This window comes from Cetorhinus maximus, chromosome 2, assembly GCF_964194155.1.
Source record: "Cetorhinus maximus chromosome 2, sCetMax3.hap1.1, whole genome shotgun sequence".
Taxonomy (NCBI): domain Eukaryota; kingdom Metazoa; phylum Chordata; class Chondrichthyes; order Lamniformes; family Cetorhinidae; genus Cetorhinus; species Cetorhinus maximus.
In genome coordinates, this window is record NC_135880.1 from 9,025,656 (window position 1) to 9,314,013 (window position 288,358).

Consider the following 288,358-nt stretch of genomic DNA (forward strand, 5'->3'; position numbering starts at 1 on the left):
CCCCGCACGCCGACCAGAAGATTCAGCCCTAAAAGTCTGGTGGCCATGAAACCATTGTTGATTGTCGTAAAAACCCATCTGGTTCACGAATGTCCTTTAGGGAAGGAAATCCATTGTCCTTACTTGGCCTGGCCTACATGTGACTCCAGACCCACAGCAATGTGGTTGACTCTTAAATGCCCTCTGAACAAGGGCAATTAGGGATGGGCAATAAATACTGGCCCAGCCAGTGACACCCACACCCAATGAATTAAATAAATAAAGATCTTCACACCGCCACTGACCTAGAGGGATATTATTTTACCCTATAAACTTTGCCTTGGCACCAGAAAGTATAGTGGCCTGAAGTTCCCCAAGGGATTTCTCAATCAGTTAGAGCTTCAGAAGTGGTCAATAGGCCCCTGGACATATGGTGTAAATGGCTATTTTCAGAATTACAACTGATGAGATGTCCGAAGTTATTACAAGAAAAGATTAGAATACATAGGGGTTGGGGTTATTCACCTCATCAAAGATAAACTGTCCTCTGGTGTGAGTATTAAATACTGCCTAGATGGAAAACTTTTTAACCTCAGGTGCCTCTGAGCCAAAACTAAACATAGACATACATGGTCTACAGTTTGTGGATGACTGCAGTGCCATTGCCCACTCTGCACCAGATTTGCAAGCCACTCTCGATCTCTTCAACTCTGCATACAATAAACACGGCCTATCCTTGAATGTTGCCAAAACAAGACTCATATGTCAACCCACACATGGTCAATCAAATATTCCATCTCCCATATATGCTGAAGGAGAGATTCTGGAATGTGTTGAGCACTTCCCATACCTTGGCAGCCGCCTCTCTCAAAAGGGCCACCACTGACGAGGAGATCCAACACGGGATTAGCTGCGCCAGCTCAGCCTTCTACAAACAATGGCAGCAAGTGTTTGACAATAAAGACCTCTACAAATCAGTAAAGGTCCTAGTGTACAGAGCAGCTGTCGTCACCACATGCCTGTACTGCAGTGAGACCTGGACTGTTTGTCAGTGACACACAGAGCGCTAGAGAAATTCCATTAGCAATGTCTCCACCACATCCTCCAGATTCAATAGGAGGACCATCGAACAAATGCTGGTGTCCTTCTTGAAGCCAGCTCCTCAAACATTCAGGAAGGACTCCGAGATCAACTTCGATGGACTGGACACTGTGTCCAGATGGCTGAAAACTGTCTCCCCGGCCAGGGGGAGTTTTCTCAACTCTCAAATGGCCGGCATTCTGAGGAGGACAAGAAACACTTCAAAGACAGTCTGACGCCCTCCTTGAAGCGCCGCAGCATTGACATGAATGACTGGGAGGAGCTCGCGACCAATCGTTCAAAATGGCGGCAACTTGTCCATCGAGCTGCATCACGCTTTGAGTCACAACATCTTAATGATGAGGCAGAGCGGCGACAGGGAAGGAAAGGAAACAAATCCTGCACTCCGGATCCCACTACCTCATGGGACGACCCGCCCCCAAGTGCCCAAAGATCTCTGGGTCGGGAATCGACCTGTTCAGTCACATGGAGACTTATGGCAGAAGCCCAAGATCCTGAGTAGCCGCCATCCTTGAACTGAGGGACAGCCCACGATGGAACCTGAGAGCACAAAGAATCAACCAAAGTGTGGGACTGGAGCCATAATTAGGCTCAGCTTTAGGGAAGGATGGCAGATTCTGTTCCCTCAAGGACATTTGTGAGATAGTCAGGTTTTTGATGACAATCCAGCAGCTTTTGTGGTAATTTTATCTGCTGCCAGTAAATCAGCCTCTATGCATAAAGATTCAAGGCCATCGATCCTTTAGTTGAAGAAGCTTAATCCCAGAACCAAATATTGAGAGTCACTGCACATTAAGAGCTACTAATAGTGCCAGCAAACAGTAAATGGCTGGATATTCTGCCTCCATTGCCTATCATTTCTGTCCACAGAGAGGACGTCTGTGCTGTTAAGCGACAGCTAATAATACACTCTGTGTATACTGTTCTCAGAGTTTGGAAGTGCCTAACTCCAGAGGCTTTCAACAGAGTTCCTGCACCCAGAAGATACCCACTGAAAAACCCTACATGCGATACCATGGACCCGATAGGCCAAATACCCTCCTTCTGTGCCCTAACGACTTTCTGAGAAGGAAAAATCCCCCCCCCACCCCCCCACCCCACCCTGAGCTGGAAAATTAGCCACATCTGTTTTTAAAGGTAATTTGTCTGCGTAAATAAGGAACGGCATGGCAAACCTGGTCGGAATCACAGAGTTATGGGGTGAGGGGCAGTATAAGGAAACCAGTATTTCACGTGTGTCTGAAGTAGGATCGTGAACCCCATTTGGATGGGCTCCTGGAGATTTCACCACATGAGCTTTTACCTCCAACTGCCCCGCCCTAAGGGCGGGATTTTCCGATGCCTCCCACCAGCAGGAACTTCCAATCCTTCTGAACTGAATGGAAGTTTGAAAGGCCCGTCTCATCCGGGTGGGGGGGGGCAGCAAAATTCCAGCCTATGTTCCTACCATTGGCCACACAGCTTGTCAGTCTTAGCAGTGCCTTTCTTTCCTTTGTCAATTGGAAAGTTACAGATGTTTTGATACTGGATTGGATCATTCTCAACAGTCAGTCAAACAGGCTCTTTCCCCAAAATGGAAGAGAAAGCCAAGGCGACAGAGAAATGGAGGAAAGAGCTAAGGGGAAATGGAGGAGAGCAGATTTTGCCTCATAATATCTGCCCTGTGATGGAATCCTGGACAACATAAGGCCCATGGAAATCCCCTTTTTATCTTCCCTGGTGTTTGGGAGTCCCCTTCCCTCTTTCTTTGTTAAACATATCAAGAGGCAGAATAGAGAAAAGCTTCAATATTGTTCTAACTGATCAATTAAAATGTTCCAAGAAAATGAAAAAAAAAACACAATTTGTTTTAATCTGCCTATTTCTATCGTCCCTGAGTTTGGCAACGTGGAGATTTTTAAAAATTCGTTCAAGGGATGTGAGCTTCGCTGGCTGGGCCAGCATTTATTGCCCAATCCTAATTGCCCTTGATAAGGTGGCGATGAGCTGCCTTCTTGAACCGCTGCAGTCCATGTGGTGTAGGTACACCCACAGTGCTGTTAGAAAGGGAGTTTCAGGATTTTGACTCAGTGACAGTGAAGGAACGGCGATATATTTCCAAGTCAGGATGATGAGTGGCTTGGAGGGGAACTTCCAGGTGTGGTGTTCCCATCTATCTGCTGCCCTCGTCCTTCTAGATGGTAGTGGTCGTGGGTTTGGAAGCTGCTGTCGAATGAGCCTTGGTGAATTCCTGCAGTGCATCTTGAAATGGTACACACTGCTGCTACCGTGTGTCAATGGTGCAGAGTGAATGTTTGTGGATGGGGTGCTAATCAAGCGGGCTGCTTTATCCTGAATAGTGTTGAGTTTCTTGACTTTTGTGGGAGCTGCACTCATCCAGGAAAGTGGGGAGTATTCCATCACACTCCTGACTTGTGTCTTGTAGAAGGCGGACAGGCTTTGGGGAGTCAGGAGGCGAGTTACTCATTGCACTATTCCTAGCCTCTGAAATGCTCTTATAGCCACAGTATTTATATGGCTTGTCCAGTTCAGTTTCTGGTCAATGGTAAGCCCCAAGGATGTTGATAGTGGGGGATTCAGTGATGGTAATGTCATTGAATGTCAAGGGGTGATGGTTAGATTCTCTCTTGTTGGAGATGGTCATTACTTGGCACTTGTGTGACTTGAATGTTAACTGCCATGAGTCAGCCAAAACCTGGAAATTGTCCAGGTCTTGCTGCATTTGGATGTGGACTGCTTCAGAATCCGAGGAGTCACAAATGCTGCTGAACATTGTGCAATCATCAGCGAACATCCCCACTTCTGGCCTTACGATGGAAGGAAGGTCATTGATGAAGCAGCTGAAGATGTTTGGGCCTAGGGCACTACCCTGAGGAACTCCTGCAGGAGGATTAATCCAATCCTCACGGGTTAGCAACCCCAGTCTGACGTTATGTCCTTTCTTTCTGGCTGCAGGGTGAGCAGAATGTCTGGCAAACCAGATCAAACTAACAGTCTGTGCATCTGACAGAACTGTGTTCATAACCAGGGGAGTGAAAACCGGGATTTGCAAACCATCTTCTGAATGGGTGCATCGATTGAGGACAGGAACAGAAGAATTGATTACTCTTTAATGAGCCAAGGGCCAGCTGAATGATCATCACTAGGCAACGTGGTTGACAAGCAGACAAGTTCAATGTAACTGATCCAGTCTGAATAGTCAACAGCAAACAAAAGCAATAGATATGAGTCTGGTGCCAGTGGAAACAGCCAACTGGCTCCTCCTGTCCATCACATACAGCCATGAGATCATAAATGGTAAGAAAATCACAAAATGTGATTGTTAATAACTGGAAGATTATAACAATATTAGAAACATGGGGTGACAAGTTGAATAAGAGAATTGTTACAGGTCAGAAGGAGGCCATTTGGTCCATTGTGTCTACACCGGCTCTCCGAATTAGCAATTCACTTAGTGCCATTCTCCTGCAACCCTGCACATTCTTCCTTTTCAGATAATTATCTGATTCCCTCTTGAATGTCTCGATTGAACCTGCCTCCACCACACTCTCAGGCAGTGCACTTCAGACCCTAACCGCTCGCTGCGTGGTTCTCCATTGTTTCTTTTGTCAGTTGCATTATATCCGCGCCCTCTGGTTCTCGATTCTTTCACAAGTGGGAACGGTTTTTCCCCCTATCTACTCGGTCCAGGCCCCTCATGGTTTTGAGCACCTCTATTAAATCTCCTCTCAAGTTTCATTTCTACAAGGAAAACAGTCCCATCTGCTCCGTTCTATGTCACTGAAGTTCCTCGTCTTGGTCGTGAGCTAGATAACAAGATGTCTGCAAAATGGAAGGGAAGGCCAAGGAGACAGAAATGGAGAAAGGAGCAAGGGGAAATGGAGCAGAGCAGATCCTGCCTCGTAGTATCTGGCCTATAATGGAGACCTAGACAACAACAGACCCAAAGACATCCCTTTTTTTACCTCCCCCTGCCCTGATATTTGGATGGCCCCCTTCCCTCTCTCTTGTTAAATGTATCAAGGATCAGAATGGAGGTAAACTTCTAATAATAATTATAGAGAAGTGTATTTCAGTAGGCATACTCCATTACACTGAAGTGTCAGCCTAGATTGTGGGCAGAAATCCTCAAGGAAGCTTTAAACCACTGACCTTCTGGATTCAAAGAGCTGACACAACACAGGGTGCTGTGGAACCGTGATGCTATTAGACCATAAGACGTAGGAGCAGAAGTAGGCCATTTGGCCCATCGAGTCTGCTCTGCCATTCGGTGAGATCATGGCTGATCTGATAATCCTCGACTCCACTTTCCTGCCCTTTCCCCATAACCCTTTACCGATTAAAAAGTGTGTTCGAGGTTGAGATAGACAGATTAATGACCCAGCTTCAACAGCTAAGATACTAAGATGCTAAGATACTGTAGCGACATACTGAAGGATCTTTGGGTTCATACAATACGCAAAAGAACACTGCATACCTAACAGTTAATTTTACACAAAAACCAGAGTTGGGAGTTGCCTGAATGTTCTTTTCATATTGTCATTGGAGTTTATCAACTTTGGAGAATAATCAAATGCTAACACTGGTAATAAAAAGAAACAGTACTGATTATTTGTAAAATATAATTGCCAATAGTATTTCAGAGGGTTACTGAATAAAGTTCTCCATGGGCTACAGCACCATTGGATGCACAAGTAGTGTCATTATTATTGAATTACTCATTAAGCTTGTACATGCAAAAAGTTATTTGCCACAGAAATAGTTTTATCTATTGAAGTATTTCGCTTAGGTAGGTACATGAGGGAGAAAGGAACAGAAGGATATGGTGATGGGGTTAGATGAAGTGAGAAGGAAAGAGAGTCATGTGGAGCATAAATACCAGCATGAAACTGTTGGGACAAATAGCCTTTTCAGTGCTGTAAGTGCTGTGTTATTGTCTATAATTAACTGTTTGCTGATATATTATCATTGGGCTTTAATTGGTCAGAGCTTCAGAGTGCTTGGAATTTGTACAGTTTATACATTGAGGGTGTTTCCATATGCTTTACATGCCTACGAGTGTACGGCTTATGATTACTTTGTCTGAACTCCGAGGGCAGACTTGGACAGCGGGAACTGGAGCAAAACACAAGCAGAATACAAATGAACTGAAATCAGCAGGTTTAATGAAGAGAGCTTCCTGAAATACTTACACCACAAAACAAACTGCTAATCGCACAACGACGCAAGGGGGGTTGTCAAGCGACTCGAGAACATTTCTGATCAATTCGAGCACTGACGGCTGGAATTTCCTCGGCAAAGTTGCTGTCTGAGGGCTGCGGGGTGGGGGGGTGTAACGCAACAAAGGTACTACATGGAAACCACCCAGTGCAGTGCCCTGCGATCACCCGTCCGTTGCTTTTTCCTTTCTTTTTGCCCCCCATATGGCTTCTGAAACCTAAGGCAGCATTTTGCACTGTCTGGGAAGGGTCAGTACTGAAACACCCCTCTACCACCATTCACTCCATATTCGTGCGACGCTCTGACACTAATGTCCCACACGCTGAATTGGCGTGAGGTAGAAGAGCTTGTCAGTTTTTCCCCTCCACTGTTAAAACATCACACCCCAGTGACTGGCCTAGTTGACTGTCAGACCAGCAGAGCTGTGTTGAGATGAAGGCCACTGGCTACATTGAAGTGAAACATTGGTGTATAAATTATAATTTAAACGGGAAGTTGGGGGAGGGGAAGCAGGGAAACTGCAATAAGCCACAGGAACATTATCGATGCACCAACCACATGCCAACCTCTATGCTGACCATGAGGTTCACGCTCCGGCTGCAACAGGACTGCTCGATTTTATATAAAATTTTTACCTTTTCCGCGTTTTACACTTAAACTAAAAATTCTTCCCAGGAGAACCAAATTGGTGAGGCGGTTTGGGGGAGCTGGCTGCCTGATAAGTGCATTCAGCTTGACTCAGCAGCAGCAGCGGCCCTTTAAACCACGCAGCAGTCAGTGCACAGGGGCAGGAGCAAAGGCAGGGAGATAGGAACCATTACCCGACCAAGACCATCGACCTCACTGTGTTTCCAAACCAACGATGAGGAAACAACCTGCTTCAACGCACAGTGTTATCAACAGGACACCTAGAAACATATCTGCTGCTTAACATCAATTAACATCAAAATAGAATCCATGTAATCTGATGGCAAAGAAGTTCAGCATTCCTAATTTTACCCCAAGCAACAGAAAGAAAATGAAAGGGAACTCATAACGCCACTAGGAGCAATGGGCGCAGAAAGATGATTGGGCCTCTTAAAACCTTGGCAAATACCCTGAACCGGCCGTTGGCGTTGTTAGTGACTGGGCGTCTCCACAATCTTGCAATGCTTCCATTGCACCCCAAGACTTCCCATAGGTGAGGGACACTTTTAAAGGGACCTGTGGAGAACAGAACAAATGACCTGTTACCACATTAATAATTAGCGTCAGGTATCTCTTCCAAACTCACGAGAAACTGTGATTACATTGGACTGAAGCACTTTCAGTCCTAGTGCTTTGCAGGAGTGGATCGTACCTTCAGGTGCACTCCGAGAGCCTCCTCAGATTGCAGTGACTCCATGGTGTTTTTAACAAGTCCTGCGAGTGGAAGAAGAATGAAAATGGTGAGTCGCCAATTGGGGCAGGCTAAACTTTGGTTCTAATTTAGCAATGAGTCAATTATATTCTGCTAATGAAAATTAGTAGAGGCAGATTTCTTTTCGTGGTAATACTGTAGGAACAGACAGTGAGTGTGTATCAAACAGCTTTAATGGAGGAACTAAAAGAATATCACATTACTATTGATATTTAACAGTAAAATCACGGGGCGGGATTTCCCGTGCCCGTTGGCAGTGTGCCTGATAGGTGGCTTGAGTGGACAGTCTGGCGCGATCGGTATCACGACAGCAGGAAGGCAGGTCGCAATTGTCCACTCAGCCCATTGATGGTTTCCTGCCATCGGTCGTTGGGAACCTCATTGTAATACATCAGCGTATCATTATCAGGCCATCCTGCCAGGGTCCTGCACCCCCATTGGATCGTCTATCCACGTCAGCGGGAAAGCACCCCGACGTGTTTCACAACGGCACAGAGGCGACGTGCACTTGGCGGCCTTCACTTTGGGGGAACTGGAGGTGAGCGCACAGCAACATCCTGCAGAGCTCGCCAGGGACGCCTGTTGCTTTACAAGTGGGGTTAAGTGTCACCCTGCCTCAGAGGTGATTTTTGAGGGTGAGGGAGGCAAGTGAAGCCCTGCCTCTGAAATGACTTGTGAGGGGTCAAGTGCAGCCCTGCCTCTGAATATAGCGCACAAGCATTCGGGGTGCGGGGATAGGTGGGCGAGGGAAGTGGCGACACATTCAGGAAACCTGTCGAAAGTGACCATTCCTCTGCAACTGAGACAGTTCAGGTGCAGCCACATTGATTTAATTGGGGTCGGGATCCTAGCTTATCTGCCCACTCAAGCAACGCAGAGGCATCAAAGTGTCACCAAGTTCTCCAGAGCTCCCCACATCCTGCCCTCCCTCCCCCCCCGCCGGCACAGACTGCAAATTCATGAGCACTTTAGTGGACTGCAGAGCAGTTGGGTTGTACACGTTGTACAATCTCCTCGCTAAAGCTGGCCATATAGCAGTCACCGCTGGAGGTGCTCACAGCCCATTGCAATGTCAGCATCCCGGTTTGGACCAGTCTCCCCCATGGTACAAGCTAACAGGTCATCCAAGTGGTGGCCAGTGCTCTCCGGGAAGCGTTAAGGGGACATCGCACTTAACCAGGACAGGTTTTTAGTACACCCATGCTAACCAGGTGTCTCTCTCTTTCATTCTGCAGGAGGAGTACATCAGGATCATGGAGCCTGGTGAACTAGCTGTATGCCTGGTGGCCTACAGAGAGCAAAGAAGATGGAGGAGAGAGCAACTCAGGCTCCTGGCTGCGCAGAGGCAAGAGCAGCAACCTCAGGAAGAAGGGGTGGCTGGGGCTCCCGCAGATGCCACCCAAGAGCCACAGCGAGCTGTTGCAGGCCGGGGCCTAGTGACACCCAGGGTCTATAGACGCCGCCTTTCATCCCTGCAGTGGTCACAGATGCTGAGGAAATGGGGGCCAGTCCCTCCTTAAAGGCACTGAGAGCACACTGAGAGAATAGCCTGGCAGCAATGACAAGCACCAGCAAGGTGCAGGCATCAGTGATATCTCCAGGGAGTGCGAGGCCGGACCATCACTGTGGTCTGAAGGCCACACAGAGCACAGGGAAGAGGCCCTGGACTGAGACACCTGCCTTTATCTTGTGCAGAAAGATTTCACATCTGAGTGACATGAACATTGCACATCAGAACAAGGAGCCATAGGCAGGGAGACATTCTTGGGAGTTTATTGACAATAGTGAACATTATGTACAAGTGATTAACATCCCTGCCCAGGCTGTGCAACTAACTCCAAAAGAGTTAATTCTCCTTAACTGTCCTAACCCTGCCGCTACGTCTTGGCGCTTCCCGGACATCCACAGTGGAGGTGGATGCAGCCTGTTGACTGCGACGCCCTGTCTGTGATGACCTTGACGGGTGTCCTCTGGAGGGCCGAGACCTGGAGGGCCCCGGCCTGCTTTCAGGGTCCTGCTGTGTGGCAGTGGCACCCTTCTCAGCCTGTGGAGCTGGAGCTGCTGAGGTCACAGGAAGATAGGATTCAGTTGGGCCGGACACACTGGGAGTCGCCTGGATGGATGGCCCCGGGGGTGCACCTGCTGATCCTCATCCCTATGGGTGCCCGAGGGCCCCAGGCTGACTCCTTGAGGAGCAGGGGTAGCTGGAGTGAGATCAGGCTGCCCGGCACTTCTATCATGTACACACTGTTGGAGGCCAACTATGGCATCAGCGATGGAGTTCAGCCCATGCAGCAGTGCAGGAGTGAAGTCCTGGACCAAGGTCTCCATGGCGGCCGCCATCCTACCAGTTTGGTCTCGGTGTGTTGCAATGCTGGTGCTATCACCTCAGCCGGAAGACAGACGGACTCCTCCATCGTGCCTTGCAATCTGAGGAGTGCAGCGGACATCCCTTCCTGATGTTCCCGAGCTTGCCTTTGCAGCTCCAGCAACTGTGACATGACTGAGTCCAGAGGCTCATCATCTGACTCAGACTCAGCAAGTTTCTGGACTCCAGCAATCCTCTGAGTGCCGGACACCTGGGAAGTCCCTGTCGCCGCCTGCAGTGGAGCAGACACTGCAATGTGCTCCCCAGATTGTGATCCCGGGACTATTCTAAAGCTAGGTCCCACTGAGGTGTGTGTCTCTGCGCTGGTGGAGGGTGTGGGTGAGCACTGTGATGGGGCTTCAGGGAGGGTGCCTCCAGATTACTTTCCAGAGGTTTCTTCAGGGCTTGATTGGAGGCCCTGGGTCATGGACTCTGTCCGCTGTTTCCAAGATGTGCCTGCGAAAGCAAGGAGAGATAATTAGTGCATGGCAGTGGTCTGTGAAAGAGGGTACATCACTCACGGCATGGTTATCTGATGGATGTTGCACTGCTGGATCCTCACTTGGTAGAGCAGCGCCGACCTCACCATCAGCACAGGACCGGTCCCGGTCATCGCCGGCCAGCTGGATGGCTCTGTTTTCAAAGTCTGTGAGGACCTTGATTTTGGGCATTCCGCCACTGGTCTGCGACCTCTCCCTCTTGTTGTGCACCAGCTTTTCCTGCATGGATAGAGATGGAGAAAGTGTAAGCAGGATGCCTGCTGGGCCTGATGATAAATGTGTCTGGCCTGTGCAGGTGGGATGAGGACAATGAAGGTGTGTGTGTGTGTGTGTGAGTGTGAAAGAGTGAATGGTGATGTCCCTTGGACTGGCAGTGAGTGAGGGTCCTGTGGGTGTGTGATGCGTTTGTGAGTGTGTGAGTTGGGAATGATGAAAAGATTGACTTACCCTGGCGGAATGGAGGAGATCATTCATCCTCTTGCGGCACTGGGTGGCTGTCCTCTTCTGGAGAGTGCTGGTACTGACCACCACTGGCTCCACCTCACAAGCCGGATTGGTCACGTTGCTGCCCATCATGCGGCCACAGCGGGGGTACAGGACATCCAGTAGGCTTCCACGGCATCCAGCAGTCGCTCGAGGGACCCGCCATTAAACCGGGGGCGGGGGTGCGGGGGGGGGTGGGGGGGGTACTGCAATCTTCTTGCCTTTGAGGGCAGTGCCTCCCGGGCAGCAGGGGTGAGCTGGAAGCAGTGTGCTTGCGGCTGGCCTTTAAGCATGGCACCCGGCGCGATGCAAGGGTGGGGTGATGGCGGGCAGCTGGGCGAATGAGGAGCCCGCCCGCCATGGAAATAGCGTGTTTCCCCGGAGTGCATAAATAATGGGGCGGGCTCAGGACGATACGGTGTGAAAATCTGCCATCATTGTCGGCGGGCAGCACAGCGTTTTACCCGCCTGCTACTGCACTTAGTGCAAATTTGGGAAAATTCCGCCCACTGGTGGAATTCCATCTTTGACACATATTGGGAAGGGGAATGCCGCCTGCTCCAATCAGGTTGGCAGGAGGTCAAATCAACTTTGCTGAAGCAAAATGCCAGCCCTAAGTGTGCCCTTGATAGACAGATGGTAGTTTGGGAGGGCAGACGTTTGGTGGGACTGCCGCTATTTAGAAAGAAAAGTGGAAAAAATAGAAAGCAGGGGGAGGTAATTCAGCCCTTCGAGCCTGCTCCGCCATTCAATATGATCATGGCTGATCCTCTAGCTCCACGCTATGCTCCCACTCTCTCCCCATACTCATTGATACCAAGGTGGTTTGCAGTCTTTAAAGGGAAGATACACTTTCCAGACATGGTCAGTGGGCTGCATCTTACTGAAGCAGCAGACGGCAAGATGCCCAGAGCATCCCAGTGAGGAATAGGAAGCAGGTCCACTTTCCTGCGGATGGGTGAGGAAATTAGCTAGAGGTAGTGGAGAGAGTTCCAGCTGCATCGTTCCTAGGATCAGACTGCAGGGAATGACCTTACCAGGACTGCGAAGGCAAGCTCCACTTCACATCTCACTTACTGTCCGCGTAGCCATGCAAAAACAGACTTTAGCCCCAGCATTAGCCATAGTTTCCTCCCTAACTTCCAATCACAATGGTACACTTCACTACATCTCTTTCTGTTAGTATGTGTGCATTCAGGATTTGCTACTGTATGCACAAGAGCTATCCTACTTGCTCACGCATGCTGCTTCTTGTCTTCCTTCCTAGTGTGCATATTAAGTTGCTCCGGACATCTTCAAAACCCTTCCACAGGGCATGTACTAGCCCACAGCCACTCTTCTTGAAGAAGAAGCCAGCACAGGGTGAAAGGACAAACTCTGTCAGTGCTGCACTGGATTATCAGCCCAGATTTAGTGCTCAAATCTCTAAAGTAGGACTTGAACCCACAACCTTCTGACTCAAAATGCAAGAGCAGTGTCCACTGAGCCACAGCTGGCAGGAGAGGAAGAGGTCCCATTACATTGCAAACCCTGACACTAATGAACAATGCACACATCGCTTGCAGAGACAGGGCATGTGGTATTGGCAATGGCAAAGTTCAGCAGCCTTTGACATTTTCGCTTCCTTTATTCTTTCTATTTAACTCTTTCACTCACTCACTCAGCATTTTATTCCAGCACAGGCATGAGTGACACCAGTTCCTCTTAAACTGATAACTGTGGCGGTACTGTAATTTCAAGTTGAGTGCCAGTCAGTAGAAGGGAGGTTACAGTTCAACTCACAAACACAAATGGTATCTGGATTTGAAAATAAACTGACCTGCTAGTTCCTGAATCTGGGAATCTTCAACCTCAAACAGTAGCTCATCGTGAATCTGAGCTACTAACCTAGAACAGAGAGTTCAGGAAAGTTTAGACTGACAGAGTTACTGCCAGATTTTATCAATGTATCACAGGTTCTATATAGATGTACAAGTCTGTTTAGCATTCACTGTCACCGCTGTTATCCTGCTGACACTTAATGTATTTAACTGATAGATCCTGTATCCCATTGTTTAACTACAATGGTTAATCCCTCTGCCCAGTTCGGAAATTCTTTGCCTACTTCCTCATGGAAAAGACTCAGGCACAAGGAATGTTGAAACATATCCTGAGCATTAGCTTTCGAGGACAATTGCTGAGTTGGTAAGTCATATGGGTGATGGGAAGAGGCTTCCTGCACATACAGTAGTCAATTCAATGGGTCATTCAGGAAGATACCCAATATCATGGTGTGGACAAATGCTTTTTAGCTGACCTCAGTTACATGGAGAGACTAGAGAAGCTGGGATTGTTCTTCTTAGAGCGGAGAGCAATAAGGAGAGATTTAATAGAAGGGTTTAAAATTAGTAGGATCATAATCAAGTAAATAAGGAGAACCTGTTTTTACTGGCAGGAGGGTCAGATACTAAAATAATTGGCTAAATAACCAGAGACAAGATGATAAAAATTTTTTATAAAGTGAGTTGTTATGATCTGAAATGTGCTGTTTGAAAGAGCAGTGGAAGTGGATTCACTCGATTGTAGAATCCTACAATGACTGGTTCCAGAGTTTCCCCCCTATTATTCTACCTGGAGCCCAACTTACCCTCAGAATTTTCTTTGTACTAGGCTGGCTATAAACTCCTCTTAGCACTACTTTCTTTGCCAATATAGACTGCTTTTGTTTTTAAAATTAAGACTTAACTTGAGCATCGGTCAAAACTTTTCATCTTGCACTCATCAGGACAGACACAAGAACGCCAAGTTTCCTTTTGCTCGCAGAAGCCAGGCTCTTGCATATTAATATATGTGGCTTCCAGCAAGCCACATTGGTAAGCCACATTGTGAGCCTGAATGATAATGTTAAACTAGTCGTTAGCGTAATTCTTAGCACTTTTGGGATTGTTCAGCAAGTGCTGTCCAATCGCGGAAAAAACATCTAACATTATGTTCTGAGTTTTGCAAACAGGGGCTGGCTGAGTGCAGTCAGGACTCTGTCTTTTACATCATGCTGGAAATTTCTGCCAATGAGCTGACAAAGTTGTCAGCAGCCTATTCGTCCAACAAGTGGTCGCTTACATGCTCAAGGGAAGACTGCTGGAGACCATTTCAGCCATTGCTCATTCTTTGCATAAAGATAAGGAAGGAAAGAAATGAAAAGGGGTAGCAGTATTATTAAATAGAACACTACAGTGTTGGAGAGAGACGATTTCTGGTGGGGTCAAGAATCTATTTGGTTAGAGCTAAGAAACAACAGAGGCAGCATGAAATTGCAGAATGTGGTCAATAGGACACCAACTAGTGGGAAAAATAGAGAGGATCAAATTTGCAAGGAAAATTACAGAGAGGTGCAAGTGCAGAGAAGGGTGTTCAGGAGAATTTTCTACATCAGTATGTTTTCAGTCCAACAGGGAAGGGAAGCATTGTTGGAACAATAAAGAGGAGCCAGGCTTCTCCTGTAAGTTTTTGTTCTAGATTTCCAGCATCCGCAGTATTTTGCTTTTATCTAAATATTGTTGGATCTGGTTCTGGTGAATGAGGTGGGTCAACTGAATAAAATGCCGCATAACAGGCTTGTCAGCAAAGTTAAAGCCCATGGAATAAAAGGGACAGTCACAGCACGGATAGAGGATGAGGTTGAGGGCGTTAGAGGCAGATGGGGCTCAGAAGGACAGGGTAGCCTCTGAGATTCCTGCTTGGATGACCCTGGGGTATCCAGCTGCAGCTCCTCCTCCCTTTGGGTGCCTGAGGGCTCCGGCCTGACTCCTTGAGGGGAAGGAGAACCTGGAGGGAAGTTGAGGTGCCCCATTACCCTCTCACGTTTGCCATTGCATGAACTCACCCATGGCTACTGTGATGGAGTGCAGGTCTGCGTTCATCTCCGTATTCTGCTGGATCAGGGTCTCCATCCTTCCCACGGAGACCTCAATGCGCACACATGTGGGCACCACTTCATCAGGGAGCAGGTGGATGCATACCTCCTACTCATGTGCCACTCTGCTGAAGGCTTCCAACAGCTCTAAGTGATCTTCACCCGCCTTCTGCTGACTCTCCACAATGAGTTGGAAGGCCAAATTGAGCGGCTTGACATCTGACTCGGACCTCACATATACCTCTTTCCCAGCAGTCCTCTGAGTGCTGGGGAGCTCGGTTGAACCTGCCTCCTCTTGCTGTGGACACGTGTCCGTGCAGTGACCACCACATTGTGAACCCGAGCCTACCCCAGATCTAGGTCCCACCGAGGTGTGTGTCTCTGCACTGGTAGGGGCTGTGGGTAAGCACTGTGACGGGTCTTCCAGGCTGCTTATTTCCAGCTCTTCAATGGAGGAGGTGTGCTCTTTGCTGGAGATGAGGACCTGGATGGGGCTGAGGGACTGGCTGGATGAGGTCGCTTGGCAGATCTCCCTGTGAACCAAAGTAGAGATAATTAGTGCGTGGCAGCAGAGTCAAAAGCGGGAGAGAGAGCACTCACAGTTGCGCTGAGAGAAGGATGATGTGGTGCAGGATCCTTACATGGGTGTTTGCTGCCGTCCTCACCATTGCTACAGGCATTGTCCATGTCCTCACCAGTCAGCGTGATGGAACCCTCCTCAAAGTGAGTGAGAGGCCTAATGTGGGCCACTTCATCCCGGTCTGGGGCCTCTCCTTGTTGCTGTGAGCCAGCTTCTCCTGCATGAAACAGGTGGAGAGAGTGTGAGCAGAACACATAGCACTGCGTGGAATGTTTGTCTGGTCAGCGGAACCATGGATGGGATGAGGAGATGAGCACCAGAGGATATGAGCCTGATGGAGGTGTGAGGGTGTGTGTGAGAGTTAGTGATGTTGTCCCTGGAGGTGAGATCTCTGATGTGTGATGGGTTTGTGAGTGTGTGAGTTGCGAGTGATGAGAAGAGTGACATATCCTGGCAGAATGGATGAGATCATTCATCCTCTTCCTGCACTGGGTGGCTGTCCTCTTTTGCAGGGTCTCTGCGCTGACCACCGCTGCCACCGCCTCCCATGCTGGATTGGTGACCTTGCTTTCTGGTCTTCACCCAGAGCCGGGGTCAAGGACTTTGTGGCAGGCCTCAAGGGAGGCGTCACTACATTTGGGGGCAGCATGTTCCCTCCCTTTGGCAGCCATCAGTTCCCAGGAGCTTTCTATCCCTTGATCTGTGCAGGGGTACCCTTTAAATATGTCGCCCGGTTTACTGAAGACCTGAGGTGAGGCAGGGCGGGCGAATTAGAGGCCTCCTCGCCGGCAACCCGGCGTGTTTCCCAGGATTGCATAATTAATGAGGCGGGCCCCCCCGGGAAGGGGATGATACAGCGTGAAAAGCTGCCATTGCAGCCAGTGGGTAAAATGTCATTTCTCCCGTCTGCCACAGCCCTTAGTGCAAATCTGAAATGATTCCGCCAGAGTCAACTGTGGATTTCCAAAGGGAATTAGATCATTATCTGAAGAAAAAAAAATTGCAGGGTTACAGAAAGAAGTGAGAATAGGCAAGTAACACTTGCAGAGAGCAAGCATGGACACAAATGGCCAAATGGCCTCTTTCTGTGCTATAACCATTCTTTGATCCTATGAGTCTTTAAAGGACAGACAGGGCTATTTCAGTCAGGTTGGTTTCCTGGTTCAGGCAGACATCGAGGTTAAGAGGTCTGGGTCCAATAAGTAAACAACAGAGAAACTCTGCAATTAACTCCAGGCAAACTTTTAAGTCTCGGGCTGCCAGAATCCTTGTTCAATCTGTCCATGTTAAGGTCACTACCTCACAAAGCCTCAGGTTCGATCATCTCCTTGGGGGAGTCGGGGGGTCGGGGAGGAGAGGGTTGGGGGGGCGGGGGGTGGGGGGTGGAGAACATGACTGGTGTCTGACACATGTCCATATGCATCTCAAATAATTGATGCCTCTGTCAGCAGAGTTCCCTTGGAGTGGCTGATAGCATCAGGAGGTCAAAAATGACTTATTTTTCCAAATAGCAAGATTTGCAAGTGTCTCTTAGCCCACCTGAGTACAACAAGAATAACCTTTAGGAATGAGAAACACTGTTGGGTCATGAATATGCAGTATGTTTTGAGAAGGGAGAGCTACCACTGAGCCACAGCTGACACGAGCAAGGCAGAACAGTGGTCTAATGAGAGTGGGTTGCAGAGAGCCATAAGCCCTATTTTTGTACTGATGACCTTAAGGTGCTTTGAACGATATGACCTTGCCAGTTCACTTGTAGCATCTGACATAACAAGTTAGTTTCAAATGCTCTTCAAATGCCAGCTGCCAGCCTGAAAAGATGAAGACTGGGAAGATGCTGATCTGTGTTGGTCTTTGTCTTGGTTACCGGGGGTGACGTCACTGCCTTTCGGAACATTCAGCAAAAGCAGCCGTCACCCTGTATCCAGTTCACTCTTCTCTTTATCTCACCTGAGCAGTTGATAGTTTGATTGAAAGGGCTGCCCAGGTAATTGAATTCTGATTTGCTTCCCCACCAGAATGTACATCAATTCTCTTGCTATCTTCAGCCACTCTGTGGAAAGCAGTGGGTCTGGGCCACGGGAGTGTTGTTTCGCGGGTTTGATGAGCTGCTTGGACTCTCTTAATTTTTGGGCATCCACAACTATATGACCAATATCGCCAGCAAATGAAAGAGTATTAATAATTCATCAGCCATGAAAAGGCTAAACAGAAAATAAATGCAATAAATAATGTACAATGCTTGACATTGCTGCTATGAGCAGATTCAGGGTCATGAGCGTCTTTCAAATATATAGTAGCAAAACACATGATTCCTTAACACCATCAGTACTCTCCTCTTACATAGAATTTACAGCACTAAACCAAGCCATTCGGCCCAACATGTCTATACTGGTGTTTATGCTTCACATGAGCCTCCTTCCATCTTTCTTCATCTCACTCCAGCAGCATTTCTTTCTATTTCTTTCTCTCTCATGTATAAAAGAGTGTGAGGAGAGCAGCAGAAACACAGGATAAAAAGCACAAGGAGAGCAGGTGAGAGACAGGGTAAAAGAGCGTGAGGAGAGCGTCGGAGATGCCATAAAAGAGCTCGAGGAGAGCAGGGGATACACAGGATAATAGAGCTCAAGAAGAGCGGTGGAGACACAGGATAATAGAGCTCGAGGAGAGCGGTGGAGACGCCGGATAATAGAGCTCGAGGAGAGCGGTGGAGACACAGGATAATAGAGCTCGAGGAGAGCAGGGGATACACAGGATAATAGAGCTCGAGGAGAGCGATGGAGACACAGGATAATAGAGCTCAAGGAGAGCGGTGGAGACACAGGATAATAGAGCTCAAGGAGAGCGGTAGAGACACAGGATAATAGAGCTCGAGGAGAGCGGTGGAGACACAGGATAATAGAGCTCGAGGAGAGCAGGGGAGACACAGGATAATACAGCTCGAGGAGAGCGATGGAGACACAGGATAATAGAGCTCAAGGAGAGCGGTGGAGACACAGGATAATAGAGCTCAAGGAGAGCGGTGGAGACACAGGATAATAGAGCTCAAGGAGAGCGGTGGAGACACAGGATAATAGAGCTCAAGGAGAGCGGTGGAGACACAGGATAATAGAGCTCGAGGAGAGCAGGGGAGACACAGGATAATAGAGCTCAAGGAGAGCGCTGGAGACACAGGATAATAGAGCTCGAGGAGAGCAGGGGAGACACAGGATAATAGAGCGCGAGGAGAGCGGTGGAGACACAGGATAATAGAGCTCGAGGAGAGCAGGGGAGACACAGGATAATAGAGCTCAAGGAGAGCGGTGGAGACACAGGATAATAGAGCTCGAGGAGAGCGATGGAGACACAGGATAATAGAGCTCGAGGAGAGCAGGGGAGACGGGGATAATAGAGCTCGAGGAGAGCAGGGGAGACACAGGATAATAGAGCTCGAGGAGAGCAGGGGATACACAGGATAATAGAGCTCGAGGAGAGCAGGGGAGACACAGGATAATAGAGCTCGAGGAGAGCGGTGGAGACACAGGATAATAGAGCTCGCGGAGAGCAGGGGAGACACAGGATAATAGAGCTCGAGGAGAGCAGGGGAGACACAGGATAATAGAGCGCGAGGAGAGCGGTGGAGACACAGGATAATAGAGCTCGAGGAGAGCGGTGGAGACACAGGATAATAGAGCTCAAGGAGAGCGATGGAGACACAGGATGATAGAGCTCGAGGAGAGCGATGGAGACACAGGATAATAGAGCTCGAGGAGAGCGGTGGAGACACAGGATAATAGAGCTCGAGGAGAGCGATGGAGACACAGGATAATAGAGCTCGAGGAGAGCAGGGGATACACAGGATAATAGAGCTCGCGGAGAGCAGGGGAGACACAGGATAATAGAGCTCGAGGAGAGCAGGGGAGACACAGGATAATAGAGCTCGAGGAGAGCGATGGAGACACAGGATAATAGAGCTCGAGGAGAGCAGGGGAGACGGGGATAATAGAGCTCGAGGAGAGCAGGGGAGACACAGGATAATAGAGCTCGAGGAGAGCAGGGGATACACAGGATAATAGAGCTCGAGGAGAGCAGGGGAGACACAGGATAATAGAGCTCGAGGAGAGCGGTGGAGACACAGGATAATAGAGCTCGCGGAGAGCAGGGGAGACACAGGATAATAGAGCTCGAGGAGAGCAGGGGAGACACAGGATAATAGAGCGCGAGGAGAGCGGTGGAGACACAGGATAATAGAGCTCGAGGAGAGCGGTGGAGACACAGGATAATAGAGCTCAAGGAGAGCGATGGAGACACAGGATAATAGAGCTCGAGGAGAGCGATGGAGACACAGGATAATAGAGCTCGAGGAGAGCGGTGGAGACACAGGATAATAGAGCTCGAGGAGAGCGATGGAGACACAGGATAATAGAGCTCGAGGAGAGCAGGGGATACACAGGATAATAGAGCTCGCGGAGAGCAGGGGAGACACAGGATAATAGAGCTCGAGGAGAGCAGGGGAGACACAGGATAATAGAGCTCGAGGAGAGCGATGGAGACACAGGATAATAGAGCTCGAGGAGAGCGGTGGAGACACAGGATAATAGAGATTGAGGAGAGCGGTGGAGACACAGGATAATAAAGCTCGAGGAGAGCGGTGGAGACACAGGATAATAGAGCTCGGGGAGAGCGGTGGAGACACAGGATAATAGAGCTCGAGGAGAGCAGGGGAGACACAGGATAATAGAGCTCGAGGAGAGCAGGGGAGACACAGGATAATAGAGCTCGAGGAGAGCGATGGAGACACAGGATAATAGAGCTCGAGGAGAGCGGTGGAGACACAGGATTATAGAGCTCGGGGAGAGCGGTGGAGACACAGGATAATAGAGCTCAAGGAGAGCAGGGGATACACAGGATAATAGAGCTCGAGGAGAGCGGTGGAGACACAGGATAATAGAGCTCGGGGAGAGCAGGGGAGACACAGGATAATAGAGCTCGAGGAGAGCGGTGGAGACACAGGATAATAGAGCTCGAGGAGAGCAGGGGAGACACAGGATAATAGAGCTCGAGGAGAGCGATGGAGACACAGGATAATACAACTCGAGGAGAGCAGGGGAGACACAGGATAATAGAGCTCGAGGAGAGTAGGGGAGACACAGGATAATAGAGCTCGAGGAGAGCAGGGGAGACACAGGATAATAGAGCTCGAGGAGAGCGGTGGAGACACAGGATAATAGAGCTCGAGGAGAGCGGTGGAGACACAGGATAATAGAGCTCGAGGAGAGCGATGGAGACACAGGATAATAGAGCTCGAGGAGAGCGATGGAGACACAGGATAATAGAGCGCGAGGAGAGCAGGGGATACACAGGATAATAGAGCTCGAGGAGAGCAGGGGAGACACAGGATAATAGAGCTCGAGGAGAGCAGGGGAGACACAGGATAATAGAGCTCGAGGGGAGCAGGGGAGACACAGGATAATAGAGCTCGAGGAGAGCGGTGGAGACACAGGATAATAGAGCTCGAGGAGAGCGGTGGAGACACAGGATAATAGAGCTCGAGGAGAGCAGGGGAGACATAGGATAATAGAGCTCGAGGAGAGCGGTGGAGACACAGGATAATAGAGCTCGAGGAGAGCGGTGGAGACACAGGATAATAGAGCTCGAGGAGAGCGGTGGAGACACAGGATAATAGAGATCGAGGAGAGCGGTGGAGACACAGGATAATAGAGCTCGAGGAGAGCGATGGAGACACAGGATAATAGAGCTCGAGGAGAGCGGTGAAGACACAGGATAATAGAGCTCGAGGAGAGCGGTGGAGACACAGGATAATAGAGCTCGAGGAGAGCAGGGGAGACACAGGATAATAGAGCTCGAGGAGAGCAGGGGAGACACAGGATAATAGAGCTCGAGGAGAGCGGTGGAGACACAGGATAATAGAGCTCGAGGAGAGCGATGGAGACACAGGATAATAGAGCTCGAGGAGAGCAGGGGAGACACAGGATAATAGAGCTCGAGGAGAGCAGGGGAGACACAGGATAATAGAGCTCGAGGAGAGCAGGGGAGACACAGGATAATAGAGCTCGAGGAGAGCGGTGGATACACAGGATAATAGAGCTCGAGGAGAGCGGTGGAGACACAGGATAAAAGAGCTCGAGGAGAGCAGGGGAGACACAGGATAATACAGCTCGAGGAGAGCGGTGGAGACACAGGATAATACAGCTCGAGGAGAGCAGGGGAGACACAGGATAATAGAGCTCGAGGAGAACAGGGGATACACAGGATAATAGAGCTCGAGGAGAGCGGTGGAGACACAGGATAATAGAGCTCGAGGAGAGCGGTGGAGACACAGGATAATAGAGCTCAAGGAGAGCGATTGAGACACAGGATAATAGAGCTCGAGGAGAGCGGTGGAGACACAGGATAATAGAGCTCGAGGAGAGCAGGGGAGACACAGGATAATAGAGCTCGAGGAGAGCGATGGAGACACAGGATAATAGAGCTCGAGGAGAGCGGTGGAGACACAGGATAATAGAGCTCGAGGAGAGCGGTGGAGACCAGTCTGTGGGTTTAGAGTGTTCTAAGACGATCAAAGTGTGACATCACAGGGAAACAGTTATGTGATTGGTTGTTGAATATCTTTTAATTTCTCTGAAAATTATTTGTAACTGTAAGGTTTTAATAGCAGTAAGGTTTACTTGCAATAGTAGAGCTTATTAGTAGTGGAAAGGTTAGTATTTATAAATCACTTAAGAAAGAAATTAATTAACATGTAATAAAGATGATAGGCCTGGTGATGTGTTGTGTGCGCTGCTGCAGCCACATTTGCAGTATCTGTGACTTGAAGAACTTCGGCTCAGAGTTGACCAGCTGGAGGCTGAAACCGTGGCTGCAGATACTGCAAAGCATCAGGGAGGGGAAAAGTTACCTGAATACTTTGTTCCAGGAGATGGACACACCCCTTGGGATAGAGTCCACTGGGTTGGTCAGTGGTCAGGGACAGGAGGATCTCACTCCGAGTTAAGCAGGTAAGGGAATTGAGAAGGTAGAAGTGGAGGAGCCTCAGCCCTTGCAATTGCCCAGCAGGTCCAAGGTTCTTGCAGCCTGTATGGATGAGAGCGGGAGCTGCAAGGTGGATAAGTGAACTGGCCATGGCACCAAGGTACAGGAAGCCAATCTAGTGGGGGAAGTAAATAGAAATGTTGTTGTAGTACAAGATAGTATAGTCAAGGGGATAGACACAGTTCTCTGCAGCTGAGAGTGAGAGTCCAGATGGCTGTGTTGCCTGCCCAGAAATATCTGCTTGGAGCTGAAGAGGAACTTGCAGTGGGAGGGGGAATAAGTCAGTTGCCATTATCCACGTAGATACCAACGACATAAATAGTGCAAGGAAAGGGGTTCTGCTTAGGGGTTATGAGCAGCTAGGGGCTAAATTAAAAAGCAGAACCTCAAAGCAATAATCTCTGGGTTATTACCTGAGTCATGAGCAAATTGATGTAGGGTAAATAAGGTTAGACAGATGAAATAAAAAAACTCAGCAGGTCTGGCAGCCTCTGTGGAGAGAGAAACAGAGTTAACGTTTCGCGCCTGTATGACTCTTCTTCAGATTAGAGAGACGAATGCGTGGCTCAAAAACTGGTATGGGAGAAATCGGTTTTGATTCATGGGGCACTGGCACCAGTACTGGGGAGAGTGGGCGCTGTACTGTTGGGACAGGTTTCACCTGAACTGTGCTGGTGAGTCGTATGACCTGGGTGGTAGAGAGGGCTTTAAACTAAATAGTGGAGTGAAGGGATCATGTGAGGGAAGATATGGTAAATTAAAGAGAATCGACAAGGCAATAGAGCAGGATAGCGATTTGGGTTATGATACCCAGAGTGTGGTAGCAAGGGACAGAGCATACAAACTTAAGAGTGCACCCGCTGATAAGGCCAGGGATTGCAAAAATGGTAAAAAGACAGGGTTAAAGGCTCTGTATTTGGATATGCACAGCATTCATAACAAAATGAATAAATTGTTAGCATAGATAGAAATAAGTATGTATGACAGAGACATGGTTGCAGGGTGACCAAGGCTGGGACCTGAACATTGAAGGATGTTTGACATTTCAAAAAGTCAGGAAGCGAGAAAAAGGTAGTGGGATAGCTCTGTTAATTAAGGATGTCATTAGTCCAGTAGTGAGAGATGACCTTAGCTTGAAAGAGCAAGGTGTAGAATCAGTTTGGGTAGAGATAAGAAATAGGAAAGGTAAGAGGTCAGTTGTGGGAGTATTTTATAGGCCCCTTAACAGTAGTTACACTGTGGGATAGAGTATACAGGAAAAAATAAATGGGGCACATAAAACAGTGTTATAACCCCAGCTAATGTTGCAACTGGACAAGCCTGATCCCAGGATGGAACCCAGCTTGATAGATCCTAACTTCTGTTTTTTAGTTTAGATATGTGCAGAGTGGCTATTGAACGGAGTCACAGGAGTCAGCTGATGAACCTTTAACAAAAGAATAAAACGTTTATTAAACAAGAAAAGATGAACTATATTACAATACTCCTTCACCCACAACTATACCTTCACAGGTATATACACTTTTGTAAGGATAACACAAGTTACAAAAGCTATTTTATACTCTAATGTTCACAGTAAGTACACAGTCCATGTAAACCAATTGGCGACCGGGTCTGCGCTGCCATTTTACGCGGGCGGGCCAATTAAGGCCCGCCCAGCGTAATGCGCGACTCCCGAGGATAGCGGGAGTGTGTGGGTGGCGGCGGAAGGGCACTGTCCGCTGGGTCCAATGGCGACCTGGCAGCCAGGTGCAGATCACCATCCTTAGCCGCTTTGAGCAGGAGGCCCTGGATCTGGAGAGGTGCCATGCAGCCAGGTCCACTGGAGTTAGTGAGGCTGGGATGCCATGGCCAGGTATTTATGCCCAACAGTGAGATCAGCATTGTCCTTCCAACAGCCATAGCACTGCTGAATGTTAATTGATTTAATTTTGCAACATGGCTTGACCATTGGTTAGGGAAGGATGAGCGCATAATGATCCGGGGGACAGGGATGCACTTTGTCATTGTCTGCACGTTAACTGATCCAATTTCCTTGTTCTTCCTTTCAGCATCGTCGGAGCAGGGCCGGGAGGAGGAGCAGCAGAGGCCTCCTCTTACACCTGAGGGGCTTGAAGTCTCACCAGCGTCACACCATCTCTGTGAGGCAGGCACCAGCACAGACACTAGCACCTCGGTGAGAATTCGAACATTGGCTAGTGCCCCGGGGCACAGTGATGAGGGCACTTCACAGTCGCTGGAGGAGCTGGCATGGTGCCAGCAGTCGGAGGACTGCAGAGGATCAGGCACATGCTCAGTCAGTGCCTGATGATGTAATGAGTGCTTTGTTGGACATTCAGCTTTATTAACAAAGCCCTTAGTGACTGTTCCTAACCTGGCAAATTTTTCACTTAGATGTCGAGTATCGAGCCTACAGCCCAGGCTTGTCCTGGTGGTCCATCTGTGGTGTGTTAGCTGAAGGTTCATTGGCTTAAAGCCTCCCGGGTGTCCCTGCCTCCCTGGAGTATGCCCGGGTCAGCGTCTACCCCCTCAGCATTTCCCTGTGTGTGCTCATCCTCGGACTCACTGCTGGACTCATCGTGTGCAGCCGCAGTCACTGCATTGACGTGTTCATCGTCCACTGCGTCCCCCCTTTCCAGCGCAAGGTTGTGGAGAGCGCAGCATGCAACCACTATCATTGACACGCGATCTGGGGGGTACTGGACTGCGCCCCCTGAGCGGTCCAGGCATCAGAAATACATCTTGAGAAGACCAATGGTCTCTCCACCACAGCCCTTGTGGAGGTGTGGCTCCTATTGTACCGCTGCTCAGCTTCTGTTCTTGGATGGTGGAGAGGTGTCATCAGCCACCTTCTGAGGGGATAGCCCTTGTCACCCAGCAGCCATCCATCCAGCCGGGCTGGAGCACTGAAGAGCCCCAGCACCTGGGAGTGTCTGAGGATGTAGGCGTTGTGGGAGCTGCCTGGGTACCTTGCACAGACTTGTAGAATCAGCATCCTGTGGTCACACACTATCTGCACGTTCATGGAGTGGAAGCCCTTCCTGTTGACAAAGGCACCGGGCTCACCTGCTGGCACCTTGATGGCCACATGCGTGCAGTTGATTGTACCTTGGACGCGGGGGAAGCCAGCAATGGCCGCGAAACCTCTGGCTCACTGTGCCTGGCTTGCCTGGTCCGAATGGTAGTGGATGAAGGTCAATGCAAGACTGAACAGAGCATCTGTAACCTGCTTAACACAAGTGTGGACAGCTGATTGGGAGACACCGCAAAGATCACCCACCGAGCCCTGGAAGGAGCCAGAGGCATAGAAGTTGAGGGCAGTTGTGACCTTTAGAGCTACTGGCATGGGGTGTCCACCCACAGAGTTAGCGGAGATCTCAGGCCCTATCATCTGACAGATATAGTTGACTGTCTCCCTTGAGAGACGGAGCCTCCTTCGGCACCGCACCTCAAACATATTGAGGTAGCTGCTTCGCCGCCTGTAAACCCTGGCAGCAGGATAGTGGCGTCTTCTGTGGCTCCTTCCGCCTTGAACTACTTCTTGGCCCTGCACCCCTTGTGCCTGTGCCTGTCAACACAAAGGTGGCTCCCCTGGAGGCTGAATGTGCATTCCTGGCCTCCTCCCCTTTCTAGCCTTCCCTTTCTCCTCAGAGGAGGTCCTCCAATGGAGAGTTCAGCTTCCATTCCCAGGCTAAGGCAGGCCCACAAAAGATTCCTCACTGCAGAGTGCTGACCTGAAGGTTAAGGGTCCAGGAAAAGCAGCTGGTACGCATTTTGAAGTACTGCAGATCACACAGGCAAGGTTCAAAAACTTTCAAAAATAAATACTTGACTGTGCACACTCGCGACCCCAGTGAGTCCTCTTATCCCGCCCGTGGATGAGGTTTATACAAATGTGTCCTGCCCGTCTGTGCGCCAACCCGAAGACTGCACGGGTGCCGAAAAATCGGCGTCGATTGGTGAGTCAAGGGCCTTGAGTGGCCCGTTAATTAATGGCGGGCACAGGTCGGACATCATCGCGCACCCGCCCAGCGAAATATCGCGATGGCGCACAGTGACGTCAGGACGCTCGCCCGAAGTCAGCGTGAGTTATTTCACGCGTGTATGTGTGGGGCCTGCCCCCGCCCGTCAACGGGAAAATCCTGCCCCAGGTTTCGCCTTTTATAGTGAAACTAAAACTCAACTTGACCTTTTCTTCACACACAAATACAGAAATACAAATCAAACTTAAACTTCAAAGCTAAAGCTCATCCCTAACACCCACACACAGGGTAGAATCCCCAGCTCGGCGAGCAGGGGCTCGGCCGTTTGCTGAGGCGTAAAATGACGTGGGGCGTGTGTCCCAACATCACCCCGCGTCATTTAGATTTTCAGTTCGGCGGGCGTGCAGCCACTGTCAAAGGCCCTATTAAGGCCATTTAAAAAGCCAATAAAACAATTAGCTGAGCTGCCCGTCCAACCTTAAGGTCAGCGGGGGGCAGGCAAAGAGCCCAGGCGGCCTTTGCATTTTTCATGTAAACCTCATCCACAGGCGGGATGAAGTTTCATGAACGTTTTTAAAGTGTTTGAAAAATTTTTAATAAAATTAATGGACACGTTCCAGCTCATCTGACAGTTTCACATGAGGGGACATGTCCTTAAATTTTTTTTTTTTTTTTGCCTTTGTTCAATGTTTTATAAGTGAAAGTAATTTCCCTGAGGCACCTCCCCACCCCATCTATCTGCTGCCCTTGTCCTTCTAGATGGTAGTGGTCGTGGGTTTGGAAGGTGCTGTCTAAGGAGCCTTGGTGAATTCCTGCAGTGCATCTTGTAGATGGTACACACTGCTGTTACTGTGCATCGGTGGTGGAGGGAGTGAATATTTGTGGATACGGTGCCAATCAAGCGGGGCTGCTTTGTCCTGGATGGTGTCAAGCTTCTTGAGTGTTGTGGGAGCTGTACTCATCCAGGCAAGTGGGGAGTATTGCACCACACACCTGATTTGTGCTTTGTAGATGGTGGACAAGCTTTGGGGAGTCAGGAGGTGAGTTACTCATCGCACAATTCCTAGCCTCTGACCTACTCTGGTAGCCACTGTATTTATATGGCTAGTCTAGTTCAGTTTCTGGTCAATGGTAACCCCCAGGATGTTGATATTGGGGGGTTCAGTGATGGTAATGTCATTGAACATCAAGGGGCGATGGTTAGATTCTCTCTTGTTGGAGATGGTCATTGCCTGGCACTTGTGTGACGTGAATGTAACTTGTCACTTGTCAGCCCAAGCCTGGATATTGTCCAGATCTTGCTGCATTTTGACATGGACTGCTTCAGCATCTGAGGAGTAGTGAATGGTGCTGATCATTGTGCAATCATCAGTGAACATCCCCACTTCTGACCTTATGATGGATGAAGGTCATTGTTGAAGCAGCTGAAGATGGTTGGGCCAAAGTCACTACCCTGAGGAACTCCTGCAGTGATGTCCTGGAGCTGAGACGACTGACCTCCAACAACCACAATCATCTTCTTTTGTTCTAGGTATGACTCCAACCAGTGGAGAGTTTCCCCCTGAGTCTCAATGACTCCAGTTTTGCTAGGACTCCTTGATGCCACACTCAGTCAAATATAGCATTGATGTCAAGGGCAGTCACTCTCACCTCACCTCGGGAGTTCAGCTCTTTCGTCCATGTTTGAACTAAGGCTGTAATGAGGTCAGGAGCTGAGTGGCCCTGGGCGTCAGTGAGCAGGCTATTGCTAAGCATGTGCCGCTTGATTGCACTGTTGATGATCCCTTCCATCACTTTACTGATGATGGAGAGTAGACTGATGGGGCAGCAATTGACTGGGTTGGATTTGTCCTGCTTTTTGTGTATGGGACATATCTGGGCAATTTTCCACACAGCAGGGTAAATGCCAGCATTGTAGCTGTACTGGAACAGCTTGGCTAAGGGCGCAACAAGTTCTGGAGTACAAGTCTTCAGTGCTATTGCCGGAATATTGTCAGGGCCCATAGCCTTTGAAGTTTCCAGTGCCATCAGCCATTCTTGATATCACATGGAGTGAATCGAATTGGCTGGAGACTGGCATCTGTGATGCTGGGGACCTCCGGAGGAGGCTGAGATGGATCATCCACTTGGCACTTCTGGCTGAAGATTGTAACAAATGCTTCAGCCTTATCTTTTGTACTGATGTGCTGGGGTCCCCCATCATTGATGATGGGGATATTTGTGGAGCCACCTCCTCCAGTGAGTTGTTTAATTGTCCACCACCATTCACGACTTGATGTGGCAGGACTGCAGAGCTTAGATCTGATCCATTGGTTGTGGGATCGCTTAGCTCTGTCTATCACTTGCTGCTTATGCTGTTTGACACGCAAGTAGTCCTGTATTATAGCTTCACCAGGTTGACACCTCATTTTTAGTATGTCTGGTGCTGCTCCTGGCACGCCCTCCTGCACTCTTCATTGAACCAGGATTGATCCCTGGCTTGATGGTAATGGTAGACTGGGGAAATGCCAGGCCATGAGATTACAGATTGTGTTCGAGTACAATTCTGCTGCTGCTGGTGGCCCACAGCACCTCATAGATGCCCAGTCTTGAGTTGCTAGTTCTGTTTGAAATCTATCCCATTTAGCACGGTAGTAGTGCCACACAACACGATGGAGGGTGTCCTCAATGTGAAGATGGGACTTCATCTCCACAACAACTGTGCAGTGATCACTCCTACCGATACTGTCATGGGCAACCTGCGGCAGGCAGGTTGGTGAGGATGAGGTCAAGTATGTTTTTCCCTCTTGTTGTTTCCCTCACCACCTACAGCAGACCTAGTCTAGCAGCTATGTCATTTATGACTTGGAATGAGAAAGGACTCAGAATGAGAAAGGATCCAACCAGTCAAACACAAGAAAACTAAGGGAACGAGTACATGTCGATTTCTTTGAGGTGGAAGGGGAAAAGTGCTTTGTTTTGTTTAGCAAGTGGATAAATGGTGAATCTATGCCCAATACCACTTCCCAAAATTATTGAGGTTTTGAGAAGTCTGTTTTCAATTTATGGAGGTGTTGGTGTCAGATAATAATCCACAGTTTATGTCAGAAGAGTTTGAAATATTTATGAGTAAGAATGGAGCCTGTCAGGAAGATATAATAATTTTCATAAAGTTATTGGAATTTATTGTAGAGTAATAGTAGGGTTTGTGTGTGTGTGGTGTGTGTGTGGGTGTGTGTGACTTAATTGAATTAAAGGCAGCCGGTCTGAAGGCTTTGATGTATCAGAAGACAAGCTAGGTTTGAAATGTTCAGTAGGTAAACATAGGTATAAAGGGAACATTTGCATTTTTAAATAAACTAAACTAGCTTGAATTCAAAGGAGGGGTGAAATGTTTCACCTCGCCAAGAGAAGTTAAGAAACAGTGTGTTTATTTTTCCCAAAGATTACTGGTAAAATTAGTAACATGACAGATTTTATTATTAAAGCGGTAAAATGCAAAGACATAGTGAAACAATAGGAATTTGCATTCAAAGGGGAAAATATGTATAAAGGAGAGAAGACTGTGTGCAAAGGCAGGAATCTAAGATCTAACAAGTGTGAAAAGCCTCCAGCACCTAAGCTTCAAGCTGCTGTCTACAAGGAGCTGAAGCTGAGAAAAGCTCACTTTGAATTTGACTGTTCAGGGTATTGTGTATTACTTTGCCTGGATCTTTTAAAATCTGTGTCTCATTGTTGCCTTAATGGAGGTCTAACGAGTTTAGATTAATTCGGGGATTTAGAAGTTATCATAGTAATAATTTATAGATGTATGTATGTGCTAAAAGCAATTTATTCTATTAATGAAGGTTTAATTTAGTTTTAACTATCATTAACACACTTTTGTCCACGACATCTCTGGCAATCTTTCCTTTGCCTCCACCTATCATTGGCCCTCTATCCAGCTTCATCTGCTCCATCACCCCCCCACCCTTAAACAGTATAAATTTCATTACATTTCACTTCTCTTTAGTCTGAAGAAGAGTCATAAGGACTTGAAACGTTAACTCTGTTTTTTCTCTCCACAGATGCTGTTAGACCTGCTGAGTTTTTCCAGCACTTTCTGTTTTTGTTTAATTTAGTTTTGTCAGAAACCTTTAAGACTTGGTGGCCTTTTTACTGCATTCAAAGCCTGCATCTCAAAATAAGTACAAATTGCAAATAGTTGTGGCAGCTGCTGCAAGGTTCCCTCTGGGATTTGGGCAGCTTGGCATTTACCATCCACCTGCCGTAACAGAGTCAAGCACGTTCTAATGCCACTATCTCACCCAGCATTAAATGGTGCTGCGGGAAGAAATGCACAGATTACGAAGAGGAATATTTTCTAGTTGACAAACTAGGCAGTAATTCCCATGTTTCTCTTCGACACAGGCTAGACAATTTTCTGTCCTCTTACAGCAGGGAACCCTGGATGTCGAGGGATATACAGGATTGGATAAAGAGAAAAAGGGAGGCTTATGGCAGATACCAAGGAGTATAGAATGTGTAGGGGGGACCTTAAAAAGGAAATTAGGAGAGCAAGGGGGCATGAAAAAACATTGGCAGGTAAAATAAAGAAAAATCCAAAGTTATTTTACAAGTACATTAAGAGTAAGAGGATAACTAGGGAAAGAGTAGGGCCCATTAAGGACCATAGTAGTAATTTGTGTGTGGAGCCAGAAGATGTAGGTAGGGTTCTAAATGAATACTTTGTGTCAGTGTTCACAAGTGAGAGGGACAACATGGTTATGGAAATCAGGCAGAAGGACTGTGATATAATTAAAGAAATTAGCATAGAAAGGGAGGAGGTTCTAAGTGGTCTGACAGGCTTAAAAGTAGATAAATCTCCAGACCCGGATGAAATGTATCCCAGGCTGTTGAATGAGGCAAGGGAGGAGATAGCAGGGGCACTGGCAATAATTTTCAAAACCTCTCTGACCACAGGAGAGGTGCCAGAGGACTGGAGGACAGCCATTGTGGTACCATTATTCAAGAAGGGAGGAAGGGATAAACCAGGGAACTACAGGCCAGTCAGTCTAACCTCAGTGGTGGGGAAACTATTGGAAGCAATTCTAAGGGACAGAATTAATCTACACTTGGAGAGGCAGGGATTAATCAAGGACAGTCAGCATGGTTTTGTTAAGGGGAGGTCATGTCTGACCAATTTGATTGAATTTTTCAAAGAGGTGACCAAGTGTGTAGATGAGGGCAATGCATTTGACGTAGTCTACTTGGACTTCAGCAAGGTTTTTAATAAGGTCCTGCATGGGAGACTGATAAGGAAGGTAAGAGCCCATGGGACCCAAGGCAATTTGGCAAATTGGATCCAGAATTGGCTGAGTGGCAGGAAGCAGAGGGTGATGGTCGAGGGGTGTTTTTGTGACTGGATGCCTGTGTCCAGTGGGGTTCCATAGGGATCAGTGTTGGGTCCCTTGCTGTTTGCGGTATATATAAACGATTTAGACTTGAATGTGGGAGGGTTGATCAGAAAGTTTGCGGATGACACGAAAATTGGTGGGGTGGTAAATAGTGAGGAGGATAGCCTTAAATTACAGGAGGATATAGGTGGGCTGGTCAGATGGGCTGATCAGTGGCAAATGGAATTTAATCTGGATAAGTGTGAGGTGATGCACTTGGGCAGAACAAACAAGGCACGGGGATACACAATGAATGGTAATACCTGGGAAGCACCGAGGATCAGACGGACCTTGGTGTGCATGTCCACCGGTCCCTTAAGGTGGTGGGACAGGTAGATAAGGTGGTTAAGAAGGCATATGGGATACTTGCCTTTATTAGCCGAGTCGTAGAATATAAGAGCAGGGAGGTTATGCTGGAACTGTATAAAACGCTGGTTAGGCCACAGCTAGAGTATTGCGTGCAGTTCTGGAATCCTCATTCTAGGAAGGATGTGATTGCACTAGAGAGAGTGCAGGGGAAATTTACCAGGATGTTGCCTGGGCTGGAGAGTTTTAGTTATGAGGAGAGATTGGATAGACTGGGGTTATTTTCCCTGGAGCAGAGGAGATTGAGGGGGGACATGATTGAGGTGTATAAAATTATGAGGGGCATAGATAGGGTAGACAGGAAGGAACCTTTCCCCTTGGTGGTGGGATCAATAACCAAGGGGCATAGATTTAGAGGGGATGTGAGGAAGAATCTTTTCACCCAGAGGGTGTAGGGAATCTGGAACTCACTGCCTGAAAGGGTGGTAGAGGCAGAAACCCTCATAATATTCATGAAGTATTTGGATGTGCACTTGCGATGTCATGGCATACAAGGCTATGGGCCTAGTGCTGGAAAATGGGATTGGAATAGTTAGGTACTTGTTTGAGCGACACAGACTTGATGGGCCGAAGGGCCTTTTTCTGTGCTGTAGGCCTCTATGACTCTATGACTATGGGAATAACCCCACAATCCACAACAGATTGGTCACCTTTTGAGTTAGCGTTTAAACACACGCCTAGGACACGGTTTACTTTGCTTAAGCCTGACGTCAATAGCACAGTAATAAAATAGCAAGACAAAGTGAAGATGAGTTAGGATACATGAGACATGAAACTCAGAGTTCAGTGCTGGTCAGACGATCCTGGTGAAAAGCCACCGAGGTGATCAGGAGAAGTATGTAATTGGAGTTGTTGTAAAGAGGCCTAGTGCATTCACACATCTAGTGAAAACTGGAGCGAGACTCCATCAGTGTCATGTAGATCATTTGCTTGAAAGAGGAAAAGGGAGAACATGATAAGCCTTCTGTAGATCAAGTTCCTCCAACAGTCCAAAGCCAGAACGAAAGTGAAAGTCACAAAGAAACTGAGAGATTGCTGGTATCACAGAATCCACCAGTAGAGCAAAGTGAACCAAGTGGTCTTTGGTTAAAACAAATCAATGTCACAGTCCCAACCATTAAGCGCAGATGGTAATCAGAGTCAAAGTTCAGAGATGTTGAGAGAGCAGAGTCAAACCAATGGAAATGGAAGCAGGTGCCCAGGCAGAAAGAGAAAGAAACCAGATATGTTAATTGAAAAAAAGTTGTTACTTTCATTATTTCTTGTCAAATGATGATATTTTTGTTAAACACATACTGGTAGCTGGAGAAGCTCTGAAGAAGAGTCATATTGGACTCAAAACGTTAACTCTGTTTTTCTCCCTCCACAGATGCTGCCAGACCTGCTGAGCTTTTCCCCGCATTTTCTGACAATATTAGGTAAATGTGTGGGGCTGGTGCAGTGGGAATGCGTACAATTGCACCCCTCTTCCCCCAACTCATCATCTTACACCTCCTGCCTACACTGTTGCCACTGGCTGGAGAAGGTATTTGAAACCCTCCCTTTACAGGGTATACACCCACAGAGCTAAGTTGCTAGGTTTAGATGTGGCTCAGATACTCATCTTTTTCTCACTTTGAAATAACATATGTCTGCTCTTTGGCACAAATTAGACTCACAAACCTCACAGTGGGAGCCAGGAATGGATGGAGGTTGAATGAAAAGTGTTTGTACTGTTTATATATCTAGGCACACAGAATCTCTGTCAAATCATAGAGTAGGTAGGAACCTGGTTATACAATGCAATTATATAGCACCTTATCACAGGAGTGACAGAACCATCACAAAACACTTGCAATGCAATGAATTAGTTTAAAGCCCAGCAACTGTTGATACGTGAGCAACATTGGCAGCCACGCTGTGCACAGCAAGATCCCACAAACACCAATGAGTGGAATAGCCAACTTATTTTGTTTTTGAGGAGAGAGTGGAATGTTGGTCAGGACACTGGGAGAGTTCTTTGCTTTTCTTTCAATAGTATTATGATTCTTTAATCGGAATGAACAGACAGAGCCCTGCTTTAGCACCTAATCTAACCAACGACACCTCAACAATGCAGCACTCCCGTAGCCTTGTAATGCAGTAGCAGCCTAGATTATATTCTGAAATCCTGTACTAGGGTTTGAACCCACAAGTTTCTGAACTAGAGGTAAGGGTGCCAGCATAATTTAGCTACTTAAGGGCTGCACTTTAGTATAAATTATAAAATAGTCACCACTATAAACATGTTTAAAGAGTTTTAAACTCTCCCATTGGTATGCTTCCTTTTACAGGAAATTACTTGCAATCTACATTATTCAGTTTCTTCCATTTACAAATACTGACTACTCTTTTGTGTAATAGCAAGGGAGATTATGGTGTAGTGGTAATATCACTGGGCTGGTAATCCAGGGGCCCATGCTAATGTCCTGGGTTCAAATCCCACCATGGCAACCAGATAACTCTGGATTGAAAGCTAGGCCTGGATATTCACCAAGTCGGGTTGACTCAGGGGCCCTTTAAAAATGGTGGGTGGATCCTGATTCCAGACCCCATTCCTGGGCTGTCAATTTTCAGGAGTGCCCTTTAAAGGATGTGGGCTGGTTGCTGTCAGATGACCACATGTGGCACTCCAGACCCGGCTGGCTCCATTGCAGAGATAAGTATTTCCTACTCCTCCCCGATCTTCATGGAGTCGGGGCCAGGTTTTTAAAGAGTTGTGGTTCCCGGCCTTTAGCAGAGTCGTGAATCCCAGGCCGGAATCGTCCGCTCCCGTTGGTGGCGGGCGTCAGGGCGGGCACGAGCAGACGATATGGCGAGGAGGCCAAAAAAGTCAGTTTTATGCCGTTGTGAAACCAGTTTGTGATTGTCCGCTCTGCCTGTCAATGGCGGACTGCGTTTCCTGCCGTCCAATGTCGGGAACTTCATTTTAACGCATTCATATCTCATCATTGTAGCCACACGCCAGAGTCGTACACCCATGTCGAATTTGCTTCTCAGGTCGGTGTGACTTTGGAATGGCATGCTTCACGCCTGCCTTTAAAAGGCGTGCGCCTGGCGAGATGAACTTTGAAGGGAGCTGATAGGTGAGTGCACACGAGCTCGCACAATGCTCGCGAGGGTGGCCCCATAGGACGTCATTTGGTGGCGGGGGGAGGGGGGTGGGTATCACAGGCAAGTTGCTTTTCCCTGGCTGGCTTTCAGTGCGGTGCCGGGACAAGGGCTCCAGTGTGGGTGGGTGGGGCCAGGGGAAGGGGGAAGTGTGGGTGGTGCCGGGGTAGGGGCGGGTGGGCAAGGCAGCACAGACCGAAGGAAGTACACGAGCGCATGTCGGGGTGGTGGGGTCGGGTGGGGGCAGAGGGGGAGGGGTGGGTGAGGGAAGCGGCCACACACTTGGAACAGCTTGTCAAAAGTGAGCATTCTTTCGCAGCTGAGACCGTTCAGCAGCAGCTCCATTGACGCGCTTGGAGTCAGGCTTCTGACGCATTTCTGCCCATTCAAGCAACACAAATGCATGAATGTGCCACCCTCAGGCACAGACTGCAAATTAATGCGAGCTTAAGGGAGCTGAAGAACAAATGAACAACTGGGCAAGTTGTATAACCCCCTTGCAAAAGATGGTCATGGTGCAGTAACAAGTGGAGACGCTCACAGCCCCTTGCAATGTCTTTATTAAGGTTTGGACCAGTATCCATCATGGTTCAAGCTAACAGTGCAGCCTTGCAGTGCGGGATACGAGAATGCCTGCGCCTGAGCTGACAGCAGAGCATGCAGTCCGGTGGCTGAAGCTGCTGTCAATCGGTCAAATGGAGTGGGGCGGAGATGGGTGGGATTTCAGACAGCCAATGAGCGCACTACACACTGGCCATCCAAGTGGTGGTCAGCACTCTCTGACATACGTGAAGGAGCCTTGAGGCTTAACCAAGAGAGGTCCTTAGGACACATATGCTAACCCACACATCTCTCTCTTTGATACTGCAGGAGGAGAGCATCAGGATCATGGAGCCTGGTGATCTAGTGGTATGCTTCATGGCTTACAGTGAAGAGAGAAGAAGGAGAAGAGTGCGCCGGAGGTGCCTGGCTCAGCAAAGGGTGGAGCACCTCCTTCAAGATGAAGGGGTGGCAGGGTTTGCTGCGCACGCAGCTGAAGATCCACAACAAGCTGTCGCTCGTAGGCACATCGCTAGACCCAGGGTCTATAGACGCTGTTTGGCATTCCTGCAGGTGACTGAGAACCAGTGTCGCCAAAGACAGCGCATGTCTAGGGAACTGATTGGTCACATATGCCACCTGCTGCAGGATTTGGCACCAGGGGGACATGTAGGGTATCCACTGCCAGTGGCCATGAAATTGACCACGACGCTCAATTTTTACGCCAGTGGCTCATTCCAGGGCTCCACATGTGACCTACGCGGGATCTCGCAAGCCTCCAGCACAAGTGTATCCAGGAGATGCCACCTTCGCGAAGACGCAGAACTTTGTGCATTTCGATTGGGATCAGGCAAGTCGGGAAACAAGAGCGCTGGGATCTGTGCAGATCTCTGGTTTTCCACAGGTGCAGGATGCCATCGACTTCACTCACATGGTGCTTGGATCTCCAGGGCACCAAGAAGTCAACTACGTCAACCACAAGGGTTTCCACTTGCTGAATGTTCAGCTGGTGTGCGACCACCAGAAACACATCCTACAGGTCTGCTCACGATTCCCAGATTGCGGCGGCCTCAGATTGCGACAGAGAGAGACAGAACAACGAGGCTCATGCCCCAACCCGGACTTTGGTGGAGCAAACAATATAGGCATATTGAAGATGAGATTCCGGTGCCTCAACAGGTAAGCAATACCTGCAATACAGTCTTCAGTGGGGTATTGCGCATCAGCATAGCTTTCTGCGCACTACAGAACCTGGTGCTGCAACGGTGGGAGGACCTGGCTGAGGAGGAGATGGAAGAGCTACACTTTTCCTCCGATGAGGAGGACATCAAAGCGGGTGAGGGTGATGAGGTCCTCGAAGGTGAGGATGGCAGTGCGATGAGGCCATCGCACTAACCAAACGAAGCAGGTATGCTTGTGAGGCCCTAATGGCTGCAAGATTCGTGGAGGATGATGACGAGATGCAGTGAGGACAGTGCTGACACCCTCACCTTGCATCTGTGAACGTTTGACTCCTGTGTGGCTGATGGCAGCGAACATACCCTCAATGAGCAGGCTCATGTCATGGAGTCGCCGTGGAGGCCCTAATAATCATAAGATTCCAGGAGGATGATGAAGACATGCAGTGAGGACACTCCGCAGATCTTCACATTGCCTCGCTTAATGTCTGACTCCTGTCTGGCTGGGGGCAGCTTGCTTGCTCCGTGATCATGGTCATATCATAGAGACACAGCCGTGAAATTTTAAATGCACCTGATTGGTTGTCAGCCTTCAGCACCTGTCCCCTTCAGGACCACCCGTCACCAGTCACAGATGCTGAAGAGCTTTGGGGGGTGGGAGCAGACCCACCTCAAAGCTGCTGAGAGCACACAGAGAGTGATGGAACTCTGTGACGCCTGCCCACCACATTCCGGCAGCAAAGAAAAGCCCCATCGAGGTGCAGGCATCACTAATGTGACCAGTGAGTGTGAAGCCGGACCATCACTTTACTCTGATGGTTACACACTGCACAGGGAAGAGGCCCTGGACTGAGACTCCTGCCTTTATCTTGTGCAGGAACCAAGGTTTCACATCTGAATGACATAAGTGCTGCTCATCATAACAGGGAGCCAGAGGCAAGGAGACATTCTTGGGAGTTTATTTACAAGAGTGAACATTATGTACAAGTGATTAACACCTCTCCCACACAATGCAGCCACATTGTCTTAATCTTCCTAACCCGCTGCTACATCTTGTTGCTCCCCCGACATCCACAGTGGAGGTGGAGGCAGCCTGCTGACTGCTAGGCCCTGTTGTCTGTGATGACATTGGCAGGTGTCCTCTGGAGGGCTGAGAACTGGGGGTCCCCGGCCTGCTTTGGGTTTCCTTGCTGTGAGCCAGGTGCATCCTCCTCGGCCTGTGGAGCTGGAGATGATGGGGTCGCAGGAAGAGGGGATTTGGATTGGCCGGACATTCCCCAAGTCACCTGGGTGGATGGCCCCAGGGTATCGAGCTGCTGGTCCTCCTCCCTATGGGTGCCCGTGGGCCCCTGGCTGACTCCTTGAGGAGAAGGGGAAGCTGGAGTGAGATCGAACCACCCCGCACCCCTTTCACATTGACACTGTTGGAGGTCAGCTATGGCATCAGTGATGGAGTTCAGCCCGTGCAGCAGCGCAGGAGCGATGTCCTGGAGCAAGATCTCCATGGCGGCCGCCATCCTGCCTTGGCGTTGACCTTGGTGTGTCGGCATGCTGGCACTATCACCTCAGACTGAAGGCGGACGGACTCCTCCATCGTCCCTTGCAATCTGAGGAGTGCACCAGACGTCCCTTCCTGATGTTTGCGTGATTGTCGCTGCAGCTCCAACAATTGATTGAGGACCGAGTCCAGAGGCTCGTCATCTGACTCGGACTCAGCAGATTCCTTACCTCCAGCAGTCCTCCGAGTGCCGGCAACCAAGTATGTCCCTGCCTCCGCCTGCCGTGGAACAGTCTGTATATTGTGCTTACCCGATTGTGATCCACAGGCTGCTCTACATCTAGGTCTCACTGGGGTATGTGTTGCTGCGCTGGTGAAGGGTGTGGGCGAGCGCTGTGACAGCTCTTCAACGGTGCTGCCTCAGGGTCCTCATCCGAGGTGCTCTCGGCACTGGAGTTGAGATCAGGTTTTGCTGAGGGCAACATGGCAGATGTGCCTAGGAGAGAAAGTGGAGATTATTAATGCATGGCAGCCACATTGAACACAGAATAGTGGACTCAAGAGTAGGGTTGACAGAGGGATGATGTGGTGCAGGATCCTCACATGGATGCTTGCCGCCGACCTCACCGTCACCGCAGGAACGGTCCACGTCCTCTCTGGCCAGCTCCTACGCGCGACTCTCTAACGGAATGAGGACCTTGATGTCCGGCTCTCCCCCCTCCTGGTCTGGGGCCTCTCCCGTTGATTGCGCTGCAGTAAAGACAGATGGAGAGAGTGTGAGCAAGGCGCATGCCAGGCCAAATGAGAAGGGTGCCAGGCATGTGTGTGTGCTGAGTGGAGCCATGGACAGGGTGGGTAGGCGATCTCCAGCGGAGATGAGGCCAGATGGAGATGTGAGGGTGTGTGTGCGAGAGAGTGAGTGGTGATGTCCCTTGAGCTGGCAGTGAGTGAGATGCCAGTGAATATGTGGTGGGCCTGTGAGTGTGTGAGTTGAGATTGATGAGATGGTTGACTTACCCTAGCAGCACGGATGAGATCATTCATCCCTTTTCTGCACCGGAAGGCCGACCTCTTGTGAGCAGCATTGGCACTGATCTCCTTTGTCAGGGCCTCCCAAGCCAGAGCGGTGAGACTGGTGGGCCTCCACGGCGTCCAAAAGGCATTTGAGGGATGCGTCACTGAACTGGGGTGGGGGCTGCAGTCTTCTTGGCTTTTGGGGCCATGTCTTCACCGGTGCAGTCCTGGGCTGCAAACATTGAGAACTGTGTACGCGGCTGCAGTTGGAATATGGCGCCCTGCGTGAGGAAGCGGCGCTGTAACGGTGTGGCCGGCAAATCAGAGGCCAGCTGCCAGCGATCTGGTGTGTTTCCTGTGACTGCAGGGAAGGGGAGGCGGGAAGGGGATGATACAGCGGAAAAATCCATCACTGTGGCCAGTGGGTAAATTGTCTTTTTTTCTCATCCGCTAGCGCACTTTGTGCCAATCTGGGGCAATTCTGCCCCTAGTGAGCATGAGGGGAACTTTTAAACGGTAAGTGCAAAAGGTCTCCCTCGTGCCCCCATGCCAAGTTATGCCCCTCCTACCCAGGCCTCTCATGCTCCCCATACCAAGCCCTGACCTTCCATCCACCCCCTTCAGGCCCTTCACGGCCCCCATGCCAAACTCTAACACTTACATGCCCATTGACCTGTGGTACACTTTCTAGGACCAATGAACACCACAGCGTACAGTGATATGTATAAAAAAAAGCTTTGAACAAACATGATCCATTAATAACTTTCACCTTTGCTTGAAAAAAAAAGTTGGACCAAGCTAATAAAAGTGTCAAGCATCCAAGGCGTGCCTAGGAGCGTAAGTGGAGATTATTAGTTCATGGCAGCCCTTTGAAGTTTCAAAAACCACCAACCCTTGAAATCACTTAACTAGTGTGAGCAAACATTGAGAAATTTACTGCAAAGATCAGGGTCTGAGCTGTCAACCAAACAATGTTTCCTGTGGAGAGCCGCTGTTCTAGTATACGAATTAGCCCCATGGGCTCTCAGCCAAGCGTACATAATGGGGCTTGAATTTTCCCGACTCCCCTTAGCCGCCTCGAGGATGAAAATCCAGGCCCCAGCCTCGGTAATGGTGATCATAAAACTATCATTAATTATCGTCAAACTCATCTGGTTCACTAATGTCCTTTTAGGGAAGGAAATCTGTCTCCCTTACCTGGGCTGACCTACATGTGACTCCAGGCCCACAGCAGTGCGGTTCACTCTTCACTGCCCCTCTGAAATGGCCTAGCAAGCTACTCAGTTCAAGGGCAATTAGGGATGGACAACAAATGCTGGCCCCGCCTGCGATCCCCACATCCCATTAAAGAATAAAAAAGAAATTAGAGATGTGAAGACCAAGTAACAAGTGAGTACTCTTATTCACCTCCTGGTGATTTATTTCAAAGCATCGGCATCGGTCTGATTGCTGACCAATGCTGCAAAGAACAGGGAGGGTGGAATAAAAACTCTTGCTTTTCACTTCTGCCTTACCCATCAGCTGGGTGAGGACATAAGAACACAAAAACATAAGACATAGGAGCAGGAAAAGGCCATTCGGCCCCTCAAGCCTGCCCCGCCATTCAATAAGATCATGGCTGATCTGCCCCAGGCCTCAGCTCCTCTTTCATGCCAGCCCCTCATAGCCCTCAACTCCCCGATTTTTCAAAAATCTATCTACCTCCTCTTTAAAAACTTTCAGTGATCTAGCCTCCACAACTCTGGGGTAGAGAATTCCAGACATTCACTACCCTCTGAGAGGAGAAATTCCTTTGCATCTCAGTTTTAAATGAATGTCCGCTTATTTTGTAACTATGTCCCCTAGTTCGAGATTCCCCCACTGGTGGAAACATCTTCTCAACATCTACCCTGTCAAACCTCCTCAGAATCTTGTATGTCTCAATAAGATCACCCCTCATTCTTCTAAACGCTAATGAATAAAGGCCTAACCTGTTTAGCTGTTCTTGATAAGTCAACCCCTTCATCCCAGGAATCAGCCTAGTGAAGCTCTTTTGAACTGCCTCCAATGCCAGTATATCCTTTCTTAAATATGGAGACCAACACTGTACACAGCACTCCAGGTGCAGCCTCACCAACACCTTGTACAGTTGTAACAAGACTTCCCTATTTTTAAACTCCAACCCCCTAGCAATACAGGCCAAAATTCTATTTGCCTTCGTAATTACTTGCTGCACCTGCATGCTAACTTTTGGTGTTTCATGCACAAGAACACCCAGATCCCTCTGTGCTGCACTTTTTTGGAGTCTCTCTCCATTTAAATAATAGTCTGCCTTTTGATTTTTCCTACCAAAGTGCATGACCTCACACTTTCCTACATTAAACTCCAAGTTTTTGCCCACTCACTCAACCTGTCTATATCCCCTTGCAGATTCCTTATGTCCTCATCACAACATGCTCTCCCACCTATTTTTGTATTGTCAGCAAATTTGGATACATTACACTCTCCTCCTCCAAGTCATTAATATAGATAGTAAATAATTGAGGCTCTAGGACTGATCCTTGTGGCACTCCACTAGTTACGTCTTTCCTACGTGAAAAAGACCTAACAAGTTTCCTTCCCTAAAAGACATTTGTGAACCAGTTGGGTCTTAACAATAAACTGACAGCTTCGTGGTCATGTTTACTGATGCCAGCTTTTTCATTTACAGATTAATTTTTGATTGGAATTCCACTTCTGAAACTGCTGTGGCGGGATTTGAACTTGCATTCTCCGGGTAACTCACAGCCACGGCGCAACAGTAACCCTGATGGATGAGATGCGGCTTCTTTAAAAGAGCAGCAAGTGAAAAGTAAGCAGCCATGGAAGGACTGGCAGTTCACCAGGGACCAGACTACATGCATACAGTTCACACAGTAGAAATGATCTGAACTGCTCACTCCATTGAATTTTTCCCTTGTCAATGGCTCCCCTACCCCTGCCTGGACCTGCCTGACAGGCTCCAGCAACCCCAGCCCCACTCACCTTAGTTCCATGGCGGCATCCATGATGCTGTACTTGGATGGGTGCAGTCCCAGCAGTGACCACAGCTCCCGGTGGTGCTACTGGGACTGAAGAACTGCTAGCCCTCCAATTGGTGGGATCGTCACACTTAAAGGGATGGGTGGCCTGACACCAGACAGCTAATTACTTATGACCACAGAATTGGATTGGGGCTCCCAGAAATGGCTGTGGGGTTGCCCCAGGCTTTCTAGCCAGCCTCTGGGGCCATTGTCATGCTGACTACATTCAGCCCACTGTGACTGAGATAAGTGACCTAATGTGACTTTTTAAAATCTAGTTTTGCTGGGGAGGGGGCGGGGTTGGTGTCCAGGGTGGTCTACAAAAACTTAGCTGTGAATATGGCTAAACAGCCAGATGGAAGATGAGGGGAACTTTCATTCACACAATGAATTATTGTTACCTGGAATGCACTGTCTGAATGGGCTGGTAGAAGCAAATTTAATACTAGATTTCAAAAGAAATTTGGATAAATACTGGAAAAGCTTGCAGGGCTATGGAGGGGACGTGAGAATGGGAGAGAGCTGGCAGAGGGATGATGGGCTGAATAGCCTCTTTCTGTGCTGTATGATATTATGAATAGCTTCAAAACTCCTGGGAAGATTTTAGTGTTAGAAAACAACAACCAAAGTAGTGACAATTTCGTCACAGGTTGATCTTTGCTGTTTCAGTAAGGGCTTTCTATTGAAGCATTGTGTAATAAAGTGAATTGTGAGCAATGTGAAAAATAAAGTGAATTGTTCCGAAATTTAAGCGACACAAAAGAAATTGTATTTTGTGAATCACCTTATCATATCTCACAGAAACAACTCAATGGACATCACATATAATAAAGAGTAGTGACTATTGTTTTGTAGGTAACTGGCAGCTATTTTATACACAGCAAGATTCCCAACCAAAACCCAATAAGACATAACTAGTTAAGTGGCTTTCACTGCTGTTGTTTAAAGAGAGAAGAGATGAACCTGCATCCATTTAGGTTGTTCCAGAGCACTTTAAAGACAATTAATCCACTGGGGGAGATGGTGGCGTAGTGGTAATGTCACAGGACCATCCAGAGGCCAAGGCTAATATTCTCACAGCAGCTGGTGGAATTTAAATTCAATTAATAAATCTGGAATTTCTAGCTGGATCTCAGTTATGGTGACCATGAAACTATCATTGGTTGTTGTAAAAAAAAACAGCTGTTTCACTAATGTCTTTAGGGAAGGAAATCTGTCGCCCTTACCTGGTCTGGCCTACGTGACCCCAGACCCACAGCAACCTGGTTGACTCCTAACTGCCCTCTGAAATGGTCTGGCAAACCACGCAGTTCAAGGCCAACACCACTACCTGGAAGTTCCCCTCCAAGCCACGCACCATCCTGACTTGGAAATATATCGCAGAAATCTCCCTGAGGCATGGAGCTGCCTCAGGGAGATTAACTTCAGTTTTAAATTTGGAAAAAATTTGCGGAAAAATTCAGACATGCCCCCTCATGTGACCGTGTCACACGAGCTGGGACATGGTTATGAATTTTCATTAAGATTTTTATTTAATTTATAAAACCTTCACGAATCTTCATCCCGCCCGTGGATGAGGTTTCACGAAAAATGTGAAGGCCGCCTGGGCTCTTCGCCTGCCCCCACCGCCAACCTTAAGGTTCGATGGGCAGCTTTCTCAATAGGGTTAATTCGTTTGTAAATGGTCTTAACAGGCCTTTGACAGTTCGGCGGGCGCACAGCCGACTCCGGTGCACGCCCGTCAAACGAAAGATCGGAATGATGCACGGTGACATCGGGATGCACGCCCGACATCACGCGCATCATGTTACGCATCGGCGTGTGGGGCCCGCCCCCGCACGCTGATCAGAAAATGCTGGCCCAGGACTTTTGTTTTGTTCTTTAATAGGATACCAGCGCCGCTGGCATGGCCAGTGTTTTTGCCCATCCCTAATTGCCCTAGGTGGTGAGCTTCTTAAAGCTCTTTACAGCCAATGTCTGATCCAAAAGATGGTACCACTGACACTCCCTCAGTATTAGCACTAGAATGTCACCCTGGGTTACATGCCTGATGTGGGACTTGAGCACAACACCTTCTGGTTCGGAGGTGGGATGCTTACCCACTGAGCTAAGGCACTCAACACATGAGGATAAAAATATTCCTGTCCCCAGCATCAGTGCAGGAAATATACCCTCTGATACCCAAGAGTACCACTCATATGTTTGAACTGTGCAATACATGGTGGAGCAATCACCGCACATCAGAGCAATGTTGATCAAAACGACTAAAAGCTGGCGATAAATGAATGTGTTAAGAGATAAAAGTAGTGTTTCTCGAAGTGTGAATCTACCAGTTTTAAGTGTGACCTGTGGCAGTTCAGATGTCTGAGCTCAAATGTCCTTCAATTTGGTGACATTGTGATGTTTACTGTTGATTAAACTTTATAGTTTGGCTATTTCTGTTATTCTCCTTGTCACAGCTGACGAGCTGATCAGAGTTCTTCATGTATATATTACAATGGGCATCAGGGAAGTGTTTTACAAAGCTGAGTAACACATTCCTTCCATGTTCCCAAGGGTGTGTAGACTGCTGCTATCTTCTGTCTGTACTTTTTTTCATATTCTTTCACGGGACTTGAGTGTTGCTGACAAGGGCAACATTTGTTGCATTAAAGAAGACATTAAATAAGGTTTCACACAAGAGAATATTAGCAAAAAGAAGAATGCACCGAACTGGAGATAACCTTATAGCTTGGGTTGTAACTGGTTGGGAGATAGGAGATAGTGAGTAGGGATAAAGGAATTGTACTCTGATTGGAATGACGTGACAAGTGATGTTCTCCAGGGATTGTACTGAGGTCTCAGCTTTTCTTTTGGCAGGATAAAATGTTTCTCTCATTCTGTTTCTCTTTGGCCAGTGCAAATGTGATCATATTTCAGTAGCTTGTTTAGTGAAATGACAATATACGGGAGTATTCGCATTCCATCCTCTGCACATGTTTTACATATAGTTAAGTGTGCATGATAAACTCACTGGTAAAGAGTACTGGGGGAAACTGGCACAGTGGGAGACAAATGTGTGTTGTTAGGAGGCTCGGAAAGAGTTGTGAATGAAAGGAAGACAAAAGGCTAGTTTGTCACCCCCATCCGCCACCTTAAACATACATCTCCTCTACCACTGGCGCACCATGGCTGCAGTGCATGTGTCATCTACAGGATACATTGCAACAACTCACCCAGATTTCATCAGCAGCACTTCCCAATCCGTGACTTCCACCACTTAGAAGCACAACAGCAGCATGTCCATGGGAAGACCATCACCATTGACTTGGAACTATAATGCCCCCTGTTCCTTCACTGTTGATGAGCCAAAATCTCAGAACTCCTTCCCTGACAACTCTGTGGGTGCACCTACACCACATGGGCTGCAGGGGTTCATGAAGGTGGCTCACCACTACCACCTACTCAGGGCAATTAGGGGTGGGCAAAAAATGCTGACCTTGCCAGCACAACAAGATGTGGCAGGGTTGCGGAGCTTTGATTTGATCTGTTGATCAATACAACAGTAAAAGTAAAATTGATATTATAATTGGAGAATGTAAGACCGGATCCCTACCTGGCTGTAAGAGAGGAGGATGAGGCAAGACACGTGAAAATGTTAATCATTGCCATTTTACATATATCAGCTGCAGAACCTATACAAAATATAATGACACACAACACAGAACAGTGTGAGTATATATCAGCATTATCACATTAGCAAATCATACCTCGGAGCAGATCTTTCGCTTTAATCTGATCCAAACTCAGTCCCACCTTATCGCTACTCTTTCAGAATACAGAGCTGGAAATTATCACTGTCCATACTAGTAACAAACATTGAACAGGTTTGGACTAAGATCCTCTCCCTATTACTTTAATGCAGCTGTTGACCTATTTATTTTGAAAAGGTTAATGCCTCCACTGTGACAACACAAGGAGGAATGTCAAATGAAAGTGATAAGCAGCAATCATTTCTGGTTATACCTTTGCAACTTGGATGCAATGCATGGTTAATGGTCAGCATTGTCAGCTCTGGTTGGACGTATTTCTGGCGGTTTCATCACATGATCTCCTGTCGCCAACCACCCCATCCCTACTCTCTTTATTAGTCACTGACACATACATCCTTGAGAAGCTCCTCCCTCTCACGTCAAATAAGCTATTTAATTACCCAATCGGATGACACTTGTCACTCTTTGTCTATTTAAAGAAAGAAAACTTGCATTTTTATAGCACTTTTCATGACCACCAACATCTCAAAGTGGTTTGCAGCCGATGAAGAACTTTTGAAGTCTAGTCACTGTTGTAATGAAGGAAACACAGCAGCCTATTTTCACACTGCAAGGTCCCACAAACAGCAATGTGAAAATGACCAGATAACCTGTTTCCTTGTGATGTTGATTGAGGGAGTAATATTGGCCAGTACATCTCCTCTGCCTACTAACCTTAGCAGAGAGGTCAGTGACTAGGGGGAATAGGTTTTAAAATGATTGATAGATGGAATAAAGGAGAGATGAGGAAAAGTTTTTTTCACCCAGAGGGTGATGGGGGTTTGCAACTCTCTGCCTGAAAGGGTAGGCAGAAACCCTCAACTCATTTAAAAGGTGTCTTGATAGGTACCTGAAATCCCGTAACCTCCATGGCTACAGACCAAATGCTGGAAAATGGGATTAAGCTGGGTGGCTCATTTCCCAGCTGGTGCAGACACAATGGGCAGAGCGGACTCCTTCTGTACCGGACATTTTTTCTACGTTTTCTAAATATCTGAAAAGTAGGAATGTGCAGTGATGTGGGGAGAGGGTGGGGGAGTGACAGTACGTGAATTGCTCCTTAGGAGGGCCAGCGTGGGCACGATGGGCCGAATGGCCTTCTTCTGGGCTGTGGCGATTCTATGATTTTTCTATGATTCTATGCTTTTCTTCAAAATAGTGGCATTGAATCATTTAATACTATATCCAAAATAAGGCACTCCCTCAGTACTGCTCTGGAGAGTCAACCCTGATTTTTACACTTAAGCCCTGGGATTGGGACTGGAACCCAGAACCTTACGACTCAGAAGCAAGACTGCTACCAACTGAGCCATGGCTGGCATAGTTTGCCTTTGGGCTCCAAATTTTTGAGATACCTTACCCTTCCGGGGTAATCTGAGGTAGACTGTGCACTTTTTAGGGCCTAAAGTGACGGCCTTAGGTGCGTTCATGAGTTTGCGCGAACTGATCTGATCAGGGTAGCCCGCAGGACGCCTTTGATGCCTGGAAGAGGAGGTATCTCAAAGTTTGAGCGACAGGTGAAGCTAGCTGTTTCATGCTGCTACTATGCAGTAACAACACAAGTGGTATTTGCCACTAACAGGATGCTGCCGTCAAGCCAAAAATACATTCTGCCTTTCACACAAATGAGTAACAGTGCCAGTTCAATGCCAGTGTGATGCTAGGTATGTAGGCCATACATCCCAAAGACTAGCAGATCATATCAAACAGCATGTCCCAGCCGCTATTTGCAACGGGCAAGGTGCAGACCATACCCAACCCGCCCGTGCTTGTAAAACTCAAAACACAGTGTCCAACATTAGATGTGATTCCAAATTGGACAACATTTGGTAAATAATTCTCAGTGTGCTAAGAATTACGCTGACAAACAATTTGATATTGTCAGTCAGGCTCTCAATGTGATGCATTTGCATGTACTGGAAGCTACATATATTAATACACAGGGCCCTGCTCTTTACAGGTAGAAAGAACACGTACATACATTGTGCCTGTTTCAGCTAAACAAAATAAGTGACAGCCATTCACTGACTCATTCTTCAGGGCTATGCCTTGACCAATCTGGGTCAAGCTACCTAGTTTAAATTTCAAACAATGCTTGGCAGTTAACTGTCAATCACCATCACTGGTGCATTCTCCATGGCAATGCCTCTACCAATCAGAGACCATTTACCAACCAATCATCACTCTCTTCTCATACAGTGTAAATTGTTGTTTTTCCCCCTATATTGGTATTCTTGTGAAGCGTCCTGATGAGTGCAAGATGAAAAGCTTCGACATGTCTCTTTTTTCAGCAACACTCAAGTTCTGTACTACCAAACGACTATTAATAAAGGTTCAAAGAAAATGAAAAAAAACATTTTCTTAAAATTTCCTTGCGCTTTATCTCCTGGGTATTGCATGCAGTTGTGCCCTGGAGATCAATCTTTAATTCCTGGAGTCACCAGGGCAATCCTGGAGAGTTAATAACCCCTACTCCTGATGAGGTTGAGGTAGTCTGTACATCGGAACCAAGCACCTGGGACCAGAGCAACCACTAGACCCTGTTTGAATTTCCCATTCTTACCTTGGACTACAAAGTTGACTGCCTGCCTTTCTGCTTGATTTCGTGAGCTGTAATCCTGCGAGTTGATGTGAGGCAATGGCCTCTTGCGTCCCATTAGTGAAACAGAGCAGCCTAATGCAATAAGAGAAGGATCAAAGTCTGTCGCATCCATCACCACCAGTTTGACACTATGGTCCCTTGTAAAATAAATGATTATCTAGGGTAATTGCAATGAACACCAATTGACCAAATGATTGGTGACTCCAGACACAGAAGTGTGGTTGACTCTTAACTGCTGTCTGAAATGGCCAGCGAGACATTCAGTTGTGTCAAACTTGTACAGGAACAAAACAAAACCAGATGGACTGTAGCAGTTCAAACAAATGGCTCATTCTCAAGGGCAATTAGGGATGGGCACTAAATGCTGGACTTGCCAGTGATGCTCCCTTTCAAGGTCTCCCCTTTAAGACAGAGATGAGGAGAATTTCTTTCTCTCAGAGGGTAGTTAGTATGTGGAATTCTCCTCCCCAGAAAGCAATGGAGGCTGGGTCATTGAATTTATTTAAAGCTGAGTAAGATGGATTTTTCATAGGCAAGGGAGTCAAGGGTTATGGAGGGGCAGACAGGAAAATGAAGTTGAGACCACAATCAGATCAGCCATGATCTTATCAAATGGCAGAACAGGTTCAAAGACTTAATGTCCTATTCCTGCTCCTAAGTTCTACGTTCCTATGCTCATATCTCAAGAACGAATTAATTAAAAAAAACATTCCAACAACATTGTACACTGTCAGTTGAGGGATGAATATTGGCCAGGACATTAGGGAAACTATCCTGCTTGTCTTTGAATAATGGGCGTTGAGTCGTTCACATCCACCTAGGGCAGATGGGGGCTTCGATTTAACATCTTATCTGAAGGATGGGATCTCCAAAAGTGCAGCATTCCCTCAGCACTGCAGCGGAGTATCAGCGTAGGTTAGGTCTCAAATTTCTGGAACTGGACTTGAACCCACAACCTCTCAACTCAGAGGCAACTCAGCCACAAACTAAAGAAAAGTAGGAAAGCATTTAAATTGTTATGAAATCTTGCCAAAGCACCAAAAACACACAAAAAAGCTAACTTATGGAGTGAATGGCCTTCCTTTATGTTGTATGCGCCGCTTCCACATTGTACTGCAAATTGCTAAGGTTTTATATATTGAAATATGGCTGGGGTGGGCATCTGAAAATTACCCACAGGTACAGTAATTGGCAATTGGTAGAAGGATTAGAGAGGAGTTTGAGGAGAGTTTTTTTTTTCACCCAGAGGCTGGTGGGAGTCTGGAACTCGTTGCCTGAAAGGGTGGTAGAGACAGGAAAACCTCATCACATTTAAAAAAACACTTGGATATGCACTAGAGGTGTTGTAACCTACAGGGCTATGGACCAAGAGCTGGAAGGTGGGATTAGGCTGGATAGCTCTTTATTGTCTGGGGCAGACACAATGGGCTGAAAAATTCTATGCTTCTATGTTCGTAGAGGAGATTCTCCAAGGGATGGAGATGGGAGACATTACTGGGCTGTGTTGGAAGTTGCAACGCTGCACCTAGGTTTTTAATCCTGACCAGCTGTGATTGACACTAACACTGGGTGCTTGATGTGTGAAAACATTTTATTAGTGAAGACTTGGCAAACACCAGAAAGCATCCTTTTTTTTTAATTATTAAGGGGACTCCCAATTAACAGGATTTTCAGAAGAAACCTTTTGTTTTGAAAAAAGCTGTAAGCTTTTGTATATTTAGCTTTGGGCAGGAAACAGAATTCTTGCGAGTAAAGCCTTTTGATCACCATGTGAATGAAGTGACCTTGTTATATCATGTACAGCTTCTCTAGAAGCCTCGTAATCAGACAAAAGCCTTTTCATCCGGACCCACAGAAACGCACTCAAAACCAGATCTCAAGTTACAGGGCTCCCGAGTACCAGCCTCTGGCCTTTATCTCATGATCCTCAATGATTCCCTTCAGCTTGGTGTTTAATATGACTTTGTTCCCATGCATGCAGGTATTTGAGAACATTGGGATCTGCACTCCCTGTGAAGCAGCTTAATTTATCCTTTAATTAGAATGTGTTTTGAATAACGATCCTCCCGAAACACAGCATCGATTGTCCAAGTTTGCAGCTGAGGTTAATGCTTTTCTTGCCAGCACACTTTTTGCTGCCAACTTTCCAAATTCTTTGTATATCACACGGTGCAATGCTGGTATTGAGACAGGAGGGAGATCATGAACCTCCTGCTGAATGAAAGTGTCTGGTCATCAGTTCCTGCTCTGTTCCCAAGACTACATGAACTTCATAACTGAGATGAAGAGTGTGGACAGAGGTGATTGTTTCACCCCACAAAGAATGCGAAGAGGAAAAGAAATCAAGACAAACAGGAAAAGGCTTAAGTGGTTCATCTGTAAGATTGAAGTTCATGACTGAGCAAAAATTACTTCCTCTGCCCAGTGCAAAGAACCTGGTGTACAGACTGAGCCTGTATCCATTGGAATTTAGAAGAATGAGAGGTGATCTCATTGAAACATATAAGATCCTGAGGGGACTTGGATGCTGAAAGGATGTTTCCCCTTGTGGGAGAGTCTAGGGGACACAGTTTAAAAATAAGGGGTCCCCCAGTTAAATCAGAGAGGAGGAGAATTTTTTCCTTCAGAGGGCCGTGAGAATCTGGAACTCTCTCCCCCAGAGAGTAGTGGAGGCTGGGTCATTGAATAATTTTAAGGCTGAGTTGGACAGATTGTTGATTCACAAGGGAGTCAAAGGGTATATGGGATAGACAGAAAGGAAAGCAGAATTGAGACCACAATCAGATCAGCCACGATCTTATCAAATGGCGGAGCAGGCTCAAGGGACCGAACGGCCTACTCCCACTCCTAATTGAAATGAATGAATGACGAATGTACGTATATATGTACCTCAAAGAAAGAACAATTATGCAGGATAGAAAAGGGAGAAGAGGAAAAATGGAAGGCGGAAGGGAAAGAGTGAAAGGAAGGGTGACAAGAACTGAGAGGGGAAAGGAGTGAAGGGAAGGAAAGGAATGAAGAATGGGAAGGCCTGATTTGGGCTGGCAAAGATTTTAATGGCCAGGGAGACAGCAGGTTGGAGCTGGGGTAGAATACTTTAATTTAAACACCTCCCTCGCACCATATGCCACTGGGTGGGAGGAAGAGGGTTAGAAATCAGGGTCATGGTGTTTCATTAATAGGTTCAGATTGAAAGGAAAGTTTCAGAGATTGAGAATAATAGCCATCTCTTTCAGCAAAATTGACTAAAGTCTATCCCAAGCAGTTTAATGGTGTCCCCACAGGACAAGAACAAACTACTGGGTGTTTGACATGGCAGCTGCCCAATACTACACATTAGAGAAATAAGGAGAAAAAACAGACATTTGGAAAAAATGGCATTGTAGAAGTGAATATGGATGGGTAGAAGTCAGGCTTTGTATTGTAGGCAGTATCGGTGAGAAATTTTCCATGGGTGACAATGACAGCATTGGTAATGATACTGTTACTGAGGGTCAATGGCACCACCTCATCTGCTGTTTACGTGGACTTGCCGTTCAGCGTTGAGTGTGACATTAGGGAAAGCGGGGTACTTGGAACAGCCAATGTTCTCATGGTTAAAGTGGTTCAAGCAGTCACCAGCAAAAAGAGGAGGCATTATTGTTTAATAATGATGCTCTTTACCAAGAGTTTGGACATCTGAAGGTGATTTACAATGTGGATATTAGATGTAAATGATTTCCTACCTTAAGGCTGCGGGCGCTGTACTATTTGGTCACCAGCATTACCAATATGGTTAACCTAGCACCATGCTTAATCTCAGGGCTAACTGACAGTAAGTGAGTGGAAGGACATTATTCTAACGTTCATTAATGAGGAGAAACCTAAAAGGACAAAGGCAGATAAAGCTGCAGAGCCAGTGTCTCTAGTGGGGGACTTTGACTAGTGACTAGGACTGCTTCGGTGCTGTGAGAAGGAGTTGGGACTGGAGGAATTTTAACAGGGAATTTCAGGAAAGAAGAACATGGACTTTGGAGGCAATGACAAGTTCAAGGGCCTTAGAGAGGAAAGGGAAGTCATAGATAGAGCCACAACTGGACAGGGTGGCTGAGTCATGACTGAGTCTTTTTTTGGGGCTTTGAAGAGTATACCAACAGTGGTTGATGAGAGGAAGCCATTGATAATATCAGCAATCCTGGTGCCAGGAAGGAGAGTTGAATTGCAAAGAGTTGGCTGGTGATGAAATTGAGGGAGCAAAAGGTGAATTAAATAGATAAGGTAGCTCAGAGAGGACAATAGGTAAACAAGTGCAATAAGACAGGTAGCCTGGGTTACAGTGAGTGGAACTGCACTGAATTTGGACTTTAAGCAGAAGTTAGGGGAAGAAGTGTCAAATGGTGCATTGATGGTCTTGATGTTGAAGATGTTAGAAATTCATGAGTTGTGGTTTGGGGGAGAAGGATTTAAGATGATAGAAGGTTGTGAAGGAAAGAAGCCTGGAGTAAGCTGGAATAATGAGAGGGCCTTGAAATGTAGTCACTGTTGTAATGTAGGAAATGTGGCAGCCAATTTGCACACAGCAAACCCCCACAAACAGCAATGTGATAATGACTAAATGATCTGCTTTGATGATGTTGATTGAGGGATAAATATTGGCCAGAACACTGGGCATAACTCTCCTGCTCTTCTTCAATACAGTGCCATGGGATCTTTTACATCTACCTGAAAGGGCAGACAGGACCTCAGTTTAACATTGAATCCAAAAGACAGGTCCTCTGACAGAGCAATGCTCCCTCAGTACTGCACTGGAGTGTCAGCTTTGATTTTTGTATTCAAAGCTTGGAGTAGGACTTGGACGCACAACCTTCTAACTTAGAGGAAAGTCTGCCACCCCTGAGCCACAGCTAATATGGAGAAAGGTACCATGAAGCTGTTGGATTGTTGTAAAAATCCCAACTGACTCAGTAATATCCAAAAGAGAGGGGAAGTTCCTATTAATCTGGCCTATGTGTGACTCAAGTCCCACAATGTGGTTAACCCTTGATTGTTCTCAGTTATATCAAACAGTTACTAGTGGTTTAAGGAGAAGGCCCATCACTGCCCTTATAGGGCAACTGGGCATGTGCAATTAATTCCAGACTTGCCAGCAATGCCCACATCCCAAGGGATGAAATTTTAAAAAGAACGGTACATTGGTATAGGGGACGGTGAACAAGGCAAACACTGCATCTCCCTTTGATAGGCTTAAATGCATGGGACCATGATGATTATCTAACTATACCTTGTTGGTGGCACTGCTGTATGGTTCTCTGAGTGAATGTGCGGACTTCCTTGTACTTCTGCAGAAAGCTTTCAATAAATTGGCTGGCTTGGCCTGCGGACACTCCAAGACACTCAGATAAACGTTCCCTACCTGTGAGGAAAACCAGAACATTATTTACAAATAAAAGTGGCTTGTAAGATGCTGAGATGATTTTTTTTTGATCTTTGCATAGATAATTGATTCTGACTGAAATTAGTTACTGTCATATCTTATAACTCCTTTAAAATAGCAGCTTAGGGAATCCCTGCTTAACAACACCACTTATACGGAGCCTTTAATTTAAAAATGTATCATTGTTTCTATGTAAATAGTCATTTGGTACAGAACTTGAGTATTGCTGTAAAAGGACATTGTGTCAAAGCTTTTCGTCTCGCACTCATCAGGACAATCACAAGAATACCCATGTCAGGGGAAGCAACAACTTTATACTGTATGAGAAGAAAGCGCATCCCTTTAGCTTGACGGCAGCATCCTGTTAGTGGCAAATACCATTCGTGCTGTTACTGGGTAGGAGCAGTGTGAAACAGCTAGCTTCACCTATTGCTCAATCAGCAACCTCTTAAACAGGGCACAAGCCATTTGCTCACCATGTAAGCTTGAAGCTGAAATAGGGCACATCAAAGACATCCTGCAGGACAACGGCTACCCTGATTAGATCATTTCACACTGTAGATCATGCGAACTCATGAACAAGCCTAAGGTCATCACTTATGGCCCCAAAAAGTGCTCAGTCTACCTCAGATTACCCTGGAAGGGCAAGGTATCTCAAAAACTTGAACAGCAGCTGCTATGCAGTAGCAACATGAATGGTATTCACCAATAACAGGATGCTGCCAAAAAGACGTTCTGCTTATCACACAAATGAGTAATGTAGTATGTGAATTTCACAGAATCACACAGTGCAGAAGAGGCCCTTCGGCCCATCGAGTCTGCACCGACACGTGAGAAACACCTGACCTACCTACCTAATCCCATTTACCAGCACTTGGCCCATAGCCTTGAATGTTATGACGTGCCAAGTGCTCATCCAGGTATTTTTTAAAGGATGTGAGGCAACCCGCCTCCACCACCCTCCCAGGCAGCACATTCCAGACCGTCACCACCCTCAATATAAAAAAGTTTTTCCTCACATCCCCCCTAAACCTCCTGCCCCTCACCTTGAACTTGTGTCCCCTCGTGACTGACCCTTCAACTAAGGGGAACAGCTGCTCCCTATCCACCCTGTCCCTGCCCCTCATAATCTTGTACACCTCAATCAGGTCACCCCTCAGTCTTCTCTGCTCCAACAAAAACAACCCAAGTCTATCCAACCTCTCTTCATAACTTAAATGTTTCATCCCAGGCAACATCCTGGTGAATCACCTCTGCACCTCCTCCAGTGCAATCACATCCTTCCTATAATGTGGTGACTAGAACTGCACACAGTACTCCAGCTGTGGCCTCACCAAGGTTCTATACAACTCCAACATGACCTCCCTACTTTTGTAATCTATGCCTCGACTGACAAAGGCAAGTGTTCCATATGCCTTTTTCACCACCCCACTAACATGCCCCTCTGCCTTCAGAGATCTATGGACACACACGCCAAGGTCCCTTTGTTCCTCATAACTTCCTAGTGTCATGCTGTTCATTGAATACTTCCTTGTCAAATTGCTCCTACCAAAGTGTATCATTTCACACTTTTCAGGGTTAAATTCCATCTGCCACTTATCTGCCCATTTGACCATCCTGTCTATATCTTCCTGTAGCCCAAGACACTCAACCTCACTGTTAACCACCCGGCCAAACTTTGTGTCATCCGCAAACTTACTAATCCTACTCCCACATAGTCATTTATGTTGTTTATATAAATGGCGAATAATAGGGGATCCCATGTGCATTTGCCTTCTTTATAAGTCTCCCATGTGAGACCTTGTCAAAGGCTTTGCTGAAATCCATATAAACTACATCAACTGCACTACCCTCATCTACACACCTGGTCACCTCCTCAAAAAATTCAATTAAGTTTGTCAGGCATGACATCCCTCTGACAAAGCCTATCCCTGATCAAACCTTCCCTCTTCAAGTATAGATAGATTCTCTCCTTCAGAATTTTCTCTAATAGTTTCCCATTCCACTGATGTGAGGCTCACTGGTGTGTAGTTCCCTGGCTTATCTCTACAACCCTTCTTAAATAGCAGAACCACATTAGCTGTTCTCCAGTCCTCTGGCACCTCCCCTGTGGCCAGAGAGGAATTAAAAATTTGGGTCAGAGCCCCTGCGATCTCCTCCCTTGCCTCCCTCAACAGTCTGGGACACAAATCATCCAGACCTGGAGATTTGACCACTTTTAAGCCTGCCAACACTTCCAATACTTTGTCACTGCCTATATCAATTTGCTCAAGAACCTCGCAGTCTCTCTCCCCGAATTCCATACCTTCATCCTCATTCTCTTGGGTGAAGATGGATGTGAAGTATTCATTCAACACTCTACCAATGTCCTCTGGCTGCACCCATAGATGGCCCCCTTGGTAGAGGGAACATGTTGAGCTGTACCCTCCCCATTTCCTTTTTGAACGCCCCCACTGCTCTTCTGTAGATTTCCCCACAAGTAGCTGTTCCCAGTCTACCTTGGCCAGATCCTGCCTTATTTTACTAAAACCCGCTCTCCCCCAAACCAAAACATTTTTTTGCAACTTGTCTATTTCTTTGTCCATAACAAGCTCAAATTGTACCACGTTGCCAGTGTGATGCTGGGTATGTAGGCCGCACGTCCCAAGACGAGCAGATTGTATCAAACAGCATGTCCCAGCCTCTGGTTGCAATGGGCAGGGTATAGACAGTACCCAACCAGCCCATGCTTGCAAAACTCAAAACACGGTGTCCAACATTAGATGTGATTCTGCGATTGGACAACATTTGCTAAACAATCCTCAATGTGCTAAGAATTATGCTGACAACCAATTTAAGATTGTCAGTCAGGGTCACAGTGTGGGGTGCATTTGTGTGTACTGGGAGCTATGTATATTAATACACAGGGCCCTGTTCTTTGCAGACAGAAAGAACATCTACACACATTGCACCTGTTTCAGCTAAACAAAATAAATGACAGCCATTTGCTGATTTATTTCTCAGGGCAATGCCTTGACCAATCAGGTTTAATCTGCCTGGTTTAAATTTCAAACGATGCTTGGCAGTTGACTGTCAGTCACCATCACTGGTGCATTCTCCATGGCAACGTCTCTACGAATAGAGTCCACTTACCAACCAATCAGCGCTCTCTTCTCATGCAGTATAAATTGTCGTTTTCCCCTTATATTGATTGGTATTTTTGAGAAGTGTTTGAGAAGAGTGCAAGACGAAAAGCCTCGACAAAATGTCTTTTCTCAGCAATACTCATGTTTTAATATAGGGAGTGATTTGTTTGCATTGCTCACTGTCCAATGTACCAGAATCTCCCAGTACACAAATGTTTTTTTTAATGAATTTTGGGATTAATTTATACAGTGTTTAATACATCCCTTGGAGAACTGTTAACAGTTTTGGTCTCCTTACCTAAGGAAGGATATATTTACATTAAGTGTGGAATGAAGTATCAGTAGACTGGTTTCTGGGATGAGGAGTTTGTTCTATGAGGAGAGTTTGAGTAAACTCGGCCTATTCCTTGGAGTTTAGAAGAATGAGGGCTGATCTTGTTCAAGCATAAAATTCTTAAGAGGAAATTGTCAGGGTGGATGCTGGGAGACTGTTTCCCCTGGCCAGAGAGTGTAGAACTAGGGAACACAGTTTCAGGTTAAGGGGTCAGCTATTTAGGACTGAGATGAGGAGAAATTTCTTCATTCAAAGGATTGTGAATCTTTGGAATTCTCCACTCCAGAGACCTGTGGATGCCCAGTCATTGACTATGTTCAAGACAGAGGTCAATAGATTTTTGGATACTAAGGGAATCAATGGATATGGGAATAAGATGAGAAGGTGCAGCTCAGGTAGGGTGTCTTCCATGGCCTTTCTGAGTGGGGCATAACATATCTACTCTTTATTAAATGGTTGTATATTATGATCCCAAATGATACTTTGGCAGTATGATGGTGGGCTTGTAGGCTGATCAAGTGCCATAATGTGCACTCACTGGTGTCCTGTTGGGTGCAAGGAATATTCTCTTCTTTACATCGAGGTCTGGTGGGTGACTATTCATTTCATTTCAATAATCCATTGACAGAAGGCAGTTCCTCCATATTCCCTCCTGTAATTGGGCCAGTTACACATTGGCCATTCTACAGCTTCAAAATAATGCCCAAAATCCAGAATCTTAAAAAGAAGCTGAGTGCTCAATTCACCACAGAACTCCATGTAAGTGAATTGGGTAATGTCTTTTTTCCAGGGGTGAATGCAGAAGGAGGTAGGTTTGAATGTGGAAGGGAGACATGGGTGAGGAGTGATGCAAGGAAGCGATCAGAGATGGCCTTTTCTGTCATTGATACAATGAGATTAGCAAGACCACGTAAGATGACAAGGTCAAGGGGGCGGCCGTGAATATGAAGTGCGGAGCTTACATGGAGGGGGGGATTTAGGAAGGATAGAAGGGAAGTGGATTCAGAGGAGGGAGAACATGATGAGGTGAGGTGGAAGTTGAAATCACCGAGGATGAGAAAGATTACTTCAGTTCATTTTCCAGCTGATTTGCCATTCCAGCAGACATGATACCTTCCACTGGACTGAGGACATGTAGAGGCTCGATTTGTTCTGTTACTTGTGCATGGATGAAAAAGTTAAGAGCTTGTCATTACAATGGCACTTTAAAGCTTGGGCGACAGCTGCATAGAGTTCATTGTCAATTAATGAAGTCTGGACTTCAAGAAGCTTGACTCAAGAAGCTTGACACCATCCAGGACAATGCAGCCCACTTGATTAGCACCACATCCACAAACATTCATTCCCTCCACCAGTGACGCACAGTAGCAGCAGTGTGTACCATCTACAAGATGCACTGCAGGAATTCACCAAGGCTCCTTAGAGAGCACCTTCCAAGCCCATGACCACGACCTTCTAGAAGGACCAAGGCAGCAGATAGATGGGAACACCACCACCTGGAAGTTCCCCTCCAAATCACTCACCATCCTGACTTGGAAATATATCGCCGTTCCTTCACTGTCGCTGGGTCAAAATCCTGGAACTCCCTACCTAACAGCACTGTGGGTGTACCTAAACTACATGGACTGCAGCGGTTCAAGAAGGCAGCTCACCACCACCTTCTCAAGGGCAACTAGGGATGGGTAATAAATGCTGGTCCAGCCAGCGAAGCCCTCATTCCATGAATGAATAAAAATATAATGATTTCTAGCCTAGCCTACCTTGCTGGGAGTCGGTGCGGAGTGGACCTGCGGGAGACAGTCGGGAGCTGAGGGGCACCTATAAATACAGGCCAGGGATTCGAGTGAGGCCTACCTTGCTGGGAGTCAGAGCAGATCAGACCTGCAGGAGACAGTTGGGAGCTGAGCAGCGCACTATTTCACTGTTTCGGCTGCAGTCGGGGAATAAGATAAAAAGCAACTGTGATGTCACAGGAAGTTAGTAAGTTGATTGGCCAGTAAGTGCTCAGTATAAGGAACAGTGTGTGAGAAACCAGCTTAGGGCAGGCGAGTTCAGGTAGATCTATAAATAAAAAGAACTAAAACTTTAAAATAACAAACCAAAATTTGAAAATTTTAAAGTTAAAATCAAACAATAAAGATTAAAAAAGCAATAAAAATGAAGTAATTTAAACAAACATCTAAAACACATATCTTTGTAGTTAAGAAGAATATAACCTTTAGTTGTCAGTGGTACTAGCATTCAATGAACACAGCAAATTGTAGCATAGATAGGAAGAAAGTAATTAAGGTAACTTAACTAAATAAGTTAGAATGACAGGACAGGTGTTATGTTGCAGCTGTGGGATGTGGGAGCTTTTGGACACCAAGGCAATCCATGTAAAATACGTCTGCAGGAAATGTAAGCAGCTAGAGGGATTCTGGATCAGGATTATTGATCTGGAATCCGAAATTCAGAAACTGCACAACATAAGGGAGGGGGACAAATACCTAGATACTTTGGTTCCAGAAGACAGTCACACCTCTTAGAGGGGGGTCATCTGTTTTGGTCAGCAGTGAGGGAATAGGAGGATGGGACTGTCAGTGAAGCAGGTAATGGGACCTGGCAGACAGTAGGGGAAGAGCCTCATGTTTTGCAATTGTCAAACAGGTTTGAGGTGCTCACAACCTGTGTGGATGAAAGCATGGTCTGCAAGGTGGATGAGCTGATGGGCCCTGGCACTGTGGTACAGGAAGCTGTTCAAGCAGGGGGAGCATAGAAGGATGAGGGGGGATCTGATTGGAACTTACAGAATACTGAGGCCTGGATAAAGTGGACATGGGGAAGATGTTTCCATTAGTAGGAGAGACTAGGACCTGAGGGCACAGCCTCAGAGTAAAGGGAAGACCTTTTAGAACAGAGATGAGGAGAAACTTCTTTAGCCAGAGTGTGGTGAATCTATGGAATTCATTGCCATAGAAGGCTGTGGAGGCCAAGTCATTGAGTGTATTTAAGACCAAGATAGATAGGTTCTTGATTGGTAAGGGTATCAAAGGTTACGGGGTGAAGGTGGGAGAATGGGGTTGAGAAACTTATCAGCCATGATTGAATGGCGGAGCAGACTCGATGGGCCGATTGGCCTAATTTCTGCTCCTATGTCTTATGGTCTTATATTCAAGGAGAAATTGATACATTTTTAGATATTAGAGGCATCAAGAGGTATGAAGAGAACACGGGAATATGGCGTTGAGATGGAGGATCAGCCATGATCATATTGAATGGCGGAGCAGGCCTAAAGGGTTGAATGGCTTACCCCTGCTCCTAGTTTCTATGTTAAGGCAGAGGTAGCTAGATTCTTGTTAGGCAAGGGGATCAAAGATTATCGGGGGTAGATGGGAATATGGAAATCTAAACACAAGCAGATCAGCCATGATCTTATTGAATAGCGGAGCAGGCTCGAGGGGCCGAAAGATCTACTGTTCCTATTTCTTATGTTCTTATGTTCTAATCTAGAGCCAATATAATTGTGATTTTAAATAAATAACATTAATATTAACCAATGAAGGTAAACAATATAACTTTCAATTGTGGTTCTTAGAGGCTGGGTGTTTCAAAATAAAAATACTGAACATAAAGGTGTCTGGTACTGGACAGGGTACAGAGTAGCTGAAAACCAGACTGTCAGGTCTAAAACTGGACCAATGGCCATCTAATACAAACAAGTCTTAACAGGGCCCGGGGAGATGTTCCACTCCAGCAAAATCAGGGTTAATATGTTCTCAAATGATGTTTAAAACTATTTTCAAGATTCTTTCAGGCTCATGCGTCTTTACAATCAATTAATAAGTGAATATCATGTACAGGTAAACTAATATTACAGGGAATTTATAAAACTACGGTAGTCAGACATGGCAGAGCACAAAAGTCTCCTTTGTCTCTTTGAACTGACTGTAGAAAGTTCAGCGGTATCACTTTCACTAGATTATTTCCAGGCTGACTGGAAGTAGACAGGGCTCTAAATGTCCTCCGGCAGGCTTGGTGCTCAGCCATGTTAAGCCATCATCGCACCAACATCGACTTTCCTTTCAAATGGCCCCATTTTCTCTCTGAGCCTTTTCATTTCCTCCAGTAGTGCGCTTTCTCCTGAAGGACCATTAAACCAGACAGGGATAGAAGAGGGAAATAATAGGGTAGTGATAGTGGAGGATTTCAACTTCCCCAACATTAACTGGGTTAATCATGGTATGATAGGTTTGGAGGGAGCGGAATTCTTAAAACGCATCCAGGAGAGCTTTTTAAGCCAGTACGTAGAAGGTCCTACAAGAGAGAGGGCAGTCCTGGACTTAATTTTAGGGAATGATGCCGGGCAAGTGGTAGAGATATCAGTGGGGGAGCATTTTGAAGATAGTGATCATAACTTCGTTAGATTCAATGTTGTTGTGAAAAAGGAAAAGAATGGGCCAGAAATTAGAGTTCTAAATTGGGGGAAGGCCAATTTTAATAAGATAAGATATGATTTGGCCAGAGTGGACTGGGAGCAGCTACTTTTAGGTAAATCTGCGTCAGAGCAGTGGGACTCATTCAAGAAGGAAATAGGGAGAGTACAGGGCCAACATATTCCAGTAAAGATAAAGGGTGGGACCAACAAATCCAGGGAACCCTGAATGTCGAGGGATATACAGAATTGGATAAAGAGAAAAAGGGAGGCTTATGGCACATTCTATACAAAACAGTGGAAGCCCTAGAGGAGTATAGAATGTGTAGGGGGAAACTTAAAAAGGAAATTAGGAAAGCAAAAAGGGGGCATGAAGAAGCATTGGCAGGTAAAATAAAGGAAAACCCAAAGTTATTTTACAAGTACATTAAGAGTAAGAGGATAACTAGGGAAAGAGTAGGGCCCATTAAGGACCATAGTGGTAATTTGTGTGTGGAGCCGGAAGACGTAGGTAAGGTTCTAAATGAATACTTTGTGTCGGTGTTCACAAGTGAGAGGGAGGACGTGGGTATGGAAATCAGGCAGAAGGACTGTGATATAATTAAAGAAATTAGCATAGCAAGGGAGGAGGTTCTAAGTGGTCTGGCAGCCTTAAAAATAGATAAATCTCCAGACCCGGATGAAATGTATCCCAAGCTGTTGAGTGAGGCAAGGGAGGAGATAGCAGGGGCACTGGCAATAATTTTCAATACCTCTCAGGCCAAAGGAGAGGTGCCAGAGGACAGGAGGACAGCCAACGTGGTACCGTTATTCAAGAAGGGAGGAAGGGATAAACCAGGGAACTACAGGCCAGTTAGGCTAACCTCAGTGGTGGGGAAACTATTGGAAGCAATTCTGAGGGACAGAATTAATCTACACTTGGAGAGGCAGGGATTAATCAAGGACAGTCAGCATGGTTTTGTTAAGGGAAGGTCATGTCTGACCAACTTGATTGAACTTTTGGAAGAGGTGACCAGGTGTGTAGATGAGGACAATGCATTTGACGTAGTCTACTTGGACTTCAGCAAGGCATTTGATAAGGTCCCGCATGGGAGACTGATGAAGTTAAGAGCCCTTGGGATCCAAGGCAATTTGACAAATTGTATCCAGAATTGGCTGAGTGTCAGGAAGCAGAGGGTGATGGTCGAGGGGTGTTTTTGTGACTGGATGCCTGTGTCCAGTGGAGTTCCACAGGGATCGGTGTTGGGTCCCTTGCTGTTTGTGGTATATATAAACGATTTAGACTTGAATGTAGGAGGGTTGATCAGTAAGTTCACAGATGACACGAAAATTGGTGGGGTGGTAAATAGTAAGGAAGATAGCCTTAGGTTACAGGAGGATATAAATGGGCTGGTCAGATGGGCTGATCAGTGGCAAATGGAATTTAATCCGGATAAGTGTGAGGTGATGCACTTGGGCAGGACAAACAAGGCACGGGATTACAACAATGAATGTTAGGACTCTGGGAAGTACCGAGGATCAGAGGGACCTTGGTGTGCATATCTACCGGTCCCTTAAGGTAGCAGGACAGGTGGATAAGGTGGTTAAGAAGGCATATGGGATGCTTGCCTTTATTAGCCAAGGCATAGAATATAAGAGCAGAGAGGTTATGCTGGAACTGTATAAAACACTGGTTAGGCCACAGCTAAAGTATTGCATGCAGTTCTGGAATCCACATTGTAGGAAGGATGTGATTGCACTAGAGAGAGTGCAGAGGAGATTTACCAGGATGTTGCCTGGGCTGGAGAGTTTTAGTTATGAGGAGAGATTGGATAGACTGGGTTTATTTTCCCTGGAGCAGAGGAGATTGAGGGGGGACATGATTGAGGTGTATAAAATTATGAGGAGCATAGATAGGGTAGACAGGAAGGAACTTTTCCCCTTGGTGGAGGGATCAATAACCAGGGGGCATAGATTTAAGGTAAGGGGCAGGAGGTTTAGAGGGGATATGAGGAAGAATTTTTTCACCCAGAGGGTGGTGGGAATCTGGAACTCACTGCCTGAAAGGGTGGTAGAGGCAGAAACCCTCATAATGTTTAAGAAGTATTTGGATGTGCACTTGCGATGTCATGGCATACAAGGCTATGGGCCTAGTACTGGAAAATGGGATTAGAATAGTTAGGTACTTGTTTGAGAGGTGCAGACTCGATGGGCCAAAGGGCCTTTTTCTGTGCTGTAGACCTCTATGACTCTATAACTCTAAGGAAGCGGCAGCCAAGTAGATCTGCAAGGACACCCCATGGGAAGAGGGAGTGGGGGATAGAGGGGGATATAGTTTGCAGAGCTCTCTCCTGGAGAATGTGATCAGGAATACACTGAGCTTGGGTCAAATGTATAAGAGGCTCTGGTCAATATGGCTGTGTAAACTTCCTTTGCATACTAATTTAAATCAGTCATTAACCTGTGTACAACAGATTGAAATGGCGTACATAGCTATGCAACAACTTACACTTACTTGAAGATTGTTGAAAAAAAGGGACATTGCTGAAGCTATTCATCTTGCACCCAGCAGGACAGATGCAAAAATGCCAAGTTTCAAAGGGAGCAACAATTTATACTGCTTGAGAGAAGGGTGCTGATTGGTTGGCAAGTCGACTCTGATTGGTTGAGGTGTTGCCATGATGAATGCACCAGGGAACTATTGTTCTCTTTGCTTTTGTTTAATTCAAAAAAGGCGCAATGTCTGGACATGTTCCTTTTGCCTGCAGAGGACAAGTCCCTGCGTATGAATACATGTAGCTTCTCGCAAGCGTAAGTGAGCTACATTGTGAGTCCGGCTGATGATCCTAAATTGGTTGTTAATGTAATTCATAGCAAACTCGGGATTGTTCAGCAAATGTTGTCCAATCGCAGACTTATATCAAACATTAGACATTATGTCCTGAGTTTTGTAAGCAAGGGCTGATAGAATACTTACATCTATATAGTGCCCTTAATGTAGTAAATGTCCCAAGGTGCTTCACAGAAGTGTTCTTAAAAAAATTTGACACCAAGTCACATAAGGTGACATCAGGTCCGGTGAGTCAAAGAGTTAAATTTTAAGCCATGTCTTAAAGTGGGAGAGAGGTATGGGCGGAATTTTCCAGCAACCCCATGATGGGTTTCCCCAATGGCGGGGCCAGTGAGCCATTAAAATCTCCATTCGCACTGGTGGGGCCAGAAGATCCCGTCGCCGTGAAGGGCTGGAAAATTCTGGCCATGGAGAGGCAGAGAGGTATAGCGAGGGAATTCCCGTGTTTGGGGCACACTAACCAGTGTGCTATTGAAACCTGTTAAATGGTTGATGTGTCGGGCCACAGTCCTAATGTTTACTAATACATATATCCACGATTCACTAGCTGCTGAGTTGCATGTTGTTTAGAGGACAGTGAGGAGAAAATACTTCTCCAGAGAACGGGAAGAACAAAGTGAGAGACTGAGTGACATTGCCCTGTCCCTGTGCCTGACTCAAGAAGACATGAGCAGAGGATTGTGGATCAACCGACATCACTAAAACAGATATCCGATCACTGTCACATTGCTCTTTGTAGGAGCATGCTGTGTGCAAATTGTTTGTTGCGTTTCCTACATTACAAACATGACTCCAGCTCAGCAAAGTACTTCATTGGCTGTAAAGCGCTTTGGGACATCCTGAGATTGTGAAAAGTGCCATAGAAGTGGAAGTTCATTCATTCTTTTTTCAGGACGTCTGCCCACCAGAGAGGTGGTGAAGAGGTCAAAAGCAGAAGAAACAGGAACGTGTTTTTCTTTTGTTTTATTTTTAACCCTCCCTTCCCCACCTTACTGTCTATCCATTTCTGCCTGACTGTCCTGAGGGTAATGAATCATGCTGACTGTATGGTTTCACATATACAGTGGCCTTTGAATAGCTGCCCAAGCAGGAACCCCTTTCCATTGAGAGCTAACACTCAGCATCATGTTAATAATAATCACTGGGCACCTCGCTACTCTCACACTGTAAAGAAATATAGAACTTGCTGGCACCTTCTCGCCATTTCCATCACGATTTTCATTTGGGATAATTCACGACCCTTTTGATCAGAACATCAAAGTGACCTTTCATTTAATTTAAACTAATCTAATATTGATTAAAATCTATTTCTGAACTTCGTGCAGGCAAAATAATTTATGGCTCTGTTGAGCCAATGAAGAAAAATACATAAATAAATTATAAAGTACATGCGTAATACAGCTGCCATAATCAATTTATAAGAATCTTTATAGACAGCTTTCTTCTGCAAGTATCCTCCAACTCGTATATTAGAACTAGTTTATTATTAATATTTAAAAAAAAACAGCTCAGAGGGTTTTCCCTCCTGTATTTTACATTGCTACTCATTCACCTGTCACTACAGGATTGTCAATGTACTCATGAAGCTTTCTTCCATTCCTTATTCAGCGACATTCCTTAGAGGTACAGAAAGGACTTCTTCATAAAGTCATATTTAGAACATTGTTACTTACCTCCCTTCCCAGCCCCCATCCTCCCACCCCACCGTCTTCAGCATTTGTGCATTTGTATGTTCAACCTTCCCCATCTTTATATGATGAGGACACCCTGTTGTAAAGATTGCTGTCTTGTCAGGTGCCCTTTGCAAGTGATTGTGTTGCCTTTCCCCACTTCCTCCTCATGCGTTTCCATAACTAGTTTGTTTGCCAAACACTTATTGCAAAATTGTCCACTCAATACTTCACCTTCTTGCTGCCTCTTTGAGTAAGATTCATCCTGAGAGGCAATGCAGTGTGCCTCAGCACTTTAGGCTCTTAATTAGCTTGCAGTCCATTAAACATTCAGAGGCTTCTGTCTAAAACATTGCTTTGAGATTTTCTGACAACCACAACCCTGTCACCAGCCCCCTCTCTTCCCCCAATCCGGATTATCTTCCCTTGCTGACTCCCACAGTCATGCACCCACTTTTTGTGCTGGAGCTCAGGCTCTGGGGAGAGCACTGTCTTTGAGCTGGTGTTGTGTCAGGCTCTGCAGAAAGAGACCTGCCTTTCCTATGCCTCCAACCTAGGTTCCTGAGAGACATCAAATGTCACTTCCTGAGGCGCAACTCTGCTCTTCTGATATCATATTGCATTGTGCATAATCAAAATACAGGGTGAGAAATGCGGCAACTGTGGTTAGCACTCTTGCCAATGAGGTAGAAGGCTGTGGGTTCAAGTCCCGACTTCAGGAGCTGAGCCCAAAGACCAAGTCTGACAGTCCAAAGCCAGTAGCGAGGGAGAGCTGCACTGTTAGAGGTGCCATCTTTTGGATGAGGCGTAAATCTGTGTGCTTCTCTGCCCTCACAGGTGGATGTAAAAGATCCCATGGCCACTATATCAAAGAGGAGCAAGGGAGCTATCCCAAGAGTCCCGGCCAATAATTCTCCCTGAATCAAAATCACAAAAACACATTATTTTATCATTATCGCATTGCTATTTGTGGGAGATTCGTGTGTGTAAATTGGCTGCTACATTTCCTATATTACAATAATGACTACACTTCAAAAGCATTTCATTAGCTGTAAAGCGCTTTGGGAACATTGGCAGTGAAAGATGCTATATAAATGCAAATCTTTCTTTTTCTTATTGGACATAGGCCGAGCATGATGACAGTGAACTGATACCATCTAATTTATTATAATATTCATTCTCAAGATAACAGCAAGTGGAGTAAAACCAGCATGTATTCCCCTTCTCTAGTGAAAGTTTAACATAACTGAATGGCCTTATTTTATTTGTTCATGGGATGTGGGCATCACTGGCTAGGCCAGCATTTATTGCCCATCCCTAACTGCCCTTGAGAAGCTGGCAGTGAGCTGCATTCTTGAACCACTGCAGTCCATATAAGAACATAAGAAATAGGAACAGTAGAAGACCATTCGGCCCCTCGAGCCTGCTCTGCCATTCAATAAGATCATGGCTGATCTTCTTGTGTTTCAATTTCCACATTCCCATCTAACCCCGATAACCTTTGATTCCCTTGCCTAACAAGAATCTATCTCCCTCTGCCTTAAAAATATTCAATGACCCCGCCTCCACCACCATTTGAGGCAGGAAATTCCAAAGATACACAACTCTTTGAGAGAAAAAATTTCTCCTCATCTCTGTCCTAAATGGGCGACCCCTAATTTTAAAACAGTGCCCCCTAGTTCTGGACTCACCCACAAGAGGAAACATCCTTTTGACGTCCACCTTGTCAAGGCCGTTCAGGGTCTTGTATACTTCAGTCAAATCACCCCTCACTCTTCTAAACTCCAGTGGAAACAAGGCCAGTCTGTCCAACCTTTCCTCATAAGACAACCCATTCATTCCAGGTATCAATCTAGTGAACTTCCTTTGAACCATCTCCAATGCATTTACATCCTTTCTTAATTAAGGAGACTAAAACTGCACACAGTATTCGAGGTGCAGTCTCACCAATGTCCTGTATAACTGAAACATAACATCCTTACTTTTATGTTCAATCCCTCTCATAATAAAGGATAACATTCCATTAGCCTTCTTAATTACTTCCTGAACCTGCATACTAACTTTTTGTGACTCATGTGACTAGAACACCTAGATCACTCAGCACCTCAGAATTATGCAACACTTCTACATTTAGTAATACTCTGCTTTTTTGTTCTTCCTGCCAAAGTAAACAACTTCACATTTTCTCACATTAACTCCATTTGCCAGATCTTTGCCCACTCACTCAATCTATTAATATCCATCTGCAACCTCCTCATGTCCTCTTCACAACATACTTTCCTGCCTATCTTTGTGTCAGCTGCAAATTTAGCTACCATGTCTTCACTCCCCTCATTTAAGTCATTGATGTAAATTGTAAAAAGTTGAGGCCCCAGTACAGACCCCTGTGGGACTCTACTTGTCACATCCTGCCAATCAGAACAAGACCCATTTATGCATACTCTCTGCTTTCTGCCAGCCAGCCAATCTTCTATCCATGCTAATATGTTACCCACTACACCATGCACTTTTATTTTCCATAATAATCGTTGATGTGGTACCTTATCAAATGCCTTCTGGAAATCCAAGTACATCTATATCCTCACCTTATCCACTGCACATGTTACTCCTTCAAAAAACACCAATAAATTGGTTAAACATGATTTTCCTTTCACAAAACCATGCTGACTCTTCCCCACTGTCTTGAGCTCTTCACCAGCGCATCAACTACCTCATTAGCCACCTCTTTTAAGACCCTAGGATGTAGTCCATTGGGACCCAGAGACTTGCCATCCCTTAGCTCCATCAGTTTACTTAGTACTACTTCCCTAGTGATTTCAATTTCAGCAAGTTCCTCTCTCCCTTTCACCTCCTGATTTGCAGCTATTACTGAAATATTTTTTGTATTCTCTATAGTGAACACAGAAGCAAAATATTTGTTAATTCCTTCCACCATTTCCTTATTATCTACTATTAACTCCCCACTGTTAATCTCTAGAGGACAAACACTCACTTTACTTACTCTTTTCCTTTTTATATACCTGTAGAAACTCTTGCTATCCATTTTTACATTTCTAGCTAGCTTCCTCTCATACTCTAATTTCTTACTCCTGATTAACCTTTTAGTCATTCTCTGCCGTTCTTTATATTCTGTCCAGTTATCTGCCCTGCCTTTGTGGAGTTGTATGCTTTTTCCTTAAGTTTGAAGCTTTCCCCAACTTCTTTAGTTAACCACGGATGGTGGGTCCTCCCGTTAGAATTTTTCTTTATAGTAGGAATGTACTTATTCTGAATACTCTGAAATATCCCCTTAAATGTCTGCCACTGCCTCTCTATTGATCCATCCTCTAGCCTAGTTTCCCAGTTCACTTCAGCTAGCTCAGCCATCCCTTTATCACAAGCATACAATCCTTTCTCTTGAATACTTTGTCCTACACTGTGGCTACTGTTAGGGGGCTTGTAGACTACTCCCACTAATTACTTTTCTCCCCTACTATTCCTCATCTCCACCCAAACCGATTCTACATCCTGATCTCCTGAACCAAGGTCATCCCTAGCTATTGCATCAATGCCCTCTTTGATTAACAGTGCTACCCCTCCATCTTTACCAAGCTTCCTATTCTGCTTGAATGTCATGTACCCTTCAATATTAAGGACCCAACCTTTGTCGTCCTGCAGCCACGTCTCCGTAATTGCTATCAGATTGTATTTATTTACTTCAATGTGGGCCATTAATTCATTTACTTTGTTAAGAATGCTACGTGCATTCAGATAGAGAGCCTTTAGTTTTGTGTTTTTGTTACCTTTGTAACATCTAGCCTTGACTGTTGATGTATTCTTAGGTTTTCTCTCTCTTTCCTTCCTGCCATTCTCTGACCCTCATTTCTCATATTACTATTTTGCTCTCCTGTCTTGACTCTACATCTTGAATTGCTACCTCTACCCAAGCTTTATCCCTCATCCCTCTTGTTTAGTTTAAAGCCCTCTCTACTTCCCTAGTTATGCGATTTGTGAGGACACTCGTCCCAGCACGGCTCAGATGTAAACTGTCCCAACGGTACAGCCCCCAATTTCCCCAGTACTGATGCTAGTACCCCACAAACTGGAACCCACTTCTCCCACACCAGTCTTTAAGCTACACATTCGTCTCTCTAATCTTATTTGCCCTATGCCAATTTGCACATGGCTCAGGTAATAATCCAGAGATTATTACGTTTGAGGCTCTGCTTCTTAATTTGGTACCTAGCTCCTCCTACTGACTTTGTAGAGCCTGTTTCCTAGTTCTACCGATGTCATAGGTACCTACATGGACCACGACAACTGGATCCTCTCCCTCCCACTGCCAGTTCCTCTCCAGCCCTGAGAAGATGTCCCGAACCCTGACACTGGGCAGGCAACACAGCCGTCTGGACTCTCACTCTTTGCTGCAGAGAACAGTGTCAATCCCCCTCACCATGCTATCCCCTACCACCACTACATTCCTTTTTGCTCCCCCCACTTGAACAACTTCCTGTACCACAGTGACAAGGCCAGCCAGCTCATCCACCTTGCAGACTTCACTTTCATCCACACAGGTTGTGAGCCTGTTTGACAAGTGCGAGGTCTGAGGCTGCTCCCCTACTGTCTGCCAAGTTCCATTACCTGCCTCACTGACAGTCCCATCCTCCTATCCCTCACTGCTGACCAAAACAGATGACCTTCTTCTAAGAGGTGTGACTGTCTTCTGGACCAAAGTATCCAGGTATTTCTCCCCCTCCCTCATGTTGCACAGTTTCTGCATTTCAACTTCAGATGAATAACCCTGATCTGGAATTCCTCTAGCTCATCCCACAGCTCCAACATAACACCTGTCCCGCCATTCTAACTTATGTTATTTAGTTAATTTACCTTAATTACTTTCTTCCTATCTATGCTACAATTTGCTGTGTTCATTGAATGCTAGTACCACTGACAACTAAAGATTATATTCTTCTTAACTAGAAGGTATGTGTTTTAGATATTTGTTTAAATTGCTTTATTTTTATTGCTTTTTTAAATCTCTATTGTTTGATTTTAATTTTAATGTTTTCAAATTTTGGTTTATTATTTTAAAGTTTTAGTTCTTTTTATTTATAGAACTACCTGAACTTGCCTGTCCTAAGCTAGTTTCTCACACTCTGTCCCTTGGACTGAGTACTTACTGGCCAATCAACGCACTGGCTTCCTGTGATGTCACGGTTGCTTTTTATCTTTTTCCCGGACTGCAGCCTCACAACAGCTGCAACAGTAAAACAACGCGTTGCTCAGCTCCCAACTGTTTTCCGCAGATCCGGTCCACTCCAACTCCCTGCCAGGTAGGCTGCTCTGCAATCCCCGGTCTGTATTTATAGGTGCTTCTCAGCTCCCGACTGTCTACCGCAGGTGCACTCCTCTCTGACTCCCAGCAAGGTAGCTGGGGTAGGTACACCCACAGTGCCGTTAGGGAAGGAGTTCCAGGATTTTGACCCAGTGACAGTGAAGGAATGGCGATATGTTTCCAAGTCAGTATGGTGTGTGGCTTGGAGGGGAACTTCCAGGTGGTGGTAGGTGATGAGGTCAAGTATGTTTTTTCCCTCCCCACCTGCTGCAGACCCATTCTAGCAGCTATGTCCTTTAGGACTCAGACAGCTCGGTCAGTAGTGGTGATACCGAGCCACTCTTGGTGATGGACATTGAAGTCCCCACCCAGAGTACATTCTGTGCCCTTGCCACCCTCAGTGCTTCCTCCAAGTGGTATTCAACACCACTGTACTAATTCATCAGCTGAGGGAGGGGCGGTACATGGTAATCAGCAGGCGGTTTCCTTGTCCATATTTGACCCGATGGCGTCTGGAGCCGATATTGAGGACTCCCAGAGCAACTCCCTCCTGACTGTATACCACTATGCCGCCACCTCTGCCGGTGAGACAGGACCTACCTAGGGATGGGGATGGTGATGTCTGGGACTTGATCTGTAAGATATGATTCTGTGAATATGTCAGGCCGTTGCTTGACTAGCTCTCCCAATGTTGGCACTAAGGAGAGCTTTGCAGGGTCAACAGGGCAGAGATTGCCATTGTCGTTTCCGGTGCCCAGGTTGAAACCGGGTGGTTCGTCTGGTTTCATTCCGCAACCGAGTGGCTTGCTGGCCATTTCAGAGGGCATTTAAGTGTCAACCACATTGGTGTGGGTCTGGAGTCACACGTAGGCCAGACCAGGTATGAGCGGCAGATTTCCTTCCCTAAAGGAAATGGGCTTTTACAACGATGGTTTCATGGTCATCATTAGACTTTTAATTCTTATTGAATTCAAATTCCACCATCTGCCGTGACAGGATTCAAACCCAGGTACCCCAGAGCATTAATTACCCTGGGTCCCTAGGTTACTAGTCCAGCGACCCTATCACTACGCCATCGCCTCCCCCAGATCGCACCCTCTTTAAAAATTAAACTTGGCGTTTAACAGTGCGCAGCTGCTGAATCATTTCACGAATTGGATGCTATATTGCCATTGTTTCGAAGGTTAAGATTGGGAACAATAAGAACAGAAGAAATAGGAGCTGGCCAAACTGTCTCTCAAGCGTGCTCTGCCATTCAACGCGATCATGGCTGATTCCTACTTTAGCTCCACTTTCCTACCCACTCCCCATACTCCTTGATGCCCCGAGAGAGCAAAAGTCTATCCATGCCAGTCTTAAATGCACCTAACAATGGAGCATCCACAATCCTCTGGGTTAGACAATTCCAAAGAATCATGTTATGGATCGGCCATAAATGTTAAATGTTGAGTTGTTCAAATCCCAAAGGGAAACTTGAAACAACTGCCACAACTTGTTTTGCAATTTGTATAAATTTCGAGATGCGTGCCTTGAATTCAGTGGTAATAAGACCACACAGTCTTACAAGTTTTTACAAAACTAGATTAAACATTTATTAATAAGGGAAATGATTTTAAGCACATCCATATGTCTACAAATTACTACTATAATAACTTCTAAATCCCCTACTTAATCTGACTCTGTTACACTTCCGTTAAGGCAACATTAAGACACATAGATTTTAAAAGACCCGGGCAAAGAAACATGATACCCTGGCACTCCAATTCAAAGTGAGTTTGCTTAACTTCAGTTTGTTGCAGACAGCAGCTTGAGGCATTGATGCTGAAGACTTCTCACACTTGTTAGATCCTAAAATGCCTACCCTTACACACAGCCTTCACTCCTTTATGCATATTTTCTCCTTTGAATGCAAATTCCCATTGTTTCACGATGTCTTTGGACTTCACCTTGCTGATAATAAAAATCTCTCATAGCACTACGTTTTACCAGTAATCTTTGGGAAAAATAGACAGACTGTGTCTGAACTTCACCTGGCTAGGTGAAAAATTCCCCTTTTGAAAACAATCTAGTCTGGTTTATTTAGAAATGCAAATGTTCCCTTGACACCTATGATTACCTACTTAACATTTCAAACCTGGCTCATCTTCTACATCAAAGCCTTCAGGCCAGCTGCTTTTAATCCAATTAAGTCTCTCTCACACACACATACAAACACACACACAGACGCAGATACCACCATTTTACAATAAATTCCAATAACACTATGAGAATTATTATATCCTCCTGACATTCACCACCCTCAGAATGAAGACATTTCTCCACATCTTAGTCCCAAATGGCTGACCCCCTGTCCTGAGACTGTGACCCCTTGTTCTTAACCCTTCAGACAAGGAAAACAGCCTTTCAACGTCGACCCTGTCAAGCCCTTTAAGAATTTTTTACATTTCAGTGAGATCACCTTTCATTTTGCTAAGCTCCATAAACCATGGTATGGGTTGTTGAGTCTGGCCAGCACCAGTGAGTGATGTTATGTAAGTCTGATTCCCCATTCTGCCAAGTTTCCAATTTCAGCTGCACTTCTACTCCAGGGCAGGGCTGGTTTAGATCCAGGTGCATCTTGCAATCAGGGCTGTGGTGAAGTAGTGAATTAGTAAAACAGAATCCCACCACGGCAGTGTAAGAATTGGAATTGGAAACTCAATAAATCTGGAATAAAAAGGAAGCTGATATAAGTGACTGTGAAGCTTATGGATTGTCAGGAATAACCCAACTGTTTGACGAAAGGAAGTGAGTCATCCTTACTCATTCTGGGCCTTGACATGACTCAGGGGAGATGGTGGTACAGATGCCATTGGACTAGTAATTCAGAGGCCCAAGCTAATATGTTGGGGACATGGGTTCAAATCCCACTGTGGCAACTACTGGAATAAATCTAGAAATGAAAGCTAGTCTTAGTAATAGTAACCATGAAACTATCATTGATTGTTTTTTAAAAACTCACCTGCTCCACTAATGCGCTCCCTTTAGAGAAGGAAATCTGCCATCCTTACCCGGTCTTACATTTGACTCCACAGCAATGTGGTTGACTCAAGAATAGTTAGGTATGGGCAATAAATGCCATGCCAGTGATGCTCACATTTCCTGAAGGAAAATGACTCCAGATCCACAACAATGTGGTTGACTCCTAACTGCCCTCTGAAGCTATAACACAGGACTACTTGCGTGCCAAACAGCATAAGCAGCAAGTGATAGAAAGAGCTAAGCGATCCCACAACCAACGGATCAGATCTAAGCTCTGCAGTCCTGCCACATCCAGTCATGAATGGTGGTGGACGATTAAACAACTCACTGGAGGAGGAGGCTCCACAAATATACCCTCCTCAATGATTGAGAAGCCCAGCACATCAGTGTAAAAGATAAGGTTGAAGCATTTGCTACAATCTTCAGCCTGAAGTGCTGAGTGGGTGATCCATCTCAGCCTCCTCCAGAGGTCCCGAACATCACAGATGCCAGTCTTCAGCTAATTCGATTCACTCCACGTGATGTCAAGAAATGGCTGAAGGCATTGGATGCTGCAAAGTCTATGGGCCCTGACAATATTCCGGCAATAGTACTGAAGACTTGTGCTCCAGAACTTGCCACGCTCCTAGCCATGTTGTTCCAGCACATCTACAACACTGGCATCTACCTGGCCATATGGAACATTGCCCAGGTATGTCCTGTACAAAAAACCAGGACAAATCCAACCCGGCCAATTACCGCCCCATCAGTCTACTCTCGATCATCAGTAAACTAAAGGAAGGGGTCATCAACAGTGCTATCAAGTGGCACTTGCTTAGCAATAACCTGCTCACTGATGCCCAGTTTGGGTTCCGCCAGGGCCACTCAGCTCCTGACCTCATTACAGCCTTGGTTCAAACATGGACAAAACAGCTGAATTCTCGAGGTGAGGTGAGAGTGACTGCCCTTGACATCAAGGCTGGATTTGACCAAGTATGGCATCAAGGAGCCCTAGCAAAACTGAAGTCAATCGTAATCAGGGGGAAAACTCTCTGCTGGTTGGAGTCATACCCAGCACAAAGGAAGATAGTTGTGGTTGCTGGGGGGGTCAGTCATCTCAGCTGCAGGACATCCTCAGGGTAGTGTCCTTGGCCCAACCATCTTCAGCTGCTTCACCAATGACCTTCCTTCCATCATAAGGTCAGAAGTGGGGATGTTCGCTGATGATTGCACAATGTTCAGCACCATTTGCGACTCGTCAGGTACTGAAGCCAAACTTGTCCAAATGTAGCAAATCCTGGACAATATCCAGGCTTGGGCTGACAAGTGCCAGGCAATGACCATCTCCAACAAGAGAGAATCCAGCCATCACCCCCTGATGTTCAATGGCATTACCATCACTGAATTCCCCACTACCAACATCCTGGGGTGACCATTGACCAGAACCTGAACTGGACTAGCCATATAAATACTGTGGCTACAAGAGCAGGTCAGAGGCTAGGAATCCTGTGACGAGTAACTCACCTCCAGACTCCCCAAAGCCTATTCACCATCTACAAGGCACAAGTCAGGAGTGTGATGGAATACTCCCCATTTGCCTGGATGAGTGCAGCTCCCACAACACACCGTCCAGGACAAAGCAGCCCGCTTGATTGGCACCACATCCACAAACATTCATTCCCTCTGCCATCGATGCACAGTAGCAGCAGTGTGTACTATCTACAAGGTGCACTGCAGGAATCCACCCAGGCTCCTTCGACAGCACCTTCCAAACCCACAACCACTACCATCTGGAAGGAGAAGGGCAGCCGATAGATGGGAATACCACCAACTGGAAGTTCCCCTCCAAGTCACTCACCACCGTGACTTGGAAATATATCTCCGTTCCTTCACTGTGACTGGGTTAAAATCCTGGAACTCAACACTATTCAGGATAAAGCAGCCCGCTTGATTAGCACCCCATCCACAAACATTCACTCTGCACCATTGACACATGGTAGCAGCAGTGTGTACCATTTCAAGATGCACTGCAGGAATTCACCAAGGCTCATTCGACAGCAGCTTCCAAACCCATGACCACTACCATCTAGAAGGACGAGGGCAGCAGATAGATGGGAACACCACCACCTGGAAGTTCCCCTCCAAGCCACTCATCATCCTGACTTGGAAATATATCGCCGTTCCTTCACTGTGACTGGGTTAAAATCCTGGAACTCCCTCCCTAACAGCACGGTGGATGTACCTACACCACATGAACTGCAGCGGTTCAAGAAGGCAGCTCACCACCACCTTCTCAAGGGGCAATTAGGAATGGGCAATAAATGCTGGCCCAGCCAGTGAAGCCCACATCCCATTAATGAAGAAAAATCCCTTTCAGGGCAAATCGAAATTGTTGTTGATACATTTCTTATCCCAAAAGACAGTGACTCATTGGGCTGGACGTTATGGCTCCCTGCCGGACATGTCTTCAGCTGCCGGGGGTGGGGGGTGGTGAGCGGGCGCATAAAATATGTCAGATGACAGGCCCAGCATCTTCTTGGCCACCCCGGGGTGGGGGTGGGGGGGGCAATTGAGTAAGGCGCCTACACCCTTAGGCCTATTGAGGGCCTTGAATGGCCAATTATTGCCCACTTAAAACCCTCAATCCACCTCCACTGACATAAAATGCTGAGCAGTGGCAGGCAGGCAAGAGTGGGAAGGCTGCTTTTTAAACAACTTTGGTGAAAAGGCAGGAAGGAAGGAAGGGGGGCACATAACTCGGTGGGTGCCCTGTATGCACCGGGGGCAACCCCCACCCCCCCTCCACAAGGATGTTATCCCCCCCACTTTGTTCCACCCCGCCTGGCCTACAAAACCCACCCCCCATCCCACTCGCTACCCAACTCTCACCAGGGTGCCCGATCTCAACCTGCCATAAAAGCCCAGGGTTTACCTGGGTCCAACGTCCATCTTCAATCTCCGTGGACCTCCTATTTTTTTGTTCATCCACGGGATGTGGGCTTCGCTGGCTGGGCCAGCATTTATTGTCCATCCCTAATTGCCCTTGAGAAGGTGATGGTGAGCTGCCTTCTTGAACCGTTGCAGTCCATGTGGTGTTAGGGAGGGAGTTCCAGGATTTTTACCCAGCGACAGTGAAGGGATAGTGATGAATTTCCAAGTCAGGATAGTGAGTGAGTTGGAGGTGAACTTCCAGGTGGTGGTGTTCCCATGTATCTGCTGCCCTTGTCCTTCCAGATGGTAGTGGTTGTGGGTTTGGAAGGTGCTGTCTAAAGGGCCTTAGTGAATTCCTGCAGTGCACCTTGTAGATGATACACACTGCTGCTACTGTGCGTCAGTGGTGGAGGGAGTGAACGTTTGTGGATGTGGTTCCAATCAAGCGGGCTGCTTTGTCCTGGATGGTGTCCAGCTTCTTGAGTGTTGTGAGAGCTGCACTCACCAAGGCAAATGGGGAGTATTCCATCACACTCCTGACATATGCCTTGTAGATGGTGGACATGCTTTGGGGAGTCTGGAGGTGGGTTATTCATCGCACTATTCCTAGCCTCTGACCTGCTCTTGTAGCCACAGTATTTATGTGGCTAGTTCAGTTCAGTTTCTGGTCAATGGTAACCCCCAGGATGTTGATAGTGTGGAATTCAGTGATGGTAATGCCATTGAACATCAAGGAGCGATGGTTAGACTCTCTCTTGTTGGAGTTGTCATTGTCTGGCACTTGTGTGGTGCGAATGTTACTTGCCACTTGTCAGCCCAAGCCTGGATATTGTCCAGGTCTTGCCACATTTGGACATGGACTGCTTCAGTATCTGAGGAGTCACGAATGGTGTTGAACATTGTGCAATCATCAGTGAACATCCCCACTTCTGACCTTAAGATGGAAGGAAGGTCATTGATGAAGCAGCTGAAGATGGTTGGGCCGAGGACACTACCCTGAGGAACTCCTGCAGTGATGTCTTGGAACTGAGATGACTGACCTCCAACAGCCACGACCATCTTTCTTGCTGTCCCAGCAGCGCCCGCTACTGAATTCTGGCACTGCTGGGACTGCTAGAGCTGCTGTGGACATCCTTTGATTGAGGGGTGCAAGTCCAACCCCCCCCCAGCTTCTTTAAGGCTGCCCAGAGAGTGGGTATTCGATGCAGAGAGGCCTTTTTTAAAGAGACTGACTTTCCTTCCGGTGTCAGGGGGACTGCGGGTGAGCAGTACATGACAAACCTGCCTCCACGTAAAATCCAGCCCAATTATCTTCTTTCCCCAACAGTTTGCCAGCATAGCAATTTGACGAGGTTTCTTCAGCATCACCTCCTAAACCGGTGACCGGCGAAAAGGGCCTGGGACCTCCGAGCTCCCTCCGAGTCATACACCATCTTGTCCACGGAAGTATGTTGACCGTGCCTCCACAGGTCAAAATGTTGAAGCTCCTTATCTTGCTGCACTGTGGCAGCACCTTCACCTCATGCACTGCAGCGGTTTAAGAAGATGGCCCACCACAACCTTCTCAAGGGAAATTAGGGCTGAGCAATAAAAACTTGCCAATGATGCCCACGTGCCAAGTTTAACAATTTTATGACTAATATGGGAACATACCTCCCATTCATTACAAAAATGTATAAAAGATATTTTTTTTTAAAATAAGGCTTATTTTTTCATTCTCTTCTGTTCTTGGGGAACCTTACCCGCTCCGTATACCACTGCATAGACAATTCGTTTGGCTTGCTCTCGATCTGCGTTCTTCACCTGATCCACAGAAATTCCTTTCCTGCCAACAGTATAACAAGAAGTTTACAATTACAGGCAGGAAACAATTCCGATCTCCTACAATTTATATTCCTGCAGCACAACTTGTGCAGACAGAGAGGGCTGAGAGAACTTCACACAATGGAGCAGGGTGGAGACAGGGGGCAAGGTGTCTAAGGGGATCAAGGAGGTATTCAAAATTTTAATGAATTTCAAGATTATCACCAAAAGAAATGTTTTTACAGAGGAGATTGTTAGGAACCTGGAATGCCCTACAGAAAGAGTGGTGGAAGCAGAATCCACCACCAGCTCTTAAAAGGGAACTGAATAAATATTTGGTGAAGAAAAATTTAAGAACTTAGGGGGAAGGGGAATATGGAAGGATGTGTATTTATAGAGCGCCTTTCACGACGAACATCCAGGATGTTCCAAATCGCTTTACAGCTAATGAAGTGCATTCACTGCTTTAATGTAGGGAATGTAGCAGTCAATTTGTGCATAGCTACATCTGACAAACAGCAATGTGGTAATGACCAGGTAACCTGTTTTTGTGATGTGGATTGAAAGATTGGACAATATACCGGGGAACACTGTCACCTCCAAGCTCCCTGGGCAGGACACCACGGAGAACACCCCCTGTTCTTCTGCTAAATAGTGGAGATGGGATTGTTTTTTTTTTACTTCTACCCAAGGGGCCGGACAGGGTCTCAGTTTTACATCTCATTAGCAACACGGTAGCCTTCCCTCAGTACTGCACGGCAGTGTCAGCCTTGGTTTCTGTGCCCGAGTGGGACTTTTTTTTTCTTTATTCCTTCATGAGATGTGGGCATCGCAGGCAAGGCCAACATGTGTGGCCCGACCCTAATCGCTATTGAACTGAGTGGCTTGCTCGGCCATTTCAGAGGGCAGTTAAGAGTCAATCACATTGCAGTGGGTCTGGAGTCGGCCAGACGTAGGTAAGAACAGCAGATTCCCCTCCTCACTTTAACTCGCCACCACCTTCTCAAGGACAATTAGGCCACAAAGGCTGCCCTGGCCAGCGACGCCCACATCCCATGAACGAGTAACACTTTCGAGTTATCAACAGATCGCATGTAACTCTTTCGAGTACATTCACAGTTCTTTGGTTTCCGGGAGTGGGACATGAACCCACAACCTTCTGATTCAAAGGCGAGGGTGCTATGAACTGAGCCACAGCTGACACCCCCTATGAACGAGTACATGTGTATAAAAAAAGCTCTTGGAAATTAACGTGACCCGAGATGCAAGTAAAAACAAAAACAACAATAAAGCAGCATAGCAATGTTAGGTATGTTATTATTAAAGTTTGTGCATTATAAATCAACATACATCCTATAAATATGAAAAACTGGTTTTTAAAAAATACTTTGTAAAAATGTTCTTATTTTATATGCTCATGTAGGCTCCAGCCAAACTATTCATATTCTACGGCACATTTCAAGGCTGAGGTATACACAGGTTTTTGATAAATAAGGGAGTCAAAGTTTATGGGGGGCAGACAGGAAAATGGAGTTGAGACCACAACCAGATCAGCCATGATCTTATTGAATGATGGAGCAGGCTCAAAGGGTCGAATAGCCTGCTCCTGTTCCTAGGTCCTATGTTCCTATGTGACAGGAGACTCAGTGAGGCCCCTCTTTCCCCCCACCTACCACACACACAATGAAATCAGCCCCTCTCTCCCCACCACACACATATCCGTCTTCTCAACCCATCTCTTCCTTACTCACTCACTCCTGCCCTCTCTCCCCATTCAGTCCCACTCACAGTAGCCACTGGAGGCTGGGCCTCTACATCTCCCAGTCACAGAGATTCAGTCAGATTGGCAACAGTTTAAAGAGAGAGCAGCTAAGTGATGATTACCCTGGGCCGGACCCAGTTCCAGCCACTCTTTATCAGTGTTAAAAAAAACTGCCTTGACGGATATAGCCAAGGAAATGGTATTTCTTACTGGCATTTAGATCACCACAGGACAGCTGTGTGGACACCTGTAAAGTTCATCGGCATGAGCAGCACCATTTGCAACTCCTCAGATACTGAAGCAGTCTATATCCAAATGCAGCAAGACCTGGACAATATCCAGGCTTGGGCTGACAAGTGGCAAGTAACATTCGCGCCACACAAGGGTCAGGCAATGACCATCTCCAACAAGAGAGAATCTAACCATCACCCCTTGACATTCAGTGGCATTACCATCGCTGAATCCCCCACTATCAACATCCTGGGGGTTACAATTAACCAGAAACTGAACTAGACTAGCCATATAAATACTGTGGCTACAAGAGCAGGTCAGAGGCTAGGAATCCAGCGGCGAGTAACTCACCTCCCCAAGGCCTGTCCACCATCTACAAGACACAAGTCAGGAGTGTGATGAAATACTCCCCACTTGCCTGGATGAGTGCAGCTCCAACAACGCTCAAAAAGCTGGACAACATCCAGGACAAAACAGCCCACTTGATTGGCACCACATCCACAAACATTCAATCCCTACACCACCAACGTACAGTGGCAGCCGTGTGTACCATCTACAAGATGCACTGCAGGAATTCACCAAGGCTCCTTAGACAGCACCTTCCAAATCCACAACCATCTAGGCGTACAAGGGCAGCAGACACATGGGAACACCACCGCCTGGAAGTTCCCCTCCAAGCCACACACCATCCTGACTTGGAAATATATCAACATTCCTTCACTGTGGCTGGGTCAAAATCCTGGAACTCACCTCCTAACTGCACTGTGGGAGTACCCACACCACATGGACTGCAGCGGTTCAAGAAGGCAGCTCACCGCCACCTTCTCAAGGGCAATTAGGGATGGGCAATAAATGCTGGCTTAGCCAGAGATGCCCATATCCCATGAATGAATGAAGAAAGGTGCTGCAGATCATCCACTGCCGTCAACCACATCTCCAGTCATCCTGATTTTTCCAACCACCGGGAACAAATGTGCACGACCATGAGAGTACAGCTAGCCAAGCACAATCCATCTCCACTGTAATCAACTCATGTGCAGGTGTTTCTTGTGTGCACATCTTACCAGCTCCCTCACACACATTCCATTACAATTTATCCTTGCATGCACTGTGGAAATATATGAAGGCCTGCAATCGGGCTCTACAGCCACATTTCAACACACAACAGATGACTACGCATTCAAGAAATGGCCATTTCCGATAGCAAAGCCGACAGACGGATATATAGAGAGAGAGAGAGACAGGGGCAGAGAAATAGAGCATCTTGACCTAGTTATTGCTTTCAACTGAATATCACTGGGTATAAAGTATTGATGAGAGCAGTTAATATGCAGCATATAGACAGTTAATATTTTAAAAGATGCTGACCAACAGCACAAAGAAAAGCAAATTCCATGGATTTTATTTTAATGTTTATTCTTCATGACAATGTTTTTGCATCAAGGGACCAGCTGGCGTTCTGCAGTGCAGAATACAGAATTAGCTCTGCACTGTCATAATGTGGTTGTGTGTGTGTGTGTGTGTGTGTGTGAGAGAGAGAGAGAGATAGAGAGACTGAAGATGTGCATCTCATCCTGCTGCATTTGCTGCTGACAGCACATGACCCCAGTCACTGATCACTGCTCAGCTTGTACACAACCAGACAGTCTAGTCTGTCAACTTCTGTCACAGTCTCAGGGCTGCCTCGAAAGCGCACCACAAATATTCTTCTGCCGGATTGCTTGAAACGTACTCTCCTAATCCTTTCTGACGTGGCTTTGGCGAGGTTGCCAGCATCTGATGATTATCTGTCACATAATGGCTGCAGATACCTAGTTTTTTAAAATCTTGCTGCTGCCTCTCCTGCCCCGACCGATGTGAAGTAACTGCTAAACCGAATCTTCATCAATGCTTCATTGCGCTCAGTGATTCAAAGGCAGTGCCATGAACTGTAGCACTCTGCCATGTTCAGTCAAGCACCCGGAGAAACTGCGCCATCCAACAGCAGTAATATTTTTAGATTAACTTTGGGAATTACAGGCTCTCTTCTACTTAACCAGAATGATGCAAAATAACAGCAGTAGCTCTCTCTAAAGTTGTAGATTTGGTGCTTTTGGAAAAATAATTTGTCTTCTGCTATGGCGCCTCACTCTGAATTTGGAAGGGTAAAAGTTTCACCTGATTTATAATGAAAAGCTTAAACTCTAAGTCGGGTCATAGGTGCTGCACTGTTGGTTAATGTGCTTGCCTTACATGCCAATGCTTATTCCAGACTGGTGTAGGAGTGGATTAACCTCTCAAAGATAGCAATAACTGCTAGCAATCTCATACAGACACTTCATTTGCTCATGCTCGTTTCAATGGAGGCATTCCCTTAAGCGTCCATAGATGGGGACATCGGCAACATTCATTTCCAGTTTAAAGTGTACGACCTACATAAGTAAAGACTTGGAAGCTCTGTTGCCTCAATATCAAATGAACATTAAAGCCAGTGTTGCCACATAGCGTACGTTCACATGGATGAGAAATAATAGTTTAGAGGGAAGGCTTGAGGTGGGGTTCTGATAGAGAAAGACTTTTTCCTCTGGCTCTGTAGTCCTTTGGCTGATGGGTGCTGCCTCAGTAGCGTTGGGTGGGGAATTCCAGGATATTGGACCAGCACTGCATAAAGAAGGAATAGCGATACATGTCCAAGTCAGGACTGTTCCATTTCAGAAAGCCAGCTAGGTGGTGAAGGATAGAACTAAAGCCAATATTTACACACGTTTATAAGCATTTATTTTCGGAGGTATGCATCTGTGGGGTGATGGTGGCATAGTGGTAATATCATGGGACTAGTAATTCCGAGGCCTGGGTTAACACTCTGGGAATAAAAGCAAAAAACTCTGAAGAAGAATCATGTGGGCTTGAAATATTAATTATGTTTCTCTCTCCACAGATGGTGCCAGACAGACCTGCTGAGTTTTTGCAGCATTTTCTGTTTTTATTTTATATTATTAATGCTCTGGGGACATGGATTCAAATCCCATGGCAGCTGGTGGAACTTAAATTCAATTAATAAAATCTGGAAGTATAAATCCAGTCTCAGTAATGGTGATAAAAGCAAAATACAGTGATTGCTGAAAATCTGAAACAAGAACAGAAAATGCTGGAAAAACTCAGGAGGCCTAACAGTATTTGCGGAGAGAGAAACAGAGTTAACGTTTCGAGTCCGCATGACCCTTCTTCAGGGCGAAAGAGAAGTAGAAATGAGTGTAATGGTGTCATTGATTGTTGTAAAAACCCATCTGGTTGGAAATTCCTGGTCTGGCTTACATGTGACTCCAGAGCCACAACAATGTGGTTGACTCTTAACTGCCATTCGAATTAGAAGCAACAGTAGACCCCTCAAGCCTGCTCCACCATTTAATAAGATCATGGCTGATCAGATTGTAACCTCAATTCCACATTACCACTTACCTCTGATAACCTTTCACCCGCTTGCTTATCAAGAATCTATCAACCCCTGCCTTAAAAATATTCAAACACTCTACATCCAATGCCTTCTGAGGAAGAGAGTTCCAAAGACTCATGATTCTCTGGGAGAAAGAATTTCTCCTCATCTCTGTCTTTAATGAGCGACCCCTTATTTTCAAACAGTGGCCCTTAATTCTAGATTCTCCCACAATAGGAAACATCCTCTCCACATCCAGCTTGTCAAGACCCCTCAGCATCTTATATGTTTCAATCAATTCGCCTCTTACTCTTCTAAACTCCAGCGGATACAAGCCTAGCCGGTCCAACCTTTCCACATAAGAGAAATGCATTCCAGGTATTGGTCTGGTAAACCAATTCTCTAAACTGCTTCCAACGCATTTACATCCTTCCTTAAACAAGAAGACCAATATTGTACACAGTACTCCAGATGTAGTCTCACCACTGCCCTATATAAGTGAAGAATAACCTCCCTACTTTTGTATTCAATTCCCTTTGCAGTAAACGATAACATTCTATTAGCTTTCCTAATTACTTGCTGTGTCTGCATACTAACCTTTTGTGATTCATGCACCAGGGCAGCTAGATCCTTCTGCATCTCACGGCTCTGCAATCACTCACCATTTGGATAATGTGCTTTTTTTAAATTTTTTCTGCAAAAATGGACAATTTCACATTTTCCCGTATTGTACTCCATTTGCCAGATTTTTGCCACACACTTAATCCATCTATATCCCTTTATAGCCTCTTTATGTCCTCTTCACAACTTACTTTCCTACCTACCTTTGTGTCATCAGCAAATTTAGCAATCATCCCTTCAATCCCTTCATCCAAGTCATTTATATGAATTGTAAAGAGTTGAGACCCCAGCACTGATGTCTGTGGCACACCGCTTATTACATTTTGTCAACCAGGAAATGACGCATTTATGTCTACTCTCTGTTTCCTGTTAGTGAGCCAATCTTCAATCCATGTCAAAATGTTACCCTCACACCATGAATTTTTATTTTTCGCAATACCCTTTGATGTAACACCTTATCAAATGCCTTTTGGAAATTATCCCACAGGAGGGTGGTTAGCAACATTGAAGTACATGGGATAGGAGGTAATATACTGGCATGGATTAAGGACTGGCGGCAGAAAACAGAGTAGCAATAAATGGGCCATTCTCGCGTTGGCAGGCTGTGACTAGTGTGGTACCGCAGGGATCAGTACTTGGGCCTCAGCTGTTCACAGTATATATCAATGATTTGGATGTGGGGACAAAATGTAATATTTCCAAGTTCACAGATGACACAAAGCTAGGTGGGAATGGTGTTGTCAGGAAGATGCAAAGTGGCTTCAAGAGGATTTGGGCAGACTTAGTGAATGGCAGGTGGAATATAATATGGAAAAATGTGAGGTTATCCACTTTGATAGGAGGAACAGATGCGTAAAGTATTCCTTAAATGGTACTGACTTTGTCCGCTGTGTTTGGCTGCAGTAGAGAGCTTCAGTTGGCGATTGGTGACTGAGGGGATTTAAGGGTTAAATTAAGGGTCAAATTCTATCTAAAGTCTAGTCTTTCTTTAATTAAACCAAAAGTTGCTGTTGGGGTTGGAAGAAGGTAAGTTTTAGACAGGAGAGGAGAGGCGCACCCTCAGGATCTTAAGGCGGCGAAGTTCGAAGTGACGTAGATTCAAAAAGTGATGCGATGCAGGGGAGGCAGCTGATTGGTAAATAAGGTCAGATGAGTACTTCTACTTCTGCTTTTTCTACTAATTAAACTGCTGCAGTCCATTAGCTTAAACAAAATAAGGTAAGGACTTTGGACTGTAGTGGGATTGTTTGGAGTGGAATAAGGCCCCTAACATAGTTAGTATTCTTTAGAGGGAGTAACTAACGAGCTCAATCTAAAGGGAAGTCATGGCAGCAGAGCTCGTACCCGTGATATGCTCCTCCTGCGCAGTGTGGGAAGTCATGGACACTTCCAGTGTCCTTGGCGATCATGTGTGCAGGAAATGTGTCCAACTACACGTTCAGTGAGGTGGTCACACCACAGGTAAAGACTGAACAGGCTGAAAGGGGGTGGGTGACCACCAGGCAGAGTAGAGGAAGGCATGTAGTGCAGGAGTTCCCTGTTGCCCTCCCTCTCTCTAACAGATATATCGTTTTGGTTACTGTTAGGGGAGATGACTTTTCAAGGGAAATCAGTAGGAGCCAAGTCCATGGCAACACGGGTGGCTGTGCTGCACAAGAGGGGAGGGAGAAGAGTGGCAGGATTACAGTGATAGGGGATTTAATAGTAGGGGGAACAGACAGGTGTTTCTGCAGCCGTAAAAGAGACTCCAGGATGGAATGCTGCTGCCCTGGTGCCAGGGTCAAGAATGTCTCAGAGAGGCTGCAGGGCATTCTGAAGGGGGAGGGTGAACAGCCAATGGTCGTGGTACATATTGGTACCAACGACATAGGTAAAAGAAGGGATGAGGTCCGACCAGCTGTATATAGGGAGTTAGGATGTAAATTAAAAAGTAGGACCTCAGAGGTAGTAATCTCAGGATTACTACCAGTGCCACATGCTAGCGAGAGTAGAAATAATGGGGTATACCGGATGAATACGTGGTTGAAGAAATGGTGTAAAGGGGAGGGGTTCAGATTCCTGGGACATTGGGACTAGTTCTGGGAAGATGGGACTAGTAAAACAGGGCGGGTTGCATCTAGACAGGACCGGGACCAATATCCTCGGGGGGTGGTGTTTGCTAGTGCTGTCAGGGAGGGTTTAAACTAGAATGGCAGGGGGATGGGAACCTGAGCAGGGAGACAGAGGAGGAGGAAACAAGGATAGAAACGAAAGACAGAAAAGTAAGAAGCAAAAGTGGAAGGCAGAAAAAACAAGAGTTTTCCCTGACATGTCCCCTCATTTGACACTGTCACATGAGTTGGGACATGTCCATAACTTTTAAAAACACTTTAATTACATTTTTTAAAACCTACATGAAACCTCATCCCACCCGGAGTAAGAGATTAGAAAGTGTAGAGGTACAAAAGGACCTGGGTGTCCTCATCAATAAGTCACTGAAAGCTAACATGCAGGTTCAGCAGGCAATTAGGAAGGTTCATGGTATGTTAGTCTTTATTGCAAGAGGATTTGAGTACAGGAGTAGCAAAGTCCTGCTTCAATTGTATAGAACCTTGGTTAGATCACACCTGGAGTACTATGTCCACTTACCTTAGGAAGGATATTATTGCTATAGAGGGAGTGCAGTGAAAGTTCACCAGACTTGTTCCTGTGATAGTGGGATTGTCCTATGAAGAGAGATTGGGGAAACTGGGCCTGTATTGGAGAATGAGAGCTGACCTCATTGAAACCCACAAAATACTTAAAGGGATGGACAGAGTGAATGTAGTAAGACCTTTTCCTTGGTTGGAGAACCTAGAACCAGGGGACACACTTTCAAAATAAGGGGGGAGCTACTTAGGACCGAGTTGAGGAGAATTATTTTTTACTCAGAAGATTGTGAATCTTTGGAATTGTCTACCCCAGAGGGCTGTGGAAGCTTGGTCATTGAGTGTGTTTAAAGTAAAGACTGACAGATTTCTAAATACCAATGAGGTAAAGGGATCTGTGGATAGTGTGGGAAAAAGACATTGAAATGGATGATCAGCCATGGCTACCTTTGCCCATCTGATTTTTTCAGTCTATAAGGAGATCAAAATCCCCCATAGTTATCATCATACCTTTCTGACAAGCTCCCATTATTTCCTCCTTTATACCCTGTCCTAACATATGATTACTGTAATGGCTATCTGGTCGTATTTATTTATTTCTACCAGCGTTGTCAGTTCATCTGTTTTATTTCGAATGCTATGTGCATTTAAATATAGAGCCTTTAGTTTTGTCCTTTTATTATTTTTGTAATCTCTAGCCTTATCTGCTGATTTACTCTCAGGTTTGTACTCACTGTGCCTTCCTGTCTCAATGTGTTTATCATTTCCCACATTAATACCTTTCTCTCTTGCCTTGTCTCTACTCTTTGATTTAAACATCTTCCCAAATTTGATTCCATGCCTCCACTATTTAATTTAAAGCCCTCTCTACTTCCCTAGTTATGTGGCTCGCTAGAACACTGGTCCCAGCGCGGTTCAGGTGTAAACCGTCCCAACGGTACAGCCTCCACTTTCCCCAGTACTACTGCCAGTACTCCACAAGCCGGAACACACTTCTCCCACACCAGACTTTGAACCACGTATTCATCTCTCTAATTTTATGTGCCTTATCCCAATTTGCACATGGCTAACGTAATAATCCAGAGATTACTACCTATGAGGTTCTGCTTTTTAATTTAGTGCCTAATTCCTCATGATGGCTATGCAGAACCTCTTTCCTAGTTCCACTTATGTTGTTGGGACCTACATGGACCACGAAGACTGGATCCTCCCCCTCCCACTGCAAGTTCCTCTCCAGCCCTGAGCACATGTCCCGAACCCTGGCACCAGGTAGGCAACACAGCCACCTGGACTCTTGCTCTTTGTGGCAGAAAAAGGTGTCAATCCCCTTCACTATACTGTCCCCTACTGCCACTACATTCCTTTATGCTACTCCCACTTGAATGGCTTCCTGTACCACGGTGCCATGGTCAGTTTGCTCATCCACCCTGCAGCCTCCACTCTCATCCTATTGGAAATTGCCAAGGCTGAGGCTCCTGCACTCCTACCGTCCGGATCCCCTTACCTGCCTCACTTGCAGTCACACCCACCTGTTCCTGAGCACTGACTAAATCAGAAGGCCCTATCCTCAGGGGTGTGATCGCCTCCAGGTACAAAGCATCCAGGTAACTTTCCCCCTCCCTGATATGTTGCAGTGTCTCCAGCTCGGCATCCAGCTCAATGACTCTGAGCCGAAGTTCCTGAAACCACAAACATTTATTGCAGGCGTGTTTGCCCTGGGTCACATTAGCATCCAGGAGTCCCCACGTGCTGCAGCCATGACACATCACCTGTCCTGCCATTCTTAATGTGCTTTAATTGACTACGTAATATTATTATTCAAATATTGATTTTCCTTTTTTAATATATGTTATTAAACTTACCACCAGTTCCTGCAATATTTTAAACCTTAGGAATAGAATAGACCTTAACCACTTATCACATACTCTCAAAATAGCTAGCTTATTTCCCTGTAGTAGAGTAAGAACTAATTCCTACAGGGTGAAGCAGTTAGAAAAAGCAAAAGCAAAAGGAAAGGAACACCTCCTTTCCCTCCTCACCTAACTCCCCTGCTCACCAAACTCCCAGGTATACACTCAGTTCCGAACTGCACTCGTTTGTAAAATGGTTGGCGGGTTACCATGATCGCTGGGGTGCTTATCCTGCCAATTCTTCGGGTGGCAGAGTGGAAAACACCAGCATACAAATAATCCTGCCCTATGACAGGTTTGGATAAGGTAGACGAAGGAAAGCTCTTCCCATTAGCTGATTGTACAAGGTCTAGGGGACACAGATTAAAGGTTTTGGACAAGAGTTGCAGAAGGAATGTGAGGAAGAATATTTTTAAGAAATGAGTGGTAATGACCTGGAACTCATTGCCTATAAGGGTGATGGAAGCAGAGATAATCAATGATTTCAAAAGGAAATTGGATGAGCACTTGAAAGAAATTTTGATAGGAAGAACATGGAGAGACAATATAAAATAAGGGGTACAACTCTAAAGAGTGTGCAGGAGCAGAGGGGCCTGGGTGTATATGTTCATAAGTCATGAAAGGTGGCAGGACAGGTAGAGAGAGCAGTTAATAAAGCAGACAGAATCCTAGGCTTTATTAATAGGGACATAGAGTACAAGAGCAAGGAGGTCATGCTGAACTTGTATAGGATACTAGTTAGACTCAGCTGGAGTGTACAGTTGTATACAGTTCTGGGCGCCACACTTTAGGAAGGATGTGAATGCATTGGAGAGAGGTTTGCAAAAATGGTTCCAGGGTTGAGAAACTTCAGTTATGAAGATAGATTGGAGAAGTTAGGACTTCTTTCCTTGGAGAGGGGAAGGCTAAGAGGAGATTTGTTAGAGGTGTTCAAAATCATGACGGGGTGGGGGGTGGACTGAGTAGATAGGGAGAAACAGTTCCCGCTCGTAAAAGGATTGAGAAGGCGAGGACACAGACTTAAAGTGATTTACAAAAGAAGCAGCTGCGATGTGAGAAAAAACTCTTTCACAAAGCGTATGGTTCGGGTCTGGAATGCACTTCCTGGAAGTGTGGTGGAGGTAGGTTCAATCGAGCTTTGAAGGGGGCATTAGATGATTGTTTCTATTTAAATAATGTGCAGGCTTACGCGGAAAAGGCAGAAGAATGGCACTGAGTCATAATGCTCATTCAGAGTGCCGGTGCAGACACGATGGGCCGAATGGCCCCCTTCTGCGCTGTAACAATTCTGTGATTCTGTGAAATAAACTCGCAGGGCTATAGGGATAGAGTGAGGGAATGGGACTGACTAGATAGCTCCACAGAGAGCTGGCATAGGCTCAATGAGCTGTATGGCCTCCTTCTGTGTTGTAAATGACTCTCTGACTCTGTGACCTGCTACAATCTGTACATGTGGGAAAGGAGCAGCTGGATGGAAAATGTCTACACAGACAGAACTAAGATTTCTCCCCAACTCCCAAAGGCAATTAGATAGAAAGCGCAGAATATCAACTTAATGTATTACAATCGACAGTAATCAGCCTTGAAGTTCCCTGAGAACAGTCACATGGCTCTGTGGGCAATGTAGCTGTAGAGTATCATACAGTACTTGAGATAGGACAGTAAAAGACAAATTGAAATGATGTGCTCTCACAAGGTGATGTTCTGTGGTTAGAGCACGGATCTTTTTTTACTCTTAAATCTCTTTTATGCTCATTTAAGACCCTGTTTTTCATAAGACTTTCTCCTCCCAACTTTGCGGTTTATGGGTCCTGGCTGTGTGTAAGTTAGCTGTCGCGTTTTCTACATCACTGCAGTGACTACACTTCAACAAGTACTTCACTGGTTGTAAAACGCTTTGAATGACCTGAGGTCACCAACCCAGCTTTCTCTCCTCTTCTGAAGGTGCAAATGCCAGCTTCCACTGCAATCACCCTTCCATACCGGGCTGAAGAAGCATCTCTTCATGTGCCAGCAAAAGGGGATCCATGAATTTCAGCAGATTATTCACTTGTGGAGAGTATCAGAATTTAGCTGCACCCTGACTTGCGCCCACTTGATGTCCACATTAGCGAGCAGGGGTTCCTGGAATATGATCAGGAGCGGCTGATTTTTTTTCCCCTGCTTTCCAGATCAAAACATTGTGACACATTGTGATAACTGAGGCCTATAGTCATAGCAGTAACTAAAACCTAGCAGCCGAAACCTATGCCGAGGCCTATACCTCAAGCCTATTGTAGCCATGAGGCCTACAGTAACTGAAGCCTACACTGTAAGTAGTCGAGGCTGAGTAGCTGAGGCCTATAGTAACTGAAGCCTAGAGTACCGAGTATCCATGGTATAGTATAGAGGGTTAACAGATGGGATACTAATTTATTATGTGAATGATGATGTATTACTGACATCAGTCATCATGTGTTAGACTCTCCCCGAGAGGTTGGATTCAGGCCTCGGAGCAACATGCCTACTCTGTAACCCGTTTAGTTGTAGTACTAATAAACAAGTATTAAGCAGATACCAGAGTATGACTGCATCTGTCTAGTAACCAAGTAGCACAGCTAGAGTCCACAGACAAGAGGACCATCTCAGAACACAGCGTAGTAACTGAAGCCCATTGTAGTAACTGAAACCTGTTGTAGTAGTCTTAACAGTTGCTTCCCCAATATTAGCTCCGTCGCCCAGAGTGAGGATTAACTTGGAACCTCTTGGGACTCACATGGTTCCAGGCAATGGGATAGATCTTGAATGAATGATAAAGCAGTTGAGAACAAACTGGCAGCCAACTTTACATCTCCCCTATATAGACGCTGAGAAAATGCTTCCCCTGGTTGGGGAATCTAAACCACTGGGTTGTAGTCTCAGAGCAGGGAATCGGCCATTTGGGACTGACAGGAGCAGAAATTTCTTCATTCAAAGGGTTGTGAATCTTTGGAATTCTCTATCCCAGACAGCTGTGGATGCTCAGTCAAGACAGAGGTTGATAGATTTTCTGTGTACTAATAAGCGAATTAAGGGATATGGGGATAGGCGTGGGAAGCTCGGTAGCGCCACTACTGACCGAGCTGGCCAAGTCCTAAATGACATAGCGATTGGACTGGGTCTGAGGCTGGTGATGAGGGAACCAACAAGAGGGGAAAACATACTTGACCTCATTCTCACCAACCTGCCTGCCGCAGATGCAACTGTCCATGACAGTATCGGTAGGAGTGACCACCGCACAGTCATTGTGGAGACGAAGTCCCATCTTCACAATGAGGATACCCTCTATCGCGTTGTGTGGCACTACAACCGTGCTAAATGGGAAAGATTTCGAACAGATCTAGCAACTCAAGACTGGGCATCCATGAGGTGCAGTGGGCCATCAGCAGCAGCAGAATTGTACTCGAACACAATCTATAACCTCATAGCCCGGCATATCCCCCACTCTACCATGACCATCAAGCCAGGGGATCAACCCTGGTTCAATGAAGAGTGCAGGAGGGCATGCCAGGAGTAGCATCAAGCATACCTAAAAATGAGGTGTCAACCTGGTGAAACTATAACACAGGACTTCTTGCATGCCAAACAGCATAAGCAGCAAGTAGTAGACAGAGCTAAGGGATCCCACAACCAACAGATCAGATCTAAGCTCTGCAATCCTGCCACATCCAGTCGTGAACTCACTGGGGGAGGAGGCTTCACAAATATCCCCATCCTCAATGATGGGGGAGCCCAGCACATCAGTGCAAAAGATAAGGCTGAAGCATTTGCTACTATTTTCAGCCAGAAGTGCCTGGTGGATGGTCAATTTCAACCTCCTCCGGAGGTCCCCAGCATCACAGATGCCAGTCTTCTGCAAATTCAATTCACTTCACGTGATACGAAGAAACGGTTGAAGGCATTGGGTACTGCAAGGGTTATGGGCCCTGACAATACTCTGGCAATAATACTGAAGACTTGTGATCCAAAACTTGCTGTGCACCTAGCCAAGCTGTTCCAGTACAGCTACAATGCTGGCGTCTACCCAGTTATGTGGAAAATTGCCCAGGTATGTCCTGTACACAAAAAGCAGGACAAAGCCAACCTAGCCAATTACCATCAGCCTACTCTCGATCATCAGTAAAATAATGGAAGGGATCATCAACAGTGCTATAAAGCGGCACTTGCTTAGCAATAACCTGCTCACTGACACTCAGTTGGGGTTCTGCCAGGGCCACTCAGCTCCTGAGCTCATTATAGCCTTACTTCAAACATGAACAAAAGAGCTGAACTCCTGAGGTGAGGTGAGAGGTACTGCCCTTGACATCAAGGTCGCATTTGACCTAGTTTGGCAACAAGGAGCCCTAGCAAAACTGGAGTCAATGGGAGTCAGGGGGAAAACTCTCCACTGGTTGGTGTCATACCGAGCACAAAGGAAGATGGTTGTGGTTGTTGGAGGTCAGTCATCTCAGCTCCAGGACATCACTGCAGGAGTTCATCAGGGTAGTGTCCTCAGCCCAACCATCTTCAGCTGCTTCATCAATGACTTTCCTTCCATCATAAGGTGAGAAGTGGGGATGTTCACTGATGATTGCACAATGTTCAGCACCGTTCACGATTCCTCGGATACTGAAGCAGCCCATGTCCAAATGCAGCAAGACCTGGACAACATCCAGGCTTGGGCTGACAAGTGGCAAGTAACATTCGCGCCACACAAGTGTCAGATAATGACTATCTCCAACAAGAGAGAATCTAACCATTGTCCCTTGATGTTCAATGGCATTGTCATCACTGAATCCTCCACTCTTAACATCCTGGGGGGTTACCATTGACCTGAAACTGAACTGGACTAGCCATATAAATACTATGGCTACAAGAGCAGGTTAGAGGCTAGAAATCCTGCGATGAGTAACTTACCTCCTGACTCCCCAAAGCCTGTCCACCATCTACAAGGCACAAGTCAGGAGTGTAATGGAATACTGCCCACTTGCCTGGATGAGTGCAGCTCCCACAACACTCAAGAAGCTGGACACTGTCCAGGACAAAGCAGCCTGCTTGATTGGCTTGATTGATCCACAAACATTCACTCCCTCCACCAGCAATGCACAGTGGCAGCAGTGTGTACCATCTACAAGATGCATTGCAGGAATTCACCAAGGCTCCTTCAACAGCACCTTCCAAACCCACGACCACTACTATCTAGAAGGACAAGGGCAGCAGATAGACGGGAACACCACCACCTGGAAGTTCCCCTCTGAGTCACTCACCATTCTGACTTGGAAATATATCGCCGTTCCTTCAATGGCACTGGGTCAAAATCCTGGAACTGCCTTCCTAACAGCACTGTAGGTGTACCTACACCGCATGTACTGCAGCAGTTCAAGAAGGCAGCTCACCAACACCTTCTTAAGGGCAACTAGGGATGGGCAATAAATGTTGGCCCAGTCAGCGAAGCCCATATCCCATGAATGAATTAAAAAAAAGTTCTTGAGATAGATCAGCCATGATCTTATTGAAGGGAGGAGCTAAGCTCAAAGAAACAAATGGCCAACTCAAGCTCCTATTTCTCATACATGGCTTTTATTTCCATTGTAATCTATTTTTGGTCGGAATTTTAGCCTAAGCATGAATGGGACTCCTTGCTTATCCTACAAGAATTGGCGTGGTATCCTTTATATCCACCTCAGAAACTCAAGTCAGGGGTTCAGTTTCAAGAACTCACCTGAAACTTCACAGCTCTCTCTCAGCATGGCGCTTCAGAGGCTGCACTCATCATCTTTCATCCTGCCACATTCATTAATGATCCAGATCACATAGACAACCACTTGATATGTTCTTTTACCCTGAGTTCCCTCAGTGTGGCATTCAATTAGTCCAACTTTCTGTTTTGTGTATACCAGGAGTGGCAGTTGTCAAAACTTATTTGGTTAGTATCTTTCATGTTTTTGAACACTGGCCAATCTTTGATTTGGAGTGATGTCCAACTTTGAAGATTAAGGGTTTCGGTCCAACAGGGTATTGTGATGTGCACTGCAAACATATTTCCTTTTTGCAATATGGCATAAGCCTTCAACTACCTCTTTTTAAAAACTTTAAAGAGATAATGCTTTTTTCCTTGACTCTTTTTGCCACTGAAACCTCATCCACAAACCTACCTCAACTGATGATTTATCTGGCCCGAACTCACTGAACTCAGTGCAGCCTGCAAGTATAATTGTATTGTCAGACAGCGTAGTCACCCAATGAATATCTCTCAGCACGGGTTAACATGGGAATCAAAATGAAACCAGTTATGCAACTTACTCATTTGTCCAAACAGGGCTGTGTTTGCCAAACTGTGTTTGCCCTCTTTGCTCTTGATTCTGCGAAGCATCTTGGCACATGTTTATACTAGGAACACTATATAAACGCAAGCTGCTGTTCCAATAAGGAGTGTCCCACTGTAATCTCAAACCTCATCTGCTCTTAAAATGCTAGAGACCGCAACTACCCTATATTTTCAGCTGTGGTCCCATAACAGTGACATCCAGGGAAGGTTTTCAATCAGCAAGTTTATAAAATGTGCAGAGCAAACATTTCCATGGTAAAGCCCTGAATGGGTTCAGGCCCTTGTTGGGTGCAAGGCTAACTCACTCAGGCATAGCAATCCAGCATTGCAACCAATAACAGACCTTTATAAGGACAGGAGCAAAAAAACTACAAAATGGGCAGCTGAAAGTTCCATGTAACAAGGATGTGGATGAAATAGAGGGGGAGAGTAGAAAGAAAGAAGTAAAGGAAGAGTGGCTTTGGGTGTTTATGCTCAAGAAAGTTGAGAGAAGGAAGGAAACTACTTGCCTCCTGGCGAGATACCTGAGGTATTTGTGCACACTAATTCCCACAAATAGCAACGCGATAATGACCAGATAATCTAACTTTTTTTTAGTGATGTTGAGGATAAATATTGGTCAGGACACCAGGGAGAAATCATCTGCTCTTCTTTAAAATACTGCTAGAGTTTCTTTTGCATGCATGTCAGAGAGTAGGTAGGGCTTTCGTTTCACAGCTGAAAGACAGCACCTTCAACAGTGCAGCGTTCCCTCAACATTGCACGGTGAGTGTCAGCCTAGAATTTTGTGCTTAAAGTGTCTGGAGTGGATGCTTGAAGTACACAAGTTGACCATCAAGTCTCCTACATTACAACAGTGACTTACACTTTAAAAATTACTTCTTTGGCTGTAAAACACTTTGGGATGTCCTGAGGTGGTGAAAGCTGTGATATAAATGCAACACTTTTTTTTTATCTTTTAAGCATTTCCTCTTGTTGCTCACTGATTTCAGGTAGCATGCTGTCACAAGGCCACTAATATTTTAGGATTAAACAGCACTCCCAAAAATTGTTGGCATGGGCCATGGGGACTCACGTCCTGAAACTACTGATACAATTTCTCAACGCCCCCAATATTGATGGAAAGGCAGTAAGTGTGTATGATCACCTGCTGATTATGCAGTGTAATCGTGCTATTTACTGTAGCATCATTATCTTGAGTGCCTTTCAGGCTTCTTTCCATTTGTCTGCAATTTTCCCCTGGAGAATCTTCTCTTACATGTGGCCATTATGAGGGCAGTAATCTTGACAATTTTAGTGCCACTCAATCATTTATGGGTCTCGACTGAATTTAATGTCATGCTGCAATGGAACTGCTCCTAACCTCTTGATCATGACCGTTGAACTTGTATCGAACCCCCAATATTTGGAGCATTGTGCATAATTCATGTCATAAAAAGGATATGGCGGCACTGAAGAAGGTGGAAAAAAAATTCACCAGCCTGATGAAACCAGAAGTGAGAGGTTCTACTTAACAGGAAAGATTGAACAGGCTGGGGCACTTTTCTCTGGAAAAGAGAAGCCCGAGGAAAGACGTGGTAGAGATAGAGATAAAATTCTGAAAGAATTTGTGAATGTTGATGTTCAAAGAGACTTGGGCATGCTCATACAAGGAATGCAGGGACAGCGAACAATTAGGAAGGCAAATGGCACGTTGGTCTTTATTGCAAAGGGATTGGAGTACAGGAATAAAAAACGCTTGCTACAATTGTGCAGGGTATTGGTGAGACCACATCTGGAATACTGGGCAGAGTTTTATAGCCCTGCCTGCCGCCAGGATCGTCCCCGATCCTGCCATAAGTCAGTGGACTTTCGGTCGAGCTGCTGAATCTTCCATGGCGGCTTCTGCCACGAAGGGGCTGGAAAACCCCGGCCGGTGTGCGCGGTTTTCATCTCCACGTATGAGAAGCGATATATATATATATGGAGGCAGTACATCGAAGGTTCACTAAATTGGGATGAGGGTGTTGTCCTATGATGAGAAGCTGAGTAAATTAGGCTTATATTCTCTGGTGTTTAGAAGAACGAGAGGTGATCTCATTGAAACCTACAAAATTCTGAAGGGGCTTGATAGGGTAGACGCTGAGAGATTGTTTCCACTGGTCGGGTAATCTAAACACAGGGGCACAGTCTCAGGATAAGGGGATGATCATTTTGGACTGAGGTGAGAAATTACTTCACTCCAAGGATTGTGAATTCTCTACCCCAGAGGGTTGTGGATGCTCCATTGTTGAATACATTTAAGGCTGAGATAGACAGATTTTTGGTCTGCCAGGGAATCAAAGGATATGGTGAATGGGTGAGAAAGTGTAGCTGAAGCCCAAGATCAGCCATGATTGTATGGAATGGCCTTGCAGGCTCAGTGGGCCATATGATCCATTCCTTCTCCTATATCTTGTGTTCTTGGTTTGATAGGGTAGATATTTTCACTTGTGAGTCCAAAGCTAAGGGCCATAAATATAAGAGAGTCATTAGTAAATCCAATAGTAAATTCAGGAGAAAAAGAAAGCTGGATAAACACGTGAGGGAGAAAGGAAGCGAGGATATGCTGATAGAATTAAATGAAGAGGGGTAGGAGGAGTTGATGTAGTGCATAAACTACATTTACAGGCTAGTCGCGTGGCCTGTTTCTGTGCTGTAGACCCGATGTAACTCGATGATCTTACATATCTGGACCTACCCCCACGTGATCTTTTCCACAAACTCCTGATGTTTTTTGCTAATATTTTGTTGTGGTGAAGACGCGCCCCTGCCCAGATGGGAAAGAAAAACTTGCATTCATATAGTGCCTTTCACAACCTCAGGACATCTCAAAGCGTTTCAAAGTCAGTGAAGCGCTCATGTAGTGTAGCAGCAAGCATGGAAATTAATTCATGTGCAAACAGCAATCTGATAATGGTCAGATAATTCGTTTTGCTTTTAGACTGTGCTGACCTTTATTCTGCTATTAACACCTACCCTGCACCAAAGCTTTAGTCTTGAATACTATCATTACTACTCCCTTTGTCTTATATTCCATGACATCTTTGTCATTTAATCTCTCCTGCCCTCTAACCTATCCCTGACCTTCCATTTTGCTCCACCTGCTACCCCACCTTTTTCAACAGCATAAAACCCATCACATTTCTACCTCTCTCCAGTTCTGCAGAAGAGTCATATTGGACTCGATAAGTTAACTTTGTTTGTCTCTCCACAGATGCTGCCAGACCTGCTGAGTTTTTCAGTATTTTCTGTTTTAGTGATGTGGCTCAAGAGATAAATATCGGCCAAGACACATAAAAGTAGCAACAAGAGATGCTTTACATCCAGTCAAAGGGCAAATGAGGTGTCATCCCAAAAGCGCCACCTCTGACAGTACAGCACTTCCTCAATGCAGCTCACTGCATTGCAGAATCACCCTTCAAAGTTCAGGTCAGGTTACTATTTTTACTAAAATAGAAGCAAAATTCTGCAGATGTTGGAAATCTGAAATAAAAACAGAGAGTGCTGGAAAAACTCAGCATGCCTGGTGGCATCTGTGGAGAGAGAAACAGAGTTAACATCCCAAGTTCAATATGACTCTTCGGAGCTATTTTCACTATCCAGATGTAGATTGTCATAGTTAGATTAAAGGATGGGATAATATTTTTAATGGATTTTGTAGAAAGGAGAGATTATACGTCACGACTAAAATAAACTATTGCAAGTGATTTTATGTGATGTGACATTGGGAGTGCAACTAGTACAGAGTGGAATTTCTGTGAGTTTGGTAAGTAAAGGGGTTCGGTGAGGAGGGGAGGGAGGTGGGTATTTTCTGGCTCTTTTCTTTTTCTTTCTCCATCTTTCTCAGCCGACAGGAGACCAGGAGTTGAAAAGCTGCACAAGAGGGCTGCGTTTGAAAACATCTAAGAGTGACATCACAGGATAAACATCATTGGTTGGTGAGAAACTGCTGTTAGGGGGGGGTCTTCAAATGGCTGAAAATTATTAAAAAGGGATCCATTTTAAAAGAAAGAGCTACTTAAATTGAAGTAAGAAACACAAGGAATAGGGTAGTAAAGTTAAGTCAAAATTAGGTAAAATAAAGTTGCGTAAGTAAACTAAAGTAAAATAAAGTTAGTATAAGGGAAGTAAATTGAAACAATGGCAGGACAGCTTGGTGGTATGGCGAGTCCTGTAATATGTGGAAGTCATGAACGCTTCCAGTGTCCTAGACAATCACATGTACAAGAAGTGTCGCCAGCTGCAGAAACTTGAACTCCATAGAAACATAGAAAATAGGAGCAGGAGTAGGCCATTCGGCCCTTCGAGCCTGCACCGCCATTCATTATGATGATGGTTGATCATCCAACTCAATAGCCTGCTCCTGCTTTCTCCCCATATCCCTTGATTCCCTTCGCCTCAAGAGCTATATCTAACTCCTTCTTGAAAATATACAATGGTTTGGCCTCAACTACTTTCTGTGGTAGCGAATTCCACAGGTTCACCACTCTCTGGGTGAAGAAATTTCTCCTCATCTCAGTCCTAAATGGTCTACCCCATATTCTCAGACTGTGACCCCTGGTTCCGGACTACCCCACCATCAGGAACATCCTTCCTGCATCTACCCTGTCTAGCCCTGTTAGAATTTTATAGGTTTCTATGAGATCCCCCCTCATTCTTCTGAACTCCAGCGAATATAATCCTAACCGACTCAATTCTCCACATATGTCAGTCCCACCATCCCAGGAATCAGTTTGGTAAACCTTCGCTGCACTCCCTCTATAGCAAGAACATCCTTCCTCAGATAAGGAGACCAACACTGCACACAATATTCCAGGTGTGGTCTCACCAAGGCCCTGTATAATTGCAGCAAGACATCCCTGCTCCTGTACTCAGAATCCTCTTGCAATGAAGGCCAAAATACCATTTGCCTTCTTTACCGCCTGCTGCACCTGCATGCTTACCTTCAGCGACTGGTGTACGAGGACACCCAGGTCTCGTTACACATTCCCCTCTCTCAATTTATAGCCATTCAGATAATAATCTGCCTTCCTGATTTTGCTACCTAAGTAGATAACTTCACATTTATCCACATTATACTGCATCTGCAATGCATTTGCCCACTCACTCAGCTTGTCCAAATCACACTGAAGCATCTCTGCATCCTCCTCACAGCTCACCCTCCCACCCAGCTTTGTGTCATCTGCAAATTTGGAGATATTACATTTAGTTCTCTCATCCAAATCATTAATATATATTGTGAATAGCTGGGGTCCCAGCACCGATCCCTGCGGTACCCCACTAGTCACTGCCTGCCATTCGGAAAAAGACCCGTTTATTCCTCCTCTGTGTTTCCTGTCTGCCAACCAGTTTTCTATCCATCTCAATACACTACCCCCAATCCAGGTTTCAGAGCTCGAGAAGCGGCTGGAGTCACTGTGGCACATCGAGCTACGTGGATAGAACATTCAGAGAGGTGATCGCACTGCAGCTTAGGAGTCTGGAGGCAGAAAGGGAATGGGTGACCACCAGGCAGTCCATGAGAACTAGGCAGGTCATGCAGGAGTCCCCTGGGGTCCCGCTCGCCAATCAGTTTTCCGCTTTGGATGCTGGTGAGGTAACTGGTTCCTCGGAGGAGTGCAGTCATAGCCAAGTTTGCAGCACCGCAGGCAGCTCAAGAGGGAGGGAAAAAAAAGTAACAGCAATAGTGATATGGAATTCATTAGTCAGGGGAACAGACAGGTGTTTCTGTGGCTGTAGGTGTGACTCCAGAATGGTATGTTGACTCCCTGGTGCCAGGGTCAAAGATGTCACAGAACGGCCGCTGGACATTCTTTTGGGGGAGGATGATCAGCCAGAGGTCGTGGTCCATGTTGATACCAATGACTTAGGAAAGGGGATAAGGTCCCGAAATCAGATTTCAGGGAGCTAGAAAGAGATTAAAAAGCAGGACATCTAAAGCAGTAATCTCAGGATTACTCCTAGTCCCACGTGCTAGTGAGTGTAGAAATAGGAAAATTGAGCGATTAAGCATGTGGCTGGAAAGCTTGTGGAGCAGGGAGGGCATCGGATTTCTGAGGCATTGGGGCCGGTTCTGGGGAAGGTGGGATCTGTACAACTCAGCCTTAACAGGACCGGGACAAATATCCTCGCAGGGAGACTTGCCAATGCTGTTGAGGGGGGGCGGGCGGAGGTGCGGGGTTTGAACTAGGTCGCAGGGGGATGGGAACCTGAGGGCAAATTCGGAGCAGGGAACGCGGGAAATGGAGAATTAGTGAGTGACTCTGAAAGACAGAAGAAGCACAGGTTAAAAAGTGTACAGCACAGGAATTTGGCAGTGTTGAAAGGTACATATGTAAGTGTAAGGAATATAGCAAGTAAAGCCGATGAGTTGAGGGCCCAGGTAGACACATAGCAGCATGATATCATCGCTGTAACGGAAACTTGGCTTAAAGGGGGGGAAAATGGCAGCTCAACATCCCTGGATATAGAGTTTTCAGGAGGATAGAGAGGGGGATAAGAAAATGTGGGGCTGTAGCCTTATTGATTAAAGGATCAATTACAGCCTCGAGAAGAGATGATTTACTAAATGAAGCATCAAATGGGGCCATATAACTTTCCCCCAATTTAGGTTTCCGGCCCATCCTTGTCCTTTTCCAAAACAACCTTGAATCTAACGGAGTTACGATCACTATCTGCAAAATGCTCCCCCACTGATACCTCTACCACTTGCCCGGCTTCATTCCCTAAAATTAAGTCTAGGACCACCCCCTCTCTGGTAGGACCTTCTAAGTACTGGCTTAAAAAGCTCTCCTGGATGCATTTTAAGAATTCCGTTCCCTCTAAACCTATCACACTATGGCTAACCCAGTTAATGTTGGGGAAGTGGAAATCCCCCACTATTACTACCCCATTATATTTACATTTCTCTGAAATTTGCCTACATACCTGCTCTTCTATTTCTCTCTGACCGTTTATGGAAACAAGTCTGTGCATGTTCCTGACACCGTTGGAGAGGAGCCAGGGCTGACTAGTTGGACAGGGAGGAGAGGTGGGAAGGGAGCCAGGAACTGGGCTCTGTTCAGAACGAACCCAGCCATCCACACAACAGAACTTCCTCTGAGTCAGACCTGTTAACGTCTTGAAGCTTCCATTCTGCTTGTTATGCCAAAGAGGTGGATCTTCATAACTGGCTTGTGCATGAGTTTGAACTATTTCTTGCTGTGTTTTGTTTAAAAAAAACCTCCCCCAGCACCTCTAAATTTGTAGAGTTTCTGCCATTTGTCAAGTCCAAACACAGGCAGTGAATAGGGCCTGGGGTCCTTGAGCCCATAAATGCAGGCAGCCACTTCCTGTGCAGTACTGAGGGAGAACTGCGCTATCGGAGGGTGGGTGCTGAGGGAGCGCTGTGCAGTATACGGGAGAGCCTGGGCAAACCGCTAACTCCTGATGAACTGACTAAGGCCCTGGAGTCCTTCGAGAAGAGGAAAACTCCCGGAAGCGACGGCTTGCCGGCGGAGTTGTATTCGGTTCTGTGGGACTGGATCGGCCCAGACCTGCTAGAAGTGTACGAGAGTATGCTCCTGGCCGGCAGCATGTCAGAATCCATGGGGAAAGGCATCTTCACCCTCATCTACAAGCACAAGGGGGAAAGGGAGGAAATTAGAAATTGGCGACCCAATTCACTGTTGAATGTGGACTATAAGATTCTGTCCAAGGTCATCGCCAATCGGGTCAAGTCCGCTCTGGAATTGGTGATCCACCCTGACCAGACCTGCACTGCGCTGGGCAGGAAGATCTCTGACAGCCTCGCGCTGCTCAGGGATACGATTGCCTCTGTGCAGGACAGGGGTGCGGACACCTGCCTCATCAGCCTGGATCAGGAGAAGGCCTTTGACAGAATATCGCACACCTACATGGTGGATGTGCTCTCCAAAATGGGGTTTGGGGAGGGAATTCGCAATTGGATCCAACTGCTCTACACTGACATCAGTAGTGCAGTCTCAATCAATGGGTGGGAATCAGATAGCTTTCCGATTAAATCTGGAGTCAGGCAGGGCTGCCCTCACTCCCTGTCCTGTTTGTGTGTTGCATAGAACCCTTTGCTGAGTCCATCAGGAAGGATCCGGGCATAAGAGGAGTGACAATCCCAGGCAGTGGAGACACTCAGGTCAAAGCCTCCCTGTACATGGACAATGTCGCTGTCTTCTGCTCAGATCCGCTGTCGGTGCACAGACTGATCCACATCTGCGACCAGTTCGAACTGGCCTCGGGAGCCAAGGTAAATCATGGGAAGAGTGAGGCCATGTTCTTTGGGAACTGGGCTGACTGATCCTTTGTCCCCTCCACCGCCAGGGCTGATGGCCTGAAGGTGCTGGGGATATGGTTCGGAGGGACCGGGGCATGCGTTAGAAACTGGAAGGAGCAAGTGTCTATGGTGAAAAGAAAACTAGGCATGTGGGGGTGATGTTCCCTCTCCATTGCGGGTAAGAACTTGGTCATCAGGTGTGAGGCACTCTCGCTGTTGCTGTACGTAGCGCAGGTCTGGCCCATTCCAGACTCCTGCGCGATGGCGATCACCCGAGCCATCTTTCGCTTTATCTGGAGGTCGAAAATGGATCGTGTCCGCAGGGACGCGATGTACAAGCCTCTAGATAAAGGGGGAAAAAACGTGCCCAACATCGCCCTCATACTGATGACACTTTGTGTGCGGCTGCATCAAGCTGTGCGTAGACCCTCGGTACGCCAAGTGTCACTACGTGCTGAGGTACTACCTGTTGCGAAGGATGGGTCTGGCCACGCTGCCACGGAACGGTCCAAGTAGTTGGACCTTGCTGTACCACCTGTCCCTCGTGGAAAAATTTATGCAGAGAAACACCTTTGACCACAAGTCCATCAGGCAGTGGGCGGCATGTAACGTCTTAGAGGCCCTGCGGGAAAAGGAGAGGGTGGATCCTGTGGGATGGTTCCTCGAGCAGACTGTCAAAGTCATTTGGCAGAATGCCTCATTGCCAGAACTTTCCAACAAGCACCAAGATGTAGCTTGGCTGGTGGTGAGAAAGGCCCTCCCCGTCAGATCCTTCCAACACGTCAGGAGTCTCATCCCCTCTGCAAGTTGTCCTCGAGGTGGCTGTGGTGGGGACGAGACCGTTGTTCACCTCCTTGTGGATTGTGCCTTTGCAAAGAAGGTCTGGAGAGAGATGCAGTGGTTGCTGTCGAGGTTCATCCCGAGCAGTTCTGTGAAACAGGACTCTGTGCTCTACGGGCTGTTCCCAGGGACACACACCGAGACAAACATCAACTGCAGCTGGAGGATCATCAACTCGGTGAAAGACGCTCTTTGGTCTGCCCGAAACTTGTTGGTCTTCCAGCGCAAAGAGTTGTCCCCGACCAAGTGTTGCGGACTGGCACATTCCAAAGTCCAGGACTACGTGCTGAGGGATGCACTAAAGCTTGGGGCAGCCGCCGCAAAGGCGCAATGGGGAAAGGTCGCTGTCTAAGACCTTTCTGCCACAGTGCACCGAGTGGCTGGGAACTGTTGAGAGCCCCTCGGGCTGTACAGCTCAAAATGAATGTATGCAGTAAATACTAAGTGTATTATAAATGTATTGAAGCACCTCAGAGTGCAACATGATGTATGTTGATAACTCCAATACCATTGTCTGATTGTCTGAATTGACCAGATTGAAATGATTTTAATGTTCATTGATTGTGTTGATGCACCTTGTGATACATGTTGTAAAAGTTGAATCTGATTGTACTTATGTGATGGTGATTTTGAAATGGTTTGGAATGTTCTTCCAGATATTTTATGAATAAAGTATATATTTTTTTAAAAATCAAATGAGGCCATATGGGTTGAGCTCAGAAATAAAAAAGGGGCAACCACGCTGCTAGGAGGTACTATAGACCCCCAAATAGTGGAAGAGAGTTAGAAGAGCAAATATGTAGGTAAATTTCTGAGTGCAAAAGCAATAGGGCAGTAATAGCTGGGGACATCAACTACTCTAATATCAACTGGGAGACGAACAGTGTGAAGGGCACAGAGGACACAAAATTCTTGAACTGCATTCAAGAGGGCCTTTTCAGCCAGCACGTAACAAACCCAACGAGAGGGGGAGCAATTCTAGATTTAGTCTTAGGAAACGAAGCTGGGCAAATGGATGAAGTAGAAGTGGGGGCCATTTTGGAGATAGTGACCATAATACAGTTAGATTTAGCATCATTATGGAAAAAGACAAAGATAGAACAGGAGTAAAAGTTCTAAATTGGGGGAAAACAAATTTTACAAAGCCGAGAGGTGAACTGGTGAAAGTGGACTGGATACAGCTGCTAGACGGAAAACGGTGTCAAATCAGTAGGAGGCATTCGAAAGCGATATTCTACGGGCACAGTGTGGATATGTCCCCACAAATCAAAAGGATGCTTCTGCCAAATCTAGAGCCCCCTGGTTATCCAGGAGCATACTGGGTAAGATAAAGCAGAAAAAGAAAGCTTATGACAGTCGCAAAAAAGCTTAATACTGTAGAAAGCCTGGAGGAGTACAGAAAGTACAGGGGGTGAAGTAAAAAAGGAAATTGGGAAAGCAAAGAGAGGATATGAAAAAATATTGGCAGGTAAAATCAAAGAAAACCAAAGATATTTTATCAGTACATTAAGTGCAAGAGAATAACTAAGGAAAGGGCAGGGCCTGTCAGAGATGCACATAGTAACCTGTGGGTTGATGCTGAAGATGTGGGCAGGGTTCTCAATGAGTATTTTGTCTCTGTCTTCACTAAGGAGCGGGATGATGCAGACATTCTAGTTAAAGAGGAGGGTGAAATATTAGATACAATAAACATAATGAGAGAGGAAATACTGGAGGGGCTGACATCCTTGGAGGTGGGTAAATCACCAGGGGCGGATGGATTGTATCCCAGGCTGTTAAAGGAAGCCAGGGAGGAAATAGTGGATGCTCTGCTGATCATTTTCCAATCCTCACTAGATACAGGTGAGGTATCAGAGGATTGGAGGTCTGCGAACATTGTACCAGTATTTAAAGAGGTTGCGAGGGATAGGCCAGAAAATTACAGGCCAGTCAGTCTGATTTCGGCGGTGAGAAATTTATTAGAATCAATTCTGAGAGAGAGGAGGAACTGTCATTTAGAAAGGCAAGGATTGATCAGGAATAGTCAGGATGTTTTGTTAGGGGAAGATTGTGTCTTACTAACTTAATTGAAGTTTTTGCAGAAGTAACAAGGAGGATTGATGAGAGTAGTGCATTGGATGTTGTCTACGTGGATTTTTTAATAAGGCATTTCATAAAGTCCCACATGGCAGATTGGTCAGGAAAGTGAGATCCCATGGGACACAGGAGAAGGTGGTGAGTTTGATCCAAAATTGGCTCAGCGACAGGAAACAAAGAGTAATGTGGATGGATGTTTTTGCAAATGGAAAGCAGTTTCCAGTGGTGTTCCACAGGGCTCAGTGTTAGGCCCCTTGCTGTTCGCTCTATATATTAGTGATTTGGACTTAAATGTGGGATGTATGATTGGGAAATTTGCAGATGAACAAAAATTGGCCATGTAGTTGATATTGAATAGGATAGCTGTTGTCTCCAGAATGATGGGTGAGTGGGCGGAAAAGCGGCAAATGGAATTCAACCCGGAAAAGTGTGAGGTAATGTATTTGGTGGGGGGAGGGGGCAAACAAAGGAAGGGAATACTCAATAAACGGGAGGATATTGAGAGGGGTTGAGGAAGTGAAAGACCTTGGAGTGCGTGTCCACAGGTCCCTGAAGGTGGCAGGACAGGTGGACAAGGTGGTAAAGAAAGCATATGGAATGCTTTCCTTTATTGGATGGATATTGAATACAAAATCAGAGATGTAATAATCGAACTGTATAAAACGCTGGTTAGGCCACAGCTGAAATTTTGTGTACAGTTCTGGTTGCCACATTACAAGAAGCACAACATTGCTCTGGAGAGAGTGCAGAGGAGATTTACAAGAATGTTGCCAGGGCTTGAAAATTGCAGCTATGAGGAAAGATTGGATAGGCTGGGGTTGTTTTCCTTACAACAGAGTGGGCTGAGGGGTGACCTAATTGAGGTGTATAAAATTATGAGAGGCCTAGATAGGGTAAACAGGAAAAACCTGATTCCCTTAGCTGAGGGGGTCAATTACCAGGGAGGCATAGATTTAAGGTAGAAAAATTAGGGCGGGGGGTGCAGGAGGAAAAACGTTTTTCTCAGAGGTGGGTGGGCATATGGAATTCACTGCCTGAGTTAGTGGTTGAGGCTGACATGCTCAACTCATTTAAAACGTACCTGGATTTGCACCTGAAGTGCTGTAACCTGCAAGGCTACAGACCAGGTGCTGGAAAGTGGGACTAAAACGATCGGCTAGTTTCCTTTTCTTTCTCTTTGTGGCTGGCGCAGACACGATGGGCTGAGTGGCCTCTTTCCGCACCATTACTTTTTTATGATTCTATCTCACAATAAATCCTGCAAGCTTCTGCACTTGGAGAATTTTTCACCACAGAAACAAGCCGTTCGGTCCCTCAAGTCTGCACTGGTGTTTTTCTCCACACATTTCTAATGCCACACCTTCAATCAATCCCCGTGCTTTTTAACATGCATTTTTCTCATGCGATTATCTAATTTCCTTTCTCCCCTCCCTCTCAATTTTGGGGTTAACGGAGTAAGGGATATTAATGCTGTGGAAGAAATCCTTCCTATTTCTGGGTAAGTGCCAAATTCATGAATTTTCCACACCAGCCATTGTGTCACCTGCCTTGAGTAAGACTGGCAAATGGTTTAAAATTAAGAAGCGGCCTTGTGCTATGGACGCATATATATCCAAGGCGGAACAGGGTAGGACATGGAGGTGATGATGATCCAATGACATTGCTGTTCTTGTCCATTTCCCTTGTAGGGATCAAAGACTGAGAGGTACTGTTAGTAGAAGTTTGCCAAGTTGCCTCGCTGGATTCAGTGCATCGCCGGTGGGGAAGAGGGATTTTGAATTCAGTGGTAGGGCTGCCAACTAAGTGGACTGGCATTGAACTCCTCAAATGTTGTTGTAGCTGGACCAGTCCAAGTGGGCTGGATAGATGGTGCTGAAATTTCTTGGTGTTTGGGGTGATGGAGGTGGGTGGGGAAATTCCCATCGAAACTCTGCCAGTAAACTAGTGGAGCCTCTAGAGAAACAACGTTAAGTGGCTGCAAATAGTGCTTTACACTGTATCTCAGCAAGTTCTGCCAGACCAGGAGGACTCCTTCAGGATCCCAAAGCCAACTATCACTACTGACCTTACCATAACCCTTCATCATCTTCAATACTTCCATCAGGTCAACTCTTGACCTTCACAGTTCTAGTGAAAGAAACTCCAACTTTCTCAAGTCTCTCTTCATCACTGTAACCCTTGTAGCGTCCTACAAAACCACACTGTTTCATTCCCATTGCTTTCAGCAATTTGTTTTTTTCTATTGCTTTATTATTAAAAGCTGCACAACATACCCATGGCACAGCCTAGCATAGCAGCACCACTCTATCATAGTATGAGTCAACACAGAAAGAGGCCATTCAACCCATGGCCCTTGTGCTAGCTCTTTGGCAGAATGATCCAATTAGTCTCACACTCCTCCTGCACTTTCCCCAGAGCCTTGTAATTTTTTTTTGCTTTCAGGTATTTATCCAATTCCCTTTTAAAAGTTACTATTCAGTACATTCTGGATCATAACAACTTGCTGTGTAAAAAAACTGTTTCCTCATGTCGCTTCTGGTTCTTTTGCCAATCGCCTTAAATCTGTATCCTCTGGTTACCAACCCTCCTGCCACGGGAAAAGGTTTCTCCTCATTTACTGTATCAAAATCCTTCATGATTTTGAACACCTCTAAGCAAATCTCCTTTTAACCTCTGCTGTAAGGAAAGCAAGAATATAAGTGCAAGAAGGGAGGGAGAGAGAAAACAGGGAACTGCAAACTGGTTATCCTTACATTAGTAGTTGGGAAAATGCTAGAATCTATTATAAAGGATGTGATAGATGGACACTTGGATAATAATGATCTGATTTGGCATAGCCAACATGGATTTATGAATGGGAAATCATGTTTGACAAACCTGTTGGAGATTTTTAAGGATGTTACTAACACAATTGATAAAAGTGGAGTGTACTTGGATTTTCAGAAGGCTTTTGATAAAGTCCCCCACAGGAAGTTGGTTAGCAAAATTAAAGCACATGGGATATGAGGTAACGTACTGGTATAGATTAAGGATTGGTTAACAGGCAGAAAACAGAGAGTAGGAATATATGGGTCATTCTCAAGTTGGCAGGCTGTGACTAGTGGGGTACCACAAGGATCAGTACTCAGGCCCCAGTTATTCACAATATACCTCAATGATTTCGATGTGGAGACCAAATGTAACATTTATAGTTGGGAATGTATGTTGTGAGGAGGATACAAAGTGGCTTCAAGAGGGTTTGGACAAACTTAGTGAGTGGGCAAGAACATGGCAGATGGAATATAATATGGAAAAATGTGAGGTTATCCACTTTGGTAGGAGGCACAAATGTGCAGAGTATTTCTTAAATGGTAAGAGATTAGAAAGTGTAGATGCACAAAGGGACCTGGGTGTCCTTGTCCATAATTCACTGAAAGCTAACATGCAGGTGCAGCAAGCGATTGGGAAGGCTAGTGGTATGTTGGCCTTTATCGCAAGAGGTTTTGAGTGCAGGAGCAGTGAAGTCATAGAAACATAGAAACTAGGAGCAGGAGTAGGCCATTCAGCCCTCCGAGCCTGCTCTGCCATTCATTGTGATCATGGCTGATCATCCAACTTAATAGCCTGCTCCTGCTTTCGCCCCATATCCTTTGATCCCTTTCGCCCCAAGAGCTATATCTAACTCCTTCTTGAAAACAAACAATGTTTTGGCCTTAACTACTTTCTGTGGTAGCGAATTCCACAGGCTCACCACTCTCTGGGTGAAGAAATTTCTCCTCATCTCAGTCCTAAATGGCCGGAATCTTCCGTTCTGGAGTCTTGGTTCTGGAATCTTGGGTCTCTGGAATACTAGTTAGTGACAATACCACTATGTCACCGCCTCCCCCTAAACTACCTTACCTATCTTACTTAGCTCATCCATTTCCATTTCCAAATGCGTGTTTTCACACTGAACCCCTTTGATAATTCAAACATTACAGTGGAGTTGGTGGTGTAGTGGTATTGTTACTGGACTGGGACCCAGGGTACTGCTCTGGGGGCCTGGGTTCGAATCCCACTACAGCAGATGATGGAATTTTAATTCAATAAAAACCTGGAATTAAAACTCTAATGATGACTAGGAATCCATTGTCGATTGTTATAAAAACCCATCTGGTTCGCTAATGTCTTTTAGGGAAGGAAATCTGTCGTCCTTACCTTGTCTGGCCCACACGTGACTCCAGACCCACAGCAATATGGTTGACTCTTAAATGCCCTTTAAGCAAGGGCAATTAGGGATGGGTAATAAATGCTGGCCTGGCCGGTGACGCCCACAAAAAGAGTCTGAATGTCTTTAATTTAATTAAATTAGTCACACACACAAACATGCATGCACACACAACACAGGCCCCCACAAGCTTGCTTTAAAGTATCCCACAGTAATATTAGGAAAAAGAATGATATTTCCTTTACACTTCATCTACCACTTGATGCCACCATAACCAGAACTCAGACTTGCCAGTTGAAGGCGCAGTTGACCATCTGACTTTGGCTGATAGATGACCAAACAGTACAACATGTCCCCTGGGCTCACCAGACCTTATGTTCCCAGGTGTATATGGACCCTGCCCACCGGATGCCTGGCGACAAACCGTGGTCACAATAAAGTGAAGCAAGCTGCAGCAGATTAGTGAGCATTAGCGGAATATTCCAGCCCAGCCAGCAGTAGGAAGCTGGGCGGGCGGGGGAACATAGTTTGGTGTGAGGCCAAAAATCAGTTCCCTGATGTTGGGATCAACTGTCAGGAAATATCAAAGTTCTTGGGACTTTAAAGGCAGGTGAAAGGCAGGTCGGACTCCCTGACGTACAATGCCGGAAAGCCCTTTGGCGTACATTAGCATCTCATGTTTGCTCATTAAAAGCCCAGCTCACCGGGATTACATTCTCCCTCCAAATTAAGTTCCCCACCAGCAATAAATTAGAGTATTCACTTTTATGACTGCACATAAGTGGCACACACTTGGCAAGATAGACTTCTTCCATGATTAACAGTGAGTTGCCGCCACATTATCCTCTTTGGGGAGTGTCTGTAAATGCTTGGGAGGAGTAGTGGCAGTGCGAGTAACACTTTTCTCTCAATACAGAAGGTTGTGTATTGAAGTCCCCCACCACATCTACCCTCCCCCAGAGACTTTGAGCACAGAAGCTAGGCTGACATTCCAGTGCGGCACTGACCTGAGCAATTGAGTCATAGCCTACACTACCTAAGTAGCAGATCCTAGCAGAATAAATTGGGATGAAGCTCACTTGTGCTAATTAACCTTAGCCAGAAACCGTGCGATTGTGCAGCAAGTGGTGATTTGATTGTGTGGAGAGTGTGGGTCACACTCCCGCTGGTAAAGAAGAACTTTTAAAATTGTTCAATGTGAAAACCTTTGGATATTGCACACTTACCATTGGCAAGCAAGAGTGGAGAAAACATCTGGTGGTTCAGGTTCCTGGAACAGCTTCAGGAGTTCTGGATCTGAGGTGAGGTGTGCTAGGATCCGCAATTCAATGTGAGAAAAATCTGAAATGCAAAATAAAAGTGAAAGCTTACTCGGGTGGGGACTGGGTATATTTTACCCTCCTGCCCACAGTTGAGAATTTGCTATCCTGGCTCTGCTGCTCCCTCCCTGCAACCAGCAAATGAGACATTGTCAGGGGTAAACAAAAAGCAAAATACCGCAGATGGTGGAAATCCGAAATAAAAAAACCAGAACATGCTGGAAGTACTCAGCGGGTCACGCAGTATGTTTGGAGAGAGAAACAGAGTTGATGTTTCAGGTTGTGATCTTTCATCCGAACTTTCAATCAGAGAGCATCTGATCTGTTTTGCAGGCTGATTGTGGATGTGTGCCTGGCCTGCTTCCTGAGCCCCACATTTTGCCCCAGTCAGAAACTCACCGCTAAACTAAAAGCTCACTCATATAAAACTTTTCTTGCCCTCTCACCAAATTTCACCCCTCCCTGTCTCACAAAAAAGAAAGTTGTGCATTTATATAGCGCCTTTCACGACCACAGAATGTCCTAACCTGCTTTACAGCGAATGAAGTACTTTAGAAGTGTAGTCACTGTTATAATGTAGGAAACTCTGCAGCCAATTTCCACACTGCAAGATCCCACAAACAGAAATGTGATAATAATGACCAGATAATTGACTTTAGTGATATTAACCAGGACACCAGGGAGAACTCCCTTGCATATCATTGAAATAGTACCTGAAGATATTATACATCCACCTGAGAGAACAGGTTTAGAATCTCATCCAAAAGACAGCACCTCTGACAATGCAGCATCCTTCATTACTACACTGGAGTATCAGCCTGGATTTTTTTGCTTAAGTCTCTGGAGTGGCTCTTGAACCTGTAATCTTCTGACTCAAGAGAACGCTACTTGAGCCAAGTACTTACTAACACATTTGCAATAGGTTCCAAGAAATAGAGAGTGCAAAATTAAGGAAGTTATCCTGAAGCTTTATAATTCATTGGTTTGCCTTCAGCTGGAATACTGTGTCCAATCTGGGCACCTGACTTTAGGAGAAATAGCCTCAGACAGTGTGCAAAGGAGATGTACTAACAATGAGATATATGGAGAGACTGGAGAAACTGGGGTTCTTCTCATTAAAGCAGAGAAGGTCAAGTGAAGATTTGATAGAGGTGTTCAAAATTAGGAAGGGATTTAATTGCTTAGCAATAACCTGCTCACTGATACCCAGTTTGGGTTCTGCCAAGGCCCACAGCTCCTGACCTTATTACAGGCTTGGTTCAAACATGGACAAAAGAGCTGAAATCCCGAGGTGAGGTGAGAGTGACTACCCTTGACATCAAGGCAGCATATGACCGAGTGTGGCATCAAGGAGCCCTAGCAAAACTGAAGTCAATGGGAATCAGGGGGAAAATTCTCCACTGGTTGGAGTCATACCTAGCATAAAGGAAGATGGTTGTGGTTGTTGGAGGTTAATCATCTCAGTTCCAGGACATCGCTGCAGGAGTTCCTAAGGGTAGTGCCTCGGCCTAACCATCTTCAACTGCTTCATCAGTGACCTTCCTTCCATCATAAGGTCGGAAGTGGGGATGTTCACTGATGATTGCACAATGATCAGCACCATTCACGACTCCTCAGATACTGAAGCAATCCATGTCAAAATGCAGCAAGACCTGAACAATATCTGGGCTGACAAGTGGCAAGTAAGATTCGCGCCACACAAGTACCAGGCAATGACCATCTCCAACAAGAGAGAATCCAACCATCATCCCTTGATATTCAATGCCATTACCATCACTGAATCCCCTACTATCAACATCCTAGGGGTTACCATTGACCAGAAACTGAACTGGACTAGCCATATAAATACTGTGGCAACAAGAGCAGGTCAGAGGCTAGGAATAGTGCTATGAGTAACTCACCTCCTGACTTTCCAAAGCCTGTCCACCAACTACACGGCACAAGTCAGCAGTACGATGGAATTTTCTCCACTTGCCTGGATGAGCACAGCTCCAACAACACTCAAGACACTATCCAGAACAAAGCAGATGGCTTGATTGGCACCCCATCCATTCACTCCCTCCACCACCGATGCACAGTAGCAGCAGTGTGTACCATCTACAAGATGCACTGCAGGAATTCACCAAGGCTCCTCATACAGCAGCTTCCAAACCCAGAAACACTACCATCTAAAAGGACAAGGGCAGCAGATAGATGGGAACACCGCCACCTGGAAGTTCGCCTACAAGTCACTCACCATCCTGATTTGGGAATATATCGCTGTTTCTTCACAGTCGCAGGGTAAAATTCCTGGATGTCCCTCTCTAACAGCACTGTGGGTGTACCTACATCACATCGACTGCAGCCGTTCAAGAGGGCTGCTCACCACCACCTTCTCAAGGGCAATTAGGAATGGGCAATAAATGCTGGCCTCGCCAGTGACACCCACATCCCATGAATGATTTTTCTTAAAAATTAGAGTAAATAGGGAGAAACTAGTTTCAGTGGCTGGAGTTTTAAACTTCTTACTGCCAGTTGATCAAGGAGGAGACCAGAAGTCAATCTTTACTCAGCTCTAGATGTATTCACAAAGCGAGATAATACAAATTAATATTCCTAACTCTACAGCCCACCACCAGCGTCAATAAGTGTCTCTTTATACTCTTTTGAGTAAATCAAATAAACCAAAAAAACCACCCCTTAAAGAGTCGACTCTTTATATCCTCTTTTAAAACCAATAAATTAACAAATAGACTAATTAATTAAAAGCCACTTAAAGGGGCACTGTAACAAAAAATGACAAAACTTAAAAAACTTAATAAATCAAATTAAAATGTTGTTTCAGAGGCTGACGATGGCTCTCCAGTCCCTGCGGTGCCCACCAGCAGCAGAAGGCCTCAAGCATACCAGCGGACACTGCATGCTCCATCTCCAGGGACAACTGGGCGCTAACATAGCCGCAAAATAGAGGCAGACAGTTAGGTCTAACGACCCCTTCCACAGCCCACTGCCTGGACCTGTTGAGTGTCTGTGTGCTCAAGTAATTATCCAATGAGTGCCCCCCAACTGTAAACACTTAACCTTAATTTATACAATTAACAAGAAGGGTCAGTAACCAGAGGACACAGGCTTGAGATATTTGACTGTAATTGTTCCCTCTCTCAACCTCTCCACCTCTTAACCTCTATTTCCACCTTTAGGAATCTTCTAAAATACACCTCTTTGACCAAGCTTATTGTTACTGTCCTAATGTCTCCCTAGGTGATTTGGTGTCAAATTTAGTTTAGTAATTGCACTTGTGAATAAATGCAAGTAGTTGTAGATAGTTGATGGCTGAGATCGATGCATCAGGTAGGTCCCTCAAGTTCTATAGCTGCCGGCACTGGGTGACCTGATCTCTGCAGAGACCAGGGTGGCACCAGGGGCAGCTACAGTTGGCCTCAGGGCCAGGGGAGGGAAAACGCCTCAGGACTGATATGCATGAGCATTAGGTAATGCAAGCATAGGATTTAGTTGTGATTCCAACCCTAACACAATAGTTTGCCAACTTTCAGCATTTTTAAAATTCTTTCACAGGAATGGGCCAGCATTTATTTCCCCTCCCTAATTGATCTTGAGAAGGTGGTGGTGAGCCAGCTTCTTGAATTGCTGCAATCCCTGTGGTGCAGGTGCACCCAGAGTACTATTTGGGGGTAGTTCCTGCCTTTTGACCCAGACAGTGAAGGAACGGTTATATATTTCCAAGTCAGGATGATGTGTGGCTTGGAGGGGAAATTGCAGATGGTGGTGTTCCCATGCATCTGCCACCCGTGTCCTTCTAGGTGGCAGAGGTCATGGGCTTGGAAGGTGCTGTTGAAGGAGCCTTGGAGAGTTGATGCAGTGCACCTTGTAGATGGTACACACTGCTGCTACTATGCGTTTGTGGTGGAGGGAGTGAATGTTGGAGATGGTGGATGGGGTGCCAATCAAGCCTGGATGATGTTGAGCTTCTCGAGTGCTGATGGAGCTACATTCATCCAGGCAAGTGGAAGGTATTCCTTCACACTCCTGACTTGTGCCTTGTAGATGGTTGACAGGCTTTGGGGTGTAGGGGGTGAGTTCAATCTTGGGTACTACCCTGAGGGACTCCTGTAGTGATGTCCTGGAGCTGAGATGACTGACCTCCAACAACCGCAACCATTTCCTTTGTGCTAGGCATGACTCCAACCAGTGGAGAGTTTTCCTCCTAATTCCCATTGAATCCAGTTTTGCTAGGGCTCCTTGACACTCAGTCAAATGTGGCCTTGAAGTCAAGTGCAGTCACTCTCACCTTACCTCTTGAGTTCAGCTCTCTTGTCCATGTTTGGACTAAGGTTGTAGTGAGGTCAGGAGCTGTGGGCCCGAGCAGAACCCAGTCGGAGCATCAGAGAGCAGATTGTTTCTGAGCAAGTGCCGCTTGATAGCACTGTTGATGACCCCTTCCATCACTTTGCTGATGATCGTGAGTACATTGATGAGACAGTAATTGGCCGGGTTGGATTTGTCCTGCTTTTTATGGACAAGACATCTTTGGGCAGTTTTCCACATAGCTGGGTAGATGCCGGTGTTGTATCCGTACTGGAACAGCTTGGCTAAAGGTGCAGCTAGCTTTTGAGCACAAGTCTTCAGTACTATTTCTGGAATGTCATCAGAGCCCATAGCCTTTGCAGTATCCAGTGCCTTCAGCTGTTTCTTGATATCACGTGGAGTGAATTGAATTGGCTGAAGACTGGCTTTTGTGTTTGCTGGGGACCTCCGGAGGAGGCCGAGATGGATCATTCACTTGGCACTTCTGGCTGAAGATTGTTGCAAATGCTTCAGTTTTGTCTTTGGCACTGATGTGCTGGGCTCCCCCATCGTTGAGGATGAGCATATCTGCGGAGCCTCCACCTCCAGTGAATTGTTTAGTTGTCCGCCACCATTCACCAATGGATGTGGCAGGACTGCAGAGCTTAGATCTGATCCATTGGTTGTGGGATTGCTTAGCTCTGTCTATCACTTGCTGCTTAAGCTGTTTCGCATACAAGTAATCCTGTGTTGTAGGTTCACCAGGTTGACACCTCATTTTTAGGTATGCCTGGTGCTGCTCCTGGCATGCCCTCCTGCACTCTTCATTGAATCAGTGTTGATCCCCTGGCTTGATGGTAATGGTGGAGTGGGGGATATGCCAGACCATGAGGTTACAGATTGTGGTTGTATACAATTCTGCTGCTGCTGATGGCCCACAGCACCTCATGGATGCCCAGTTTGTAATTGCTAAATCTGTTCGAAATCTATCCAATTTAGCATGATGGTTGTGCCACACAACACGATGGGGGGTATCCTCAATGTGAAGGCGGGCCTTTGTCTCCTCAAGGATTGTGCAGTGGTCACTCCTACCAACACTGTCATGAATAGATGCTTCTGTGGCAGTAGGTTGATGAGGACAAGATCTAGTAATGAACTTCCAGAGTAGCGAAGCATCAGGTAACTTTCGGTCAAAGAATTATAGAGGAGGCCATTCAACTCATCATGATTGTTCTTGCTCTTTGACAGACTTATCCATTTAAATCAACTCCTCTCTCCATTCTTTCTCTGTAGTCCTGCAAATTTCTCCTTTTCAAGTATTTATCCGCTTCCTTTTCAGAAGTTATTACTGAATCTGCTTCCACCATTCTTTCAGGCAGCGCATTCCAGACTGCAACAGCTCGCTGCATATAAATATTTTCCTTATCGCACCTTTTGCCAGTTGCTTTCAATCTGTGTTCCCTGATTACTGACCCACCCACCAGTGGAAACAGTTCCCCATCAGTTACTCTATCTAAGGTCTTCTTACGTTTGACTTGTGCAGGAAGGCAGAACAGAACCAGAAGAAAAAATTAAAATGGAACAATATTAGCACAGGAAACCAGTGTGTGAGCCTATTTGCTAATGCCAGAAATTTTAAAACATTTCTACACAAATGGTGTGCTGTACTGCTGCCACCTACTGCTTGGTAATCATCTTTGCCAGCAGTTTGAGAGGCTAAAATCTATTTAAAAATAACAGCGTAAATGCTCAAATTAGGGACCCGTGTGTGAGCAGGATAAGAGTAGCGAGACTGGCAGTCTGTCACCATCTTATAACCGCCCTGCTGTACTGCATCAAACACTGAAACTGCGCAAGCAGTGGATTCAGTCTGATGGATATTGCTGCACACGCAAAGTTCAACTTTAGATTGAGATAAAGAATAAATAAAGGTAACATTCAGTTAGAGCACAATGATTGTGAATGGTTCAATTGGCATCTGTGTCTATGTATGATGAGGAAATAGGTATAAATCATCCCTCCATCATCATTATGTTATTTGAAAACAGGACAGATAAAGTAATGAAAGAAAAACTTGCATCTATATCTCATCTTGACCACATCAGGATGTCCCAAAGTGCTTTACCATACTTCTGAAAAAACAGGAACAGGGGTAGGCCCGATGGTCCCTCATGCCTGCGCTGCTGTTCAATAAGGTCATGAAAGTTCTTCAGTCAATTCCACTTTTTAGCTCTATCCAATATCCCTTGATTCCCTCAGAGTTTATGACTGAGATCCACAACTCCTCTAAGATAGAGAATTCCAAAGATTCACAACCGTTTGAGTGAAGTTATCTCTCCTCATCTCACTTAGAGAGCTGTGGATCTCAGTCAAATATCGAAGTCAACCCCTCATCCTGAGATGATGCTCCATAGTTCTGGACTCTCCAGCTGGGGAAAAGAGCCTCTCAGCATTGTCAAACCCTCTCTGAAGCTTATACATTTCAATGAATTCAGCCCATGAGTCCAAAGAATATTGACCCATTCTACTCAATCTCTCTCCTCACAGGACAATCCTCTCATTCCAGAAACCAATCTAACGAACCTTCATTGCACCCCCTCTAAAGTAAGTATATTTTCCCTTAGGTACAGAGACCAAAAAATGTACACAGTACTCCAGGTATGGTCATATCAAGGCCCTGCACAATTGCAGCAAGACTCCCTTGCTGTTGTACTCCAACCCCCTTACAATAAAGGTCAACATACAATTTGCCTCCCTAATTGTTTGCTGTACCTGCATGTTAGCTTTCTGTGTTTTGTAGGACACCTAGGTCCCTCTGAACACCTCTGAATATTTAATAGTTTCCCCACCATTTAAAATGTATTCTGTTGTTCTAGTTTTCCAACCATAGTGAATAACTACATATTTCCCACACACATTATAATAGTTGTCACTGTTGGAATGTTTCTATTTTTAAATTTTAAAAATTCAGAAGGAGCAAATTGCGGCGGTGGACAAAATAAAAGCAGACAAAAGACAGTAATAGTTTTAATTTCCCTCGATGTTCCTTTCTTCCCCAGCTCCTTGTTTTTGGAGTTTCCAAACATTCTAATCTGGAGTCTATTTCAACAGTAATCATTTTCCACACTATCATAACCACACTCTGTCACACGCTTTTCCTGATAATAATACAGCAGTGCCAATATGGAAATAAAGTTGAGAGGCATGCTGCAACCCTTCTGTCTTATGGCGCGCAGCACAGATCAATTAATACAAATATCTGGCTGAACGCTTCCATTCCAATGATTACTGTTAAGTGGGAATCAATACTGTGCTGCTGTGCTCCTCCAGGCTCCCAGCTATCTGAAACATGTAACTGGCTGCAAGGGTTTGGGGGTGCAAAATCAGAAGCCAAGTCAGAGCACAAAACCAGGCAAGGCAGAAACGTGAACAGCCAAGTTTAAGCCAAAAATGCCAGGTACGACTATTTTACCTTTCATTTTTGAAGGAGAAACAGTAGAATTTACATACATCAGAGACAATTATGTGGAATTTTGCAATGCAGGAATTCGGCCCAACAGGCCTATATCGGTGTTTATGCTCCACATAAGCCTTCTCCTACCCAGCTTCATCTCACCCTATCAACATATCATTCTATTCCTCTCTCCCACATGTGTTTATCTGGCTCATCCTTTCTTGGAGAGCAATTTTCCAGGGTAAATTTTCCATTATTGACCCTTGCTTTTTACGCTGTTAGATTACATGGTTGCGTGTGGGTTGGGTAAAAGTGTCTAGTCACGCTGTTCCAGTTATTATGATGCATGAGGCAGGCTTGATGGACAAACTGGTCTTTTCCAGCCGTTCAAATTCATATTTCTGTAAATGCGTAATTAACAAATTAAATTATTTTGACCTGTCAAACTTGAATATTGCTGAAAAGAGAGACATGTTGCCAAAACTATTTGTCTTACATTCAGGACAAATGCAAGAATGTCAAATTTCAAATGATCACAACAACTTATACTACAGGAGAAAAGGGTGTTAACTGGCTGGCAGGTTGACTCTGATTGGCTGAGACGGCCATGGAGAAAGCAACAGGAAACTATAGGCTCCTGGGTAATTCAAAAAGGTACAAGGCTTGAACATATTCCTTTCATTTGTTCCTCAACCTGTTCCTGTATATGAATATATGTCATTTCTAGCCAGTGTCAATGAGCCACATTACAAGCTTGACCGATTATCTTACATTTTTGGTTGTGAATGGAGATATTAGCGCACTCAGGATTGTTCAGCAAGTGCTGCCCAATCACAGAATCACATCTAACAGTAGACGTTTTACTGTGTTTTGCAAGTATGGGCTGGTTGAGTACGGTCTGTACTCTGCCTATTACGAACAAATGAAGGAACGTGCTGTTTGATTCAATCAGCCACCCGCTGGGATTTATGGCCTATAAACCTGGCATCACACCAGCACTGAAATTCATGCACAACATTGCTCAATTGTGTGCTAGATAAAGTGTCCTTTTTAGACTGATGGCAGCATCCTGTTAGTAGAAAATACCATTCATGTAGCTACTGCATAGTAGAAGCACGAAATAGCTTCCTTAACCTGTTGTTCGAATTTTTGAGATACTTTGCCTTTCCAGGGTAATTTCTTTTTTATTCACTCATGGGATGTGGGCTTCTCTGGCTGCACCAGCATTTATTGCCCATCCCTAGTTGCCCTTGAGAAGGTGGTGGTGAGCTGCCTTCTTGAACCGTTGCAGTCCATCTGGTGTAGGCACACCCAAGTACTGCTACGAAGGGAGTTCCAGGATTTTGACCCAGCGACAGTGAAGGAAGTCAGGATGGTGAGTAACTTGGAGGGGAACTTCCAGCCGATGATGTTCCCTTGTGTCTGCTGCCATTGTCCTTCTAGGTGGTAGTGGACGTGGGTTTGGAAGGTGCTGTCTAAGGAGCCTTGGTGAATTCCTGCAATGCATCTTGTAGATGGTACACACTGCTGCTACTGTGCGTCAGTGGTGGAGGGAGAGAATGTTTGTGGATGTGGTGCCAATCAAGCAGCCTGCTTTATCCTGGATGGTGCCAAGCTTCTTGAGTATTGTGGGTGCTGCACTCTTCCAGGCGAGTGGGGAATATTCCATCACACTCCTGACTTGTGCCTTGTAGATGGTGGACAGGCTCTGGGGAGTCGGGAGGTGAGTTACTTGTTGTGGGATTCCTAACCTCTGACTTGCTTTTGTAGTCACAGTGTTTATGTGGCTAGTCCAGTTCAGTTTCTCGTCAATGGTAACCCCCAGGGTGTTGATGTTGTGGTTTCAGTGATGGTAATGCCATTGAACGTCAAGGGCGATGGTGAGATTCTCTTTTGTTGGAAATGGTCATTGCCTGGCACTTGTGTGGTGCGAATGTTACTTGCCACTTGTCAGCACAAGCCTGGATATTGTCCAGGTCTTGCTGCATTTGGACATGGACTGCCTCAGTTGCAAATGGTGTTGAACATTATGCAATCATCAGCGAACATCCCCATTTCTGACCTTATGATGGAAGGAAGGTTATTGATGAAGCAGCTGAAGATGGTTGGGCTGAGGACACTACCCTGAAGAACTCCGGCAATGATGCCTTGGAGCTGAGATGACTGACCTCCAACAACCACAACCATCTTCCTATGTGCTAGGTATGACTCCAACCAGTGGAGAGTTTCCCCCTGATTCCCATTGACTCAAGTTTTGCTAAGGCTCCTTGAAGCCACACTTGGTCCAATGCGGCCTTGATGTCAAGGGCAGTCACTGTCACCTGACCTTGAGAGTCCAGCTTTTTCGTCCATGTTTGAACCAAGGCTACAATGAGGTCAGGAGCTGAGTGGCCCTGACCGAACCCAAACTGGGCGTCTGTGAGCAGGACATTGCTAAGCAAGTTTTGGCACCTTCAATGACTTGTGCACGTATACTCAGGTCCCTCTGTTCCTGCACACCCTTTAGAATTGCTTTCTTCATTTTATATTACCCTTCCTCATCCTTCCTACCAAAATGTATCACTTCACACTTCTCGGCATTAAATTTCATCTGAAACATGTCCACCCATTTGCCAGCCTGTCTTGAAGTCTATCACTGTCCTCCTCGCGATTCACAACAGAAATTCTATGTCATCTGCAAATTTTGAAATTGTGCCCTGCACACAAGCATTGAGCTTGTGGTACAATGAGCAGCCTGAGGTGGTTGCTGCATAGGAGATGTCATGTGAAGATGCATTCACTGATTTTGACCATCCACCTGAATTATTTCTTCTGACGCTGCTGCCAGGACTTTTGGTCCAGGTGTTGGGACTTAGCTTCATGGCCCCACTCCATTCCGAAAGGTATCCTTAAGGGTTTCCTGGCCCCCTGGAACCATGACATTTCTCCCCCCCACCACCGCCCCCCCCACCCCCCATCCACCTGCACCACTAATGCCTCCAGCATCTGACCTATTACCCTGGAACCCTCTCTCTGCCCTGGGTGTTCAATCTCCCATCATTCAAATTCCACCAATACAACTGAGTACCCCTGCTTCCTTTAGGCAGGACAGCCTGCCTTTAAGAAGAGCAGCCGGTTGCACCATGTGATGCACCACTATACCACGGTGTTCAGCCTCCTACTAGCGCAGGGGCAGCTGGCAGCTCGAAGAAGGAAAGAACATGGAACACACTCGACCACATATTACGTACAGATGGTGCGGGTACATCAAATTTACATGTTGTGCACCTTGTTCAAAACCGGCACGCGTGGATCACAGGTTGTGAACCATGCACCTAAAAACCGGGGCACACGAATGACTAGACCCCAACCCCTGTTTTTATTTCAGATTTCCCACTTCCACGATATTTTGCTCTTGTTACTAACATCTACTTTAAAAGTTTACCAGGGTGAATATTACTGGGGGAGAGCAGATTACCCGCCCCAACTTAAAAGTCAGTCGGCACTTTGTCTCAGTGAAAGCTGGCTGCCCCGCAGCAATATTATAATGGGAGGGCGGCTTTAATTAGTAGAGAGCACCCCCACCCCACAAGGACAGGGAATCCCATCCTAGAGAGTCCCATCCTATGGTCAATATGTTGGCCAGAAGCTCTACGGTCCCAGCAGTACCAGAAGACAACTGTGGCTACTGCTGAGACTGCAACCAGTCTCCACGAAGAAGTGGAGATAGATACCGGACTTAAAGTAAGTCTGGGGATTTTGGACAGGCACCAACAGAGTGAGCACGGGGAGACCCCAGCAAGGAGTGGGAGGGAGTGTTGAGTGGCTGGGGGTGGGCGGTTGTATAAAGGTGGCGGGGGTGGGGGGGCTACTATCCTGGGGATAAGAGTGCTCCTGAAGGGCACAGGATGTCTCCCCCAAGGAGTTACTCACCTTCCTGCCCGGCAGAGGCCCTGCTGTCAAAGTTGCTGTTAATTGTCCACTTAAGGGCTTCAATAGGCCTAAGGGCAGGCAGACTGCCTGACTTCTTACCCGCGCCCATGTAATATGAGGGGGCAGGTGATGGGTGGGTGGGAAGGCAGAGGCTTTACTTCAAATATGCCAGTAGGGGACCGTAAAATTCACCCTACTATTTTTCCTATGCTTACCTTCAATGGATATGTCAATAAGTAAATTCTGACATAGATCCTCATGTATCCCACTGTTCTGCACTGTGCATCCTCTAAAACCTGTCAATCTACCACCAGGTTCGTAATTTTACAGTTGCTCTGTGTGATCACAAGCTGTTGTGCCAAGATAAAGTGCTTAATGATGGTGCAGTGCAGCAGCCACCAGTCAACGTTACAGGATCTGGGGTTCATTAATGATTAGCTAGTTTTGAAGAAAACTCAAGTGTTGGGGTTTTCTTAATGTTTTTTAACAAGCAAAGTGACCAGGTGAATGCCGTTTCTGAAACACATTACTTAGGGCAGGCAGACACCTGGACCCTGAATAGGTAAAGTCTATTATTAAAGGACTATGAATATTTAGTCCAGGAGCAAATCGTGCAGGCAGAACAATATTTACTTCATAAATATGCTGAAATGCTGCATAATGCGCGGTCCCAGCGGCATTAAAAAGCCAAAAGAAAGCGGATCATGGTTAAAGATTTTCTGTTTCCAGCCTTCTTATGGGTCACTGGCTAAGGTCACATTTCCCATGCCTCCTGGTTTTCTCCTTTTGGCAAAGTTACCTTGGGTAGTAAACGTTACTGCCTCCTTGGATTACTTTCAACAATGGTCCCAAAGCTCTGTTAGGTGGGGAGAGAAGGGGAATGTGCATCCCAAGATAAGCAGCTGATGCAACAGAGAGGCTTGCTAGCCCATTTCAGAACCATCCACATTGCTGAGGGTCTGGAGTCACATGGGGTGGAATTGTCCCATGTTTGCACTAAGTGCAGAAGCAGACGGGAAAAAGGGCGTTTTACCCGTCGGCTGCAATGGCGGCTTTTCACGCCTTATTGTCCCATTCCATAGAACCATAGAACACTACAGCACAGAAAACAGGCCATTCGGCCCTTCTAGTCTGTGCCGAAATATTATTCCACTAGTCCCATTGACCTGCACCCAGTCCATAACCCTCCAGACCTCTCCCATCCATGTATCTATCAATACCTGCCTCATTAATGATGCATTCCCGGGTTGCTGGCGGGTGGCCTCTGATTGGCCCGCCCCACCGTCACCTCAGGTCTTCAGTGAACCGGATACCATATTTCAAGGCTGCCCCTGCACAGAACTAGCACTCTTCAAGGGATAGGAAGCTGCTGGGAACTGATGGCTGCCAAAAGGAGGAAACGTGCTGCCCCCAAATTTAGTGATGGCTCCCTCGAGGCCCGCTGCACTACCCCGGCTCCGGGAGAAAACCAACAAGCAAAGTCACCAATCCAGCATGAGAGGCGGTGGCAGCGGTGGTCAACACCAACATCCTGCAAATGAGGACAGCCAATCAGTACAGGAAGAGGGTGAATGGTCTCATCCGTTCCGCTAGGCTAAGTCACTCTTCTGATCACTCTCAACTCACACACTCACAAACCCATCACACATCCACAAGGATCTCACACCTCAAGGGACAACACCACTAATGAAGTGGTGCCCACATATGTACGTGTGGAGGTCTCCATAGGAAGGATGGTGTACACCATGGAGGCTCTGGTCCAGCAGAATGCAGAGGTCCGCACAGGCCTGCACTCCATTGCTGTTGCCATGGGTCAGTTCCTGAGGTGGCAATGCAAGAGGGAAATGGGGCACCTTGATGTCCCTCCAGGTGTTCCTTTCCCTCAAGGAGTCAGGCCAGGGCCCTTGGGCACCTGAAGGGAGGAGGAGCAACAGCTGGACACCCCAGGGTCATCCATTCAGGAATCTTAGAGGCTGTCCTCTCCCTTTTTGAGTCCCCTTTGCCTGTGGCCCCCTCAGCCTTGTCCTCTGTTACTGCAAAGGGAGCAACTGGCCCACAGGAGGACAGCAAAAGCAAGCTGGGGCCCTCAAGGCCTCGGCACTCCAGAGGACCCACGCTGAAGTAATCAGAGGCCAACAGCACCAACCATTGCACAGGCTGTCTCCACTCCTGCTGCGGATGTCAGGGCAGCACCTAGAAGAAGTGGTAGGCCTAGAAAAGTTAAGAATTTCTGATCACAAGTCATTGTACGGACGAACACATTTTGTCACTTTATAATCTGAAAATATATTCACTTTCACTGAATAATATGTAATGGTGTCTGTCAGCTTCATTTACAGGCTTCGGGGAGTCCTGCCACTGCCTTCCCCCCCCACAAGCAGTTTAGCTGCACACAGCCAGACCATGAGTAATTCTAAAGGGAGAAGTGCGTGTGTGGCAGGGACCTTCAGAGCCTCGTGCAAGCATTCTCCCACACACCCAGAGCCTTCCTCAACCACAGCTGCCTGCTGGGGTTCTCTTTCAGTTGTCCATCTCAGCTGACCAGTAGCTCCACCCACCCTCTGATCACACTCCCATACAGCACCCGTGTCCGTCCAACACGAGGCTCCTTTCACTTCTGAGTTCAGAAGCATGGTGGTTTCAGTTTGTTTTCATCTTCCCCATCCTCTCCCCTCCCCCAGTCACTCATGTACTTTCCCCCATCACTGTTGACCCCCACCCCCGGCATCACCTTCCACCTCTACACCATCACCTACCCACCAGAACCCTTTTCTTTCCAGGATGTCCAGGTGAACGTGCATGTTCCCTGTCTTCCCAAGAATCTCACCTCCATCCACGTTGACCTTCCCAACCTCCTCCTTCTACCGCAACTGTCGCACACTCACCCTCCCACCCTACTGGCTCCCACTGCCCCCTCTCATACTCACCATTCTCTCCTACCACACCCACCCTCATTTCACTCCCCAGGAGGCAGTCATCAACTCCACAGGCCCCTCCCTTGTACGTTCACCTGGATATTCCACCCCCCCCTTACTCCTTCCTCCACCCTTACCCTTTCCTCCACCCTTACTCCTTCGTTCACCCTTACCCTTTCCTCCACCCTTACTCCTTCCTCCACCTGGACTCTTTCCTCCTCCTGAACTCCTTCCCTCCTCCGAATTCCTTCCCTTACACACTCCTCCCCCCCTTACACTGACCTCCTCAGTTGCAGTGTTCTCCCACATTGACCCTCTTTCCCCTGTACTCCCTCCGCCCACTCCCATCTTCAACCCCCTGGTATACCTTCCTCTCCCAGCCACACCTAGACCTTCCTCTCCACTGCCTTGATGATCATCCATAGCAGACCTTGGCCAAGACACTGATATCTCGAAGCAGACACCAAACATCAACGGTGACCTTCCACCCTCTGTAAGCAGCTTCGAGGTGGAGCCATGTCCCTATAAATATACCCAGCATGCAATGTGTGTTCCTCTAGGGCCCGGTAGCTGTAGGGCTCCAGCATCTTCTGCACCTCGGATATCCACGACGTGAGTAAGGCCCAAACATTATGTCCCGACGTCTGCATATCACACTTGTCCAGACGTGTCCTGGGCCGGCATGCTTTCCCATCAATGTGGACGATAAATTTAACATGGGGGAATGATTCCGGCAAGCACGGCTTATAATTAGATGCAACTGTATTAAAATGATATTCCCGATGTGTGGCGGTCGGAAAGACGGCCTGCCATTGATGGGTGGAGCGGACGATCGCAAACTGGTTTCACGACAGCGTGAAACCGATTTTTGGCCTTTCCGCCATATTGTCTATTCACACTTGCCATGATGCCCAACGCCAACTGGGATGGAAAACTCCAGCCATGTAGTCTGAACCAGGTAAGGATGGCAGATTTCCTTCCCAGGTGAGTTTTTAACAACAATCCAGTAGTTTCATGATTATTATTATGAATAATGAAACTAACATTTTACTCTAAATTTATTAATTGAATTTTAATTCCACCAGTTGCCGTGGTGGGATTTGAACTCACATCTCCAGAGGATTAATCCGGGCCTCTAGATCACTAGCTCAGTAATGATGCCATTATACAAACGTTCACCTTCTCTCAATAAGTCCAGTTGCCCTTAACGATTATTTGTATGTGCCCAGGACTCAGATCTTGAGTACCAGGATTGAATCTGGTCTATACCACCACACTGCTCAGGAAACTAGCCATGTAAGAATATAAAAATGTAAGGACATAAGAAATAGGATCAGGAGTACACCATAGGGTCACGCAAGTCTGCGCCACCATTCAATACAAACATAGCTGATCATTTCTCTCAACTCCACTTTCCCACCCGTTCTCAATATCCTTTGATTCCAAGGGAACCCAAAAAGCTGTCAATCTCAGCTTTAAACATATTCAACGATGCAGCATCCACAGCTCTCTGGGGTAGAGAATTCCAAAGATTCACACCCATTAGAGCAAATAAATTTCTATTTATCTCAGTCCTAAATGATTGGCCCCTCATCCTGAGACTGTGTTCTAGATTCCCCAGCCAGGGAAAACAATCTCTCAGTCTCTACCCTGTCAAGCCCCTTCAGAACCTTGAATGTTTCAATGAGATCATCTCTCATTCTTCTAAACTCCAGAGAATATAGGCCCTATTTACTCAGCCTCTCATCATAGGACAACCCCCTCATCCCACAGACCAATCTAGTAAACCTTCATGATACTGCCTCCAATGCAAATGTATCCTCCCTAAATATGGAGACCAAAACTGAACACACTCTTCTAGCTGTGATCTCACCAAAACCCGACTCTACATGGCAGGTAGAGAATGGGGCCAAACTTGAAAGAACAGTTTCATCTGTAGGCTATTTTTGTGAAGAAACAATATAAAGCAGAAAATTATAAGAAGTCCTTTGATCATTGCAGGTACATTTTTTTAAAAGGATTACCATAAGACCATAAGACATAGGAGCAGAAGTAGGCCATTGGGCCTATCAAATCTGCTCTGCCATTCAATGAGATCATGGCCAATCTGACAATCCTCAATTTCACTTTCCTGCCTTTTCCCCATAGCCCTTGATTCCCTTACTGATTAAAAATCTGTCTATCTCAACCTTGAATATACCGAACGACCCAGCCTCTACAGCCCTCTGTGGTAAAGAATTCCACGGATTCACTGCCATCTGAGAGAAGAAATTCCTCCTCATCTCTGTCTTAAATGGGTGCCCCCTTACTCTGAGATTATGCCCTCTGGTCCTAGACTCTCCCACAAGGGGAAACAACCTCTCAGCATCTATCTGTCAAACCCCCTAAGAATCTTATATGTTTCAAAAAGGTTGCCTCTCATTCTTCTAAACTCCAATGAGTACAAGCCCAACCTACTCAACCTCTCCTCATAAGAAAATCCATCCATACCCGGGATCAACCTAGTGAACCTTCTCTGGACTGCCTCCAATGCCAGTATATCTTTCCTTAGATAAGGGGACCAAAATTGTTCACAGTATTCTAGGTGTGGTCTAACTAGTGCCTGGTATAGTTTTAGCAAGACTTCCCTATTTTTATACCCCATTCCCTTTGAAATAAAGGCCAACATTCCATTTGCCTTCCCTATTACCTGCTGACCTTGTATGCTAGCTTTGTGTGATTCATGCACAAGGACTCCCCAAATCCCTCTGTGCTGCAACTTTCTGCAGTCTTTCTCCATTTAAATAAAATTCAGCTCCTCTATTCTTCCTGCCAAAGTGCATAACCTCACATTTTCCCGCATTATATTCCACCTGCCAAGTTTTTGCCCACTCACTTAACCTGTCTGTATCCCTCTGTAGACTCTTTGTGTCATCCTCACCGCTTGCCGTCCCACCTATTTTTGTGTCATCTGCAAACTTTGCGATAGTACATTCACTTCCCTCATCCAAGTCATTAATATATATTGTAATTAATTGTGGCCCCAGCACTGATCCCTGTGGCACTCCACGAGTTAACAGGTTGCCATCCTGAAAATGCCCCCTTTATCCCAACTCTCTATCTTCTATTAGTTAGCCAGTCCTCTATCCATACAAATATACTACCCCAAACACCATGGGCTCTTGTCTTATTAAGTAGCCTTATGTGTGGTACCTTACTGAATGCCTTTTGGAAATCCAAATATATTATATCTACTGGTTCCCCTTTATCTATCCTGCTTGTTACCTCCTCAAAGAATTCTAATACATTTGTCAGACATGATTTCTCCTTCATGAAGCCATGCTGACTCTGCTTGAGTAAATCATGTATTTCTAAATGCTCTGCTATTACATCCTTTATAATAGACTCTAACATTTTCCCAGTGACAGATTTAAGCTAACTGGCCTGTAGTTACCTGTTTTTTGTCTCCCTTTTTGAATAAGGATGTTACATTGGCAGTTTTCCAATCCTCTGGGGCTTTTCCAGAATCTAAGGACCCTTGGAAGATTACTACCAGTGCATCCACTATCTCTGCAGCTACTTCCTTTAATACTTAATTTTTTTTTTCATTTAAAGATTCCTCCGGAATCCTTTCAGGATTTATGTTTGGCCCCCTTCTGTTCCTCAGCTACACACTGACAGTCTGTAACAACATCCAAAGACACAAAGGCTGGAATTTTCCAGCCCAGTTAGCATCAGGCGCCAGGGCCGGGGGGTGGGGGGGGACACAATATGGCAAGACGGCCAAAAATGGGTTTCACAACATCGTGAAACCAGTTTGTGATCGACCACTCCACCATCAATGGCGGGGCTGCGTTTCAAACCACCACACGTCGGGAACCTAATTTCAATACCTTAGCATCTCATCATAAGCCCTGATCATCCCCCCACGCTGGATCATCCAGGATCGCGCTGACATGTTTCACAACTGTACATGAGTGATGTGCACCTGGCGAGCTGCACTTCGTTGGGACTTTGAGGTTTGTTTGCCTACCTTGCTTTGGGCAGCACTTGCGGTCATCAGCGCCAGGCTTCACAGGCAGCACCACATCACAGAAATCAGAATCACAGAATCACAGTGCAGAAGAGGCCCTTCGGCCCATCGAGTCTGCACCGACATGTGAGAAAAACCTGACCTACCTACCTAATCACATTTACCAGCACTTGGCCCATAGCCTTGAATGTTATGACGTGCCAAGTGCTCATCCAGGTACTTTTTAAAGGATGTGAGGCAACCCGCCTCCACCACCCTCCCAGGCAGTGCATTCCAGACCGTCACCACCCTCTGGATAAAAAGGTTTTTCCTTACATTCCCCCCTAATCCTCCTGCCTCCCACCTTGAACTTATGTCCCCTCATGACTGACCCTTCAACTAAGGGGAACAGCTGCTCCCTATCAACCCTGTCCATGCCCCTCATAATCTTGTACACCTCAATCAGGTCGCCCATCAGTCTTCTCTGCTCCAACAAAAACAACCCAAGTCTATCCAACCTCTCTTCATAACTTAAATGTTTCATCCCAGGCAACATCCTGGTGAACCTCCTCTGCACCCCCTCCAGTGCAATCACATCCTTCCTATAATGTGGCAACTAGAACTGCACACAGTACTCCAGCTGTGGCCTCACTAAGGTTCTATACAACTTCAACATGACCTCCCTACTTTTGTAATCTATGCCTTGAATGATAAAGGCAAATGTCCCATATGCCTTTTTCACCACCCCACTAACATGCCCCTCCGCCTTCAGAGATCTATGGACACATGCACCAAGGTCCCTTAGTTCCTCAGAACTTCCTAGTGTCATGCCGTTCATTGAATACTTCCTTGTCAAATTACTCCTTTCAAAGTGTATCACCTCACACTTTTCAGGGTTAAATTCCATCTGCCACTTATCTGCCCATTTGACCATCCCGTCTATATCTTCCTGTAGCCCAAGACACTCAACCTCACTGTTAACCACCCGGCCAATCTTTGTGTCATCCGCAAACTTACTAATCCTACCCCCCACATAGTCATCTATGTCGTTTATATAAATGACAAATAATAGGGGACACAGCACAGATCCCTGTGGTACACCACTGGACACTGGCTTCCAGTCACTAAAGCAGTCTTCTGTCATCACCCTCTGTCTCCTACAACTAAGCCAATTTTGAATCCACCTTATCAAATTACCCTGTATCCCATGTGCATTTGCCACCTTTATAAGTCTCCCATGTGGGACCTCGTCAAACTTAGGAGGGTTCACGGGCAGGTCTCTACCTACCAGACCAGCTGTAAGGCAGTGCTGGATTTTCAATGATGTAGGCCTAGGTCTTGATTGGGGAAGGGGGAGAAGTGGCCTCAGGCAAGGGAAGGGGCTACAGGCCGAGGGCTGTACTGGGGAAGGGGTGGTGTCCCAGGGTGTGTGTAGGGGCACAGTACTTGTAATAGGAGACTTTAATAATCCAAATATAGTCCAAGGTAGTATTGGTGTAAAGGGCAGAGAGGGGCAAGAGTTCCTAGGGTGTGTTCAAGAGAATTTTCTACAGCAATGTGTTTCCAATCCAATGAGAAAGGAGGCACTGCTAGACCTGGTTCGTGGAAATGAGTGGGTCAAGTGGACCAAGTGTCATTGAGAAAAAATTTAGGGGTAATTGATGACTGCATCATAAGGTTTAGGCTGACTGTAGAAAAAGAGAAAGAGTAATCCAGGATAAAAATAATTAACTAGGGGCAAGCCAACTCCAATGAGGTAAGAATGGATCTGGGTCGAATAAACCGGAGTTAAAGGTAGCTGAACAATTGGCTACCTTCAAAAAAGAGATCGTTTGGTCACAGTTGAGGTATATTCCCTCGAATTGGAAAGGTAGGGCAAGCAAATCCAGAGCTCCCTGCATGACAAAAGAGATAGAAATTAAGATAAAGAAGAAAAAGTATGCTTATGACTGATGTTGGGTAGAAAATACAATTGAAAACCAGGATGTATATAAAAGGTTCAAAGGGGAGGTGAAAAAGCAAATAAGAGAAGCAAAGAGGGAGTAAGAAAAGAGATTTGCAGCTAACATAAAAGGGAATCCTGAAATCTTCTATGGCATAGAAATCAAATTGAAAGAAAAAGCGTATAATTATGGAAAGATGAATGGCAGGTAAGACAGTTGGACAAAATATAAAGAACAGCAAAGAATAATTAAAATAATAATGAGGGAAAAATTAGAGTATGAGAGAAAGCTAGCTAGAAATATAAAAACAGTAAGAGTTTCTACAGGTATTTAAAAAGGAAAAGAAGTAAGTGAATGTTGGTCCTCTAAGAGTGAGATTAGGAATTAATAATGGAAAATAAGGATATGGCAGCTGAATTGAACAGATATTTTGTGTGTGTCTTCATTGTAAGGGTACAAACAACATCACAGAAATAATTGTGAATCCGGAGGTAAGGTGAGAGTGACTGCCCTTGACACCGTGGCAGCATTTGACCAAGTGTGACATCAAGGAGCCCGAGCAAAACTTGAGTCAATGGGAATCAGGGGGAAAACTCTCTGCTGGTTGGAGTCATACCTAACACAAAGGAAGATGGTGGTGGTTGTTGGAGGTCATTCATCTCAGCTCCAAGACATCACTGCAGGACTTCCTCAGGGTAGTGTCCTTGGCTCAACCATCTTCAGCTGCTTCATGAATGACCTTCCTCCCATTATAAGGTCAGAAGTGGGGATGTTTGCTGATGATTGCACAATGTTCAGCAACATTTGCAACTTGTCGTATACTGAAGCAGTCCATGTCCAAATGCAGCAAGACCTGGACAAAATCCTGGCTTGGGCTGACAAGTGTCAAGTAACATTCGCGCCACACAAGTGCCAGGCAATGACCATCTCCAACAAGAGAGAATCTAACCATCGCCCCTTGACGTTCCATAGCATCACCATCACTGAATCCCCCACCGTCAACATCCTGGGGGGTTACCATTGACCAGAAACTGAACTGGACTAGCCATATAAATACTGTGGCTGCAAGGGCAGGTCAGAGGCTAGGAATCATGTGACGAGTAACTCACCTCCTGACTCCCCAAAGCCTGTCCACCATCTACAAGGCACAAGTCAGGAGTGTGATGGAATACTCCCCACTTGCCTGGATGAGTGCAGCTCCCACAACAGTCAAGAAGTTTGGCACCATCCAGGACAAAGTCGTCCGCTTGATTGGCGCCACATCCACAAACATTCACTCCCTCCACCACCGACGCACAGTAGCAGCCGTGTGTACCATCTACAAGATGCATTGCAGGAATTTAGCAAGGCTCCTTTGACAGCACCTTCCAAACCCACGACCACTACCATCTAGAAGGACAAGGGCAGCAGATAGATGGGAACCTGCAAGTTCCCCTCCAAGTCACTCACCATCCTGAGTTGGAAATATATCGCCGTTCCTTCACTGTCGCTGGGTCAAAATCCTGGAACTCCCTTTCAAACAGCACTGTGAATGTACCTATACCACATGGACTGCAGTAGTTCAAGAAGGCAGCTCACCACCACTTTCTCAAGGCCAACTAGGGTTGGACAATAAATGCTGAACCAGCCAGCGAAGCCCACATCCCGTGAATGAATTTTTTAAAAAAATTTGTATGTTCATCGTTAAATAGTGAAAAGGTGGTAAAAGGGGGAGTAGGTCCAATTCGGGACCAAAAAGGGGATTTACGCAGAGGGCATAGCTGAGGTGTTAAATGAATACTTTGCATTGGTCGTTGCCAGGCCATGGTGAAAGAGGAGGTACTTCATACATTAGAAGTGTTTAAAGTTGATAAGGAGGAGTTATTGGATAGGTGATCTGTAACTAAAGTTGATGAGGAGGAGTTTTTGGATAGGTTATCCGTAATTCAAGTTGATAAGACACCGGGACCGGATGAGATGAACATATAAGTGTACAAAGAGGGTTGATGAGGGCAATGCTGTTGATGTGGTGTACATGGACTTCAAGAAAGCATTTGATAAAGTGCTGCACAATAGACTTTGAGCAAAGCTACAGCTCATGAAATAAAAGAAACAGTAGCAACGTGGATACAGGATTGGCTGTGACTGGAAATAGCCAGTAGTGGTTAATGGATGGTCTTTGGGCTGCAGGAAGGTTTGTAGTGGAGCTCCTCAGGGACCCTTGTTTTTCCTGATATATGTTAATGACCTTGACCTTGGTGTATGGGGCACAATTTCAAAATTTGCAGATGCCCTGAAACTTGGAAGCATTGTGAATTGTGAGGGGGACAGTGTAGAACTTCAAAAGGACATAGACAAACTGACAGAATGGGTGGATAGGTGCCAGATGAAGTTCAATGCAGAGAAATGTTAAGTGATTCGATCTGATATGAAGAACATAAAGAGAGTGGCAGGACAGATTGGGAGAGCGGTTAATAAAGCATACAGTATCCTGGGCCTTATTAATAGAGACATAGGGCAGAATTTTACCCTTGGCGTGCGGGCTTGGCGGGGGTGGGGGGGAGCGGTGAGGAAGCCAACCGCCGCTGGCGATCGGGCCCGGAAGACAATTAAGGCCCGCCCAGCGTGAAACACGAACAGCAGCACTGAGTGCTGCCTGTGCGGGCGGGAGAGGAGGGCGAGCGGCCGAGCGCAAACTTCACTTATGCACACGAGTGCGCACTTTAGAATCTTCCTGAGGCAGGGAAATGAAGATATATGAGAAAGTAAATAAAAATATTAAAATGTAATGGAACATGTCCCCTCATGTGAATCTGTCACATGAGCAGGGACACTTATTAATGAAGAATGAACATTTCCATTTTATTTTTATTTGCTTTTGGAAACCTCATCCTGCCCGTTGATCAGGTTTCCAAAAAAGTGCAAAGGCCGCTTAGCGTTTTCGCCTGCCCACCAACCATAAGGTGGGACGGGCAGCGAAAAATTTATTTCAATTAACTTTTTAATGGCCTTAATAGGCCTTTTAATTGTTGGCAGGCGCGCTGCCGATGGCGTGTGCCCGCCGACCAAAATATCGCACGAGGGGCGCATGCCCAACGTCATCACATGTCATTTTACACTTGCCCTGCCCACCGAGCTAAAAATTTTACCCATAGAGTACAAGAGTAAGTCTGGCTATTTGGAGCATGTGTAGGTCACTGGTGTCAGGAAGATATAATAATTTCCATAATGTTATTGCAATTTATTGTAATATAGAGCAATAGTGGGATGTGTCTATGAGTGTGTCTGTATAAGTGTATGTGAGACTTAATTGAATTAGAGGCAGCTAGTCTGGATGCTTTGATGTGAGAAGAGAAGTTAGGTTTGAAACGTTAATTAGGTAAACATGGGGAAGTTTAGAATGTGAAGTGTAAAGGGAACATTTGCATTTTTAAACAACCTATAGTGGCTTGAATTCAAAGGAGGGGGTGTAATGTATACCTCGCCAGCAGAAGTAGTAAGAAATAGTGTGTTTATTTATTTTTCCCGAAGATTACTGGTGGAATTGGTACTATGATAGATTTTTTTTATTAGTAGAGAGGTAAAATTCAAAAGACATAGTGAAACAATTGGAATTTGCGTTCAAAGAGGAAAATATGTATAAAGGAGAGAAAGCTGTTTGTAAGGGAAAAGCTTTCAGCATCTATGCCTCAAGCTGCTGTCTTCAAAGGGCTGAAGTTAAGAAAACTCACTCTGAATTCAATTTGTTCAGGGTATCATGTTTCTTTGCCTGGGCCTTTTAAAATCTATGTGTCTTACTGTTACCTTCATGAAAATGTAACTGGGAATTAGATTGATTGGGGGATTTAGAAGTTATCATAGTATTAATTTGTAGATCTATGTATATAATTAAAATCATTTCTCTTAGTAACATCAGCAGCAGGAGCAAGAGCGACCCTGGGTGAAAACAGCACTAAGAGAGAGTGAATAAAGAGCGGGGGAGAGAGTGAATAAAGAGCGGGGGAGAGAGTGAACAAAGAGCGGGGGAGAGAGTGAATAAAGAGCGGGGGAGAGAGTGAATAAAGAGCGGGGGAGAGAGTGAATAAAGAGCGGGGGAGAGAGTGAATAAAGAGCGGGGGAGAGAGTGAGCTGAGTAACTATCACTTGTTGATTCTTATTAAATTAGTAACTTAAGGATATGGGGGAAATTAAATAAATAATAAAGATAAAACAACAAAACAGATGTGGCTGTATAAAGAGCGGAGCGGCTGTATAAAGAGCGGTAGTTTACATGTGAGGGAGCGGAGTGGCTGTATAAAGAGCGGAGTGGAGTTTAACTATGAGGGAGCAGAGCAGCTGTATAAAGAGCGGAGTTTACCTGTGAGGGAGCCGGTTCTCACCCAAACACTTGGTGGTGCTGGAATTCAAAAGGATTGACGTCAGGACAAGGGAGAGAGCTGATTGGTAGGTGGTGGGTAAGTTGTTTTTTTTAACAGAAGGTAAGAGTCTCAGCGTTTGTTTTATTTAAAGAAAAGTTAAATAGTTTTCTATTTGGCTTAAATTTAAGGAAATAGTCTTTTAATTAAAAACAAACAAAAAGTATGGCAAGGGAGCTCAGTCTCCTGTGTTGTACGGCCTGCAGCATGTGGGAATTCTTAGACATTCCTTGCAGTCTGGATGACCACATGTGCAGGAAGAACCACCGGCTTGACCAGCTTGAGCAACGGGTTTCGGAGCTTGAGCATCAGCTGGAGACACAGCGATGCATTCGTGAGGCTGAGGGTTACGGGGATAGCACGTTTTGGATGTGGTCACTCCACAGATTAAGGAAGTACAGTCAGAGAGTGACCACCAGACAGAAGAAGGGAGGCAGGCAGGTAGTCAGGAAAGAAGAGCATCCTGCAGTCAGCATCGCGATGAAGCAGTCTGGGAAGAGTGTCCTGCAGTCAGCATCGCGGTGAAGCAGTCTGGGAAGAGTGTCCTGCAGTCAGCATCGCAATGAAGCAGTCTGGGAAGAGTGTCCTGCAGTCAGCATCGTGATGAAGCAGTCTGGGAAGAGTGTCCAGCAGTCAGCATCATGGTTAAGCAGTCTGGGAAGAGTGTCCAGCAGTCAGCATCATGGTGAAGCAGTCTGGGAAGAGTGTCCTACAGTCAGCATCGCTGTGAAGCAGTCTGGGAAGAGTGTCCTGCAATCAGCATTGCGGTGAAGCAGTCTGGGAAGAGCGTCCAGCAGTCAGCAACGCGATGAAGCAGTCTGGGAAGAGTGTCCAGCAGTCAGCATCGCGATGAAGCAGTCTGGGAAGAGTGTCCAGCAGTCAGCATCATGGTGAAGCAGTCTGGGAAGAGTGTCCTACAGTCAGCATCGCTGTGAAGCAGTTTGGGAAGAGTGTCCTGCAATCAGCATCGCGGTGAAGCAGTCTGGGAAGAGTGTCCTACAGTAAGTTCTTATTGAAAATAACAAGAGTGACATTACAAGACAAGCATGACAGAGTGGCGGAGCGATCAGAACCAACGCGAGTGCAGGGAAGCTTCAAAAAGCGACGTCAGCACCAAGGTGAGAGCTGATTGGTGAGTGGTGGGTAAGTGTTTTTCTGCAGTTTAAAATAGATTAAGCTAAGGAAAGGTAAGGATTCTAGTTTTTATTTAAAGTACATAAATAATTTAACTTTTTTTACTTATTTAACATAAAGTAAGGGTTTTTTTCAACTAGAGGCATGGAAGGGCAGCTCAGTCCCGTGTTATGTACCGCCTGCAACACGTGGGAAGTCCTAGATGCTCCTTGCACTCTGACTGACCACGTGTGCAGGAAGTGCCACCAGCTGCAGCTACTTGAGCTCCAAGTTTTGGAGCTTGAGCGGCAGCTGGAGGCACTGAGGTGCATCCGCGAGGCTGGGAGTTTCATGGATAGCATGTTTTTAGACTGGTCGCCCCACAGCTTACGGATGTGCAGACAGAGAGGGAATGGGTGACCATCAGTCAGAAGAAAGGTATCAAGCAGGTAGTCAGGAAATCCCCAGGGTGCATCTCGCTCGAGAACTGTTTTTCTGTGTTGGAAAACGGTGAGAGTGACGGTTCCTCTGGGGAGTGCAGCCACGCTCATGGCACTGTGAGTGGCTCAGCTACACGGCGGGGGGGGAGGAAAAAGAGGGGAAGAGCAATAGTGATAGGAGATTCGATATTAAGGGGAACAGACAGGCGTTTCTGCAGCCATAGACGTGACTCCAGGATGGTATGTTGCCTCCCTGGTGCCAAGGCCAAGGATGTCACTGAATGGCTGCAGGGAATTCTAAAGTGGGAGGGCAAACAGACAGAGATCGTGGTACATATTGGTACCAACGACATAGGTAGAAAGAGGGATGAGGTCCTGCAAGCAGAATTTAGGGAGCTAGGAAACAGATTAAAAAACAGGACCTCAAAGGTAGTAATCTCTGGATTACTTCCAGTGCCACACACTAGTGAGTATAGGAATAGGAGGTTAGTCCAAATGAATGTGCGGCTGGAGAGATGGTGCAGGAGGGAGGGCTTTAGATTTCTGGGACATTGGGACCATTTCTGGGGGCGTTGGGACCTGTACAAGACAGACGGGTTGCACCTGAACTAGAATGGGACCAATATCCTCGCGGGGAGGTTTGCTAGTGCCATTGAGGAGGGTTTAAACTAACTTGGCAGGGGGATGGGATCCTGAGAGAAGGTTCAACAGGGGCAGATGCACAGCCAAAATTAGAAGAGAGAGCAAGTGAGTCTGGAAGGCATAGAAATTATAGGCCAGTTAAGGCACAAGGGAGTTTGGAAAGGTTGGATGGTATTTATTTTAATGCAAGGAGTCTGACGAATGAGGCAGATGAGTTGAGGGCACAAATTAATACATGGAAGTATGATGTCATTGCTGCTACAGAGACATGGTTGAGAGAGGGGCAGGATTGACAGCTCAATATTCCAGGATATAGAGTCTTCAGGCGAGACAGGGAAGGAGGTAAAAGAGGAGGTGCTTTCACAATATTGATCAAGGAATCAATTACAGCAGTAAGGAGGATGACATCTTAGAAGGCTCCTCAAATGAAGCCACATGGATAGAACCTAAAAACAAAACCGGAGCAATCACATTTCTGGGGGTGTACGATAGGCCCCCAAACAGTCAGAGAGAAATGGAAGAGCAGATATGTAGGCAAATTTCAGAGAAGTGTAAAAATAATAGGGTAGTAATAGTGGGGGATTTCAACTTCCCCAACATTAACTGGATTAGTCATGGTGTGATAGGTTTAGAGGGAGCAGAATTCTTAAAATGCATCCAGGAGAGCTTTTTAACCCAATATGTAGAAGGTCCAACAAGAGAGGAGACGGTCCTGGACTTAATTTTAGGGAATGAAGCTGGGCAAGTGGTAGAGGTATCAGTGGGGGAGCATTTTGCAGATAGTGATCATAACTTCGTTAGATTCAAGGTTGTTATGGAAAAGGACAAGGATGGGCCAGAAATCAGAGTTCTAAATTGGAGGAAGGCCAATTTTAATAAGATCAGATATGATTTGGCCAGAGTGGACTGGGGGCAGCTCCTTTTAGGTAAATCTGCGTCAGAGCAGTGGGACTCATTCAAGAAGGAAATAGGAAGAGTACAGGGCCAACATATTCCAGTAAAGATAAAGGATGGGACCAACAAATCCAGGGAACCCTGGATGTCGAGGGATATACAGGATTGGATAAAGAGAAAAAGGGAGACTTATGGCAGATACCGAGGGCTCAAAACAAGTGGAAGCCCTGGAGGAGTATAGAATGTGTAGGGGGGAACTTAAAAAGGAAATTAGGAGAGCAAGAAGGGGGCATGAAAAATCATTGGCAGGTAAAATAAAGGAAAATCCAAAGTTATTTCACAAATACATTAAGAGTAAGAGGATAACTAGGGAAAGAGTAGGGCCCATTAAGGACAATAGTGGTAATTTGTGTGTGGAGCTGGAAGACGTAGGTAGGGTTCTAAATTAATACTTTGTGTTGCTGTTCACAAGTGAGAGGGACGACGTGGGTATGGAAATCAGGCAGTAGGATGTAATATAATTAAAGAAATAAGCATAGAAAAGGAGGAGGTTCTAAGTGGTCTGGCAGGCTTAAAAATAGATAAAGCTCCAGGCCCGGATGAAATGTATTCCAGACTGTTGAGTGAGGCAAGGGAGGAGATAGCAGGGGCGCTGGCAATAATTTTCAATACCTCTCTGGCCATAGGAGAGGTGCCAGAGGACTGGAGGACAGTTATTCAAGAAGGGAGGAAGGGATAAACCAGGGAACTACAGGCCAGTCAGTGGCGGGGAAACTATTGGAAGCAATTCTGAGGGACAGAATTAATCTACACTTGGAGAGGCAGGGATTAATCAAGGACAGTCAGCATGGTTTTGTTAAGGGGAAGGCATGTCTGACCAATTTTATTGAATTTTTCAAAGAGGTGACCAGGTGTGTAGATGAGGGCAATGCATATGATGTAGTCTACTTGGACTTCAGCGAGGCTTTTGATAAGGTCCCGCATGGGAGACTAATAATGAAGGTAAGAGCCCATGGGATCCAAGGCAATTTGGCAAATTGGATCCAGAATTGGCTGAGTGGCAGGAAGCAGAGGGTGATGGTCGAGGGGTGTTTTTGTGACTGGATGCCTGTGTCCAGTGGGGTTCCACAGGGATCGGTGTTGGTCCCTTGCTGTTTACGGTATATATGAATGATTTAGACTTGAATGTAGGAGGGTTGATCAGTAAGTTCGCAGATGACACGAAAATTGATAGGGTGGTAAATAATGAAGTGGATAGCCTTAGATTACAAGAGGATATAGACAGACTGGTCAGATGGACTGATCAGTGGCAAATGGAATTTAATCCAGATAAGTGTGAGGTGATGCACTTGAGGTGGGCAGGACAAACAAGGCACGAGAATACACGATGAATGGTAGGACCCTGGGAAGTACCGAGCATCAGAGGGACCTTGGTGTGCATGCCCACCGGTCCCTTAAGGTAGTGGGACAGGTAGATAAGGTGGTTAAGAAGACATATAGGATACTTTCCTTTATTAGCCGAGTCGTAGAATATAAGAGCAGGATGGTTATGCTGGAACTATATAAAACACTGCTTAGGCCACAGCTAGAGTATTGCGTGCAGTTCTGGAATCCGCATTATAGGAAGGATGTGATTGCACTAGAGAGAGAGCAGAGGAGATTTACCAGGCTGTTGCCTGGGCTGGAGAGTTTTAGTTATGAGGAGAGATTGGATAGACTGGGGTTACTTTCCCTGGAGCAGAGGAGATTGAGGGGGGACATGATTGAGGTGTATAAAATTATGAGGGGCATAGATAGGGTGGACAGGAAGGAACTTTTCCCCTTGGTGGAGGGATCAATAACCAGGGGGCATAGATTTAAGGTAAGTGGGAGAAGGTTTAGAGGGGATGTGAGGAAGAATTTTTTCACCCAGAGGGTGGGAATCTGGAACTCACTGCCTGAAAGGATAGTAGAGGCAGAAACCCTCATAACATTTAAGAAGTATTTGGATGTGCACTTGCGATGTCATGGCATACAAGGCAATGGGCCTAGTGCTGGAAAATGGGATTTGAATAGTTAGGTACTTGTTTGAGCAGCGCAGGCTTGATGGGCCGAAGGGCCTTTTTCTGTGCTGTAGACCTCTATGACTCTAGGAAAGCCCCAGAGTACATCTCACTCAAGAACTGTTTTTTTGTGTTGGAAAACACAGAAAGTGAGGGTGAAGGTTCCTCTGGAGAGTGCAGCCAGAGCCAAGTTCACGGCACTGTGGGTGGCTCAGCTGCACAAGGCGGGGAGGAGTAAGGGTGCAAGAGCAATAGTGGTAGGAGTCTCAATAGTGAGGGGTGCAGACTGGTGCTTCTGTGGACATAGTCGTGACTCCAGGATGGTGTGTTGCCTCCCTGGTGCCAGGGTCAAGGATGTCACAGAACGGCTGCAGGGCATCCTGAAGGGGGAGGGCGAACAGTCAGAGGTTGTGGTTCACATTGGTACCAACAACACAGATAGAAAAAGGGATGAGGTCCTGCAACAAGAATTTAGGGATCTAGGTAGCAGATTAAAAAGCAGGACCTCAAAGGTTGTAATCTCTGGATTACTCCCTGCGCCATGTGCTAGTGAGTATAGGAATAGGAGGATAAACAGGATGAATGCGTGGCTGAAGAGATGGTGCAGGAGGGAGGGCTTTAGTTTCCTGGATCACTGGGTCTGTTTCTGGCAAAAGTGGGGCCTGTACAAGACGGACGCATTGCACCTGAACCGGAATGAGACCAACATCCTTGCGGGGAGGTTTGCGAGTGCTATTGGTGGGGGTGGGGTTTAAACTAATTTGGCAGGGGAGTGGGATACAGAGTGGAGGTACAGTAGGAGGTGATGCACAGCCAAATATGGAAGAGAAACTAAGTCAGTCTGGAAGGCAGATCAAATATAGACCTGTTAAGGCACAAGGGAATAATGCAAGGCCGGATTGCACCTATTTTAACACAAGGATTCTTACAAGTGAGGCAGATGAATTGAGGGCATTGATTAACACATGGGAATATGATATTGTTGCTATCACAGAGACATGGTTGAGGGAAGGGCAGGACTGACAGCTCAATATTCCAGGGTATAGAATCTTCAGGTGAGGGGAGGGGGGTATAAAAGAGGGAGTGGCATTGGACTATTGATCAAGGAGTCAATTACCGCAGTAAGGAGGGATGGTATCTTAGAAGGTTCCTCAAATGAGGCCATGTGGGTAGAACTTAAAAACAAAAAGGCGGCAATCTCTTTGCTGGGAGTTTACTATAGGCGTCCAAACAGTCAGGGGGAGATAAAGGAGCAGATATGTAAGCAAATCTCAGAGAAGTGAAAAAATAATAGGGTAATACTAGTAGGGGATTTCAACTTCCCCAATATTAACTGGGATAGTCTTAATGTGAAAGGCTCAGAGGGGGCAATATGCTTAAAGTGCACCCAGGAGAGCTTTTTGAGCCAGCACGTAGAAAGTCGTCCAAGAGAAGGAGCTGTACTGGACCTAATCTTAGGGAATGAAGCCAGGCAAGTAGTAGAAGTGTCAGTGGGGGAGCATTTCAGGGATAGTGACCAAAACTCTGTAATATTTAAGGTAGTTTTGGAAAAGGACAAAGATGGACAGGAAATAAAGGTCCTGAATTGGGGGGAAGGCCAATTTCAATATGATAAGACAGGATCTGGCCAAAGTGGACTGGGAGCAGCTACTTGTAGGAAAGTCTACATCAGATCAGTGGGAGTCATTCAAAAAGGAAATAGTGAGAGTTCAGGGCCAACATGTTCCTGTAAAGGTGAAGGGTAGGACCAATAAGTCCAGGGAACCCTGGATGTCAAAGGATATAGAGGATTGGATAAGGGAAAAAAGGAGGCTTATACAGAGGACTGAAAACAGCAGAAGCCCTAAAGGAGTACAGAAAGTGTAGAGGGGTACTTAAGAAAGTAATTAGGAGAGTGAAGAGGGGGCATGAAAAAACACTGGCAGGCATGATAAAGGAAAATCCCAAGGCATATTATAAATATATTATGGGCAAGAGGGTAACCAGGGAAAGAGTAGGGCCCATTAGGGACCAAAGTGGCAATCTGTGCATGGAGCCAGAGGACGTAGGTGAGGTTGTAAATGATTGTTTTTCATCTGTGTTCACTATGGAGAAGGACGATCTGGGTGTAGAAATAAGGGAGGGGGGACTGTGATATACTTCAACAAATTAGCATTGAAAGGGAGGAGGTATTAGTGGTTTTAGTGGGCTTAAAAGTGGATGAATCCCCAGGCCCAGATGAGATGTACCCCAGGCTGCTATGTGAGGCAAAGGAGGAGATTGCAGGGGCTCTGAAACTAATTTTCAAATCCTCTCTAGCCACAGGAGAGGTGCCAGAGGACTGGAGGACAGCGAATGTGGTACCATTATTCAAGGAGGGTAGTACAGATAAACCAGGTAATTACAGCCCAGTGAGTCTAACATCAGTGATATTGATATTGGAAAACATTCTGAGGGATGGGATTGATCTCCACTTGGAGAGGCAGAGATTAATCAGGGATAGTCAGCATGGCTTTGTCAGGGGGAGATCATGTCTAACAAATTTGATTGAATTTTTCGAGGAGGTGACTAGTTGTGTAGTTGATGGTAGTGCAATTGATGTAGTTTATATGGACTTCAGTAAGGCTTTTGAAAGATCCCGCATGGGAGAATGGTCAAGAACGTAAAAACCCATGGGATCCAGAACAATCTGGATCCAAAATTGGCTTAGTGGCAGGAGGCAGAGGGTGATGGTCAAAGGTTGTTATTGTGGTTGGAAGCCTGTGACAAGTGGTGTACAACAGGGATCAGTGCTGGGACCCTTGCTGTTTGTAGTGTACATTAATGATTTAGATGTGAATATAGGAGGTATGATCAGTAAGGTCGCAGATGACATGAAAATTGGTGGTGTCGTAAATAGTGAGGAGGAGAGCCTTCGATTACAGGATGATATAGGTGGGCTGGTAAGATGGGCAAAGCAGTGGCAAATGAAATTTAATCCTGAGGAGTGTGAGGTGTTGCATTTTGGGAGGACTAACACAGCAAGGGAATTCATTATGTAATGAATGGAAGTACAGAGGATCAGAGGGACCTTGGTGTACATGTCCATAGATCCCTGAAGGCAGCAGCACAGTTAGATAAGGTGGTTAAGAAGGCATATGGGATACTTGCTTTTATTAGCCGAGGCGCAGAATATAAGAGCAGGGAGGTTATGTTGGAGCTGTGTAAAACGCTAGTTAGGCCACAGCTGGAGTACTGTGTGCAGTTCTGGTTGCCACACTATAGGAAGGATATGATTGCACTGGAGAAGGTGAAGTGGAGATTCACCAGAATGTTGCCTGGGCTGGAGCGTTTCAGCTATGAAGAGAGACTGGATAGGCTAGGGTTGTTTTCCTTGGAGCAGAGAAGACTGAAGGGGGACCTAATAGAGATATACAAAATTATGAGGAGCATAGATAGGGTAGATAGGAAAAACTTTTCCCCTTAGAGGAGGTGTCAATAACCGGGGGCATAGATTTAAGGTAAGGGGTAGGAGGTTTAGAGGGGATTTGAGGAAAAATGTTTTCACCCAGAGGGTAGTTAGAATCTGGAACACACTGCCTGAGGGGGTGGTAGAGGCAGGAACCCTCACAACATTTAAGAAGTATTTAGATGAGCACTTGAAACGCCAAAGCATACAGGGCTACAGGCCAAGTGCTGGAAAATGATATTAGAATAGATAGGTGCCTGATGGCTGGCTTGGACACGATGGACCAAAGGGCCTGTTTCTGTGCTGTATAACTCTATGACTCTATAAAAGTTTAATCTAGTTTTGTAAAACCTATAAGACTTGGTGGTCTTATTACTACCTGAATTCAAAGCACGCATCTCGAAATTTATAAAAACTGCAAAACAAGTTGTGGCAGTTGTTTCAAGTTTCCTTTTGGTATTTGAACAACTCAGCATTTACCATTGGCTGTGCCATAACAACTGGTCTATCCTCAGCCAGAGTATTGTGTCCAGTTCTGGACGCTGCATTTTAGGAAGGATGTGCAGGTATTGGAGAGGGTGCAGAAAAAATTCACGAAAATGGTTCCTTTTTCACACAGCGAGTGCTTAGGATCTGGAATGCACTGACTGAGAGTGTGGTGAAGTCAGGTTCAATTGAGGCGTTCAAAAGGGAATTAGACTGTTACTTGAAGAGGAAGAATGTGCAGGGCTGTGGAGAGAAGGCGGGAGAACAGCAATAAGTGAACTGCTCATTCAGAGAACCAGTGCAGACACGATGGGCCGAACAGCCTCCTTCTGTGCTGTAACAATTCTGTGATTCTGCGTGCACTTTAAGATAGAGAAAGTCCAGGAATCAGTCCTTGGAATGATATATGGAATGAAGGAATTGTGTTATGGACTCAGAAAGAAAAGGAACAAACATTTGGCAACCTTCATTTTGCAGCATTATTGGCAGAAATAGAAGAATTGTAAAGGAGAACAGGCACCATCAATAAAACTAGGCAATCATTTGGATTGATCCCTCACAAGAAAATTAATACTTTGTTATTTGAGAAGGAACACAGCAGGCTAACCATAAATATTAATACCATGGTCAGGGAAAGAGACACTAAAATTGCAGATCACTTCCCTATATTTGTACTATTCAAAGTCTTAGCTGACATTTCATCCTCAACTGACTCTGTCAAAAATAGTTAAAAAGCCATTCGTCCCATTGTTGAATCTCACTGCCGCATTTATCAACCACTGGCACAGCGCTCCAAAGTTATTAATTGTTTGCCTCCTAATGTTCCTCTGGCATCTTCTGTATCCTAATACATCTACAACCAGCTATATGCATATTTTTGCAATGGCAAATGTAGAATGTAGGGACAGGATTAGGCCATTCAGCCCCTCCAGCCTATTCTGCCACCATTCAGTGAGATCATAGCTGATCTGTGACCTAAATCTATGTATCCATCTATTCCCAAGTTCCATTAATAACAAAAACCTATCAATCTCAGATTTAAAATTAGCAATTATTCTAGCATCAATTGCTATTTGCAGAAGAAAGTTACAAACTTCTATAAACCTTTGTGTGTAGAAGTGTTACCTAATTTTCACTCCTGGAAGGTCTGGCTCTAATTTTCTCCTAGCCCTAAACTGCCCAAGCAGCGGAAATAGTTTCTCCCTATCTGTTCCCCTTCTTAACTTTGATCAAATCACCCCGGAACCTTTCAAATTCCAGGGAACACAACCCCAGTTTGTGTAATCTCTCCTCATAATTTAACCCTTAGAGTCCAATACTGTTCTGGTACACCTAAGCTGCACTCCCTCCAAGGTCAATAGATCCTTTCTAAAGTGTGGTGCCTGGAACACTGCTCGTGCTACAGCTGGTGTGGTTTGACCAAGGCTTTGTATAGCTGAAGCATGATCCTCTTTGTTTCTCCTCCTCAATGTGTTCTTAAAATAAGACTTGACAGTCACTCAGCGACATCAGCTAGTCCCATTGATGTTAGATGTGGTTGCTGTCCACTGTGAGAATGAGCTTCACATTGTGGTTCACCACAAACCAACTGCGATTGAGGTGTGACCAATAGCAGCCACACGCTGGCAGCAGCTCTGGAAATAGAAAGTGTTTCACTGAGTTGTCAAGATTCAGCCTTTGGCTCATTGCCCTGCCGCTGTGGTTTCATCCATTTCTTGTGAACAGCTCAAACCCCAGACGTAAATGCAGCAATTTAGTATCTTAACTATCGAATCTTTCTCAGCCGCAGCAGCTTTTCCTACGGTACTTGTCATGTTTCTCATTCGTGAAATACTTCAATGAAAAGTTTCCAGAGTTATTAAGAAGTGCTGGAACCATGTAACCTGTGTGTGAAGCTTCTGTTTATGTAATAGCTGCTCGTCAGTGACTTCTTAGATCAGTCACAAGGAACTCGCTTCTAAGTCAGGAGGATGTGGGTTCAAACCCCACTCCTAATCTCCAGCAATATAAATCAGGCCATGCTCATGCTGTACTCGAAGAGTGCTGCACTATAGAAGTGCTGTCCTTTGGGTGAGATGTTAAAAAAAGTCTCACATGTCTGTTCAGGTGATTATTAAAGGCTCCATGTCATTATTTCAAAGAAGGGGTATTTGTCCCCTGGCCAACAACCCTCCCCTTTCAACCAAATAGAAAACAGATTAACACAAGCATTCATCCATTCCATTGTTTATTGTAGGAACTTGCAAAATAGCTGCTGCATTTGCCAACACAACAATCACAGCACTTCAGTAACACATATGGTGTGTGGAGTGCTCTGCGATGTTATTGAGAGGTGTGATATGCTGTTATATCTCTCTGGCTTCCAGCTTCATTTTCCTTCTCTTCTGTTAACTCATTAAATTCCATTAGGTCCTTTAGTAGACTCCTGTCCTTAACCATCGCCTTGTCTAGTTCCCAACAGTCATCCATGGCTTACATTCCTCTATCACTCCTCGAATCCAACATAGGTTTTCAAACTGAGGTCCTTGGACTGTCAGAGAATTTCAGGGGATCCATGAAATCAGGAGATTTTGGTTTGGATTTGTTGTCTTTCTAACATATTATTTTTGTTGTTTTAGACTACTACGACGCCTTGCATTTCTATAGTGCTGTTAATGCCAGGAAATGATCCAAGAGACTTTACGGGAGTGCAAACCAAGCCATGTAGGAAATGTTAGGAGAGGTGACAAAAATCTTGATCAAAGTGGCAGGTTTTAAGAAGCGTGCTAAAGGACGAGTGACAAGGCATGGAGGTTTAAGGATGGAATTCCAGAGCTTAGAGTCCAAATGGCTAAAGGGACACCTGCCAATGGTAGAAAGAGAGTAGGGGGAGTGCAAAAGGCCAGAGTATGAGGAACTCACAGTTTTTGAAAGGTTTTACAGCTGGAGGAGGTTACAGAGAGAGGGAGGGGATAGACAACATGTGGATGCGATGGGTGAGATTTTAAAATCATTGAGGGACTCGGGAGCCAATGTAGGTCAGTGAGCACAGGAGTGATGGGCAAACTGGATTTGGTGTAGGTTAGGATACGTGCAACAAAGATTTTGATGTGTTCAAGTTTACATTGGATACAAGGCAGAAGGCCAGTCAGGGAGGAATTTGATTAGTTAGGGGTGGAGTTAACAAAAGCATGGATCAGATTGTCAACAGCAGATGAACTGAGGTGAGGGTAAAAGTGATGTTGCAGAGGTGGAAGTAGGCAACAGACACATAGGAACGTCACTAACTGCAAGTTCCCCACCAAGCCACACACTATCTTGATTTGGAACTATATTGTTGTTCCTTCACTGTCGCTGGATCAGAAACCTGGAACTCCTTCCCAACAGCACTATGGGTGTACCTACACCACATGGACTGCTGTGTTTCAAGAAGGTAGCTCATCACTACCTTCTAAAGGGCAATTACGGATGGGCAATGAATGCTGGCCTAGCCAGTGACATCCACATCCCATGAAATGATAAAAACAAAGAAGGTATGGGGTCAGAAGTTCAGCTCAGAGTCAAATAGGATGCCAAGTGGTCTGTTTCAGCCTCAGACAGCGGGAATGGAATCATTAGGCATGGAACAGAGGGTACGGCAGGTGAGAGGGATGTACAATGTCTTCAATCTTCCCAGTGGTTAGTCGGAAGAAATTGCAGCTTCCAGAACTGGATGACAGATGATGATGGTCTTTTTCTGATTGGCAAGATGTGATGAGTGGAGTCCCGCAGGAGTCTGTGCTGGGGTCTCAACTTTTTACAATTTATATCAATGACTTAGATGAGGGGAGCGAAGGCATGGTAGCTAAATTTGCAGATGACACAAAGGTAGGTAGGGAAATATGTTGTGAAGAGGACATAGGGAGGTTTCAGACAGATATAGATAGGTTGAGTGAGTGAGCAAAGATCTGGCAGATGGAGTATAATGTAGGAAAATGTGAAGTTGCTCACTTTGGCAGGAAGAATAAAAAGGCACAGTATTACTTAAATGAAGAATGACTACAGAGTTCCGAGGCGCAGAGGGATCTAGGTGTTCCAGTGCATGAGTCACAAAAAGTTAGTATGCAGGTACAGCAAGTAATTAAGAGGCTAATGGAATGTTATCCTTTATTACGAGAGGAATTGAACATAAAAGTAAGGATGTTATGCTTCAGTTGGCAAGACCACATCTCGAATACTGTGTGCAGTTTTTGTCTCTTTATTTAAGGTAGGATGTAAATGCCTTGGAGGCGGTTCAGAGGAAGTTTACTTAATTGATACCTGGAATGAATGGGCTGCCTTATGAGGAAAAGTTAGACAGACTGGGCTTGTTTTCCACTGGAGTTTAGAAGAGTGAGGGGTGACTTGATTGAAGTATATAAAATCCTGAACGGTCCCAACAAGGTGGACATGGAAAAGATGTTTCCTCTTGTGGGTGAGTCCAGGGCTAGGGGGCACTGTTTTAAAATTAGGAGTCGCCCTTATAGGACAGAGATGAGGAGAATTTTTTTCTCTCAGAGGGCTGTGCGACTTTGGAACTCTCTGCCTCAGAAGGCAGCGGAGGCGGGGTCATTGAATATTTTTAAGGCGGAGGTAAATAGATTCTTATTAGGCAAAGGAATCAAAAGTTATCGGGGATGTGGAAATCGAAACACAAACAAATCAGCCATGATCTTATTGAATGGCAGAGCAGCTCAAGGGCAGAATGGCCTACTCCTGTTCCTATTCTGTATGTTCGTACAGATAGGCTGAAAACACAGAAGCAGTGGAGGAGTTGAGGGAGGTGGTGGTGAAGTAGAGCTGGGTGCTGTCAATGAAAGTGTCTAAACTGGGACAATTCAAACTCACTTCACATCAAAGCAGTAGAGTATTGCACCATAATCTGGATTAGGTTTAAACCAAAACACGATAACCAGAGGATCTGTACTGGGGATTTAATTATTTACAAATGTGTCAGCAATAATTCATGGAGGAATGGGGCATCCTGTAGTGTGATCTCGTATCCTGGGATAGAGAACTCCGTTTGTACAGCCTCGGGACCGGGAGGAACTCAGCCTCCTTGATGGACATCAAAAATATAAGCGAAATTATTTGCTTCTAGTCTCAGTGCATTTGTACTATAAAACCTCAAGCAAATGTACGTTTTGGTGCAGATCAAGTGGGTTAGAGTTTGGTCTGCTCTCCATTCTGACACTGACTGTTTACCTGCTGCTAAAAAGGTCCAGCCATCTGATGAAACAAACATGCTTCTCGGTGAGACCGTTACCATTTCAGGCTCCCTTCCTACAACCAAACAGAACACAGGAGAGCTGATCAGTTTCCTCTGAATTCACTTGTTTCACTTTTCCACTTACTGACTTGACCAACAATGGTGCTGGGTGAGATTCTGAAGCTCCTATTGTCTAGTAAAGTCTTCACTATTGTATTATACAATACATACAAAATTAAAATCTACCTCATCACAGCCAATGCGGTACACTTTAGCTGCACTTTCTTTCGCAATGAACTGTGCCTCAGTGGGTGCAGCAGTCTTGCCTCTGAGGTAGAAAGCTTTGAAGGGTTCGTGTCCACATTCCAGAACCTTGGGCACAAAGTCCAGGTTGGCATTTCCAGTGCAATACTGAGCGAGTGCTGCATTGTTGGAGATGCTGTCTTCCAGCTGATACATTAAACCAAAGACATGCCTGTTCTTTCAGGTTGATGCATGAGACTCTAAAGCACTATTCTGAAGAATAGCAAGGGAGTTCTCTCTAATGTCACTGGTGTCCCTTAACCAACATCATTAAGACAGATTATCTGGCCATTATCTGTTGTGGGAGCTTGCTGTGTGTAAATTGGCTGCTGCATTTCCTACATTAAAACAGTGACTACACTTTAAAAATATGTTAGTGGTTGTGGGATTTGGGGTATCCTGAGGTTCTGAAAGACATTATATAAATTCATGTCTTTCTTCCGTTAATATGTAACTTTGTGTATTCAATGAATTCACTGATCAGTAGGGAAAATCTTGCATTCATTTAGCAATCTCTAGGGGTGGAATTTTACGGCAGCGGGATTTTACGCTCCCACTGAAGTCAGTGGAGTTTAGAATGGCTGGACGTATTTTACGGCCCCATCCCCGCTGTGATGGGGTCATAAAATTCCAGCCTAGGTTCTCCAGGATGTCACAAAGTGTTTCACAACGGATTCACTTTTCGAAATAGAGTTACAGTCATGCAGGCAAACACGACAGCCAAATTCACGCACAGCAAGATCCCAAAAACAGCAAATGAATGCATAATTTATGTATAATATATTTTTGGGTCATATGGGTTGAGGGAGGAAGGTTGGTCAGGCCACCAGGACAACTTTGTGCTCTTGCTTGAGTAGCAATGAGACACTTTTACATCCACCTGAGGAGATACACAGTTCAACCTTGCATCTAAAAATCAGCAACCATGCAGTGCAGCACTCCCTCAGCGCCGCACTGGAACGTCAGTATAGATTATGCGGTCCTGTTTTGGATCTGAACTGACAACTTTCTGTCTCAGAGGAGTGACATCAACTGAGACAAGTGTGAACTTTGGTTTTGTAACTATTATAAAGAACAAGAAACTCTCAGTTTTCTGTAGGTTTCTATGCCCATGCTGAACAAAAGGGGCTGGTTAGCTCGATTGGCTAGATAGCTACTGTATGGATCAGATTAACCCCAACAGCATGGGGTATAATATATTTATACCCAAGTAACATTTATAACATATCTAATCCATTTTGGCAGGAAGAATAAAAAAGAAGCGTATTATCCAAGTGGTCAGATAATGTAGCGTGATCTCTCTTTATTCTTTGACAGAATGTGGGCATCACTGGCAAGGCCAATACTTGTTGCCCATTCTAATCGCCCTTTAAATGAGTCACTTACTAGGCTATTGCAGAGGGCAGTTAAGAGTCAACCACATTGATGTGGGTCCGGAGCCACATGTAAGCCAGGCCATGTAAGGATGGCAGATAAAAGCAAAAAACTGTGGATGCTGGAAATCCAAAACAAAAATAAAAATACCTGGAAAAACTCAGCAGGTCTGGCAGCATCTGCGGAGAGGAATACAGTTAACATTTCGAGTCCGAATGACTCTTCAACAGAACTAAGTAAAAATACAAAAGAGGTGAAATATAAGCCGGTTTAAGGGGGGGTAGAGCTGGATAGAAGGTCAGTGATAGGTGGAGATAGCCAAAAGATGTCATAGACAACATAGACAAAAGGACAAAGAGGTGTTGAAGGTGGTGATATTATCTAAGAAATGTGCTAATTAAGGGTAGAAAGCAGGACAAGCAAGGTACAGATAGCCCTAGTGGGGGTGGGGTGGGGTGAAGGAATCGAAATAGGCTAAAAGGTAGAGATAAAACTCCCTAAAGGGCATTAATGAACCAGATGGAATTTTACAACAATCAATGATAGTTGTCATAGTCACCGCTACTGAGACAAGCTTTTCAATTCCAGATGATTAATTGAATTTAAATTCCACCAGCTGAAACCTTGCCCCCAGAATATTAACCAGGCCCTCTGGATTACTAGGCCAGTGACATCACCATGACGCCACTGTGTCCTAGTGCATAAGACCATAAGACATAGGAGCAGAAGTAGGCCATTCGGCCCATTGAGTTCATGGCTGATCTGATAATCCTCAATTCTACTTTCCTACCTTTTCCCCATATCCCTTGATTTCCTTACTGATTAAAAATATGTCTATCTCAGCCTTGAATATACTTAACGACCCAGTCTCTACAGCCCTCTGCGATACAGAAATCTACAGATTGACTACCCTCTGAGAGAAGAAATTCCTCCTCATCCTTGTCTTAAATGGGTGACGCCTTACTCTGAGATTATGCCCTCTGGTCCTAGACTCTCCCACAAGGGCAAACAACCTCTCAGCATCTATCCTGTCAAGCCCCCTAGGAATCTTATATGTTTCAATAAGGTCGCCTCTCATTCTTCTAAACTCCAATTAGTACAGGCCCAACCTACTTAACCTCTCCACATAAGAAGATCCCTTCATACTCGGGGTCAACCTAGTGAGCCTTCTCTAGACTGTCTCCAATGCCAGTATACTATTCCTTAGATAAGGGGACCAAAACTGTTCACAGGTGTGGTCTAACTAGTGCCTTGTATAGTTTTAGCAAGACTTCTCTATTTTTATACTCCATGTCCCTTGAAATAAAGGCCAACATTCCATTTGCCTTAAGATATAAGCAAAATACTGCGGATGCTGGAACTGGAGCTGGATGCTCTGAAGAAGGGTCATATGGACTCGAAACGTTAACTCTGTTTCTCTCTCCACAGATGCTGTCAGACCTGCTGAGTTTTACCAGCGTTTTCCGTTTTATTCCATTTGCCTTCCCTATTACCTGCTGAACTTGGATGCTAGCTTTTTGTGATTCATGCATGAGGACCCCCAAATCCCTCTGCAGATTTCTGCAGTCTTTCTCCATTTAAATAAAATTCAGCTCCTCTATTCTTCCTGCCAAAGTGCACAACCTCACATTTTTCCACATTATATTCCATCTGCCAAGTTTTTGCCCACTCACTTAACCTGTCTATATCCCTCTGTAGACTCTGTGTCATCCTCACCTCTTGCCTCCCCATCTATTTTTGTGCCATCCGCAAACTTGGCAATGGAAACATTCACTTCCCTCATCCAAGCCATTAATATATATTGTAAATAACTGTAGCCCCAGCACTGATCCCTGTGGCACTCCACTAGTTAGAGGTTGCCATCCTGAAAATGCCCCCTTTATCCCAACTCTCTATCTTCTATTAGTTAGCCAATCCTCTATCCATGCAAATATACTACCTTGAACACCATGGGCTCTTATCTTATTAAGTAGCCTTATGTGCGGTACCTTATCGAACGCCTTTTGGAAATCCAAATATATTACATCTACTGGTTCCCCCTTATCTATCCTGCTTGTTACCTCCTCAAAGAATTCTAATAAATTTGTCAGGCATGATTTCCCCTTCATGAAGCCATGCTGACTCTGCTTGATTAGATTATGCATTAGAATCATAGGGCAGGTTATTGAGTACAGAGGGCGGGGGGCAGGGCCTGCTTGCCGACGCATAAAATGATTAGGGATGATGTCAGGCGGAACTCCCATTGTCACCCTGCGTCATTTCAATTTTCAGGTCGGCGGGGGCGCAGCCAAATCGGCTGTCCGCCCGCTGACCTGTTAACGGCCAACTGAGGCCATTTAAAAACTAATTGAAGTAGTTAAAGGACCTGCCTGTCCAACCTTAAGGTTGGTGGGCAGGCCGGAAGCCCTGGTGGGCTTCAGAAAAAGCGTGAGACCTCATCCACGGGCGGGATGAGGTTTCATGTAGGTTTTTAAAAATTTAATAAAAGTTTAATTAAAAGTGATGGACATGTCCCAACTCATGTGACAGGCCACATGAGGGGCCTTGTCAGGGAAATTTTATTTTTGTACATTGACCACTTTTAGCCTCAGGGAGATGAGTGCGCTGTTTTGCGCATATGCATGAAAGAGCGCACTCTCGGCTTAGGGAATCTGCCCCCCACCCCCACCCCCCGCCCGCACAGGGAGTGCATAGCGCTTCCTGGCGGACGTCACGCTGGGCGGGCCTTAATTGGCCGCCCACGTAAAATAGTGGCACGCCCCCGATTGGGGGCGCCAATCGGAGGCGCGCCAGCACATGCCTGCTCCTGAACATCCCCCCCCCAAAGGGGGGGGGAAAATTCTTCCCGTAGAAAATGGGAGTAGGCCATTCAGCCCTTCGAGCCTGCTCTGCTATTCATCTTGATCATAGCTGATCATCCAACTTAATAGCCTGCTCCTGCTTTCTCCCCATATCCTTTGATCCCTTTCACCCCAAGAGCTATATCTAACTCCTTCTTGAAAACATACAATGTTTTGGCCTCAACTACTTTCTGTGGTAGCGAATTCCACAGGCTCACCACTCTCTGGGTGAAGAAATTTCTCCTCATCTCAGTCCTAAATGGTCTACCCCGTATCCTCAGACTGTGACCCCTGGTTCTGGACTCCCCCACCATCGGGAACATCCTTCCTGCATCTACCCTGTCCAGTCCTGTTAGAATTTTATAGGTTTCTAAGAGAGTCCCCCTCATTCTTCTGAACTCCAGCGAATATAATCCCAACCGACTCAATCTCTCCTCATATGTCAGTCCCGCCATCCCAGGAATCATTTCTAAGTGTTCTGCTATTACATCCTTTATAATAGACTTTTGTAAATGACATTTTCCCAATGACGGATGTTAAGCTAACTGGCCTATAGTTACTTGTCTTTTGTCTCCCTCCCTTTTTGAATAAGGGTGTTACATTGGCAGTTTTCCAATCCTCTGGGACTTTTCCAGAATCTAAGGATTCTTGGAAGATTACTACCAGTGCATCCACTATCTCTGTAGCTACTTCCTTTAACATGCTAGGATGCAACTCATCAAGTCCAGGGGACTTATCGGCCTTTAGCCCCATTAGTTTCCCTCGTACCTTTTCTCTACTGATGGTTATTGTATTTATTTTCTCCCCCTCTTTTGTCTCTTGATTATTTAGTATTTTTGGAATGCAATTAGTGCCTCCTACTGTGAAGACTGATGCAAAGTATTTATTCAACTCCTCTGCCAGTTTCTGGTTCCCCATTATTATTTCCCCAGCCTCATTATCTAAGGGGCCTATATTGACTTTGGCCTCTCTCTTCCTTTTTATATATTTAAAGAAGTTCTTACTGTCTGTTTTTATATTACCTGCTAGTTTACCCTCAAAGGTTATTTTCTCCCTCTTTATTATTATTTTGGTCATCTTTTGTTGGTTTTTTAAAAACTATCCCAGTCCTCTGGTTTACCACTAATCTTTGCCACATTGTATGTTTTTTCTTTCAATTTGATAACTATCCTTAATTTCTTTGGTTAACCATGGTTGATTTATCCCCTTCCAAGAATCCATCTTCCTCACTGGGATGTATCTTTGTTGTGAGTCATGAACTATTTTCTTAAATGTCTGCCATTTTTCATCAACCTTCTTTTCTGCTAAACTCCTTTCCCAGTCCACTCCAGCCAACTCTGCCCTCATTCCTTTGTAACTACCCTTATTTAACTTTAGCAAAGTTGTTTCCGACCCAAGTTTCTCACTCTCAAACTGAATGCTAAATTCTACCATGTCACTGTTTCCTAGGGGATCTTTCACTCTGAGATCATTTTTTAAACCTGCCTCATTACACATTACCAGATCCAAAATAGCCTGATCCCTGGTTGGAACCACAACATATTGTTCTAGGAAACTGTCCCCAATACATTCTATGAATTCTTGCTTCCTCTGCCAATTTGATTTTCCCAATCTACATGAAGATTAAAGTCACCCATGATTAATGTACTGCCTTTTTTACATGTCCTCATTATCTCCTGATTTATTCTCTGTCCTGCAGTATAGCTACTGTTAGGGGACCTATAGACCATTCCCTCCAGTGTCTTCCCTTGTTATTTCTTACCTCCACCCATAGGAATTCTACATCTTCCAATCCAAGATCATTTCTTGCTATCGTATTATTCCATCTCGTACTAACAAAGCTGCCTTGCCACCCTTTCCTTTCTGCCTGTCCTTTCGAAAAATCACATACCCCTGAATATTTAGTTCCCAGCTTTGATCTCCTTGTAAACATGTCTCCGTAATGGCTATAAGATCATACCCATTAACCCCTTTTTGTGCCATTAATTCATTTATTTTGTTCCGAGTACTACGTGCATTTAAGTAAAGAGTAATTAATTTTGTCTTTTTAGCATTTTTTCCCCCTTTGACACTATTTGCTGCTTTTTTTTATGTTTGTACACTCTGTCCCTTCCTGTCACTCACTGAGTATCATTACCTAAATAGCTGCCCTGCAATGCTGCCATTTCCTTTTGCTTTGTAAGCCTACGTATCCCCGCTTCAGAACCCACCCCCCTCTATTTAGTTTAAAGCCCTCTCTACAGCCCTAGGTATTCAATTCGCCAGGACACTGGTCCCAGCACAGTTCAAGTGAAGCCCATCCCACCGGAACAGCTCCCTTCTACCCCAGCACTGGTGCCAGTGCCCCATGAACTGAAACCCATTCCTCCCACACCAATCTCTGAGCCACACATTTAACCCTTTGACTTTATTTATCCTATGCCAGTTTGCCCGTGGCTCAGGTAATAATCCCGAGATTATTACCTTGGAGATTCTGCTTTTTAATTTAGCTCCTAACTGTTCAAATTCTTCCAGCAGAACCTCCTTTCTAGTCCTATCAATGTCGTTGGTACCAACGTGGACGACAACAACTGGATCTCTCCCCTCCCACTCCAAGTTCCTCTCCAGCCCTGAGGAGATGTCCTTAACCCTGGCACCGGGCAGGCAACACAGCCTTTGAGACTCACGCTCATGGCTGCAGAGAACAGTATCTATCGCCCTAATTATACTGTCCCCTACCACTACTACTTTCCCATTTCCTCCCCTCACTTGAATGGCTCCCTGTACCGCGGTGCCGTGGTCAGTTCACTCATCCTGCCTGCAGTCCCTGCTCTCGTCCAGACAGCTTGCAACAAGCTCGTAACCTGTTGAACAGTTGCAGGGGCCGAGGCTCCTCAAACACTACCCCCGGGTCCCCATACCTGCCTCACCTGCAGTCACACCCTCCTATCCCTGATCACAGACCAAATTTGAATGACCTAATCTGAGGGGTGTGACCGCCTCCTGGAGCAAAGTGTCCAGGTAACTCTCCCCCTCCCTGATGTGGCGCAATGTCTGCAGCTCGGACTCCAGCTCCTCAACTCGGATCCGAAGGTCCTCCAGCTTCAAACACTTACTAGGGATGTGTTTGCTCCGGATCACCTTGGTGTCCAGCAGCACCCACATGCTGCAGCGACAACACATCACCCCGTCCTGCCATCACTATCGTATTTTATTTAATTTATTAATTAATTACTCTAGTATCCCTGCTCTTTACACTCGAAGAATCCCTTGCTCTTAACACTTAATTGTAATTATTTTTTCACACCAGTATCGATCTTATTCTTAACAAGCTATTTTTAAGAGAAAGAAAGAGAAAAAAAGACGAGAGACCTAAACACAAACTAAAGTCCTTATTTTTACTTTAAAGACTAGAAATACTCACCAATCCTACTCACCAATCAGCTGCTTTCCCTGCACTCGCATCACGTTGTGGTTCGTGATGTCTCTCCGCCGCTGGTCTCACATGAAGTCTCCCCGCTCTTTTTAAAATGAAGTCTCCCCACTCTCCCCACTCTTTTTAAATGAACTCTCCGCGCTCTTTATGAAATTAAATCTCCTCGCTCTCCACGCTCTTTATGAAATGAAGTCCCCCCCACTCTCCACGCTTTTTAAAAAATGAATGTATGAATCGCAAAAGGTTAGTACGCAGGTACAGCAAGTAATTAGGAAAGCTAATAGAATGTTATTCTTTATGAGGGGGATTGAATACCAAGGAGGTTCTGCTTCTGTTATACAGGGCATTGGTGAGACCACATCTGGAGTACTGTGCACGGTGTTGATTGCCTTATTTAAGGAAGGATGTAAATGCATTGGAAGCAGTTCAGAGAAGGTTTACCAGACTAATACCTGGAATGGGTGGGTTGTCTTATGAGGAAAGGTTGGACAGGCTAGGCTTGTGTCCGCTGGAGTTTAGAAGATTAAGAGGTGACTTCATTGGGCCTGAATTTTTCCTGCGTCAGGCGGGCTCGGCAGGAGCGGGTGGGGACGGTTGCAGAGCTGACCTCTGCCTGTGATTGGCTGGGCACTGCGATTCCACATGGGCGGGCCAATTAAGGCCCACCTAGCGTGGATCGTGAGCTGTAGCGCGGAGCGCTGTCTGTGCAGGTGGGGGGGAGGAGGGAGAGGCGGGTCCAGGGCTCTAACGCGCATGCGCGCGAAAGAGCGCTTCCCTCTCCCTGATGCAACTCCGTGCCTCAGGGAGATTGAAGCACTTTTTTAAAGAAATTCTCAAAAACGTTAAAAATTTAATGAAACAGGCTGTGTCACATGAGATGGGACACGCTTTTATTTTTCAAAGATAAGTTTTCATTCAATTTGAGGTTTCCTTAAAAAACGTAAAGGCCGCTTGGCCTTTTCGCCTGCCCGCCAACCGTTAGGTTGGACAGGCAGCGTAAATTTGGAGTTAATTAGTACGTTAATGGCCCTAATAGGCCTTTCAATTATCGGCCGGTGCGCAGCCGACTCAGAGACAGCGCGATGACGTCAGGACGCACACCCGGTGTCATCGCGCATCGTTTTACGTTCCGGCATGTTGAGCCCGCCCCCGGACAGCGAATGTAAAATCCTGGCCATAGGATCCTGAGGGGTCTTTGACAGGGTGGATTTGGAAAGTGTGCTTCCTCTTGTGGGAGAATCTAGGACTAGGGGCTCACTATTTAAAAATGAGTTACCCATTTAAGACGGAGATGAGAAAAATTTCTTTCCCTGAGGGTAGTGACTCTTTGGAACTCTTCCTCAAAAGGCAGTGGAAGCAGAGAGTCTTTGAATATTTTTAAGGCAGAGGTGGATAGATTCTTGATAAGCAAGGGGGTGAAAGGTGATTGGAGGTAGAGGGGAATGTGGCATTGAGGTTACAATCAGATCAGCCATGCCATGATCTTATTGAATGGCAGATCAGGCTCAGGGGGCCAAGTGGCCTATTCCTGCTCCTAATTCGTTTGCTAACATGTTCGGGTACAATCCATATTCTGGCTGAGACAGATGTGGGCCTGTCTCCGTGGCCTACCTGTAGTTAAAGATCACAGCACTTGGCTGTGGCTGAGTGAATAATGGCAAGGGCCTGCCTTCAGACAGAGAACTCAAGAAGACTGAACCTTCTTTTAAAAAAAAAACAATCTCAGCTACTCAGCAATAAAGGTAGCAAAACTGGCATTAGTATCATTACACCTGAGCTGAAGAGGGAAAATATGAATCATCTTTCCTGATGACGCTGGACATTGATAGCATCAGTTGTTATGTTTTCCAGGATCAAATAACACATACAGCCACACAAAGAACGGCCACTTAGGCAAGTTTCAGAGGATCGTCAGCACCCTTGGAACTGTAACAAAAGTAAAATACTTCAGATACTGGAAATGTGAAATAGGTATCTCAGTACAAGTCAGCATGTATAAATTTGTGGCTCAGTTGGTAGCACTCCTGCCTTTGAGCTAGAAGGTTGTGAGTTCAAATCACATTCCTGAGGTTTCACCTATAGGCTGATGCTCCTGGTGCAGTATTGAGGGAGTGCTCCACCTTTGGAGGTGCTGACTTCCAGATTAAGACATTTTGCCTGTTCTTTCAGGTGCATGAACAAGACCCCTGAATATTTACCCCTCAACCAAATCACAGATAACAGATTAATGGATTATGTATTTAATTGTTGCTGGCTAGGCCTTGCAGTGCAAAGAAATGGTGCTGCATTTCGTACAATACACCTCAAAAGGCTCTGAAGCATTTTGGGACATCCTGGGGTCATGTAGGTAGGGCACTACATAAATGAAAACTTTCAGTCAAGAAAGGGGAAAAAAAAACGTGAAAATATAAATGTTCAACCCCTGACTTCTAACTTGCATTTACAATGATGCCTCGAACACCTGAGTTGGGAAACATTTGACTTAGGTTATTAGACATTTATCCATTAATGATAGTGTTTACTCAAGTATGGTTTGTTTAAAGTACCAGTGGGTGTTGAGTTAAATTTGAAAGTAAGTGGTCATTTCAATTATTCGATTTTCAGGCAAAGCATCTAAAATAATAAAATATGAGCCACATTTGACTTTTGCTGATCTGAGCTCTGCCCCTTCCCACTGGCAGGACCCTGCTAATTAATTTAAACATCATATAACCATGTATAATTAATCTGGGGCCAGTTAGCTCAGGTGGCTAGAGTGTGATGTAGAATGATGCCAAAAAGCACAGGTTCAATCTCTGCCCTGGCTATAGTAATTCATGGATGCCCTGCCTCCTTTGCCTTGTCCCACACTAGTGGAGTAGCGCCCCTCACAACCAGTAGGGCCAAAATGTCTCTCTCTAAATAGAGAGAAGTACCTATGGTCCGGTGGACTAGATACATACATATAAATGATTTATATTGCAGATGTGGGCAGCTCTACATGCCAACACCCTCCTCCTTATGTTAAAGATCGTCTTTGCAGCTTGATTAGGGTTACCATGGGCAGAATGTTACGTCCCTCGGATGGGCCGCACCCGACCCAGTCGGGCGTAAAATAGGGTGCGATGACATTGGTCGAACGTCCCGGTGTCACCGCACGCTCACGTGATACTTCGGGTCGGCGGGCATGCACGAGAGTCGGTAGCCCGCCCGCCGACAATTAAGAGGCCTACTCAGGCCGTTAAAAAGCCAATTGACACTGATTTTTTTTTGCTGCCCGTCCAACGTGACGGTTGGCAGGCAGGGTGAATTGGCCAGGTGGCCCTTGCGTTTTTGAGGAAGCCTCATCCGAGAGTGGGATGTGGTTTCCGATAATAATTTTTAAAAAATAAATAAAAATGTTTGGACAGGATTTTTACTGTCTACATGTTTAGGTGAGCGAGTCCGACGACATTTTTTTTAAAATCCTTATTTCTTGGTTTTAAATTCTTCGGCTCCCTGAGGCAGCTCTCTTCCTTCAGGCAGCCCGTTCCCCGGCTGCTCCTGGAGCCCACCCACCGCTCCCGCCCGCCCACCCGAAAATCCTGCCCTATGAATATCGTTACAGGATCTTTTTCTCAGCATCTTGAAAATTCTATTCGCAGTTCCCAACTTAACTAAGTCGCATCAGTGATTTAATAAAAACAAAATTGGACTTGCATTAGTCCTGCTTACGTCAGTGGTTTAAACTGCACGCATATTTAAATTAATCTGTGATCCTTATTCATATTTAAAGCTTTGTGAGGGTGTATGCCGTCTGGAACCTTTCAAGAAGTGTTTGAAAGCAAACTTTGCCATTCTGAAAAATGACAAATTCTGATAGCTCGCTTGCCCAGTTCTCTAAGCTGTGTCACCACCTCGTAGTTGGCAGATTCAGCTTTAAGCAGCTTCTCGATGCCAACACTCTGGGACTGAAATTCCGCAGAAATTTCTGCAGTGAGTTCTACAGTTATCACACTGATTAATACATTCAAGAATGACCATTAACCTGTCCACTTTAGAACGTCATTGTCAAAATAGCATTCACAAGAATTTTAGAACAGGAGGTGGAATTTCAAACCCCACACCATCCTTCTCCATACTGATTACGTCACTGTGACCACATTTCTATGCAAATTTGACCCAAGGAGGGATCTCCTGTCGATTGTGAGCCTGTAATATGGGGCAACTGGAATATTGTTTGACACCCTGTTTAAGATTGAGATTTCCACTTGCCCAATACATCCCAAGTCCAAAGAGCTTCGCCACAGTTTTTCAAAGACAAGGGTAGTCCCCAAGTGTTCACTGGGCACTGCTGATGTTTATCCAAGGGAAGAATTTTCCTCCTGTTGGGGGGAAGTGGAAGAGTGGGCGAGTGCAGGCGTGCATCCGATCGGTGCCCCCACTCAGGGGCACGCCGCCATTTTACATGGGTGGGCCAATTAAGGCTCCTGCACGGGCGCGTGGAAGAGCACACTCATCTCCCTGAGGCTCAGTGCTGCCTCAGGGAGATCGGCGCCAAATTTAAAAATGGTGAAGGGGCAAAAATAAATCTTCCCTGACATGTCCCCTCATGTGACACTGTCACATGAGTTGGGACATGTCCATCACTTTTAATGAAACATTTATTAAATTTTTAAAAACCCTCATGAAACCTCATCCTGCCCTAGTCTTCAGTCATTTCTCTGAACCAGGTCCAAATTCTCCTGTTATTTCTCCATTACGTCCCTTGGTGGTAAATTTAACTTTTTGCGAGAGTGTAAGACGATTGATGGTGAATCCAGTCGACAGACTCAGATTAGAAGAAAAACTGGTAAGAAAAGGCTGTCGGAACAGTGTAAAAATCCAACTGTCCATCTGTGGGTGGTGGTGAGATTCCTCATTTGATCTGTTAAAGATTAGTTGATTGAGAATGATTGCCACAATTAGTCACTAACTCTATTGTTGTTGTATTACGCAAGCAGCAGACTGGGAGGAGGAAAACTAGATTAACCTTGATCTTTCTCGTCTAACAATTCCTATCATCATTAATGTCTTTTAGAGAAGGAAACCAGACGTCCTTACCCAGCCTGCTCTTTGCACTACACTACCGTACTCTTTAAGGACGTACAGCAAATGAGATTGAATTTGTGTTAGACATATAACATACAATAAAGCACCCTGGTGACACGATGGGCAGTCAGCTGTGGTTCAGTGGGTAGCACTCTCACCTTGAAGTCACAGGTGGGTTCAAGCCCCATTTCAAAGATTTGAACACAAGATCTAGGCTGAAACTTCAGTGCGGTACTTAAATGATACTGGTTTAACGTCTCATCTAACAGACGGTACCTCAGAGTTTGGACCAGTATCAGACTGATGGCTGAGTATCTTGCTAGGCTGCAAATCTAAGAAGGTCCATTTACCCACTGGGGTTGAAGGTAAGAGATCTTCATGGTATTATTTTGAAGATGAGAATAGGAATTTCTCTCCTGGTCAACATTTATCCATCAACTAACATCACTGAACAGGTGATAATCAATTATTTGATTATTATCACATTGCTGTTTGTGGAATCTTGCTATGTGCAAACTGGCTGCTGTTTCCCACAATGACAGCAGTGACTCCAGTTCAAACGTACCTCATTGGCTTAAAGATATCCTGAGGTTGTGAAAGGCGCAATATGAATGGAAGTCATTCTTTCTTATATGTGACTCCAGTCAACATGGTTGACTCCTAACTGCCCTCTTGGAACTGGCCTAGCAAATCATTCAATTATCTCAAACTGATACTGAGCGCTACAGGAAGGTAGCCCTCTACCACCTCCCCAGGCTAACCAGGGGAGGGCAATAAACACTGGCCTCTCCAGTGACGCCCACATCCTAAGCATGTGATTAAACTAATAAACTAAGGCAGATAGTTACCGTGGATATATTGCTGCTTGGCAATTTGAATCGGCTGAGTTGGTATTGCTTGAATGTTCTGTAAGAAAGGTAGTAAACCACAGATAAGTTCAAGAGATTTTTTTAATAACAAAGAATAGTTTTAATAGTTTCAGCTAAGTGGAAGGAAACCCCAATGGGGGTAGGAACAGGAAAAGGCCATTCACCTCTGGCCTATTCCACCATTCAATTAGATCATGGATGATCTGTAGTTTAACGCCATTAGCCTGCCTTGCTCATGTATACCTTAATTCTCTTGCCTAACAAGTATCTATCAATCTCAGTTTCAAAAGTTTCAATTGAGTGTCAGCTTCAAAAGATTTTTTGGGGGAGAGTTTTTGAGATTTTGCTCACTTTTTAAAAAAAATGTCACTTTATCGCCTGCATTGAAGACATAATCCTGGTGAATGTGAGGATTCATCTCATTTGAAGACAGATTTCCTAAGGAAATTGATAGGAAGGTGGCAAATTTGCCATGCAAACTTTGGAAATTATCTTTCTGGTCCTCTGTCGGCAAGAGACAGCTCACTTACATTAAGGCAGGAGGTTGCAGCAATATCCATGCCCTCCTGATCAGAGTGCCTCTGATTTCAGGAACTGCTAATGATGTGTCTCACCCAAATCAGCTCTCAATAAGGGAACTTCTGCTAGGGAAATGGTTAGGCTTTGACAAGCATTAAGTTAATTCAGGATATTATTGCTCTTGACTTTTTCTTGCTTTTTTCTTCAGTTGCAAGACCTAACAACGCTTTGCGAGTTCCTTTCCATCCTCTGGGTTATTGATTTCTCCTTCTCAAAGACACTGTTAGATGGTCTAGTCTGCCTAGGAGCTGGTGTACAGTGGTCACCTTCTCACTCCCTTTACCACAGTAGCAGCAGTGTGTACCATGTACAAGATGCACCGCAGCAATTCACTAAGGCTCCTTCGACAGCACCTTCAAAACCCGTGACCTCTACCACCTGGAGGGACAAGGGCAGCAGACACATGGGAACACCACCACCTGCAAGTTCCCCTCCAAGACACACACCACCCTGACTTGGAAATATACCACCATTCCTTCACTGTTGCTGGGTCAAAAATCTGGAACCCCCTTCCTAACAGCACTGTGGGTGTACCTACACCACATTGACTGCAGCGGTTAAAGAAGGCAGCTCACCACCACCTTCTCAAGGGCAATTAAGGATGGGAAATAAATGCTGGTATAGCCAACAATGCCCACATCCCATGAAAGAATAAAAAAACTACAGCACAAAAAAGGCCATTCGGCCCAACCAGTCCATGCCAGTGTTTATGTTCCACTTGAGCCTCCTCCCACCTTTTCTCATGAGGGTTCTGGACAGAGTAAATAGGGAGAAACTGTTCCCACTGGTGAAAAGATCGTGAGCAAGAGGGCGCAGGTTTTAAAAAATTAGGTTCTGGAATGCTCTGTGCAAGTGTGGTTGAGGCAGGTTCAATTGAAGCATTCAAAAGGGAATTAGACTGTTACCTGAAAAGGGAGAATGTCCAGGGGAGAAGGCTGGAGAATGGAACTAGGTGAGTTGCTCATTCGGAGATCTGGTGCAGACACAATGGCCTCCTCCTTCTGCACTGTAAAAATTCCGTGATTCTGTCATTCCGTAATTACATGATGTTCTATTCTAAGAGCTGAATATAACCTTTGCTGTTAATCAGCTGCAGATTATTTCACAGTGAATCAGCACTCACAACTACGAACAGCATCAGGAGATGAAATGTTTTGATAGAGAAAGACATTCAAAATGCTTGATTTCAGAACTGCTGTGGAACCACCTGACTGTTAATATCCTTTCCATATTGATCAATAGGACAGCTGCACGTTGTCGAGATTGAAACAATCATGTTGGGGAACGCCACCAAGTTGCCTGTTCAGCCAGAACCACTGCATTAATCATTGTTCAATCCTGAACTTTAAATGTCAGTCCATTATATATGTCCCACCCTACCATACCCCATTCCCCGTCACCCCACCCACCATCAATACTACTGAAATCATTAGCCACACCTTGAAGACCAAAGATCAATATCTCCTCACCAGCAGCCCTCCCACCACTCTTCACAAACATCAATGAATCTAATTCTCTGCACACAACTACCATCACTCCATTGCTCCCCAATCTCTGCCCACTTTGCAATCCAGCAAATTGATTTTGTGATCCCCTACATGTCTTCAAATCCCTCAAAGGCCTAATGCAATCCTATCTAGGTAATCTTCTCCAGGCCTACGTTCTAGTCTGCACCACCTTTTCCTGTTAATCCAGATCTTCCTCCACAACAGGAGACGGATCTATCAGTCAATACAGATCAGCCCTTTGGAATTCTCTTCCAAAACCACATTGAGTTGGTAACTCTCTCCCTGTCTTCAAAAGTCCACTCAAGGTCAAAGACAACCCAGCTAAACTTCTTCACTTCCTGCTTGGACTAACTTTGCCCCCGAGAGTGCTCGAAGATGTGAGGCACTCTAGAACACTGGAAATTGCATATTTGCATTTGTACCAGTTCTTCATTTCGGTGCCTTGGAACAGGTTCTGTCTTTCAGTTCAAAAATGTCCACGCTGTCCTTACTGCTGTACATCACTCGTAAAGTTCACATCTTGGCTATAGATTGCTTGCACAAGTTGTGTTTAAAGTGACCCAGTGGGTAACACTCTTGCCTCTGGGACAGAATGTTGTGTGTTCAAGTCCCACAAAATCAAGGTTGACCCTCCCAATGTGTGTTTGAGGGATTGTTGGAGATGGTGTCCTTCAATTAAGAAGTCAAACTGTTAGCCTTCCCTATGAAAGGATTCACAGCCATTATTTTGAAAAACAGAGGAGTCCTCCCCTTGTCCTGATCAATATTTATCTCAATTAACATCAGTACAAACAGATTATCTAGCCATTAACCCATTCCTGTTTGTGAGATTTTGAACTAACTGCCACGTTTCCTACATTAGAATAGTGACTGCACTTCGAAAGTAGTTCACTGGTAAAGAGCATTGGGATGTCATGAAAGGTGCTATATAAGTATCTCCTTTTTTGTAATTCTACCTGGAAATATAGTGCCATTCCTTCACTGTCGCTGGATCAAAATCCTGGAACTCTCTCCCTAACAGCACTGTGGGTGTACCTACACCAGATGAACTGCAGCAGTTCAAGAAAGTGGCTCACCTCCACCTTCTCAAGGGCAATTAGGGATGGGCAACAAATGCTGACCTTTCCAGTGACGCCAATATCCCGTGAAAGAATATATGTTAAAAATCCCATCCCCGCTTTAAGGGCAGTTTCAAGCACAAGAGCTTGAAATCCATCTTTTGCTCTCCAAAGTTACAGTGAGTTCAGTTCTCAAACACATTTAAAAATAGATGACCCTTTTTTTGGAGTTCATGTTGTGCTAGACCTAACTGCACTGGGTGTGCTAATGTGCATCTCAGAAACCATGTACTTAACTGATATGTCAGCCAATTTCACAGTCAGTTAGAATCAGTTACAGTGGCTAAATAACTAATTAAAGTTGCTCTACGAAGAATACACTGGTGTACTTTTAAAGTGTGACAGCATTTTTGGAAGTAATATTTTCATTTGGTGATGATGAAGAAATAAAGCCTTTTTGATAATTTTCTCTCCTTAAGAGCAGATTCTTTGGGGTTTCATGAGGACTGTGTTTACCATGTCCCTTGTCAAAATGGCCATCCTCCATGAATAAGCCTAATCAGTGACGGTCGATAACTGGCAATTAGATTTGAGGGATCATTACAGTCGAGCCTAAGGCTGTCCTCACCTGATGTCTACTTTCCATCATAAACAACTGAATAGAAATGAGGAGCAGAAACCCAGGCTGCCTTTCAGCTTCCCTGGGCAATGAAGCCACTTATAGTGGCCCTATCTCTCCCATAGCAAAGGTCAGCTAACTCATCACAGGATGGGTATTGAACACACAGGATCTGGTCTGTATGCTCCAACTCTGGCACATCTTCAAATTTTTTTAAATTTGTTCATGTTGCTGGCTAGGCTGTCTGGAGTATGTAGTAGGCCAGACCCAGGCAAAGATGGCAGATTTCCTTCCCTAAACTAAAGGGCATTAGTGAACCAGATAGGTTTTACAACCATTAGATTTTTAATTCCAGATTTGTTTTTTAATTGAATTCAAATTCCACCATTTGCCATGGCAGGATTCAAACCTGGGTCCCCAGACCCTAGGTCTCTGGGTTACCTGTCCAGTGACAATACCACTAGGCCATCACTTCCCACATGATCAGTGGTCACCAAGCCATCAGTTTGTCCACTCTGAAATCCCCTCCCTAAACTTCTCCACCTCTCTCTCCTCCTATTAGACGCTGCTTAAAATCTACCTCTGACCACATTTTGGTCAACTGTGCTAATGTCTCCATACATGGCTTGGTGTTATATTTAGTTTGATAACATTCCTGGGAAGCACTTTGGAACATTTCACTAGATAAAATTAGCGATATAAATGCAAGTTGTTATTGTTGTTGCTGTGTGTCTCACTGTTACGGCAGGCAGTGCCTTTACACAGGAGTGCTAGGGCTGTGGTTAAGATGCTACACTAGCGCCAGAGATGCTCGATGACCTAAGGGGAATTTTCGAGCCTTGGAATTGGCAAGCTATGACCAATGCTCACAAGCAGTTTGTGCCAATGACAGAGGGGCTAGGGGAAGGAAAGGGCAGGAAATTTAGTGACTCTTCTGTGTCTCCCAGCCAGAAGGCAGATGTTGGAGAGGTTGAGGCAACCACAGGAGGATAACACAGGAAGGAATCTGCAGCGAGTGGGAAGGTATTTATTCCTGCTGCCCCCACAAAGAGACTTAGCTTCTCATCTTTTTGTGAGCAGCCTGCAGCAGCCTTTTAAGAGTTTCTAGTCAGGCTTCTATATGCCTCACGCCACTAGTCGGAGAATAGCTCAGGTAGAAGGTATGGGGACGTGAATAAAGAACAAAGAACAAAGAAAAGTACAGCACAGGAACAGGCCCTTCGGCCCTCCAAACCTGCACCAATCATATTGCCCGTTAACTAAAACATTTTGCACTTCCAGGGTTCATATCCCTCTATTCCCATCCTATTCATGTATTTGTCAAGCTGCCTCTTAAACACCACTATCGTACCTGCTTCCACCACCTCCTCTGGCAGCGAATTCCAGACACTCACTACCCTCTATGTAAAAAAACTTGCCTCGCACATCTCCTCTATAGTTTTCTCCTCTCACCTTAAATCTATGTACCCTAGTAATTGACTCTTCCACCCTGGGAAAAAGCTTCTATCTACTCTGTCCATGCCACTCATAATTTTGTAAACTTCTATCAAGTCGCCCCTCAATCTCCGTCGCTCTAGAGAGAACAATCCGAGTTTCTCCAACCTCTCCTCATAGCTAATAACCTCCAGACCAGGCAGCAGCCTGGTAAACCTCCTCTGCACCCTCTCCAACGCCTCCATATCCTTCTGGTAATGTGGCGACCAGAATTGCACGCAATATTCCAAGTGTGGCCTAACCAAGGTTCCATACAGCTGCAGCATGACTTCCCAGCTTTTATACTCAATACCCCTGCTGATGAAGGCAAGCATGCCATATGCCTTCCTGACTACCTTATCCACCTGCGTTGCCACTTTCAGTGACCTGTGGACCTGTACACCCAGATCCCTCTGCACGTAAGGGTTCTGCCATTTACTGTATAATTCCTACCTGTATTAGACCTTCCAAAATGCATTACCTCGCATTTGTCCGGATTTAACTCCATCTGCCATTTCTCCACCCAAGTCTCCAACCGAACTATATCCCGTTGTATCCTTTGACAATCCTCTTCACTATCTGCAACTCCTCCAACCTTAGTGTTGTCTGCAAACTTACTAATTAGCCCAGTTACATTTTCCTCCAAATCATTTATGTATACTACAAACAGCAAAGGTCCCAGCACTGATCCCTGCAGAACTCCACTAGTCACAGCTCTCCATTCAGAAAAGCACCCTTCCACTGCTACCCTCTGTCTTCTATGACCAAGCCAATTCTGTATCCATCTTGCCAGCTCACCTCTGATCCCGTGCGACTTTACCTTCTGTACTAGTCTGCCATGAGGGACCTTGTCAAAGGCCTTACTGAAATCCATGTAGATAACATCCACTGCCCTTCCATCGTCGATCATCTTTGTCACTTCCTCGAAAAACTCGATCAAGTTAGTGAGACACGACCTCCCCTTCACAAAACCATGCTACCTCTCACTAATACGCCCATTTGCTTCCAAATGGTAGTAAATCCTGTCACAAAGAATCTTCTCCAATAATTTCCCTACCACTGACGTAAGGCTCACCGGCCTGTAATTTCCTGGATTATCCCTGCTACCCTTCTTAAATAATGGAACAACATTGGCCATTCTCCAGTCCTCTGGGACCTCACCCGTAGCCAGTGAGGATACAAAGATTTCTGTCAAGGCCCCAGCAATCTCCTCCCTTGCCTCCCTCAGTACTCTGGGGTACATCCCTTCTGGCCCTGGGGACTTATCTACCTTAATATTCTTCAAGGCGCCTAACACCTCCTCTTTATTGATCTCAACATGATCCAGGCTATCTACACACTCTTCCCTAGACAAATCGACCGCTAAGTCCTTCTCTTTGGTGAATACTGATGAGAAGTATTCAGTTAGTATCTCTCCCATTTCTTCTGGCTCCACACGCAGATTCCCACCTCTGTCCCTGAGTGGGCCTACCCTTTCCCTGGCTACCCTCTTGCTTTTTACATATGTATAAAAGGCCTTGGGATTTTCCTTAATCCTGGTTGCCAATGACTTTTCATGGCCCCTTTTAGCCCTCCTGATTCCTTGCTTAAGTTTCTTCCTACTTTCTTTATATTCTCCACGGGTTTCATCTGTTCCCAGCCTTCTGGCCCTTACGAATGCTTCCTTTTCTTTTTGACTAATCTCATAACATCCTTCGTTATCCAAGGATCCTGAAACTTGCCATACTTATCCTTCATCCTAGCAGGAACATGCCGGTCCTGAATTCTTATCAACTGACGTTTGAAAGCCTCCCACATGTCAGTTGTTGATTTGCCCTCAAACACCCACCTCCAGTCTAGATTCCTGCCTAATATTGTTATAATTAGCCTTCCCCCAATTAAGCACTTTAACTCGAGGACTCCTGTTATCCTTATCCACCAGTACCTTGAAACCTACTGAATTATGGTCACTTTTCCCGAAATGCTCCCCTACTGAAACTTCAACCACCTGGCCGGGTTCATTCCCTAATACCAGGTCCAGTATTGCCCCTTCCCTAGTTGGACTATCTACATATTGTCTCAGGAAGCCCTCCTGGATGCACCTTACAAATTCTGCACCATCCAAACCCCTAGCACTAAGTGATTCCCATTCAATATAGGGAAAGTTAAAATCACCCACCACAACAACCCTATTGCTTTTACATCTTTCCAAAATCTGCCTACATAACTGTTCCTCAATCACCCATCGGCAATTGGGAGGCCTATAGTAAACCCCCAACATTGTGACTGCACCCTTCCTATTCCGGAGCTCTACCGAAGGATTCCTGATTCCCACCACGGGAAATACTCCATATTGCCTCGCTGCATGAGCCCACCGAGTTGTCCTCCTGTCGTACAGCTGTGATATTCTCCTTAACCAGCAGTGCAACTCCCCCACCTCTTCTACATCCCTCTCTATCCCGCCTGAAACATCTAAATCCTGGAACGTTTATCTGCCAATCCTGTCCATCCTTCAACCAAGTCTCTGTAATAGCAATAACATCATAGTCCCAAGTACTAATCCAAGCTCTAAGCTCATCTGCCTTGCCTGTTATACTTCTCACATTGAAACAAATGCATTTCAGACCCCCAGTCCCACTGCGTTCAGTAATTTCTCCCTGCCTGCTCTTCCTCTTAGTCCTATTGGCCATATTCACTAGTTCCCAGTCATTTATTTCACCTGCTGACCTATTGCTCTGGTTCCCACCCCCCTGCCATACTAGTTTAAACCCTCCCGAGTGACACTAGCAAACCTCGCAGCCAGGATATTGGTGCCCCTCCAGTTTAGATGCAACCCGTCCTTCTTGTACAGGTCCCACCAGCCCCGGAAGAGATCCCAATGATCCAGATATCGGACACCCTCCCTCCTACACCATCTGTTCAGCCACGTGTTTAGCTGCACTATCTTACTATTTCTAGCCTCACTGGCACATGGCACGGGGAGTAATCCTGAGATTACAAGCCTAGAGGTCCTGTTTTTTAACTTTCTGCCTAACTCCCTGAACTCCCGCTGCAGGACCTCGTCACTCTTCCTGCCTATGGTGTTCGAAAGAGCAGCATTTTGAGGAGGGGGTGGATGTGGCATGGTGGAGAAGTTACTCTTGAGTTCAGGGCTATGTTGGTGTTGTGGGAGGTTACAGGGGTAGAATGGTTGAAAGCAATGATCACTGAGGGAGCAGCATTGGTAATATCCTTGGCGAAGTCTGTGGGCTAGGCTATAGCGCGTTGTCAACTAACTGAGAGCAGAGCAGACACAGGATCCCTGATTTACAGAGAATCTAGAAATAAAACAAGGACAAATTAGCAAACAACATTGCTATGAATTAAAATAAGCATTTTAAATACCTGCAGAATGGCATATGAGTAGCACAGCATTAACTGGGAAACCATACCTGCAATAATCTACATGGTAAATTCTACTTAATGACTATAATTATAACTGTTACAATGTTATAATGCTTGAAGGACAACTCCACCCTAATTATAAGTAAGGTAAGATGATTAATCATTGCTTTAGATGTCATAGGGGTGGCGTAGTGGTATTGTCACTGGATTGGCAATGCATTCAACCCAGACTAATCTGGGTGGGCTCAAATCCTGCCATGGCAAAGAGTGAAATTTGAATTCAATAAACATCTAGGGTAAAGTTTTTAGCTTGGCAGACGGGCGCACTGGAGTGTAAAATGATGCGCGTTGACGTCGGGAATTAAAAGGCCTGTTAAGGCCATTAAGAAGATAATTGAATGAAATTTTTCACTGGCGAAAAGACCAAGTGGCCTTTGGATTTTTTAGGGAACCTCCTCCTAGGGCGGGATGAGGTTCCCAAAAGCAAGTAAAAATAAAGTGAAAAATTTAAAATTTAATTGATAACATCTCCCTGCTCACGTGACACTGGTGTTTCATTACATTTTTCATTTCTTTATTTTTCTTCTGAAGATTCTTCATCTCCCTGAGGCAGGGTCTGTGCCTCAGGGTGACTATGAAGCCCGCACTTGCATGCCTGCGCAAAGTTAGCGCTCGCCCCCTCTCGCACTCCCTTGCACAGGCAGCGGTGAGCGCTGCCGCTCACGTTTCACACTGGGCGGGCCTTAATTGGCCTGCCGGTGTAAAATCACCTTCCGGCCCTGATCGCAGGCAGCTTCCCGACCACCCCCCCACTGAGCCCGCCCGACAAGGGCTAAATTCTGCCCCCAGAATTAAAAAAGCCTAATGACCATGAAACCATCTGCCTCCCTTTGGGGAAGGAAATCTGTCGTCCTTACCTGGTCTGGCCTACATCTGACTCCACAGCAATGTGGTTGATTCTTAAATGCCCTCTGAACAAGGGCAATTAGGGATGGGCAATGAATACTGGCCCAGCCAGCGTACGCGCACATCCCTAATGAATTAATTTTTTTAAAACTCTGCTGAGGTTCTGCTAGCATATAGCTGAGCAAAGCTGCTGATAGCTCGCCACTTTCACATTTACACTGATTATTCATTGGTATCACTTACAAAGCTCCCTCTAAGTTGCATACCTGTGCTGCAATTATGAAGGTGAAGTGCATCCTTTAAGGTACTGCATGTGTGGGGCTGTGCAAAACAATTTAAAGGTAATAAAGCCTGTAGTAAACAGGCTGTGTGCGGCAAAGAAAATTTAAAGGGCTGCTTCTAAAGATGCTGTGATGGCTCGAGCAGGGAAGCAACACACAGTTGTCCATTCGGAGCTCTCTCAGCTGCCAACTGAGGCAATGTTTGCTGTCCTTCACTGGGATTTCAGGTGACCAGCTTCACACAAGAGTTAGGGCCAACTGCAGGAGGCCTGTGTAAGGGTGCGATCCATACAATGACCAGTGTGTTCCTCACCCTCTCACTGCCCCTACAGTGACCAATGTGTTCCCCTCTCTCTCTTTCTCTCACCGCACCGACAGTGACCAGTGTGTTCCTCTCTCTCTCACTGTCCCTACAGTGACCAATGTGTTCCCCTCTCTCTCTTTCTCTCACTGTCCCTACAGTGACCAATGTGTTCCCCTCTCTCTCTCTCTCTCTGTCTCTACAATGACCAGTGTGTTCCTCTCTCTCTCACTGTCCCTACAGTGACCAATGTGTTCCCCTCTCTCTCTTTCTCTCACTGTCCCTACAGTGACTAATGTGTTCCCCTCTCTCTCTCTCTCACTGTCCCTACAGTGACCAGTGTGTTCCTCTCTCTCTCTCACTGTCCCTACAGTGACCAGTGTGTTCTTCTCTCTCTCTCACTATCCCTAGTGACCTCCCTGTTCCTTTCTCTCACTGTCCCGACAGTGATCAATGTGTTCCCCTCTCTCTCTTTCTCTCACTGTCCCGACAGTGATCAATGTGTTCCCCTCTCTCTCTCTCTCACTGTCCCTACAGTGACCAGTGTGTTCCTCACTCTCTCACTGTCCCTACAGTGACCAGTGTGTTCCTCTCTCTCTCACTGTCCCTACAGTGACCAGTGTGTTCCTCTCTCTCTCACTGTCCCTACAGTGACCAGTGTGTTCCCCACTCTCTCACTGTCCCTACAGTGACCAGTGTGTTCCTCTCTCTCTCACTGTCCCTACAGTGACCAGTGTGTTCCTCTCTCTCTCACTGTCCCTACAGTGACCAGTGTGTTCCCCTCTCTCTATCACTGTCCCTACAGTGATCAGTGTGTTCCTCTCTCTCTCTCTCACTGTCCCTACAGTGACCAGTGTGTTCCTCTCTCTCTCACTGTCCCTACAGTGACCAGTGTGTTCCCCTCTCTCTCTCACTGTCCTTACAATGATCAGTGTGTTCCTCTCTCTCTCACTGCCCCTACAATGATCAGTGTGTTCCTCTCTCTCACTGTCCTTACAATGATCAGTGTGTTCCTCTCTCTCTCACTGCCCCTACAATGATCAGTGTGTTCCTCTCTCTCACTGCCCCTACAGTGAGCAGTGTGTTCCCCTCTCTCTCTCTCTCTCTGACTGACCCTACAATGACCAGTGTGTTCCTGTCTCCCTCTCTCACTGTCCCTACAGTGACCAATGTGTTCCTCTCCCTCTCTCTTTCTCTCTCTCTTTCTCACTGCCCCTTTAGTGACCTAAATCCCTGCCATATCACACATATAAGTTCAGGCCTAACTTAGAAGCTCTGAGGCTTTCTGATATTGTCAAGCAAACTAGCATCTTCTGTGTATCGTTAATAAGAGCATGAGAAATTGTGGACTGAGCAAAAGCTCAATTCACTCATCCATGTACTGTTGAAGACCCATTTAATCTCCTGAGTAAATGTCCAGAAAACACTTTACAGTTCAGAAAGAAATTGAGTGAATTGCCAGAGCCTCTACGAGAACTGACATCCCACATTACTCCTTGACTGTCTTCTCTGGTCTCTTGCAAGGCTGCAGCAGCTCAGCATCCAGAATGATGCGCTCAGCACTCCTTCTGTACGTCAACTTTTTCTGAACTACATATCCACTCAGCTCTTCTGCAGAGATCACAGTTTCAGTGGCAGCTTACTTTGAGATATCAGGGGAAGTTTTTTCCTCCCCATTTATTCTGGGAAACACTCAGTTCACCTGGGCACAGTGAGGCAGGCATGAGGGGGCAGATTCCTTAGGTCAGGTCTCTGATTCCCGTGACAATCAGAACGCCCTAAAAATGTTGGCATAATGTCAGGACGTGGAGGACAAAGTACAGAGATTCCAAACCTCTTAACTCACTCTCTCCCGAGTGTGGCCAAGCAGGAGAGACACGTTCAACGTATTTTTTCCTTATATGCATTCACAAGATGTGGGCATTACCAGCAAGACCAGCATTTGTGGCCCATTCCTAATTGCTCTTTATCACAGAATCACACAGTGCAGAAGAGGCCCTTCGGCCCATCGAGTCTGCACTGACAAGTGAGAGACACCTGATCTACCTACCTAATCCCATTTACCAGCACTTGGCCCATAGCCTTGAATGTTATGACGTGCCAAGTGCTCATCCAGGTACTTTTTAAAGGATGTGAGGCAACCCGCCTCCACCACCCTCCCAGGCAGTGCAGTCCAGACCGTCACCACCCTCTGGGTAAAAAAGTTTTTCCTCATATCCCCCCTAAACCTCCTGCCCCTCACCTTGAACTTATGCCCCCTTGTGACTGACTCTTCAACTAAGGGGAACAGCTGCTCCCTATCCACCCTGACCATGCCCCTCATAACCTTGTACACCTCGATCAGGTCGATCCTCAGTCTTCTCTGGTCCAACGAAAACAACCTACGTCTATACAACCTCTCTTCATAACTTAAATGTTTCATCCCAGGCAACATCCTGGTGAATCTCCTCTGCACCCCCTCCAGTGCAATCACATCCTTCCTATAATGTGGCGACTGGAACTGCACACAGTACTCCAGCTGTGGCCTCACCAAGGTTCTATACAACTCCAACATGACCTCCCTACTTTTGTAATCTATGCCTCGATTGATAAAGGCAAGTGTCCCATATGCCTTTTTGACCACACCACAAACATGCCCCTCTGCCTTCAGAGATCTATGGACACACACGCCAAGGTCCCTTTGTTCCTCAGGACTTCCTAGTGTCATGCCGTTCATTGAATACTTCCAAAATGTATCACCTCACATTTTTCAGGGTTAAATTCCATCTGCCACTTATCTGCCCATCTGACCATCCCATCTATATCTTCCTGTAGCCCAAGACACTCACCCTCACTGTTAACCACCCAGCCAATCTTTGTGTCATCCGTAAACTTACTAATCCTACCACCCACATAATCATCTATGTCATTTATATAAATGACAAATAATAGGGGACCCAGCACAGATCCCTGTGGTACGCCACTGGACACTGGCTTCCAGTCACTAATGCATCCATCTGTCATCACCCTCTGTCTCCTACAACTAAGCCAATTTTGAATCCACCTTATCAAATTACCCTGTATCCCTTGTGCATTTGCCTTCTTTATAAGTGTCCCATGTGGGACCTTGGCAAAGGCTTTGCTGAAATCCATATAAACTACATCAACTGCACTACCCTCATCTACATGCCTGGTCACCTCCTCAAAAAATTCAATCAAATGTGTTAGGCATGAACTCCCTCTGACAAAGCCATGCTGATTATCCCTGATCAAAACAAAAACAAAAACAGAAATACCTGGAAAAACTCAGCAGGTCTGGCAGCATCGGTAGAGAAGAGCACAGTTGACGTTTCGAATCCTCATGACCCTTCAACAGAACTCACCCCTTTCCTATTTTTACTTAGTTCTGTTGTTTTTCCAGGTATTTCTGTTTTTGTTTTTGTTTTGGATTTCCAGCATCCGCAGTTCTTTGCTTTTATCCCTGATCAAACCTTGCCTCTTCAAGTGGAGATAGATTCTCTCCTTCAGAATTTTCTCTAATAGTTTCCCTACCACTGATGTGAGACTCACTGGCCTGTAGTTCCCTGGCTTATCTCTACAACCCTTCTTAAATAGCGGAACCACATTAGCTGTTCTCCAGTCCTCTGACACCTCCCCCATGGCCAGAGGGGAATTAAAAATTTGGGTCAGAGCCCCTGCGATCTCCTCCCTTGCCTCCCTTAGCAGTCTGGGACACAAATCATCCGAACCTAAAGATTTGTCCACTTATAAGCCTGCCAACACCTCCAATACCTTGTCACTCCCTATATCAATTTGCTTAAGAACCTCACAGTCTCTCCCCCTGTGTTCGATACCTTCATCCTCATTCTCGTGGGTGAAGATGGATGTGAAGTATTCATTCAACACTCTACCGATGTCCTCTAGCTCCACCCATAGATTGCCCCCTTGGTCCCTAATGGGCCCTACTCTTTCCCTGGTTATCCTCTTCCCATTGATATACTTATAGAATATCTTGGGATTTTCCCTACTTTTACCGGCCAGAGCTTTCTCATATCCCCTCTTTGCTCTCCTAATTGCTTTCTTAAGCTCCACCCTGCACTTTCTGTACTCCACTAATGCCTCCACTGATCTGCTTCCCTTGTATCTGCTAAAAGCCTCTCTTTTCCTTCTCATTGTAACCTGAATATCTCTGGTCATCCATGGTTCTCTGGGCTTGTTACTCCTTCCTATCACCCTAGAGGGAACATGTTGAGTCTGTACCCTCCCCACTTCCTTTTTGAACGCCCCCAACTGCTCCTCTGTAGATTTCCCCACAAGTAGCTGTCCCCAGTCTACCTTGGCCAGATCCTGCCTTATTTTACTAAAATCCACTCTCCCCCAATCCAAAACAATTTTTTGCAACTTGTCTATTTCTTTGTCCATAACAAATTTAAACTGTACCATGTTGTAGTCGCTATCACTAAAATGCTGAATGACTTTAGCTGAATGGTTTGCTCGGCCATTTCAGAGGGCAAGTTAAGAGTCCCATTGTTGTGGGTCTGGAGCCACATGTAGGCCAGACCAGGTAAGGATGACAGATTTCCTTCCCTAATGGACATTAGTAAACGAGATGGGTTTTTACAACAATGAATGATAATTTCATGTCACCATTACTGGGGCTAGCTTTATATTCCAGATTTATTGACTGAATTCAAATGGTGGGGTTTGAACTCGTGTTCCCAGAGCAATAGCCTGGGCCTCTAGATTACCAGTCCAATGACACCCCCCCTCCACCCCCCCGCCCTTAACTGACACTCAGGCCTCTGCCAGGACTCTAGGCTGGACAACTGCACAATCCTGAACTGTTTCAAAAGGCTAAGTAACAGGAGACTTGTAATGACCAGTAATAAACGGGTATAAAAGCAGAAAACACTGAAGGCACTTTGCATTTCAGGCAGCATCTGTGGAGCGAGAAACGCTTCAAATTGATGACTTTTAAACAGAACTGCAAAGTATTAGGGCTTTAAGGGTTTATAAGCCAGTAGAAAGCCTGCAACAAAAGGAGCATGGGATGACAGGGCTGTCCTGTGATGAGATGCTTAGTAAACTGGGCCTATATTCTCTGGGCCTGAATTTTACACTCCCCTGCTCCCCCTCACCAGTGGCTTTTTTTTAGGCGGGGGGAGCATGAAATTGCAGGGACGGGATTCCCTCCGGGTTTCCGCCCAGTCCATACTCGCAGCGATTTTACGCTGGGGCGGGCAGTGCCTTGGCCAGGGAGCCCGTCCTCGCCCCAGTTGAGGCGCTTAAGCGGCCAATCAATGGCCACTTGAGGACCGTTTCCTGCCCAGCCTCCATTTTTAAGGTGGAGGGCAGATTGAAGCTCCATGGGGGAAGCACAAAATGAATCCAAGTTAGATCTGGGGTGGGGGCGCCACACCTCCAACAGGAGCTGCCTTCTGACATGGGCATCCCCCCCCACCACCACCGAAGGCCTCGTGACCTCCGGACCTCCCTCCCCACGTCATGCCTCTCCACCCCACCCCCGGAACACCGATTGCACCCCTCATGAACTGCCAGGACTTCCCTACCCTCTATGCATTGGGACCCCTGACACTTACCTTTCCCTTGGGTCCCCAGACTTGGTTTCAGGTCTCCTGGTGCAGTTCTTCATCTGGGCACTGCAGCTTTTGCAGATTGGCTGGCAGCTCTCTAAGATGGGACTTCCTCCCGACTGTGGGACAGAAGTCCCGCCTAATGCCAATCAATGCTCTTTAGAGCGTAAAATGACTGTTCCCCGCCGACTCTTTGGATGGTGGGAGGCGAGTCCCTGCCATCTTAAAAATTCAGGCCCTGGCATTTAGAAGAATGAAGGATGATCTAATTGAAATATACAAGATTCTGAAGGGCTTGGCAGGGTAGACACTGAGAGATTGTTCCTGCTGACTGGGGATACTAGAACTCTTGGGCACAGTTTCAGCATAAGGGGCTGATCATTTAGGACTAAGGTGAGAAGGGTTGTGAATCCAATTGGAAGTCTCTACCCCAGAGGGTTGAGGATGTTCCATTGTTGAGTATATTCAAGGTTGAGATAGGCAGGTTTTTGATCCCTCAAGGAATCTAGGAATTTATGCAGCAAGCAGGAAAATGGAGTTGAGGCAGAGGATCAGTCATGATCATGTTGAATGGCAGAGCAAGCTCGAGGGGTAGTATGGTCTACTCCTGCTCCTATATCTTATGTTCTTATGGGACAGACAGAGAACAAAATGGAAAGGTGAGTCATAGGGTGGAGGGCAGGAATGATTAAAAGATGGTGCAAGGTAAAAGGGGGTAATAATGTGGCAAGGGAAGAAACAAAAAATGGGTCTAGAGGAGGTGAAAATGGTTAGTGGGGGAATGGTTAAGAATTAAAGTTGTAATAAGGGGGCATGCACTGACGATTAACACTGGAAGAAGGAAAAAGGGGAAGCCTGAAGATATTTTTCCATGTAGTTATGAGAACATGGAATGTTTTAACACAAATGGTGGCTGAGGCAGAGACCCTGGCATATGGATTATAAAAGTCAATTGACTTTTGGCCGCTCTCCAAATTTCCCCATCCCGCCTACGGTGATGCCCGCCGCTAACGGGGCCAGAAAAGCCCGGCCATAATTTAAAAGAGAATTGGAAAAGTTACTTGAATAGGAAGAATGTAAAAAAGATGTGAGGAAATGAGTAAGTAGCTCATCTGAAGAGCTAGCACCGGTATTATGGGCAAAATGGCCTCCTTCTATGCTTTAATTCCAAGGCTTCTATAACCATGACCAATTTTCCACTCACTAATGTGACACTTGGTCGCCTGGATTACAATCAGCTACTGGGCACAAAGCAAGGATTTCTTCCACAACACCTTCTGAGCCCATGACCTCCACCACCTAGAAGGACAAGGGCAGCAAATGCAGAGAAGATCGCCACCTGCAAGTTTCCCTCAAAGTCTCACACCATCTTGACTTAGAACTATAATGCCGTTCCTGGGTCAAAGTCCTGGAACTCCCTCTCTAACAGCACTGTGGATGTACACATAGACTGCAGCGGTTCAAGAAGGCAGTTCTCCGCCACCATCTCAAGGGCAACGAAGGATAGGCAATAAATGCTGGTTTTGCTAGCAACACCCACATCCAAGAATTAGTGTGTTTCAAATCTCCAATAGTATCAGTTTGACCTCATCTATCAAAGGGAGTTGGGAATTAGCAAATAACCTTGCGATATCCAGCTTTAAAATCTTGCAAATATTTTTGTATACCTTCTGATGGAAATATTTTGAATGCTGGGTGTGAACTTTAATGCTCAACGGGAAAGATTCTGACATAATGGGTTTTGCTTGTCTTCAGTAACTGCCATGGAAACGACTCCCTGCAGCTCACTTTATTTATTTTAATCTATTCTCTATTATGAAGCTTTGTAGGGTTTGCCATATGCAACAACAGCTTGCATTTATATATCGACTTCCACGTAATAAAACACCCAAGGGAATTTACACGAGTGTTAGCAAACATAATTCTACTGCATCAAAGACACATAACAAGATATTAGGTCAGGTGGACAAAAGCCTGATCGAAGAGGTAGCTTTTAAAGACTCTCTTAAAGGAGGAGGGAGAGGTGATGTTTAGGAAGGGAATCCCAGAGGTTATGGCCTGAGACCTTCGAGTGCGTGGCCATATTTGGAGCAATTAAAATGGGGAATACTGAAGAGGCTAGAATTGGAGGGGTGCAGGTATCCTGGAGGGTTACAGGGGTTGGGAGAAATTACAGAGATAGGGAGATAATGGGTTATGAACGTAAGGATGAGAATTTTTAAATTGAGAGGTTCTGGAACAGGAAACAATGCAAGTCACTGAAGGCAAAGGCTATGGGCCCTGACAATATTCTGGCAATAGTACTGAAGACTTGTGCTCCAGAACTTGCAGCACCCCTAGCCAAACTGTTCCAGTACAGCTACAACAGTGGCATCTACCCGGCTATATGGAAAGTTGCCCAGATAGGTCCTGTACACAAAAGGCAGGACAAATCCAACCCGGCCAATTACCGCCCCATCAGTCTACTCTTGATCATCAGTAAACTAATGGAAGGGGTCATCAACAGTGCTATCAAGTGCTACTTGCTTAGCAATAACCTGCTCACTGACACCCAGTTTGAGTTCTGCCAGGGTCACTCAGCTCCTGACCCCATTGCAGCCTTGATTCAAATTTGGACAAAAGAGATGAACTCCCGAGGTGAGATGAGAGTGACTGTCCTTGACATTAAGGCTGCATTTGACTGAGTGTAGGATCAAGGAGCCCTAGCAAAATAGTTATCAATGGGAATCAGGGGGGAAACTCTGCTGGTTGGAGCCATACCTAGCACAAAGGGAGATGGTTGTGGTTGTTGGAGGTCAGTCATCTCAACCAGGACATCACTGCAGGAGTTCCTCAGGGTAGTGTTCTAAGCACAACCATCTTCAGCTGCTTCATTTTCCTTCTATCATAAGGTCAGAAATAGGGATGTTCGCTGATGATTGCACAATGTTCAGCACCATTCACGACTCCTCAGATACTGAAGCAGTCCATGTCCAAATGCAGCAAGACCTGGACAATATCCAGGCTTGGGCTGATAAGTGACAAGTAACATTCGTGCCACACAAGTATCAGGCAATGACAATCTCCAACAAGAGAGAATCTAACCATCGTACCTTGATATTCACTAGCATTACCATCACTGAATCCTCCACTATCAATATCCTGGGGGTTGCCATTGACCAGAAACTGAAGTGGACTAGCCATATCAATACTGTGGCTACAAGAGCAGGTCAGAGGCTAGGAATCCTGTGACAAGTAATTCACCTCCTAACCCCTTCAAAGCCTGTCCATCATCTACAAGGCACAAGTCAGGAGTGTGATGGAATACTTCCCACTTGCCTGGATGAGTGCAGCTCCAACAACACTCAAGAAGCTTGACAGCTTCCAGAACAAAGCAGCCTGCTTGATTGGCACCACATCCACAAACATTCACTCCCCCCACCACCGACGCACAGTAGCAGCAGTGCGTACCATCTACAAGATGCACTGCTAGAATTCACCAAGTCTCCTTGAACAGCACCTTCCAAACCTACAACCGCTACCATCTAGAAGGACAAGGGCAGCAGATACATGGGAACATCACCACCTGGAAGTTCCCCTCCAAGCCACTCACCACCCTGACTTGGAAATATATCGCCATTCTTTCACTGTCGCTGGGTCAAAATCCTGGAACTCCCTTCCTAACAGCACTATGGGTGTACCTACACCACATGGAGCACAGCGGTTCAAGAAGGCAGCTCACCACTACCACCTTCTCAAAAGCAACTAGGGATGGGTAATAAATGCTGGCCTAGCCAGCAAAGATCACATCCCGTGAATGAATAAAAAAAACAATCTCTCAGCAACTCAGGCGTCTGTGTTGACACAGGATTATGGTGATTGACAAAAGAACCAGAGATGGCATGAGGATTTTTTCATGCACTGAGTTGTTTGATCAAATGAAAGCGTGATGGAGCAGATTTAATAATAATTCTCAGAAGAGAACTGGATAAATACTTGAAAGAAACAGATTTATAGCATTATGAGGAAAGAGTAGTGGAGTGGGATTAATTGGATAGCTCTACCAATGAGCCAGTACAGGCACGATGGACTGAATGGCCTCCTTTTGTGCTGCATCATTCTACGATTCTATGAATTAATCAGCAGCTGCTTTTCACATGAGTCAATCTGGTTTGTGTGCAATCTACACAAATGCTATTGTTCCTCGCACAATGGGCTGAAAGCCCTCTTTCTGCACTATGTGATTCCAAAATCTAATGGAATCTTGAGCTCAAGTTTATCAATCAGTACCTCTGATATAAAAACTAATTCGGGTGACTCTCTGCACTGAAAATAATCGTTCTGAAATGAGCCTCCTCTTCAGAATTTCCTACTCCGCCCCCGTTAAAAATAACCTTTTTTGCACACTTTTACCAAATGCAAAGTAGCTTCTCTATTCCATTTTAACAGACCAAAGCTGCGCGGTGCACTGTAACCACTTTTGTCAATGAGGATTATGTCTTGCTATAAACAAAGAGTGCTGGTCCCTTCTGACTAAGCAGAAACTACAAAGTGAAGCAACCTCCTCCCGGGGAGCTGAATGTCGCAGCTAATAAGACAACATTTTGAGCTAGATTTATTTTTGCAGTTGATGCGAGTCCATTGCAGCTTAAAGAAACAACAGAGCGTAGCTCAATCTTTTCTTTTTAAAAAAAAAAGCTTATTTAGTTTTGGAAAGAGCTTTTGTGATCTCATAATCTTGGTTACCATGGGCACAATCGTTCGTGACGTCCAATTTGCAAGATTATAGGAAGGAAGATCAGTGGGTCCAATACAGAGAAGGCCATTATCCATTCAGTGCATATACTCGGAGCCTCTCACTGAATGTTAATGATGCTTGTGGCGGTATCGTTGCATTTGTTTTCCAACCTGGCTTCCCTGCACCACAGGAATAGCAACAGCACGGAGAAGGAGAGAGATAAATGATTTACATGACTGATGTAAATTAGCTAACAATCTCTATTTTAGTTAAGGCAACCCCTTTGGAATAAAATGTAAAACATCATCCCAGCCTTTCTTTGTGCAGTCCACAAGTTCTTAAACAAACCAGGAGTAGTGGGGGGGGGGTGGATGTTGGGGGCATAGAGAGATGTGTGAGGTCATCAGGTTTGTGTCTAGCCAATACCATACATCTGTGTTTCTCTCTATTTGCTGGTTTGCTCCTATGCTATTTCTGTTGCTGTAAAATAATACAAATCGTTTCTACAGGGATAGCAGTGTGTCCCTTTAGTTCTTTTTCAGAGTTAGGATGGGTGATGTCAGTGTCAGGATTTGCAGGGATATGCTTGGAGTGAGCCAAATTTCCAGGGAATCCCTGAGAATGTGTTAGTATTTGTGGGGCTATCTGGGAGTGTGTCAATATTTGCGAGGTTCTCTGGGAGTGTGTCATTATTTGCAGAGGATCCTAGCCCAAGCAGTGTCAATGATTTGGGGGATTCTCTGCAAGTGTGTCAATATTTGTGGGATTCACTGGGACTGCGTCAAAAGTTGTGAGGTTCTCCAGGAATGTCTCTGCACTTACAGGAAATCCCAGGGTGTTTGGCAGCATTGTGCAGGCTTCTCTTAGTATGTGCAGGCTTCACTGTGTCAGTACTTGTTGGAACAAAAGAGTTTGAAAACCATTGATCCAACTATAGCCTATTTACATCGTGAGTTAAAAGAGTTAAATATTTGCCATTAGAAATATTCTCAAACTGCTGTCTTTGAAAAATACAAAGGCCAGGGTTTTACTTATGGCGGGCAGGCTGGGCAGGAGCAGGCGCACGCTGCCGTTTTTGGCCTGCCCAGCGTAGTGCGCGGCCGGTAGCGGTCAGCGCTACCTGTGCGGACTGGCGGAGAAGGGAGAGTCGGGGCCTGCGCTCGAGTGCAGCAATCTCCCTGATGCACAGAGCCGCCTCAGGGAGATTGAATAGATGATAAAACATTTTAATAAATGAAGAAAAAATTTATTTAAACATGTCCCCTCATGTGACAGTGTCACATGAGTTGGGACATGTTTGTGAAGTTGGGAAAATTTATTTATTTATTTTGCAAAAGCTTCAGGAAACCTCATCCCGCCCGTGGATGAGGTTTCCTGAAAAAAGCGAAGGTTGCTTGGGCCTTTCACATGCCCCCCCGCCAACCTTAAGGTTGGATGGGCATCGTTCTAAAGTATTTTAATTAATCCCTTAATGGCCTTAATAGGCCCTTAACATTTTGGCGGGTGCGCAGTTGACTCCGCCACGCACCCGCCAAACGAAGTATCGCGACGACGTCAGGACACACGCCCAATGTCATCGCGCGTCAATTTACGCGTCCGTGTGTCGGGCCCATTCAGCCCAAATAAATCAAAACGCCACAGTCAACATTGATTTGTTGCTTTAGATGGAACTTTATGGCTTTGGGGGGGCTGGTGGTGCGGGGGTACAATTACTTGTGCTCTATATCTTGCTGCATGTTACAGTTTTGCAACCTTGAACATTGTAATCTACTGAAATCACCTCAGACAGTAACTGTGACAGAGAAAATCCTGCAGATACTAAATGGCTTCTCATTATCTCCGTTCACTTCAACCCCGTAATGCTCTGTACAAAGCCAGACACAATATCATATGAACATACAAAATAGGAGCAGAAGTGGACTATTCGGCCCCTTGAGTCTGCTCTGCCATTCAATAAGATCATGGCTAATCTGTTTGAGTTTCAAATTCCACATTCGCACCTACCCCCAATAGCCTTTGATTCCCTTGCCTAACAAGAATCTATTACCTCTGCCTTAAAAGTATTCAATTACCACGCCCAAACCCCTTCTGAGGCAGAGAGTTCCAAAGTCGCACAACCCTCTGAGAGAAAAAAAATTCTCCTCATCTCTGTCCTAAAAGGGTGACTCCTAATTTTAAAACAGTGGCCCCTAGGTCTGGACTCACCCACAAGACGAAACATCCTTTCCACGTCAACCTTGTCAAACCATTCAGGATCTTATATACGTCAGTCAAGTCACCCCTCACTCTTCTAAACTCCAGTGGAAACAAACCAAGCCTATCCAACCTGTCCTCATAAGACAACCTGCTCAATCCAGGTATCAATCTAGTAAACCTCCTCTGAACTGCCCCCAATGCATTTACATCCTTCCTCAAATAAGGAGACCAAAACTGCACACAGTATTCAAGATGTGATCTCACCAATGCCCTGTATAACTGAAGCATAACATCCTTACTTTTATGTTCAATTCCTCTCGCAATAAAGAATGGCATTCCATTAGCCTTCTTAATTACTTGCTGTGCGTGCATACTAACTTTTTATGACTCATGCACTAGAACGCCTTGACCTCTTTGCACCTTGGAATTCTGCAGTCATTTTCCATTTATGTAATACTCTGCTTTTTTTATTTATACAATCATATCATTGGCAAAAGTTTATGTATCCTTATCCTAGGGACTATCACCAAGCAGGGCATCACTTTAACATCTCATCCAAAAGACCACACTCCTGAAAGTGCAGTACTCCCTCAGTGGCACACTGGGAATTGAACCCACAACCTGCTGACTCAAAGAAGTGGGGACTACTCAATGACATCTAGACACAAAACCTCATTCATGGCTGCTTTCTGAACAGGCTTGAGAGGACAGACTATGACACTACCAAATGGTAAGGCTTCGGTAGCACAGCGCTAATGTTATCTGGATAGCCTGCTTTAATGACCTGATAGGTGAGTGTTCAAATCCCAGCACAGCAGCTGAAGAGTTTAAATTCAATCCATTAAATAAAATGCAAAGTTGAAAACTATTATCAATAAGAGTAACCATGAAACTATCAGACTGTTGCAAAAGTCCATCTGATTCATTAATGACTTTTTGGAGAGGAAATCCTTGATTTGACCTACACGTGACTCCAGGCCCATAGAAATGTGGCTGCCTCTCCATTGTCCTCTGAAATGGCCTGGTCAGTTGTATAGGTAAAGGCGATAAATGCTGGCCTTACCAGTGACACCCATAAGTTGTGAATGAATTGAAAGAAACATACCAGGCCACACACACGAATAATGGCCTTTTGGCAGTTATGTAGATAGATTGGAGAAGCTGGGGCTGTTTACCTTGAAGAAGAGAAAGTTGAGGAGATTTGGTAGAGGCATTCAAAATCATGAGGGGCCTGGACAGAGCAGATAGGGAGGAACTGTTCCTACTGATGAAAGAATCGAGAATGAGAGGGCACAGATTTAAGGTAATTAGCAAAAGAAGCAATGGAGGCATGAGGAGAAACTTTTTCACGCAGAGAGTGGTTAAGGTCGGGAACATATGGTGGAGGCAGGGTCAATCAACGCATTCAAGGAGGAACAGGATTATTACCTGAAAAAGAAGAATGTGCAGGGCTATGGGGAAAAGGAAGGAGAATGGCACTAGACGCATTGCTCATTCAGAGCACTGGTACAGGCACGATGGGCTGAATGGCCTTCTGCGTTGCCATGATTCTGCAATTCTACGAGTAGCTTGACACCTTCAGGGGAGGGAGGTGAGAAAAGTTGGGAAAGAAGGATCGGTAGACGGAAATCAAAGCACAGATACATGGCAATAAGGCACTGTTAATTATTACCAGAACTGGCCAATCAAAACTCAGAGGAGCACATCACATAACACTGACAACATGCAAAAAAGCTTTCAACTGTCAATTGTCCAAAGTGAAAACACCAGAGAACATAGCATCCTGATTCAACATAGCCAGGTTTGATGATTCCTGATTTCCAAACGATTATAGACAGTCCTTTAAAAACTATGAAACGAAATCCTTCCCTTGTGTGTTCAGACTGCAGGAGCCATTTATTTCCCTGTGAACTCAGTAGCTCAAATCTGTGTCGCTTGATGCTGCGCTCTATTGCTTTAAGAGGAATTCACTATTATGAAACTCGTGTACAACAGTTTTTATGCAGTCAGCCAGAACTCAGCCAGTTCTCCCATGCTGCAGAGAATGTCTGATAGCCACAAACAGCAGTGTCATCACACTTCACAGCTGAGCGCAGAAGGGTTCAGCAGTTATAGCCACCAAGTTCGGTGACTGAATAATCTGCTAGCAATTCAGAAGAATGAATCCCCGTGTTTTGCCATACACGGCACCTTTGGTTGCTGCTGAAATGCAGTGCTTCTTATACTGCAAAGCCAGTGTCCCACCCTGCTTTGCTGATTAATGCTGTGACAGGGCTGATCTGCTATTTACAGTGTGCACGGCAGAGAGGAAGACAAAGAAACTGGCTTGTGCATTGCGCCGTGCGTGTGTCTAGAGCCGGTGGGCGAGGGAGGGAGGGGTGGGGGAGGTGGGGACTGTGGGCAGGATGATGGAGAAGAAAAGACAAGGCTCTTGTCTGACCCACTTGCATTCGATTAGGAATGAAATCACTGGCTAAATCCTCACCAACTGCTGTGTGAATTAAACAACATTGATTTTCCATTTAGAAAAATGATTGAACCATTATTTCATGCGCACTGATGTGTCAGAGGAAAAGCTTCAGGCTTTTAAAATGGATTTGGTTTCCCTGTTGGTTGGGTTTCAGTTTATTGTACCAGTTACTTATTTAAAGCACGATCTATGCAGAAAAAGCCACTGAATGACTTGTTATTGCATGGCAAGAAAGAGAGACATGTCTGAGAAATCCGTCTGATATAATATATTTATTTTAAGTTGTTGTTAGAAAAGCAAATACAGGAGCCATTTTACCCGCAACACAATGAGGTAACTGAACAAATCCGCTGGTGCTGGGGAAGGGAGGAATGTTGGCCAGGACACAATCCCCTGATTTACTTCAAATTGTAGCATGGAATGTGTAGCATCCACCTGAACCTGGAGCTAGGACCACAGTTTAGCAATTCAAGAACACAAGAATTAGGAGCAGGAGTAGGCCATTCGTCCCCTCGAGCCTGCTCCACCATTGGATAAGATCATAGCTGATTTAATTCTGGTCTCAACTCCACTTTCTTAAATGGGAGACATCGAATTCTTAAACTGTGTGCCCCAGTTTTAGACTCCCCCACAAGGGGAAATATCCTTTCAACATCCACCCTGTCAAGTCCCCTTAGTATCTTAAATGTTTCAATAAGATCACCCCTCAATCTTTTAAACTCCAATGAGTATGGGCCCAACCCGCTCAACCTTTCCTCATAAACTAAAGCCTTCATCCCAGGAATCAGGTGAGTGAACCTTCCCTGAACTGCTTCTAATGCTATTATATCCTTTCTTAAGTAAGGAGACCAAAACTGCGGTCTCACTGAGGCCCTCATCCAAAGGGCAGCACCTCCAAAGATGCAACGCTCCCTCAGAACACTGCACAACAACGATTAAATTGTATGTAGCGTTTTTAACGTAGTAAAACGTCCCAAGTATCTTCACAGGAGCTTTCTCAGACAAAAAGTTTAATACCTAGTCACATTAGGAGATATTAGGACAGGTGACCAAAAACCTTGTCAAAGAAGTTGTTTTAAGGAGGTTTTTAAAAGAGAGAGGGGAAGCGAGGTGGAGAGATTTAGGGAGGAAATTCCAGAGCTCAGGGCCTCTGCACTGAAGGCACGGTCACAGTTGTGTTTTATGCCACAGACAGATGCAGAGGTGACACCAGTTTCTCTGTCTGAACAGGAGTTTTATTTACAATGCTTTTAAAATGTCTGCAGTAACAAGCTTACAGCTTCTCTCATTCAGTTTAGTTTCTGTTTCTCAGTAACCACACCCAGGTTTGAGCAGACAGAACAGAGAAGAGTCATCAAACACGCTTAATTAAACACCAAACAATTAAATAATTGAATACTATGGTCACCAATGAAGGGGTGAAGGAAATCAGGAATGGGAAAAGGCTAGAATTGGAGGAGCACAGAGATTTCTCTCAGGAGGTAGTGAGTCTTTGGAACTTCAAAAGGCAGTGGAAGCACACTCTTTGAATGTTTTCAAGGCAGGGGTAGATAGATTATTGATAAATAAGGGGGTGAAAGGATATCTGGGGTAGGTGGGGTAGTCAGATCAGCCATAATCTTATTGAATGGCGGAGCAGGCTCGAGGGGCTGAGTAGCCTGCTTCTGCTCCGAGGTCGTATGTTTGTATGTTCATATCCCGGAGGTTGAAGGGTTGGAGGCGATTACAGAGACAAGGAGCAGTAAGCCCATGGAGAAATTTGAATATGAGGATTAGAATTTTAAAATTGAGGAGTTGCTGGACCAGGGGTCAGTGGGGGGAAGTATCAGCCTTGATTATAAGCTCTAATTTTGGGGTGAGGTTTAAACCTACAACCTCCACAGCTGTGGCTCAGTTCATAGCACCCTCGCCTTTGAATCAGAGGGTTGTGGGTTCATGTCCCACTCCCGGAAACCAAGAACTGTGATTGTACTCGAAAGAGTTGCAATCTGTGACTGTTGGTAACTCGAAAGAGTTTCCACAAGTAGGGAGGAGTCCTAGCGACTGAGACAAACTTGCAACTGGTTTAGGGAATGAATCGGTTAAATCACGGAATCACAGAATTATTACAGCACAGGAAGCCATTCAACTCGTCATGTCCGCGCCGGCTCTCCGAATGGGCAATGCACCTAGCGCCATTCCCCTGCCTTCTCCCTGTAACCCTGCACAATCTTCCTTTTCAGGTAATAATCCAATTCCCTCCCAAATGCCTCAATTAAGCCTGCCTCCACCACACTCTCAGATAGCATATTCCACATTTCCATACCATGATTATATTTTCAGGATTGCTCTAAGCTCTGGCCACAGGCTTAGAGAGAGTGAGAGAGAGAGAGAGAGAGTGCACATGCAGGGGCCAGTTGGTGGGCAGAGAGCATTGTTACTGCTGTGAAGCCTAAGGCATTTTTCAGGTACTAAGCGGGCACTCCAAGGCCGCTCACTGGTTCGAGAGAGCGAAGTCAACGGGCTCCAGTGCAGATATGCCCAACAGTTTGAGTCTGAGGGATTTGGAGAAAGCAATTCTGAGGGGTGGGGTGGGGCGGAGGCAATCCTCAGGAGAGGGGACAGAGGTAATTATGGCAGTGGGGAGGGGCTCACACGGGCCAACAGCATTCCTGGCTCCGAAAAAGATTAGAAAAAAAAAAAATCGCCCCTTTTCTGAACAGCCCCCACTTGGCACAGGAAGAATCGCTGGTTAGGTCGCTCAACTCTGATACATATGGACGAAACATGCCCGATAATACCTCAAATTTGTTCCCATATAACCCCGACTAGCGTATTATAAGTGACCTCCCAAACAGTCGAGCACTCCGGCCGCCCATTGTAAGGCCCTACCCTAGCTGGTGGCAGCTAGAGCACCAGTTTTAACGAGGTGCACAAGTGACTGAATGCCATTTCCTGGTCACTGCCACCCATTTATGCCAGGCTGACGCATTACAATCGACCCCACCGCTCTGATTGAACCACTTCAAGCAGAGAACAAATGGATCGGAATAACTAAGGGGGCAGATATTGTGGTCAACTTTAAGGCAGAGTTGGGCAGTTTGAGGGAGTTGGCGATTGCGGGGCATTCTTTATTGGAACATTGCAGAGTCTTTTGCTCTCTGTACTTTCCTACACAGCTTAGTTAGTTCATTTGAGCTTTGATTTCATAGTTTATGACGTTTTCTAAACCTCATGGATTACTGCCTTAACAAGCAGTAAGCCAAGGGATTTAGCGAACATTATGAACTTTGAGAGCAAAGTCCAAGCCATTTCATTTTGTCTGCAGTGCCCTGTGCCAGTATTGATTACTTGGTGCTCCCCAGACAACCACCTGTGCGCCAGCTCCTGAAGGGCTGAGGCACTGAAGGCATCAGATGCGTCTAAAGTTTCATGGCTGTGTCTCCGAGGTGGCCCCGACCATGGAGTGCAAGTGAGCTGCCCTTGGCCAGACAGGAGTCAGACATTCTCAGAGGCTTTGTGAAGATTTATGGAGTGTCATCACCAATCGACAATTGTTTCATGGTCAACATTAGACTTTTAATTCCATATTTTTTTTAGAATTCAAATTCAACTATTTGCTGTGGTGGGATTTGAGCCCAGGTCCCCAGAGAATTACCCTGGGTTTTTGGATTACTGGTCCAGCGACATCATCTCCCCTCCTCAGCCAGCTCCTCTCCTCCTGGCACTGAAACAGGGAGAGGAGCTGGCTGAGGAGGAGACGGAGGAGCTGCAGGTCTCCTCTGATGAGGAGGACGCTGACAGGGGTGAGGGCGAGGGGGTCCTCGGTGGTGACAATGACAGGGATGAGGCCCTCACACTGGCTAGACAAGGCAGGCGCTCGGGAGGCCCTCATAGCTGCCAGATTTGTGGAAGGTGATGACGACATGCAGAGAGCTGTCCCCATAGATCCTCACGTCGCAGTTGTGAATGTTTGGCTCCAGTCTGGCTTATGGCAGCGCCAATACCCTCTGTGAAAATGCTCCAGTCATGGAGATGCAGTGGAGGCCCTAATAATCGCTCGATCGCAGGAGGCTGATGACAACATACAGTGAGGACGCTCCATAAATCTTCACAAAGCCTCTGAGAATGTCTGACTCCTGTCTGGCCAAGGGCAGCTCACTTGCATTCCATGGTCGGGGCCATCTCAGAGACGCAGCCATGAAACTTTAGCCGCATCTGATGCCTTCAGTGCCCCAGCCCTTCAGGAGCTGGCGCACAGGTGGCTGTCCGGGGAGCACCAAGGCGTTGTGGCCGGGTTAGGCTAGTCGCAGATACTGGTGTGATGGGGGCCAGCCCCGCCTTAAAGGTGCTGAGAGCACACGGAGCGAACTCTGTGGCGCCTGCCCACTACATTTTGGCAGCAATGACCAGCACCGCTGATGTGCTGGCATCAGTAATGTTTCCAGGGAGTGTGAGGCTGGACCATCATTGTGATCTGAAGGTTGCACAGAGCACAGGGAAGAGACTGAGACACCTGCTTTTATCTTGTGCAGAGAGGTCTCACATCTGAGTGACAAGAACACTGCTCATCAGAACAAGGAGCCATAGGCAGGGGGACATTCTTAGGAGTTTATTGACAATAGTTAATAGTATGTACAAGTGATCAACACCCGTGCCCAGGCTATACAAATACTTTTACCTAACTTTCCTAACCCGGTCTTGGTGCTCCCTGGACACACATAGCAGAGGTGGATGCAGCCTGTTGACTGCGACGCCCTGTCTGTGATGACTTTGGCAGGCGTCCTCTGGGGGACCGAGACTTGGAGGCCCCCAGCCTGCTTTTGGGGTCCTGCTGTGTGGCAGTGGCATCTTCCTCGGCCTGTGACGCTGGAGCTGCGGAGGTCACAGGAAGAGGGGATTCGGATGGGCCGGTCACTCACATGGTTACCTGGGTGGAAGGCCCCAGAGCGTGCACCTGGGAAGAGTGTCCTGCAGTCAGCATCGCTGTGAAGCAGTCTGGGAAGAGTGTCCTGCAGTCAACATCGCGGTGAAGCAGTCTGGGAAGAGTGTCTTGCAGTCAGCTTCACGGTGAAGCAGTCTGGGAAGACTGTCCTGCAGTCAGTATCGCGGTGAAGCAGTCTGGGAAGAGTGTCCTGCTGTCAGTTCTTGTTGAAAATAACAAGAGTGACATTACAAGACAGCATGAGAGAGCGGCAGAGAGATCAGAATGAGTGTGAGTGCGGGGAAGCTTCAAAAAGTGACGTCAGCACAAAGATGAGAGCTGATTGGTGAGTAGTGGGTAAGTGTTTTTCTCCAGTTTAAAATAGATTAAGCTAACGAATGGTAAGGGTTCTAGTTTTTATTTAAAGTACATAAATAATTTTACGTTTTTTACTGTATTTAACTTAAAGTAAGGGGTCTTTTTCGACTAGAAGCATGGCAGGGCAGCTCAGTCCTGTGTTATGTACCGCCTGCAACATGTGGGAAGTCCTCGATAGTCCTTGTGCACTGACTGACCATGTGTGCAGGAAGTGCCACCAACTGCAGCTACTTGAGCTCTGGGTATTGGAGATTGAGCGGCAGCTGGAGACACTGAGGTGCATCCACGAGGCTGAGAGTTTCGTGGGTAGCACGTTTTTAGACGTGGTCACCCCACAGCTTATGGAAGTGCAGACAGAGAGGGAATGGGTGACCATCAGTCAAAAGAAAGGTGTCAGGCAGGTAGTCAGGAAATCCCCAGGGTGCATCTCCCTTGAGAACGCTTTTCTGTGTTGGAAAACATGAGAGTGACAGTTCCTCTGGGGAGTGCAGCCACGCTCATGGCACTGTGAGTGGCTCAGCTACACAGGGGGGGAGGAAAAAGAGGGGAAGAGCAATAGTGGTAGGAGACTCGATAGTAAGGGGAACAGATAGTAAGGGGAACAGATAGTAAGGAAAATTCAAAGTTATTTTACAAGTACATTAAGAGTAAGAGGATAACTAGGGAAAAAGTAGGGCCTATGAAGGACCATAGTGGTAATTTGTGTGTGGAACCGGAAGACATAGGTAGGGTTCTAAATGAATACTTTGTGTTGCTGTTCACAAGTGAGAGGAACGACGTGGGTATGGAAATCAGGCAGAAGGACTGTGATATAATTAAAGCAATTAGCATAGAGAGGTGGTCTGGCAGGCTTAAAAGTAGATAAATCTCCAGAACCGGATGAAATGTATCCCAGGCTGTTGAGTGAGGCAAGGGAGGAGATAGCAGGGGCGCTGGCTATAATTTTCAATACCTCTCTGGCCACAGGAGAGGTGCCAGAGGACTGGAGGACAGCCAATGTGGTACCGTTATTCAAGAAGGGAGGAAGGGATAAACCAGGGAACGACAGGCCAGTCAGTCTAATCTCAGTGGTGGGGAAACTATTGTACCATCAGTACTACACTGGAATGTCAGTCTAGAATTTGTGCACAAGTTCTGAAGTGAGACCTGAACCCATGACCTATTGACAGGGGCAAAAATGCTACAATTGAGCTGATGAACATTTTGTGTTACACCACCCACCCTCAATGTACACCTACATACTGGAGAATGTGGCAATGGTTTCTTACCAAAAGCGACCTGCAGTCGTGTCTCATTCTGGATCAGATGTTGGTAATTGAATGTGATGGTCACCAGGAAACTGCCATCAATTGCTGTAAAAAGCCATCTGGTTCACTAATGCCCTTTAGGGAAGGAAATCTGCTGGCCTCCTTGTGACTCCAGACCCACAGCAATGTATTTGACTTTTAAATGGCCCAGCAAGCCACTCAGTTCAAGAGCAGTTAGGGATGAGCAACAAATGCTGAACTTGTCAGTGACACCCACATCCCATGTAAGGATACAGAGAAAAAAAAATTCACAGGAACAGGAGGGGCCCATTCAGCCCCTCGGAACAGCTCCACCATTCAATTAAATCATGCTGAATTCATACCCTGACTCCATTTACCCGCCTTTGCTCCCTAGCCCTTGATACCCTTACCCAGCAAAAATATACTGATCTCAATCCCTGGAAACCCCAATTATCCCAACATCCACACCCTTTTGGGAGGAAATAATTCAAAATTTGTACTATCCTTTGATTTCCCTCCTGAATGTTCTGGTTCTAATTTGAAGGTTGGGCCTTCTTACTCTCGATTCCCCCACCAAAGCAGTTTCTCTCCCTCTATCCTATCAAACAAATTTAACATTTTAAGTTCATTAAATTCCATACTCAAGGAAATATATATCGTGGGCTTCATTTTATGGCCCCCTGCTGGGCATGTTTTCGGCAGTTGGGCGGGGCATGTGAAATATGTGGGGTGCCTATCCCATTGCCATCCTACCCAGCTCCGAACTGCTCCCCATAATACAGGGGGAGGTGGGGAAGTCGACCACTCGGCCGACCTCCCTTTGACCTATTGAGCCCTTAACTGCCCAATTCATTGGCAATTAAGGACATCAGTCACTCCCACCGCCATAAAATACAGGCCAGGGTGCAAAGGCTGTTTTTGACAGGGCTTCTTTGAAAAGGCGGGAATGGGGCACATGAGTCGAGGGGTGGGGTGGTTACCTGAGTGCATCGGGGCACCCTCCCCACAAGATGTAACCTCCCCACTTCATTCCTTGTCGTCTGCCCTTCAAATCTCATTCCCCCGCCCCCCCCCCAGGCTCTTCGATTCCCTCCCCATCCTAAAAGCCCGGGATTTACCTGTCTCCGGTCACCATCGCTCTTCCTCTTTGCAGTCCCTCAGTTCAGGCGCTGCTAGGGCTGCTAGGAAAGCCGGCAGTCAGATCTTAAGCCTATTTAGCCCACCCCCAACGTGTTATCACTGTGGAACAGGCTATTTAAAAGTCCGCCAACCTCTCCCACCGCCGTAGAATCCAGCTCCATGTCTATGCAGCTGTGTTCTCATATTTTAACCACCTAAGCCCCGGGATCATTCTGGTGAATCCGCCCTGCACCCCTTCTATGGCCAAAATATCCTTCTGCTCAAACAGAATTCACATCCAGGTTTCTCCCATGTCCAGGTTGACTTGCTCACAGTCACTCGTGAGAATCTAACAAGAGAGAATCTAACCATCTCCCCTTGGCATTCACCAGCACTACCATCGCTGAATCGCCCACTATCAGCATCCTGGGGGTAATCATTGACCAGAAACTGAACTGGAACAGCCATATATAAACATAAGTGCAGGTCAGGGGCTGGGAATTCTGCAGTGAGTAACTCACCTCCTGACTCCCCAAAGCCTGTCCACCATCTACAAGACACCAAGTCAGGAGTGTGATGGAATGTCCTCCACTTGCCTGGAGCTCCTCCTCTTGGAGGTGATTTTCTGGAGTATTTTTTTTCCATTATTGAGCCTGCTTTTCTTACTCTGTTAGATTACATGGTTGTGTGCGTGTTGAGGAAAAGCTGTCTAGTCAGGGTGCTCCAGTTATTATGATGCATGGGGCAGATCTGATGGACGAGCTTGTCTTTTCCAGCCATTCAAATTCATATTTTTGTAAATGCATACATAACAAATTGAATTTCCTTGACAGATAATGTTCTGTGATAAGTAATACACTTGCAGTCATTTTTATTCATCATAGAGAGTGATCCACCCAAATCCTAAAATGCCAATGTCACTGCTGTCAGGCAGTTCATTATCAATTCTGATGTTCCTTCATTGGCTGTAAACCATTTCTTGACCTCCTGACTTCACGAAAGGAGTTACAGAAAGGCAAGTTCTTTCTCCAGTTAATATAAGATACCTAGAAATTCCTTTTAGTACTATTCATATACAAGCACAGGAAACAAGGGGACAGCCCCATACAAACAGGTTGAGCATTCAGGCAGCTTTCCTCTGTTATTTTACAGCACGTGCAAGCATCATCGACAGTAATTTCTAAGGTGTAACTCTGTCAAATTTAGATGGTGCAGAGTTGAGGCAACTAGTGGAAGAGATACTTTACTGGCATTAGGAACAGAGGCGTGGATCTTTTGGATGGCGGGGTCTCGCTTTCCCGCGATCCGAAGAGTCGGCAGGGAACACATTCCACGCTGACTCCGAGTGCCCCATGGCCATTTCATGCACAAATGAGCATTAAGCGGCTGCAGGTGGGGCTTCCGCCCCTCACTCAGGAGGAAGTCCGACGTTAGGGTTTGGCCGGCAGCTCTCCAGTCCCTGCGGCGACAGCGCTGCAGTGGACAGAAGAAGAAATGCAGGAGGACGTCAGAGCCTAAGTCTGGCCACCAGAGGCCCAGGTAAGTTCAAGGGGTCCCACGACATGGAGGGTAGGGAAGGCCTTGGAGAGTGGGGGGCGCAAATGGGACAATCGGTGGCTCCTAGGGTGGGGAGAAAGGTCTGGAGGCCATTGGACCTTAAGTGAGGGGGGGTGGGGGGGAGGCGCCCACAGTCACAAGGGGCTTCTGATGGAGGCCATCTTCCCGCTCAGGATCTATCTCTGCTCTTTTTCAAGCTTCCCCCACAGACGTTCAATCCTCCTGCCAGCCTAAAAATTGAGGTTGGGTGGGAAACAGCCCTTAAGTGGCCAATAAATGGTCCGCTTAAGGGCCTCAATTGGGGTAAGGGCGAGCTTCCCACCTGAGGCCTTGCCCACCCCAGCGTAAAATTGCTGTGAGGTCTGGTAAGGCTGGAACCCAGAGGGAAGGCCGTCCCTTCGATTTCATGCTCCTCCTCCCCCACCTAAAACTCTGCCAATGGGGGAAGTGTGAAATTCTGACCAAAGTAGACTCTCAGTGGTAATGAGCAGGAATGTGCTCAATAATATACTCTGTAATGATGAGCACATGGGCTGCTCATCTATGTATGTGTGTTATGGACCGGAGGGAGATTAATTTAAACAGTCCCGATTTCTCCTCTCATTACCAGTCTGTAAACAGAAAGTTGTTTTTGATTTCTGAATTCCCCTCTTTATAAGTGGTGGCATGTTTTCCCCAGCCCTTCAGTTTGGAGTGATCCAATCCTCTAATAATAATCCCACAGCAAACTCGAGATAAGGTAAAATAAGAGAGTTGGTTTATTTTACACACACACAAAACACGGGAATGGGATTTCGCAATGTCTGCCCCTTTTTACACCCATACAATAGAAGAAGGATAAGGGAAAGAAAGGGGTACAGGGCAAGACCACGATAAAAATGAGAGTTATGGTTTCACGCGAATCCAGAGTCCAGAATCAAAAGTCCAGTGGCATATCCCTTCAGAGGTTAACAGGCTGAAACTGCTGAAGTGTGATCTGACTTTCCAGAAGCGAGGACTTTCATAATGGGAGAAGGCAAGTAGAGATGAATTAGTCTTGAAGGCACAGATATAGAAGTTCCAATGCTCCAGTAGTTCCCAGTGTAGATGAGGGCCAGGCAATTCACCTGGACAGAGCTCTTTCTGCTGCTACCTGTTAGATACCGATAAAATGGTAGAGTGCCTAGGTTCAGTTCCATATGGCGATATTACAGATCCTAGCAGCTTTGGAGAGATCAGATGACATACGTCCCACTTCTTCTCCTGGGTGTTGAACAAAAGATGTATTTTCCCAGGTTAAGAAACCTTGAGGTGTTTAATGGAGGATTCAGGGTCCCTTTTGTCCTTTGCGGACTTACTGTCTCTGTTGGCCGGAGCTCTGCTCTTGGAATCGCAAAGGGGTTTGGTGCATTTCTTTGCAATATGACTGTCGGCAGTCACAGAGAGCATTAGCACCTTTTTAAAGATTACGAGGTCCTTGCTGGTTTCTGAAGGTTAGAAATTCCTCTGGTATGAGTCATGGCTAGTCAGGGTAAAGCCTTCTCCATTTTTAAAATAAAAATGATATTTTTATAAAATAGCCAGGTTGACGTAGATACTATATATATATATATTATATATATATATATATATATATATATATTTCCCTTCCTGTCTTCTGGCCTGGACAATATAGTTTATACATGTTGTTTCCCTCTATAGAAGCCCTAAGGGTGTAATAGCATGTTTGAGTTGCGTCTTTTTGAACAGTTGCACCCAATAATCATTGATGTAAGCCTCTCTGAGAAATTCTTCAAGCATTTTGAATAACAAGGCTCTGAACTCTCTTAAACTCTGTTCAGCATTAACTTGCAAACAAACAGTAAGGGTAATGTGAGGGCAGCTGGTACTTCCCTCCAATCTGAACCTACAAATGAGCTGATTTTTAACAGCACTAAGGTGTGAATGACCTTGCTGCAACCTGAATGCATCCATCCATGGAGAGTGCGTTCCATTCTCACTTACACTGGGCCTCATTTGTCTGCAACAGCCCCCGCTCTGCAGTCTGTGTAAATGGACTTAGACTTAAACAGCAGCTCTCTGTCTGTATTGATCTATTAACGAAGCATGACCCTGGCATGGTTGGCCAGCACAGCCCAGAGATTTATAACCAGTTCATAAAGTGTGCACCACTCCTAAATCAAGGATTTGTTTTATAGTTTTATGAAAAAAGAAATTCTGAAACATTATTTTTTTTAAAAATTGCATCTAAATAATACTAATAATGCATTTAACTTAGTGAAATTTCCCAAGGCGATTCTCAGACATGTCATCAAGCAAATTACACAAAATCCTGGTTTCAACATATTGTAATGCTTCATACATTCTGGGTTTGTTATTGACTCACTGAAAATGGAGTTGACATCTGTCATTTTTAGACCCTTTTCTCTTGCCCGTACGCTATATTAACAGGTTATACAATAAATACTCCATCAGACCCAGGGCAGAGTTTTCTGCCTGTTGGGCCCGACCCAATCTCCGGTGGGCGGGGAGCCGATCCCCGCCGGAGAAGCGGGCCCCGCCGTCATTTTACGTGGGTGGGCCAATTAAGGCCCACCCAGCATGACGTCCGTCCGCCGGGAAGCGCTATGCGCTCCCTGTGCGGGCAGGGGGGGGGATTCCCCAAAAACGAGAGTGCGCTCTTTCACGCATGCGTACAAAAGAGCGCACATCTCCCAATGTCACATGAGATGGGACATGTTCATAATTTACACTAAAACTTTATTAAACTTTTAAAATTCCTACATGAAACCTCTTCCCGCTGGTGGATGAGGCTTCATGTTTTCTCTATTTGCCGCCGGGGCTCCTGGCCGACCCGCCAACCTTAAGGTTGGACGGGCAGGTCCTTTAATTGTTTAACTGATCCTGTCAATGGCTTCAATTGGCCATTGACAGGTTGGCGGGCACACAACTGATTTTGCTGTGCCCCCGCCTTCCTGAACATTTAAATGGGGCGGGATGATGTTGGGGGTTCCCCCCACCCAAGTCATCCCGCGTCATTTTACGCGTCGGCAAGCGGGCCCTGCCCCCTGCTCACCAACGGCAAAATTCAGCCCCCAGTGTCTGAATTCAATCGCCTGACCACGCTGGTAATCAAGGCCACTGAGCAATAAACTCACTCTAGAGACAAAGCCATAATTCATTTCTCAAAGCAAAAAGCACAGGGTATCAAGGTTGTCAGATTTAGGGGAAGACAGTAGTATAGTGGTGAAAGTCATCATAAGAAAATGAAAAAGTACAAAGCCGTGGAACTACCGACTGTGGCCGGTTGGGGGGGGTGCGGCGGGCGGTGGTGCAGTGTACACCATAGCGATTATTTTGAAACATCTTAAGGATTTATTTTTCTGGCAGAATTAGCACATCCACAACCTCAATTTAACTAGAAATCTGTGTAAGATGATGCTAATGAGATATTTGTGCTTAGCATAGCTCTTGGAATCAATACATGATGCATCAGAAAGCCAGGATCCTTCACCATTCAAACTAAGAAAGGGGCTCACATCTAATACTAACACACGCACAGTTTTTATAGTCGCAATCTCTAAATTTATGCCAAACACCGTTCATTACTCAAGTGCACTGCTAATCTTGGCTCCAATACAGACATTTATTCTCTCTATTCCCAATGTGGTTGACTCTTAACTGCCCTCTGAAATGGGCTAATAAACAATAGGGAATGTCTGTCTTTGTTTTTGCATAATAATAAGCCATCTAATTGGATTTTTGAAAGCATTGCTCTGCGGGACGGGGCCATGATGAGAGAGGGTGCAGTTAAGTGCGGTGACGTTCCCGAGAATCTGCCAACAAAAAAACAATGAATATATTGAAGTCAGTGATAGAAGTTTGACAGAGCATGGCACAGAAGCCCATTTTTAAAACACTTTCATTGCCTTGGGAAGTTTGTGATAGGCCGCCTTCTTGAACTGCTGCTGACCATGTGATGTTGGGATACTCACGGTGCTGTTAGGAAGGCAGTTCCAGGATTCTGAGACAGAGACAGTGATGGAACGGCGACATATTTCCAAATCCCGGCGGTAAGTGACTTGGAGGAAAACTTGCAGGTGGTGGTGTTCCCATCATATCTGCTGCTCTTGTCCTTCTAGATGGTAGTGGTCGCGGGTTTAGAATATGTCATCGAAGGAACCTTGGTGAGTTGCTGCAGTGCATCTTGTAGATGGGGTACACACTGCTGCCGCTGTCCACGATGGTGGAGGGAGTGAATGTTGAAGTGGTGGATGGGGTGCCAGTCAAGCAGGCTGCTTTGTCCTGGATGGTGCCGAGCTTCTTGAGTGTTGTTGGAGCTGCTCTCATCCAGGCAAGTGGAGAGTATTCCATCACACTCCTGACTTGTGCCTTATAGATGGTGGACAGGCTTTGGGGAGTCAGGAGGTGAGTTACTCTCCTCAGAATTCTCAGCCTCTGGCTGAGAACTATAGGGGTTCCTGGTGTGATAATGCAGGTATATGAAATTCCCACTGACCTTCATTGACAACCTGACGCTTGGACCATACGGACATACGAACAAGGAGCAGGTGTAGGCCATTCAGCCCGTTTCACCATTTAGTAAGATCATGGCTGATCTTACAGTAACCCAAAATCTGCATTCCACCTACAATGAATAACCCATCACCCCCTTGCTTACCAAGAATCTATCCACTCTGCCGTAAAAATGTACAAAGACTCTGCTTCCACCACCTTTCCAGGAAGAGAGTTCCAAAGACTCACGACCCTCTGAGTGAAAAAATTTCACCTCATCTCTGTTTTAAATGGGCGACCCCTTATTTTTAAACAGTGGCCCCCTAGTTCTAGACCCTTCTACAAGAGAAAACATCCTTTGCACATCCACCCTGTCAAAACCCCCTTCATGATCTTATATGTTTTAATCAAGTCGTCTCTTACTCTTCTAAACTCCAGCAGATACAAGCCTAGTCTGTCCAACCTTTCCTCATAAGACAACCCACCCATTCTAGGTATTAGTCTGGTAAACCTTCTCTGAACTGCTTCCAACGTATTTACATCCTTCCTTAAATAAGGTGACCAATACTGTACACAGTACTCCAGATGTGGTCTCAGCAATGCCCTCTACAACCGAAGCATAACCTCCCTACTTTCGTATTCAATTCCCCTCACAGTAAATGATAACTTCTATTAGCTTTCCTAATTACTTGCATACTAGCCTTTTTTGATTCATGCACTGGAACACCCAGATCCCTCTGAATCTCAAAGCTCTGCAATCTCTCACCATTTAGATAATATGCTTCTCTTTTATTCTTCCTGCCAAAATGGACAATTTCACATTTTCCCACATTAAACTTCATCTGCCAGATCTTTGCCTATTCACTTAACCTATCCATATCTGTTCGTAGCCTCCCTATGTCCTCTTCACAACCTACTTTCCTACCTATCTTTGTGTCATCAGCAAATTTGGCAACCATCCCTTCATCCAAGTCATTTATGTAAATTGTAAACAGTTGAGGTCCCAGCACTGATCCTTGTGGCACAACACTCTTTACATCTTGCCAACCTGAAAGAACCCCTTTATACCTACTCTCTGCTTCCTGTTAGCCAGCCAGTCTTCTATTCATGTCAATACGTTATCCCTATACCATGAGCTTTATTTTCCACAATAAACTTTGATGTGGCACTTTATCAAATGCCTCCTGGAAATCTAAGTACTGTACATCCGCTGGTTCCCCTTTATCCACAGCATATATTATTTCCTCAAACAACTCCAATAAGTTGGTTAAACATGGTTTCCCTTTCTCAAAACCATGTTGACTCTGCCTGATGACCTTGAGCTTATCCAAGTGCCCTGCTATAACTTCTTTAATAAAAGCTTCTAACATTTTCCCTACGACAGATGTTAAGCTAACTGGCCTGTAGTTCCCCACTTTCTGTCTCCCTCCCTTTTTGGATATTGGAGTTACAATTGCTATCTTCCAATCTAATGGCAGCTTCCCCGAATCTAGGGAGTTTTGGAAAATTAAAACCAATGCATCAACTATCTCACTAGACACTTCTTTTAAGGCCCCAGGATGAAGTCCATCAGGGCCCAGGCTCTTGTCAGCCTGCAGCTCCAACAATTTACTCAGCACCGCTTCTCTGGTGACTGTAATTTTCTTGACTTCCTTCCCCACTTTCCATATAGTTGCTTCTGAGATGTTACTTGTATCCTCTATAGTGAAAACTGATGCAGAATACCTATTAATTCATCTGCCATCTTTTTTTCCATTATCAATTCTCCAGACTCATTTTTTATAGGACCAATGCTCACTTTGTTAACTCATCTTTTTTAAATATGTATAAAAACTCTTACTATCTGTTTTTAAATTTCTAGCTAGTTTTCTCTCACACTCTAATTTTTCCCTCCTGATTAGTCTTTTAGTCATTTTTTTGCTATTCCTTATATTCTGTCCAATTTTCTGGCCTTCCACCTGTCTTTGCACAATTATGTACGTTTTCTTAAACAACGGATGGTGTGTCTATCCCTTGGACTTTTTCTTACTTGTTGGAATTCTGTGCATTCTGAAATATCTCCTTAAATATTAGCCACTGCATCTCTATCGACATCTCCCTTAACCTAACTTACCAATTCACTTTCGCCAGCTCAGATTTCATGCCCTCATAATTGCCGTTATTTAAGTTTAAAAGCTTAGTTTCAGACCCGCTCCTCTCTCCCTCAAACTGAATGCAAAATTCAATCATATTATGGTCACTACTACCTAGGGGCGCTTTCACTATGAGATTGTTAATTACTCCGATCTCATTGCACAATACCAGGTCTAGTATAGCCTGCTCTCTGGTTGTCTCCAGAAACTAACCCAAAAACATTCAATGTACTCCTCATCTAGGCTATCTTTGCTCATCTGACTCCAGCCCATATGCAAATTAAAATCTCTCATGATTATCGTCGTCCCTTTCTGACAAGCTCCAATTATTTCTTCCTTTATGCTCAACCCTACCATGTGGTGACTGTTAGGGGGCCTGTATACAATTCCCATAAGTGACTTCTTGCCTTTACCATTTCTCATCTCTACTTAAACCGTTACTACATCCTGGATTCCTGAACTAAGGTCATCCCTCTGTATTGTGCTAATTCCATCATTAACTAAGAGAACCAACCCTCCACCTTTTCCTGCCTAAATATCCTGTACCCTTCAATATTCAGGTCCCAATCCATGTCCTCCTGCAGCCATGTCTCTGTAAAGGCTATCAAATCATAATTATTTATTTCTATGTCTGCTCTCAGTTCATCTGTTTTATTTCGAATGCTACGTGCATTCAGAAACAGGGCTTTTAGTTTCATCCTTTTATTCTTTTTATGACTTCTAGTTTCATCTGTTGATTTACTGTTACATTTGTACTCTCTATCCCTTCCTTGTCACGACCTGTTTTCCATTTCCCATAATAATACCTTTCTCCTTTGCCTTGTCTCTACTCTTTGGTTAACCACACCTTCCCAGGTTTGATCCCTTGCCCCCATTATTTAGTTTAAAATCTTCTCTACTTCCCTAGTTATGCAGCTCGCAAGAACACCGGTCCCAGCACGTTTCGGGTGTAGACCGTCCCAATGGTACAGATCCCAATTTCCCCAGTGCTGGTGCTAGTGCCCCACGAACCAGAACCCACTTCTCCCACACCCAGTCCTAGAGCCACTTTTCACAGGCGGAATGAGGTTTCATTAGGGATTTTAAATTTTCTGAACATTTTTAAATAGAAGTAATGGACATGTCCCAGCTCATGTGACAGTGTCACACGAGGGGACATGTCAGGAAAATTTTTTCTAACCATTAAAACATTTTTATAACTTCAACCGATCTCCCTGAGGCGGCACTTTGCCTCAGGGAGATCTGTGCGCTCTTTTGCGCTCCCACACAACCCCCCCCCCCACCACCCCAATAGGGGCAAAATGCTGCCCTGTGTGTGTACATACGGACATACATACAAACAAGGAGCAGGAGTAGGTCATCCGGCCCCTTGAGCCTGCTCTGCCATTCAATAAGATCATGGCTGATCTGATAGTAACCTCAAATCTGCATTCCGCCTACACCCGATAACCTATCGCCCCCTTGCTTACCAAGAATCTATCCATCTCTGCCTTAAAAATAGTCAAAGGCTCTGTTTCCACCACCTTTTCAGGAAGAGCATGCGTGGGTGTCATTGAAATAAAATACCCAAATCTGTAATCTTTCAGTAAGCAGTGACTAACTAGTGCTTGCGGCATTGAAAGGGTTATTTGACGAATTGCTGGCGCTCCTCGGGAGTAATCTCATTACAATGCTTTGTGCTGAAGCCAGTACGCTGCTAAAAAAACCGCCTTCATCTTGACATATTGTGGTGTCTGTCCTCCTCTTGTCAGAAAAGCACCTCTTCATGACCAGAAGGTTCCTTCAACTGAGCAGTTTCTTGCCTGACGCACAATTGGATTTGGTTTTCAGAGACAGCTCCCTGCTGAGGTTCGTTACATATTGCAGCTTGCTCTCCAACTGCTTCTTTGACTATCCGGCGGCCGCACATTAATCGTTCAAATTAATAATTGAAGGAAGCAGAATTCACGTGTCTTCTTTCCACACGTTTTCAGGTAGTTCGGAATTATAAATATTTACCTTCGCCCTCCCTGCCACAGGTTTGAATGCCGGAAAAGGCAGCAATTAAACAGTACTGTCAAAACTGTGAAAGGAAAATGAGGTGGGAGTTTGTGTAACAAGCATGAAGAGGCAGCTGATGACGCCTTGAGTTGTGAGGCTATAAATAGAGATGGCAGATTCTATTGAGGGGAAAGCATATTGAAACAGCCAGGGTCAAGCTAAGTCACAAGGGAGTGCATGTTACAGGGTGATTTCTTAAATGTAAGGATTGTTCACAATGCCGGTAAAGATATATATTCGTATGTACACACATAAGCTATTAAGAAAGTCTGTGTCATCCTGGAACTGGGATTGAAGTCTATGTATAGCACGGCTACTAGCAATTTCTAGACATAAAGTCATTGCCTTAAAAAAGAACATAAAGAGAGATATCCCAAGTAAGTATCTCTAGCACTCTGCTTGATATCAGGAATAATATAGCTGTCACGACTCACTGGGGCTAGTGCGCTGTGATATCAAGCCCCAGTGCTCTCCGAGCTGAGACAAATGTGAAAACTTTGACTAGACCGCCAAATTACATTAGAAATAGGAACAGGAGTAGGCCATTCAGCCCCTCGAGCCTGCTCCACCATTCCATAAGATCATGGCTGATCTTCCTGTGTTTCAATTTCCACGTTCCTATCTAACCTTGATAGCCTTTGATTCCCTTGCCAAACAAGGATCTATCTACCTCTGCCTTAAAAATATCGAATGACTCTGCCTGCACCACCTTCTGAGGAAGAGAATTCCAAAGTTGCACGACCCTGTGAGAGAAAAACTTTTTCCTCGCCTCTGTCCTAAAAGGGTGATCCCTAATTTTAAAACAGTGCCCCCCCCCCCACCGAGTTCTGGACTCACCCACAAGAGGAAACATCCTTTCCACGTCCACCTTGTCAAGGCCGTTCAGGATCTTGAGTACTTCAATCAAATCACCCCTCACTCTTCTAAACTCCAGTGGAAACAAGCCCAGTCTGTCCAACCTTTCCTCATAAAATAACCCATTCATTCCAGGTATCAAATTGCCCAATTCTACCTAACTGTTTAATTTAGGTTAACAGAATACAAGCACCAGGTTTGTAAACTTAACAAGTAAATAACTGTTTAATAAACAAATTGTCTTTAATCAGTGGCAAAAGAAAGAAAGATGAACTGCTAACCTCTAACTCTATAACTTAAACTCTACCTCTTCTTAACCCATATACACAAACATAGGCAAGAATTTTCCCGTTGGCGAGTGGGGGCGGGGGGGGGGGGGGGGGGGGGGGGGCGGCCCGCTCGCCGACACGTAAAATGATGCGGAATGATGTCAGGCAGAACTTCCGACGTCATCTCCCGTCATTTGCATTTTCAGGTTGGCGGAGGTGCAGCCGAGTCAGCTGTGCGCCCGCCGACCTGCCAACGGCCTATTGAGGCCATTCAAAACACAATTAAACCAATTAGTGGACCTGCCCGTCCAACCTTAAGGTTGGCGGGCAGGTCAGGAGCGCTGGTGGCCACCTGAAAAAGCATGAAACCTCATCCACGGGCGGGATGAGGTTTCATGACTGAATTAAAAAATTAACATTCACTTTTACTTAAAGTTGTGTCCATGTCCCAACTCTTGTGACATTGTCATAGGAGGGGACATGGGCAGTGAATGAAATTTTCCAAAGATTAATTTTTTTCCCTTTGGGAACCGATCTCCCTGAGGCAGCACTTAGTCTCAGGGAGATCGGAGCGCTCCTTTGCACGAAAAATGGCGGCACGCCCCCAATTGGGGGCGCCGATCGGAGGGCCGCCCGCCCACTCCCGCACATCCCCCCCAACGGGGGGAAAATTTTGCCCATAGACACACACACATAAGGCATACAAAACATGGATTTTAAGGGTGAGATAAAACAGTTCAATAGCACCAGTCCGGAGTACTGGATTAGATGGGTTGATTTTGATTGATGTCTTCCCAAATTCCTTGCAGTTTGTTGTTAATGAAACAAAATAGTCTTCTAGCACTTTCAATCTGTATTTCACTGGTTGAAAACTTGCTTTTCAATGTCTCTTTTGCTGATTTTCCCCTTTTCCTCTTGACAGGGGTTTTTTCAGAGAGAGCAGGTTACAGAGATATAAAAAAAAAGCTAGCTAGCTAACCTTGTATATTTACTGTAATCTTACACACAAGAGAGAGAGAGAGGTTTCAAAAGTGTTCTCTTTGCAGGCTAGGATCTCTCTGCTCACTGCTATCACACAAAAACTTAGTCACCTGATCAGGAGCCAATTAAAATGTTGTTGCTAGGCAGTTACCCTTAGTTCAGGACTCCTTTCCGGCACCACTTTGTCCAACCTGCACACTCTGTTCCAGGAGATAGCAACATTGGCCAGAATCTTCAGCTTGGTGAGCAGGGATGGGGCCCGCTCACCAACTCGTAAAATGACGCGCGGTGATGTCAGGCGTGCATCCCGATGTCACCGTGCATCATTCCAATTTTCAGTTCGGCGGGCATGCAACAGAGTCTTGTGCGTGCTGGCTGAACTGTCAAAGGCCTATTAAGTCCATTTAAAAACAATAAAACCACTTAACATAGCTGCCCATCCAACCTTATGGTTGGCGGGCAGGTGAAGAGCCCAGGGTTCATGAAACCTCATCCATGGGCGGAAATAGGTTTTATGAATGATTTATAAGTGAAATAAAGATTTTCATTAAAATTCATAGGCATGTCCCAGCTCATGTGACACTTTCACATGAGGGAATATGTCCTAAATTTTTTTTTTCTTCATTAAAATTTTTGAAACTCAAACTGATCTCCCTGAGGCAGCTCTGTGCCTCAGGGAGATTTTTGTGCTCTTTCGTGCACATGCGCCCGCCCAACCCCCTCGACGGGGAGAAAATTCTCCCCATTGTATATTCCTCATCCTGTTCCAGTGATTATGTCTTCCAACTGCAGCCATGGTAGTTTTTAAAGCCACAGTCCAATTTTTAAAACCACAGTCCCACAGAAGTAATGAAAAATAAAAAGATATGTTCCTTACATCCCCCCCACCCTTAAAAGTGAAGAAACACCATTTCAAAACTGCGTTTCATCACAAGGTATGTGACACGTGGACAACAAAACACGTGACTTACATTCATTTATTCTTCTTCCCTCTTATACAATCTTAAGCATTTCCTGCCCCTTTAGCTTATTTTAGTATTTTAAACATGGGTCAATGCATCCGCATCACATGATCTTTACCAACAATGTGAACAATCTTTACATTGAATGGTTGAAGCAATAGACTCCATCTAAACAGTCTCGCGTTTCGAGTTTTAAACTTTTCAATGAACACCAGCGGATTGTGGTCAGCGTAGATTAGTGTTTCCCTGTTATCGTGTCGGACATAAACTTCAGTGTTGAAGAAAAAAACAACAGTGCTAGAGTTTCTTTTTCTACGGTAGAGTACTTCCTCTGACATTGATTTAGTTTCTTGGAAAAGTACCCCACCAGCTTTTCTATCCCTTTCCTTGTTTTTGGATTTTGCTCTTTTGTTCTTGATCTTTACTTTTACCCTGTTCCACATCTGAACTATTGGATTTAACCCAGTTTTCTTTGTGTTTTTGTTCTCTGCCTCTGCTTCTTGAGTTCGCATTTTTTTCTCTTTCTTTACTTTCTCTTCCACCCTAGCTTTACTTCTAGAGTTGTCCGTTTTCCCTCTATCTTTGTCTTTACTCTGTTCTCTATCTCGGCTTCTGGACTTTGATTTGGCCCTTCTTTCTCACTCTCTGCTTTTACATCGCTCTCGACTTTAGATTTCAATTTGGCCCGGTTTGCTCTCTCTTTGCTTGTACTCTGTTTACAATCTCTACTTCTGGATTTTGCCTCTTTACCATTACTCCGCTCTGGATCACGTGTGCTGGGTTTTGACTTGACTCTTTTCCATTAGTCTGCTCTCGTGCTACTTTACATGCTCCTACGTATATTTCTAGAAACATGGACACATAATCCAACATGGAGGATTCATCTTTTGGCTTCAGGAACTTTTCTTTAATCAATTTTAATGGGCCTCTTATTTCATGACCATAGATCAATTCGAATGGACTGAATCCAGGAGAATCATTGGGAGAATCTCTGGCAGCAAATAGTAAGAAATCTAAACCGTTGTCCCAATCCTTTGGGTATTCATGGCAATAGTTCTTAGTCATGGTTTTGAGAGTCTGATGATATCTTTCGAAAGCTCCGTGTGTCTGTGGGTGGTAGACTTTAATTGTTTGATACCCAAGTTGCTGATTATGTCCTGGAAAATTTTAGACATGAAGTTAGAACCTTGGTCAGGTTGTATTTCAATTGGTAGACCATAACCAGTGAAAAGCTGAGTTAACTTTTCCACTATCACTTTAGCTGTAATTGTCCTTAAAGGAATAGCTTCTGGAAATCGTGTGGTCATATCCATGTTTGTAAGGATATATTGATGTTGATGTCCTGCTTTCGTTTTGGGTAATGGTCCTACACAATCTACTAATACCTGACTGAATGGTTCTTCTAAAACTGGTATGGGTATTAAAGGTGCTGGTTTGATTACATGTTGAGGTTTACCTACTACCTGACATGTATGACACGTCTTACAAAATTATACTAAGTCTTTATGAAGTCTTGGCCAAGTAAAATGCCTGTTTATCGATACTTGGGTTTTCCGTATTCCTACATGTCCTGCCACGGGAATCTCGTGTGCTACTTGCAATATCTCCTTATGATATTTGGGCAGTACCACTATCTGATGAACAACCATCCATTCCTCACCCGCAGGTCTGTGAGGGCATCTCCACTTCCTCATCAGAACTCCGTTTTTAAGGTAATAGCAGTCCGGAACTCCTTCAGCCTCAGCTTCAGTGTGAGTTGACTGTGCTAACTTGTTTAACTCTGGATCTGCTTTCTGAACCTCAATTAAGGATGGCCTACCAAATTTTTTTTTTTTGAATTATCCTCATCCTTAAATAAAGTTTTGGCTACTCTAACATCTGCTTGTGGCATTATTTTGACCTCTGGTGATGGACTTTGTTTAGCCATCGCTCTGGTCACCACACACGATGGAAAAATACCAGCAACCTGTTCTTGCAATTGTTCTGTCTCTTTAGCCTCTTTTGGACTTTCTATGATTATGGGCAAAGCTATAACGTTCACTCCTGCCAAATCATTCCCCAGGAGTAGATCCACTCCATCTACAGTTAATTTCTTAACCACTCCTACAATCATCGATTCAGACTGCAAATCACAATCCAGTTGCGCTTTGTACAATGGAACCAGGATATACTCTCCACTTATCCCATTTACCAATACTTTAGCTTCCATTAAACTCTCTGGAGGGAAATCTAGGTCTTTCTCCAGCAAAAGAGTTTGAGTAGCTCCTGTGTCCCTTAATATAGTTATAGGTTTAGCTGCATCATTTGATGAAAAAGGGGTTATCTTCCCTTTGGACAAAAACCCTTTATTTCTCTCATCTACGTTATTCACTTCACCCGAATTCACAGCAGTGTTTACCTCCAGACCCTTATTTGTAGTTAAAGCTACAATTTGATTTGTGCCATTTTCTTTTCGAGTTCCCTTTTCGGACTCACTCTTATGAACTTCAATAAGTCCCATGGGCTTCCCTTACAACTTCCAGCATTCTGAACGAATGTGTCCCACTTTATTATAGTGCTAACACTTCGGCCTTCAAGTTTCACCTCCAGCCTCAGTACTTTCCCCCCTGATCTGGGGAGGAGATCTCAAATTATTCCCAACTATCCATTCTTTACCATGGCTACTTGCCTTCCTTTCACTCTCCCACTTTCTATCCTTTTCCAATTTATGGGGGTGATGGAAAAAAGGGTTAGCTTTATGGATCACCTCATAATCGTCGGCCATTACTGCTGCCTGTCTAGCAGTTGCAACCCTTTGGTCTTCCGCATGGGTTCTTATTACAGAAGGCAGGGAGCTTTTAAATTCTTCCAAGAGAATGGTCTCTCTGAGAACTTCATAGGTAGTTTCAACTCCTGATGCTCATATCCACCTGTCAAAAATATTTTGCTAAAGCCTTTCTAATTGAATGTAAGTTTGTCCAGGCTGTTTCTTTAAATTTCAAAACTTTTGTTGATACGCTTCAGGGCCCAACTCATATGCATTCAAAATGGCCTTTTTCACCACATCATAATCTCTAGAAATCTCCTCTGACAGTGAAGCATAAACCTCCTGCGCTCTACCTGTCAATTTGCTCTGCATGGGCAATGTGCAGTTTTCCTTTGGCCGATTCATCTGTTTAGCTATCTTCTCAAATGAAATAAAGAATGCTTCAACATCTCTTTCTTCAACGTTTGGAAGAGCTTGTACAAATTTAAACATCTCCCCACTGGATTCTGATCTGGATATAAGTCCTGCCTCAACTCCTGGTGTCTCTTTTTAACTGCCAGAATTTTAAGCTGGAATTCTCTCTCTTTCTCTTCTTTCCTGTTCAAGTTTATGTTTCCCCATTTCTAACCTCGCCATTTCTAACTCCCTTGGAAATGGCTTTCTGCCTGTGTCCTTTGGAGTGCTCTTTCTTTTTCTGCTGCCTCTAGTTCCATTTTTTTCATTTGCAACTGAATTTGAGCCCATTCCAATGAACCACCCGTTCTTAAAAATTCATCCATGGGATGTGGGCGTCGCTGGCTGGACCAGCATTTATTGCCCATCCCTGACTGCCTTGGAAAACTTGGTCTCTCGGGTATTCCTTCCAGTTTTAAATGCTGTGCCATCTCTTCAGTTATCTCTGCCTTCCTAGCTTTGTCAGGCAATCCTACTCTTAATTTACTTGCCAATTCAGTTAACCTGGCTTTTGGGAACCCTTGTAAAATTGTCAGGGACATCTCTTCCATTTGCAGGAAGGTTTTAGTAGTGCCATCTTATTTTTGATGGTACAAACCTGGTGTTTCCTTTTAGCTTTTATTACTTACTAAATCTACACCCGAATTGTCGTTGTCTTTTGTTCTAAAATATCCCAGATGAGCCCCCAAACTTTGTAATGACTCACTGGGGATAGTGCACTGTAATATCAAGCCTCGCTGCTCCCCGAGCCGAGACAAATGTGAAAAGTTTAATTTAGGTTAACAGAATACAAGCAGCAGGTTTGTAAACTTAACAAGTAAATAACTGTTTATTAAACAAATTGTCTTTAACTAGTGGCAAAAGGAAGAAAGATGAACTGCTAACTTCTAACTTTATAACTTAAACTCTACCCCTTCATAACCCATATACACAAACACACACACACACACATAAGACATACAAAACATGGATTGTAAGGGTGAGATAAAACAGTTCAATAGCATCAATCTGGAGTGCAGGATTAGATGGGTTGATTTTTATTGGTGTCTCCCAAATTCCTGCGGTTCAATGTTAATGACACAAGATGGTCTTCCAGCACTTTCAGTCTGTAGTTCACTGGTTGAACACTTGCTTTAAATGTCTCTTTTGCTGATTTTCCCCTTTTCCTCTTGACAGCATTTTTTTTCAGAGAGAGCAGGTTACAGAGATATGAAGAAAAAGCCAGCTAGCTAGCCTTGGGATCCTAGTGCTATCACACAAAACCTTGGTCACCTGATAAAGAGCCAATTAAATGTTGTTGCTAGGCAGTTCCCCTTAGTTCAGGATCCTTTTCTGGCACCATTTTGTCCAACCTGGCACACTCTGTTCCAGGAGATAGCAACATTGTATATTCCTCATCCTGTTCCAGTGAACATGTCTTTCAACTCCAGCCATGGTAGTTTTTAAAGCTACAGTCCCACAGAAATAAAGAAAAATAAAAAGGTATGTTCCTTACACAGCACACTCTAAAATTGTTTCCCTCCCAAATTGTGTTATCCAGATTAGGGTCAGGACTTTTCCCACAGATTTCAGAACCCTGCCATCAGGCTCAAATGGGGTTCAGAAGCCCGCTTGGCGTGGGGAACAGTCATCTGCAATTTTCCCCAAATTGGCCAATTAGTGGTCAGGGGACAGGCTCACCATCCAATTAAGGGTGGCCTGCGGCTGTAACTGAAGCCAGGGAGGGCTTTTTAAGGGCAGAGTTTTATGTCCCAGCAGGGGCGAGGCTGTAAAATGCAGCGAGCCATTTGAAAGTCCATTGACTTCGGCGGGACCGTGAAATCCGGCCAGTGTAGAATTCCGCACTAAATCTGCTTGGAATGCTGGGAGGCTGTCCTTTTCCCCACTGCCTCCAGGGGCCTGTAAAATCCCAGTCAGCCTCTGACAATGGGCCTTAATAGATTTTTAATTAGTTGAATCAGCTACCCGCCCGCACCTCCTCATCCTGCCTCTGGGAGAATGCCCCAGGTGTCAGGGTGGGGCTAAGGAACCAACACGCTGGCCGGCGGCACGAAAGTCTGCACCCGCCCGCCTCCGTGTCCACCCCTAAAGGACAAAAACATTCAGCCCTGGGTCTTTACAAACCTGTTATCTTTCAGCGGTGCAGGATCAGGTAAAACAACAGCTTGCATTTATGTAGCACCTATGACATAGTTTTCCTAAATTACAACAGTGGCTACACTTCATAAGTACTTCATTGGCTGCATTGTGCTTTCTGACATCTTGAAAAGCGCTATATAAACGCAAGTTCTTTCTTCAATTCATTAAAATCTCCCAAGGCAGGTAAGAGAGTGAAGGCTGTAAGAGCGCCATGGGCAACACTTTCCCCCATCCCCCCGGTGGGCAGCCTTCCGATCGGCGCCCCCGGTCGGAGGGGCGCAGCTATTTTAAGTGGGCGGGCCAATTAAAGCCCACCCAGCGTGACATCCGCCAGGAAGTGCTATGCACTCCCTGTGCAGGTTGGGGTGGGGGGGGGATTCCCTCAGCTGAGAGTGTGCTCTTTCGCGATTTAAAACTTTTAAGAAGCATGTTTAAAATTTTTCCCTGCCATGTCCTCTCATGTGACACTGTCACATGAGTTGGGACATGTCCATAAGTTTTATTGAAACCTTTCCTAAAAATTTAAATACCCTCATGAAACCTCACCCCGCCCGTGGATGAGGTTTCACGCTTTTTCCGAGGCCCGCCAGGGCTCCCGGCCTGCCCGCCGACCTTAAGGTTGGACGGGCAGGTCCATCAATGAGATTAATTAGTTTTTTTAATGGCCTTAACAGGCCAATGACAGTTCGGCGGGTGTGCAGCCGAATTGGCTGTGTGCCCGCCGAACTGAAAATCTAAATGATGCGAGGTGACGTCGGGATGCACGCCCGACGTATCCCCGCGTCGGCGAGCAGGCCCTACCCCCACTCACCGACTGGAAAGACCTGCCCCATGTCTTTGTATCAGGTGTAATGGCCCATCCAGGTCTTTGGGAAAGTTTATGTGTCAGCACGAGGTGAGATGGGGAAATGGAGACCGGGGGGGTGGGGGGGGGTCACACAGAGGCCTAGGGATAATCCTGAAGGATGAGTAAAGAAGTGAAGACACGTTTATAAAACAGGTGTCATAAAGATGTTGGGGTTTTTCAATTCTAATGATTTCTGTTGGTGCTGAGAATGAGAGAAACTATGAATGGAAGTCTCAGGAAAGGAGGGCAAAGAGGCCAAGGTGAGGAAGGAAAACATGGATTTAAAAAAAAAATTTACTGGGGAGGAAAGGCCATGAATGTGGAGGAGCGCGTAAATTAAAAATTGATTTTTTAAAAAATTATAATGAAGAGAAAGGTTAAAATAACAATCAGTACATACCTGAGGAGGAGGATACAAGAGGAAGAGTGAGGTGATGGAATTCTTCAGAGAGCAATAATGAAGATGGTCACCGACTCAGCATAATGCCTCCTATTGGCAAGATTGTGTAATTATAGTGTAACAGGCACACACATGTAACCCCCTTATTAAATTATGGCAGGCAGTTATATTATAATAAAATGGAGATAAAAAGTGTGATAAGAATGTGATCAGGGGAAGTCAAGTAGTGCAGGCAGGAAGTGTGCGCAGATGTAAGATTTTTTATATATATGATTAGAGAGTTACAGTTAGGTAGATGATGAACACTCTGCAGTTCAGTGTATATTGTTATGTCAAAATAGGTAACAAGATAAACCAGTGATCTATTCCACTAGTGACTGGTTACAGCCTTAACAATGTTCCAGCATTAGTAAACCAGAGGTTCTGAAAAACCTCACTTTATTAAAAAAAATGTTGTGCTTTCATGAACATGAGTGTTGGTGGCAAGGCCAGCATTTATTGCCATCCCTAATTGCCCTTGAGAAGGTGGTTGTGGTGAGCCATCTTCTTGAACCACTGCAGTCCACATGGTGTAGGAACACCCACAGAGTTGTTAGGGATGAAGTTACAGGATTTTGACCCAGTGACAGTGAAGGAACGGCGATATATTTCCAAGTCAGGATGATGTGTGGCTTGGAGGGGAACTTCCAGGTAGTGGTGTTCCCATGCGTCTGTTGCTCTTGTCCTTCAAGGTGGGAGAGGTCACAGCTTTGGAAGCTGCTGTCAAAGGAACCTTGGTGAGTTGCTGCAGTGCATCTTGTAGATGTTGCCATTGTGTGGAGAGAGTGTTTAAAGTGGTGGATGAGGTGCAGATAAAGCGGGCTGCTTTGTCCTCAATGGTGTCGAGCTTCTCGTGTATTGTTGGAGCTGCACTCATCCAGGCAAGTGGAGAGTGTTCCTGCACGCTTTTGACTTGTGCCTTGTAGATAGTGGACAGGCTTTGGGGAATCAGGAGGTGAGTTACTCGCCACAGAATTCCCAGCCTCTGACCTGCTAATAGTCATACATGAGATGTGGGCTTCACAGGCAAGGCCAGTATTTAGTGCCAATCTCTAATTGCCCTTAAGAAGGTGGTGTTCAGCCGCCATTTTGAACTGCTGTAGTTCATGTAGTGAAGGAGCTCCCACAGTGCTGTTCGGAAACAAGTTCCAGGATTTTGACCCAGTGACAGGAACAGCGATATAGTTCCAAGTCAGAATGGTGTGTGGGTTGGAGGGGAACTTGCAGGTGCTGGTATTCCTATGCACATGCTGCCCTTGTGTTCTAGGTGGTCAAATAGTTCCATATATAGTGATGCAAGTGAGCATCTGAAAATCATTTCACATTGTTGTCAGACAAACACCAGTTGGCAACTGACTAACAGAAACCTACACAGCTTACAGCTATTTCCTTGCAAAGAAATCACGTCTGTTTACTGGGTAACAAGGAGGTATAGTATATAAATAACTGCCACACGGTGTTATATTTTGAGTATTTGTGTTATACCTTTCTAATAAAAGTAGGTTGTCAATATCGCAATTTAACTTCTGCGAGGTCAGGCTGCGAGGATGAAGCAACATCCAGTTAACTGTTAACTGGCTATCAATTCTCTTAGAATCAAATGGTTAAAGCACAGAAGGTGGCCATTTGGCCCATCATGTCTGTGCCAGCTCTCTGCAAGGGTAACTCACCTAGTCCCACTTTCCTACAACCCTGCAATTTTTTTCTCTTCGGATAATTATCCAATTATCTTTTGAAAGTCATGATTAAATCTGTCTCCACTACAATCTTAGGCAATGCATTCCAGATCCTAACCACTCACTGCATAAAAAAAAGATTTTCCTCATGTCGCTGTTGCTTCTTTTACCAATCACCTCAAATCAGTGTCCCGGAGCATTGTGTATAGTTTCGGTCACCTTATCTAAGGAACGATATACTTGCTAAAGAGGGAGTGCAACGGAGCTTCACCAGACTAATCCCTAGGATGTCAGGAATGTCATATGAGGAGAGACTGAGGAAAGTGGGCCCATATTCTCTAGAGTTTCGAAGAATGAGAGGTGATCTCATTGAAATTTACAAAATTCTTACAGGGCATGATAGGATAGATGTGGATAGGATGTTTAGTCCAGAACCAGGGTACACAGTCTCAGAATAAGAGGCAGGCCATTCAAGGATGAGATGAGGAGGAATTTCTTCACTCAGAGGGTGGTGAATATTAGGAATTCTCTACCTTAGAGGGCTGTGGAAGCTCAATCATTGTGCATATTCAAGACAGAAATTGATAGATTTCTATAGACTAATGACATCACGGGATATGGGAATAGCGTGGGAAAGTGGCATTGAGGTAGATGATCAGCCATGATCTAATTGAATGGTGGAGCAGGCTTGATGGGCTGAATAGCCTACTCCTGTTCCTGTGTTGCTATGTTCCTATGTCCTCTATTTCTCGACCTTTCCATCAATGGGAACAGTTTCTCCTTACCTACGCTGTCCTGACCCCTCATGATTTTAACCGTTTATGATAATACTCCTCAATCAAATCTTCTTTTCTTTAGGGAGAACAATCCCAACTTCTCCAATCTATCCATGTTACTGCAGTCCCTCATCCTCTTGTGGTTCGAGAGCACAATGGTGATAGGTATCACTAACCAAGGGCCACAAAATTCCAATGCTGGCTAAGTAAAGCTGCAGAAGGTGGAAGTCATCTCTCATAGCTGAGGGTCAGACAGGAAAGGATAACTTTGGAGCAGCAGTGTACTGCATCCACATGCAAGATAGATAAAGTTAAGGGTTTTCAAGAAATGAGGTTCCAGCAACCAGTTCATGATGGCACAGAGCCAAATATTTACAAGCAGCTGACAGTCTAGAGAGAAACTTCTTCAACAACAGCAGTTTAGACCCTGGTTGACTTCAGAATGTCCAAACTTTTGAGCAATTCCTAGTACATTCCTTCCAATGACAGACAAGCACAACTTCTACCTGAGCAGCAGATAGCTATCCTTAAGGCAGTCCTATTCCTGTAACGACTGTCAGTGTAGATTTTCCTGTGTCTGCACTGGATCACACCAGATTACCTGGTCCCAGTGAATACCGAAAAACTGGGCAGTCCAGGGAGAAGACCAGTAAAGGAGACTTTCCATCATGGAGGAAGCCTGACATCGTGAAATGCAGAAGTGCAACCACGAAATCCAGATGTGAAGCCCAAGAACAATCCCAACTTCTCCAATCTATCCATGTTACTGCAGTCCCTCATCCTCTTGTGGTTCGAGAGCACAATGGTGATAGGTATCACTAACCAAGGGCCACAAAATTCCAATGCTGGCTAAGTAAAGCTGCAGAAGGTGGAAGTCATCTCTCATAGCTGAGGGTCAGACAGGAAAGGATAACTTTGGAGCAGCAGTGTACTGCATCCACATGCAAGATAGATAAAGTTAAGGGTTTTCAAGAAACATTGCTCACTGTGTGATACGTGAGATAATACTCCTAATGTTCTGTACAGAATCCTCTCCCCACCACCAGCACAGGAGACCTGCTAGATTATAAATTTCATGTATCCTTTAAATGCTAACAGTAAGGAACTTCATCAATGAGAGTTGTATTTCACATAGACTAAACATACATTGCCTAATGAGAATGCCACACACACACCCACAAGTCAATATGCTATTGCATAAATACTGATTTAAGTAAAAACAAAAATACCTGGAAAAACTCAGCAGGTCTGGCAGCATCTGCGGAGAGGAGCACAGTTAACGTTTCGAGTCCGAATGTGCTCCTCTCCGCAGATGCTGCCAGACCTGCTGAGTTTTTCCAGGTATTTTTATTTTTGTTTTTGTTTTGGATTTTCAGCATCCGCAGTTTTTTTTGCTTTTAACTGATTTAAGTAAATTTGTCAATTGAATTGTGTATAGTAACACGCTATACTCATCCAGGTTTCTTGAATTGAACTTGGATGTTATGGTTGGAAAATGACAAAATGAGCACTTTTCAGGGAATTCTGATGGTTAAGAAAGTGTACGCGACTGCACTGTTTTCTATGTCATATTCACAACAGTGGACATTACATGTCATACGTCAGCCTTGGCTCAGTGATAACGCTCAAAGCCTCCGAGTTAAAAGGTTGCGGTTTCGTGTCCCAATCTGGGGACTTGGGGAGGAATTTTACGTTAGCAAACCGCCGAAGTGAATGGAGTTTGGAGTGGCTTGCCACATTTTACAGCCCACGTACCTGCTGCGATGGGGGCATAAAATTTCGGCCTTGAACACAAAATCTAGGTTTACACTTCTGTGCTGTACTGAGGAAGTGCTGTCTTCTTTCGGATGAGACACCAAACCAAGGCCCCATCTGCCCTCTCAAATGGATGGTAAAGATCCCATTGACTATATTTATTCATCATCCAACACCTAAAACAGATTACACGGCCATTATCTAATTGCTACTTGTGGGAGCTTACTTTGCGTAAATTGGCTGCCATGTTTCCTACATTACAACACTGACTACATTTGGACTGGGACTGGGAGCAGCTACTTGCAGATAAAACTGTGTCAGAGCAGTGGGAAGCATTCAAGGAAATAGCGAGAGTACACGGCAAATATGGTTCCCGAAAAGACAAAGGTGGGGGGGACCAAGACCGGGGAATCCTACATGTCAAGGGACATAAAGGTTAGGATTAAGGAAAAAAGGGAAGCTTATGGCAGATACCGAGGGCTGAATATGGCAGAATCCATAGAGGAGTATAAAAAGTGAGGGGGGGGGACTTAAAAAGGAAATTAGGAAAGCTAAGAGGGTGGCATGAGAAAACATTGGTGGGTAGACTAGAGAGGCTTTTTAAATATATAAAGAGCAAGAGAATAACTAGAGAAAGAGTAGGGCCAATTAGGGACCATAAAGGTAATCTGTGTGTGGACCCGGAAGACATGGGTACAGTCCTCAATGAATACATTGCTTCGGTCTTCACATGGAAAAGGACGACGCAGGTATAGGCATCAGGGTGGAGAACTGTGAAACATTAAAGGAAATTAACATAGATAGAGAGGAGGTATTAGCAGGTTTAGCAGCCTTAAAAGTGGATAAATCCGCAGGCCATGATGAGATGTATCCCAGGCTGTTGAGGGGGTCAAGGGAAGAAATATCAGGGGCCCTGGCAGTAATTTTCAAATCCTCTCTGGCCACAGGTGAGGTGCCAGAGGCCTGGAGGACTGCTAACGTTGTCCCATTATTAAAAAAGGGAGGAAGGGATAGACCAGGAAATTACTGGCCAGTCAGTAGTGGGGAAGTTACTAGAAAGAATTGTGGGGGACAGAATATATCTGCACTTGGAGAGACACGGATTAATCAGGGAAGGTCACCATGGATTTTTTAAGGGAAGGTCATGTGTGACAAATTTGATCAAATTTTTTGAGGAGGTAACCAGGAGTGTTGATAGGGGTAATGCATTTGATGTAGCCTACATGGGCTTTAACAAGGCTTTTAATAAGGTCTCTCATGGCAGACTGGTCAAGAAAGTAAGGACCCATGGGATCAATGGCAAAGTGGCACGTTGGATTCAAAATTGACTGAGAGGCAGGAAGTAGAGGGTGATGGTACAGGAATGTTTCTGTGACTGGAAGTCTGTTTCCAGTGGGGTTGCGCAGGGCTCAGTGCTGGGGCCCTTGCTTTTTGCGGTGTACATAAATGATTTGGACTTAAATGTAGGGGGTATGATCAAGAAGTTCGCGGATGACACAAAAATAGGTAGGGTGATAAACAGTGAGGAGAATAGCCATAAACTGCAGGAGGATATCAATGGACCGGTCAGGTGGGCAGAGCAGTGGCAAATATAATTCAACCCGGAAAAGTGTGAGGTAATGCACTTGGGGAGGGCTAACAAGGCAAGGGATTACACTATGAATGGTAGGACCTTAGAAAGTACTGAAGATCAGAGAGACCTTGGTGCGCATATTCTCAGATCCCTGAAGGTAGTAGACAGGTAGATAAGGTGGTTAAGAGGGCATATGGGATACTTGCCTTTATTAGTCGAGGCATAAAGTACAAGAGCAGGGAGGTCATGCTGGAACTGTACAAAACACTGGTTAGGCCATGACCAGAGTACTGTATGCAGTTCTGGTTACCACATTATAGGAAGGATGTGATTGCACTGGAGAGTGTGTGGAGGAAATTTACCGGGATGCTGCCTGAGCTGGAGGGCCTGAGCTATGAGGGAAGATTGGATAGGCTGGGGTTGTTTTCCTTGGATCAGCAAAGGTTGAGATAGAGGTGTATAAGATTATGAGGGGCATAGATAGGGTGAATAGCAAGGCACTTTTTCCATTAGTAGAGGAGTCAATAACCAGGGGGCACAGATTTAAGGTAAGAGGTGGAAGGCTAAGAGGGGAGTTGAGGAGAAATCTTTTCACCCAGAGGGTGTTGGGAGTCTGGAACTCACTGCCTGAAAGGGTGGTTGAGCCAGAAACTCTTGTAACATTTAAGAAGTACTTAGATATTCACTTGCGTTGCCATAGCCTCCAGGGTTATGGACCAAGCGCTGGAAAATGGGATTAGTGTAGTCAGAACTTTGTTGACCTGTGTGGACACAATTGGCCTCTTTCTGTGCTGTAAACGTCTATGAGTCTATTTCAAAAGTACTTAAATGGGTGTAAAGTGTTTTGGGGTACCTGAGGTCATGAAATGCGCTTGTATTCAAGATCCTTCTTTCTTCTTAGTTCATACCATTAAAAAATGTGCATATGTTTAAGGCCATATATTAAAGTCTACTTAGCACAATTCAGAATGAACATATTAAAAGTACCAACGTAATATAAGTAACTTAACCAGTGTTTGTAAAATGCTTCAACATGTAATATTCCTAAAAAAACACTTGACACATTCATACCTTGAGCTTTCTGTGATCCTGTACCTTCAACACAGCCTTGCATGTCATCAGTGCAGATTGGAAAATTGCAGATACACAACACAGATTTTTCAATCTAACGCAATCACCAAGATTAAAAAGACACCACAGGCCGATTTATTATAAGTGCACTAAATGCTCTGGAACAGAATAGCACCAGTCAAAAATTCAAGTGCCATGGATTTTGTATAACTATCGGATGCCTGAATCAGTATATTCTGTTGATGGGTGCCATAAATTTAAGGGTAATTGCATTAGTCAGAGTCACGTTGACCTGGAATTGCTTTAGAAGCCCTGCATGTGTGTGGACTGACAGAACAATTTGTAACCCACAACATAGGTTTAATTACCATAGGGAATCATTTTATTTTTATTCATTCACGGGATGCGGGTGTCACAGGCAAGACCAGAATTTATTGCCCATCCCTAATTCACTTTAAATGAGTGACTCGCCAGGCCATTTCAGATGGCAGTTAAGAGTCAACCATGCCACTGTGGGTCTAGAATCACAGGCATGAGACAGTCTGTCCATTTGCCATTGATGGTGTTCCTCATTATGGAATGCGATCATTATCCGTGCAAAGCTACTCTCTGATGAGGACCTGGCGCAACTTAGTCTTGGATCTCAGGCAAGCATGGCTGTTCTGGCCTGTAAATAGACGCCCTCTGTTGATGACCTGAAGGCACCTGAAGCAGTTGTGTTATCAATGACCTTCCCTCAACATAAGGTCAGGAGTGGAGGTTTTGATGATAATTGCACAACGTTCAGTTCCATTCACAGTTCCTCAGGTACTGAAGCAGTCTGTGTCCATTATGCAGCAAGACCTGGAAAACATTTAGGCTTGGGCTGATAAGTAGTAAGTAACATTCGCACCCCACAAGTGCCAGGCAATGACTATCTCCAACAGAGAGCATCTAACCATCACCACTTAATGTTTAACAGTATTACCATCGCCATCCTGAGGGCTATCACTGACCAAAAACTTAACTGAACCAACTATATAAATACTCTGGCTACTTCAACTTCTGCAAAAAGTAATCACCTCCTGACTCCCCAAAGGCTGTCCACCATCTACAAGACACAAGTCAGGAATGTGATAGAATACTCTTCACTTGCCTGGATGAGTGCAGCTCCAACAACACTCAAGAAGCTCGACACCATCCAGGACAAAGCAACCCACTTGATTGGCACCCTATACACCATCTTCAATATTCACTCCCTCCATCACCGATGCACTGTGGCAACTCGCCAAGGCCCCTTTGACAGCACCTTCCAAACCTGTGACCTCTACCACCTAGAAGGACAATGGCAGCAGATGCATGGGAACACCACCACTGCAAATTTCCCTCCAAGCCATACACTATCCTCACTTGGAAATATATCACCATTCCTTCACTGTTGCTAAGTCAAAAACCTGGAACTCCCTCCCTAATAGCATTGTGGGAACACCTACACCACATGGACTGCAGTGGTTCAAGAAGGCAGCCCACCTTCTTTGTGGTTATTAGTGATGCTGGTCTTGCACACATCCTGTGAATGAATTTTTAAAATCCCAAATTTATTTAATTGAATTTAAATTCCCCAGCTGCCAAGTGGCATTTGAATTCATATATCCGTATCACTAGTCCAGGTCTCTGAATTACTAGTTCCGTTCTTCTGCTTCTCCTTCTTCAGTTCTCTGCCAGAAGACAGGTCTGACCCACAGCGCAATAGCCTCCACACAGGTAGGGCAAGCAGGCAAGTCCCAAATCCACCCCAGCCAGAACAGGGATCACATCCCATGCTGTTGGCACCAATCTGATCCACACTGGACGTCCAGCTGACTGGATCCCTCAAGGATTTCAAGTTGCTGTAGCAACATGTACTTTTAAATGCATGTTAAAGTTGTAGTCCAGAACTATGAATACTGATGACAGAGGCTCCAATTTACTTTCCATCACATGGCTGAACAGGAATCTCTAGCATTCTTACCGCGTGCCATTGGTGCATGTTGGAAGGATTTACAAGTTGATACTCAACCTGTTCGGCCACATTATGAATGCACCTTCCTTGTCCATCAGGTCCTGGAGTGGGACTTCAACCCAAAAGCTCTGGATCAAAGGCAGGGGCATTACCCACTGCACCACAAGACCTCCTCCCTATTCTGGTTACATATGCTATCATCCATCTAGCTATCCATAATTAGTTATAGTCCATGACGGGGTGTAGGCATCTCTCTGTTCACTGCAATTCTGCATGCCGCTTCCATTCCTCCTTCTGTCCACTTTCTGAGGTTGTCCACCCATCCAGTCCCTCTCCAACCCGGCCTGTTCTTTCCTGATGTTTCAGCTTCTACTGTCGCCAACACCAGACTCTCACCCTGCCGTTTCTATGGTGCTACTTTCCCAATTTCCACCTCTTCATTTCAACTAAAAGCCCATGAGATGCTTGGACTCCAATTTTCCTGCAGACAAATTGGTTCTTCACTCTGTCCAGCTGCTTCTAAGAATCATTTACCAGAGCCACATTTCAAAAGTTGTATTCCTCTTCCCATCAGCCTTATTCAGGGTCCATCTCTCACATCCATACAGCGCAGTGCTCCACACCAGGGTCTTTGCAAGTTCTTTTTCCAAGTCCAGGCCGATGTTGGATGCCCTCCATATTTCATTAAGCAGAGTTGTAGAATGGGCAATTGCTAGCTTTGAATTGTCTTTAAATTGTCCTAATATTATCTTCTTCTTCTTTTGGCTTCTCCCATTTTATCTGACATCACCACAACGCTAGTTGATCATCTTTCTCCATCTCCTCCTGTCAGTCACCCACTTCTTTTCTAATCCCACTGTGTTTCAGTCTCTCACCACTGCATCTTTCCAACTGGTCTTTAGCCTTCCTTTTCTCCGTCTTCCTGGCAGTCTCATCTCCATTACTTGCCTCACCACATTTCCTCTCCCCTTCCACAACAGTTAACCATATCGTTTCACTCTCTTCTCAACTACTTTCAATGTTTACACAATCTTCACTGATGTGCTGGTTCCTGATTTTGTCCTTTCTCAGTACTCCACATATCTGTGTCATACATCGTATCCAATACTATCCTATCCATCTCAGCATCTGCATCTCATTTTCTGCATACCATTGAATTCCATGTTAAATTTGAAAGTGAAGTACTCAAATCACAAACAAGAATCTTAAACTTAAACAAACCCAACTGCATAGGTATGAAGAGAGAACTGGCTAAGATAAATAGGGTAAATAGACAAAGAAGATATGGTCAAAGCAAAAAACTGCGGATGGTGGAAATCCAAAACAAAAACAAAAATACCTGGAAAAACTCAGCAGGTCTGGCAACATCTGCGGAGAGGAACACGATTAACGTTTCAAGTCCGAATGACCCTTCAGCAGAAGGGTCTGTTCAACAGAAGGTTCTGTAGGAACCATTTAAAGTAGGAAACATTTAAAGGAACAATTCAAAATGTTCAACAAAAATACATTCCCATTGAAAAGCAAAAACTCAGCAAGAAAGACCCATCCATGGGTCACTCAGGAAGTTAAGGATAGTATTAGCTTTAAGGAAGAGGTTTACAATGTTGCAAAAACCATTGGCAAGTATGAGGATTACGAGTATTTCAGAAACCAGCAAAGGGCCACCAAAATGTTGATTAATAAGGGAAAAGTAGAATTTGAGAGTAAACTAGCCTGAAGTATAAAAACAGATTGTAAGCTTTTAAAAAAAGAGAGTAGCTAAAGTCAATGTTGGTCCATTAGAACCAGAGACAGGAGAAATTATCATGGAGAATGAGGAAATGGCAAAGGCATTGAACAAATATTTTGTGTCTACCTTCCCAGTAGAAGACACAAGTTTCATACCAGAAACAGACGGGGCTAAGTGAGTGAAGAAATTGAGGAAATTAATATCAGCAGAGAAAATGAATTGGAGAAACCTAAAGGACTAAAATGCGACAAATCCCTGGGACCTGATGGCCTACATCCTAGGGTTCTAAGAGAGCTGCAAGGATAATCGGATGTGCTAGCAATGATTTTCCAAAATTCCTTAGATTCAGATACAGTCCCATCAGAATGGAAGTTGACAAATGTTACACTGCTTTTCAAGAAATATGGGCCAGTTAGCCTAACATCAGTCATTGGGAAATACTGTAATCTGTTATTAAAGAAGTCTTAACAATGCACTTAAAAAAAGGAAAATCCTGTTTGACAAATTTATTTGAGATTTTTGAAGATGTAACTAGCAGGTAAATGGGCACCAGTAGATGTAGTATACATGGATTTCCAAAGGCATTTGATAAGGTGCCACACAGAAGGTTAATGGGCAAGATAAGGGCTCATGGAGTTGGTGGTAATATATTAGCATGGATAGAGGATTGGATGAAGAGACAGAGAGCAAATGTATCTAAGTTTGCTGATGATACAAACCTGGGTGGAAAGATAAACTGTGGGGAGGATACAGAGAGGCCCCAAAGTGATAAAGAACAGGTTAAGTGAGTGTGAAGTTATTCACCTTCGTTGAGAATTGGGTGAATTGGAGAACATAGAAAGTTTGCATGCAAGTACAGCAAGCAATTAGTAAGGCAAATGGCATGTTGGCCTTTATTGCAAGGGAATTGGAGTACTGGAATAAAGAAGTCTCTATAATTGTACAGGGATTTGATGAGACCACATCTGGAGTTTTGTTCTCCTCATTTAAGAAAGGATATACTTGACTTGGAGGTGGTACAGCGAAAGTTTACTAACTTGGTCCTTGGGATGAGGGGGTTGTCCTATGTTGAGAGGCTGAGTAAATTTGGCTTATATCCTCTGGAATTTAGAAGAATGAGACATACTTGACAGATCTCGAAACATTCAAGATTCTGAATGGGCTTGATAGAGTAGATGCTGATTGTTTCCGCTGGTTGGGGATTCTCAAACATGGAGGCACAGTCTTAGGATAAGGGGCCAATTATAGATTTCCATTGCCTGAACTCTGTCAAATGCTCCAAGATTATTAAAACAATATACAACTCAAAAGTTGGAGCTGTTTTTAGGACTGAGGTGAGGAGGAATTACTTCACTCAAAGGATTTTGAATCTTTGGAATTCTTTATTTCAGAGGTTTGCAGATACTCCATCATCGAATACATTTAAGGTTGCGATAGACAGATTTCTAGTCTCTTAGGGAATCAAGGGATATGGGGAGCAGGCAGGAAAGTGGAGTTGAAGGCCAAGATCAGCCACGATCATATTGAATGCAGAGCAAGCTCGATGGGCCATATCGTCTACGGACAATCCTGGAGGGTTGGCAACCATAGGCCGACAGCATCGCTATTTGGGAAAAGTAAAATTGTTTTCCATTTCCCCAAAACTGATTTTCTCCACCTTGACAAGCACAATAACACAAACACTTCCGTTTCAACAAGCATAGATTTTACAAACAGCTCCAACTTTTGAGTTGTATGTTCTTTTAATAATCTTGGAGCATTTGACAGAGTTCAGGCAATGGAAATCTGTAATTTGGTGACTCATCCTAGAGTGATATTGAATTGTATTTTAACAAAATGCTTCAGGGAAATAACATACCCTACATAATCAGTCATTTAATATCTGTTTACTCAGAGTGACAAATAATTTGTTGGAGTAGACACTTAGGAATCCAGCACAATACAGCAGAAAATCGAAACTCAAATTCACACTCCAAACTACATCAAAAATAGGTGCAAACCAATAATTGTAATAAAATGGAAGTGCAGTCTCTGTTCTTAGTCTGTACTGGATCACAACCAGACACTGAGGTCACCAAGCTTCCCAAATCTCGTGGGGAAAATGTCATGTTGATTGTGACTCCACTACTTTCTGGCTGTCCTTTGTTCTTTGCCTGGGTGACAGGTGTGGAATACTATTCCTCCTTTTAAACACAGGCAGGGTTTCGTTTCCTACAATATTTCAAAACATGTTTCCAGCAGATGCATCTATACCATCCTCAGCGTCAACACTGCCCTGATTAGTTCCTGACATGGTTAGATTTTGTCATGTGGCCAGCATTGACCAATTGGGTTCATAGGACCAGCACAGAAACTGGCCATTCAGCCTGCCGACTCTTTGAAAGGGCTAACCAAATAGTCCCACTCCCTTGCTCTTTCTCTGTAGCCCTGCAAATTTTCCCTTTCCACGTAGCCCAATTCCCTTTTGGAAGTTGCTATTGAATCTGCTTCCACTGCCTTTCAGGCAGCGCATTCCAGATCATAACTCCCTGTGTAAAAAACTGTCTTATCTCATCTCTGGCTCTTTTGCCAATCACCTTAAATCAGTCTCCTCTGCAATGTTGGGCTTTACTGTGTATCCAACAGTGGCCAACTAATTTCTTACAATGTACCACATGACCAATGCTGTCTAACTTGCTAAGTGTTAGTGAATCAAATTTAGCTTCACTGGTAGTTTTAAAGCAGTCTTCAAAGCAATGACTGGTCCTTACGATGTATGGTGGATCGATATGAGGGAATACATTTTCGATCACAAACTAACAATGTGGCCACAATTCATCCTTGGCATTGGTAATGGTTGTGGTAAAAAAAAACAAAGCATGGGTCCAGAGTTGGTGTAAATGGCAGAATAATGGACAGCTCTGTCTGAAAGCAAAAACATGAAAACAAGATACAGACTGGCCCTCAACCATTAACACTCCTATTGCCTTTTGATCCATGACATCTTTGTTATTTAATCTCTCCTACCCTCTAACCTATCCCAGACCTTCCCTTTTGTTGTACCTCCCCCTTTCAAAGTATAAAACCCATCACATTTCTACCTCTCTTCTGTTCCGAGGAGTGATACTTGTCTCAAAACGCTGTCTCTGTTTCTCTTTCCACAGGTGCTGTCAGGGCTGTTGAGCTTTTCCAGCACTTCCTGTTTTTATTTCAGATCCCAGCATCCATTGAATTTTGCTTTTATTTCATTTGTTGACATTGAATCTGGACACTTCAAATACTCTCCCACCTTCTCTATTGTACTTAGCAATCACTGAGGCCCGTTTTATATTGGTGCGAATGTTAATGAGCACAAATCAGGCAGAAATGATATGAAATAGAACATATAAGATCATTTCATTACTGCATCATTTGGACTCACCAAAAAGTGACCCATGCCACTGCAGCTATTGAGTGATACACATGGACATGTGAAACTGAAAGTCAAGAAAAAAGCAGCTGGTCCCACAAGCCTGCCCATACAATGATGGCTGCAGCGTTATAACTAATTATATTTTTCCCTCTCCTCCCCCACTCGCAACCTGCATCCCTCGCCTGCCCCCTCCCAACCATGTAATCTCTTGTGTGAGTGTGTGTGGAGGTGGGGGGGTAAAAAACAAAGTGTCAATAAGGTAAAAGTACTTTGGAAAATCTTTCCCTGACTGCACTCATTTCTGGACGTAACAAGAACCTAAATTCAAGCTTAGATTTCTATCATTCACAAGCAGTGAGGGGAAACATATGAGTGAGGGGAAACATATTTTATGCCTTCATTCCTAAGATTCACAGGCATGAACTTACATATCACTATTCCCCCCGCTCCCAGCGCTTGCTGAACTATTAAGTGGCTCAGCTAGTAACTAGCTGACACTAGTTAATAAAGATGAGGTTAATGAAGACGCTCCTTTATTGTCAAAATGTTCTTGCGTACCAATTCATTCAGGCTGTCAGTTCTGACGGGTTTTCTCTCAATAGGGACAATCAAATAAATAAGGCGATTTAACTTCCACATTTTGCCTATCTTACAAAGTTTATCAAGTTTAATAATTTTTGTTTTAGTGTTCACTATTATTTACAATATTTGTGTATGCCAGTGTGTATGTGTGCCTGTGTGTGTAACAATATCTGTATGTATATGTCTACATGTGCGTGTGTGTGTGTGTGTGTATTTGTGATTGTTTTTGTGTACGACAGGGGGAGAGAGAGTTTAAAATTACAACTAGGTATTCCACTAACATCATTACAACCATATTTAATTCCTTCCTCCTCCCTTTCTACCGGAGAACATATCATGCTAAGTACTGTCATATACAACTTAGGTTATCTACCCTCTGACACACAAAAATTGGGGCCATTGATATTGCTCTGTCCATTGTGGAGCATGGCTGCAGGTCCCAATCAGAGTTTCTTTGCTGAAGTGCTGCTTCATGATGTACTGCTCCTCAGGCAAGTTGAGATTTAATTGTCTCTCTTGATGTGTGCTGTTGGAGGATGGTTCGTAGTCTCCCTGTGATGAAACTAGCTTGGCCAGTTGGCTAGCCCTCCTTCAGCCCTCCTCCTCTTCTTCCAGGGTTTGTAAATACAGAGAATTCCCATATTGAACTGCATGTTGGTACCAAAGGGCAAATTAGTATCTTCTTGTATAGTCAGAGGAAATGAGCACAAATCATTGGAAATGATTGAGTTTGTACAGAGCACTGACTGGGTTTCATCTAGACTACCACCATACTCACTAAAGAAAAAGTACTGGAAAAACTAATGAGGCTGACAAGTGCCCAGGGTTTGCTGGCCTGCATCCTAGGGTTTAAAAAAAGTGGCTGCAGAGATAGTGGATGCACTCGTGGTAATCTTCCAAAATTCCATAGATTCTGGAATGTCCCAGCGGATTGGAAAACCACAAATGTACCTCCATTCAAGAAAGCAGGGAGAGAGAAAGTAGGAAATTATAGGCAAGTTATTCTCACACCTGTCACTGGGAAAATGCTAGAGTTCATTATTAAGTATAACAGGACATTTAGAAAATCATAATACAATCAGGCCGAATCAACGTGGTTTTGTGAAAAGCAAATCGTGTTTGAAAAATGTATTAGAGTTCTTTGAGGACATAGCAAGTAGGGTGGGATAAAGGAGAACAGTAGTGTATTTGCGTTTCCAAAAGGCATTCGATAAGGTGCTGCATAAAAGGTTACCAAACAAGATATGAGCATATGGTGTTAGAGGTGATATATCAGCATGGATGGAGGACTGACTAATGAACAGGAAACTGAGAGTCAGGATAAATGGGTCATTTTCAGGTTGGGAAACTGTAACTAGTGGAGTGCTTACTTGGATGAAGTGACCAACTGTATTGTAGCCAAATTTGATGGTGATACAATAAAGGTAGGAAAGCAAGTTGTAAGGAGGATACAAAGTGTCTGCAAAAGGATAGATAGGGTAAATGAGTGGGTGAAATTTGGCAGATGGAGTGTAATGTGGGAAGAATAGCAAAGCAGAGTATTATTTAAATGGAGAGAGACTGAAGAATGCTGCAGTACAGAGGGATTGGGGTATCCTCGTACATGAATCACAAGAAGTTAGCATGTAGGTAGGGCAAGTAATTAGGAAGGCAAATGGAATGTTGGCCTTCATTGCAAGGGGGGTGGAATATAAAAGTAGGGAAGTCTTGCTACAACTGTACAGGGCATTGATCAGACTGCACCTGGAGTTCTGTGATTAGTTTTGGTCTCCTTACTTAAGGAGTGATATACTTGGAAGCAGTTCAGAGGAGGTCCACTTGGCTGATTCCTGGGATGAAGGGGTTGTTTTATGAGAAAAGGGTGAAAGCTTGGGCCAATACTCATTGGAGTTTAGAAGAATGGGACATGATCTTATTGAATCATGTAAGATTCTGTGGGGGCTTTACAGGGTGGATGCTGATGTTTCCTGTCATGGGGAATCCAGAACTAGGTGGCACAGCTTAAAACTAAGGGGTCGCCCATTTAAGGTGAAGATGAGGAAGAATCGTAGAGGTGTTTTGATAGAGGGTCATTCTCTTCCACAGAGAGCTGCTCATAAAGGAGAGCCCGCAGAAGACATAATGTTTACAATGGAGGATTCATGGCTGAATGGTGATCTTACCTGAAGTCTCTAAACTCAATAAACATCAATATGTTTCATATAGGGCAGAATTTTGCCCTTGGTGGGTGAGTGGGCCCCACCGGCCTGGCAGCAGGTGGACAGCCGACCCCCGCCGCCGAAACAGGGCCTGCCGCCTTTTTGAGTGGGCGGGCCAATTAAGGCCCCGCCCAGCGGCCTGCCCGACGGGAAGCGCTATGCGCTTCCTGTTCCGGGGGGGAGGGAATCCCCAGCTGTCAAAGTGCTCTCTTTCGCGCATGCCCACGAAAGAGCGCACTGCTCTCTGAGACTAAGTGGTGTCTCAGGGAGATTAGTGACAGTGCACAAAACTTAAAAAATAGAAAAATAAAAATATTATTAACATGTCACACAAGATGGGGTTTATTACGTAAGTAATAAACGTTTATTAAAGTTTTTAAAAAGGAACATGAAACCTTATCCCGCCAGTGGATGAGGTTTCATGTATTATCAGAAGCCCGCCGGGGCTCCCGGCCTGCCCGCCAGTCTTAAGGTTGGACGGTCTGGGTCTTTAATTACCCTGTCAGTGGCCTCAATTGGCCATTGACAGGTCGGCGGGCGGACAGCTGATTTCGCTGTCTGCCCGCCTTCCTAAAAATTTAAAGGGACCGGGATGATGTCGGGGGTTCCTCCCGATGTCATCCCGCATCATTTTCCTGTCGGCAAGCGGGCCCCGCCCCCAAATCGCCAACGGGAAAATTCTGGCCATAGTCACAGATTCTATAAGAGAGAATAACCATAAACTTAGGAGAGGAGGGTTAAAAGACAGTTTAACAACCATACAAAGAGGGTAGTGAATGTAATGAATAGTCAGTCAAGAAGGGATAGTAGGAGCTGATTGTATAAGATTCGGATCAGTACCCAGAGAAAAATTTAAGAACATAATCACATTAGAAATAGAAGCAGGAGTAGACCACATGGCCCATCAAGCCTGCTCCGCCATTCAATACGATCATGGCTGATCTTGGTCTTCAACTCCATTTTCCCGCCCGCTCCCCATATCTCTTAACCCCCTGAGACACGAGAAATCTGTCTATTCCAGCCTTAAATGTATTCAACGATGAAGCATCCACAACCCTCTGGAGTACAGAATTCCAAAGATTCATAACCCTTTGAATGAAGAAATTTCTCCTCATCTCAGTCCTAAATGATCGGCTCCCTTATCCTGAGACTGTCCAATTCCCCAACCAGTGGAAACAACCTCTCTGACAGAGGGCGTCATGTATTTGGGTTTTAATGTGAGATATTTTCTCACCTTTAGCCTCAACGGCCACTCCGCAAATGGACGTTAAGTTCCGATAATCTGGAGTGCATTCTTGATTATCCAAAATAAACTTATTAAAAATTAATCCAAAATAACCTTGTGATCCCAACAGAGAACTTTTACTCTGTGAATTGACACTTGAATGTACAATGTGCTGCCACTTGAATCTCCTCTATTTGAAAGGTACGCTAAATATACACTCTGTCAAAGAGACTCAGAATCTAAAGCACAGATGGCTTACTTTATATGCAACTGATAAATAAACGTAACACAGGCCTGAATCTTCGGCTCGGCGAGCGGGTGCGTGGCCTGCTCGCTGAGGCGTAAAATGACGTGCGGTGACCTAATTGAGTTATGATCACTATCTGCAAAATGCTCCCCCACTGATACCTCTACCATTTGCCCGGCTTCATTCCCTAAAATTAAGTCCAGGACTGCCCGCTCTCTTGTCGGACCTTCTAAACCTATCACACTATGACTAACCCAGTTAATGTTGGGGAAGTTGAAATCCCCCATTATTATTACCCTATTTTCTTTTGGAGTCAGCAGCTACTGGGTTGATTCTCAAAACACTACCTATGGCGAGTGAATCGTCTAACAGCAGGCCAGGCACTGGTTTGCAGGATGAGTAGAGTGAGAGAGAGAAAGAGAAAGAGAGAAACCCACTTAGGGTCTTATTTCTTGGGCATCTCTTCTGCTTCTATTGTGGAGAAAAGCAGTTTCTTAAAGCACAAAAGAGAGTTAGTTGGCTCATCACATGATCCATTTCACCACCTGACCAGTTACCCAAACATGGCCATAACAAGTTGACTCCAGGTCCATGACTTAGACATGGTTAGATTATGGTTGGATGAGTTCCCATCTCAGCCAGAGTCCAATGTCCAAAGTGATTGTGTCTAATGGCTTGTTCCACACCCAGTTGAATACCCAGGTGATTGTCTGGATATTTTGTGAATGGTTCAGGAGATGGTCATTTACATTCCTTGAAGGGGATTTTCTCTGATGGGTTCTTCCAGACAACCTGACTCCATTTTAATGGCTTTGGAATTTGTAAGATCATTAGAAGCTGCAGTTTCGAATCACTGGAATGCTGTTTCAGTCTTTCAAAACTCAACCAGTGGTTTCAGCTCCATAAGTAAGTAAAGTCATTTTCCATATAAAGCATGGCTTTGTGATAGTATATTCATTGTGTTTAATTGTAGACAGGAGTGGGCATTTACAGAGGATTTACTTGTGTCCCTATAATTTGATGCTGACTTAAACTGAGCTGTTGGGTTAAGAGGTACATATTTATAACCTGCTTGTGAAGTGTGTAAAGATTGGCTCCAGTTTTTCTGGATTATAACATTCTTGGAGACACTCTGGCTACACAAGGTAATTGATTCATTCCAAGATTGATTAACTTACTTGAGTGAAAGTTCAATGTCTTTAGGCCTCAGGGAGGCAAAAGCCAGCTCTCAGGGCACTGTAAAGAAAATATCATTTTTTCCCCAAAATTACTGTGGGATACTGTGAAGCAGACTTGTGGGGGCTGTGTGTATGTTGTGTGTGTATGGGGGGGTGGGGGGGCGGGGGGAAGCAGCTTCTAGCAGCAACCCCCCCCCCCCACCCCAGAGAAGTGTGGTGGTTGTTCCAGGAAGCATGGTTTTGTTACAAGTCTTGGATTTCCATTGTTAACTGAGAGAGAGAAGCTTGTGAAATACCTCCCTTATTGCAACAGTGGGTACCTCGTAGCAATATTACTGGATGTTTTATAGATTAAGAATCCATAGGGACTCTTGCCTGGAAAGGGGTGTTTATTTGTGGAAATAAGTAGAAATCTTTTGAGAAATGCTATAAGACTAAATTTAACTGTGTAACTGTAATCCTGTGTGTTTAAGTTTTCTTTTCTTTTGATAATAAATGATTTAATTTAATATTTAAAAATCTCCAAAAGTGGTAATGGGATCTTTACTTCTGACTTCAGTACATATACCTTCTCATAATAAATACAAATTGCAAAGTTGTGATAGCCTGACCAAGTTTCCATTTGGGATTTGGTCAGCCCGGCAAATACCACCCGCCATATCATAACAGCACAAAGGAGGGAACACCCACAGAATCCCAGGGACTCCACCCAGATGCACTGCCTAAGATGAAGGCGGAATATGTGGTAGGTTCACACATAGTTGCCCTGACTGGAATTTAAACATCTAGCTCAAATGACTAGTACTTGAACCCAAAACCTTGTGACTCTGAGGCAAGAGTGCTACCAACTGAGCCAAAGTCTACAGCACCATGGACTGCAGCGGTTCAAGAAGGCAGCTCACCACCACCTTCTCAAGGGCAGTTAGGAATGGGCTATAAATGTTGGTTTAACCAGCGACGTTCAAACCCTGTGAAAGAATCGAAAAAACCTTCCAGAAGCTGAGCCTATCCTGATAACTTTGCAAAAGGATTACTCTCCTGAGGTCACTTTCAGTAACAACTCCACTGAATACTTTTAAAAGCCACAATTAAAAGATTCGACCAGTGCAGAGTGGCTAGGCTCTTTAATGGCCTCAAAGCATCAGTTTCCATTGATCAATAAGGTATATTACAGATGGGAGATTGCTTTACTGAGTCTCAATACAAATGAATCGCAATAAATTGACATGTATGCTAAATGAATTAGGACAGTACTAATGGAGTTTTACTGTCATTCAATTCACAATAACTTAATACTATAACATTAATATGCGACTCTAGTGATAGCTATAGATATATATATTAAATACATAGAATTATATGTTCCAATTTATGGCTTAAACTTTGAACAAACCTACTTCCCAATGGTAAAAATGTAGAAATCAATAGTTATTTGTTAACATTTGGAAAGACCTGAAATACGCACTGTGGATGCATCATAATAATTTGTATGAGTTTACTTTTAATATACTTCTGAGCTTTATCTAGAGCAGTGCATCCTTCCTCATGGCAGCCAAAACCTCCCATTGCTCCATGGTCCTTTGGTACAAGCCCATTTGCAATCTTCTCTTGCCACCACTGATTGTCTCAGTTGGCATCTCTCCCTCGCTCTCTCCACCATATCTGAAAACTGGTGCTGAATTTAAAAAAATGTCACCAGCAGGTCCCTGGAAGGAACCGGAGGAGAAGAAATTCAGTGCTGTGACGACCTTGACCGCCACCGGCGTTGCATACCTACCTGGTCCATTAGGAACGAGGTCTTCTTCCAGGAGGCTGCAAATTCTCAGCGACCGCCTGGCGGGCAAGTCTGAGCCACCTGAGGCGCTGGTTCTTCGTCACGTCCAGAAAGCTTATCCTCCCCCTGTTTATCCTGTCAGGGGTACCACCTCCTGCGAGCAGGAGCTCGGTGCTCATCCCCTCTATCCTGTGGAGCAGCAGAAGACTGAGGAGAATGCTGCTGCTACTGCTTTGCTATTGGAGTTACTGCTGCTGCTCTTCCTCCTCATCTGGGTCCCAAGGTAGAGCTGCATTAGAGGTTCCCCTGCTGCTGTGAGTGCAGATGAAAGGCAAAGAGGTAACAGGAATGACCTCCAAAGTATTGGATATCACCTCCAAAGCACACTCTCAGAACACGTCCTGTCAGCAAAGCCTCTCGCTCAGGCAGGGCAGGCAGCTGTGTGATCTTAGCATTTTAAGACTTTCTTGCTTGTCAATTTCTCAGTTCCATCAATTTTTGCTGTTCCTTCACCTTGTTTCCCCGGTGAATTCCAGGAAATCTGGGAAACCCATGCGCACAGCGTGAAAGTTAAAAAATCCTGGCTTAAACAGCAGCTAATGATCGCTTCAGATATTTAAATAGCAGACCAATCTGTCCCATGGGGGTTTCCTGTGGACTCCCCCATCACCCCCCCACACCACTCCACCTACCAATTCCTCCCAACACTTTTTCTCTACCTCCGCCCCATCAAATCACTTTATAATTTTTACAACCCCTATCAAGGCACCTCTCAGTCTCCTCTTTTCGAGAGAAAAGAGACCCAGCCTGTTCAGTCTTTCCTGATAGCTGTACCCTCCCAGTTCTAGCATCATCCTTATAAATCTCCGTTGCATTTTCTCCAGTGGTTTTACATCCTTTGGGCAGAATTTTCCAGCCCTGCCTGCCCGCTGCCGGGATTGACCAGTCCCACCAAAAGTCAATGGACTTTTGGCTGAGCGGCCGAAGCTCCCACGGCGGGTCCCGCCACGACAGGGCCGGAAAGTCCTTGCCTTTCTGCCATTTGGAGCCCAGGTCTGTGCATAGTAACTTCCTGTTCGGTTCCTGCCATGAAACCATCACAGGACGTGCTGATTCCACCTTCCACCTCACCTGCTCATTCAACCTGAACCTTTTCTGAGCTTCCAAACACATTCCAATTTTGATTTATATTTATGAAGATGTGCTCATAATGTGGCCAAACAAGTTGACTATCAACCTGAAAATCCTTCCAACACACGCCAATGGCAGGCAGTAAGAGTGGGAGGTGGAAAGAACGTCGGAGCTTCTACCATCACTATCCATAGCTCCAGGCTACAACATGCATGTAAAAACGCAGACGCAGGCTGGGTGACCGCTTTGCAGAACACCTTCGGTCTGTCCGCAAGCATTACCCAGACCTCCCTGTCGCTTGCCTTTTTAACACTCCACCCTGCTCTCTTGCCCACATGTCTGTCCTTGGCTTGCTGCATTGTTCCAGTGAAGCTCAACGCAAACTGGAGGAACAGCACCTCATCTTCCGACTAGGCACTTTACAGCCTTCCAGACTGAATATTGAGTTCAACAATTTTAGATCTTGAACTCTCTCCTCCATCCCCACCCCCTTTCCGTTTCTTCCCCCTCCTTTTTGCTTTTTCCAATAATTTATACAGATTTTTCTTTTCCCACCTATTTCCATTATTTTTAAATGTATTTCCACCCATTGTTTATTTCTACCTTTTAGTATTCCCCCACTAGAGCTATCTGTACCTTATCTGTCCTGTCTTCTACTCTTAATTAGCACATTCCTTTAGATAATATCACCACCTTCAACACCTCTTTGTTCTTTTGTCTGTGACATCTTTTGGTTATCTGCTCCTATCACTGCTTGCTTGTCCCAACAAACCCCCCCTCCACCCACCCCTTAAACCAGCTTATATTTCACCCCTTTCCTATTTTTACTTAGTTCTGTTGAAGGGTCATGAGGACTCGAAACGTCAACTGTGCTCTTCTCTGCCGATGCTGCCAGACCTGCTGAGTTTTTCCAGGTATTTCTGTTTCTGTTTTTGTTTTGTGTAAAAAGTGCACGTTGTCACAGCAACCCGGACTTTGAGTGAACTGTAACATGATACTATGCACATAGTCAGCGTCTGGTTCTCTGTGTCAGGGATGTTCATTATGGGCCATGTGCAGCCCTTAGACTTAACAATGCAACCAAGAAACCCAGATTTATTTGCTCTTTTATCTTAGAATTTGTGGGGCTGGAGGCTGTGAGAGAGCTAACTTTAGCACTGTTCCTTTATTGATGAATTAATCATAAAGCAGGCCACTTCAATCTACTGGCAATTCACAATTGAAGATATATGCAAATTAATTGAAGTATGGATTTAAATATGTCCCCTCTGACAACCAGCACCCCCGCAACCCCACACCGAGCCCTTAAGATATGCACTGTACAGTGAAAACATCTTATCGCTCCTGTCTCAGTTACTAATCAAACCCTTAATAGCAAGAGGCTGATTTACCTTAAAAGGACATTTGCCAACGACATAATTATAAAACCCTGGTATAATTCTCTCTGCAATCAAGAGACTAATTGCTCAGTTATGACCCACACAAACCTCACAGAAAGCAAGGGAGCTACATGATGAATGCACTTACAGGATGCTTGGCCGATAGTCTCCCACTGACAGTACCGGTCTGATTCCACGTAGGGGAGACAAAACCCTGTATAGTGAAAGCAAGAATTTATTCTTCAGGAAAAGAACTTAACAGCTAACAAGACACCAATCATTAAACAAATGCGAACAAAACTGGAAGTGCTGGAAACTTGAAGTAAAATCGAGAAAATATTGGAACACAGCAGATCAGTCAGCATTTGTGAAGAGAAAAGAAGCGGAAATCTGAAATAAAAAACAGAAAATATGGAAAATACTCAGCGGTGCACCCAGAGGGCATTCTGCTCCCTTCCCACCCTCAGAGCTTCCTCCAAGTGGCGTTCAACATGGTGGAGTATTGATTCATCAGCTGAGGGGTGGGGGCGGTACATGGTAATCAGCAGGTTTCCTTGCCCATGTTTGACCTGATACTGTGAGACTTCACGTGGTCCAGAGTTGATGTTGAGGACTCCCAGGGCAACTCCCTCCTGACTGTATATCACTGTGCTGCCACATCTGCCGGGCTTGTCCTGGCGGTGGGCAGGACATACCCAGGAATGGTGATGGTGGCATCTAGGACATGACCTGTAAGGTATGATTCTGTGAGTATGACTGTGTCAGGCTGTTGGTTGACTAGTCTGTGAGACAGCTCTCCCAATTTTGGAACTAGCCCGCAGATGTTAGTAAGGAGGACTTTGAAGGGTTGACAGGGCTGAGTTTGCCATTGTCGTTTCTGGTGCCTAGGTCCATGCTGGGTGGTCCGTCCAGTTTCATTCCTTTTTACTGACTTTTTAGCAGTTTGATACAACTGAGTGGTTTGCTCGGCCATTTCAGAGTGCATTTAAGAGTCAATCCCATTGCTGTGGGTCTGAAGTCACATGTTCGCCGGACCAGGTAAGGACAGCAGATTTCCTTCCCTCAAGGACATTAGTAAACCATTTAGCCTAAGGATGGAAGGGAGGGTAGAATGGAGTGGAGGTGGGACATGGGAGGCAGGCTAAGGGTTGAAGGGTGGTAGGGAGGGTAGGGTTAAAGGGTGGGAGGTTGGACAAGAGAAGCAGATGAAGTGGGGAAGGGAGGGAGTCTGTCCCGTGTCCAGCCTTCACACAACTTGTCCTACTGGCACATGATATGAGTCAAGATTTGTAAGCGGTCTCCAAGAAGGCCAAAGCAGCATCTACTCACTTCAAAGCTGTGGAAGACGTCAACCTCGCCAGGTGCATGCCACTTATATACAGTTGTGAATGTGAACGTTTTCATTTCTCGCTGGTAGGGAACTTAATTTGGAGGGGGAAGTTAATTCCGGTGAAGTGGCCTTTTATTGAGGATGCATGACATGTTAATGCATGCAAAAGGGCTTCCCGACATTATTCGTCTGGAAGTTCGACCCAAAAGTCCCAAGAACAGAAATCCGACAGGTCATCCCGCCGTCAGGCAAGTGATTTTTGGCCTCACACCAAATTAAACTCCCCGCCCGCCAAGCTTCCCACTACTGGCAGGAGCAGCAGATTCCACGATGATTCCAAAACGAGCCTTCTCTGAACTCTCAGACAAATGCAAAAGATTCTAAGGCACTAATTCAAACAAGTAAAGGGGACTTCTCCCTGATGTCTTGCATAATATTTATCCATCAATGAAAATCACTGAACAAACAGATTCACTGGTCATTGTCACATTGCTGTTTGTGGGAGCTTGCTGTGCGCAAATTGGCTGCTGTGTTTCTTAACATTACTAAGTGACGACACTTCAAAAGTATTTCACTGGTTGTGACGTGTTTCGAGATATCCTGAGGTTGTGAAAGCCAATGTATTAAATAGAAATTATTTCTTAACTTTGTTGGGTTCACGGTAGTTAACTTACACAGAGCTGAGTAATAGAGATTTCTCCCCTGGGAACTTATGCATCTTCTGTTTTGTCATTCAAGATTTTCTTAGGGTTTTGAGGTGATGATTACAAATCCAAGGTAAATTCAAAATTGTAAAATTTCTCTCTTGCTTATTTATCCTCACATTTATGATGTAGTTACAAGAAATGACTTTTTTTATGCTTTCATGGGATGTGGGCATCGCTGGCAAGGCCAGCATTTGTTGCTCATTTCTAATTGCCCTTGAACTGAGTGGCTTGCTAGGCCATTTCATTGGCCAGTTAAGAGACATTGCTGTGGGTCTGCAGTTACATATAGGCCAGACTGGGTAAGGGCGTTAGTGAAGCAGATGGGTTTTTACAACAATTGATGATAGTTGTCATGATCACCATTACTGAGGCAAGCTTTATATTAATGTAGGAGATAGCCCTCTGTTGTTGAGACAGACAAGTAAGAGTCTGCCACTTCCCCTCTGACCAAACCATTCTAAGTCACTGGTTATGCCTCAGCTGGAGTATTGTGTCCAATTCTGGGCACAGCACTTAGGATGACGGTCCAGTCCTTGAAGAGGCAGTCCTGCAGGAGAGACACCAAGGATAAGGGAATTCAGTTATGAAAAGAGATCAAAGCTGGAATTGCTCTGCTTCAAGCTGTGAAGGATAATAAGGGTCATTTAACCAAAGTGCTCAAAACCATGATTTTGATAGAGTAAACTGCTTCCACTGGCAGAAGGGTCATTAATTAGAGGACAGAGATTTAAGTTAACTGGCAAAATAATCAGGCCTGAGATGAGGGGAAATATATTTTACGCAGTGAATTATAATCTGGACTATGTTGCCTGGGAAAGGTGGGGGAAGCAGACTCAATAGAAACTTTCAAGAGGGAATTGGATATGCAGTATATTTTAAAAGGGGAAAACTGCAGGGTTATGGGAATAAGAAGGAGGCGGAACCAATTGGATCGCTCTTTCAAAGGTCTGTTGCAGGCACGATGGGCCAAATGGCCTCCTTTGGTGCTGTACTTCCCTATGGCTCTACGCCTGACCCGCTACTCTTTCATTTTAGACATTTAAATCATAGGGGTTGCCCTAAAGCCTGCTTTTCTGAATATTACTATGTGGAAAATGCTGAAGTCCACTTCCCATCTTGGCTATAGGACTCTAAGCCATTCAGATCAGGAAAATTATTCCCCCATTCTTCTGAGCTGTTTCTAACTGAGCAGCAGCAATGACCTGCTCCAACTGGCCACACTGCCCATTGTTTGGAGTAAATTGGCTACAGGCTGCTGCTCTTTACCACTAACCCCTTTTAGAAGTGCATGTTGCGAGGACAGGATTGGTCTTTGTGATGGGGTGGGGGGGGGCTTCCACAGTTAAATAGCTGGCTAGCACTTGATGTCAAGGTGGGCTCCTGCTGAATTGTACCTCAGGAGGGAGCCAATGGGGGACGGGTCAGGGAGAGGAAGGTAAGATGAGGATGGGACATGATAGGGGAGGGAAGAGAGGGGAGGGGTGAGGGGAAGAGGGGAGGGGACAGGAGGGTGAGGAAAGAAGAGGGACAAAAAGATAAAATCCAAACCAGCTGCAGGAAGCATTAAATATTTTATTTAAACCATTCTAAAATGTTTACTATCATGGTTCAGAATTGTCTCGTTTGACAATTTGACAAGGAGATGGAGAAGGGAGGTCATCCAGCATTCTGGCGACCCCAAGTCAAGTGGGAGAAGCCGAAAAGAAGTCGTTCAGAATTATCTTGTTGAACTTGTAAGATACGTCCTTTAGGTTTCTCTGGGGAGAATTTTCTGCATGTCGGGCGGGTGGGCCAGTCGGGAGCGGGCATGGAGCTGATGGCTGCCTGCGATCGGCACTGCACTGCCATTTTACATGGGCGTGCCAATTCAGGCCCGCCCAGCGTGACGCGTGGCCGGTAGCACTCAGCGGGCTGGGGGAGGAGGGAGAGTCGGAGCTTGCACTCACAGATCTTCCTGAGGCACGGAGCTGCCTCAGGGAGATTAAGTACATACCGAAATTTTTAAATAAAGATAAAAATTGTTTACACATGTCCCCACATGTGACAGTGTCACATGAGTTGGAACATGTTTGTCAATTTAACAGAATTTATTTATTGATTTTATTAAACCTTCGGGAAACCTCATCCCACCCGTGGATCAGCTTTCCTGAAAAACGCGAAGGCCATTTGGGCTCTTCGCCTGCCCGCCCACCTTGAGGATGGACGAGCAGCGCTGTTAATTATCTAAATTACTTCCCTAATGGCCTTAAGAGGCCTTTGACATTTCGGCGGGCGCGTAGTCGCCTACGGCACGCACCCGCCAAACGAAAGATCCAAATGACGCGCGATGGCATCGGGGCGCACGCCTGACATCATCACGCATCATTTTACGTGTCGGCATGTCAGACCCGCTCCCACTTGCCGACGTCAAACTTCTGGCCTCAGTTTTCGTACTGATGCTGATGCTCCGAGTTCAGCCTGTAATATCTACCAACACTGTGGTTCCAGTGCGGCCATCACGTCATCCCAGCTTCTGTCAAACACTTATCTACATGAGACAATTTACCTTCTTCATGCAGGCTAGGAGTCCGTCTACATATGTTGACTTGATCTTGTGAATCTGAAAAAGAAAATAAGCCTTTACTTGGTGCAAGGTTCATGTCAAGAAGATCTAATAATGTCTATAATGCTATTGGAAGTTATTTTAAAATGGAGTTTAGTGGCGTCTGTGTCTATGGCCAGGATTTTACATTCGGCGTGCGAGGCGGGCCCGACACACGTAAAATGATGCGCGATGACATCGGGTGTGCGTCCTGACATCATCGCGCTGTCTCACAATGTTTCATTCAGCCAGCACGCGCCAGAGTCAGCTGCGCGCCCGCCGATAATTAAAAGGCCTATTAAGGCCATTAAGGGACTAATTCATTTCAAATGTACGCTGCCCGTCCAACCTAACGGTTGACAGGCAGGCAAAAAGGCCACGCGGCCTTAACGTTTTTTAGGAAGCCTCACCCACAAGCGGGGTGAGATTTCATAAAGCTTTTACAAATTGAACAAAGACGTTTTATGAAAAATAAAAATGTGCCCCATCTCATGTGACACAGTCACATGAGGGGACATGTTTCATTAAATTTTTATAGCATGTGTTTTTTTTTCTCAAAAGCGCTTCAATCTCCCGGAGGCAGCTCCGTGTTTAAGGGAGATTGAAGCACTGGACCCGACTCTTCCTCCTCCCCCCCCACCCGCATAGGTAGCACTCAGCGCTACCGCTCGCGTATCACGCTGGGCGGGACTTAATTGGCCGCCCGTGTAAAATGCCTGTGCGGAGCAGATCACAGGCAGCGGTCGGCTCCGTGACTATGCTCCCACCAAGCCCGAGCGAAGCGGGAAAAATTCAGGCCTATGTGTGTGTTTGTGTGTGTGTCTTAATTGGATTAAAGCCAGCTGGTCTAGAGGCTTTGATGTGTAGAAGAGAAGTAGGTTTGAAATGGTAATTAGGTAAACATAGGGAAATAAAAGGTGAGGTGTAAAGGCGGCAATTTACATTTTTAAATAGACCATTCAAAACCGCGGGAAGACCACCACCTGGAATTCCCCTCCAAGCCACTCACTGTCCTGACTTGGAAATATATCGCCGTTCCTTCACTGTCGCTGGGTCAAAATCCTGGAACTCCCTCCCTAACAGCTCTGTGGGTGTACCTACACCACATGGACTGCAGCGGTTCAAGAAAGCAGTTCACCACCACCTTCTCAAGGGCAATTAGGGATGGGCAACAAATGCTGGCCCAGCCAGTGAAGCCGACATCCCATAAATGAATAAAAAAAATTACACCTAACCATGTGAAGCTCAGAAACAATGTGTTTGTTTTTTTCAAAGCTTACTAGTAAATTGGGTATTATGAAAGGTTTTATTGTGAAAAGATTTAAAGTTAAAAAAACCTAGTGACAATGAGAATTTGCAATCAAAGAGGAAAATATATATAAAGGAAGAGGGGGTTGTTGGTAAAAAGAAGAGAGATTCTAAGATCTAAAGCCTCCGGCCTATAAGCCTCAAGTCTGTCTGCAAGGACCCAGAGTGGAAAGAAACTCATTTTGAATGCAGCTGTCCAGGGTGTGCTTTGCCAGGGGTCTGTTTACATCTATGTGTTTTGCTGTTGTCTTTCCGGGAGTGTAACTGAGAGTGAGATTAATTAGGGGGTTTTTGTAGTTATTATAGTAGTAATTTTGTAGACATATGTATGTGCTTACAATCTTTCTTGTATTAATAAATGTTTAATTTAGTTTTATAAAAAAAACCCTCGAGACTCAGTAGTCTTATTACTACAGAATTCAAAGCTTGCACATCGACAGATATAAATTGCAAAAATGGCAGTTATGGCAGTTGTTTCAGGTTTCCCTCTGGGATTTGAACAACTCAGCCTTTACCATCAGCTGTGTCATAATAGTGCATGAGAGGAAGGCAAATTTTTTTGTCCTTTAAGGATTGCTGCTTGGGATGCTGACGACATAGGGTTGCCATTTCCCCAGAATTGTCTTGTAATCTCTGGAGATTAACAGTTAATCTCCAGGACACAGCTGTGAGCAAACCCAGGAGAAAAAAGATAGGGGCATTATCTTACAAACATACGTACGTACAAACTAGGAGCAGGGATAGGCCACTCAGCCCCTTGAGCCTGCTCTGCTATTCAATAAGATCATGGCTAATTTGACTGTAACCTCAATTTCCCACTCCCACCTACCTCCTATAGACTTTCAGCCCCTTGCTTATCAAGAATCTATTTACCTCTGCCTTAAAAATATTCAAAGACACTGCTTCCACTGTCTTTGAAGGAGAGTTCCAAAAACTCGCGGCACTCAGAGAAAAAAAATTTCTCCTCATCTCTATCTTAAATGAGAGACCCCTTATTTTTGAACAGTGACCTCTAGTTCTAGATTCTCCCACAATAGGAAACATCCTCTTCACATCCACCCTGTCAAGACACTCGGGGTCTTACATATTTCAAACAGTCATCCCTTACTCTTCTAAACTCCAGTGGATACAATCATAGCCTGTCCAAGCTTTCCTCATAAGACAATCCTCCCATTCCAGGTATTAGTCCAGTAAACCTTCTCTGAACTGCTTCTAATGCATTTGCATCCTTCCTTAAATAAGTAGACTAATGCTGTACACAGTACTCCAGATGTGGAAAGTATGTCTGCATGATAGCTTGCACACTGGCAACAGGGTCGGCAACCAGAGGCCACAGATTTAAAGTAATTTGCAAAGAACCAGAGCAGATATGAGGAAAAAAAACCTTTACACAGTGAGTTGCTGTGATTCAGAATGCCTTGCTTGAAGGAATGATGGAAGCAGGTTCAATAGCAACTTTCACAGGGACGTGGGTAAATACTTGAATAGGAAGATTTTGCAGAGCCACGGGGAAAGAGTGGGGGAGCGGGACTAATTTGATAGCTCTTTCAAAGAGCTGGCACAGACACAATGGACCGAATGGCCTCTGTCAACATTCTGTGACTTGTCCAGCAGGGCTACACTTGAGCCCCACAATGCCATATGCAAATGGACGAGAGATCGATTACTATCTGGGTAAGGTCAGACCAGTCAAGGAGCAGCATACAGGAACAAAGGAAAGCTTCGGGGCCACCACTAACCCCGCTCCCCCAAAACTGAACAACAAAGTGTTCAGGATGGAGATGGGATGAGGACAAGTGGGCAACTGGAATTTACTTTGAATATCCTGTCTTCCATTCTTAATTAGCACTTTTCTCAGACAAATATCACCACCTTCAACACCTCTTTGACCCTTTTGTCTGTGACATCTTTTGATTATCTGCTCATCTCCACAATCACCACACCCTCAATGTCTCTCTCTCTCTCTCTCCACCCCCCCCCCCCCCCCCCCCCCGCCACCCACCTTAAACCAATTTATATTTCTCCCTTCTTCTAACTATGCTTCAGTTCTGCCGAAGGGCCATGAAGGCTCGAAACGTTAAATGATTTCTTCTCCGCCGATGCTGCCAGACCTGCTGAGTTTTTCCAGGTAATTCTGTTTTTGTTTTGAACTGGAATTCTGTCCCACCCTGCTTCCAGAGCTGCAGCATTATCTGAGTTTAGCAGTTGGGTTGTCAATCAGTCATAGAGTCACAATAGCACAGGAGGAGGCATTCAGCCTATCAAGTCTATGCCGATCATGTTACTTTTTAATGCCGAATAACTCACCTGTCTGTATTCCAAGATGATTTTAGGAAGTGGATGGAGTTCCTGCAGCTGCAGCAGCTAGTATAAATAAAGCATACAACAGCAGTGTCTTAGTAGTTAAATATCCTAAAAAGCCGGCGCAGCTAAATAAGGCCCTCCCACCACTCTCTTATAGGCAGCATTCATATCAAAGAATTATTTGTGGGGAATAGAGCTGATAGTTTTTTATTGAATTGCATGTTCCCAGCATGAATGTTTTATAAGGTAAACCAATCACTTAAACAAACCTTTAAAAATCCCATAATTTATGGCAGCAAAATACAAAAGCATTCATCCTCTAATAAATCTCACTTAATTCGGTGATCGTTGTACTCTGCAATTTTAAACATAAAACAGAACCAGCTACTGCCGAATAACTCGGGTGTATCACAAAACAGCTACCTCAGATGTTTTGGCTGATTTGAATTAGTAAAATCATTATTTGTGCTACTTACATACCACTATTTGAAACTCAATCCTATGCTCGCATAGAGTCATGCAACACAGGAGGAGGCCATTCTTCCCCTATCGTCCCAGTGCCAGCTCTTTGAAAGAGCTCACCAATTCATCCCATTCCCCTGCTCTTTGCCCATAGTCCTGCAAATACTTCCCTTTCCAAATATTTATCCAATTCCCTTTTGAAAGTTACGAGTGAATCTGCTTCCACCACCCTTTCAGGCAGCGCATTCCAGATCACACCAACTCGCTGTGTAAAATTTTTTTCTCCTCATCTTCCCTCTGGTTCTTTGCCAATTACCTTAAATCTGTCTCCTCTGGTTACCGACCCTCCTACCAACGGAAACAGATTCGCCTTATTTGGTCAATCTTGATTTTTGAACACCTCTACAAAATCGCCTAATTTTCTCTGCTCTAATGAAAATAACCCCAACTTCACCAGTCTCTCGGTGTAACGGTGGTACCCGTACATTCTCATAAATCTCCTCTGCAAATCTTTGTGAATTTAATTACAATGGTGATCATTGCAATTGAGACTCTGATTCCTTGGTGGGTTGATGAGAATGGACACCAGTATGAATTTCCATTCAACTGGATGTATTAACACAATAGTCACCATTCCAATCATTATAGAACTTTTACTTCAGAGGAGAAAGGAGAAGTTGTCAGACCTTTGTACAACGTCGGTAGAGTGTAAAACGGAAAGAGGTATTAAATGGGCACCCAAACCCGCACTGGTCCGCTGAGGGGATTCCAGTTAAAACTCTCTCCTAATGCATCAGTTGTTATGTAGCCAGGTATGGCAAGCACTACATAATAACCATTTATTATAAATGAGGCTTGTACTGGAACAGCAGAGTACAGGAATGTTTTATACAGTAATGTGGTAAGGATAATATGCAAGATTGTACTAACCTGGGTGCAACTAATCTCGGCATCCTTAGGGATACAAAGAGGCCACCAGATCCTGATGCAGTAATTGTTGCTGAAAGTGCTATTGCCTGGTAATTAGGGGAGAAGCAGAGCTCAGCTACCATGGTCCTGTAGTTGGAGAGCTTGCCAAAGCTCACTATCATATCTAACTGCCAAGGTTAATGCTGAGCCTCACCACAGAGAATAGTGCTGAGCCTCACTGCAGAGGATAGTGCTGAGGCTCACTGCAGAGAATAGTGCTGAGGCTCACTGCAGAGGATAGTGCTGAGGCTCACTGCAGTGGATAGTGCTGAGGTTCACTGCAGAGGATAGTGCTGAGGCTCACTGCAGAGGATAGTGCTGAGGCTCACTGCAGAGAATAGTGCTGAGGTTCACTGCAGAGGATAGTGCTGAGGCTCACTGCAGAGGATAGTGCTGAGGCTCACTGCAGAGGATAGTGCTGAGCCTCACTGCAGAGAATAGTGCTGAGCCTCACCGCAGAGGATAGTGCTGAGCCTCACTGCAGAGAATAGTGCTGAGGCTCACTGCCGAGGATAGTGCTGAGCCTCACCGCAGAGGATAGTGCTGAGGTTCACTGCAGAGGATAGTGCTGAGGCTCACTGCAGAGGATAGTGCTGAGGCTCACTGCAGAGAATAGTGCTGAGCCTCACTGCAGAGAATAGTGCTGAGGTTCACTGCAGAGAATAGTGCTGAGGTTCACTGCAGAGAATAGTGCTGAGCCTCACTGCAGAGAATAGTGCTGAGGCTCACTGCAGAGGATAGTGCTGAGGCTCACTGCAGAGGATAGTGCTGAGGCTCACTGCAGAGAATAGTGCTGAGGCTCACTGCAGAGGATAGTGCTGAGGCTCACTGCAGAGGATAGTGCTGAGGCTCACTGCAGAGGATAGTGCTGAGGCTCACTGCAGAGGATAGTGCTGAGGCTCACTGCAGAGGATAGTGCTGAGGCTCACTGCAGAGGATAGTGCTGAGGCTCACTGCAGAGGATAGTGCTGAGGCTCACTGCAAAGGCTCATTTCTGAAGTTACTGATGAGATTCGCTGCCAAGTCTCACATGATGTATGAGCATTTGGACAATGTAGTAGAAACCAACCCGTGCCATGGGACTGCATCCCAGCATCAATCAGCACATTCAGAGGAGGAAGGAATAAAAAGGAGGGAATAAATGTTATTGGGAAAGGAGCTAGAGTGGAGATGAGGAGTCTGTTTTTGCAGAGCAAGTTGTTATGATCTGGAATGTGCTACCTGCAAAGGTTATGGAAGCAGATTCAATATTAACATTCGAAAGGTAATAAATACTTGAAAGGCAGAAATTTACAGAGTTATGGGGAAAGAGCAGGGGAGTGGGATTAATTGGATAGCACTTTCAAAGAGCCAGGATGGGAACAATAGGCCAAACAGTCTCCTTCTGTGCTCTATGATTTTAAATAGAAAGTAATTAATTGATACACAGATTTACATGGGATATATGGCACAGAAACCTGCCCATACTGGCATTAATGCTCCACTCAAGCCTGCTCCCATCCTTCCTCATCTATCAATCAATTTAAAAGCTCTGAACCTGAGCACCTTTAGTCATGTATTACCACTCCCTGCCCACTCCACCCCCCATCGAAGCCAGACTCACCACTGCCTCAGAGGTTGACTGCTGCTGCCGAAGGTCTGTTCTTGGGAGCTTCTTTTTCACACAAAGCAGGTGCAAGCGGAGTTTGTCGAACAGAATCTACCTCAGTTCACAAAATAGAAAATGTTCAGATTGCTTTCTGATCACAAGTGAAAGGTTTTAAGCTAATCCGCCCATCAGGGAATCACCGGGATCAGGTGGAGCACTGGTTTCACTCTCTGGCTGAATTCACTGTCCATTGAAGACAACAAAGAGCTCTGCTGGACCGAATGTAAAACCAGTGCTTGCATCTGATCCCCTTGGTCTCCAAGTTAGTTACCTCCAAATTTTAATTTACATTAACACAGAGTAAATCACTTATATAAATAATTAATTAAACAAGGTAAAAAATAATTTTATTTCACATTTTAGCTGCAGGATCCAAACTTAACCATCAAAATAAGAATTACTTTCTGCGGCGATGGATGTTCTGGCCAACACTATTCCTGGACAAAAACTCATGTCCCGACTAAATTCCTCCTTGCGCTGTTCGAACACGGGTGTTAACGGTTTGGTTAAAGTTAGCACAGTCGTGAAATTTAGCAGGAAAGTGTCAAGGGCTCATCCAGAGAAAACACCAGCGGGAAAAATTCATCCCCTCAACTCAGTCAACTGTAATTTACAAATTTCCCATGTGTTTGGTTGGGGGCAGGAAGGGGGCAGGGGGCAGGGGGCAACCAGATTCTGCTCTTCTAGCTTCTGCACCTTTGTCATTCAGCAAAGGCAGAATAATGTTTACTGTCACTGCAGATCCACTGGCATGGGAGACAGTGGTGTAGTGGTAATGTCTACTGGCTAAGTAATCCAGAGGTCCACACTAAGGCTCCGGGGTTATGGGTTCAAATCCCAGCAACTAGTGGAATTTAAATTCAATTAATAAAACAAAATCTGCAATATAAAGCTAGTTCCAGCAATGGTGACCATGAGAGCTTTCATAATTTTTTTGTTTAAAAACCCACCTGGTTCAATAATTTCCTTAAGGGAAGGAAACCTTCCCTGGTCTGACCTACATGTGACTCCAGGCCCACATCAATGTGCTAGATTCTTAAATGGCCTAGCAAGACCACTCAGTTCAAAAGCAACAAATGCTGGCTTTGTCAGTGACGCCCAAATCACGTGAAAGAATATAAAATATAGAGTGCGGTGGCAAAATCATTTCCCTTTTTCAGATCACTGAGCTGTCAAAAGAGGATAATTAACTTTTTAAGCTACAGAGGGAGGCAGTAAGGTGAATAGGGAGGTGAATTTTTTCTGAACCTAGGATAGGCAAACCAGTGTTGCTTAGTAATTAAAAAAGTCAAGAGCCAAACTGAAGAACTATGAGCTGTTAACCTGTGTTACTACTTAACACAGTGAACAACATTTCATTTTTACATAGAATTATATAGTGACTGAAACAAAACAGAGACCCAACCATGCTGACATTTATCTGTTCCACTCAAGCCTCCACCCATACTTCCTCATCTAAATCTCTCAGCATAACCCTCTATTCTCTTCTCCTTCTTATCTTGGCTTGTCTAACCATCCCCTTTAAATGCAACTAAACCATTCACCTCAACCAGGCCCTTTGGTCGCAAGTTCCACACTCTCGAGATTCTTTGAGTAAAGAAGTTTCATTCTAAATTCCCTATTTGATTTCTTGGTGGTCATAGCAAAATGTTACACACTTGTTCAAAAAAAGGTCTAAAGATAAGTCCAGCAACCACAGGCCAGTCAGTTTAACCTCGGTGGTGGGGAAGCTGCTAGAAAAAATAATTCAGGACAAAATGAATAGTCACTTGGGCAAATGTGGGGTAATTAAGGAAAGCCAGCATGGATTTGTTAAGGACAAGTTGTGTTTAACTAACTTAGAGTTTTTTTGATGAGGTAACAGAGAGGGTTGATGAGGGTAATGATGCTGATGTGGCGTACATGGACTTCCAAAAGGTATTTGATACAGTACTGTACAAAAGACTTATGAGCAAAGTTAAAGCTCGTGGAATAAGAGGAACAATAGCGACATGGATATGAAATTGGCTGAGTGACAGGAAACAGAGAGTAGTGGTTAATGGACATTTTTCGAGCTGGGGGAAGGGGTAAGTATTGAGGCCCTTGCTTTTCCTGATATATATTAATGACCTAGGCCTTGGTGTACAGGGCACAATTTCAGAATTGGCTGCTGATACAAAACTTGGAAGCATTGTGAACTGTGAGGAGAGTAGCGTAAAACTTCAAAAGGACACACATAGGTTGGTGAAATGGGTGGACGAATGGCAGATTAAATTTAATGCAGAGAAGTGTCAGGTGATTCATTTTGGTATGAAGAATGCGGAGAAACAATATAAAATAAAGGGTACAATTCTAAAGGAGGTGCAGAAGCTGGGCGACCTGGGTGCATTGATCATTGAAGGTGGCAGCACAGGTTGAGAGACCATGGTTAATAAAGCATACAGCATCCTAGGCTTTGTTAGTAGGGGCATAGAGCGCAAAAGCAAGGAAGTTCTGTTCAACTTGTGTAGAACACTGGTTCAGCCTCAACTGCAGTATTACATCCAGTTCTGGCCACCACACTTTCGGAAGGATGTGAAGGCATTTGATAGAGTACAGAAAAGATTCAGAAGCAGGTTGAGAGTAGATTTGATAGAGGCATTCAAAATAATGGGAGCATGGACAGAGTACAAAGGGGAAAACTGTCCCCACAGGTAGAAAGATCAAGAACAAGAGGGCACAGGTTTAAGGTAATTGGCAAAAGATCCAATGGCAACATAATGCTCTGGGGACCTGAGTTCGAATCCCACCACACCACAGCACATGGTAGATATTTGAATTCAATTTTAAAAATCTGGAATTAAAAGTCCAATAATGGCCATGGTACCACTGTCGATTGTTATGAAAACCGATATGGTTCACTAATGCCCTTTCGGGAAGGGAAGGAAATCTGCCATCTGAACAAGGGTAATAGGGATGGGCAATAAATGCTAGCCTAGCCAGTGATGACCACATCCCATGAACAAACAATTTTAAAAAAAGAAACCATTCATGAGGCCGAGGTGGCACAGTGGCATTGTCAATGGACTAGTTGTAATCCAGGGTTCTGCTCTGGGGGCCTGAGTTTGAATCTGAAAACAATGAAAATCTGGTGTTAAAAATCGAATGATGGTCATGAAACCATTGATTGTCATAAAAACCTGGACCCTGCAAAGCCCTCCTCACATCTAGATGCTGATGACACAAAACTGGGCGAGGTTGTGAGGGGGATGCAAGGAGGCTTCAGGGCGATTTAGACAAGTTGTGTGTGTGGGCAAACACATGGCAGATGCAGTATAACGTGGATAAATGTGAAGTTCTACGCTTCAGTGTGAAAAACAGAAAGGCAGAGTATTTTTTAAATGGTGATATATTGGAAAATGTGGATGTACAAATGTCCTTGCACACCAGTCAATGAAAGTTAATAGGCAGGTGCAACAAGCAATCAGGAAAGCAAATGGTATGATTGCAAGAGGATTTGAGTTCAGAAGTAAGGATGTCTTGCTGCAGTTATACAGGGCCTTGGTGAGACCACACCTGGAGTATTGCGTGCAGTTTTGGTCTCATTACCTAAAAAAGGATACACTTGCCATAGAGGGAGTGCAGCAAAGGTCCACCAGGCTGATACCGGGGATGGCAGGACTGTCGTATGAGGGGAGATTGGTTCAACTGGGCCTGTATTCAGTAGAGTTTAGAAGAATAAGAGGTGATCTGACTGAAATGTATAAAATTCTAACAGGGCTGGACAGACTGGATGCAGGGAGGATGTTTCCCCAGGTTGGGGAGTCTAGAACCATGGGCCACAGTCTCAGGATACAGGTCAGGCCATTTAGGACTGAGATGAAGGAAACTTTCTTCACTCAGAGGGTGGTCAACTTGTGAATTCACTACCACAGAAGGCTGTGGAGGCCGGGACACTGAGTATATTCAAGAAAGAAATTGATAAATTTTTGGATATCAGGGGCATCAAGGGTATGGAGGGAAAGCAGGAATATGGTTTGAGATAGAGGATCAGCCATGACCATATTGAATGGCGAAGCAGGCTCGAAGGGCTGTATGGCCTACTCCTGCTCCTAGTTTCTATCTTTCTATCTGGGGGCTCCAAAGTTGGGAGACCTGCGTCACAGACTAGTCAAGCTACAACCTGACATAGTCATACTCAGACACCACCATCACCACCCCTGGGTATATCCTGTCCAACTGGCAGGACAGACCCGGCAGAGGTGGTGGCACAGTGGTATACAGTCAGGAGGATGTTTCCCTGGGAGTCCTCAACATCGACTCCAGACCCTATGAAGTCTAATGGCATCAGGTCAAACATGGGCAAGGAAACCTCCTATTTATTACCATGTACTACCGCCCTCAGCTGATGAATCAGTGCTCCATGTTAAACATCACTTGGAGGGAGCACTGAGGGTGGGAAAGGCGCATAATGTATTCTGGGTGAGGGACTTCACTGTCCATCACCAAGAGTGGCTCAGTAGCACCACTACTGACCAAAGTAGCCAAATCCTAAAGGACATAGCTGCTAGACTGGGTCTGCAGCAGTGATGAAGAAACCAACAAGAGGGAAAATCATACTTGACCTCATCCTCACCAACCTGCCTGCCACAGATGCATCTGTCCATGACAGTATCGGTAGAAGTGACCACCGCACAGTCGTTGTGGAGACTAAGTCCCGCCTTCACATTGGGGATACCCTCCATCATGTTGTGTGGCACCATACTAAGTGGGATAGGTTTCAAACAGATCTAGCAACTCGAGGCTGGGCAACCATGAGGTGCTGTGGGCCATCAGTGAGCAGCAGAATTGTATACAACCTCATGGCCCGGCATATCATCCAGTCTACTATTACCACAAGCCAGGGGATCAACCCTAGTTCAATGAAGAGTGCAGGAGGGCATGCCAGGAGCGGCACCAGCATATTTAAAAATGAGGTGTCAACCTGCTGAAGCTACAACACAGGACTACATGCCAGCCAAATAGCATAAGCAGTAAGCAACAGACAGAGCTAAGCGATTCCACAACTAACCAGGCTTGGGCTGACAAGTGGCAAGAAACATTCACACCACACAAGTGCCAGGAAATGACAAGAGAGAATCTAATAATTGAACCTAGACATTCAATGGCTACAAGAGCAGGTCAGAGGCTGGGAATCCTGCAGTGAGTAACTCACCTCCTGACTCCCAAAGCCTGTCCACCATCTACAAGGCACAAGTCAGGAGTGTGATGGAATGTCCTCCACTTGCCTGGATAAGTGCAGCTCCAACAACACTCAAGAAGCTTGACACCATCCAGGACGAAGCAGCCCACTTGATTGGCACCCCATCCACAAACGTGCATTCCCTCCACCACCGAATCACAGCAGCAGCAGTGTGTGACATCTAGAATATGCAGGTACTCACCAAGGCTCAGACAGCACCTTTCAAACCCATGACCACTACCATCTAGAAGAACACGGGCAGCAGATACACGGGGGCACCCCCACCTGGAAGTTCCCCTCTAAGCCACTCACCATCCTGTCTTGGAAATATATCGCCATTCCTTCACTGTCACTGGGTCAAAATCCCTGAACTCCCTCCCTAACAGCACTGTGGGTGTAACTACACCATATGGACTGCAGTGGTTCAAGAAGGCGGCTCACCACCACCTTCTCAAGGACAATTAGGGATGGGCAATAAATGCTGGCCCAGCCAGTGACGCCCACATCCCGTAAATGAATAAAAAAGACCTTAAATAGTTCACCTCTTTTTCAAGACTCAGAAGAGAATTGGATGGATATTTTATTCAGAAGTGAGTAAGATTGATATGGCAGGGGAAGGAAATTGAAAACCTAGCCACCTGGAGCACCGGATCCTGGGTTAGTTTCATAGGGCTTTTCTATCTTTGTAAAGTAGAGCATACCTGTCGAAGCTGATTGCTGCTGGTCAACAGGAACTGTTCTCCAGCGACCCGATGTGCCTCCTGTTCCAACTGTTTCTGTCGTACCTGCAGGGTTCCAACATAACAATACCATTGCTGCTTCACTTCACTAACAGATCCCTGCCAATACCAGTCAGTTCTCCGCCCTAAATATCTATCACTTCAAATGATGGTGGAATTGCTGTCTATTTTCCGTATTTTTCTGGGTTTAATTCACATTTTCTGCATTTGATCAGAGCTCATCCCTTGGTTCCCCTTACATATGCTCAGCCAAATGTACAACTTTTTAAATGCGGTGGCAATGCAACATCAAACTGCCTGATGCCTCCGAATGCAGCCTCACCCCAGGCACTGCCACTGTTGAGCATTGGAAACCTAGGGTCTGGCTGCACTAGGGCGAACCTGGAGTAATTTAGGGACAGCGGTTGAGGAGTTCAATGCAGTACCATGTAAAGAAAACAGGACCTCCACTTCTGTAGCGTCTTTCATGACCTCAGAACCTTGCAAAGTGCTTTAGAGCCAAGGAAGTACTTTTGAAGTGTAGTCACTGTTGTATTGTAGGAAACACAGCATCCAGTCTGTGCACAGCGAGCAAATAGCAAGGTGATAATGACATTCATGGAGCAAATGAAAGGACAAAATGAAATCTGCAGAAATAGAACATTTACCGGCTTCTTGTCGTTTGGTAGTACAGAACCTGAGTATTGCTGGAGAAAGACATTTTGTCAAAGCTTTTCGTCTTGCACTCATCAGGACAATTACAAGAATACCAATGTCAGGGAAAGCAAAAACTTTATACTGTACGAGAAGAGAGTGCTGATTAGTTAGTAACTGGATTGGTAGAGGCATTGCCATGTAGAATGTACGAGTTAATGGTGACTAACAGTTAACTGCCAGGCATTGTTTGAAATCTAAATCTGGCAGCTTGACCCTGATTGGTCAAGACATTAGCCTGAGGAATGAACCAGCCGTCACTTATTTTGTTTAGCTGAAACAGGCACAATGTGTGTAGATGTTCTTTCTGCCTGCAAGGAACAGGGCCCTGTGTATTAATATATGCAGCTTCCAGTACACGCAAATGCACCACACTGCAATCTTAAATCAGCATAATTTTTAGCACACTGAGGATTATTTAGAAAATTTTGTCCAATCGTGGAATCACATCTAATATTGGACACTGTGTTTTGAGTTTTGCAAGCACAGGCTGGTTGGGTATGTTCTGTACCTTGCCCGTTGCGAACAGCAGAAGAATGTGCTGTTTGATACGATCCGCCAATCTTTGGGACGTATGGTCTACATACCTAGCATCACACTGGCACTGAGATTCATGTACCACATTACTCAATTGTGAGGTAGGCAGAATGTCCTATTGGCTTGATGGCAGCATCCTGTTGGTGGCAAATACCACTCGTGTTGCTACTGCATAGTAGCAGCGTGAAACATCTAGCTTCACCTGTTGCTCAAATTTTTGAGATACCTTACCCTTCCAGGGTAATCTGGGGTAAACTGGGCACTTTTCAGGGCCGAACATGACGGCCTTAGGCCCGTTCATGAATTTTGAGATATACAGCACGAAATGATCTGATGAGGGTAGACATCATCCCGAAGGGTGTTTTTGATGCGCCCTATTTCAGCATCAAGCTTGCATGGTGAACAAATGGCTTGGGCCCTATTTGAAAGGTTGCCAATAAGGCCAATCTTATGGCGCCTGGAACTGTAAGAATCCCAATGCATCTATTGACCTGTGAAGGTAGGCTTACGGTAGACCATGGTAAAGAACTCCCTAACCACTAACAGGATGCTGCTGTCAAGCCAATAGGACGTTCTGCCTACCTCACAATTGAGTAATGTGGTACATGAATCTCAGTGCCAGTGTGATGCTAGGTATGTAGGTCATACGTCCCAAAGATTGGCGGATCATATCAAACAGCACATCTCTTCTGCTGTTCGCAACGGGCAAGGTACAGTCTGTACCCAACCAGCCCGTGCTTGCAAAACTCAAAACCCAGTGTCGAACATTAGATGCGATTCCACAATTGGACAACATTTGCTAAATAATCCTCAGTGTGCTAAAAAATCATACTGACAACCAACTGTCAGTCGGGCTTGCAGTGTGGGGCGCTTTTGCATGTACTGGAAGCTACATATACTAACACATACGTACACACATTGAGCCAGTTTCAGCTAAAAAAAAATGATAGCCATTCGCTGGTTCATTCCTCAGCACAATGCCTTGATCAATCAGAATCAAGCTGCCCGGTTTAAATTTCAAACAATGCTTGGCAGTTAACTGTCAGTCACCATTAACTGGTGCTTTTCCATGGCAAAGTCTCTACCAATCAGAATCTACTTGCCAACCAATCAGTATTCCCTTCTCATACAGTATAAAGTTGTTGCTTCCCCTGACATTGGTATTCTTTGCAATTGTCCTGATGAGTGCAAGACGAAAAGCTTTGACAAAATGTCTTTTTTCAGCAATATTTACTGGCTTGTTATTTTTAAGGACAGGATCTTAGCATTAGCTGCGTAATAAAATGGAGAAGACATCAGGACAATCTACTCAGTCAAATTAACCCTCCTAAGATATCCCGAAATGTTAAATAAAGGAGCTTGGAAATGAGTACAGGAGGCAGCACAACTTCCCTTAGCGTTGGGAGCCCTATAGTTACAGAGTAACAGGCAAATTGAATTTACAATATTAAGATGTTGATTAGAGTCTTACTATTATAAATATGACATAAAAAGATTGACTCAAAAATTGCAACTTCATTATGTTTTATAGCTAGACATTAAAAATGATACAACCAGAATCCACAAATGTTATAACCCCTAAGAATATTAGATATCAAAAGCAGTACAACCAATGTACGGAGTCACATTACAAATTACATTTGTTACAGATGCAAAGCAGTTTTAAAATGCTAGTTGCCTCTGAGCTGCAGGGTGAACCTGATGAGCACATTCCAGCCACAAGGTTTGCTGGCCAAGAAATTAAATTCTGAGTAAGCTCGGATTGTGTTTACTTATAACATTTTGACACAGTGGCCGTAAAATAACTAGCCCCTAAACAAGTGAGCCCTGGCATTTTGATTTATGTGGTGTCGCTGGTAACATCTGTGGAACAACACTGCAAAAGATTCACTAGCATTTTAATCCAGTACACAGTGCATTTCAAAAACATTTTTTGAGATTGGATACCCCTAGCAGTTCAGATGTTCTCATTAGATCTTCCTTATTGACATGTATTCTGTAATTTTCCATCACTGCAGATAAACAACACAAGATTTGTCATTAAACCTGACATTTATTAAGTATACATATTAAGAAGGGAAAGACTTTGCAAATATATAACACTTTTTATGCCCTCACATCTCAAACTGCTATAGCCTTGCTTTTGTCAACCTTCTATGTTACCTCGTGAAAGAATTCTATTATAAGAACATAAGAATTAGGAGCAGGAGTAGGCTATTTGGCCCTTCGAGGTTGTTCCACCATTCAATAAGATTGTGGCTGATCTTCTGCCTTAAATGCATCTTCCTGCACTACCCGCTTGCCCATTTCCTTTAGTACCCTAAAATCTATCGACCTCTGTATATTCAAAAACTCAACATCAACAGCTCTCTGGGGTACAGAATTCCAAAGATCCACAACCCTCTGGGTGAAGAAATTTCTCCTCATCTCAGACTTCAATGGCTGACCCCTTATTCTGAGACTAGGGAAAGTATGTCCTTCCTTAAGTAAGGAGACAAAAACTCCACACTGTACTCCATATGTGGCCTCACCAATGCCCTGTACAATTATAGCAAGACTTCTTTACACTTATACTCTAATCCCTTTGTAACAAAAGCTAAAATATCAGTTGTCTTCCTAATTGCTTGCTGTACCTGCATGATAACTTTCTGTAATTAATATATATCAAGGTCGCTTTTGACCAAGTGTGGCATCAAGGAGCCCCAGCAAAAGTGAAGTCAATAGGAATCAGAGGGAAAACTCTCCAATGGTTGGAGTCATACCTAGCGCAAAAGAAAATGGTTGCAGTTGTTGGAAGACAATCATCTCAGCCCTGGGACATCAGTGCAGGAGTTCCTCAGGGTAGTGTCCTTGGCCCAACCATCTTCGGCTGCTTCATCAATGATCTTTCCCTCAAAGTCAGAATGGGGATGTTCGGTGATGATTGCACAACGTTCAGCACCATTCACGACTCCTCAGATACTGAAGTAGGCCGTGTCCATATGCAGCAAGGCCTGGACAATATTCAGGCTTGGGCTGCTAAGTGGCTAGTAACATTCACGCCACACAATTGCCAGGCAATGACCATCTCCAACAAGAGACAATCTAACCATCTCCCCATGGCATTCAATGGCATTGAATTTTGAATTTTAAAAAATTTATTCATGGGATGTGGGCATCACTGGCTAGGCCAGCATTTATTGCCCATCCCTAATTGCCCTTTAGAAGGTGGTGGTGAGCTGCCTTCTTGAACCGCTGCAGTCCATGTGGTATATGTATACCTAAAGTGCTGTTAGGGAGGGAGTTCCAGGATTTTGACCCAGCAACAGTGAAGGAACGGCGATATATTTCCAAGACAGGATGGTGAGTAGCTTGGAGTGGAATTTCCAGGTGGTGGTGTTCCCATCTATCTGCTGCCCTTGTTCTTCTAGATGGCAGTGGTTGTGGGTTTGGAAGATGTTGCCTAAGTAGGCTTGGTAGGTTCCTGCAGTGCATTTGGTAGATGGTACGCACTGGTGTCACTGTGCTTCGGTGATGGAGGGAGTGAATGTTTGTGGATGACGTGCCAATCAAGCGGGCTGCTTTGTCCTGGATGGTGTCAAGCCTCTTGAGTGTTGTTGGAGCTGCACTTATCCAGGCAAGTGGGGAACATTCCATCACACTCCTGACTTGTTCCTTGTAGATGGTGGACAGGCTTTGGGGAGTCAGGAGGTGAGTTACTCGCTGCAGGATTCCTGGTCTCTGACCTGCTCTTGCAGCCACAGTACTTATATGGCTAATCAGGTTCAGTTTCTAGTTAATGGTAAGCCCCAGGATTTTGAATCCCCGACTATCAACATCCTGGGAGTTACCATTGACCAGAAACTGACCTGGTCCAGCCATATAAATACTCTCCATTTGCCTGGATGAGTGCAGCTCCAACAACCCTCAAAAAGCTCAACACCATCCCAAATAAAACAGCCTACTTGATTGGCATCCCATCCATCGCCTTAAGCATTCACTCTCTCCACAATCGACGCACAGTGGCAGCAGTGTGTGCCATCTACAAGATGCATTACATCAAGGCTCCTTCGACAACGCCTTTGAAACCCATGGCCTTTATCACCTAGAAGGGCAAGGGCAGCAGATGCATGGGAACATCACCAACTGCAAGTTCCCCTCCAAGCCACATACCACCCTGACTTGGAACTGTAGCATCGTTCCTTCACTGTCAGAGTCAAAATCCTGGAACTCCTTTCGTAACAGCACTGTGTGTGTACCTGCAATACATAGACTGCAGCAGTTCAAGAAGGTGGCTCACCACCACGTTCTCAAGGGCAATTAGGGATGGGCAATAAATCCTGGCTAGCCACCGACGCCCACCTCCCGTGAATGAACAAGTAAAAAAAATGTTTCACAGCCAAATCTGCCCCACAATTCCAGATATTCACTCTTATTTTAGGAGTTAGGCATGCATCTCAACGCAAACACAAAGAGGAATAAAAAAAAATTCCACAGAGGAGTAAGTCCTGTGAGGCTGTGCTCCTGACATGCAGCTTCTCAGGTCGAAATAGGGGAATGAGGAGAAGAAGTCAGGCCACCCAACCTGCAATACTCACTGGAAAATTCCATGAGCAGAACGGCACAAATTTACCCTAAATGTACCCTGGTGCCTATTTTCAAATGGCAGGTAGGCTTTGCAGTGTGTACCTTATGGTCTTAAAAGGACACCTTGTTATACGAGCATGGAAAGCTTGTGTGGAATTCTTTCCTCTGCTATTTTAACCAAGCTATTAACTATGTCAGTCAAACTAGTTTGGGTTGAATGGGTCAATGCATCCAAGGCAGAGAAAGGAATTTGATTTTTCCACCAGTGGGGGAGACTTAAACAATAAAATTGTCATTCATAAATCCAGTAGGGAATTCAGGAGAATCATATTTACTCAGAGTGGTTAGAATGTGGAACTGACTACCACAAAGCATTTTTGAGGCAGATAGCATGGATTCATTTAAGGGGACGCTAGGTAAATATAAGAGGGAGAAAGGAATGGAAAGATATGTGGATTGTGTTAAACAAAGTAATGTGGGAGGAGGCTCGTGTGGAGCATAAACACTGCATGGACCAGTTGGGCTGAATGGCCTGTCTCTGTGCTGTAAAATTCTATTTAGTTCAATGATTTTTTTTTAATAAATATACCAAGCACCTGGACACTGATATCGCACACTGTAATTTCAAGGTGATACTATCAAGAAAAGTAAGAAGTCATCAAACTATGTGCAGGGACTGAAGATTTCTACAGAAGAATGAGCTGCAGGTGGACTGGCCTTCTAGTAAATTGGGAGATTTCCCCAGTGCTCGCATGAATTGCTCCATAGCACAGGATTATCAGTACCCTACCTCTCTTCCGTGAAAATCCCAAAGAATCTTTACCTTTGAGAGGAGCCAGGCCGCTCCTGATGAACAGGGTGGGTCTTTTTAATCTTTGTGATAAGCAAGTATTGTCACAGATTTCTTACTGTGAAATAAATTGTTGCAGAATAACAGTAGCCTACCATGTTACCCTTTGTAAGCTCAGTATGTTAGGAGGTTTGGAAGTTCTCCGTTTTGATTATTCAGTCATTTATGTCAATTTGAACAAAGGTGTTATCCAATATTCAGGGATATGGAATCAAGGCAGGGTTGAGAGACATATCAGCCATGATCTAATTGAACGGCAGGCACAACAAGCTCAAGGGGTTGACTGGTCTACCCTGTGTTAATGGTTTGTTAATTATCTTGTAAAGATACACAGATGAAGGGCAATGTTTAATTAAATACTTAGAGCACTTATAAAGAAAGGTTGCTGGGTCACTGAATTAATAGGTAGTAGACATATTTAATGCTGCATTCTGTAAATAAGCCATCTATCAAGAAAAGGGTTTGCATCTCGTTTCATACTTCACATCTGGCTTTTATCACCCTGTTCCTATGTTCCTAGGATACTAAAGATCAGACAGAGAGGAATGTCAAGTCTGCTGTTTGCTGTGAAGTGGAAAAAGTGATCAAAACCAAATACCCGATGAAGAGATCAATAAACATTTTGAGAATCTCCATACAACCAAAGCAAACAGTAACTATTCCCTGCCTCATCCATGTGCAGAACTGAAGAACTCGTTGTCACCATATGACACTCATACGGACAGCTTGTGGTTGCTCACCTGCCAAAACAGGAATCAGTCGGAGCTCGACTGTGCAGAACAGCTTCCACAGGTGCTGGGCCTGTGGAATTCAGAACAGAAACCTCTTAGCCATGATATCACAACTGCTGATATTAGCTATTGAACATTTAATGGGTTATTGCCGAAGCCTCTCATCTTGTACTCATCAGGACAAATGCAATAATGCCAAATTCCAAACAATCACAACAATTTATACGACAGGAGAAAATGTGCTGATTGGCCGGCAAGTCAGTTCTGATTTGCTGAGCTGTTGGCATCGATAAAGTAACAGGGAACTACAGGCCCCCCCAAGCTCCCGGGTAATTCAAAAAAAGTTGCAAGGCTGGAACATGTTGCTTTTGTTTGCACAGAACAGGTCCCTGCATGTGAATGTATGTCTTTCTCCATGACAAAGTCAACTGACCAGCCCTTAAAGCATCCTTTTCTCCTGTAGTATAAATTGTTATGATTGTTTGAAATTTGACATTCTTGCGTTTGCCCTGATGCATGCAAGATAAAAAGCTTGAGCAACAAGTCTATTTTCAAATAAATTCAAGTTCTGTACTACCAAGCGATTGTTCAATGGGTGCCCACAACATTCCTCTGCTGGGCAAGAAACTATTTTATCAAAGCTTTTCGTCTACTTAAACCAGACATTGGACATTAATCAAAGGTTTATTTTTTAAACTCGTTTGTGTAATGTGGGTATCACTAGCAAAGTCAGCATTTATTGCCCATCTGGAATGGCCCTTGAGATATGGGGATAGGGCAGGAAAGTGAAGCCAAGTTAAAAGATAAAATAGCATTCTGTTTAAAAGCGTAACACTTGCCTGTAATTTGGCACGAAGATCCATCATGAGGTGGTGCAGAATGTGAAGGCCAGCACAGAGGTCCTGCAACTTGAAAGCAAAACTTGAAAGATCAGACAAGATTCAACCAAAACAAAAGGCAACAGGAGCAATTTTAACCCATGTCTCCTGACAGGGCATGGGTTCAGTTAAATTAGCAGCGTAAAGACGTACTGCAGGCACCCACCCGCCCCCCACCCCCCTCCCCCCATCCCCTTCCAGAGTCTCCAAAGTCGCACAAGCTTCTGAGAGAAAAACAATTCTTCTCATCTCTGCCTTAAAAGGGTGACCCCTAATTTTAAAACAGTGTCCCCTAGTTCTGGACTCACTCACAAGAGGAAACATCTTTTCGACGTTTATATATACATTTACATAGATACATATACATAAATACATTTATATATATTTATAAGGTATATTTATATAGCACCTTTAGCATAATGAAACATCCCAATGCACTTCACAGCAGCATTATGAAATAAAATGAGGCTGAGCAACATAAGAAAATATAGGTCAGGTGAGCAAAAGCTTGGTCAAAGAGATAGCTTTTAAAGAGCACCTTAAAGGCTGAAAGAGATGTAGAGACACGGAGATGTGTAGGGAGGGAATTCCAGCGCTCAGAGCCAAGGCAGCTAAAGGCCTGGCTACCAATGGTAGAGCAATTCAATTCAGGCAGAGATCTCAGAGAGTTGTGGGGCTGCAAGGGGTCAGAGAGATAGGGAGGGTAAGATCAAGGTAGGGATTTGAACACAAAGATGCTAATTTTAAAATCAAGATATTGCTTGATGAGGAGCCATTGTAAGTCAGTGAGCACAGGGGTGATGGGTAAACAGGACTGTGTGTGAGTTAAGACACGGGCAGCAGAGTTTTGGATAACTTTGAGTTTACAGAGGGTAGGGTGTGGGAGACCAGCCAAGATTGTGCTGGAATAGTCAAATCTAGAGATAAAGGGATGAATGAGGAATGGGGAAGAGTATCCTGCAGTCAGCATCACAATGAAGCAGTCAGGGAAGAGTATCCTGCAGTCAGTATCACGGTGACGCAGTCTGGGAAGAGTGTCCTGCAGTCAGCATCGCGGAAAAGCAGTCTGGGAAGAGTTTACTGCAGTCAGCATCGCGGTGAAGCAGTCTGGGAAGAGTGTCCTGCAGTCAGCATCGCAGAGAAGCAGTCTGGGAAGAGTGTCCTGCAGTCAGCATCGCGGAGAAGCAGTCTGGGAAGAGTGTCCTGCAGTCAGCATCACAATGAAGCAGTCTGGGAAGAGTGTCCTGCAGTCAGCATCACGATGAAGCAGTCTGGGAAGAGTGTCCTGCAGTCAGCATCACGATGAAGCAGTCTGGGAAGAGTGTCCTGCAGTCAGCATCGCGGAAAAGCAGTCTGGGAAGAGTGTCCTGCAGTCAACATCATGAGTGAAGCAGTCTGGAGAGTATCCTGCAGTCAACATCGCGGTGAAGCAGTCTGGGAAGAATGTCCTGCAGTCAGCATCACAATGAAGCAGTCTGGGAAGAGTGTCCTGCAGTCAGCATCACGATGAAGCAGTCTGGGAAGAGTGTCCCGCAGTCAGCATCGCGGAGAAGCAGTCTGGGAAGAGTGTCCTGCAGTCAGCATCACTGTGAAGCAGTCTGTGAAGAGTATCCTGCAGTCAGCATCATGAGTGAAGAAGTCTGGAGTGTATCCTGCAGTCAACATCACGGTGAAGCAGTCTGGGAAGTGTCCTGCAGTCAGCATCGCTGTGAAGCAGTCTGGGAAGAGTGTCCTGTAGTCAGCATCGCTGTGAAGCAGTCTGGGAAGAGTGTCCTGCAGTCAGCATCGCTGTGAAGCAGTCTGGGAAGAGTGTCCTGCAGTCAGCATCGCTGTGAAGCAGTCTGGGAAGAGTGTCCTGCAGTCAGCATCACGATGAGGCAGTCTGGGAAGAGTGTCCCGCAGTCAGCATCGCGGAGAAGCAGTCTGGGAAGAGTGTCCTGCAGTCAGCATCATGAGTGAAGAAGTCTGGAGTGTATCCTGCAGTCAACATCACGGTGAAGCAGTCTGGGAAGTGTCCTGCAGTCAGCATCGCTGTGAAGCAGCCTGGGAAGAGTGTCCTGTAGTCAGCATCGCTGTGAAGCAGTCTGGGAAGAGTGTCCTGCAGTCAGCATCGCTGTGAAGCAGTCTGGGAAGAGTGTCCTGCAGTCAGCATCATGGGTGAAGCAGTCTGGGAAGAGTGTCCTGCAGTCAGCATCGCGGTGAAGCAGTCTGGGAAGTGTCCTGCAGTCAGCATCACAGGTGAAACAGTCTGGGAAGTGTCCTGCAGTCAGCATCATGGGTGAAGCAGTCTGGGAAGAATGTCCTGCAGTCAGCATCACAATGAAGCAGTCTGGGAAGAGTGTCCTGCAGTCAGCATCACGATAAAGCAGTCTGTGAAGAGTGTCCTGCAGTCAGCATCATGAGTGAAGAAGTCTGGAGTGTATCCTGCAGTCAACATCATGGTGAAGCAGTCTGGGAAGTGTCCTGCAGTCAGCATCGCTGTGAAGCAGTCTGGGAAGAGTGTCCTGTAGTCAGCATCGCTGTGAAGCAGTCTGGGAAGAGTGTCCTGCAGTCAGCATCGCTGTGAAGCAGTCTGGGAAGAGTGTCCTGCAGTCAGCATCACAATGAAGCAGTCTGGGAAGAGTGTCCTGCAGTCAGCATCGCGGTGAAGCAGTCTGGGAAGTGTCCTGCAGTCAGCATCACAGGTGAAACAGTCTGGGAAGTGTCCTGCAGTCAGCATCATGGGTGAAGCAGTCTGGGAAGAGTGTCCTGCAGTCAGCATCATGAGTGAAGAAGTCTGGAGTGTATCCTGCAGTCAACATCACGGTGAAGCAGTCTGGGAAGTGTCCTGCAGTCAGCATCGCGGTGAAGCAGTCTGGGAAGTGTCCTGCAGTCAGCATCACAGGTGAAACAGTCTGGGAAGTGTCCTGCAGTCAGCATCATGGGTGAAGCAGTCTGGGAAGAGTGTCCTGCAGTCAGCATCATGAGTGAAGAAGTCTGGAGTGTATCCTGCAGTCAACATCACGGTGAAGCAGCCTGGGAAGTGTCCTGCAGTCAGCATCATGGGTGAAGCAGTCTTGGAAGAGTGTCCTGCAGTCAGCATCATGAGTGAAGAAGTCTGGAGTGTATCCTGCAGTCAACATCACGGTGAAGCAGTCTGGGAAGTGTCCTGCAGTCAGCATCGCGGTGAAGCAGTCTGGGAAGTGTCCTGCAGTCAGCATCACAGGTGAAACAGTCTGGGAAGTGTCCTGCAGTCAGCATCATGGGTGAAGCAGTCTGGGAAGAGTGTCCTGCAGTCAGCATCATGAGTGAAGAAGTCTGGAGTGTATCCTGCAGTCAACATCACGGTGAAGCAGTCTGGGAAGTGTCCTGCAGTCAGCATCGCTGTGAAGCAGTCTGGGAAGAGTGTCCTGTAGTCAGCATCGCTGTGAAGCAGTCTGGGAAGAGTGTCCTGCAGTCAGCATCGCTGTGAAGCAGTCTGGGAAGAGTGTCCTGCAGTCAGCATCACAATGAAGCAGTCTGGGAAGAGTGTCCTGCAGTCAGCATCGCTGTGAAGCAGTCTGGGAAGTGTCCTGCAGTCAGCGTCATGGGTGAAGCAGTCTGGGAAGAGTGTCCTGCAGTCAGCATCACAGTGAAGCAGTCTGGAAAGACGGTCCTGCAGTCAGCATCACGGTGAAGCAGTCTGGGAAGTGTCCTGCAGTCAGTTCTTGCTGAAAATAACAAGGGTGACATCACAAGACAGCGCGAGGGAACGGCGGAGAGATCAGAACCAGCGCAAGTGTGGGGAAGCTTCAAAAAGTGATGTCAGCACAAAGGTGAGAGCTGGTTGGTGAGTAGTGGGTAAGTGTTTTTCTCCAGTTTAAAATAGGTTAAGCTAAGGAAAGGTAAGGGTTCTAGTTTTTATTCATTATTTAAAGTACAGAAATAATGTAACTGTTTTTTTACTGTATTTAACTTAAAGTAAGGGGTTTTTTTAAACTAGAGGCATGGCAGGGCAGTTCAGTCCCATGTTATGTACCGTCTGCAACATGTGGGAAGTCCAAGGTGCTCCTTGCGCTCTGACTGACCACGTGTGCAGGAAGTGCCACCAGCTGCAGCTACTTGAGCTCCGAGTTTCAGAGCTTGAGCGGCAGCTGGAGGCACTGAGATGCATCTGCGAGGCTGAGAGTTTCATAGATAGCACGTCTTTAGACGTGGTCACCCCACAGCTTACGGATGTGCAGACAGAGAGGGAATGGGTGACCATCAGTCAGAAGAAAGGTGTCAGGAAGGTAGTCAGGAAATCCCCAGAGTAACTCTCGCTCGAGAACTGCTTTTCTGTGTTGGAAAATGGTGAGAGTGACGGTTCCTCTGGGGAGTGCAGCCACGCTCATGGCACTGTGAGTGGCTCAGCTGCACAGGGTGGGGGGAAGAAAAAGAGGGGAAGAGTAATAGTGGTAGGAGACTTGATAGTAAGGGGAACAGACAGGCGTTCCTGCAGCAGTAGACGTGACTCTAGGATGATATGTTGTCTCCCTGGTGCCAGGGTCAAGGATGTCACTCAACGAACTGCAGGGCATTCAAAAGGGGAAGGGCAAACAGACAGAGATCGTGGTGCATATTGGTCCCAATGACAAAGGAAGAAAGAGGGATGAGGTCCTGCAAGCAGAATTTAGGGAGCTAGGAAACAGATTAAAAAACAGGACCTCCAAGGTAGTGATCTCTGGATAACTTCCAGTGACATGCGCTATTGAGTATAGAAATAGGAAGTTAGTCCAGATGATTGCGCGGCTGGAGAGATGGTGCAGGAGGGAGGGCTTTAGATTTCTGGGACATTGGGACTGTTTCTGGGGTAGTAGGACCTGTACAAGGCAGACGGTTTGCACTTGTATCGGAATGGGACCAATATCCTTGCGGGGAGGTTTGCTAGTGCTGTTGGGGAGGGTTTAAATCAACTTGGCAGGGGGATGGGATCCTGAGAGGAGGTTCAGCAGGGGGAAATGCACAGCCAAAATTAGAAGAGAGAGAAAGTGAGTCTTGAAGGCATAGAAATTATAGGCCAGTTAAGGCGCAAGGGAGCTTGGCAAGGTTGGGTGGTATTTATTTTAATGCAAGGAGTCTGACGAATAAGGCAGATGAGTTGAGAGCACAAATTAACATTTGTGTATGATGTCATTGCTGTTACAGAGACATGGTTGAGAGAGGGGCAGGATTGGCAGCTCAATATTTCAGGGTATAGGGTCTTCAGGCGAGACAGGGAAGGAGGTAAAAGAGGAGGGGGTATTGCAATATTGATCAAGGAATCAATTACAGCAGTAAGGAGGGATGACATCTTAGAAGGCTCCTCAAATTAAGCCATATGGGTAGAACTGAAAAACAAAAAATGAGCAATCACATTGCTGGGAGTGTACTATAGGCACCCAAACAGTCAGAGAAAAATAGAAGAGCAGATATGTAGGCAAATTTCAGAGAAGTATAAAAATAATAGGGCAGTAATAGTGGGGGATTTCAACTTCCCCAACATTAACTGGGTTAGTCATAGTGTGATAGGTTTAGAGGGAGCGTAATTCTTAAAATGCATCCAGCAGAGCTTTTTAAGACAGTACGTAGAAGGTCCTACAAGTGAGGGGGTGGTCCTGGACTTAATTTTAGCGAATGAAGCCGGGCAAGTGGTAGAGATATCAGTGGGGGAGCATTTTGCAGATAGTGATCATAACTCCGTTAGATTCAAGGTTGTTATGGAAAAGGACAAGGATGGGCGAGAAATCAGAGTTCTAAATTGGAGGAAGGCCGATTTTAATAAGATAAGATATGATTTGGCCAGAGTGGACTGGGAGCAGCTACTTTTAGGTAAATCTGCATCAGAGCAGTGGGACTCATTCAAGAAGGAAATAGGGAGAGTACAGGACCAACATATTCCAGTAAAGATAAAGGGTGGGACCAACAAACCCAGGGAACCCTGGATGTCGAGGGATACACAGGATTGGATAAAGAGAAAAGGGAGGCTTATGGCAGATACCGAGGGCTCAAAACAGTGAAAGCCCAAGAGGAGTATAGAATGTGTAGGGGGGAACTTAAAGAGGAAATTAGAAGAGCAAAAAGGGGGCATGAAGAAACATTGGCAGGTAAAATAAAAGAAGATCCAAAGTTATTTTACAAGTACATTAAGAATAAGAGGATAACTAGGGAAAGAGTAGGGCCCATTAAGGACCAAAGTGGTAATTTGTGTGTGGAGCCAGAAGACATAGGTAGGGTTCTAAATGAATACTTTGTGTCGGTGATCACAAGTGAGAGGGACGACCTCTCCTTATTTCCTTATTATAAGGACCACCCCCCTCTACCAGCTTATATTTCACCACATTTCTATATTTCTTTAGTTCTGATGAAGAGTCATACGGACTCAAAATGTTGACTGTATTCCTCTCCGCAGATGCTGTCAGATCTGCTGAGTTTCTCCAGCTACTTTTCTTTTTGTTTCATACTTTCCTACCTATCCTTGTGTCATCTGCAAATTTAGCTACCATGCCATCACTCTCCTCATCTAAGTCATTGATGTAAATTGTAAAAGATGAGGCCCAGCGCAGCCCCCTGCGGGACTCCACCCGTCACGTCCTGCAAATCAGAAAAGGACCCGTTTATGCATACTCTGCGTTTTCTGCCAGCCAGCCAATCTTCTATCCATGCTAATATGCTACCCCCTACACCATGAGCTTTCATTTTCTGCAATAATCTTTGATGTGGCACCTTATCAAATGCCTTCTGAAAATCCAAGTACATCTACAGGCTCCCCTTTATCCACCGCGCATGATGCTCCTTCAAAAAACTCCCCTTCACAGAACCATGCTGCTCCTTCCCGATTGCCTTTTTCAAAGTGCCCAACTATAACCTCCTTATGATCAATTCTAACAGCTAGCTACTAAGTCTCTAAAAAGGAATGAAACCGGATGGACCACCCAGCATCGACCTAGGCACCAGAAAAGACAACAGCAAACTCAGCCCTGTTGACTCTGCAGTGTCCTCCTTACTAACATCTGGGGGCTAGTGCCAAAATTGGGAGAGCTGTCTCACAGGCTAGTCAAACAACACGCTGACTTAGTCATACTCACACCTTACAGATCATGTCCCAGACACCACCATCACCATTCCCTGGGTAAGTCCTGTCCCACCGGCAGGACAGACCCAGCAGAGGTGGCGGCACAGTGGTATACAGTCAGGAGGGAGTTGCCCTGGGAGTCCTCAACATCGACTCCAGGCCCCATGAAGTCTCATGACATCAGGTCAAACATGGGCAAGGAAACCTCCTGCTGATTACCACATACCGCACGCCCTCAGCTGATGAATCAGTGCTGATCGCTGTTGAACACCACTTGGAGGAAGCATTGGCAAGGTTGCAGAATGTACGCTGAGTGGGGGACTTCAATGTCCATCACTAAGAGTGGCACGATAGCACCACTACCAACCGAGCTGGCCGAGTCCTAAAGGACATAGCTGCTAGACTGGGTCTGTGGCAGGTGGTGAGGGAACCGACAAGAGAGAAAAACATACTTGACCTCATCCTCACCAACCTGCCTGCTGCAGAAGCATCTGTCCATGACAGTGTAGGTAGGAGTGATCGCCACACAGTCGTTGTGGAGACGAAGTCCCGCCTTCACATTGAGGATACCCTCCATCGTGTTGTGTGGCACTACCACTTGCTAAATGGGATAGATTTCAAAGAGATCTAGCATCACAAGACTGGGCATCCATGAGGCACTGTGGGCCATCAGCAGCAGCAGAATTGTACTCAAACACAATTTGTAACCTCGTGGCCCGGCATATCCCCCAATCCACCATTACTATCAAGCCAGTGGATCAGCCCTGGTTCAATGACGAGTGCAGGACAGCATGCCAGGAGCAGCGCCAGGCATACCTATAAATGAGGTGTCAACCTGGTGAAGATATAACACAGGACTACTTGCATGCCAAACATATAAGCAGCAGGTAATTGACAGAGCTAAGCAATCCCACAACCAGCGGATCAGATCTAAGCTCTGCAGTCCTGCCACATCCAGTTGTGAATGGTGGTGGACAATTAAACAACTCACTGGAGGAGAAGGCTCCACAAATATCCCCATCCTCAATGACAGGGAGGGCCCAGCACATCAGTGCAAAAGATAAGGCTAAAGTATTTGCTGCAATCTTCAGCCAGAAGTGCTGAGTGGATAATCCATCTCGGCCTCCTCCAGAGGTCCCCAACATCAGAGGTGTCTTCAGCCAATTCGATTCACTCCACATGATATCAAGAAATGGCTGAAGGCACTGGATAGTGCAAAAGTTATGGGCCCTGACAATATTCTGGCAATAGTGCTGAAGATTTGTGCTGCAGAACTTTCTGCACCCCAAACCATGCTATTCGAGTACAGCTACAACACTGGCATCTGCCCGGCTATGTGGAACATTGCCCAGGTATGTCCTGTACAGAAAAAGCAGGCCAAATCCAACCTGGCCAATTACTGCCCCATCAGTCTACTCTCAATCATCAGTAAAGTAATGAAAGGGGTCATCAACAGTGCTATCAAGCGGCACTTGCTTAGGAATAACCTGTTCACTGACGCCCAGTTTGGTTCTGCAAGGGCAAATCAGATTATGACCTCATTACAGCCTTGGTTCAAACATGAACAGAAGAGTTGAACTCCGAAGGTGAGGTGAGAGTTAATGCCCTTGACATCAAGGTTGCATTTGACCGAGTGTGGCATCTACAAGGCATAAGTCAGGCGTGTGATGGAATACTCCCCACTTGCCTGGATGAGTGCAGCTCCCACAACACTCAAGAAGCTTGACACTGTCCAGGACAAAGCAGTCCGCTTCAGTGGCACCACACCATAAACATTCACTCCCTCCAGCACCAATGCACAGTAGCAGCAGTGTGCACCATCTACAAGATGCACTGCAGGAATTCACCGAGGCTCCTTTGACAGCACCTTCCAAACCCACGACCACTACCATCTAGAAGGACAAGGGCAGCAGATAAATGGGAACACCACCACCTGCAAGTTCCCCTCCAAGTCTCTCACCATCCTGACTTGGAAATATATCACCGTTCCTTCACTGTCATTGGGTCAAAATCCTGGAACTCCCTTCCTAACAGCACTGTGGGTTCACCTACACCACATGGACTGCAGCGGTTCAAGAAGGCAGCTCACCACCACCTTCTCAAGGGCAACTAGGGATGGGCAATGAATGCTGGCCCAGCCAGCGAAACCCACATCCCGTGAATGAATAAAAAAAACTTCCCCACGACAGACATCAAACTAACTGGCTTATAGTTTCTGTTTTCTGCCTCCCTCCCTTCTTGAATAGAGGGGTTATATTTGCTACTTTCCAGTCTGATGGAACCTTTCCAGAATCTAGCGAAGTTTGGAAAATTAACACCAGCGCATCGACTACCTCATTATCTAACTCTTTAAAGATGCTACGATGAAGTCCATCAGGGCCCAGAGACTTGTCAGCCCGCAGCTCCATCAGTTTGCTCAGTACCGCTGCTCTGGTGATTGTAATTTCATCAAGTTCCCATCTCCCTTTCACCTCCTGATTTACAGCTATTACTGGAATGTTTTTTGTATCCTCTATAGTGAACACAGAAGCAAAAATGCTTCATCCGCCATTTCCTTATTATCTACTATTAACTCCCCACTGTCACTCCCTAGAAGATCAACACTCACTTTACTTCTTTCCTTTTTAAATTCCTGCAGAAACTCTTGCTATCTGTACTTACATTTCTAGCTATCTTCCTCTCATACTCTAATTTACTTCTCCTGATTAACCTTTCAGTCATTCTCTGCTGTTCTTCATAATCTGACCAATCATCTGACCTGCCACTCACCTTTGTGCAGTTATACGCTTTCCTTAACTTCTTTAGTTAACCACGGATGGTGGGTCCTCCCCTTAGAATTTATTTCATACTAGGAAGATATTTATTCTGAAATATCCCCTTAAATGTCTGCCACTGCTTTGCTGTTATCTATCCTCTAACCTAATATCCCAATTCACTTCAGCTAGCTCAGCTTTCATCCCCACATAGTTGCCCTCATTTAAGTTTAAAATTCTAATTTTAGACCCACTCTTCTACCTTTCAAACTGGATGAAAAATTCAATCATATTGTGGGTCGCTGCTACCAAGGGGTGTCTTTACTCTGAGGTCATTAATTAATCCTGTCACATTACACAATACCAAGTGTAAGATAACCTGCTTTCTAGTTGGTTCCAGAACATGCTGCTCTAAGAAACTACCTCAAAAGCATTCTAAGAACTCCTCTTCCAGGCTACTACTTCCAATCTGATTTTTCCAGTTTATACGTAGATTAAAGTCATCAATAATTATTGCTGTCCCTTTATCGCAAGCACACAATATTTCTTCTTGAATACTTTGTCCTACGTTGTGGTTACTGTTAGGGGGCCTGTAGACCAATCCCACTAGTGACTTCTTTCCCCCTGCTATTTCTCATCTCCACCCAAATCAACTCTACATTTGCATCTCCTGAAACAAGGTCATCTCTAAATATTGCACCAATGCCATCTTTGGTTAACAGTGCTGCCCCTCCATCTTTACCTAGCTTCCAATCACTCTTGAATGTCTTGTACCTCTCAATATTCAGGACCCAATCCTCATTGTCCTTCAGCCATGTCTCCGTATTTGCTATCAGATCATATTTCTTTACTTCAATGTGCGCTATCAATTAATTTGCTTAATTATGAATGCTGCGTGCATTCAGATACAGAGCCTTCTGTTGTGTCCTTTTGTGATCTTTGTAACATCTAGTCTTGGCTGTTGATGTATTCTTAGGCTTTTTCTCTCTGTCCCCTCCTGCCATTCCCTGACCCTCATTTCCCATATTACTATTTTGCTCTCCTGCCTTGACTTTACCCCTTGACCTGCTAGGTCAACCCAAGCTTGATCCCTTACCCACCTCTTATTTAGTTGAAAGCCCTCTCTGCTTCCCTAGTTATGCAGTTCACGAGAAAATCGTCCCAGCATGGTTCAGGTGTAGACCGTCCCAACGGTACAGCCCCCATTTTCCCCAGTACCGATGGCAGTGCCCCACAAACCAGAACCCACTTCTTGCACACCAGTCTTTGAGCTACACATTGATCTTTCTAATCTTATTTGCCCTATGCCAATTTGCATGTGGCTCAGGTAACAATCCAGAGATTATTACCTTTGAGATTCTGCTTCTTAATTTGGTATCTGGCTCTTCATATTGAGTTTGCAGAACCTCTTTCCTTGTCCTGCCTATATTGTTGGTGCCTACATGGACCACAATAACTGGATCCTCCCCCTCCCACTACAAGTTCCTCTCCAGCCCTGAGCAGATGCCCCAAAGCCTGGCACCGGGCAGGCAACACAGCCACCTGGACTCTCGTTTATTGTTGCAAAGACCATTGTCAATCCCCCTCTGGATTTGGAAATATAGAAACATAGAAACATTATCAATTTTGCTTCCAATTTCCACCCCTCTATCACCTTCACATGGTCCATCTCCGACACTTCCCTCCCCTTCCTTGACACCTCTGTCTCCATTTCTGGTGATAGACTGTCCACCAATAATCATTACAAGCCCAGCAACTACCTTGACTACAGCTCCTCACACCCCGCTTCCTATAAGGGCTCCATCCCATTCTCTCAGTTCCTTCGCCTCCATCGCATCTGTTCCAATGATACCACTTTCCAAAAAGATACTTCTGACATGTCTTCCTTCTTCCTCTCACCCTCCTGTCAGCATTCCGTAGAGACCATTCCCTCCGGGACACCCTGGGCCACTCCTCCGTCGCCCCCAATACCCCATCTCTTTCCCACAGCACCTTCCCATGCAAACGCAGAAGGTGCAACACCTGCCCCTTTACTTCCTCCTTCCTCACCGTCCAAGGGCCCAAACACTCCTTTCAGGTGAAGCAGCGCTTCAATTGTACTTCCTTCAATTTGGTCTACTGCATTCTCTGCTCCCAATGCAGTCTCCTCTACATTGGGAGACCAAACGCAGACTGGGTGACCGCTTTGCGGAACACCTTCGGTCAGTCCACAAGCATGACCCAGACCTTCCTGTTGTTTGCCATTTCAACACACCACCCTGCTCTCATGCCCACATGTTAGTCCTTGGCCTGCTGCAATGTTCCAGTGAAGCTCAACGCAAACTGGAGGAACAGCACCTCATCTTCCGATTAGGCACTTTACAGCCTTCTGGACTTAACATTGAGTTCAACAACTTCAGACCATGAACTCTCTCCTCTATCTACACCCCCTTTTTCATCCCTTTTCTAAATTAATTTTTATTTTTTATCCATTTATTTTTACCTTTATTCATTCTTATTTTCGTTCATTTTTTCATTGCTTTATCCTCCTTTTTTATCCCCCTTTATCCCAATTCGATCCCTTTTTATTATTTCCCCCACCACTGCCCTCTCCCCCACCCCACCCCACCCCCACAAGACCATGAACTGTCTTCTCTGTCTTCATCCCTTTTTTCAAAATTAATTTTTATTTTTTATCCACTTAGTTTTGTTTTCATTCATTTTTATTCATTGTTTTATCCCCTTTTTTATCCCCCCTCTTTATCACATTTTCGACCCTTTTTTTCCCCACCACCGCCCCCTCCCACCACCCCCACAAGGGCCATCTGTTACTTGTTCATGTTGTTCTTTTCAGAGTTTTTACCCTTGTTCTGCTATTATCACATTCTGCTTTCTTACCTTTACCACTATCAGCACCTTTTTTAGCCCTTACCACTACCATGAATACTCCCTTTGTCCTTTTGTTCATGACACCTTTGTCAATCTCTCCTTTGCCCCAACCTATCGCTGGTCTTCTATCCAGCTTCACCTGCTCCAACCACATTAAACGGTATAAATTTCATCACATTTCTACTTCTCTGTAACTCTGAAGAAGGGTTGTACGGACTCGAAACGTCAACTTCGTTTTTCTCTCTCCACAGATGCTGTCAGGCCTGCTGAGTTTTTCCAGCATTTTCTGTGTTTGTTTCAGGTTTCCAGCATCCGCAGCATTTTGTTTTTAAATCGATGTGTTTTAGATATTTGCTTTATTTTAACTTTAAAGTTTTAGTTTTTTATTTTAAAGTTGTAGTTCTTTTTATTTATAGATCTACCTTACCTTCCGTGTCCTAAGCTGGTTTTTCACACACTGTCCCTTAGACTGAGCCAATCAACTTACCAGCTTCCTGAGCCGTCACAGTTGTATTTTTTACCCACGGCTGCCTCACAGCAGCTGAAATGGTGAAATCGTGCACTCCTCAGCTTCCGACTGTCTCCCACAGGTCCGCAGTGATTCCCAGCAAGATAGTCTGGTTTAATCTCAGACTGTTGGCAGGGATGAGGCTGACCAATGGCAATGAAAAACATCTAAGACTGAATTTTATTGTGGGCTTTGGGACCCCGACGTCAGAATCAAATGGAGGGCCTGATCCCGCCCTTCTTGAGGGCCAGACCGGCTCAACAATTTTACTGGAGGCCACCTCCTAAGTGACCGACCGCAGGCTTGCCATCCATAAGAACATAAGAAATAGGGGTAGGAGTAAACCATTTGGCTCTTCCAGCCTGCTCCGCCATTCAATAAGGTCACACCTGAACTGACTGTGGTTTTAACTCCACTTTCCTGCCTGCCCCAATAACCTTTTGACTTGTAGATCAATTAACAACGGCAGGCGGACTCCCAATGCTGCTGGCCCGATCGGGGGGGGTCAGGAGCTCTGAAACCTCAGCAGCTCTGCTGGGAGAGGTGGATATGGCTGAGGCAGACAGGAAATCTTGGTTGCACCTCAAAATAGAGGTGCCCTTGGACAGGTAAGTAGATATTATAAATTTAAGATGGTTGAGAGCAAAAGACCCCACTGATCAGTGCGAAACTCCTCCAGGAAGATCGATGGAGCACGAGGGGGCTGTCTTTCCTGCCCATAGCCTCCTCTTTGGGACATGAAGAAACTACTTTACTATCTCCATTGAATGCAAAAAATTCACCTCTGAAAGACAGTAACAGATGATAGGTTAACTGTGTTCTTCCGATCTCTATTTATTTGAGTGTGGTGAACAGGCTGAATTCCTTTTCTCTTGAAAAAAGTAGGCCGATGAGTGACTTAACAGAGATCTTTAAAATTATGATGATGATTGGGTACAAAGGGAGAATTTCTACTATGTGGCAGAGTAAAACTAGAGGCCATCAATTTAAGATAATCACCAAGAAATCAAATGGGGAATTCAGATAGAAATTTCTTTACTCAAAGAGCGGTGAGAATGTGGGAGCTCGTTACCACAGGGGCTGGTTGAAGCAAATAGTCTAGATGCATTTAAGGGGAGGCTAGACAAGCATTTGAGGTAGAAAGTAATAGAGGCTTATGCTGATAGAGTTAGCAGGAAGGACAGAGTAGGCTCGAGTGGGGCATAAACACTGGCATGGACCAGTTAGGCCAAATGCCTGTTTCTGTGCTCTACATTGCTGTAAATTGCTCTATTTCATGAGACACAAACAGACTTTAAGGAATCAGATATTTTCATCCAGTTTACATGCTAGAAATATCTACATGACCTACTCAAAAAGCCAGAAGGCACAACCCAAGATCAAATGGGAAAGAGTGGTACCCTCATCAAACTGTGACTGCATCGACTATGATTTTTCATTCATTCAAACATTCCCCATCAGTGACAGGAGGTCCCCACTAATATCATAAAGTCATATGATAGCAGGGACGAGGGACTTCAGTTATCTGGAAAGACTGCAGAAGCCTGGATTGTTCTCCTTAGAGCAGAGAAGGTTAAGAGGAGATTTGATACAGGTGTTCAAAATCATGAACAGTTTTGATAGGGTGAGGAACCGGAGATTTTTTAAAACAGTAAAATGCCCAAAATTCCACTTCCTGAACACTTACAAGCAAGATAAAAGCCTTAGCACTGTTTACCCCACCTGGGAATCACTAGCTGGTGACAGAGGATTATAACAACGTCATTTGGGGAGGCGATGGCATAGTGGTATTTTCACTAGACTAGTATTCCAGAGACCCAGAGTAATGCTCTGGGGACCTGGGTTTGAATTCCCACCAAAGCAGATGGTGAAAATTGAATTCAATAAAAAATCTGGACTTAAAAGTCTGATGATGACCATGAAATCATTGCCAATTGTCATAAAAGCCCATCTGGTTCACTAATGTCCTTTAGGGAAGGAAGTCTGCTGTTCTTACTTGGTCTGGCCTATATGTGACTCCAGACCCATAGCAATGTGGTTGACTCTGAACAAGGGCAATTAGGGATGGGCAATAAATACTAGCCTAGCCAGAATTTTTTAAAAATCTCCTGTGGGCTGGCATGCACCAGTGATTACAGTGGCTTGGCAACAGATGCCAACACTGAAAACAACAACTCACAACAACACTTGGTAGCTTCATGTATTGCATTTGTGGTAGAACCTGCATCTCAAAGGTTGGCCTCTTCAGCCATCAGCAAGGGTGCACCATATGAAGACACCCCATCTGAAATGGATGTGTTTGCTGTGAGTCCATAATCTTTTGTAGATGGAAGGATGCTGGAACTTTGATAGCGTAAATAAGGAGAAACTGGCAGGACAGTCAGTAACCAGAGGGCTCAGGTTTAAGATAAATAGCAAAAGAACTAAAGGGGAGAAGAGAAGAATTTTTTTTTTTACACTGCAAGTTGTTTTGAGCTGCGCTGCCTGAAAGGGTGGTGGGAGCAGATTCAAAGTTAACTTTCAAAAGGGAATTAGATAAACACTTGAAAAGGAAAGGCACTGCAGGGTTTTAGGGAGAGAGCAAGGAGAGGATGACTAAATTGGGGGGAGCAAAAAGGGATGTAGTGGTAGTAAAGGACAGTATAGTGGGGGGCATTGACACTGTTCTCTGTGGCAAAGCGTGAAAGTCCAGATGGCTATGTTGCCTGCCTGGAGTCAGCATTTGATACATTTGCTCAGGGCTGGAGAGGAACTTAAGTGGGAGGGAGAGGATCCAGTTGTTGTGGTCCATGGTAGATACCAACAACATAGGCAGGATGAGGAAGGAAGTTCCATGTAGTTAGTATGAGGATCTAGACACCAAATTAAGAAGCAGAGCCTCAAAGGTAATAATCACTGAATTATTAACTAAGCCACATGCAAATTGGCATAGGGCAAATAAGATTAGAGAAAGGAATGAGTGGCTCAAAGACTGGTGTGGGAGAAGTGGGTTCTGGTACGTGGGCACAGGCACCAATACAGGAGAAATTGAGGGGGCTGTACCATTGGGACAGTCCACACCAGAATCGTTTTGGGGCTGGAGTTCTAGCAAGTCACCTAACTAGGGAAGTAGAGAGGGTTTGCAATTAAATAGTGGGGCAAGGGATCAAATTTGGGAAAATATGGTAAACCAAAGAGCAGACAGACGATAGGAGAGAAAGGTATTAATAAGGGAAATGATAAACAGACTGTGACGGGAAGGGACAGAGAGTACAATTTTAAGAGTAAATCAGCAGATAAGGTTAAACATTACAAAATAATAAAAGGACAAAACTAAAGGCTCTGTATCTGAATGCACATAGCATTTGAAACAAAACAGGTGAACTGATAGCGCAAATAGAAATAAATAAGTACAATCTGATAGCCATTTCAGAGACATGGCTACAGGATGACATAGTTTGGGACCTGAATATTGAAGGATATGTGACATTTAGGAAGTTAGGAAAAAGTGGAGGGGTGGCTCTGTTAATTAATGATAGTATCAGCACGCCAGGGAATGATGACCGATGTTCAGGAAACCAGGATGTAGAAGCGGTTTGAGTTGATATGAGAAATGATAAAGGCAAGAAGTCACTTCTGGGAGTGGTGTACAGGCCCTCTAATTGTAACTACAGCGTAGGTTAAAGTATAAAGAAAGAGATAATGGAAGCTTGTCAATAATCATGGCGGATTTTAAACTACAGATAGACTGGAAAAACCAGATGGGAAAAGCTAGCATAGATGAGGAGTTCATATAATGTTTTCGGGATAGTTTCTTAGAAGAGCAAATTCTGAAGCCAACCAGAGAGCAGGCTACACTAGAAAAGATATTGTGCAATGAGATAGGATTAATTGATAACCTCATCATGAAGGCACCACAAGGTAACAGCAATTGTAATATGCTTGAATTCTACATTCAGTTTGAGGGAAAGATGAGTAGGTCCAAGACTAGTATTTTAAACTTAAATAAGGGCAATTATGAGGTCATGAAAACAGATCTAGCTAAAGCGAACTGGCAAATGAGGTTAAGGGATAGGTCAATAGAGATGCATTGGCAGACATTTAAAGAGATATTTCAGAATACACAGGTTAGATGGGGAGGACTCACCATCTGTGGTTAACTAAAAAGGTTAAAGGCAGTATTAAACTTAAAGAAAAAGCATATAATTGCACAAAGATGGGTGGCAGGTCAGAAGATAGGGCAGAATATAAAAAGCAGCAAAGAATGACTAAAAGAATAATAAGAAGAGAAAAATTAGAGTACAAGAGAGAGCTAGCTAGAAATATAAAGAGTTTCTATAGATATTTAAATAAGAAATGAGCTAACAAAGTGAGCATTGGTCCTATAAAAAGTGAGTCTGGGGAATTAATAAGGGAAAGTAAGGAGATGACAGTTGAATTGAACAGGTATTTTGCATCAGTCTTCAATATAGAGGGTAGAAGTAACATCCCAGAAATAGCTGTAAATCAGGAAATGGAAGGGAGGGAGGAAACTCGAGAAAATTACAATCACCAGGGAAGTGGTATTGAGCAAATTGTTGGGGCCGCGGGCTGACAAATCCCCAGGTCCAGATGGGCTTCATCCTAGGGTCTTAAAAGAAGTGGCTAGTGAGATAGTTGATGCGTTGGTTTTAATTTTCCAAAATTCTCTAGATGCGGGGAAGGTTCCATTACATTGGAAAATAGCGAATGTAACTCCTTTATTCAAAAAGCGAGGGAGACAGAAAGAAGGAAGCTACAGGCCAGTTAGCTTAACATCTGTCATAGGGAAACTGTTAGAAGCTATTATTAAAGATGTTATAGCAGGGCACTTGGGAAAATTAAAAGTAATCAGGCAGAGTTAACATGGCTTTGTGAAAGAGAAATCATGTTTAAACAATTTATTGGGGTTCTTTGAAGAAGTAATGTATGCTGTGGATAAAGGGGAACCAGAGGATGTACATTACTTAGATTTCCAGGAGATATTTCATAAGGTGCTACATCAAAGGTTATTGTGGAAAATAAAAGCTCATGGTTTAGGGGGTAACATATTAGTATGGATAAAAGACTGGCTAGCTATCAGGAAACAGAGTTGGCATAAATGGATATTTTTCCAGTCGGCAGGATGTAACGAGTGGTGTGCCACAGGGATCAGTGCTGGGGCGTCAACTTTTTACAATTTATATTAATGACTTGGATGAAGGGACCATCGGATGGTTGCTAAATTTGCTGATGACACAAAGATAGGTAGGAAAGTAAATTGTGAAGAGGACATAAGGAGGCTACAAAAGGATACAGATAGGTGAGAGGGCAAGGATCTGGTAAATGGAGTACAATGTGGACAAATGCGAAATTGTCCATTTTGGCAGGAAGAAAAAAAAGAGGCATGTTATCTAAATGGTGGGAAAAAGAAGAGCTCTGAGATTCAGAGTGATCTGGGTGTCCTAGAACATGAATCACAAAAGGCTAGTATGCAGGTGCAGCAAGTAATTAGAAAAGCTAATAGAATGTTATTGTTTATTGCAAAGAGATTTGAATACAAACATAGGGAGGTTATGCTTCACTTGTACAGGGTACTGGTGAGACCACATCTGGAGTACTGTGCACAGTATTGGTCTCCTTATTTAAGGAAGGATGTAAATGCATTGGAAGTAGTTCAGAGAAGGTTTACTAGACTAATATGAGGAATTAGCAGGATGTCTTACAAGGAAAGATTGGACAGGCTAGGCTTGTATCCACTGGAGTTTGGAGGAGTAAGAAGCGACTTGATTGAAACCTCTAAGATTCTGAGAGGTCTTGACAAGGTGGGTGTGGAGAGGATGTTTCCTCTTTTGGGAGAATCTAGAACTAGGGACCACTGTTTAAAAATAAGGGGTCGCTCATTTAAGACAGGGATGAGGAGGTTTTTTTTCTCTCAGTGGGTCGTGAGTTTTTGGAACTCCTCAAAAGGCGGTGGAAACAGAGTCTTTGAATATTTTTAAGGCAGAGCTAGATAGATTCTTGATAAACAAGGGCGTGAAAAGTTATCAGGGGTAGGCGGGATTGTGAAGTTGAGGTTACAATCAGATCAGCCGCGATCTTATTTAATGGCGGAGCAGGCTCGAGGGGCTGAGTGGCCTACTCCTGTTCCTAATTCGTATGTTCGTAGGTTCGTATGACAGCTCTTTCAAAGTGCTGGCACAGATATGAGGGGATGAATGGCCTTTCTCTATGCTGTACAATTCTACCATTCTAACTGCAAAGTCATACGACAGGCTGTTCTGCAGTATTACTGACTTTTTCCTCAATTAATTAGACAAGGGTGGGGGGGAAGATAGATGATGTTAATAAAATAATTAGCAGATAAATGAAGAACAACAGGGCTTTAATTGACAGGCTAATCTGTTTGGGAACTGGTACCAACATGCTGATATTGGACTTTAATTACTGACACAGTATATTTTAATCAACGTTCACCATACTGCAGAGAGCAGAAGCTTTGACATTTACTGGTTCAGCTAACAGCACAAAAAGTATCAGCTGGCTCTGACTGTGCCTGTTAACACAATCAAGGAGAATGTCATCAGTCACAAAGGCAAGGCTTTAGTGTCTTTTATCAAGGCAACTAAATACTAAGATTGTGTTAGTTACAGCCTCTGCAAATGTATAAATATATTTTAGCACCAATCCAGTAAGTAATTATTTTTCTCCTAAACCCAATCTTTTACAGTTTAGGTTGGTATCTTTCCCTGCCTCCAGCTATCCTTTGCCATTTCATAGAATCATTGAATAATACAGCACAGGAGGAGTCCACTCTAAGTCATTTATTAACGGCTGAGATAACACAATAGC

General features: G+C 45.3%; 1 protein-coding gene across 1 annotated transcript; it reads right to left on the reverse strand.

Annotated features, from left to right (window-relative positions):
• Positions 1-6,229: 6,229 nt before the first annotated feature.
• poln (polymerase (DNA directed) nu) lies at positions 6,230-182,274 on the reverse strand. The gene is made up of 8 exons (XM_078557332.1): positions 182,222-182,274; positions 79,884-79,966; positions 54,371-54,502; positions 49,072-49,182; positions 46,313-46,391; positions 12,870-12,937; positions 7,640-7,701; positions 6,230-7,503 (listed from the first exon to the last, which is right to left on the reverse strand). The coding sequence occupies exons 1-8, from the start codon at positions 182,272-182,274 to the stop codon at positions 7,378-7,380; spliced, it is 714 nt and encodes a 237-aa protein (XP_078413458.1). The 3' UTR covers positions 6,230-7,377.
• Between the last annotated feature and the right edge of the window lie 106,084 nt (positions 182,275-288,358).

What these genes read in the sequence shown, in the direction of transcription:
- poln (XM_078557332.1), bottom strand. Translation starts at nt 182,274, where the DNA reads ATGAAGAACTGCACCAGGAGACCTGAAACCAAGTCTGGGGACCCAAGG. An exon ending in AGTCAACTTTGTAGTCCAAG is followed by an intron (nt 46,392 to 49,071) that starts GTAAGAATGGGA and finishes TATTTTGTATAG; the next exon opens with GTTCTGCAGCTGATATATGT. An exon ending in CCAGATTCAGGAACTAGCAG is followed by an intron (nt 7,702 to 12,869) that starts GTCAGTTTATTT and finishes TTCCACTCGCAG; the next exon opens with GACTTGTTAAAAACACCATG.